We start from the raw sequence: 288,358 nt of genomic DNA, 5'->3' as shown, positions 1-288,358 counted from the left end.
GGGGATTTGATAAGGAATGAAGAGGGGACATAAACCACTTCCCTTCTGGGCAGGGTTCCTCCAAGGCAGCTGGGGACTCACGTTGGGCAGTTGGAAATACAACCCTGAATACTGTCACTTCCACATCCTCCAGTGCAGTCCTGGTTTCAGCCGAGCCACTCCGAAGAGGGAACTTGAAGTTGAAAGTACGAAGCTGTCGCTGGGGGTACTAAAATGTTTCTGATTTCTAGGCTAAGTCACCCAAGTGCAGATCATTCAAGACTGTAGTCATCTGGGGTGGCATGTGGAGAGGTGTCCTTTAGCCCCAGGATCCATAAAGAGGCAGGTGCTTCTCCCAAGGGACTGTGGGTGCAAGTACTTGGGACTCACTGGAAGGAAGGGGGGCCGGGGAGATTGGAGAAGCAGGACGGCGCCTTGGACCGGGAGGCTCAGGTTCATAAGCCATTGCGTTCCTCATCCATTCACCCACTTAGCACAGGCACTGGCGCTGTGCTAGAAGCTGAGTTCACATAGAGATGATTAAGACAGCATCTCTGCTGACACGGAGCCTGGCGTACATGTGAGAAACAAAGGCAGGAACAGAGGATGTGGGAGCTTGACAGGGAAGGTGATTCTTGAACTGAGGTTGGAACAATGAATGAGAAGGGGTTGTTCTGGTGGACCGTGGGGAAAGTCATCTTGGGTAAAGGGGGCATCTGAGTGAGGGCACAGAGCAGAGACAGGCTGGACTCTGGGGGGCGACACAGGGCATTCTGTGAGGCCAGGGGAAAGGCGAGGCCAGAGAGATAAACGGATTTTGATCAGTGCTGCTCAACTGAAATGTTATGTGGGCCACTAATGTAATTTTAAATTTTATGGTAGCCATGTTTAAAAAGCAAAAAAGCAGGTGAAATTAATTTTAATAATATACACTTTTAGATTCAAAGTGTTATCATTTCAACATGTGCCAGTATACAAATTACTGATATTTTGTACTGTTTGCCTAAGTCACCAATCCAGTGGGTATTCTGCCCTCACACGCCTTGGAAGTGCTGCGTAGCTACACATGGGTCTGTATAGGACAGCGCACATCTCTACAGAAGTCCTGCCAGGTACCCTGGGGACTGGATGCTATTCTGAGAACAAAGAGGGGGTCATTGAAGAGTTTCAGAGAAGGGAGTGGCATGGTCAGTTCTGTGTTCTAGAAAGATCTTTGGCTGCGGTGGGAAGAGAAAACAATGGGGGCAGAATTGCAATAGACCAGGCAGAAGGGATTATTCTAAATTAGAACAGTGTGTGCACATGTGTATGTGAGAGAGGGAGGAGTGTGTGTTCACCTTTCTCGGGAAATGAACTGCATAGCAGCATTAGAAAGCAAAATTTCCCAGAAGAAATGTGGATGATTTAACCACATTGCATACTGTTTGGTTGTCCATGTAGACGACCCTCTGAGGCTGCCGCGGCACACCTCCCCTGTCCCCAGTCCAGGCAGCGTGTTCTCTGATCTCAGCGTGGTCATGCCAATGCTACCGTTCTGGGGACAGCAGCCCTTGAGGGGGTGTCAGGCCTGGAGTCCCATGAGTCCCCACACAGCTTTGAGGCCAGTCCCGACCACAGAGGGCCTTGGCTCCGCTACCCTCTCCTATGTTAGGGTAGTGAGTGGGCGGGGCTCCAGCCCCTGGGCCTGCGGGTGACGGGCTCTGAAGTGGGAGCCAATGTGGGCAGGCAGGAGGTTCGCAGGGCACCCCACCTTCCCCTGAGCACAGGGAAGATCCCAGAATCTCAGGACAGGTACAGCTGTGTTTTCCAGCCATGAATGCATGGCCCTGAGCAATTTCTCTGAGCCTTGGTTTCCTTATCTCAAAACGGAAATCATAGCTTACCCAATAGGGCTGTTTTGTGGAGCACATGGGATAATAACACAGGACAACAGCCTGGGACAGACTCCCGCCGGTGGGGAGCAGGCAGGGGCTCTCCTCCCACCACCTCGGGGCTGTGCAGGTCTCATTCTGTCCTAGGTCCCGCACAGAGCCCACCTGGGCCTGCTGTGTCTGGCAACACGAGTGCCCCTTCTCCTTTTAGCCAAGGCATGGTGGCTGGGAGCTAACAAAGGGACCGCTGTGTGGGCACTGTGCACGTGTTGGCAGAGGCTCCAGAAGTGAGAATGCGCTTCCTCTGCTCTCCTCTTCTCTCCTCTCCCCGCCTCTCCCCTCCCCTCCCCTCCTCTCCCCTCCCCTCCCCTCCCCTCCTCTCCCCTCCCCTCCTCTCCTCTCCTCTCCCCTCCTCTCCTCTCCTCTCCCCTCCCCTCCCCTCCCCTCCCTCCTCTCCTCTCCCCTCCTCTCCTCTCCCCTCCCCTCCTCTCCCCTCCCCTCCCCTCCCCTCCTCTACCCTCCCCTCCTCTCCTCTCCTCTCCTCTCCTCTCCTCTCCTCTCCCCGCCTCTCCTCTCCTCTCCTCTCCCCGCCTCTCCTCTCCCCTCCCCTCCTCTCCTCTCCTCTTCTCTCCTCTCCTCTCCTCTCCTTTCCTTTCCTTTCCTCTCCTCCCCTTCCCCCCTCCCCTCTCCTCTGCTTTCCTCCCCCCTCCCCTCCCCTCCCCTCCCATCCCCTCCCCTTCTCTCCTCTCCTTTCCCAGTATTCTGACTCTGCCCTTTCTCCCCGTTTCCAGGACGGACCTCTCTCTGTCCCCGCGTCTCCATGTAGGCCGGCCTCAGTTTTGTCCTCTGCAAATGAGCATAATCACAGTCGCCTCCTCTAGGGCAATTGAGACCTTCATAAGGTAGGCCCGTGAAACCTCTTTGCTTATTGCAAACCACCAGGGAAAATCTCTCCAGAGCTGTCCTGTCCCGCAAGGATGTCCAGGTGATGACACTGTTCTGTCTGGCAGGGTGGGGGTTGCGGAGGGGTGGGGGATTTAGAAGAAACTGGAGAGGCTGCAGGTCTGAGGGACAGAGACAGGGACTGGAAGTGGTAAACGCGGTGGGTCTGCCTCTCACGCATTTGCCGGCAGCTTAGGTACGTGGGAGGCCGTCTTCCTTTGTTCTCCCCTTGGGTTGTGTGGAATCAGTGATGACTGCTTGTTGAAAGCATTGTTCTAGTCGGCTCTTGGTGCCGCTCGGTGCCCCAGACACTCCAGGTAAATGAGAGCCTGAGCAAGCCTTCCTGAATACAAAATTCTGTCCGAAGGAAGTCTGGGAGCTGATCTGCTCACAGGCGTGCCTCTGGGTACAGGAAAGGAGCAGATCCCATCTCCCGCACCAGCTGGGGCTGTGGGCAGAGCCCTTGGCAGAAGCTGGGTCCAGTTGCGTCCTCTGTGGGTACCTGTATCTGCAGTCTGTCCTGAGGGGTGGCCATGCTGGTGCTGACCTACGGATACCTGACGACCTTCTGTGAGCCTGTGTGGCGTGAGCAGCGGCTCGGTGTGTAAGGAAGCCTGGGACTTGCAGTCCTGCCGGTCTGGGTCAGGTGCAGGCTCCAGCATTTAAAGAGAGTGTGACCTTGAGCAAGTAATTTACCTTCTTCAAGCCCAAGTGTTCCGAACTGCAAAGCAAAGCTGAAACTACTTACCTGCTTTTCCACATGGGAGAAGGGCAAAACTCAACTGAGAGGATGTGAAAATGCTTAGTAAACAGAATCCCTGGACCAACGTGCAGTACTATTATTATTATCCTTTGGTCTGTGGGGGACTGTTCAAAATGCACAGTAGGACCCTTATGAAGAAGCCCGAGATTATCGTGAGAGTGTCGTGTGAGGGCTGGGTCTCTGTAGGGACTCCCAGTGCCCAGCGAACCCTGCATCTGGGTCCAGCTGCTGACACACCTGCCACTGGTTGATGACCTAGGCATCAGTCTCAAGCCTCCTGAGACCTCCAGGCAAATCCAAGTCACCACGGCCAAGGGGTCGGGAGAACTTGGACTTGACCCACTGCTGGACTTCTCCAGAGGGCTCAGGCTGCTGAGTGAAGGTAGTACAAGGTCAAGATGGGAAGACTGATCAACTCCCACGAGGTGATGGTCTCCCGAGGCAAGCAACCAGGGGCCGGGGGCTGGGAGCAGAACTTGTCTTTTCCTCTAGAGTTAATTAAACTTGGGCGTTCTGACTCACCTTCTCACAATAGGCTGATGCTAGAATGCCTGCGTACTAATTTACAGTGAAAACATAATGGACCAATGGACCAGACCAACGCACGGCTTCACGTTACATGCGCTATGCAAAACATAGAATTGTCTATATTACTATCAGAAGGTTATTGGTGAGCTTGGAATTGGAGCACAGGGAGTTGTATCGATGAGTTCAATAATGGTATTAGGACAGATACACTCTTTTTCCTAGAAGACAGCCCTGCCACTGGGATAAAGCAGGGTCAAGTTCTTGATCAAACTGCCCGGTTTCCGGACGGAGATCAGAAGGGCACTGCCAGTATTGATCTTGGGACTTTTTTTTTCTAACCTTCTCTTGTGGACTCACCTGTCTTTTCAGTGGCATGTTCTTTTCTTCGCTGAGTTTTCACATTCAGTCAGGTGAGAGCGGGGTCCCACAGGCCTGGGATTGTCGAGCTTCCGGGTGTCTCTTTGCCTCCACCCTGTAGATTCCACAGTTTATCGCTGCAAGGTTATCTTATTTTCCAACACTTTGGAAAGAGAGGGAGGTAGACACCAGGCTGGGTGGGTGGAAAGTGATGATTGCAGGAGGTCCGTCAGACTTGGAGCAAGGTGCCCATTGGCAGCTGGAGATACTGGGTGCAGAACTTTGCCTCGGACAAGAGCTAATTAACTGGGGTGGGGGGAAGTCAGGCCAACAGATGGGTCAGACCCCAGTAGCAGCAGAACCACTTGAGTCTGCCCAGGAAAGCGAGGCAGACAGAACCCCAATCCTAACGACTGAGCAGGCCTAAGCAGGCAGTGAGAGGAGGGGGTGCAGACAACAGGGTCTTGTTTCCTCCTGTTTGCTCCCAGGGCTCGCCAGGTATGGAGAGAGCAGACAAGCCAACCCCAGGTGCCACATGCTGGTGGGGACTAGCTGGGTTGGTTCAGGTACTGGGAGAGGTGGCCCCTGCATGCGGATGGGCCTGACACCCTCAGCCAGGTGGCTGAGATAAAGTTTGGAGAGCAGGAGATGTCGGCAAACAGAAGGAGAACCAATGCTAGTCTTGTGAGCCAAACAAAAATGTTCTGATGTGTTTGGTCAAACACATCTGCCAGGTCAAAGTGAGATCAGGCCTACCTGTGATCTCCTCACTAGCGCCTTGCTTTGGGGACAGGCCTATGGAACCTTTCGTCAGTCTGTGAACCACCACATGTCACTTTTCTCCTCAGCACCATATCAAAGATTCCATGAGAGGGAAGTGGTTACAAGCCCCGGCTTCTGAGAAGACCGACGTTTGAATCCCAGCTCTGCCACCTGCTGGCTGTGGGACACTGTGCAAATCAATTCACCCCTGAGCCGCCTCAGGTTCATCACTGGCAAAAAGGGGGTAATCCTTTGTACCTTAGTGGTTTGTCGTGAGGATTAAGTGCCAGTGCCTGGCGCGAACAGACCCTCAGCCAATATTTGTTGGCTAGTAAATGAGATGGTGCTGTAAGAGCCTAAGGCGGTGACTGACATACTCGTATAGTAAATATTCAATAATAACAAGTGGTATTAACGTTATCATTTGCAGGACTGCAGAACTCAGCCACGTGGGTTAGCTGAGCCATACACACAGCCATGGAGAGAAGTCCCTGGTCACATGGCCGCGGTAGAACACTAGCTCATACAAACAGAAAGCAATGTAAAATTTGGATGGTTTGTTTGAAGTTCTCCTGGTCAGGAACCCACACCCTCCAGGGTCAGCTCCCCCCTTCCCACCCCCCTTTGTCTGGGCATGAGGGTCCATGTTAGGGCACATATTCTTGACTCATATCTCCCACGCAGCCTTGCAGCTACCAGCCGGCATCTGCATTTGCTCCCTCACAGAAGGGGCAAGAAAGGGAGTCCACATTGGTTCTTCTTGTGGCTCAAAGGGTAGAAACACACTTCCTTCTCTCAGTGTTGCTCAGACAGCCTTGGGAGCTCCCGTCAGTCATTTCATGTCCTGCCGAGGTCTCATCTCTTCTAGGAACTAACGTCCATGGAGCCCACACAAAAGAGTTCCCAAGGAAAGATGGAAGGCTACCACTTGCCTTGGAGTTAAGTCTAAACAGGCCCCCCCACTCCAGCCTGGGGGTCTCAGTCTTGCCTTCACATAACCCAAGTCCCCACCACATCCTCAAATAGCCTGAGAACTAGCAGGGCTGAGGCAGATGCAGCTCTGGGGTTTGCAGGACCTGTGAGCTAGAGAGAAAGAGCGCCCATCTCTCTCCATCTCACATCCTCGTCCTCAGTCAAGCCAGCCTCCTCTGCCTGGCTAGACTTCCTGTGGGGGTGGGGGTCACAGGGCCAGGGCTATGGCTGTGGTCTAGAAGGCATGGGTCTCTGAAGGCTGCTTGGTCCCGATCCTGGTGTAGGTCCATGGCAAGCTCAGCGCTCACTGGCCTTACCTTGTGGTGTTGCACAGTAAGGAGAATTTTGGACAGGATTTCCTGTGGGAAAGCAACCTCCTTATAGTGTTTTAGACTAGAAATTTCAGAAAACCCACATTTGACACCAGCTGTCCAAAGGAGATGGCCGGTGTCATTGAAAGAGAGCTGAAGGAGGGTTTTATCTGCCCCATCCCCACTCCCACTTTTTGGCACAATGGAGTCAGAAGTATGACTGAAAATATTTTAGAAAAATCACTAAAAGAGCCAACTTGTCCTCAAGCGACATGCCAGGCAGGTCCTAAGATCATGATTACTTTGAAGTGTCCAGCAAACATATGGTTTCTGCCTCAGGGAGGGGGTGAGACCCCTACAATTATTCAACTGTAATTATTTTCTCAACTGTTTTGTCAGTAGAATCATTCATTTTTGCCCAGGAAACCGCATTTCTCAGATGTGGTCTTGCAAAGGAGTCTGGAAAGTCATCACTCTTTCCTTGACCTCCGTGCCAGATCCATGTGAACTCCCCTCAAGACTTGTGTCATCGTCACTTACCCCAACAGCACCCATAGCACCCAATGGATGTCCACCTATAGCACCCAGTAAGTGTTCTGTGTGGGCTCAGGACACTCCTACAGTCAGCATTGCTCTTGCCATTTCACACAGAAGGAGACTGAGGTCCAAGGTTTTTCATCACGAGCTAGGACCTCCTGATTGTCCCTTTTGTCCTCAGTTCCCTTTCATGAAAATGCTGCTCCAAGGGGAACAGGACATGACTCCTTTCTTTCTACCCTCTGCATTCCCTATGCATCTTAACTGTTCCTTTCAAACACAGGCATCGTGTACCTTCTGGATGTCAGCTATGGCCCTAGGCCCTGAGGATCCAAAGATGAATAAGACTGCCCTGGCCTTCAGGAGTTCATCATCCCCTAGACGTCACTCCAACAGGAAGTCATAGGTGCTAGAATTCACACGTCCTTGGTGCTCCACACAGTAGATGATACATTGAGTCTTTTAGAAATATTTTTAAGTGGGTGGAAGTTAAATAGAATAAAAAAATATTATTCTATGGCTAGGGAATTAGAATCTATAGATAAGAAAAGGGAGATATACATTATCCATACTTCTTTCCTTCAAAATATTTTCAAACAGAAGTAGGATCATACTGTATACATCTTCTTTCTCGAATTGACTCAATAATTTTAATAATAGATTCATGAATGTGGTCTTATTAGAAAAGATCAGATAATACAGATAAAGTTACAGTTATCTTTGACTGCCACCCCCAATCCCTGGTTTTATTCTCAGGGGAAACCACTGTTAAAAAATTTATTTGTATATTTTTAGCCTTTCTGCATCTTCTCTCTGTCTGTCTGTCTCTCTCTCTCTCATCTTCTTTTTTTAACCTCATTTCATTAAATGAATAAGCTCTTACATTTAATGCTTGAGAAAATATTTCATTGTATGCTATATCATAAATGATTTAACCAATTCCCTGTTGTGTGGCATGTAGTTTGTTGACAGTATTTTTGCTGTCACAAACAAAAATGCAATGAGCCATTGTGGCTACAACTCTTTGAGCTTGTAATGATATTATTTTTCTTAAGCATAACATTCATAGAAATTGAATTTCTAGATACAAGGATACTTACATTTTAAGGCATTTGATCCATATTCCTTTCCAGGAAGCTTGTAGCACTGCACTCCTGCCAGCTCTGTACGCATGCTTATTGGCTTAATCCCTCCCGATGTACTGACATTTATATAGATTTTAGATTTCTTTGAATACTAAAGTGGTTGAAATTTTTGTGTGTTTACCGGTAATTATTTTTCTTTTTTACTTATTATAGATATTAATCCTTTAGATATTGAAATACTTGAAGCATTTGTTGCAGGTAATCTTTACTACTTTGATTTGCACTATATTTTATAAAATAAAAGCTATTATAACTATAATATAAGAAAATATAGAAATGTAGAATGTAGACAGTGAAAGTCCCCTATGTGGAAAGATGGAGTTGTAGTGTTCTTTTCACTGCCTCTTCCCCTTTTTGTCCTTATGTTGAAGTCATAGTAATTTTGGTAGAACTACCAAAGTTATGCTGTGTGGAATGGTCAGTTTCAGCAGATCCCAAGTGGAGACAGGAACAAGTTTGAGTTGCCAGAATTGGGATGGGCAGCAAAGAGGAAAGGAGCAGGGGAACTTGGTGGAGGAGTTCAGAGATAGAGGGTGAGATAAACTCTATAGGGACTGAAGGAAAACACAAAGATGTGATTCACACCACCCTCTGGATGCCACGTCTGCTTGGATGGGCTGACAGCAAACTTGTTTTCTTTCTAATGGCTCTCTGTGCTCTTACAAACATGGCAGATTCATCTACTTCCTAGACAGAAGTGCTGTAAATGGTTGTGGCAGGATGAATAATACTGTCCCCCCGCCTCCATACACACACACACACACACACACACACACACACGCACACCACAGATGTCCATGTCCTAATGCCCTGAACCTGTGAATGTGTTAACTTCTGTGGTAAAAGGGACTTTGCAGATGTTATTATGAATCTTGAGAGAGGGAGGATATTCTGGATTATTCAGATAGGCCCAATATAATTGCAAGTGTCTTTATAATAGTGAGAGGGTCGGAGTCAGGAGTAGGAGAAGTGATGATGGAAGCAAGAGGTTGGAGTGATGGGAAGAAGGGGCTAAGGAATGCAAGTGGCCTCTAGAAGCTGGAAAAGATAAGAAAATGGATTTTCCTCTAGTGTCTCCAGAAGAAATTAGACCTGCCAACATCTTGATAAAGTCAAGGGAGACTTGTTTCAGACTTCTGACTTCCAGAACTAAAAGAGAGTAAATCCATGTTGTTTTAAGTCACTAAATCTGTGGAGAGAAGAAAGAATCCAGAAATCTGTAGAGGATCCCCTTCAAGTATTCAGGAGAATATTGATCAATGTATGCATTGTAAGGAAACTACATGAAGTTGGGGGATGAATAAGCGGGGACAGTGCACAGTGCCCAGGGCTGGGAATAGCCACGCTGGAAACCCCCACAACTCTCCAGGCACTGGTGGATTATTCTGAAGGGTCTTGCCCTCTAGTAGGAAATAATTACCTTCAGGCTAAACATGACTGTGCTTCTGCTTAACAAACCTTACAAGCAAAACTCAAGAGGACCAAATTGTTTCCAAGAACTTAACTGTATCCCCGAACAATGCTCAAGAATACTTATAGTAACACAAATATATCCAGCACACAACAAGGAAAACTTGACAATGTTTGGCATCCAGTTAAAGATTACCAGGTACATAGACAAGCAAAAATATATGACCAATATTGAGGAAGAAAATCAATTAATACAGACTCACCCACAATTGACACAAATATTAACGTTAACAGAAAAGAATATTAAAACAGTGATTATAATTGTTTAATTTCGCAAATTTTAGTTATACCCCTGAGTGATGTTTTGGGATATGATGCGTAGGTTCACATAATCAAAGTCATGTATCCCATTACCCTACATTCAGGAGAAAAAAATACTCATTGTCTTAGAAGGATACTGTCAATTGTTTTGATAGGCTTTAAAAGGACATTTTACCATCCCACCCAATTCTTCAAATTGCATTAAAATCCATGTACAGGGTCATAGGCTCAGAATGTTGGGTTTGAAAGGGGCCCTAGGGACCCTGGGAGTGGTTTGTGGTAGATCATTGAGATGTATTTTCTCACTGAACACTTATAGTAAGGGCGGGGGCTACTAGAATTCGCATTTTACAGATGCTAAAAATTAAGCACAGGGAAAATTTTAGTGGTATTTTCAAGCTTCATGTCTTCACATTCTTGCTTTCCTGCCCTGAGACCTCATGCCTATAAAAAAATTAAAAACTTTCCTTCAAGTCCCCTTTGGTATTTTAAATGATTTTACTTGTTTTAGCCTTGTTGCCATGTGCTCTAGTTCTTTAAATTTTTACTCTGTATCTTTCAAATTTTCTCTCTTTCTTCATAGCTTATTTTATAGTCACTACTCTCATAAAGTCCTGATAGGTTTTAGAAGGTCATACCTTTGTTTATATATCTGACTGACTTGTACTATAGTTTTGGGTTATCACTCAGATACTCGGAAAGAGAAGATTAATCGAACATTTACTCTAATTCCAATCCCTGTCAAAAATCTCTAAAAATAGAATGATGTGTAAAACTATACAGATGGGAGTATGGGAGAGGAGGTAAAGCAATAAAATTTGATCATCTAGAAATCAGAAGAATGAGTGGTAAAGTGACTTAGCAAGTAGAAGAAATTTAAATTTGAAGACATTAATTGGGGAAAGCAAGAAATAGCCTAGTGTACATTGCTAAATCCCCAAATCACAGGAATTGGGAATGAGGATGAAGAGGGAGCTAAACTGAGAAGGATTTCCTGAAAGCTGTTTGCAAAGCACTTGATTCTCTTTGTCACTCTAGGAGCCAAAGGCCTTACCCTGCCAATCCTGGCAGAGACTGCAGACTAATTATCTGGAGCATGTCCAGACTGGAGAGAGCATGTCCACCCAAAGTCATGAGTACTACACTGAAAACAAAGAGATGTGATGCCAGAATACTTGTGGCCAGGATTTGATCTTCCAGAAGGATATTTGAAGAATCTTTTCTAGGGACTCTGACCAGCACCAAGACATAATGATATTAACATTAGTAGTTCTGCAAACAAAACCGCCCAACATAAGACACTGAGATTTGACAACCCTCAACCTTATGCTGAGAGGTTCTAATCAGCTTTTTAGTCTCTACCCTTAAATATAAACAAACAAACAAACAAACAACCAGAATGCTGAGGAAAGGTCTCTAACATGAAAGATGGAGGCCAAAACCAAAAACAGAAAAAAATAAAATCAACAAAACTTGGATATATAGGAATTGTACAGGGAGCTTAAATCTTTCAAAATATAATTAATATCCTCAGAGAGAATATAGGAAATACTATAAGCATGAAACAAGACCAGAATGCCATTAAAAACAGAACAAAGAACAACAACAAAGCTCTTAGAAAAAAAAAAAAAAGATAGCATGAAAAACTAGAGAAAAGGATTAGAAGATAAACTTGAGGAAACTTGTAAGAAAATAGAACAAAAAGTCAAGGACATGAAAAATGAAAGATAAAATATTGGAAAATTAGAGTCTCAGTCCAGGAGACCCCATATCCAAGCAATAGATATTACACAAAGAGAGGACAGAGAAATGGGAGGAAATAAACTCATGAACTGAACGATGAGATTAAAAATGGAAAGGATACACTCAATGTTAATGCAAAAGGAAAGACAAAAATACACCCAGACCAAGATACATCAACGAGAAACGTTAGCACACTGAAGACAAAGGCAAAATCCCACAAGTCTCACGTAAAGGATAAAGAATCAGAATGACTTTGAACTTTTAATAGCAGCAATGGTAGCTAAAAGATCAATGAGACGGACTTTAAGTTCTGAAGGAAAAGTATTTCCAATCTAGAATTCTATACCCAACCAAATTCTCAATCAAGTATGAGGACAGAATAAAGACATTTCAGATATGCCAGGTCTCACAAATTTTACTTCTTATGCAGCTTTTCTTAGACAATTATAGGAGAATGTGTTCCGCCAAAACAAGAGAGTAAATCAAGTCAGAGGAACATAAGGAGAGACAGGAACAGGAGATCTAACTTAAGAAAAAAAGGAAGGGACTCCTCAGGTAAGCAATAGAAAGAGAGAACCAGGAAAAAAGCCATCCACCAGGCCTGGAGAGCAGCCACTCATCGGGGCAGGACAAAAGGCTCTAGCAGGAAGTATCTCAAGAAGATGAAATTTGTAAACCACTTGGGCAACTGAACTAGAAGAGATTTAATCAAGCGGTAGAGAGTTTGGGGTTGAATTAATAATAAATACATAGAATATTCTAGGCAAACAAGAAAAAGAGCATTACTAACATCAGGAAAACTAAAAATTGTGCAGAAAGAAAAGGTAATTATGATTTACTACATGGCTTAGGTCTGAGTAGAGCATACATGTCATAATATTGTTCATTAAGCTTCTTAGATGGATAGATTAATGTTTTTCATCAGATTTAGGAAATTTTGAGCCAATAATTATTCAAAAACATTTTTTTTTCCCCTTTCTCTCTCTTCTCCCCTTCTGTAACTCCATGCAAATCTTGTAACGCTTGATGGTGTCACACAAGTCTCTGAGGCTCTGTTCAACTTTTTTCCCCTGTTTTTTAGATTGGGCAATTTCTATTGATTTATCTTCAAGTTCACTGAATCCTTCTTTTGCCCTCTCAGATTTTCTGTTGAGGCTTTCATTTTCCAGTAACAGTTTTTCACTTTTCAACTCCAGATTTTCCATTTCTTTCTTTTTGTATAAGTTCTGGCTCTATATTGGTATCTTTCTTTGATGAGTCATCATCATCATACTTTTCTTTAATTCTTTAAACATGATTCCTTTAGTTATTTGAACACATTTATAAAAACTGCTTTGAAGTCTTTGTCTGTGAAATTTAACATCTGAAACCTCTCAGAGATAGTTTCTATTGACTGTTTTTTTCCTACTCCACCAAAAAATGTCTTTCAATATTTTGTTGAAAACTCGATATTTCAGATAATATATTGTAGGAACTCTAGCTGCAGACTTCATCCCCTGCCCTCTTCAGAGGTTGTTGCCGTTACTGTGTTTTGGTTTGTTTTTCATTTAGAGACTTGCCTAGACTAATTTCAAGGAGTGTTTTCCTTGTAGCCCACAGCTGCTGATGTCTCTTGGCAGTTCCACTAAATTCTTATTTTCACTTTTAATCCTGGCTTCCTAGGAGTCATCTCTGTGTCAGTGTCACTAAGTAGTCCACCAATGACTGATCAGAGGTTGTGCTGAAACACCTTAAGACAGTAAGAATTTCATCCTTGGTAGGTAGCTCTGCATGGGGGTTGGGGGACACCCTCAAATTCAGATAATTTACAAGTCTTCCTTGGATTTTGCTTTTCCCCAGCTCCCCGTGAGTCTCCTCTGTGAGTGTGTGTGTGTGTGTGAATGTGTGTGTGTGTGTGTGTGGCCTGGTGTTCAGCCAGGATGCCTGACTAGCTAGGGCCCTCTCTGTTCTTTCCTGTGCATGTACATAGCCTTGTAGATGTGTGTAGCAGCTTTCCAGGCTGCCAAGTGTGTCAGAGATTATTGAGGCCATTATAACTGTCTGCTTCCATGGATCTTTCTGTTACATTTCTGGCTAGTCAGACATTCTGTTATTTGTCCCAATCTCAGGCTAACTGTGATATTACCCTTTCTCATTTGTTTGGAACTTGGATCACTACCATTTCTGACAATGCCCAGGGCATGGGGGTTTTCTACCTTCTGCTTTTAACCAAGTCAGCTCCCTATGCTGGTGAAGCTACTGGTTTTCATGGCCTTCCCTGCAAGGATGGAACTACCAGATGGGAACTGGGAGAGAAGGGGCGAGGGGTAGGTCGGGGGTAGATGGATCAACTCCAGGCTAAAATGTCAGAGTCCCATTGTTCTTACCTAAGTTTCAATAGTCTTTCTTCCATAACCATTTCTCAAGTCTTGCGTGCTTTGGGTTGATCTCCAGCATCCTGAAATTGTCATTTGTGACCATATTTACCAGTGGTATCATTGTGTTTTGAAGAGAGGATTTGCCAAACTCCTCACCCTGCCATTCTGCCTTGTGTCATCACAACGTAACATGAACTTTGTAGCCGAAGTGTTTAAAAACAATATGCTAGGAGGATAGAAGGAAAGAGAGCCACATCTTCAGATTTCCAAGTGGGAAGTGAATTGATAATGCCTAAAACTGAGAAATCAGGAAGTAGCAATATGATCATTATATTTAATGATAGGAATATACATATAAAATAAATCAGCTAAAAACATTAAAAATGGGGACATTCATGAAAGGGGAAATGGGGAGGATGGACACGGTATGTTTTTAGCTTTGCAGAAATATGTTGAACTATGTCTATATATAATTATATATATGTGTATATATATAATTATATATATACACTATATATAAACTATGTCTATATATATTTTGATAAAAATAAAAAAATTTCAAAGCTAATAGGGACAAAAGATTAAAAGAAAATTAAGCCTTTAAGGTCAGTCAGACCTGCGTTTGAATTTTGGCTCCATAACTTACAAGCTGTGTGATTTTTGTCACAAAGCTTAATATCAAGCCTCAGTTTACTTTTCTATAAAATGCAGTTGATGTCTGCTTCAAATAATTATTCATAATAATAGCACATACTATGTGCCAAAAGCAAAAATTACCAGAGAACAGAGTCTCTCACATGTCTCCAAAAGGATCCATCACCTTTCTCACCAGCCTCTTGAGACTTTTGAGAATGGATTTTTCTATCATTCGCTAGCTAATGAATGGTTAATGAAGTCCAAGTGTGTGAAGCACTGTCTGAGTGGTCAGCCAGGTTATACCCCACTGTCCCTCTGTAGAACGTAATCTCCTGGAAGGCAAGGACTAGTCTGTCTTCTTTCAGAGTGATCGATAATTTGTAGGTTACCAATAAAATTTGTCAAACGCATCAATGAATTCAGGCAATCCGACAGGGGATTGCCCGTCAGATTCTTCAAATAACAGTGTCTTTATCACCATGGCACAGGCTGCTTTCAACTCCTGCAGAAATGTGATATTTTGAAAATGGAGAGGATGGGCCCTAAGGCTGGATCTTTGCCACTTGTGCAAAAATAACGTAAAGACAACATACTTCTGAGGGAACATGTCAGGAGCATTCTCCTTTCCAAGTACAAGATGCTGGCAGGCCTCAGCTGGTTTTTGTCCTTGGTACTCAATGCAACTCGATTACCTTTTCCTCAAAGCTCTTAGTTTCTATCCCTGAGACAGTTTTTTTTTGTTTTGTTTTGTTTTTGTTTTTTAATTTCTACAAACTCCATTGCAATACTTTGTATTGCTATTACGGGTCCAAGTCCAGAGTTGAACTCCAGAAGCTAATAAATATCTTGTGTTCTATTTAGAGGAAACCTGATATACTAAAAGCCAAGTTTATAAAATACATAAATATAGGCACGCTTATAAATACCTCAAAAGACCTTGAACTTGCAAAAGGAATTATCTCTGAATTTTGGTAAAGAGCCAACCTATTAGTATACTCAACGTGTTATTCAATGTGCAAAATCTTGACTTACAATCACCTGAGGATACCGAACGTGAAGGCATACAAAGTGGGAAGTTCACACATGAATATTTTATGTGACTTAGTGTTAGCCAGCGTGGCCACATTACCCTATGTCAGCACCTATTATGATACAGCACTGAAATTGTCATTTTAACTTTCAGCAGTATCCTTTGGGTTAAAGAAAGAGAGAGTGAAAAGAATACAAGATGAATGGTTTGGGCTCAAGTTGGCTCTTTCCAGGCCAGAGTTTATTATTTGCATGAAAATCCCTTCACGTTGGCCAAGAGTCCTCAAAGGCAACTGCCAGGCTGCTGGCGCCATTCAAGGAATTACCCCTGAAGAAAGCCAAAGAAAGCAAGCGGGATTCCCTCAGGGTATAAGCAGATGAGAACCTGGCTTGGATGACCAATCCTTACCTGCGTCAGCATCTTGAAAGTGCACAAAACATTTCTGACCTGCTACTGGGCCACATCTGTTTGGCAAAGAACCACCTACGTTGTCCCATCACCTATAATTTGATGGCACTTGGCAGTGAGACTCCTGGCCTGGGTGATCATAGAACAGGGCAAAACTTATTGGCCTGGGGGGTCGGAGGAAGCACTGCAAACCATTTGTCTCCACCCCAGAGGTATCACGTGCAGACCAGATCCATGTAGAGCCCTGACACTTGCTCCAGCGATCTGCCAGGTCGGGGTCCTGCCACATCCATCGGGCAGCCTCCTCTGACCCCGAGGCTCTGAGAGAATGACTTGGCTCCTCTGTTCATCTGTCCCTCTCTGACACTAGAGATAATAATGCCATCATCCTCTTCTGAGGTCGTTCCTGACATTGACTGTAATGCAGACAGCAGAGTGGAAGAAACTGCTGGGGAGGTCACCTCTGGGCAGGGCTGCTCCGTGACTTTCATGGGCCCGAGTCCTTTTTGCTTTGGTGGGCCTCTTCCTCCATAAAAAATTTCCTAAAATTATATTCTATGACTGTGTTGGCATAAAGGTGAATATATTAGTATATATTAAAACATTTTTCAACCTACAAGCTAATTTTTTTTCTTTTAATTTTAAAAGTAATTAAGACATTTTCGTGGGCCCCTAAAAGCACTGTGGGACCCAGACACTGTGCCTGCTGACGAAGTGACCCTAGATCACGATATTCCTTTTAGTACACACACTGCAGTATAGCAGTTAAGAGTCAGGGTCTGGGAATTTGATCTAGATTTGATTCGTGGTCCCACACTGCACTAGCTGTGATACCTTGGGTAAGTTGCTTAACATCTCTGAGTCTCACTTTTGTCATCTGTAAAATGGGGGAAACGATATTTTCTCAATAGGTTTGCTGTAAAGATTAAATCCTTAACATAGTGCTTGTCAATGGAAAACACTCAGTAAATGGAATAATAGCAACGCTAAAAACACCCCAGGGAGTGCTGTTCAAAGTGTAACTCACCTGGCATTCTTTCTTTTCCCTATACCCAGAGCGCTTGTTCTGGAAGCGGAACTCATCCACCATTCAGAAGGTTTAAGGAGCTACCGCAGAATCTGGGAGGAGGTAGAGGGCAGGCAGCAGGAAGACTTATAAAAGTCGGACTTCATCTCATTCCTCATCTTGCTCAATGCTACCAAAGAAGTGGCTTACGTGTGGCCCAACTGGTTATTGGCGGACTTTTTGTCTGGTTCAGGCAAGGATGGAGTGAGGTAAGATGGACACAGAACGCCCTCAGTCTAGATTTCTAGGGATCCAGAGCAGAGCACTTGCGTATGTCACCAGGTTGCTTTGTCCAAGGCAGGGCCTGGCATAGCATTAGAGAGTAAGACCATGAGAATAAGGGTGCAGGCCCGATGGGTCTAAGCCAGTGAAGAGAGTATAAATGAGAAGACCTGACCTTTTATATGACAGGTTCCAAGTTGCTTATGTGGTAAACAAACCAACAAACAAAATTTTCTGCTTCTCTAGCTTGAAATGCATGGAAATAGAGATTCAGCAGAACATCCTTTAAAATGCAAATAGCCATGGGATGTTTACGAGGCTACTAATCATTCACACTTTAGAGTGAATTAGTTCAGTGGGCCTGATTTTTCCTCAACATTTAACTGAGATTTGCATTGCTGCTGAATAGGAATTGGATGGGAGGAGGAGAAAGAAGGGGAGTAAATTCTGGCCCTGAGGAGCTTAGTGGAAGGAGGGCTGGAGGTTTTCTGGGCAGGGAATCTTCCAGTGACCAGGAAGTACCAGGTGGCACTGGGACCTTAGAGGAGAGGTTGGCATAGGGTGAACAGTAGGGCATAGGGAGAAGGGAACATAGAGAGGGATGGGGAAACCTTCCAACCTGGAATTTAAGCAAAATGGTGAAATCAGGGTCTTTAAGGGTCTTATAAAAGAATTGTCATCCCCTTGGATGCAATATCCACATCAGCCACTGTCCTGAAAATTCTTCTCACATGGCCTGGCAAATGTCAGGAAAAGGCAAATGCCTTTTCCTCATTTCCCTATCAAATTATATTTTAATAAGTTAGTTTGAAAATATTATACTTCTTAATTACTTGGTAGAATTTTAGCAGGGTCTGCATGAAATATCTATGCTGTCCCGCTAATCCCCTATAGGAAAACATCTTTGGGGGTTCCTTATTTGATTACTTTCATTGTGGGTGGCTACTTATTTTGATACCAAAAATTCATCCACATTTCTACCCAGCTTGAAAGAAAATCCTTACACTGGCCTAGTGAAGTGAGACGGAAACACTCCCTGGGAAATTAATGAGTCGAGCCCAGCAACCATGTTCTTTTCCCAAATCATTAAGATAAATTGTTCTGAATATTTATTCTCCTTTTACAAGAGTGGGCAGAGTCACTACCCAACCCAGCTAAGATTGGGGTTAGAGAAAAGGCTCCCATTTGATGATTACTAAAAGAGCGAGCCTATGGGTTGCTAGTCATTCTCTCTTTCTCCTTGGGTCTCTATCTCATAAGGGAAACGTCTCAGCTTCATGGTATTGACAGTGATGAAGTGGTCCAAAGTCTCCTTAACCCCAAGATTGACGCATTGGTGTCTTCTCTTTGTCACTGTACTGATCCCATATTTTTGCTGCCCTATCTCAGGAGGGCGAGGCGAATTCACTACAGCCACAAATAGACAATGTCTCCTGACTGAGAGTTTTTATTTAAGATCTAAACTAGCCATATCCTTAAGCTCTAAATCCCTTAAGCTGTGACCCTAAAGAGCATTGTAGGTAAAAAGACAACAAAACAATGCCTTATCTTACTCTTTCCACGATACAGTGCTGGAAATCGAAAGACACAGTTGTGCTTGAAATGTTTTTATTTGGCCTTATCCAGGTAAAAGCAGACTAATGTGTATGATTTGGACCCACTTTATGTTTACTTTTCAGTGCTGGGCAGCTGAGTCAGCCTCATAACCTCATATGTCGTGGGGAGGTGAGGGCTTTGACGTCAGGGTGACCTGGGTTCAAATCCCAGCTCTGCTACTTCTATCTAGTGCCTCTGAGTCTAGTTTCTTTAAGTCTTAGTTTTTTGTTTTTGTTTTACTTGTAATAGAGAAGCAGCAACAAAAATACCCAACCCACAGCATTGCTGTGGAGATGCCTTGAGATAAATCATGGAATACACATTTGAAGGCACTCAAAAATATTAGCTTCCTACTCTTGTCCAGATGTTGTTGGGTAAAAGCTTCTTTGTGCTCATAAAAACCTGAAAGGGATAAAAACAACAACAACAGCAAAACTTTAAAAGAAGTTCTGAAAAACCTTTTACCAGGCATACTCGTAAATTCAAGAAGCTCCAAGTTGGCTTAGAGCTCATGTGTACAGGTTCATTTGAGTTACAAACACTGAAAAAAAAAATTATACTGTTTCCTTTACCCCAGACTTAAAAAGAATCCTCTACTGGTGCTTCTCTAAGTCTCAGGTACAGAGAAGTCATCTGGAATCTTATGAGAAGGCAGATTTAAATTTGGTAGGACTGGGAGGGGCCCAAGAGTCTGCTTTTCTAAGAGCTTCTAGAGGCTGTGTGTTGCTAGTCATTCTGTCTTGATCGTTGGATGCTGTCAATTAGCGAGTCACACTTTGAAGAGCAAGGTAGACCATGGACCAGTTGGTGCTGGACCCAGGAATGATAACCTTGGCTTATTTAATGCACAAGACAGTTGTACAGTATTTATTAGGTTAGTGCAAAAGTAATCACGGTTCAAAAGGTTAAAAATAAAGGCAAACACCACAATTATTTTGCACCAACCTAATAATATGGTACCTGGTATGTAGTCAGCCTCTCACTATTATTGCTTTATTATCTGTGTAGGATGAACTGGAAAACATACCCTCGATACACTATTGTTTCATATAATCAAAACCGGGACAAAGTTGATCCTTGCCTTTGGGGACACAGTCAGTGACAGCTCTCATGGGTCCACTGTAGGGACAGCGGTCACTTCAGAGTCAGCTTACAGCGCCCGGTCATCGTCTCCCACAGGCTTGGTAGGGACGGGTGATCAGGAGAGTAAGGATAACAGAGCCATGCCTGGCCAGCTGTCTCACGGGTATAGGCTGGCTTGTGGGGCCGGTGGGACAAACGGAGGCCTGGACTATAGCCCCGAAGCCTTAGGCCAGGCCCCACGTTCCCACTAGAGGTGTAGCAACACCCAATGGAAATGGAGAAAGGCATTGAGGGGCCTCCATACTTTCTTCTAAAGAACAGACCTTCTATTTAATGTCAGGCAGCATGAATGGCCTGTGACAGGTGGCATCAAAGAGATGTCCCCACAGGATTGCTCAATGTCCTGTGTGTGGAGCTCACGGTTCATGGTTATATTTCTGTGAGGGACATTACTACCCCACATTTGAATCAGAAATGGAAAATGTGTGGCATATATGGTGTGGAGGAGACAGCAAAGTGCATTGGAAAGAATGTGGACTCTAGGGTCAGCGGGCAGCTGCTGCCACCTTCAGCTCCACGGCTGCAGGCAACACCGTGGCTCTCTGAGCCTCAGTTCTTTGATCTGTGAAACTGGCCTGTTGACACATAACTTGCAGGGTCACTGTGAGGAATGAAGGAGATGATGTGTTGTCAGATGGCACCTTTATAAAATGGCACCGTTAATGTTAGGGGTTCTGGCTCGTTTCTGGAAGGCCGCTTCCGCTCAGATAGTCAGGCAGGCAAGCTCACTCGGTTGGTCTTCCCCCATCATAATTTCTGTACTCATCCAGCAGAGGCTATCTTGAGTCTCATATCTGACATGGCATGGCATTGCAGCCCACAGGAAGGTGACCTGGCCCAGTCAGCCCTTTTCTCTTGCCGAAGTCACAACCTGGCACTCTCCTTTGCTTCTGTACAATTACAAGCCCTATAGAATCTGCTGGGCATCTGTACATGAGCAAATTTGACAGCCTACTTACCCCCTCCTGTTGGCCCGCAAAAGAGGAAACACATGTTTTCACCAACAGCTAGGGATATCGAGCCAACCTACGAAATGACCAAGCTGCCGAGTTATAAACGAGACCTAAGAGAAAACGGAATGTAGGAAAAGATTTCAATGGAAATTGTTAAATATTATAACATTTAGCACAGATTCTGTGATCAAAAGATGAAGGTAGTTTTGCAGACTGGTAAAGCACTGCGACAGGTCCAGCGTTGTTTATTTGTTTAAATGAATGTTTTCTGGATGGCTGATGGTCTCCGGTCTGCGTCAAAGGACACCAATCCATTGACCACATAGAAATCCATGCACACCCAGTAGACTAAATGCTAATCAGAACCTATAAAAATCTTCAGGCTTTACTTTCATATATATAAAAAAATCACTCATCATCCAGACTATTCATTAAACTCGATTTCAAAGCTCTCTCCCTGGCTATAACCCCCACAGGGTCAGAGAAATAGGGTTTTGACTCTACGTTTTTATTTGGAGGGATAACCCGAGAATCACAAATAATGACTCTTCCTCCCCGATTGAATTTCCTCTCCTCTCCCCTCATTCTCATTTTCCAGGATCAACATCCCTGGTGTCCAGTGAGGCAGGGTGTTCCGTCTGCGGGCATTCCGTCAGATGAAAAGGTCCTGAGACACCCCAGCCTCACCAGTGAGCCAATCGTGCCGGTGTGCAAAGGTCCACATCATAAACCGGTGAGGACTGCACCGCAAATCGAGGCTGCTGTCATGATGTGTTGTCATACTTGGTTAAGGTGTACAGACCGCGGGACGATGCTTTGTGGAAGAGGGGATCCAGGAGACGTGATCCGCGGAACCGTGCCCACATAAGAAAGCTTTGAGCCCACCTGTGAGCTGTGGTGGGTTTCAGGACCTGCAGGTGTGGGGCTCATCCGGCCCAATAGCCTCTCACAGGCCCTCACTTTCCAGCATCCACAGAACTTGACGTTAGGAATTCCTCCCACGCTCACCTACCTCTTCCTGCACCCGGCACCCCTGTGCATTTGGCGGCTGGGGGAGGAGGTTGGAAGGAACTTGTGAAATCAACATTTTTGGGAAACCTCCAGCTCGGTTCAGAATCAGCAGGACACATGAGCCAGCCACAAAAGATTCACTTTCATGTGGATGCTGCAGCAGGCAAGACTTCCAAGTAAAAACTCTGAATGTGAATTTAGCTAGTTTTGGATAAAGACGCCTTTCAGCGTCAATAAACACCGTGAATGCAGCGGCGGCGGAGTTACAACTTAATGAGATGAGGGGAAGTGCACCGGGTCAGGCCTGATCTCCCAGCCTCTGTCATGCTAATCAGCTGGGCAGCCGGCAGCTGAAAAACTGCTGGAATTTTTATTTGCATTTCATTTACTTGGAAGGAAATTGACCCAGATGGTCCACAAAGGCCCTAGAAGGCTGGCAAGCAGTGTAGGCCTGCACACTTCTCAGAGGGCCTGCACTTGTCTGCCCATCCTTCTTTGAGCCTGGGGCATAAAGGATTAAAACAGCGTAAGGGAATTGATTTCATGATTTTTAGATAATTTCCCTAAGATTTCAGAAAGGACCTCAAAAAACTAATTTAATCAGCCAGGAGCTCAATAGTAATTAAGGGGAAGAAAACCTAAGATAATGAAAGAGGTGGTGAAGATTTTTGCTGTTGCTGGTGGGAACCTTTCTTAATTAGGAAAAGTCTAAAAACTAAATGATGGTAATGGAGACAAACATAGGCCGGAGAGCCAGCGGCTGGCGCCACAGTCAGTACATGATGGATTGCCCACACAGTTCATCTTCTCCAAAAAGAACCCAAGCCATTGTCCACGGAGGTGCCCTGCTTGGCATTTCCATGGGTTTGTGCCTGAAACTTGAAGGTTGGGCCCTCCGGGGGAGTCCAGCGTTTGTCCCCACCTAGTCCGTTCCAATGGAGGGTTCATTCTCATCCAGGTGACACTCACACCTCATCATGAGCCTTGGATAACGTAGGATAGGGGAACGCAGGCTGCAACGTCAGGCGTCCAGATCCACGCTCTGTCAACTACTAGCTGTGTGACCTGAAGTGAGTTAGCCTTACACCTCAGTGTCCTTGGATATAAGATGGGGATAATAATACTACCCTCCCTCTAGGGTCCTTGCGCATCTCCGAAACCAGGTAAGGCACAGAAAGGGCTTAGCACAGGCCCAGGAACATAAGTAGGGCCAAATAAATGTCAGCTATTGTTATTATTGCTATGTGGACATTCTCTTCCAGTCTTTAAGTAAAAATACCTCCCGAATTAATGAAAAATGGATTGATATAAAAATAATCGATGTCCTTCCCATCTTATTTTGATGCCCACAGATACCTGGCACATAGTAGACATCCAATAGCTACAGTATTGGATGAATAATGCATAAAACATCAAGTGTCAAAGAATAAGTGTATGATTGGACTGGACAACAGGGAAGGAGGAATGAACCAAGGGCTTGCTTCATGGAGCCAGGCCTTCGGAGTCCACATACAAGCTCAGGCCTCTCCTTGACCCCGCTCCAATCAGAACTGCTCTCAAATCACAGGAATTCTCCGTTCCCAACACCTGTTTCTAGTCGTTGGCTCAAATGGATCAACTCAGGCTTACTCACCCTCTGATCTGATTTTCTGACTTGAAAGCAAGTAGGAGAAGGATAGAGAGATGTTTCACATCTTTGAGGATGTTGAATGCATGCACTGAGGTAGAGCTTCTGCAGTCTGGGGCTGGCGCTTGTTTTGTTGACTCTCTGCTTTGGACCCTTGCCCACCCTGGGTGCTGATAGCTCTTTGGCCTTGGAGCTCACCACCTTCCCTCTGATTCTTGCCTTTCCTGACCTCCCTGCTCACATGCTTCCTCTCCTCCACTCTAGCTCCAGGCCTGGAGCAGAGGGTGAGTCTGGTTTGCTTACCAGCTTTGCCCCAGAGTTTCACTTCTAGCTTCTTCTTCTCTGCTTCCACCTAAAAGGGCAAGAGAGAGGACCCAGCCTCAGCTCTCATGAAAGATATCCTGATTTATGTCTAAAACATTTATTTTACATGTAAATGTAAAGGTCTTTTGACAGTGGCAATATGAAACATTGATTCCACGTGAGTGCCAAGAAATGGCTCCCTTCTCTAGGATGTCTGCACATTGGCTTTCAGTGACAAACATTATCCCAGCGTCTTTCAAATATAAACCAACTTAAACTGTGCTATGCAAAACATGAGCATTTATTGTAAAGATCCGGGAGTGGGCCAGGGACAGAGACAAGGGTGCACCCTGGGTTTGGGAATGTGCAGAGAGCTGGAACTGGAATTTGAGGCCTCTCTCTGCCACTCACCCCTGCTATTTTCTGTGTTTCTTCATTCTTCTCGTGCTCTCCGAACACTGGCTTCCTCTGTTGTTTTGATGTACAGAATGGAAAACATGGCCTTCAATGGTTGTCACGTTGATATGTTATAGGTCCAGGTACCCAGAGAGAATCTGAATCTCTTGATTCTAATCCCAAATCCAAGGGAATGGACGCTTGAGTGGTTCATTTGGGGGCAAACAGTCATCTCATCATCTAGGGGAGGGGTGGGGCTAATGTGGCTGCCAGAGTTAATGAATTAATATTTGTAAAGCACCTTTTACTTCACACATAATGTGCATATAATGAATTGAAACTAAAGGTTCAATTGATTTTAAGGAAGAGAGAAAAGGAAATGTTGCTCCTCACTCTTTACTTTCTCACCCCTCAAGAATGGGGCAGGGAAAAGGTCCAGGCAGACCCTAGAGACCTGGGAGCCAGCTTCCCTTTGGACAGTCACTGGGCATTGGTGCTAAAAATTACTCTTCACTGAATGCCAATGGAGAAAAGAAAAACCACAGGGAAAGACCCCAAACTACTCTTGGGTTCCCCAAGCAACCCAACATTCTAGACAACCAGGCAGGATGAGGCTGCAACCCCGTGAGCCCAGGGGATCTGTGTTTGTCATGTGCAGGTTGGAGAAATTTCCATCCTGGAAGGCTGGGGTGGGGGTGGAACATTCAGGTGCATGCACTCTTGGAAGGGAGCCTGGCCAATGATCAAGCTAATTCCACTGGGGCCATCTGAGATCCCCAAGAAGGGGCTGTACATGATGGAACACACAGGACAGGGATGGACAGAGGGAGCCTGGAAAGCAGCTTGTCCCAACAAGAATAGTGCTTTAAAGTACCATAGAGGGGACAGGCTTTGCAGCAGAGATCTTAATTTCTCAGGAACTCTAGCCCCAAAGCAGGGAGAGAACTGACAGGATGAGTGCCTTGGGGCAGTGGTTGGCAATCAGGAATGATTTTGCCAGTCTCCCAGCCCTAGGCTCCCCAGGAACAATTTGGCAATGTCCGGGGATATGTTTGTTTGTCACAACTGGGGTGGGAGATGCTATGGATGGCTGTGGATAGAAGCCAGGAATGCTGCCAAACGTCCTACACACGGGACAGGCCACCACAACAAAGACTTATCCAGCCCAAAATGTCAACAGTGCTGAGAGTCAGGAAAACGTGGTGTAGAGGTCTTTCTTGCTCTTGAAACAGTTGTTGGCCCTGATTGCAGAGGTGGCTGGGTGGCGGTGTTGGCAAAGGATGCTGACAAAGATGGCAGAGATGGCACTGGTTGAGGGCATGGCCAAGGTCAGGGGCCGACTTCTGAAGGCAGAGGAATGTCCCACAGCCCTGTTGCTACCTGTACAGACTGTAGCGACCAAGATTTGAATCCCACTGTCATTAATCAATAGTCGGTGGCCTTGGGACAATTATCTAACCTGTCTGAGCTTCGGTTTTCTTTTCTATAAAATGAGAGTGGTAGTATTACTGCCTAAGGGGACTATTGTGAAGAGCCAATGACATAGTGCATGGCAGAGTGTTCAACCCGGGGAGCCTCCACCTCCCCTAAATCTCAGGCAAGCTTTCCCTCCAGGAAACAATGCCACGTGGTAGAGCCACTGGGCAGGAGCGGGAGCAGAAACCGTGAGGGTAGGAGCTGAAGCGAAGTCAACTTCGAGGAAGAGATGCTTGAGATACATTCTTTTCCTTGGTGGTTTGCAAAACAAGAAATGGCAGGGTGGCAAGAGGACTCAGCCATTGCCCCAAAAGACAAAAGAGTTGCTGTTGTGAAGGACACCAAGGCTGGTCAGTGAAAGTGTCCTCGTGAGGCAGGGACTCATCCACATATCAGTCCAAGAATAAGAAAGGACCATTGATAGCACTTTACAATCTCCTCTGAGTCTCTCTTCTCCCAAGGAAATTTGAGTTAACTCTTTGGAGCTCCTCAGAAATCCCTGAGGGATTGGTCCCACATTCACCTAGTGAGCTACCTAGAGGGCGTCCTAAGAAGGATGAAGACATTTCCTAGCCAGGGCGCGGTGATGCAGCTGGAGCACCTCCTTAAAGTGGGAAGGAACGTTGGAAGTACCTTTAGAACCATGGACAGAATCCACTTTTTAGTCTCAGCGGCATCAGACACAAAGTCCAGCACGTGCAAACAAGTGTGGTACAAGATTTTCAAGCAGTGGATTGTGGAAATATCCCAAAGATGTTAGTTTTGAAAGGAACTTCGTAGAACTTTGTAAGACTCTTCACATAGCAAGTGTCTAAAGAAAGTGGAATATTTCTTCAAACAAGAAGAGAGGGTCTGTTCAGGCTGGTCGTGTTGCTCGCGGGCCCAGCCCAGCTCCTGCAGCAACTGCACCAGCCTTTGGGACAGGGGGACAAAGGGCCATCCACTCGGCAGCTCTTGGGGGAAGCCATGAAGGATCAAAGCGTGAGGTTCTTTTTCCAGAGGTGCAAGGCCAGCTCCCAGAGAGGAGGACCTGAACGGTGGCTGGAACACACTGCTGCATCAGTGAATGTTACAAAGTCCCAAGTCGTCTGTGGTTCAGTCACCAGTGACCCACAACTCCAACAAGGTCCATGGCAATGTGGAAAGAAGCAGAGACTTTCATATTGTGGTTATGAACATGCATACCAACCCTTCAGAAAAAAAAACTGTGGCAAGCAAATTGGGGTTCAGGAGCTGCTGAAGTCAGTGGAGGCAGATGTTTAAAGGGGTCAGCCTGGCAAAACAGGCCCAGAGGGAGCAAGTGAGAGCAGCGGGCATGTACAGAGAAAGGGCGTTGTGAGGGTTGGGGAGCTTGGAGAGCAGGGAGACCTCCTGAATTCTTGTAACCAATAAAGCCGATTCTGAAGGAGGAGGGCAAGAAGGAGACATAGTTCTACAAGCTTGTAAAAAATACAAGGCCGCTGGATTAGCAAGTGGGCCTCTGCATCTGGCTTTGGTGGCAGATGCCACCACACTGAGACAACATCTGCTGGCCAAGCCCCGTCCCCCACACTGTGTGTCTGTCAGCCAAAGCTGCAGGGTCCAGCAAATCATGCTTGCCTAGAATTTTCTCTGTCCTGGAGGATGGGCTGGCATTTCAAGGAAGCATGTCTAGTCCTTAAAAAACCAACAGTTTGCATAAGGAAAGCTGGGAAATGACACTCTGGCTTTAGTGCAAGCCACCTTGTCTTTGGAGGAAGCGACCCCACTTACATGAGCAACCTGACTTTTTTCCCCAGGAGCAGCAATGGCACCAGACCAATGTGCAGATCCATGTAGAAGGATGAGCATGCTTTGTGGTCATAAGAGATGAGAAGATATCACTAAAATGGAATCAAGTATTTCTATGGTCTCCACTTGTTCTACTTGTAAATTCCAGACCTGGAAAGGCCAGTCCTCTGGAGCATAGGGGTCTCCCCTGGTTCTGCCGTGTGTGGGGTGTGTGCTGTAACCAGAAGAACTCCTTACCAGGACTGTATGAGTGATGGGGGAAGTATGTTCTGATCTAGCAGAAATGATAGAGGCAGTGACCCTCACGAGGACTGACCCTCCTTTCTTCCAAGTTCGGTCCCGGTGTTGCCGGTAAAAGGCTGGCTAGGACTAGCTCATTCACCAGGATCCTCATTTGATGGGTCTGGGAGGGGAAAAGCAAACAACCTCCAGCTTACTTCTCTCTTGCAGTTCTTTATTCTAGAGAACTCCACTGACTGAGCCCTAATGGCTTTTATTGACAAAATCCTCACTGCCTGAGAAGCAGAAGGGATGGAAGGAGAAGCCAGTGGCTGTGCGGTCCCTTTTTGTGCTCTGTGTTTTCTTTAACGAGTGGGATGTCGTGTACGTTGATGGCATCATCCTTGAGTCTCTTGTCCTTGTGCTTCTCCAATTACAGTATTTAGAGAAAAAAAATCCAGATAGAATCCAAATGTGCATGGATTTCACACTTAGCTGGACTAAGACTGAGTAGGGACACAGTGGTATAGGAGCCACTTGTCCTGGGTTACTTATGTACAAGGGTCATTGTTTCAGGCTATTAAATCTACTGCATCTTAGCTGGTAGCGATAGCTGAGAGGGGTAAAGAAAAAATCAAGTTTTGTCTGCTTGTTTTATCAGCTAAGAAAGATACCCCAGTTACCCAGGAGGTGGGTGCATTTCAAAGTGTATTTAGAGACCAGGGTGCACTAGAGGGTTTTGTGTGCTTGCCACGATACTAGATGAGCGGCAGGTGTGGTTAAAGTCCCAAACCCACTGGATGGACTGGGTGTCAGGTGTCCCCCAGACAGCTGGTGGTGCTGCTGGGACTCCACTGCTCCATTCCACAAAGAACATACATCTTCAGGGATCTCAGGAGGGAGCAATCACATATCTCAAAAAGAGAATAATGGCTATGTTTTTAATCACTCACATTTTCTTTTAGCATTCTGATGTGTGTTGTATCTATCATTCCCCTTACAAGAAATTTTTTTTGGGGTGGTGGTGGATGTTATTAGCAGGTTAGGAGCCCTGCATTTTCACCTACTGGCCACCGTCACACTCTGTGGGGCTCATATCAGTTCCTCTTAAATAGAGCTGTTATGCTGATCAATAAGGGGATGCCTCAAACTATGCAGGTTCAGCAAAGGCACTCGTAATATTCTTAAGATGACTGGATAACAATGGTACTTCCAGGCAAATCCACAGCTGTATGACCAACTGTCTCCAAAGAGCATTAATTAATGGATCCATTCATTCATAATTATTCGTGGATGAGTGCTGTGTTAGTCAGAGTTCTTTGCTCGAGACATAGAGAAACTTACCATGGCTAACTTAGCAAAAGGAAAATTTGGACAGCTACTGGGTCACTCACAGAATTAAAGACAAGAATTGGAAAATCAGACCTCACGTAAAAAGGAAACCAGGAGAGTACCAGGTACCTTGTAGCAGGAGCTAACGGGTAGTGTCTTCAGAGGTCTGTCAAGGAAGTGACTCTGCTTTAAGCATTTTCCAGTCTGTGTCATGGCTCAAGATTCAAATTCCCCAGGACAAGGTCTTAGTCACCACGCTCAGATTGGAAGGGGCAGGGGCAGTTTGCGATTAACATAGAGGACGCCACGAAATGGGGAAGCATAAGAAAATGTGATACTGTGAGCGAAAGAAGGATGGAAGGAATGCTAGGTGGGTACCAACGACAAAGCCTACTTGCAAGGAGGTTTCTGGTGACAAATCATAAGGCCCTGTCCTTGACCACGACCTACTGAACACTTTGATTCGTGTTCTCGGATGGAGACACTAGTGGTGGACCTAGAAAACTATGACCCAAAGTTGAAGGGAGACCTAATGATATGAATGACTGGGCTGAGCTGTAAAAGACGTTATGGGCCATGACACATGGAAAAGTCCTAGATCAAGGTTAAACAATTATTATATACTCTCTCAAACCCCCATCGAAATATCCCCAATGGTGAAACACTAGACGAATTCCTATCGAAACCAGGAATAACAAGCAAGGTCATATTGTTATTTAACACAGTTCTGAAATTTCTAGCCAACACAATTGGAAAATTGGAAACTGCCAATGCACTATGTTGCACAATTCCAGGGAATATTATTCATCTAAGTCTATGTGCATGGTACTCTTGGAATTGTGAAATTGTGTTTGTGTGTCTATTTATGGCAGCCTTGGAAACAAATTTATAATTATTGGAAAAGAGAAGAAAAATTATCATTATATGTAGATAACGTAATTGTCACTTAGAAAATGCAAGAATGGAAAACTATCAAAATTAATAAAATAATTCAGCTAGGTGACAGAAGATAAATATAAAAAAAGTGTTTTTATATAAAAAAAACAATCAATTAGAGCATATAATGGGGAAAAAAAACCCTTTATGTTAGAAATAACCTTTTCCCCAAAACACACACACACACACACACACACACACACACACACACACACACAACTTAGATATAATCTTAACAATAAATGTGTAGGATTTATATGGAAAAATAATAAACTACAAATCTTTATTGAGAGATATAAGAGACAACAGGAGCTGATGTTGAGATGCTTGTGTTCCCCCCAAATAACATGTTGGAACATATCTCCCCAATGTGAAGGTGTTTGGAGGCGGAGATTTTGGGAGGTGATTAGGTCACGAGGCTGGAGTGGGTTAGTTAATCCTCATGAAGGGGATTAGTGCCCTTATAAGAGACTCCAGAAGCTCCCTCGCCACTTCCACCGTGTAGGGACACAATGAGAAGATGGTTGTCTATCAACCAGAAAACTGGCTCTTACCAGACACTAAGTCTACCAGCACCCTGATGTTGGGTTTTCCCAGAACTGCGAGAAATAAATTTCTATTGTTTACAAGCCACCCAGTTTATAGTATTTCTGCTTTAGCAGCTCAAGCAGACTAAGACATGAGTCACTGAATGGGAAAAATGCATTTTGTAAACAAGCAATTCTTTGCAAATTACTAATGTATGGGTTGAACGTTATTCCAGTCAAAATCACACTGAGATTATCTTTCCTTTGGAATAACAACAAAAATTCAAAGTTTAGATAAAATAATAAATGTGAAAAAACTAAGAATTTTCTGAAAAAAGGAGGCTAATGAGGGCTGTCTCTATGGCAAGCTATACACTATAAAATTACTATAATAGAAGTGTTTTCCTAGAACAAAAGTAGACAGAAAGATTAATGGAACAAAATAAGTGTCTCTTATATAAATCCTAGTATACATATAAACTCAACATGTGGATAAATTAAATATAAAAAGTTAACAAGGAGGAGATGACTTATTTAATAATTGGTATAAAGAAATTGGGAAAAAAATTATTTGGACCTTCACATCAGACATAAAAATAAATTTCAGATGGATTAAAGAGTTACATTAAAAATAAAAACATAATTAAACTAGAATAAAATGTATCTAACTTCTAGACAGAGGGTGACATTCTAAGCACTATTGCAATCATATTTGTTGAACCATTTACTATGTGGCAGGCACTGCTCTCAGTACCTTACAAGTATTAACCATTTTCGTCTTATTTTCCAATTGAGGAATGTGAGGCATGGAGCGATGGAGTAACTTCTTCAACGTCCCATAGACAATGGAAGAGCTGTAGTTCAAACCCATCAATGCTGGCAGTAGAGCCCACAAACTTAATCACTGAGCAACACAGGAAATCTGGGAGGGGCAACCCAGGAACTGAGAGTTGGCAGTTATGACACGGACCTAGCAGAGCTCTAATTACAGGAAGTAGAACTGGCCAATGGCCCCAGCTGCTACACTCTGCCATGGTCACTGCTCCCAGCCAATGACAAAGCACAGCAGGGACACTAAAGCAGATTCATTCCTGAGGACATGGGAATCCTCTGATGGCTGACTTTTTGTTTTCCTCTTAACCAGACCCTCCTTCTCCTCCTCCTTCTTTGTCTTTTTTTGTTTGTAATATATTTTTTTAATTGAGGTAACATTGGTTTATAACATTATTCTTTTTTTTAAATTGGGGTGACTCTCGCATAAAATTAATTACTTTAACAATTCCACGGCAATTGGTACATTCTCAGTGTTGTACAACCATCACCTCTATCTAGTTCCAAAATGTTTTTATCACCCCCCAAAAAACCCCCATATCCATTAAGCAGTGGCTCTCCACTCCTCCCCAGCTCCTGGGAGCTACCAGTCTGCTTTCTGTCTCTATGGATTTACTTATTCAGGATATTTCATATCAATGGAATCATCCAATATGTAACCTTTTGTGTCTGGCTTCTTTCGCTTAGCATAGTGTTTTCATGGTTCATCCATATTGTAGCGCATGTCAGTACTTCATTCCATTACATGAATATACTACAGTTTATTTCTCCATTATCTGTTGGTGGACATCTGGACTGTTTCTCCTTTTTGGCTGCTATGAACACATATGTCCGTGTATTTGTTTGAGTCCCTGTTTTCAATCCTTTGGGGTGTATACCTAGGAATAGAATTGCTGAATCATACGGTAATTATATATTTAGCTTTTTGAGAAACCACCAAACTTTCCCACAACAGCTGAACCATTTACATTTCCATTAGCAATGTACAAGCATTCCAGTTTCTCCACATCCCCATCAACACTTGCTATTTTCCATTTTTTGCAGCCGTCCTAGTGAGTGTGAAGTGGTAGCTCACTGTAGTTTTGATTTGCTCTTCCTCAACGGCTAATGATGTCGAGCATCTTTTCATGTGCTTGTTGGCCATGTGTATATCTTTTTTTGGAGAAATGTCTATTTGAATCCTTTGTCCATGTTTTAATCAGGTTGTCTTTTTATTGCTGATCTGTAAGGGTTTTTTACATATTCTGGATATAAGTCCCTCATTAGATATAGAACTTGTAAATATTTTCTCCCATTTTCACTTTCATGCACAAAAGTTTTTAATTTTGATGAAGTCTAATTAATCTATTTTTTGTTGCATGTTATATCTAAGAATTCATCGTCAAAACCAAGGCCATGAAGATTTACCCCTATCGTTTCTTCTGAGAGTGAGAGCTGACTTTGACTAGAGGACTCCATGATGGCTTTTTCGAACTTCCTTAGACTCCAGAGCTGTCTAGGATGCTTTCATCCTACCTTTCCTTTCTCTATCCTTCACTCAGGGTCAGATTTGCATCATGGTCTGACAATTCTCCCAATCTTCCCTGGCTGACTCCCTAGCTTCTCGCACTTCCCTTAATAATATTCTTGCGCTTTTAATCCTGTCTTGGTACTTGCTTCTCAGGGGATCCAGACAAAGAGAAGATGGAAAGATTTGTCCATTCAAATACTGGGAAATATTCCAAATTTTGTCAATATTTACCAAGAGTATTATTAACTCAATTTCTACAATTTGTCTTCAGAAAAACTGGTAGAGATGCAGAAAAAATTTGAGCTTATGTCAAAGGCTGTTTCAAATCATCTTAAATTGTGGTTTGGGGTCTGGCATTCTGCTGGACATCTGGATGGCATCTGGACCCTTCCACATCCACTTCGCCCAAGCTGATGTGGTAAGGACAGGTAGTAACTCTTGGAAGTTTGGGTGCTTAGGTGGCTGGGCCAGAGGTTGATGACAGGAAATATGGAGGAAGATATGCTCTCCCTCTCTGCACGGAATGAGTGGCCCTGATGTCACTCACAGTGAAGCACCAAAACATGGTCCCTTTGGCAGAGGTCAGCTTGTCCTAGGGTATACCAACAGCAGTAGTCATGCTGGAGACCCTCACTTGTGAGTAAACAGACACTAATCAGGAAGATGAAAAAGGAAAAAAGTGTTCTGATGTCCCTAAGCACATGTCAATCACCCCTGGAGTCTCCCAGGAGAAGATTTTGAAGTTCAATGTTGAGGACCTGCTGAGGGGGGCTGTGAAGCTTCCAGAATGAGGTCACTCTATTAGTTAGGGTACTTCTGGCTGCAAATAACAGAAAGCCTGTTCCCAACTGGCTTGCCATTAAGGACTTTTATTATATCACTGAGAGAAACCCGGAGGTGGAGCAGCTCCTGTGAGGCACATCGAGGCTTCATGTTGGTTTCTCCACCATTCACCCGGCTCTGCCTTCCTCTCTGTGCTATCTTGGCTCTAGCTTGAAGCTGAAGGCCCAGAAAAAGATGGGTCTCCATTTTTTGGATATTGTCATGCTCTGGATGAAAAAAAGAAGATGCTCTTTTTTCTAAGAGTAAGAAAACTTTCCCAGAAGCCCCAGCTGATGTGCCCCCCATATTCTGTTGGCCAGAAAACATACCTCAAGGTACAACCCTACCCTTTGGTTTGCTTACACTAATCAGGGTCTACTCTGAAGCTGAGGGTGGGCTTTACTTCCACTTAATCACAAAAGGGAGGACTGCTGAATAAAAACAGATCTATTAGATCCAGGGGAAAATGGATTCGGGGCAGATTATCAGTAGAGTTCATTAATGACTGGTTTTAATGTTTCCTCGAATGCAAATATGGGTTGCATTCATGATAGCCAAACATCCGAAATAGCCTAAATGTACCCTAGGATGCTTGCAATCGCTTCCCTAAGGTGGTCTCTCTCTCCTTACCATCTATTTATCCTCCACAAAGTAACCGGAGTTATTCTTATAAAACGTGAATGAGATCCCATCCCACCACTGCTCAGGACCTTCCAAAGGCTTTCCATTCATTGGGAATAATATCGATATTAAAAACAGTACTAATGATAACAGCTAACAAACTCTGCCCACTGGTCCCACACCACCTGGCTCCCGCCCCCTCTCTGACCTACGCTTCCCCCTTCCTCAGTGGTCTTTTTGCTGTTCTCTGAAAATGTCAAGCTCATTTCCACCTCAGGACGTTTGTAGCTGCTATTCTCTCTGCCTGGAATGCCACTCCTACCCTAGTTGCTTTGCGTTGCTTGAGCCTTCATTCCATTCCAGTCTCTGCTCCATTGTCTCTCCCTCAGAGAAGCCTTCCTTAACCACTGTATCTCAAATAGCCCCTTCTCCATCACGCTTCCAACCCTTACCCCTGCTTATTTCTCTCTTTAAGTATTTCTATTGAGAAATATATTACATCTACAGAAGTGTATACATGTTTATTTCCACTTAAAACAACAGTAGTGAGTACCGACGGGCCATTCACCCAAATTAAGGAATCAATAATCCCACTACCTTGTGTGCTCTCCCAGTTGCCTGTTTCTCTCTTCTTCCCAGAATTATCCATATCTTGACTTTTAGGTTAATCATTCCCTTGCTCTTCTGATGGTTTAATGCCTGTGTGTGTATCTCCAAATGCATATTGGTTTAGTTTTGAAATTATTTGTATAAGGAAAAGACAATATTGTCACTGCTAAATGAAGGCTCCAAGGAGAAGTGAGTGATGTCAGCCTCCCTGTGAATTTACAAGAGCCCAGTGCTTCCTACATGGCACCTGCCAGGGCTGTAGTGTGGACCAGGTACTGGGTAGCCCGGAGGAAAACAGTCATAGGAACTGGGCGGCTCTGTATTTTGTCCTTCTAAGCTCACCATGGTTTACCTCCGCCTTACAAGCATAGGTCGGTGTCCTCAGATGATCCAGACAGCAGGACATGGAAAGGCAGAGAAGGAAGAACGAGGATTCCCCAATGTTTGTCTCTAGTCTAGTTTGTCTTCTCCCTTATACTCCAGACTCACACATCCATTAGCCTAATAACATTTCTGCCTGAATGTGTAGTAAGCATATCAAATTCTATAAGTACAAAATCATATTCCAGTCTTCTTTCTTTCTTCTCTGGGAGCCATCCACAACTCATCATTAATTCCTCTCTTTCACATTCCACATTTAATTTGTCACCAAATCCTATTAGCCCCACCCTAAGATTATAGCTAGAGTCTGACCTCCTTTCCCCAAATTCTCTGCCTCCAGCCTGCCCAGCCTGCCAGTAATCCATCCAGGATTATTCTAATGGCCTTTTAACATATACACTCCACAAGGGCAAGGGTTTTGTTAGTTTTGTTTACTATTTTATCCTCAGATAAATTTGTAGAATTCCTCTTAATTCTTGCTCTCTGTTTTATTCCAAATGACTTTCTTATTTGGGTGGTTGTCAGGTGTCTTTTAATCCTTAACCTCTGCTAAGGATTTAGAGTTGGGGTCTATAAAGCTGTTTGAAAGCTCTGGCTGTAACGAGTGGGCTGGTTGACTCAGTTTCACTGTATAGTGGTCTGGGTGGGTTTCCTGTTGAGGACCTTCCAAGGTCAGTGTCTTTGTTTTTTTCTCTTGAGCTGAAAGATTTCCCAATCTCCTGCCAGGATGGTAAGAGTCTGGACCCTCTGTTCTAGGCACCAGATGGGAGATTGTCACTGACAAGGGTGGAGTGGGGAATGGGGCAGGGGCTCACTCAGCATCAGGCATGCACCAAACCATGATTACCTAATCCTCTTGTTCTTTGAAGGGCACAGTCTCATGTGCTCTTGTCCCCAGAGAACAAACCTCCAGTCTTCTTTTGTGATGGGGGAGGAGAAACGTCCAGTGGAGTGGAACGGGTGTGGGGTCTTGGGATGGAGCTGTTTCTCCAATATTCCATGCTCTGTCCTCCAGGCCCATTGGGGTGATCTTGCTTTAGGGTCCTCCATGGCAGCAGCCTGACCCCTCTGGAGCTGAGGATGAGATAGCCACAGCCCTGGGTTTCTTGAATTACTAATTAATAACAATTTTTTTAAATGGTCACAAATCCAAAGATTCCATTCGTATTTTCGATCAGCTGTAGGAAGGGAAAAAATTGCCTTTTTAACACAAGGTCATATGCCTACCATGGAGGGCAATAAACTAAGACCCAAAGGTCTCTAAGCTCCAATTTTTCTCATCTCCAAATGATGGATATTGAACTCAAAACTCTGTTCCAGGAAAAAATGTGATCTGTGGAAAAAATATAAAAAAAGGCAGTAACTTTTCAGAGATGTTAAGTATCAATACAGGTTTTGTCCTAAGAGGGTTATGGTGAAGAGATGACAATCCTCAGGAAAACGAGCCAAATAGAGGAGGGGAAGTGCGGTGGGGACTGTGGTCATGTCCCTCCTGGCCACCTTTCCACCCCTCATCCCCATCTTGGGGAGGGGAGACTGCGTGAGGGAGGGGCACCATATGTGGGTGTGATTTCTGTGGGGGTGAGCATAGAATTAACTGCTCACCTTCTTGGCCTGCCCTCATGCCTTCTATTTACATTTTTCCCAAGAGCTGCATTTTTATTCTATTTTAAAAGATAGGCTCAGGAAAATATCTCTTACCTTACAACAATAACCCCTAAGTCATGCTCACCAATACTTAATTTAATGTGTTCTTTCGAACCTCTCAGCCAGATTCACAGATTCATAGCAACTGGTGACGGAGAGGAATTTACACAGTTTCCCCCAGAGCGTGAGCTTTGTGATCACACATATCCTGGTTCCATTCCACTATTTGCTGTGTGACCTGGGAAAGTTACTTGATCTTTGAGTGTCAATTTCCTCATTTATGAAGTAAAGATAATGGTATCTTCCTCAACAAGGGTACTGTCTGTCATAGAACCCAGCAACAACGGGAAGCGAGCTTTCTGGGCACAGAGGTAGTTCTCCACGATTTTCAAGAACTCTGTCCCGGAAGTTGTGAGATTTCTACAAGTATATTCACTCCCTGGGCTTTTTGCAGCCTTCTCAGTTTGACATAGAGCTTCCCTCAGTTCTGACCTTCTCAAGGCAGCTCATTTCCTAGAGGTTCTGACTCAGTAACCACATTTCACTGGCATCTTCGCTCCTGGCCCAATTCTACTGATAGAATTAGTTGGGAAAAAAATCTTCAGAACTGTGGTATTTAGTAAGTAGCACCAAAGTTTGATTTGTGCTGTCCTTCTACAAAGAAATGAAGGGATGGTCTTTCTACTCTCTTTAATTAGAAAATATAGGAAAATGATTAAGGCTAAAAATGGGAGAGAAAGAAACAGCAGGCTAAGATGGGCTTGTAGCTGACAGGCACTTTGCTGGCTTTTTATTGTCAATTCCTCGTCTTCCCTTGCCTCCCCCCACATTAAGTGAGCATTGTTTGTGACCATTCTTGCCATAAAAATACACTTACCAGAGAAAATATAGGATTTTTCAAAAAATGCTGACATTCCTCAATATGTCCAAAAGATTATTGAAGTTCATTTCAAGTTCAACGTGCCTCCTGACTAAAAGAGTGATAATTCACGCTCAGAGAGTTCAGAGTGGGAGCAGGTACGCCTGGGTAGAGCAGTGGGGCAGCCTCACGGGGTCGCTGCAGAAGGGGGAGAAAGCAACCTCTTCAGGAAGAAAATCAAGTTCAAGATAATAGCTTCCTTCAAACAGCATTTGTTTCATCCTTGCATCAAATTAAAAACAAACCCAAACTTTTCTCTATAAAACCTTGTCTAGCTGCAAGCCAGACTTCAAACAGCCCTAAAATGTCCTTTGCCTACACACCAGATAGTTCAAGGGAACCGAAAAGTGCCCAGGAGAAGACTTTGTATGGGAACGTTAACTTCCCGTTCCATTTGACTTTTGGTCTTTAAAATACAGGTCAAATCAATGAATTTAATGAAGGCCGTTTAACACAATGGCTTTGCCTTGCATTTTGACCCATGTAAAGGGGAGGCAGTCCAGGTCACAAAGCTTTAGCAGAACTTTAAGTGGTTAGTACACAAATGTGACAGAACGTTTAGAATCTCAGAGACTTGCAAGACCTATTGACAAGCAGTTAAAAGTATTTGAAAAAGCTGCATGAATGAACTTTGATAAGGTAGCACCATTGTCTTCCATTGTCTCTTTCTCTTCATACGAAAACTCCCCCAAAAGAACAAGAGTCAATGAATGTGAAATGTAGTGTCAGTTTTACTGGACTCCGGACGCCTTTCGGCACTGTGGACTTTTTGTGGTGAGTTCATGCTACTTAAAAGTATTCTTCCCTCTGAGTTTCAACTCTTGCAAATGGTGACTTTTCAGTCCGCTCCCCACCCAAGTCTATTCCAACTGCTTTCATGCCATGAATAGCTCTTTAAGTTAAAAGAAGTGAAGATTAATTTCAGGATTTTTGCTTCTTCGTGACACTGGGATTTTTTGGAGAGGCAATGAAATGCATCATTGCTCGCCCCTCAGCTCAGTGGAGGGGGTAGTGAGGGAATATGCCACGAGGAGAAATGAGCCATGTTCTCCTGAAGCCTGAAAATGGTGCCCTTCACACCAAGGGCACGGGCAGGGAGCTTGAGTCCAGAAACCTGCCAATCACCTTCAAACCTGGGAGAGATGAGGAGACTCAAATAGAATCTGAGTAAATGTCAAATTTTAAAGAAGTGTGTAGGGAAGTGGAGGGAGGGAGGGAAAGTCTTTTCAACCGAAACCACCTCCTTAGGAATTAGCGTGAGCCAGTCCCCTGGATTGCAAGACAGGCTTGTTACGAAGGATCATCCATACCTGCCTTTATATATTTTTTTTTATCAGCAATGCTCCATTTTTCCAAGCTGTGTCTAAAATATCAGTTCCCAGGGGGGCTCCGCCATTGTTTGAAAACATCCTCAGCCCGTCGGTAAGTTGCGTGAAAACAGTGGTGGGATTGGAAAAGTCTACAAAGACCCCGTCTAAAGAGCCATGTGTTGGTTTCACAGGGTTTCATAGTTCTAAGATTTGCTAAATATGCTTTGGGGGGTTTTCTCAGTAAATCTCTATAGATAGATTTTATTGTATTTTACCCTTTTGTCTGTTTTTTTGTGTGTGTTTGAAATTTCTCCCTTATTCATTGACCAGTAACTTTCTGTCACCCATCTTTGACTTTTCTCCTTACATCTGCATTTAAGCTGTCATTTACTTCTGCTGTTCCCTCCTCTCAATATCTGACAGCCAAAGCCTTCATGAGCTTTTATCCCTTTGTGTTTGCATTATGACATAACCTGTGCAAAGTGGCCCAGCTCCCCAATTCTTGTATGTAAAATTTGCAACATTTTTTGAGACGGGTCAGTGCCCATTTTTGGGATCCTTTTCTTTATCTGAGTACCGTGTTAAAACTTTTTGCAGATGTGGCCTATTCAGGAGCAGGCTGCGGCTGCATGCAGAGATGGGGAAAAGAAGAAAAGGCCTTCCTATTTTGTGATTGCCATAGTAACTCAAACATTGCCAGTGTGTTTGCTGGTCCCGCGGCCGCAGCCTGTGAGCTAGATTTCCTGTGCAATCAAGCCCTCTACTGGAGATCGTGGCTCGTATGACACAGGGTACAGAGAGGACAGTGTGCTTGTTAGGTCCGAAATTAAGCATTTCACTTTAAAATAATACCCATTTGTATCCATTTTGTTCAACATAACAACAGCTGCTGTCCCTGGAATGACAGACTTGCCTTTTTAACCAAAGCTTCATATGACATTTATGAATGAGGCTGGTTCCATTCATTTGCAGTTTGAATTCACAGTAGTTATTTTTGCTGTGTTTTTTTTCTCCCTCAGCATATGGGTGAAATTCAACATGATTCAAGTAATTATATACACAGTTCATGAGGAGGAAAAAGCCTGCTTTGTTTGTATCATCTCTTTTAAACTAGTTAGTGGGCTTTAGCTTTTTTTTTTTAAGAAAGCAAAATATAAAAGATGAATTGATGGTAATTTTAAAAATGTTGATTGCCTCAAAATAGCAAGCATAATGAAATAAGATGCAATGTTGTCACCAGATTTTATTTATTCATTTTTTTGGGCAAACAACTGAAAACATCAATCCAAGTTTCTCAGTGGGGCAGGGGCAGAGAGATCCCGGGCAGAACCCTCTGGCTGAAGTCATTAAAAAACTACAGCTCTGAGTTCTTGTTTTTTTTTTTTTTTTTTTAAGATTTTTTAATTATTATTATTGGGGAAGGGGAACAGGACTTTATTGGGGAACAGTGTGTACTTCCAGGACTTTTTTTCCAAGTCAAATTGTTGTCCTTTCAATCTTAGTTGTGGAGGGTGCCGTTCAGCTTCAAGTTGTTGTCCTTTCAGTCTTAGCTGTGGAGGGCGCAGCTCAGCTCCAGGTCCAGTTGCCTTTGTTAGTTGCAGGTGGCGCAGTCCACCATCCCTTGGGGAGTTGAACTGGCAACCTTGTGGTTGAGAGGACACACTTCAACCAACTGAGCCATCCAGGAGCTCTGGCAGCTCAGCTCAAGGTGCCGTGTTCAATTTTCGTTGCAGGAGGCGGAGCCCACCATCCCTTGCGGGACTCAAGGAATCGAACTGGCAGCCTTAGGAGTTAGGAGCATGGAGCTCTAACCGCCTGAGCCACCGGGCCGGCCCCTGAGTTCTTCTTTTGCTTGCCAAGTGCTCAGGGCCCAGAAAAATGAACAAAACTGTAAGACATTACGCAGGTGAAATGCTCTATTTGGCACAAAAGACCAAATGACAGTCCTTCCAGAATACTGTGCAGCTTCACAATATTGCTAGTATTAAGGAAAATAAATCAATGTTGTCACGTACGTAACGTAACGTAAATTGGTTATTTATGTTAACCAATAAATGCAGTGTGATAGTGATACGTGAATAATAGCTACACTGGTAGTTCTTCTCTTCCATCTCCTCCTTTCTCCTTCTCCTTCTCCCTCTTCTTTTTTTAAAATTTTATTAAATTTATTGGGGTGACATTGGTTAATAAGATTATATAGGTTTCAAGTGTACAATTCTATAATGTGTCATCTGTATATTGCGTTGTGTGTTCACCACCCAAAGTCAAACCTCCTTCCATCACCATATACACAGGGTGCCCAAAAATGTACACACATTTTAAGAAAGGAAAACTATACTAAAATTGTAATACTCAATATATGCCGATAACAAAAGATGAATACAAGTCACATTTGACTTCTGCAATTACAAGAGGTGCTCAAAGTGGTTATTATCAGTGTAATTTTAATACAGTGATTGTATTAAAATCACTAAGATTGGAAAAGCAATAAGAAATCAACCCATTTGAGTCTAATTGCCAATTTTAAATCATTCAGCTAACAACAAGAATTTGACCCTGTGAATTCAATGTTCCTTAACAATGCTTCCCTAATCTGAAAATAAAAAGAACCTGAAAGGATGATTTTCATAATTTGTAAGTTTCCATTTCTCCCAATATGTAAAAACATTTAGAAAATTAAAACATTTGTTTTTAGTCATGAAGTTTGGGTAAGTTCTTCTATCTTCCCTGCCTTATCCCAATTTGTAGAAAATAGGAATGAAAAGCAGCATTAGTAGGATCAATGTCAATGGAAACTATCTTTCTTTGAGACCCACAACATTTGTTTTCCAACTCTTTCAAAGTTATCTATTTTGTAGAAGAATCATTATATCAGCACAAGCTATAAATTTAGGCTGGAAAAATTCCTAAATGCACATGACGGTTTTGATTTTTGTAAGAAATTGTCAGGTGTAAAATCTGGAGTAGAAAACATTCGATATCTAAAGTTCTTAGAGATGAGTTTGACACATGGCAAGCACGAAAATGTGCCAGTGATTTTTATTATCCTAGTAATTCTATCCATTCACTTATTCAAAATTCACTTGAAATCAACAAAGGATGGGCAACACTTATAAAAACTAAAATCTCCAATAACTTATTTACTTAAGAACCAATGGGATTCTTAAATCAATTCTTAACTATGCATACATTAATGAATAGATATGTCTTCATTCACTCATTCATGTATGCTGAAACTTTATAGACTAGACTAAGTCTCTCTCTCTCTCTGTCTCTCTCTCTCTCTCTCTCTCTCTCTCTCCACACACACACACACACACACACACACACACACACACACACACGAGGTCTGACAATTTAGTCTGCAAACTCATCCTAGAAAAAGTGCTACATACCTCATTACTGAATATCATTACAGTCACCTTGAAGTACTCCCCTTGGGAAGCTGTGCACTGACGCCGAAGTCTAGTCCACCCTTCAAAGCAATTTTGGAACTCTTTTTCTAGAATGGCCATCAGAGCTGTCGTCACATTACCCCTGATGTCCTGAATGTCATCAAAATGTCTTCCTTTCAATATTTCCTTTATCTTCAGGCATAGGAAGTAGTTATTAGGGGCCAGATCAAATGAGTAGGGAGGGTGTTCCAATACATTTATTTGTTTACTGGCTAAAAACTCCCTCACAGATAGTGCCATGAGAGCTGGTACATTGTTCAGGTCGTCTAACTTTTTCACGTAGCCTTTTCAGAGCTTCCAAATAGTAAGCTTGGTTAACTTTCCAGTAGGTACAAATTCATAATGAATAATCCCTCTGATATCAAAAAGGGTTAGCAACAGCATTGCAAAATGTTCGTGAACTTAAGTGTCAGAACTTGTGTGTGTGTGTGTGTGTGTGTGTGTGTACCAGGGGTGCCAAAAAAAATGTATACAAGTGGACATTTTGGCCAACATTGCTCAAGCTACGTAGCTCGCCATAATTAGAAGTGCTGGACGCTGATGGTAACCACTTTGAGCACCTCTTGTAATCGCAGAAGTCAAACATGACTTGTGAAATCTTTTGTTATTGGTATATATTGAGTATTATAATTTTAATACAGTTTTCCTTGCTTAAAATGTGTGTGTGTGTGTGTGTGTGTGTGTGTGTGTATAGCACAGTGCTAGGCACTGAGGCCAAAAGAGATAAGTAGCTCCGAGACTCACTGAACATACACTGAGTGGGGAGCCAGCTAAACAAGAAGACCCTTCACAGCAGTGTGACACAATGAGTGGAGTGTGTTCAAGGTATAGGTAGAGGAAGTGCCTGACTGTGAAGACAGAAGGACATCACTGAGCTGAAACCGGAGAATGACTGCACCTTGGAACTTGGGTCGCTGGGGAGGAAGAGAGGACAGGAATGATAATGTGTTCTCGGAAGATGAACTCAAATCTACAAAAGCATGGAGGTATGAGAGAATAGGAGGTTTCTGCGCATACAAAAGTCAGGATAGTTGAAGTATTCCTTAGTTTTCCTCCCAAATTTTCTAAGTAAAGCATTTATTGAATTTACCCAGCAAAGATTTATTGCATTCCTATTACTATAAGCAAGTTACTTTATTAGTAGAATAAAAAATTAACCACAGTCTCTGCCTTCAAAAATACTACCAGTCTACCTTTTGAAGTCTAATAAGATAAAAAATGCATTCTGAAACTAAATAGAAATGGTCTTTGGGTTTTCAGTACCCTGGCTTTCCTGCACTCATTTAAAAGACTGAGGATTAGCTATAGTCACTTCTAACTATGGCCAACCTTCTGCTACCTGCAATTTGAAAGTGTGTCATGTCCTTCAGGGGCCATCCGGTCTGTGACATGTGTGTCCTCTATGAGTGTGGGGACGTCTTTTGTATAGGGCCTCAAGAAAGAGTCTTGCGTGGGACCGCATTTCTGCAGGTCTGGGGAAGTCTTGGGAACAGTAGAGGGACACAGCAGTGCCACAGCCCACAGCCAGGCCGGAGAGGAAAAGCAGCAAAAAGTGGGGAGCAGAATCCAGTCTTCCCTCTCCAGTCAATGTCTCCCTCTCTGTCTGCACTTCTCATTTGTCCTGCCCTCCCAGCTCCCCACCCCAACACACACACACACACACACACACTCACACACACACCCCTCATTTCTCAATGCAAAGTCTCTTTAGTACTCAAGTATTTAGGACACGCAGTATTACTCCCAATTTGTTGGTGTGTTGTTTGGCAATTGCTTCTGTTAGTTTACATTCATTGGTTAGCCCAGCTAGATCAGTGGTACTCTGCCGGGCTCTGGCAGAAGACATTATTTCTACACACTCTTAATATCATATCATCAAAAGCCTTCTCTCCCAACTTGAGAATTGGAGAAGCAATAAGAAATCAACCTGCGTGAGCCTTATTCTCAACTTATAAATTCACTTCGGCTAACAACAAGAATTTGACCCCATGAATTCAACGTCATGTGACAAATGCTACTGTGTGCTCAGGCTGAGTCCAGGCTATGGGATGGAGCGCTGGGCAGGGACTCAGAGAGGTGCAGACACAACCGTGTGCCATATTCCCACCACACCCTGCGAAGCACTGACAGAAATTGTTTAATTTAAAGAATGATTTGGAGAATTGCTTGTATCATCTCTGTGTCCCCCACTAGCATGTAAGCCCTATGAGGGAAGGTTTGTTCTCTGCTGTATCTCCAGGGGTGAGCAAAGGGCTAATAAGACAGTAGTCACTCAGCATATATTTGTTGAATGAAAGTGAATTCATCCAGCCACATTGCTATTTCAGACTCTCGGGGATCCTTCCAGCAGCCACATGGCCACCTCTTATCCCCGCTGAGATTGGCTCTGGACATAACAGGTATCCACCTGGATCTTTCTTGTGCCACCCACAACAGTGCCGGCTGTAAAGGAAACACCCATTTCTTAGTTAAATCAGAAAGATACATGGTTTTCCCTACTGGGCAGACTCTGTGTACCCGTCTGCAACTTTGTTCCCAGCAGTCCTAAATTGTGACAAGCCAGTGGCTATGACATCTCAGATAAAAGCACTCCATAAATTTGGACAATTCTTACTCATCTGCTTTATCTCTAGACCAGTGGTTCTCAGCCCTGGAAGCACCTTAGAATCACCTGGGGCAGCTGTAATGAACTCCGGATACTCAGCTTGCATCCAGGCTGATCAAATCAGAATCTCTGGAGGCTGAACCCAAGACTAGAGAACATATTTTCTAATGTTCTCTAGATGATTTCAACATGCGGCCAGGGTTGACACTCTCTTATCTAGACAGTTGTCATAAACCCTCCCTACTGGATTTGGAGTTCTATGAATTCTATGATCAGAAACCCTAATGAGTTGGGGTGTGAGGGGTCATTTGGTCTGTACCTTCCCTCCTCATAACCTCTCCAAAGAGACGTGAATTGGGCCTTTTTTCTCTAACTTGGATTGGCTTTGGGGAGCAAATGATTGTCCTTGTAAAGCCTGAAGCCAATTCTTTGGGATAGTACTTGGAGGTTTCCAAGAGTGTGGTGCAAGAAGAAGCCAATGGGGAAGGTGGATACAGAGGGTAAATTTGAGGGTTGAGGGATATAGCCAGAAAGGCAACAAAATATGCAGCCCCAGAGAAACAATGCTTAGGAGAGCAGGACTCAGACTTCTGACAATGTTTGGTCTGGTTAACCCGAGGCAGCTATAATTGAACACAACTTACCTGGGTTACTCAGACTGTGGGTACGAATGAGGTCACTAGAGGAGGAAATAGTGGGAAAGGCTCATTGCCTCTACCTGCTGACAGGGGGGTCTGGGCATCAAGGGTGGGAGAGTTTCACAGGCAGTTGACTCTTTCTGGGACACCTGCCCCATCAGGTACATCTGTTTCTCACCCACCATGCTGCATACCCACCACGGTGCCCTCACCAATACGCTGACCCTTTAGGTGTCAGAGCTGCAGGTGATCATGGCGAAAGTGAGGGTGGGAACCCAGAAGGAAAACCTTAGCGGGAAGAGCCCCAGTGTCCGATAACCCAGAGCATCCAGCTTCCATGATCTTATCTGTCAGGGTCTGTGTTAGATCTCACATTTACAAAGGTTTCTTCTACTAAGCACAAGTGCGCAATCCTCAGGTGCCCACTCCACTTAACTCCACTCAAGACACAGACCCTTACTGTGGCTTTTGAGGAAGGCCCCTCAACTTCCCAAATTCTAGTTTCTGTCTCTATGGGATTGACTACTCTAGGTACCTTGTATAAGTAGAATCATACAGTACTTGTCTTTTTGTGACTGGCTTACTTCACTTAGTGTAATGTCCTCAGGATTTACCCATGTTGTAATGTGTCAGAACTCCCTTCCTTTTTAAGGCTGAATAATATCCCATCATATGTGTATGTTGCATTTGTTTATCTGTTGGTAGACATTTGGGCTGTTCCCATTTTTTGGCTATTGTGAGTAATGCTGCTTTGAACATGGGTGCATATATGCTTACTGTTTAAGTAGATTTCGACAACTGCCATGGTCCCATTCCTCACCCTGCTGGGTCTTTTCTGCCAGCCTGCTCTTGGTGCACTGTGCGCTTCTTTTCCCAGTCTGTGGGTGCAGAGAGAGGGCCCTGAGCTGGTGAGCCCTCCCCCGTCTTCTCCCAGGCCAGGCTCAGCACTGCTGCCTCCTCTCCTGCCTTGCTCCCAGGGCACCAGGTGACCGGCCATCATACACGGCCCCTGCTCCCCTTCAGGGGTGCCCTTCTCTGCAGAAAGACAGCAGCATTTGTTCTGTCCTAACTACCCGGATGGGAGAGTCCCATAGAATTCACATGTAGAAACAGAGTAAAAAAAATAAAAAAAGTTAACCCTAAAATCATCACAACTAGATAAGGAAATGGGAGAGATTCTGTCCCCGATTCTCCCCCCTTTCTTTTCTTTCTCATCTTTGCTTCTGCAAAAAGCCACAAAAGGGTTAAATACTTTGCCACGAGGTGGGATAAACTTCTGAAGTCTGTGGTGGCCTGATTGTCCCCAGGCCTGCACTGTGTGAGGGATGGCCCGCTCCTTTGTTGATTATAATGGTACATCTTCATTATTGTTCTAATACTCCTTTAAAAAAACACCCTAATCTTTCTCTGGTGCCAATGACTGCCACAATACGGGATGCTTTATTTCTGTCCCCTCTGTCCTTCCCTTAACCCCCCATTGTTGCCATAGTCACGATGGAGCGATAGCCCGTTTCCGTACTGTACCGCCCCGAGGTTATTGTTTAAATCTGTATTATTCCACTGTTCTGCAGATTTACATTTTTAATGGCTCATTTATGTAATCCCATAAATAAAGTAGCAAAAAAAGCATCCCACACAAATGAGTGAATCAGAGTTTGAAAAAGGCTCCTGAGGCAGGTCAGCGAGGGTCTCAGCTGCGGAGCCTTGATTGGGGTGGCCGGTGTAGCTAGGGTGGCAGCGGGCTTAAGACCACCCAGTCAGCGCCCAAATGGGGCATTACCAAGGAATAGCGGGACGGTGCTGGAGTTCAATCTCCCCTATTTATCAGAGAACACAGTTCTACTCAAAATCCATTTGAGTCTGAGACTCATTTACCTTACTGCTTTGACAGCTGCACCTCTCTCTCTGGCAGAGAAGTTTCTACGATTAGCTTTTTCCCTTCTAGCAGCTGATGCTGCGTGCCTCCCCACCCCCTCCTTTCTTCTTCTTAACCAATATATTCCTGGGGCTGCTAAATTCTCTCTAAAGAGCCTGTGAATTCAAGCACCTGCCTCAAGAATGTATTTGACACACTGAACAGACATATAGTTGGAACAATTCACCGTCAGGCTTCCCTCCACCAGTTTCTTGCCTCATACTCCCTCTGCCGCGAATGAAAAGCCTTAGTGAACCTTAGCTCCTTTGGGGAAGTTTGTACTAATTAGGCGCCAATGAAGAAAGGGGCTAAAATGGAACCGAACAATTTTTCCGGGTCCCTGCCTGGCTTAGATGCAAAACCGTAAGTCACCGTCCTCCAGTGTGGTGGACATCTTGGCTCCCAAATACTTGTTCAACTGTCACTATTTATTTAATGCTGTCACTTGAAACAGTTTTGCTTTTGGACATTATAGCAAAGCCTGACAGCGGGTCAGAGGCCTCTGTCTTTCTCTGCCTCTAGGGCACCTCTGCAGTGGCCTCTGCACAGATCTGGAACTCTTGCACATTTGTCTATCAGAAATGCATGCTGATGGTTTGCAAGTGGTTTGGGACCAACAAAAACAGAGGAATGCAAGTGCTTGAAACGCACATAAACATCATAATCTAGTCAAATTAAGTCAAAACTTAATTGATTTTAAAATCGTAATTCCAAAGCAAGAAAGCCTTCAAATCCCAACTCTCCTATTTTCTTGCTACGGAAAAATGACTTCTAAATTTGGCAAAATGAGGGTTTTCATCTGTAATGCCCATCTCGGAGGTTTGTGAGAAAAAGGCATTTTTCTCTTACACCTTGGCAGAGGGAAAATCACTTTGCGAGTTGAGGGAGAATCAGAGGGTTTCTTGCCTGGTTTTCCCCGAGAAAGACAGGGAGGCGGAGGAGGAGCCCTGGGGCCAGACCAGCGAGTTCTCGTGGGGAGACTTGCGAGTGCTCACCCTGCCGAGTGTAGGTCCTGAAAAATCAGCGGGAACTTCTCTCTGTTCGCTGCTCTATGCTTACCATGAAGACTGATGTGTAGCATGTGACACGTGACACTTGACACGTGATAGTCATAGAGACGGACTGAATGATGGAAGAACCTACCTGAGCCTTACTTTAGTCATTTGTGAAGCCTGTCCCTGAGAGTGGTCATGAAAACCACCCCACACCTAAAGAACTACCTAAATGTGAGTTATGGAAGAAGGGAATGCCGGTAGAATGGAAGAAGGCGAATATTTTCATTAGACGTTTTTGTCTTTTACAATATTTCTCATGGGAAATGTTAAACCTCACTAATGAGGTTATCCTCCCTTGAAAGAGAGAAGAAAATTTCATAATGTTCTGCCCTTCATATACATAGGTGATGTTAATTTTTTTTTTTTTAACTTCAGTACTGGGGTGGATTTGCCCCGAATCACCTATAAGTCCTGTTGGTCCTCTCTGTGACCATGGTCTAATGGTAAGTTGAGATAATTGTGGTTAAAAGAAGAGTTTCAGACCAAGCCATGCAGTTGTGCCACTTTTTAAATTCTCATAATTTATGGAGATTGAATTCATGGTCATGATCTCCTTACAGTGAGTATATGAGCAGAGCTAATAAAATACCCAACTAATTTATACAAAATTAACATAAACTAAACCTTCAATTTAATAATTAGGAAAATGAATTAGTGCATCTGTGCTGCTGCCATTGCTGGGTATTTATCTCTTTGATTAATCGTGGTGAAATTGAGCCAAGCATTTCTTGAAGATTCTGTATTGCCACAGCCTCAGATGATTTCCCTTTCAGTTCTTGATGTCACTTCTCGACGATGAGCTCTTGGACTAAGCAAATCTACATCAGCCTTACTCCACCTAAAGTAAAACCTCCAGGGGCGTAGGTGTGCCTCATGCTCCCAACACAGTGGCCTGGGCTGCCAAAGAGGCCCCTGTCCTCCTGCACAGAGATCAGGTGCCATGGGCCTTTATATCACCTCCTGCAGGTGCTACTCAATTGGATGCTGAAGACAGCACATGAACTTGGACCCAGGGAAAAGACAGGCCCTGGCCAGGCCACCAGAGCCGGGATCTTAGGACTCAGACTTGCTTACAGGTCAAAGGCACTAGTCCCATCATGCCTCACTTCCCTTCTTATTTCCAAGCCACCCAGATTATGCGTCACCATAAAGATTCTTATTTTCGTAGAGCTCTATACTCACCTAATGCCATGGCTTTCAAGTCATTTTCACTCCAACTTACAGTAAGGAATGAATTTTACGTCTACATCTAGGGTGCAAACACACACACTCACATACACAAACAAAAAAATTACAAAACAATGTTCATCTAAAGTTTATCAGATATGCTCTTATAGTTTTCTATTCTATTATATATAGACCCTCTTTCAATATTTTTAAAGCTCTAAATTGATTCATAACCTCCTAAGTTACTTTCTTTCTGTACCTGAAACCTGGCTTCCTCCTAAGGACACCGTTTCCACTCCATTTCTCTTGGAGGGTTGCTTCCCCTGCTCTCTAGGCGTCACACGCTCCTTTTGACCCTGCCAGGCTCTTTCTTCCATCTTCCTTCTGACTTCACAGCTCCTTTGACTTGCATTCCAACAGCTTTTGTCATCGGCCACCACTCCTTGTTATTGCCATCTATCAATCTTCCCCCAATTTATTGAGGATTTTGTCCCCCAGAACAGTTTTTCTCTTCAAAAGGACTCTTGCATCGTTCTGAGTCATTTCAACATCCAAGTTGATGATCCATTTAACACTTTGATCTTTCAGTTCCTTGATGTCTTCACTTCCCGAGATTTCTCCTGGTCTTCACCAAGAATTGTACCAATTGCTAAATCCTGTTTGCTACTTGCTACTCCCCTCCTCTCCAACTGGTCATTTACTCTCATACCCCCCACACCAACATTTTCAACCCCCGCCGGACCCTAATAGGTTAATACTTCTCTGTCAGTCACTCCCACACGTCCCCTTCAAGGTCAGATTCTGTGGTATGGCCCCTTGACTTCCTTCCCCTCCGCTAGAATAGCTTATATAATTGGGGCTGGGGCGGGGGAAGCAAACTCCCATTAGCCCCAGATTTCTGCTTTTTTTGGACTGGCATCTTAGCAGCTGAATGTGACTTTAAGAAAGCACACACCATGGAGACCGTTCTCACTTTAAATTTACTTCCACAAACGGCACTGCTGAGCCATCCCACTCCATGTCTTTATCAAATTAGATTACTGCTATTTCACACTTTTTTGTCACAGACCTCCAGTCCTACACACATATCAACACAGATATTGACCTAGCTCCATATTTCCATTATTTCATTGAAAAATAGTAGCTGGTAAAAAACATACCTCATCTTCCCAGAACCAAATCTTTCAGCATATTGGGTATGACAAGTTCGCGAACTTGTTGCAATGATGTTGTTAACCTTTTTTTTTTTTTTTTTAATATCGGAGGGATTATTCATTTGAATTTGTACCAACTGGACAAACAGTTAACCAAGTTTATTATTTGGAAGTGCTGAAAAGACTGCGTGAAAAAGTTAGACGACCTGAAGTTTTCACCAACAATTCATGGCTTTTGCATCACGACAATGCACCAGCTCACATGGCATTGTCTGTGAGGGAGTTTTTAGCCAATAAGCAAATAACTGTATTGGAACACCCTCCCTACTCACCTGATCTGGCCCCCAATGACTTCTTTCTTTACCTGAAGATAAAGGAAATATTGAAAGGAAGACATTTTGATGACATTCAGGCCATCAAGGGCAATATGACGACAGCTCTGATGGCCATTCCAGAAAAAGAGTTCCAAAATTGCTTTGAAGGGTGGACTAGGTGCTGGCGTCGGTGCATAGCTCCCCAAGGGGAGTACTTTGAAGGTGACTGTAGTGATATTCAGCAATGAGGTATGTAGAACTTGTTTAAGATGAGTTCGTGAACTTAATTGTCAGACCTCGTATTGAATCCACACAGCAACTCTGAGAAGTAAGCAGCATTATTTGTCCAAGCAGTTTGGGAAGATTATTTGTCCAAGTTCTCACAGGAAGTACTAAAGCTGGAATTCAGATCTAGGCTTGTCCAGCTTCGAAGCACAGGCTCTCTCTCCATGTGGGGGAGCAACAATATGCAGAAGATGGTGGACCTGCCATGATGGGGACACAGCCTGTTCCATGCCAACAGCCTTCCTGAGATTTAGATATCTTAACACCAAAACAGCAGGAATATTTTTTAAAGCATTCTTTTATAAGATTTGACATATAACATAGCACATAAAATGTAGGAACTTAATGAGTTTTAAAAGTACATGCATCTTAGAAATCTTTTAAATTTTAATCAATTATTTGAAGATGTATCAGCTGTTTGGCATCATTCAAAGGCATTTGGGGATATCTGAAAATGAGGAAAATTTTAAGCAAATCTCATGTTTTCAGTGTCATAAAATTCCATAACACTTGTTGCAAATCAGTTTTCCAAAATACGAAAAATCTGAATTTTCAAGGCACACTTATTTTCTTTAAAATGCCCACTGAAAGAGTTTGATGCAGTAAGAGAACCAAACAAAACCAAAACCCTAAAAACTACATACGACATCTTTTATTTACGGGACAATGTTGATCCCACGTAGTGTGATAACCTCACTCTACTCCACAATTGACCGTCACAGAATCCGTGGGGTGGGTGGAGGGGTGGGTGACAGGGTGACTCCTTGGAAAATGCCTCTGGTGTCCCCTCCTGTATGAATCCATTTTTTTTACTTCCCTGTTTACCCTGTGTATTGGAGAATTTCTTGTTCAGTAGCCCATGATGTTTGTTCTATGAAACATACAGGTTTTCACTACACAAAATTACCTCCGACAAAAATCATTTTTGTGCTGCCCTTTTGAATCTGTACCCCTTTGTTCATGGATTGGGTCACTGTAACATCATAAACTGGTGTTGTAGGCAAGCCTCTGAAAATCTCTGACTTTGTTTCCCGCTACAAAATGCAGAGGATAATTTCCATAATGACTTGTACTTTGTTGTCATGTCAATTTGGTGTCCTTTCATTGGGAACTATTCTAGTTGATCTTTGTCCTTCGTGATACCTTTGAATAGTACAGGCCAGCTATTTTGTCTAATGTTCCCCAGTTTGGAATTTTCTGATGTTTCTTCATGATCAGGTTCAGGATACACATGTGGTAAGACAGAAATGCTGTGTCCTCGGGTGTGTGTCCTTGGAGGCTGTGGGGACAGAGCCAGGAGTGCAGTTTCCAGGCTCTCGGCCTCACGCGAAAAGGTGCTCACTCGAGTAGTAAATGGCCATCAACTGTAATTGGAAGGCCATCAGCTGTGGCTACTTGGTCGTCAGCTGTAACCAGTAAGCCTTTGGCCACTAATATAACTGCCGTGGTTACGCTAGCAAAAAAATGGGCGGCTAGCAAGAAGATGATGGCTGAGCTAGCAAGCGGATTGCAGCTAGCAAGTGAGGTTGGTTGGCAGAGAAGCGGTGACGGGTTGCGGATCTTGTGGCTCCTGCTTCCTGTGTCTCCCACCCAGCCACCAGTGGGACTATAGAGGTATGACTCCCCTATCTGTGGCTCCAGGGGTGTTCCTTTCTGGCCTCGCCATATCCTGCATTCTTATGTGGGGAGCGGGACTAGAGATCCCACATGACACCCTGCATGACAGAAGCACACTGTGCTGCTTTGTTCCCTGACTGGTAATGTTCACTGTGACCTTCCGTTAAGGTGGTGAGGCCAGGTTTCTCCACTGTAAATTTAACTATTTCCCCATTTCTGTTTAACAAGTGTCTTATGGGGAGATATTTTGAGACCATGCAGATATCCCTTTTTTCATGTTACCTTTGCCCACGAATTTCAGCATCGATCAATGACTCACTCACCTGAAACAATTATTGCCAAATTTCTAATGTCATCCTTCTGTCTACATCATGACATTTTCCAAACATGGCAGCATCAAAAATTCTTTTAATCCAATTTTTAAATGACAGAGCTCATCAATTATTTTAATTCCTCCTGAATATTTCCGAATACATCCAGCTCTACCAGCCTCCTACACACTTGTGAATCCACTCAGCAATCAATGGGTTCCATGAGCCGAACTAGGAAGCACCTCACCCAGTATCCCCATTGTTGTTTGGTGTTGTTGTCATTGTTTGGGGTGGGAGGGGTTGGAGGTGAACAGAAACTACCAAATTAAAGGAAGAGTCAAACATAATTTCGAGTTAACCAAGGTTTAATCTTTCTGTAGTTGAAATATTACACTTAGCCAAAGAATGAATTCATCACAAAGAATAAACTTAATATATAGTAAAAGAATTTATGAAAGGGATAGAACTTGGTATAGATTTTTCTCCCAACTAAATAACTTATTTATATTTATATTACAAAATCATTGATTTAATGTTAATCAGTAAGTCATTAGGTAGATGTCATCAATAATTTTGATAGATGTATTGTTCTCTAAGTTTATCCTGTTCTTTTCCTCTTTAGTTCATGCAGAGATCATTGCAAATACAATCTTGAAGCAATTTACAAACAAGGAATAAGATCTATATTTTCTGGCTTAAGTGTTTTTAAAAAAATGCAATTGTATTTTTGACACATTTTCATTCATATTCCAGACATTTCTCGTTTGTTAAACAAACACTTCTTAAAAGATTTGTGCTGAGAAGTGGCTATTTAGTCTCCACTATTTAAAATAGCCAGCTTCCTAAAGCCATTATTTAGCTGACCATGTAGTGAAGTCATTTGAATGATTACTGTAAAACAGGATTTAAAAGGAAAATCAATGAAAGAGGAAAAGTAATTTTGTGATCATTTCAAAGCTCTAAACACATGGGGCTGGTGCCATGACAATTATTCTCTCTTGCCTTTAGACACACGGAAAGTGGATGGATTTCCTTTGAAAAAGGAGCTCCTTTTAAATCAACAGTCAGTGGTCACAGTAAACACTCAGCTGAAGACTATGTTTGAGAAACTGCTTACAACTACTTGGAAGGCGTTAACAAAGCAAGGAGCTGGGGTGCAAATGCAATGGAAGGCATCCGTCCATCGTGCACGTTAGGCCATCAATGACCAGAATCCAGACTCTTCCCCAAGGATGTCCCACATCCTATGTATTTTGTGCTTCTCCTGAAAAATAATTATTAGGAGCTACTCTAATGGAATCAAATAAGCAATGTAATCAGTAACTAGCTTGCAGACAAACACAAAAAAACCCGATTCTGTTTGTTGGGAGAAACGCAACCCCCTCCTGCTACATTATTCCATTGATGGAAAAACATTTACATCTCTTTTGTTAACTAGTTTTCTGTAGATATTTTATAATCACTGGGCAACTCTATTTCACTGCTCTCTTAGAAGCAACTCTGAGCGGCTAGACCCATGTTTTTATTCCATGGCCAAAGAGAAAAAATCTTTTTCTGGCTTTTTTTTTTGAAACTTTAGTCTATCATACATCAAACCTGTCAAGCTTTTTCATTAAAGTTCATGGTTTTTAAGTTCATTGTAAATAACTCAAATTGATTTTACAAAAGAGAAAAAAAAAGTCTTGCCCCGATGTTGGCCATTACAAACTGTAATAATATCCCTTGTCAGATGGGATTTCTCAAGAGGCTTTCTGAAGAGAGGAAGAAAGGATTTAGTTAAATAAAAATATTCTGAGATTAAAATCAATGTTACACTTTGATTGTGGGTTGACTTCTTTCATTTTCTTAAAAGTCAAGACTTTTTTTGAAAATATTAAAGAAAACCCAGTAGCAGTTTATGAAGAGAGATGTGTTAGATTTCACAGTTTGGGGTCCTTGAGAGTGACTTTTGTGGGAGAAAGTCCCAACAATAAGGAAGATTCATTTACGCTCTGTAACGTTTTAAAGTAAGCAGTCTCTCGGATTTTTCTTCCCCTAAGTAATGGAAAAGAATCCGCCCCCTCTGGAATCAGAGAGGGTCGTTGCCGCAGGCCACACTGCATGCCTCGGGGTTCAATCTTGGAAGCAGAACCATGACGAGTAGTTTGGATTAAGGGAATCGATAGGCATCTGTGGGGACAGAGCCCCAAAAAGCAGTTTCCAGGCTCTCGGCCTCACATAGAAAGGTGCTGGCTCAGGTAGTAAATGGCCATCGACTGTGATCAAATGGCCATCAGCTGTGCCTAGTTGGCCATCAGCTGTAACCAGTGAGCCATTGGCCACTAATATAACTGCCGTGGCTACGCTAGCAGCAAATGGGGGCTAGCAAGTAGATGGTGGCTGAGCCTGCAAGCGGCGCAGTGAGGGTTGAGAATTGTGTGACTCCTGGTTCCTGTATCTCCAACCCAGCCGCCAGCGAGAGTATAGTGGTATGACTCCCCTACCTGTGGCTCCATGGGTGTTCCTTTTTGGCCTAGCCATGTTCTGCGTTCTTATGTGGGGAGCGGGACCAGAGATCCCGCAGGCCGCCCCGCACGACAGCATCTGACTTTTCAGTTGTGAGCTGGTCAAGACTGCTACGGAAAGCACTTGGCTCTGCTGTTTGGTGGCTGGCATAACGTTGCTGTAGGTCAGCAGGGCTGGCCATGAGGAAAAAACCCAGACGTGAAACAGAATAGAAGACAAACCAGAACCCACAAGGACAGATTGGACCCGTGTCTTGTCTCCCATCATGTCTGATGGGCGACCTACAGAAGAAGCCGCCATTCTCCTTGCGGAGCTGCCCCTGTGCCCGGGTGAGAGGAACTCAGAGGAGCTGGAGGAGAAGGTCCAGTGGGAGCCGGACGAGCTGCAGGCCCAGCTGCTGCCCCACACCAACAAGGCAGCCGGCACGTCGGCAACCCCGCGGTCGTACTTGTACCTTGCAACAATCTTGAGTACAATGGATGCTGCTTTACTTTCACCTTTCAAGTCACACACAAATTTTCCTGCTGCCCAACCCTAACCTGGAATCATACAAGGGAATTCTGGGAAACACAGCTCCAGCTTTGCTAAGTTGATCCAGTAGGAAACCACCCCTGCCATTCTCTTCCAATCTTGCCAATCCCCTATTAGCCTTTTTCTCCTCTTTCTCTGAGAAGTTCCTGATGGTGCTTCTTTGTTGGGCTATTGAGAGGCAGCTCAAAGTTGGTACAATTGAGGAAATCATCTTGACGTTGTTTTTAGGATAACATGATCAGGATGGGCCCCAAGTTTTAGGTACTTCTCAGTTTGGAAGGCTACTACAGGTTGTAGTAGCTTCGTTGAAACATTCCTTATACAAGAAATAATACCAAGTTCTATACAAGTTCTAAACCTTATGTTTGTGCTTCCATTGTAAACATTTGGAAAAGTTTTAATTCAAATCCCAGACCAAATATTGATTCCTTTAGTGAAACTCTCCCTGCTCCCCAGCTGACCGTGACCCCTCCCTCTTCTATACATGCAAACCTTTCCTAGCACTCAGCTTATTCTGCCTTCTGTAGAGTTATTTCTGAACTTATCTCCTCAAATGTAGGGCTTTGAGAGTAGGACCTTGTCTTCTTCATTTTTGTTTCCCTCTTCCCTTTCCCTCTGCTCACTCCTGCCTCTACACCTGGTCCATGCCTTGCACATAGAGGACACTCGACAGAAGTTTGCTTAGCACACTAATGAATTAAATGTTGCGACTTCCCTTTCTTGTTATATGCTTTACTTTCACGGTGGACCCTGCTAGGCCAAAGGTTGTCTCCAGCATGAACGTGTGGCTTCCTTTCATAGGATTCCTATGTTTTTACAGCTCATCCCCAAAATGCCTGCCTTTATCTTGCACTTGGAATTCTTTTTTTAAAAGACAATAAACCTTTTCTGTCATTTTTGGAGTTCATTCCTGATGAACAAATCATTGCTAATAAATTATGGTAAGTGTAAAAAACAAGACACATTTCCATGTAGGATGTCACTGCAACTATTTAAAAGAGCTGGGCTAGGGTTCGTAATGGCCTTCAAAGATATCCCGATCATAATCTTGGAATGTGGGGAGATGTGATTAAGTTAAGGATCTCGAGAGTGGGGAGTTATCCTGCATTATCCAGGTGGGCCCTGAATGTAATCACGAGAGTACTTTTAAGAGGGAAGGCAGGAGAGAGCTGACTACAGAAAAGCAGGTGATCTGATGATGGGAGCAGGAATTCAGAAGATATGTTTCTTTTAGAAGATCAAGAAAATTGATAAAGTTGTAGCCCAGACTGTTTAGGAAAAAAGAGAAGAGATATAAATTGCCAATATCAAGAATGAGAGAAGTGATCAATTACAGCTATTAAAGGTATAATCAGGGAATATTATAAACAACTTTATACTAATAAATTCAACAAATTAGCAAAGCTCACTCAAGAAGAAATAGATAACTTGAATGTCTCTATATTTATTAAATAAATCAAACTCTTAGTTAAAAATATTCCCACAAGGAAAATTACAGGTTGTAGTAGCTTCGTTGATACATTCCTTATAGAAGAAATAATACCAAGTTCTATACAAATTCTTCCAGAAATTAAAAAGAGGGGCTATTTTCCTACCAATTTTATGATTCTAGCATTATCCTGTTACCAAAACTAGACAAAAACATTACAAGAAAATAAAACTACAAATCAATATCCACAATGAACGTAGATTCAAACTATCTAACAAAACTTTAGCAACCGTTATTACCAAGGATAAAGTATCAAGACCAAGTGAGGTTTATCCCAGATTATACATGGTTGGTTTAACACGCAACAATCAATCAATTTTATCCACAATATTAACAAACCAAAAAAGAAAAGCCATTTAGTCATCTCAATAAGAAAAAGCATTTGACAAAATCTAATATCCATTCCAGATTTTAAAAAACTCCAAGCAACCTATAAATAGAAGGGAACTTCCTCAAACTGAAAAAAAGGACCTATCAAAAAAAACATATAGCTAACATATTTCCTGGTGAAATTATGAATGCTTTTCTAAGTTTAGGAACAGAAAAGCATGTCAGTTTTCATCCTTCTATTCAACATTACACTTGAGGGTCTAGCCAGTGCAATAGGACAAGAATAAGAAATGGAAGACATTTACGTTGGAAAGAAAGATTAAAACTGTATTTTTTTTTCAGATCATGTGAACATCTATGTAGAAAATCCTATGGAATAGATCAAAATAAAACAAAACCCAAATCCAACAAAACAAAAAACAAAATCCCTACTTGAACAAGTGAGTTTATTTTAGTAAGGTTTCAGGATACAGGATTAATATACAAAAATGAATTGTATTTGTATAGTCTAGGAATATAGAATTTCATGGCTCTGTTTGGAATCCCCCTCCCTGCCGAGCAGCCTAGAAAGTTTATCCGTATAGGGGCAGTCACAGGATTCACCTAATTTGTTTTCTTTCACTCAGAAATCATTGTTCTTTGTTGCCTGCTGTCTGATATATTGAGAACAGTTCTTTCACATATATTTTTTTAGTTGTTTCACGTGGAAGGGTAAATCTGGTCCCTGTTACTCCATCGTGGCCAGAAGCAGATGTTCACCTCAATTTTTAATACATTAATTTCACATGTTGTCTTCTCACATGAGTACAACCCAAGATTTCCACCCCATCTTTCCACAGGTAAAGCAACTCACATGTTGACTTATAGTGTAAGTTTGAAAAGCAATTCAAGTGTATATTTTTGAAAACAGGGGGAATGAGAGTTAACCAGATAAAATGTATAATTGCAAAGAAAGAAAATGACAATACTCTTTCAGTGTTTTTAGTTTTTAGAATATCTGACATAAGTTTCCCCTCATCATGCTTCCCCTCTCCACAGATATATAAACCCACACCACTAAACATATATATTCATTGACTATAATGATGCCTTTCTCAGGTTTGTAATTAGTGCATTTGTGCCCTCAGTGTATTTGCCTCTGGGAGGTAAATAGGGTGAGTGGAAGGGAAGCAAGATCTTCTTACAAGGCAGTCACAAACTTCAACTGTGAGAGGAAGACTTATGCACCATATGGTTAATATTAGTCAAACGATTGTCCAGTTCATACAAGTAGTTCTGAGGTTGTTTGTCCTGCATCTCCATGCAGTTTTTCAAAACACAATGGTAGTCTTGACTGAGTCATAGATGCCACTAGCTAATCCCCTTTACTCTTCGCACACTAAGGCTGCATTTGCTTCCCTGCAGGAGAAAGCTTTGAGCCAAGAAGAAAATAAATAGGCAGAGTACCACTAAATCCTGGACATAGCCCACTGACTGTGTAACATGATAGTTTGTACCCTCTACCACTAAGAAACCAAAATGCTTTGTGGGCTTCTTGGAATCTTGGAGGCAAGATATATTTAAAGTGACTCATTTGCTTGAACAGTCCAAATTTGTGCCTGTTCCCTTGATGAAATTTTAAATAGCACCCCTTTCATTTAAAAATGCCTAGGTTGGCACAATGCATCAAGTAGTGCCCTGCTCTACCGTATTTGAGTGGGCTTCTCTACCTATTTACCGAGATATCTGTGAAGCTGGCAGGTCTGAGTGGTACCAAGAGCAAGAGAATGCTTTGCAAGTAGTTTAGGCTGCAGTGTGGCTACCATCCCCAGGCCTTGTGATGTAGCAGACCCAACGGTACTCAGAGTGTCTGCAGCAAACGGAAGTGCTGCATGGAGCCGGGGGCAAACTCAAATGGGAGAATTAGTCCAAGTCATGGTATTTAGGACCCATACTCTCCTGGGCAAATAGCTAAGCTCCTATTGAGAAAAGGCTCGGTATTGCTACTACTGGGTCTGGGTAGAGCCTAAACATCTGATCATGGGACACCAAGTGACAATATGACCTGAACTGCCCATTATGCACCGAATGTCATCCAAAAGTCATACATCTGGGCACGTGAAGCAGCACTTCAATTTCCAGTGAAATGTTAACATGAGATCAGGCTCAAGCAGGTGCTGAAGGCATACGAGTCATAAGCAGGTGGCTTGACTGCCAATGCCCCTTTCCTTTGAGCCACCCCGCTGGCCTCATTACAAGTTCCCTCTGTTGGTCGTCGGGAAGGCTATAGCACTATTAGCCCCACTCATGGGTGGTCCCGAAGGGCACGTGGGAAGGAATCTGTCCAGTGGGCAGAGCTTCCAGCAGGACAAGCGGTTGTCTATTCAATGGGAGAAGGTCAGAGGAGCATGTCTACACTGATTCATGGGCAGTGGCCAGTGGTTTGGTCAGACGGTCAGAGACATGGCAGTGCAAGATCAGAGAGTTAGAGACGGGTCTGGGTCAGGACTATCTACAGAACCACTTAGAATGCACACAGTGTAAGCAACTGGTGTCCCATGTGACCGCTCACCAGAGGGAGCCCACAGCAGAAGGGGCTCTCAAGAACCAGGCAGACAAGGTGATTGATTGTGTCAATCTCAGTAAGCATGTCCCCTCTACCTCCCGGTGGGCTTGGGTACAAAGTGAACATGGTGGCAGGGACAGAGCTTAGGCGTGAGTTCCACAACAAGGACCTTGCCAACAGGCTGGGCTGGCTACCACCACTGCGGACTGTCGACCTGCCAACCATGGAGGACACTGAGGACCCCCATTGAGCACCACACCCTGAAGGGACTAGCCAATCTCCTGGTGGCTGGGTAATTGCACAGGACTCCTTCCATAGCGGAGAGGACAGCAGTTTGAGACACTTATTCTGGAAATAGATTTCCTTTTCCTGTCCACCATGCTTCTAGTATCTTCATCCCTGGACTTACTGCATGTCTTAATACCATCATGTTATTCCTTACAATTTTGCTCTGACAAAGATTTATTTTATATAGCTAAGTGAGACAACATACCCAAGGGATTCACTCTTCTTACAACAAGCCCCATCAGCTGAAAGCAGCTTCTTCTAGAATGGTGGGATGGACTTTTGAAGACTCAGGTATGACACCGGCTGGGAGATGACACCTTGTGAAGGTCGGGTGTTGCTATAGAATAGCCAATATAGGGTGCAAGTGAAGGCAAAATCCAGCTTGCACTCATCTGGCCAACATGTAAAGCCACAGACGTCAGCAATTGAGTGAGAGCAAAGTGAACACCTCGCTCTCATTTATGTAAAGGCATTGTATGAACTAGGCGTGACTCTGGCCCATGTGGCCATGACAATTTGAAGCTTTAGTCTTCTACTAACCTTTATCCCTGAGCATGATGGCTCATGGTGGTGTACCAGGATTCCTCTAAAGCGTCCTCCAGTTCCCAAGATGTAGTGTCCATTTTCTTTTACTGTGCACAGTCAAATTCCCAGTTCAGCAGTGAGATCAAAGAGGAGGCTGAACGTGCCATAGGGGTAGTCTTAACTTAAGTCAGTGGAGCCACTACCCCAGGTAGCATTCTTTCTCCACTAGGTACTGAACCAAACCTACAGAGCTCAGAGATTTAGAGATAGAAAGCACATGTTTTTGAGAATGAATTTAAACTTTGAGATTTGCCACCCACTCCTCTTGGTTTCCAGACCTGGTATGTTCTGACTTCAGGAGAAAAAGAACAGTTTCTTGGTCACTAATTCAGAGCAGATACTCATCCTGGAAAAGCCCACCCTGACCTTAAAATGTGTGGCCAGAACTACAAAGGATCATGAGAAAAACGAATGTAATTAACATGTAAGAAAAGAGGTCTGTGATTTATTTACATTTTTATATTGATATTATTGCTAGGTTTGTTCATATAGTCCTAGAGCAGAATCATTAAAACAAGGGCAAGAAGAAAAAGTGAAATAATTGAGAAGAGATAGTTTTCATAAATATTTACATAAGGATGTATATTAAATTGAACACAAAACCTGTGGGACTCTTGAAAGAGGGATTTCTTTGTTAACAAAAGAGAACATTTTAGAGAGTCCTAGAAATATTGAGCCATTTCACCCTGTTGCTAATAGTGTTTCAAGAATATTTGTATCACCACACTCTCATCAGAATTACAAAGTATAACTGCTAATTTGAAAGGTGAAAAAAACACTTCAATTTGCATCTTTTTGGTTACTGGTGAGATGACTATTTCATGTTTATTGAACATTCACATTTTCTGTGAATGTTTCATCTTTTGCCATTTTTTAAATTGTGCTCTTAGTGTGTTTCTAATAGTTTTTCATGAACTGGTTATGTATTATATGTTGCCTTCTGTGTTGGTTATTTTGAAATTTACATACATATTTTGAAGATGCATTGGATATATACATATTTTTAGAACTCATAAAAATGAAAATTGTGATTTTTTTTTTAAAAAAAAAAACGGAAATGAAAGCACGTGTGCTGGTTTTGCGCTGACCAACCACCAACTGCTTACCGAATTTGGAAGGCTGGAATTCCTGCAGGCAGGGCCAAAGATTTTTGAGAAGCAAATACTATGTTGCACAAATGCTCTACAGCTTTAAATTGGAAGACACGAACATGGCTGAGAAGATGGTGAGGGCAGGACTGAAACTGTTCAAGTGTGGGTCTAGCACGTGCTTGTCGTAAGCGCTTAGTTCTCTAAGTGTTTACTGAATGAGTGGGTGAGGGAATAAATAAATGGTTTATGCTTCATGTAGGACGGAGGATTAAAAGTCAGTCTTGCAGTAGTTCCTTTGTAAATTAGCATTGAGCTTTGAAAGACTATCCATTAGACTGATGGGTCTGTAATTTGGGGTAAATGGAGGCTTGTAATTGGATAGTACATACTAGTTCATTTTGAACACCTGAGGAATGAATGAGAAAAAACAATTTAGGAAGGACAGGGGACCACCACTGAGGGCAGGCCACACATTTATCTGGTAGAGAACTATCCCCCTCAGATATTTTGTAAGAGACGTTACATCTGGTGTTTGGCTTATGTAGAAAATTGTCATAAGAACCAAAAGTGAAAATTACAAGGCTAGCGGGGAGAAATCGCTCATCTAATCAACTGTAAATGATATTTCCAAATCTCTGTTTATTATTGGCCTTTTCATAATGCCCAGGGCCTTTACTGAAACTTATAGCATAGGAACCCAAATCAAACTTATTTACTTATAAAATTCCTCTGAATTCGCTTATGATGTTTTCTTGCCAGTTGAAAGTAGCTTAATTTCCTCACTTCTTTATGTATTCCTGTGTAAGTGCGTGCTTCTTGGCAGTCTGTTCCAAATGGAGACGAGCTTCCATTCGGCAACCTAGGCTTCTCATCGTCTAGACTCAGATGAACGATAGGCCAGGGCTCCACTTATGATCTGTCTCAGGCAGGAGAGGGAGAGGTAGTATATTTTCCTTGGATAATAGGATATTATTTATAGCACCAGAGGCCTTAATTCTAACACTTCATAACTCCCAAATCTTGCTATTCTTATGGATGAAAAAAAGGAGAGGTTAAATATGAAGTAACCTAAAATACATGTGTCACATGAGAGTTTAGTTACCCCTAGATATATTCCATCAGCTGCCATTTCACCACGCAACGAAGAACGTTAAAGATTTTTCTCTTGGATTCACATGGCCCCAGTGCACCAGGGACAGGGCATCTGCATTTAGGTCTCCAGGATTAAATTTCAACCAATAAAATGCACTGGCTATAGAAGTTCTTTAGGCCCTTAAGTTGGGCATCCTTGGGCCATATATACATTGAGACATGCCAGTCCTAAGTTCTGAGGAAGCTGAATTTGGACCACGTTTGGCCCAGGGCAGAGGGAAGAATGTAGGTGTTTGCCTCAGACCGTCCTGGCTTCTCATAGCATTTCTGCCACTTCCGAGCTCTGTGACCTTGGGCAAATTTTTTAACCTATCCTCAGTTTTCTCATTTGTAAAATGTGAACAATAGGACCTTCTTCCTGGGATTGTGAGATGACCATATGGACACAGGTAAAAGGCCTATTGTAAATGTTCTCACCACACACACAAAAATGGTAACTGTGAGGTAATGATGCGTTAACTTACCTTACTGTGGTAACCATTTTGCAATATACAGAAGGTGCCAAAAAAATGTATACACACTTTAAGAAAGAAACTATTAAAATTGTAATACTCAATATATACCAATAACAAAAGATGAATACATGTCACGTTTGCCTTCTGCAATTAAAGAGGAGCTCAAAGTGGTTACCATCAGCGTCCAGATATTTCTGATTACGGCGAATTACTGCTTGAGCAACGTTGACCAAAATGTCCACTTGTATACACATTTTTGGCACCCCCGGTATATTTACATCAAACCATCACACTGTGTCCTTTAAACTTACACAATGTTATATGTCAAACATATCCTAGTAAAGCTGGAGAAAAAAAGCCTAACACCATTCTAAAATTTTCAGAAGTGGAACAGAGGTTTTAAAAGGGAAAATGATTTTGTAGAGCACTCATGTTTGAAAACAATTATCGTGTTTTCCCAAAAATAAGACCGGGTCTTACATTAATTTTTGCTCCAAAAGACGCATTAGGGCATATTTTCAGGGGATGTCTTATTTTTTCATGAACAACAATCTACATTTACTCAAATAGTCATGTCATCTTCTTCTGGAACATCCTCATAATGTACTAAATGCGTCCGTCTGGCTGACGATCTTAACAGGCTTATTTTCGGGGTAGATCTTATTTTTGGGAAAACACAGTATGTAACAAAGGTAAATATGATTAGGCTAAAGAGCTTCCTTTACTTTTGAGTTTAAGAATAGCTCATTAAAATCATCTCCTTTTAAAGAACAATGAACTTGCCACTGCTCTAAATAGAGTGCATAGACAAATGATTCAACCTTATTTTACTTAATTATAATAAGAATTTAAGAAACCTTCACGACTCTATGCTACTTCTAATAAATATTTAAATACAAAACATTTCCAATTTAGTACAAATAATATAGGCTAATGCATAATTAGATTTGGATAAGTCACCTGAACCAAGTTATTTCATTTGTGTGTTTGACAGTGAGAGGATGAGACCCTGGGGTCTTGGGTGGGAGAAGGGGTGGACTGAGCCAGAGCACTGTGGGCTTGTCACTCCCGAGCTTGTAGCTCCACGCAGCCTGAGGGTGTGGCAGAGCAGTTTGGTGGTGGGGAGCGATACAGTCTATTCTGGTTTCTCTATAAACACCCCAAAGCGAACTTTTCGGATGTGCTCCTTTCTAGTTTTTAGAAAGGGCTTTCTTGGCTGCCAGGAAGCAGGGAGCGGGGCTGTGGCAGAGTGATTATCTGGGAGCAGCCAGGCATAAGCTCGAAGCTTTGGAAAACTGGGGAGAGGGCAAAGAGTGACAGATTCTTCTTCCTTTTGTGGACTGGGGAAGAGGGTGCTTGGTGACATTTTCCTGAGTATGAAAGGAAGAATACAGTTTGAAAAGTTTGTAATTGTATGTTAAAACAGATTCACGCCGAGACTGTAAAAAAAGAAACCACAAAAACAAAAAAAGCCTTGTAAACACATTTTTATTTAAAATTAAGATTTCTGAAACAATTATACTAAGAGTGGTATTATAGGTCTTTAGCTAAATAAGACATAGCATTAAAATAATTATGTTCATTTTAATTTTGGGGGGTTCTTTTAAAAGCACCACTTAAAACTTACATAGTCAAAAAAAATTAAGTATAGAAAAATTGTTCTAACTGAGGAATACGTCTGAGATTGCACAAGGAACAACAGAATCATTTTCAACCTCTGCGCATTGACACAGAGCACTAAATTCCAAGCCATTTTGAGAATTTCCCATATTGTTCACTGAAAGGAAAACAAAGGCAGAGTTATGAAAGAGTTCCTTGGTAGATTTCTAGCCCTTGGAAGGCTACAACTTTTCTGAAATGATTACTGGCCAGGCGATTTCTAAATTTTAAGTTTGTCACCCAAAAAGGTAAAGTATAGGATTTATAAGTATTTCATTTTTGGAGAAATTTTGACAAATGACCACATGTGCAGCACATCAAAAAAATTGCAACTAGTTTTTACAATCTCTGAAAACCTTTACATTCTAGATGTATTTTGAAACCAACTTCTAAACAAGACAGAATAGAAACAATACATATGTATACCACTGCTGAAGTAGCTTAAACCTGCGAACACATCTTCAGAGCAAGTCTCTTTACACTAATTTCCCTGGAGAGTTTCTAGGTCATTTTCTGCGTGTTTCACAACAAAGGACCTACTATAAAAAAATCACTCTTAGATGTTTGCTCTGCCAACTCAAGGCCTGTCCCTGATAACCCTCTCTGCACAGCCCCAGTCCCAGAAATAACACCACTCATGGCTGGGGACAGTCTTGCTCACACTCCGTCCTGCCTCATCGCTTGTTTGACCGCTTTTCGTACTTGTCCTGGCTGCTCCGCTCCCTCGGTGGAGAATGACGGGCTGTGCCTCGGGCTCGGAAGCCGTGTTTGTAAGGGTGGGCTCTGTGCTTCTTCCGGTTTTCTTCTTTCTGGTTCTGGCTTTCCTCAGGTTCCTTATCGCCCTCTTTTTGTTCAGGGTCTTGCTCTTTATGGGAGGGCAGTGTATTCTTAATTGTGTTGATTAGAAATCTTTTATTTGTGCCAGCGAGAGGACACTTCATCCTGAGGGGGAAAGAAAACGATCACAAATCAAACAGCAGACTCCAGAGCTGAACCCGGGAGCATGGCCACCGCCAAAGAATTCTTCGCCCACAGAACCAAGTTTCTGAACTGGTTCAGCTTTCCTTGCATGCCACCTAGTGTAAACTGAGAGTACAAGGGGGAACACAAGGCACTGGGAATCCCTGAGGTGGGCTGGCTGGACCTCCTCTGAACACTTCCTCCCCTTCTTCCCCAGTGGGGCTAACTTTTCTACAGCTATGTACGTACAGGTTCTGACCACAACACAGGAACTCAGTCATTTCACATTTTCTCCTTAAACAATGCACGCCTGAATTGACTATAATCTGCATTTCAAGTGAAACGTATTGTGGCTTGTTTTAATTACTGAAAAGTAAAAGTAAGTCCTTCTCCAAGAAACAAAAAAGTATATCCTGCTACATCTTGAATACTGGAGCTAAACGATCTATTCTAGAAAGAAAAATTGTCTGAAGAATCTATAGAAATACCATAATCACCTTCTGCCTTTCAAAAACCCCTCCCACTTTCTATTTCAGGCCGCGTCTCTGCTCTGCTGGGGAGTATTGTACACACATCCACCTCGGGATGAGTTTCTGTGCAGTGTGTATTTAAGCAACTTCATGATTCCAGGTTACCCAGCAGGGAGGATGCACACAATTAAACTGTTAATTAACACGCTGAGTTACGCTTATATACCACAATATCTGTTTGATTTTTCACATGTAGCAAATCTTTCATTTTGGAAAAGAAAACCCCATACAAATGAAAACCTGAATATTTTCTTTGGCCTTGAGCCGTTTGCCATACAATGGGCTAATGTCAGGTGGATGTTAATCCCCCAAAACATGTTTTTCAGGATGGCCGGTAGTAAACAAAATGGATATCGGATTCTATAATCTCCATCTCTATAATTTAACTTTGATTCAAAGAGAACCCCACAAATACTCCCACCCAATCACCCCACCAGCACCCCACATAGTATTTTGCAGTCCAGTGCAGTGTCAGTGAAATGTAGGCATTCATCAGCCCAGGTCACTTGTATGGAGGTCGGAACACGGCAGGCAACCAGAATGGCATTGAGTCTGGAAGTGAAAGGAGGAGAAAAAGAAAAGAAAATGTCTCCTGCTGCAAACAAGCAGCTCCTGAACCTGCATGGGCAGAAGCAACATCTGAGAAGAACCAACATGGTGTACAGGCGCTGGGCGCGGCTCATAGCCAGGCCAGGAAAAGGGACGGGAATGCGCTAGGAGGAGGAAGAGGATGAGAGAAAGGACAGTGGAGTGCAGCAGAAGCAGCGGGAACATCTAGAGGTGGGGATGGCACTGGCGTTGCAGGCTACAGTGAATGAGGTGAGACACAAAGAAGAAAGGCAAGAATGAAAAGCGAAGAAAAACAGGCCTGCGTGTGCTAAGGGGACAGCAGTGCACCAGCGTCATGCTCCCTCAGCCGCCCCAAGGCGAAGCCATGCAGCCTCCTGGAGGCGCCTCAGCCCAGGGGAACGAACGTGTGACAGGATGGGCCGGGCTCCTACTTCAGTCAGTAGGGCACCCCAGGGTTCAGGCACTGCTTTGCTGAAGACACCTGAACCACTGGAGTTGCAAACTCAGCACAGATGCCGAAGAGTCCACCACAGCGGCATGGCAGGAAAATGTAAGATGCCAGAGTGCCTGCTCTGCCCACGGTGGCCGTGCTTGCTGAAGGAGAAAAATCCTCTTTATGAATCAATGGACCACACACATCTCTGTATCCTTCTGGATACAGAAGGCTAGAAACAGGCAGCGACAGGAGAATTCGGGGGTATTTTCACTGGAGTGGACCATCTCAGTGCTGGTAAAAAGCCAGTCAGTTCTTCTCTGGATTAAACAAACAAGGAAAAGTGACTATTGCCAGATGGGACAATAATCTAGGATCTTAAAACAAAGCCTTTGTAACTCCTGGGGATTCCCACTATTTTTGCTATCTCCCAGGTGAGATCATTTGGACATCACTCGCTGAACCAAAAACAACGCTCTTCTTTTGCTAGAGAACGGTGGGGTTCATGCCGAGAGTGACGGCTGTGTCAGAGGACACGCTTCCTAGTCTCGGCAGAGTGGCCAAAAGAGCGAGTCGCACAATGAGATGCTTTTCCCGACTAGCCACGAGAAAACTGGCATTTGCATCTCTTTTTTACATCAAAGATGGCAGTTGTAATGTTGGTTGTGCCTAGCATTCTACTCAAGGTGAATAGTCAAGGATGGCTTGGAGAGAACTGGTTTACTTGAGGGGGGAAGTGGGGAGGCTTTGAAAGTGACTTCTCCCAAACATGCCAACGCACATTTTAGAAACAATGACGAGTGCTCATTCGTAAGCTCTTACCAAACAAGACAGGGCAATGGACAAGGAGGGTGGTCGCAAGCAGATGTAAAGGTACTGTAGTAAATGCTTCTGGATAAAGAAATGATAAAATCTGCACGGAATATGTCAGACTATAAAGAGAGGAACGACCGCTGATCTGAAGGAAGTCCATGGGGAGAGAGCAGCTCTGGCCTTCAAAGTGGTAATGAATTTTGCTGACTCTCACAGCCAGTTGTCTCATTGCTACGAACACGTACAACATGGCGTCCTGGCTGAGCACAAGTGCCCTGGGATCATACCATCTATCAGACTGAACGCGAGGCACGTTACACAACCTCCCTGTTGCCGCTTATCAGTTAAGTGGGGATAATAATAGTGGCTCTTTTAAAGGGCTGCATGCAGATAAAATGAAAACATGTCAAGTACTTAGAATAATACCTTGTATGTAATAAGCACTTAGTAAATGCTAGCTTTGGTGCATAGCCTCGCCCTACTGCGGAATTAGCTGTGTGACCATGGGCAAGTTACTTAACTCCTCTGAGCATCAGTAAACAGGAGCCAGAAGTACTTGCTCTTCCCCATTTATAAATGGAAGTCATAGAAATATTTACCTTATCAACCTATTGTGAGGGTTTAATGAGATAATGCAGAAAGCACTTCGCACAGTGCCTGCCATATAGTAAATCTTCAATAACCGTTACCTATGGATCTATGCTAGTTTCTTATCCACATTCCAAAATTGAAAACCGTGTGCTTTTTATGAACCACAACTCATTTGGCAGCAAAAATCTGAACTAACCCGACACTTGGGCTATTTATATCGAGTCTTTGTCCAATTTAGGGCTGGCACTCGCATGTCTTGCTGAAGCAATGCTAATGTGTTGAGCAAGGGCCACCGGGGTACTTGGGGTGCATTCCACATTGCTGCAGTTCCCTTCTGAAGTGGGAAAATGTCTAAATTTAGAAGCTAATCTGCATCCAAGGGTTGTAAGCAAGGGACTATGGACCTATATTATTATTATTACTATTATTATTCACTCCCGATTCATGAAAAAAGAATACATATAGCACTCAAATAAGTTAATACACCAGGCATTTTTCCATGATGGCAAACTCAAGAGAACATCCCAGAATCTCAAATCACCCTGGATAAGAAGCTAATCAACAATAAGAGTAGAATATCTAATGTTTTTCAATGAGAAAAATATTGAAAAAAGAAAAAAACTTGAGCCATCAAGAAAAAGTTCATGAGACATTTTATAGAAATTTTCATAAAAATGGTTACAATTAAAAAAAGTTTTGGTGGGGCGGCTGGTTGCTCAGTGGTTAGAGCATAGCACTCATAACACCAAGGTCGCTAGTTTGATTCCCACATGGGCCATTGAGAAACAACGGCTTGAGCTTGGAGCTGAGCTGCACCCCCCACAACTAGGCTGAAAACAACAACTTGACATGGAGCTTATGGGTCCTGGAAAAACACACTGTTCCCCAGTACTCCCCAATAAAAATTAAAAAAAAAAGTTTTGGTACTTAAAATGGTTGGACTTCTAGTCTGGAAATGTCACTTTCCAGGCTATCTCAATTCTCCATGGATATCTGGGTAAGGGAAATTGGGTGTCACCTCTGACCTTGTAACTTGCATTTCTGTAAACTCTGTTCACAGATGGTCCTCAGGTATAAAACTAAAGGTTGAAGTACGTAGGCGGTTTCCAAGGTCCCTTCCAGATTTAGCATGTGTTCCATATGTCCACCCTTCAGAAAATTACTCTTCTCATTTATCATGTTAGGATATTACTTCATTTCATTTATCTCTCTGTTGTTTTGTTTCTCTGCTCTTTCTTAGTGTCATTTTTTTCTGTATTTGAGATGACACGACAAGCTAGCATCAGATGCTCAACCGTGCGACAGCCTTTTTCACACCAGCACTGAGGTAAAACCCTGAGCCCTGCGGTCAGGGTACAGGCCACGGCCAGTCGATGTGTCTGCTCTGCCTTCGTCACTGGCTGTGCCCAAAGGTGTGCTGGGCAGCGGGCCGGAGAAGGCCCCAGGACGGGCCGGCCGCTTTCCTGTCTGTAGCTCTGACCCACCCAAAGTCGACTTTCTCACCCCGCCTAGTTATTTTTATTTGGGGTTTATTTCTGGTTTTAGAAAGTTATACTAGCTCATGTGGGAAGAGCCAGATTTAAGGTGCTAACTACATAAATGGATATAAAATTCTAATAATGAGACTGATTAAAATTGCTTTTGAAATACCCACGACGGGCAGAGGGCCTGAATAGACATTTCTCCAAAGAAGTCACACAAATGGCAAATAGACATATGAAAAGATGCTCAACACAACTAATCATCAGAGAAAAGCAATATTAAAACCACAATGAGATACCACCTCACACCTGTCAGAATGACTATCATCAATAAATCAACAAACAACAAGTGTTGGAGAGGATGTGGAGAGAAGGGAACCCTCATGCACTGTTGGTGGGACTGCAAATTGGGCAACCACTATGGAAAACACTATGGAGGTTCCTCAAAAAAACTAAAAATAGAACTATCTTATGCCCCAGCAATTCCACTCCTGGGTATTTATCCAAAGAAATCCAAAACACTGATTCAAAAAGATATATGCACCCTTATGTTCATTGCAGTGCTATTCACAATAGCCAAGATATAGAAACAACCGAAATGCCCATCAATAGACGACTGGATAAAGAAATTGTGGTACACATATACAATGAAGTAGTACTCTGCCATAAAAAGGAATGCAATCTCACCATCTGAGACAAATGGATGGACTTAGAGGGTATTATGCTAAGTGAAGTCAGACAGTAAAAGACAAATACCATACGATCTCACTTATATGTGGGATCTAAAGAACAAATAAAAATGAACAACAATAAAAGAGTGCATAGTTTATGATTTCATTTATATATAATTCTTAAAAAATGCTAAGTAATCTATAGTGACAGAAAGTCAGTGGCTGCCGGGGTGGGAGAAAGGGCGCATTAGTGCTCTCAGTAGAGTGAGCGATGATGCGTATGCTTACTCTCTTGCTTGTGGTGGTGGTTTCATGAGTGTATAGGTATCAGAAGTTACCATGTGCACCTAACATGTGCAGCTTATACTTTGTCACTTATACCTCAACAAAGCTTTTAAAAAGAAGAAAGTACCACGACAGCACAGAAGATCAAGCATTCTATGTATGTTAACACTTACAAGTGAAGCAATTCCCTTCACTTTCAAAGCGTCCAGCCCAGCTGTGCTGAAGGGTTCTTTCTGTACGTCCTGGGAAAGGCTACACACCCCGCGAGAGGCGGATTTCTAGAGAATCCACCATTGGAGAGACGAAGACTGATCGAGGAGAGGCTTGTAAGGCTTGTAAGCTTTTCATCTTTTCTTTTTTTTTTTGAGTAGGCACACTGTATAACATAATTTGCACAAATAAGGCACTTTCTCCCTGCAGTTATCATACTCGACTTATGAAAAACAGTAAACGGTAAAACACACCTAGAGATCAAAAATGGGAAGAAAATGTAATGGTTTTTTTTCATATTTTAATACTTTTTTCTGTCTACTGCTGAAGCATTGGAGTTAATAATATCTAGCATTCTATAGATTTAGACATGCCACTTCTCGTTTCTAACAGTCTCCTGACTATGACCCATCAAATAGTGACAGATGATCACTAGCCAATAATCAGGTGGGGGATGGGTGAAAAGGAGAAGGGGACTATAGTTAATAATATTGTGATGAGTTTGCACAGTGACAGACATTATCAGAATTAATGGGGTGATCACCCTGTAAGATATAAAAATGTTGAATCACTATATTGTACACCTGAAACCAATAAAACCAGTAAGACTGTATATCACCTATACTTAAAGAAACAAGTAAAATAAAAGCAAAAAACATGATGATGCTAATGATCTTATGAAGCAATCAGCCTGTGTCATTCATTATATGACCAACGTCTCCTCATTTCCTTTCTCTGACCGCCATCCGTTTTACAGATGGACAAACGAGGCCGAGCAGCTTATCTAAGGTCTCAGGCTGGTAGGACGTGGAGCTGGGATTGGAACCAGACGGTGTGACTCCAGATCCCACTCTGCCAGCACTACCGCAGACGGGGCAGGAGGAGCAGAAGACAGACACGCTGCAGCCTAACCAGATGCCAGTCAGGGAAAGAGCCCAGGTGAACAGCCTGCCAGCACCGTGGAGCCCAGGCCAGGACAGGCACCAGGAGGCAGATGTGCACGCAGTGTCACGTCGGCTAAGAACAGCTGGCTACTCACAAGCCCAAGGACATGGAAAAAGGCGGAGAGAACTCCCCAGACACACTTGACTTAACTTTGAGATCTGGGGAGTACAAGAGGCAGTGGGAAATTACAGTTCTTATTTTCATGGTCAGTGAAATAGAGGCCTTGGGATCATGGAAGCTAGGTTCTATCAATTGCAGTCCAAACCATTCCTTTATTCTACAGCCAAACCCATGCCCACCCCAGAGGACAGCATTTTATCTTTCATTCTGTGCATACCTGTGCACTCGCGTGGATGTAAGTGTAAAACACCCACGGAAAGAAGTACAACTACACTCGCAGTGCTCCGTGAAACAGGCTGCTACTTTAAATCCTGATGCCACGGTTGACTACAGAGCACTTGGTTGTTTAATGCCGCCTCAACTACCAGAACCACCCATGCTGCTACAGCTTATAATTTGGCAGTCAAACGCCCCGGCGTGTGGCCACCTGAGAAATTTTTATAGTGTATGACCCCTATTGCTAAACAGTTGATCCTTAGTTACTCTGCACACCACAGTCCTGAGGCCCACGGCAGGTTTTGAATGCACTGTCTGTAACACTCCACCTAAACATAATGAAAAACAGTCGACATAGATAGCTGTAATATTTATTTATTTTTACACAACTGTGACTCCTTCCTATGTGGGGTATTATGCTAGGGCAGGAAGCAAGATAAGTACCAGGCTCTCTGCTTCTGTATCGATGCTGTTTAGGAGGAACAGAGGTGTGGGAAGATGGAGTTCAGAAGCAGATAGGCGCGCAGTGCTGTACAGACGGGATAGACGACGGGCTGGACCCTTGGCCTCTGCTCCCTTAGCAGCACAAAGCATTTACACAGCTTTATGATCCAACAGTAACACATTCCAGGCTCTCTGAGGCACTTTCTGAACTGGATAGCAAAGGAATGTGGGACGCAGGGGCAGGAAGCACCGGTGATGTTCTGCGTGCTGACAGACAACAATCCACAGAAGAGGTAGTACGCAGTGTGAGGATTAAGCCAGAGATAAGGAAGTGGCGTTGGCCAGCCAGCCTTCGGGAACCTCTGTAGGCCCCAGGTTCGTAAACTATAAAGGAAAGTCTTTGGATCTCTGTGCCCTGAAATACTGCCAAGAGCCTCATACGTGCGTCACTCTGAAATCTGAGCCCTTCCTCCCCTTCCCGCTGCTTCCAGCCGAAGCACTGTGCTCACCTGTCCCTTTCCACCAGTGGATGAACAGCTTTCACGGCCAGGACAGTGTCTTCCTTACTGCTGCCTGGGCCTGGCCTCTTACTACCTACTGGTGCTCAGCAAACATTCAGATAGTTAAAAAACACATGCCTGGTTAAAGACTAGAGAAATTATTTGCTTTCCAATAAGCAAAAGCTGATGACATAAAAATAGGAGAACAATGTAGGTGACAGACAGTCCTCTTTATTACCAGACACCAAAACAAAAAATCAGAAGAGCACCCCAAAACGTCATTCCCCTTAAAACATTGGGTTAAGGAAACTAAAGAATTGTTTTCTGTCCGATTCAATCTATGGAACTTTTTGTACCACTAAAGACAAGCCTTTCCAAGTATAAGGCTGACCTCCGGAAGATACTAGACTCAAAACTATATTGGGCCCTCGGTAAGCTGAAATGAATGTGGCCAGAATAAAAACAGCTTTGTAGACTATGAAGCTGGGCACATTTCTGAAGTTTGTGCTTATAAGTTCCCTTAAGTCAACTAAAAAGAAGCCATATGGGCCAAATTTATTTCAGCTACTCCAAGTCCTCGGTCAAGAATACTTCTAAAGAGATTCTTTTGCTGAAATACATTCAAGAATTATATAGCACCAAATGGTCTCTTTCTTTACAAAACATAGCATCCCACTTGCATTTTCTTTAGCTCAGCAATCTCTTTCTGGCAACGACTCAACTATGTCAAAAAGATCATTTTATGGAATATCCAAGAGGAAAGAGTAATGTCACTCACTCTAGTTCTATTTTAAAATTTAAAGCAAATATAAAGGTCTTCTAGATGCTTAGAAAAACAGATCATGGGCCTCCAGAAAGCAATAGGTTATCTAGTCTTTATGGGTCTGTCCAAGGAGGTCCACTCCACTTGACAGAAATGGATGTGGGGACACCCATGGCTGGACAGTGGGCTATTTGAGTGTAGTCGAGCTGCCTGTCTCGGGAGAGGTGTGGCAACACTCTGAACTCTGCAGAGCAGGTTGCTTTCATTTTAATCAACAGGGATTAGTACAGTGGTTTTCAAATTTGTGTGCACTTTAGAATCACCTGGTATTGTTTCAAAACTCCAAAACTCAGGCCATACCCCAAACTAATCATCTTCGATGGTGGGAACGCAGGCACGAATCTGTGAAAGCTCCCCAGATGATTTCCAATGAGCAGGTAAGTTTGGAACTAATGGATTAGTGGTTAAAGGTTTTTATTCACATATACACATGCGCGCATGCATGCACGTGCGCGCACTTATTTAAACAGAGAGAAAACCAGGTGTTCTCCCCGGATGAGCACAATAGGGCAGGTGTTCTTTGTCCCGGCACCAGGGAGGAGAAGCAAGTCCTGGCTGTGCTTGGGCCACACCTTTCACAGCACTCATCCTCTAGGGTGTGCTGCACCGAAAGCTGCCTCGAGGAAAAGTACTTGTGCCCTGCTTTGAATTGCCAGGTGAACTAGCTGGTTATTCATGTGAGTGAGTCAGTCACTTCAAGGAAAATAACTCCCAGTATTCATTGCCAATGATAAAACTGGAGTTTTCTAGTAAAGAAAATTCAATGCCTGGAAAACTGTGAACTTGACAGGTTCCCAACACTGAAAACAGGTTTCTGATGAGATCAGCGCTGATACTTACAAATGTGTTTTTTTTAATATTATGTAATGAAAGATGTCAACATTTGGGAGATCTTCATAACCCAGTGAACCACCATTTTCCAGTTGCATGAGTACAAGGTCCAGTATAAGTGCAAGGCCGGCCAAGGGATTTTATCTTAATTGACTATGAAAAGTTCACATTGTTAAAAAGAAATGACCACTCGTTGAGGTTCCTTGCAAAGTTTCCATGTAGTATTAAAGGAACCAGATTTTCTGAAAAGGCTATTTAAATATTTCTTCCCTTTCCAAGGACACATTTGTGTGAGGTTAGAGTTTCTTCATTTGCTTCAACCAAAATAACATATTACAACGGATTGACTATAGAAGCAGATATGAAATTCCAGGTATTTTTTATAAGCTAGACATTAAAGAGGCTTGAAAAAATATTAAGCAATGCCACTCTATGCTATATATTTTAGCAAATTTAGTTATTTTTATAAAAATATCACTTACATTAATATGTAATTGGTTTATTATTATTTTAAAATGAGTTAATAAATACTTTTAAAAAATTGCTCAATTTTAATTTATAATACAGTAAATATCAACCCACAGAAACAAAAGTTCTTTGGGGTCTTCCAATAACTTTTAAGACTGTAAAAGATCCTAAGACCAAAAAGTTTGAGGATCATTGTTATAAGACAATTGAAAAAAAATAGCAATGTCAACAGGAATTCTTGTCTTGTAGACACATGGGAAAATGTAAGTTTCACATCCTGTTCTCCCACGACCTGCCTCTTATAACTCTGGAATGTCTTTCTTTGCTTGCCATCCTTCACCACCTTTTCAACATGCTTCTCCCTCCTTTCTGGGTAGAACCTGCCAGTTGTCCGTTCTTTCTTCTATAGTAAAAGAACCCCAGATATTTACCTGGCACATCACTGCCTGGGAAAAACTAGACTAAATTCCTGGCCTTATAGCTAGGTGTAGACATGAAACTAAGTTGTGGCCAATGGAATCTATGTAGAAATAGTGTACACTACTTCTAGGAAGTATCCTTAAAGAGAGGGGGCAGGCCCACCTTCTCCTCTTCTTCCTGTCTGCTAACTGAAATGTGGATTTAATGGCTGCCACTATATTAGACCATGTGGAAAAGAATCACACTCTATGGTTGGGAGAGCTGGAAAACTGGAAGGAACCTGGAACTGGAAGGAATCTTCGCTAACTTTCTGCCAACCTAATTGATATGATGCCCAAAGACTCCATCAACACTCCCATAAACCTCAAGATGGCTTCCGCATATGGAAACGCTCCCCAGGGGACACAGAGCTGACATTGATAAACTTCTACTATCACAAAGTTCTACTAGGACAATAAGTGGCACGAAGGTGGTCAGAACGAATGACTTCCATCTGGAGAGCTGCCTAGAGACAACTGATCTTGGACACTCCTCACATAAGAGGAACCAGTTATGTTCTTAGTCCCGCGTCAAGTCTTCGGAGTTTATGATTTAGTTCTATGCTGATTCTTTAGATTAGACCAATGACTGCTGTCAACCTGATCAAGATCCTGCCTTACACGGATAACCAAAGCAGCCCGCCCCTAACAAAGTCTGTGCTGACGTGATGCCCATTTGTGGAGGCCACTGATTTTTGTGAAGGACAGAAGAGGGCTGGAAAGAAGATAAAGAGCAGAGTTACCTAACATTCACTAATGGACTGCTCCATGCCAGGAACCGTGCTGAGTGTTTTTATACATATTAGCTCACCAAAGTTTTACAACCATCCTTTCAGGAGTAGGTATTTTTTAAATCTAAGATGATTACATGTATGTTACATACAGATTGACTCACACTAGAGTACTTCATTTTATTATATCACTTAATTCATAAATACATCAAAATGAATTTCTAAAACGTAATAGCTTTTTAAAAATAACAGCAATACCATTATCACATGTAAAAAAAAAAGATCAACGTTATTAATTCCTTAATATTGTCAAACCCGCAACTGTTAGTATGGCTAAGGATCGTAACACGGTATGTTGCAGTTGATGTGTCTCAAACCTATTAATTCATAGGATACTCCTTTTCCTTTTTTCCTCCTTACAATTTATTTGTTAAAGAAACTGGGTTGTTTTTCCTGTAGAATTCCCCACATTTTGGGTTTTTGTGACTTTTATCCCTGTAGTGTCCTTTAACATGTTCCTCTGCCCTCTGTATTTCCTGCAAACTAGAAGTTCTAACTGAAGACTTGATCAGATTTGAGTTCAATTTTTTGACCAGGATGCGTTACAAGTGGTGGTTTGCTTTTCCTCTCGCCTCTTTTTGTGGTGCCCAGATTGCCCAAGAGAACAGGTGCTGTCAGCCTGACCCCGTCATCAGCCAGCTCCCCAGCACCTTTTTCATCTGATAGACTTGGCAGCCATTGATGCTCTTTACTTAGATGCAGTCTGTCATTAGGGATGGTAAAATGGTGACACTCTTTTTTAAATCAGGTTTACAGAGATATTTTATACAGAATAAAATTTATCCTTTTAAGTAGTGTTATGAGTCTTGACAAATTTATGAAGTCATGTAATTGTCACAAAATTAAGATATAGAACATTTCCACTACCCAAAAAAGTTCTGCAATAAATCCCTTCTTTCCTCCCCACCTCCTGCAACCCAGTGATCTGTTTTCTGTCCTTACGGTTTGGGCTTTTTAAAAATGTCCTATAAATGGAATCTTACACTGTGCAATGTTTTTTGTGTCTGGCTTCTTTCACTTAGCACAAGGCTTTAGAGATTTATCCATGCAATGAGTACCAGTAGTTCTTTTTCTTTTTATTGAGTAGTTTTGATTGTATGGATATAACACAATTTGTGTATCCACTCATCAATCGATGGACATTTGGGTTGTTACCAGTTTTGAGCTATCTTGAATAAAACTGCTATGAACATTACAGTACAGGTTTTTGTGTGAGCTTAAGTTTTCAATTCTCTGGTAATTGGTTAGACTAATTCTGTATGTATGTATGTAAGAAACTGTCAACTTTTTTCAAAGTGGTTGTACTGATTCACATTTCCACGAACTAGTTGTTGCACACCCTCATCTTTATTTGCTACTGTCAGTTTTTTATTTTTGATTGTAGACATTCTAGTGCATGCATAGTGGTAACTGTGGTTTTAATTTACATTTTCCTAATAACCAATGATTTCAGAATCTTTTCATATGGTTACTGGCCAATTCCATATCATTTTTGATGAAGCGTTTATCCAAATGTTTTGTCCATTTAAATCAGATTGTCTTCTTACTGAGTTGTTAAGAATTAAATTATGATAATCTCAATTCTATAATCCCTCAATATTTAATTCTATAAGGAATTTTTCTTTTTATCAATGATTTTGTAAACTTGCAGTATAATTTGTACAAGGAACAGGATAAATGCTTGATTCTTCTTCAATATTTACCAGTTTTATGCATGACTTGGTTCCCTAGCGTCACCCAAAAGGGACCACTAAGTTCCTAGTTGTGATTATCATTATGATTTTATGGATTTTCACATTTTACATATCACAATAATTACAGCTTTATTCTTTTTCTTGATCAAATTAGCCCATCTTTGACTAGTGGGAGATCTTTCAAGTGGTTCCTGAGTCTTTCCAACACAATTACAAGAGTCTTTGACAATTTTCTTTCTGACATAATAACAGGATCTTAGAGTGGGGCTGGCCACACTTGATAGTTTCAGAGGGAGGGCCATGCCAGAGAGACCAACATATGATTCAGGGTAGGAGCTTTGGGTCATGTGGTCAACATGGAGACTGAACTCAACCATGTGAGTAATCAATCAATCAATCAATCAATCATGCCCAGGTAATGACCCCAATAAAAACTCTGAACACTGAGGTTTGGGGGAGCTTCCCTGGTTGACCATATGCCAAGCGAACTGTCACACACCAATGGGGAAAGGTAATGTATCCTGATTCTACAGCGAGAGGACAGTGGAAGCTTTCGGGGAGAGGACAATGGAAACTTCCCTTGGAACCTTCCCAGATTATGCCCTTTATATCTCTTATTTTGGTTGATTTTAATCTGTATCCTTTCCCTGTAATAAACTGTAACTGTTAAGTATAACAGTTTTCTGTGAATTGTATGAGTTCTCCTCACACATTACTGAAGCTGAGGGTAGTTTTGGGAACCCCTTGAACTTGCAGTTGCTATAAGAAGTAAGGGCAGTCCAGGAGACTGTGACCTCTAACTTGAAAATCTTGGTACCTATTTACAAATATTTACATATTTGCTTTATCCTACTATGTAGTATTTTCAGAATAACAATATCAATATTATTACTAACAATATGATGACTAAAAACAATTTAAGATTTTTTTGTAGTTCTTTTTTGTCTTTTGGAAATATAGTCAAATTTCAGTTCACCTGAAATAGTTCCTCTCTGTGTGGCTAAGACATTCATTCATTAAATGGCTTATTTGTTTTATTTTGCTTGATATTTAGGGATTGCTTTTCCCTCTATTTATTTAATTTGATTGAACTTTGTTTTATATAAACCATGTGCATGGTTCTAAGAGTCAGATCTACAGAATGAGGTATATTCAGAAGTCTAGGTTCTACTCCTATCTTATTTTTATATTTTACTTTTTTTATGGCCCACAGTACTTCACTGTAATAAAATTTAAGTTGTAGATAAGAGATCAAAAATCAGAATATTTTTTGAATGTGAATGCTATTGTTAAATAAAGTAATGCTTAAAAGAGCAGGCTTGATTCTTAAGGTTAAATCTTCCTTTGTTTATATTACTAAGTTTTAACCAGATCTACTTTGTACAGAAACTGTAAAGATCAACTTTAGTTCTACACAGCTGAATTGTCACATAATCAAAATACAATTAGAATTTTCTAAAGTAAAATTTAATTTACTAATGACTGTAATTAAAACAGAATTCTTAACAATGAACACTGATATAACATTATTTCTCACACAGGTGCCGTTAGGCACAGTAGTACCTAAGTATCTCTGGGGTATTTGTGAACCAAAGGGATGATAAAACCATATCAGATCTTCTCCATATATTCCCGCTGCCCATTTCTTCATGTTATTAGAGATTTTCAGCCTTCAGCCCTCAGCAGTACTCTTCTCTACCACTTGTCTTGGGTGATTTCCTCTACATCCATGTTTTTACATCCCCTCTAGATGCTGAAGACTTTTCTCTTTAACATATTACTTTTAAATTTTAAGGAAGGTTAGTCGAGTACTTACCAACCCATAGCTCCCATTGTTTCTGCTCTCGTTTTCCCACGTTTTGCCTCTTTAAGCAGTTCATCTATTGCTTTCCTGATGGGAAAAAGGAAGAAATTTGAGAAGTAGTCACTTCACTAAATACGGAAAATCAATTCATTCCACATGTGATCTTGGGAAAGGAACAGCTTTTGAAACATAAAATTTCAAAATTGGGGGAGAAATTTAAAAACATTTTTTTTAAATGGTTGATAGTTTTAAACACATTAAAAATTAAAAAGAAAGTTTTTATACAAAGGGGAAAAACACTGAAAACTAAAGACAAAATATATCCATATTAAAAATGTTCAAATGCACTATTATTCTAAGAAATACTGATTCACTAACCCAACAAAGATGAACCTATTTTTGCTCATCAGTTGGTGAGGGAGTAGAGAAATGGACATTCTTTTCTCTACTAATGAGGACTGAAATTGATATTTTGACATGACAAAGAGCCTTAAAAATAATGCATACCTATTCACCTAAAAATTCCATTTTATCCTAAGAAAATGTTCAAATAAGTATGCAAAACTGTATGTACAAGGATACTCATTAAACAACTTGTTAACAACAAGAATAGAAAACTTAAATGTTTACTAAAAAAGGATTGGTTAAATAAATCATGGTACATCCACATAGCAGATTAGGCAGTCATTAAAAATGAACACGAATACTTGGCACAGAAAGACATTCACAACATATTTAGTATATAAAGTTGGGTACAAAACAGTGTGTATAGGAAAATTTTACTTTAAATTTATATACATATATATATTGTAGAGGAAAACATTTGGAGGGGTGTTATCAAAATGTTAAAATGAGCTTTTGGGTGCTTTTTACTTTTTAGTTTGCTTCTCTGAATTGTCTATTTTTTCTAAAGTGAATCTGTATCATTCGTGTAATTTTTAGAAAGAGATTTAAAAAAACCATAAAACGTATTTATCAACCATATTCTGAGGCTTTACTATATCTGAGATACTGTGCAAGGTGCTGTGTATAGTTTAAAAAGAAGATGGTCATCTCTGACTTTAATATTACTCCTGACATGTAAATATAATAATAAGGCTAAGAAAAAAGAGGTCTAAAGGTGCAAACAAATATAGCCAAAAGACAGAACTACAAATCTAATCAGAATGTTTTGAAACTGAATAACTATATATTGATTCTATCTAAGAACATTTAATTATACTGTTAGAGTACTACTATAGATTCTACTTACACAATTCTCAAAAGATATTAACATTTTGTTAGTTTATAAGAAAGTTTTATTTTATACTGATTTTTATTTTAACAAAGCATGCACATAGCTTAAAAAGACAAATATTATTTCAATGTTGATAATAAAATATAGCAGTCTTCCCTATAATAAAAGTATCACCCTTCCCTACTCACCAAAAATACCAATTTTCAACTCTTTATCTGTTTCTCCTGAAATTACTTCCATATTTCTAAAAGTATGCATTCAAACTACCATATTTTGCCATGTATAATGTGCACTTTTTTGCCCAAATTTGTGAGGGAAAAATAAAGATGCACATTATACATGGTAGTACTAATTCTGTATCTATACAAATGTTTTTAATTCTTTTATTTATACTTATGAGTTAAAGGTGTAACTCTAGAAATAAATAACGATATCCATATGCAAAATAATATCCTGGAATAGGATAATCAATTTTGTTGAACTTAACGATGAACTTGCAACTACGAAGAGTTCTCGGCCTTCTGTGATGCATAAATATCGTAAATTTGTTACCGGTACATAAAATTCCTTATACCTTATATCTGTTCTTGTGTTTTGTAATTATTTGTTACATAAAATTATGTACCATATAACACGTTAAAAGGTAAATGCTAAAATTCCTTTATAATACAAACAATAAGTACCTAAACAAATAAAAATTTAAATTAGAAAATTAAAACGAAAGATTTTCTTTCCCTGAATGTTTGGGCCAAAAACGTGGGTGCACATTTTACATGGGAGGGCATTATACACTGCAAAATCCAGTATTTCATTACTATCTTAATCTTCAACAAACATATCTGGCTATTTTTCTATAACTTACACATTTTTAAATAAACTCCTATTACTAGGGAGACCTTTAAAAAATGCCTTTTCAGCTAACTCAGCAGCCTGATCCTTTCTGATCCATCCTGGGATGGCCGGCTGGCAGGGTCAACGAAGAACGGAAACACTGAGTAACCTATGCAGTCCACGCCCCCCCACCCCGCCCACTTGCTCAAATGGATGTGTTTCCCAGCCCAGCCTCATAGATAAAAGTACAACTGACTACCAAGCATCCTCCTTCTACTTCTTTAAAATAGTAATACATCCTATTGATGTGACCTGAGGGCTTTGTCTCATACATTATTTCATGAAAAATTTGTGGTATCCAGCTCCAAAACAGAGATCCTTTTTCACCCTTTTGTACTTTGCAAGTGCAAAAAAACCCAAAGGGTTAAAATCTTCCAAATGTACCCCCTGCCTATTCCCATCAATACTGTGGTGGTTTCCAAATAAATACAGGTAATCAATCGTACTTGGATCTACCCCTGTGCTCTCTCTCCTCCGGACAACAGGAAGAGTTAAAAATCATCCAGGAAAATCTTGTTTGGGCAGGTCCCCAATATGAACAAACTATGTGTCAGTTACAAACAAACTAGAATGCATTCCCCCATCAAAACTGTGTTAAAATGTTTGCCTACTTTCTAGACCAGCCTCCAAAAGCCAGTTTGTGTCATCAGACAGCTGAAACGCTGTACATCTGCAGGAAACCTGACTGCATATTCTACCATCAAGAGCCATGAAGGTTGACACTGATTCTTTTGCAGTTTTGATTTCACTTCAAACTATCTCCAGCGCGGTCATTACTTTCAACAGCCAGGATTAAGGAGACCTTCTGCCTTACAACTACAACAGAAGAGAAAAGGTGTCTGTATGAGGAAGACTGCCTGGGGCGAAACGAAATTCACCAGCGTTGAAAGATGGTCCAAGGTGAGGCTCAGAGTGTGTGGGGAAGGCGGGCAGTCAGCAGGTCCTCAAGGTTAAGTCCACAGCACACCTGGGACCACACACCGATGGCTGGGGTTGGGCACAAGCTGCGGATTTGTAATTGTTTGACTGACTTGCCCAAGGTAATCTTGCTAATTGTCAGAGGAAGAACTAAAACCAAAGGACCCATGTTTATGGCTACACATCTTCCGACCTTTCTATTAGACTTCCTATCCTCCCCACAAGCACCTGCACAGCATGTCCTGGAAAAGACCTTTTCTCTCTATCATCAAAAGGCAAAGACAAAATAGATGGGAAAAAAAAAAGAGAGAGAGAGACCTAACAGAGCTGCCACGCATTCAAAGAGAGCTGGGTGACACGCCGACCCTGAGGGGTGGGAGGAATGAGGACTGCTTGCTGTTGGGTCCTAAGAAGCGTTTGCTGCCTCCCACTCCAAGTTCTCCTGCAGAGGCTCCTGCCCAGCTTTACTTCCAAATAGGAAAACAATTCCCAGCAATCATGTATTCTCTCCTCGAAATAACAACATCAACTTCAAAATTAAGGGGAAGAAAAATAGAAAGTCAGGTAGTTTTCCTCACTACTGTAGCCTGGAACTCTCGCTGATGAATTCTTGGGTAAAGAGACAGCAAATCCAGTTTTTAATGCACATCATGACAGAGGCTAAATACTTAGGTTAGTCAAGATTACGAAAATCAACATCATGAAACAATATGGTTTTTAATGGGATGATGAAACAGAAGTGCAAACTAAAACGAAAATATAGAAGTCAACAGGAGAATATAGTAAGAACTAAATACACAGAGAATTTGAACAATTAAATGTTATTAGACATAAATTTATTTTTAGGTACAATAATTTTTATAGTTAGATCCTTTAAACATCTTAAAGGTTTCTTTGTAAAACGAATTCATTATACTGGAATATAAACTTCTATGCAAACAAGAAGTTCAAGAAAGCCAGGTCATGAAGCATACAGTATTCTGGGCACAGGAACAAACTACAATCAATTCTCAATGGGTATGTGTGTCACCTACAGCCAATTTCCCATCCTAGCCCAGCTTCCTCAGGCCTGCAGATTCATTCCATTAGCCAGCTGGTTAATGCTCAAGGAATGTAAACTGACCATAATAGCAACTTAAATAAAATCCAGTGGGAAGGCAAATCTGATGCAAAATCATCTTGAAACCCAAAGTCAAACAAATTAGTTTTGAGTTATCTGGCTCTGTGTTTTTTAAATTCACATAAATCAACTGCGAGGTAACTATATTGGTATATAGAAAGGGTAGCAGGAAATTTACAGCAACTGAAGTGAAACAACAGCAATTGAAAGGCAAATAAAATAATGAGCTTAAGAAAATGAGATTTTTAAAGAACTAAAAATCAGAGAAGCTAAATATCAAGTAATTGCTGAAAAAAAGACAGAGACAGAGAGTTAGACGTATCTATATACTTTCTTGAGAAATGATGAAGGAAAGTTGTTATGGACTGAATGTTTGTGTGTCCCCCCCCCCCCCCAAATTTATCTACTGAGATCCTAACCCCAATATGATGGTACTAGGAGGTAGAGACCTTTGGGAGGTAATTAGATCACGAGGGTGGAGCCCTCGTGAACGGGATTAGTATCCTTCTAAGAGATCCCAGACAGCTCCCTGGCTCTTTCGGTCATGTGACGACACAGTGAGAAGGCGGCTGTCCATGAACCAGGAAACAGGCCATCACCACACACCGAATCTGCTGACACCTTGGTCTCAGACTTCTAGTGTCCCGAACTGTCAGAAATAAATATTTGTTGTTTAAACCACCCAGCCTACAGTATCTGCTCTAGCAGCCTGGATGGACTAAGTCAGAGAGCTAGGAACATAAGACTGAACATTAGACGCTTTTTCGCCTCCCTCAGTCTTTAAAAAGTCACCTTTGATCAACTAACTGTGAAGTCTAGTATGTGCCACATGATGGATGGAAAAAGAGGTTCAAATAAGCACTAGTCGTATGAGAATAGTCTGAAGGTCTTGATGTGCTCAGACAAGCAGGACTCGGTGCCAAGCACACACATACTGAGAACCCAGCAGAAACAGTGCAGCACCACTGGCTCCTGGGGACTGGGAAGGTGGCTCACTGGCCCAGCACATCACCAATGCTGGGCCACCAGTTTATACCCACGTTGCCCACATGCTGGGTAGAAGGCACTGGGTAGAACTGAAGAGAAACTTTACTATGGCAATCTAAATTTCTTCCCAGAATGGAGGGACAAGGCTTGGAGAGAGAAACAGAATTGACTTGCTCTTCAGTAAGGATTTGATGTCAGACCACAGAACATTCTGATGAAAAAATATAGACAGATGATTTGGACTACTGCTGGTCTCTGCAAACAGCTGTCCAGAGGCTCACGGCCAGCCAGCAGCATTAGTGGTCGTGATCATGAGGAGGGCAGAAACCACAGGACAAGTCAGGGCGCTGGATTACTTAGTCATTCAAGTATAGATGCCGATGAAGACATTCAGGCCATCGTTATTTAATTCCAGAAAGTATCAAATTGTCTGGGGCACCTACTACCTATAAAGAAAGGTAAGAACATTCAAATTGTGGTAAAGGTTTTTGAAGACAGGTAAGACACATAGGAACATTGAGATCATTTGGGAAATGAAAAGAATCAGTAATAGATAAAAGATGGAGGTACAAGAAATTAATCCTGTAAATTATGTTAAATGTAGCCAACCTCTACCAAGCACTGCTCTGTAAGTCCGATGATGGATACAGGGAGCAGGCCCTTCCCTGGAGAGGATTACCACTAGTGATCGTATTATGGCAAATAAAGACCTGTATGTGTGCTCTAGAAACAAATATTGTGTAACAGAGGGAAAGTGGGAGGGAGTCCAATATTTCCCTATTTATAATATAACAAACAGGGAGAGTTAGGAGAAAAGGTGCTTAATTTTTATTAAAAAACAACTTACGTCAATAAGACGCTGGAGGACAATGGAGGAGCATGAATTTGAGTGAATGATTAAAGAGACTTTTTGATTTCATGCCAACATGGACCAGAGAGAAGAAGAAAGTGCTATTTTAAGCAAGTCTGGAAAAATCCAAGATATGGCTTGATGATACTAACTTCACAGAGTTATGAAGATAAAATATTAGTTTGGATTCAAGCGTTCTGTATTTTATAAGAAGCACTAGAAATGCAATAGGAATTTTTCACTTGACTAAACTGCTAGAGGTCGGGAAGTTGTCTCTTTCATCTTAGTGTTCCCTCTGCCTGATACATGGCAGGGACTAAATGAAGATCTAGGAATGACGGGTTCTGGGTGTGAGTGTGACATGACAAAAATGCAAGGATTCAAAAATAAAAACATCTGTAGCCAAAAGAGGAGATGATGAGGGAGACACAAGAGGCGAGACAAGGAGGTGAAGACAAAGGAGGAAAAGTAAGATCATGTGTCCCTGGGCAAAGAAACGTCATAAAGGAATTGGCGGCCACAGGCTCCTTGCTCGCTCTCCTGCAGCGGCCAGATTGGAACAGGAGCACGACAATCCCACGTGGCCTCAGAAACATCAAATATTAGGTCATAGCGGGGCGCTGCAGACACTGACTAACGACACTGGAACAGCTGTCGGAATGAGGCAGAGCTGGAATATTTCCTGTCAGGATTGAGGTCTTTAATCTTCTAGGGCTGCTTGAAGATTTAGCAAGATTTCATAACTAGAAAAAGACTTCTTCCTTAGTGTGCTACCAATCAGAGATGAATGGCCTTTGTTTAGCTTTGAAATATCATTCTTTTGTTTCATTACACAAATGGGTAAAAGCCCACTTCATTCCCATATGTTCACATTCTCTAAATTCCATCTCTTAGTGAAGATGCTAATTGTGCTTTGAAATGAAAGTGCTTCAGGGTTGGAGTCGAAAGATGCTCATACAAAGACCTCGCGATGTCATAGCGAGGCCACTGGCCTGTCTCTGCAAGGCCCCAGCAGACGATACATGCCCTGTGGATTACCACATTCCCGGGCCTTAGAAGCTGTCTGGCCAGGACACCCAGCCCCACTGCAGCCTCGGAGCTGCCATTATAGGCACGGTGGAACTTTGCGTAGGCTACTCTCCGTACAAATAGCTGTCCACTGCAGCCACCTCCTTCTCACTGGACAGAGATCAGATGTCACCTGCTCTACAAGCCTTTGCTGATCTCCCTATTTGCTCCACATCAACAGATGTAACTGCTCCTTTCTTTCAGGATCCCAAGGAGCAATAAAGTCCCACAAACCATAGTTCTAAGTATTTAAAAGTCATTAGATAAGCTAAAAAATATTAAATAAAATATATTCCTTCCTCCTATCATAACAAGTTACCTTCATTACAACAAAAATAAAAAACATGTAAATCTATGATGTTTTTAAATGAAAGTCAATAAAACATCAAAGACGATAGAATTAATATACTGTACACCTTGATCATTCTGCTGATCAATATTTGGTAATATTTGGATAAATACAGAAATAAAGACACACATAATTCATATATTATTTATTCCATAAAACTTATTCTCCTACCTTGATTTCAGCAAAATCACCAACTATATTGTTATAATCAAGATTTTCACATAGATTATGTTCTATGGACTATAATAACCTAAAGCATTAAAAAAAACGTAACTATTCAATGTGGATACAATTTTAATATATTTGTCAAAATGTAAATTACCTTAAATATAAAAAATTGAAAATCTAAATTGTTTTAAAATATCCCTGCAAAATAATAAAATGATTAATGAATCGGTATCAAACTCCTTATACATTCTATATAGACCTACCCATGGAGAAATATATGAATAATATGATTTAACATTGCAAATATTACTCGGCCTCCAAATATAACTATTCCTAATATTGTACTAGGGCATGAGAACCTCCAAAATCATGAACTAAACTCCTAAGACAAACAAGAAAATGGAAGCTTAGCACTACCGGGAAATTCTATTTTCTTAGGGGACCATCTATTGCATTCACGCCAAGAAGGTTTTGGCAAGTTAATGTGTCTTTTTGCTTCTAAATACGTCTGTGGCTCCAATCCTTCCTGTACTCTCAAGTAGTATCCGCTCCAAAGTCAACAGTGGTACAACGCACCAATCTCCACGTATTCAAGTTTCCTTCCATTCAAGGATGCAGGTCAAAACACAAGGAGGGTGTTTCCTGGGTTATGAATTGCACAGAGAGCCAGATCCCTAGTGACAGAGAGACCTATTCATGTTTGTAATCTATGTCCACTCGTGTTTGTACACCTGGGGCTGCCCTCCTCACCCAGGTTCAAGGCAATTCTCCTTTGATCCTTTGAATATTGATATAATAAGGACTTAATATGCACCGCTAGCACGATGGTGAAAAATAATAATGCAACAGTGCCTATGTTCCATGTATCTTACACTTAATTCTCACAACTCCTCTAACATAACTACTGTTTCATAGATAAAGAGATAAGGAGAAAATAAGGAAAAGTCAAGAAATGTACGAAGGCCACAACAGCCAGGAAGTGACGGGGCTGGAGTGTGAATCCCGGAGTCCACTCTAACCCTTACACTAACTACAGCCGTATTAAAACCCTCACTGAGCTCAGTCTAGTGAGAGAGGCAAGTAAAGGGATGGCAGCAACGTGTTACTGTGCTTATTTGTATTCATGACAAGAACTGTGTGGTGAAGACAACGCTCCAGTCCCTTCACCTAGACACTGACAGTCTCAAATATCCACGGCTACCCTTTCTAGGTGACCTCGAAGGGTGGGTTTTTCTTACGGGGAGATGACTTCCACAGTTAATAAGTAATATGTGAGCTGATTCTTACTACTTTGCTCCTTAGAAGGAAGCTTTATTTCTCAGTTCAGAAGACACCTCACTGTCGGGATGACGGCATAATGAAATGACCTCATGTTCATAGTAGTAAGTGTTTTTATATTTATTCTTAAATCCTAATTAAGAAGCCACATACAGAAAATACAGCTTATATTTTCAGTTCCTATTGTAAGAGCTCATTAAATGTGCCATGGTAAATTTTATATAAATTATGAAGAAAAGCATCTCTAACTAAAATAACTTCATGGAGGTTGGGGGGGAGGGTAGAGAATTAACTTAGAAATAGTAAACTCTGAATAGATAAGCCCGTGAATTATACCGTACCACGAACAGAATGATCTGTTTGACAGGTCAAATGTAGATATATATAATCTCCTACTGAAATATTAGTTGGGAGAAATAAACCCAAAGAATATACGGTCAAAATGATTACTGAGCTGTTTAACTCAATGAAAACATTTTGTTATCTCCTTAAAACAACAGATGCTTTGAAGAACAAAAATGATGAAAAGAAAACTGCAAAGAAAAAAGGGTTTCAAGTCTAGAAAGACGGGTATGGAAGGAGGCCAATATCAAAGCAGAGAAAAGCAAATATGGCGGCTGCTCGAATTTTGTAAAAGACAGGAAAATACAATAGAAGGCCAAAAGAGCAGAAATAGAAAATGAATTCAAACTCTCACCAAACAGCCACTCAAAACGCAAAAAGGAAAAAACACCAATTGTACCAAAGAAAATATTACAATATGAAGCTTCTAAGTTTGCCTCTACAGCTTTCTTTAATGAGAGTTGAAGTTTGGCATCCTGTCCTTTGATAAACACACCACATACCAGAAAAACCACCGCACCAAAAGCGTGGTCTGTAAACCACTCTCTTATTCCTAAGTTTTATTTCATACAAATGATCTGCAGTTCTCTGCAGACCATCCTAAACAATGCTTCAGAGTTCTTGGATCTCAGCCCCGAGAATGGCCTATTCAGCAGAAAGTCCCGTCAGCCCACTGAAGCTATTGCCTTCAGTTGTGTCAAGGCTGCAGTAAACTGCTAGAAGACAAGCTGTCCACCCCTTGTAAATTTCCATGTCTGATTCATCAAATGATTGTAAAATATACTTAGAACTAAGAGTCAAGGAACGGAAAAAATGAAGATAAAATGTTCCAGAATGTGTAGGACTTCCTAATCAATTCACGCTCTTTAAAAAGTGTTTTCATTTTTAAAACACATATAGAAACTATAGTCTCTTGAAGGTGCTATTTCAAAATAAATAATTTACCTGCCATGACCTGAATTAAGCAATTTTTAACTCATGAAGAAAACATAGTGATACTTCTAATTTTTAGAAGTCCAGCAATACACAAGGAGAGAGGAGGAAGAGAGAGCCTGCATTCCAAGGCCACTGGCGCGGCTTCAGCGACCCCGCTGGGGCCTCAGGAGACAAGAGATGATGAAGAGCTGGTGAAATTGAGGGAATGGCCCCCTCCCAGCAGTGTGCACCTGCCCTGCGGACTGCCAGCCCCGGACCTACCTTGACCGCCACGTGTTTTCTGTCTTTCACACTCTAGGTTTTAAAGAGTACTCTGAGAGATATGGCAGTTTCCTCTACAAAACTAGCCGGGAGAGTCTCTGAAAAAAATAGTACATCGACACATAGATAATACTTTCCACATCGGTAACATCAGTAATTAAGTACAAGAATAATCTACTATAAAAAATAATTTATTGAACCCAGTCAGTAATAGCTTGGCTCTTTTATGGACCCTTCAGTGTCAAGTTTCAAGTTGTTTTACAGGTGATAATTTGTATAACAATGAACTTAAGTAGCATAAGGCAATTTTCAACCCTATTTTTCCAACCCTATTTACTAAAAAAAAAATCTTAGTTCATAGACATACAAGTGTCTTGGAAAAAAATTCTTCATTTCTACAATGTAGTAGTTCATGGAATTAAGCAGTTAAACACACACACACAACTAACTTTGGGAGTAGCGGTCCTTTGGGGAAAACATTTACAAAAGTTTAAAGGATTGAACTTAGATGGCTCATTGAACAAGTTCGCGAAAACTGCACAACTGTGCAAACAACGTTTCACGTTTACTTGTAAAGACTCCAGAGATGCCTCCCTCGCAGCTGGCAGAAGTCACAGAGCTTGGTGCAACGCAAATACATTCTCACAGATGCGGAATTCACGGGCACAGGCGGGCCCACTAGAGAGGCTGTGGGATACCAAAAAGGAAGGAACCAGCACACGGAAACTCACCGCTACAGGAGAAAAGCCCCAAGTGTGGGCAAGTCCACTACCGATTAATGCAACCTTTAAGCGTGTATCACAGCATACAAACACTGTAACAACCGCCAAAGGAAAGAAACCACACGGAGTAATTAGTGATTTGGGCATCAGAAACCAGATGCAAGATAGTCAAGATCCAGCAAACTCTGAAGCAGCACTTCATTATTCAGCGACTTATAAATTACTTACATGTGATGATGTGACCAAGAGGGGAATATAAAAGCATGTTCTGGAGCAAATGTTTCACGATGCATGTTACGACGTATCAAAAAACTTAAAGTCTTCTCCTATCCTTGTATTATTGCTATGCTTTAAGTCACTGCACATGTTAGAAACGTGTCGTTTACTGCTGAAATACAACCCATCCTCAGGGATGGAACGGCAGCTGGAGCAATGCTAATAAGAGTTTAGAACTGTGTTAAAAACAGAACAGGAACCCATCTGAGGCTGCAGGGGGAAATTCTGAGCGAGACAGATCACACTGATTATCCCAACAGCGTAGTGGGCTTGCTCCCATGGTCTGATACACTCGTATGCTTACAAAAAAGGGTACTGCGTTAATACAAATGTTTGGGGCCATACTTCCAACTTATTTGAAATATCAAGCCCCTACATTCAGAGTTCTCCCTTAACATTTGCTTGATAGAAACTGGGCCATTTACAAACTTCTGTATTAATTCCTCCAGTTTCCCCAGAGGCCCTAAATCCAAGTATTTACAAGACTCTTTTTACTATAATAAGCAAGGAAAGAAGCCAAAATGAACAGTGATTCAGCATGATATAATTATCTCACTGACCCTCAGAAAAACCCTTGAAGTTATTGTTCCCTTTTATTTGTTAAGCACCTAAGGATTAGGAAGGTTGAACTCATCCAAGGTCAACCAGTAAATGGTACACCTAACTCCATATCCAGAGTCCTTCCGCTGACACACGCCCTTATTTTATTCTATCTATGAAGATATTTTCTAACATTCTGAGAGTGATAAAGTGCTCCTTTGGTGAAATATAGAAAGGTAAAATTTATGTAAAGATAATGCCAATGAAGTTTAATAATACGAAAACTGCTATCTTTATGAACCAAGTATTAATAAACCCATATCAGGGTTCTTAACCAGATGTTCTCTAACTCATTGACTCTTTTCATGGTTAAAATGTACAAAAAGCAGTCCCATTTTCAGCCTGAACTTAGATATAAACAAGGATTACTGGTCAACTGTTTGGTCTCTCAAACTGAACTCTTTGGAGCATATATTCTGGCAAAGCTTTGGTATCTTCACATGTACCGGAGGCAGAAAACAGGCAACATGATGGATATTAACAGCTGAGCCTATGGAGTCAGGCATTCTTGGGTTTGTGTCTCCTTACAAGCTGTATAAGCTTAAGCTGGTTACCTCACTTCTGTAGACCTCAGTTTCCTTTCCTATAAATTGGAAAAACTCCATCTACCTTGAAGGAGGATTAAACTGGTTTTCCCACTTGGCTAAGCGAATCAGTCTTCTTATTTTACAGCCACAGCTACGTGTCTGGTAGGCCATCTGCTCTCGGCTAAGAATAAGCCCATTTGGCTTCCTCGTGTCCTGGCTTGTTCGGAAGCAGTGCTCTCAGATGGGGACCAACTCATCAGAACAAGAAAATAGAAAGGGAACTCTTGGCTTGCTTGCTACAAGTCTGGGCAGCAGGTAGTGACACACCTGCAGGCTGACACTTCTAAAGACAGACATTTTTGGCAGAAAAAGTTTCTAATCCTAAGGCCCTAAAATCCCCCATTTTCCCAATCCATTTAAAAACAAAGTGCAATCTTTGCTATGTAAGCAAATAAACAAAGAAAAACACAGGAAATAACCTGTAGAACCAAGTCTGGAAGGCTTCAATTACAAGGTCTGATGCAGAACCTAATCCAACACATTTACTTTGTCAAAGAACATGATGATTGTACACTTTATTCTTCATCTTCAGGGAATGAAATGGTAACTGACGCTTACATCCCCCATTTTATATTAATCACTTTCGAATAAAAACCCTGTGAAGTATTCCAAGTACTAGGATTTATGTTTAAGTATGCAGGACAGAGTAAGCCAGCAAACCAGGGTCTGAAGTAACTGTAGGTGAAGAATCTCAGTGATGTCTGATCCTAATTTGAAATCTGAGTCCCAATTAAAAGTTATTCTGAGGTCCCATATAACTTACCAAATATGGCAGCGAGAAATTAAGAGTTGTGGGCCAAATGCTCACAAGGATCCAAGTAAAACTGGAAGAAATTGATTAGAGCGATAAAGGTGTCACTTGCTCGATTAGTGGCGACTTTTGGAAAGCCCCTAGGTAACCTCAGTGTGAAGACTGGTTGCCAGGGGGAACCAACCAGTTGATTGGAGAGTTGAAACTTTCAGTCCTACCCTCTGACCTGCAGGGAGCTGTGAGCAGCTGGAGACTGAGTTGAATCACTTCCAGCCAACGATTTAATCAGGTGTGCCTATGTAATGAAGCCTCCATAAAAACCCCATAGGACAGGGTGTGGAGAGCTTCCAGGTTGGCGAATGCTTGGAGATTCGGGGAGAGAGGGCATGAAAACTCCACGCCCTGCCCCACAAATCCTGCACTATGTACCTCTTCATCTGGCTGTTCATCAGTATACTTTATAATAAATTAATAAACCCAAGTAAATGTTTCTCAAGTTCTGTGAGCAGCTCTAACCTGAAGAGGGGGTCGTGGGAACCTGCAATTTATAGCAGGTTGGTCAGAAGCACAGGTAACAATCTGGACTTGAAATTGGCATCTGAAGAGGGGGTGGGGAGGGGCACGGCCTTGAGGGACAGAGCCTATAACCTGTGTTTTGTCGCGTTATCTCCAGGCAGATAAAGTCACTGCTTGGTGGTGGAGAACACACGCACTGGGGGTCTTCGCGTGCTATCAGGCCATGCAAAGACTGGAACTTCTCACAATTTTCCACCAGAGCAAGGGGAAGTCCATTTTCAAAGGCAAAATAAAACCTAAGCCACCGCACATCAGTTCAGCCTATCAGATTTTATTTTTTGCAGTATTACTGGCCTGTGAATTCTCCAAATCTGAAACGGAGCAGTAGGTATGTAAAGTACAGCAGGTGCTCACAAAACCACAGTGGCTGCCTTGGGGGCCAGTTCTCTCTAATGTGAGATGTACTCACTTGTAGCCAAATTTGACTTTGCAGATCCAAAGTCCTGACCTCTTAGACGTGTATAAACAACATGCCCAACTGTCCTTAGCTCAGGTAACGTCTCTGGACTCACCTACCACCTAGCAGGTCCACGTGGAAGCTCTGCTCGATTCCCACTGTGCAGGCTACTCGGTTGGCACTTACCTTTGCCTCTTCTGGTCATTGCCACCTTTTGCCTAAGTGAATTCCTAAGTCTGTCTCCTCCCTGACAGTCCCAGCCTGTTGTTGTCTACGTGTGACAGACTATGGAGCTAAAGATACACAAATCTGTGATTTTCAACTCTGAAGCTTATAGAATAGTTATTTCAGCCTCTCAAATTCAAACCCAGTTCTTAGGATATTCAATGAAAAAAATACAGAGTCCACCTTCTATTCACTCATTGATAAATATTTGATGAGTGTCTACTATGAGCCAGGCGCTACTTCTCCAGGGGCTGTAGCTACTACCAGGTAAATGTGTCGGGGGAGGGGCTACAATTTTAAACAAGCTGCAAGAGTTAGAAGAAATGACACCTTTCCTTCAGGAGTTCAATAATACACAGCTCTTTGGTCCAACCTGATTGCAAACTCTGTGAAGGAACCAAGTGAGATTCATCTTTGCATGCCTAGTACCTGGAAAACAGCAGGGCTACAAAATAGCTGCTGGATAAAAAAAAAGAGGTACATATTCTGTATTTTTCCAAAGCAATGCTACTTGGAATAAATGGCATCAATTTATCGGACAGCTGGCAGGAAATGAATGTATTAATTGGCACTGATAAAACTAGCAAGCTTAGAATCAAATCTTTTGAATCCGACTTCAAAGTACCCAAAACAATAACCCCCCACCTTTTGCGCCACTGCAAGTCCGTGGGGACGAGACCCCAAGGATACTCAGCATCACCATTTCATATTGCTGCTGCTGCAAAACAACAACGTCCTTTTCTCAGCTTCAAGACGGAGACATGCTGCCTTTTATTTTTGACCAATAGGAGCACAAGTAATAAATGTGGCATGGGATAAAAGTGCTAAGAGATGGCAGTCTCACAGGCGCTTGAGGGGCTCGAGAGAAGACATAATGAACTAGAGTACAGGGTCTACCTGCCTTTATTGGAGTTCTCTATGATGCTTATCACCTCAGCACTTCCTCCACTGAAGCCACAGGGGAGGCAGGCTTCCACGCCCCACACAAGAAATCTCTTCTCGAGGCTTGTTACTGTGATGGTTGAGTATGCAAGTGTCAGCTGATGAGTGTACAAAAAAGTATCTTTCCAAATCATCACTCCTCCTCTGCAGTTTGTCCTCCCTGGTGTGGCAGTCACACCCAGACACCGACGTTCAGTCACGCAGGCATTCATTCATTCACTGAATAAATACTAATGAAACCCTACTTTACGCCTGGCAGTTTTAAATGCTGGGCACACACAGGCAAACAAGGACAAAGCCCTTGCCCTCAGGGAGCCTATACTTAAACGGAGTCAGACAACAAACAGATAAATACATAATATCATGTTGGTTAATAAGTATTCCAAAGGAATGAAGCAAGGTCAGGGATAGAAAATGATGGGTTTGTCTGTGGGTGCACATGCTGTTTGGAGAAGGCAGTTATGGTAGGCAGCTTCCAAATGGTTCTAAGGATCCCCTCCTCCTGGTATTTGCACCCTTGTAAAAGCTGGACTTACCGACTCACTTCTAACAAACAGAATAGGGCAGAAGTGATGGGATGTCCTTCTGAGGTCAGGTATAAAAAGACTGGTTTCCATCTTGAGCTTTCTTTCCTGGATCCCTTGATCTGGGGGAAGCCACGTGCCACGGCATGAGGCAGTCACACGTGAGTCAGCTTGGAGGTGACTTATCCCCTAGTCAAGCCTTGAGCTGACTGCAGCCCAGATGACACCCTGATTGCAACCTTGCGAGAGACCTGAGTCACAATCGTCCAGCAAAGCTTCAACCAGATTTTTGACCCCCAGAAACTGTGAGAAATGTTTTTTTTTTGGTTGTTTAATTTTTACCAGCCACTAAGTTTTAAGACAATTTGTTATGCAGCAATGGATAACTAATCCAGTGGTCATGGATGGTCTGAGTAAATGACCTTGGAAAGAGACAAACCAAGTGAAGATGTAGGGAAGTCTAGGGCAAAAGCCAAGACTCTGAAGTGGGAAGAAGCCAGGCATATATGAAAGCAGTGAGGAGGCCAGCGCAGTAGTCACACGTGATGACGTGGACACACAGACACGGACCAGTTGGAGCAAGCCAGCCCTGAGGACTGCCACAGATAAGGAGGCATAACCAGTTCTATGAAGGCCACTCTTCCAACCACCACTAACTGGCTTCATCTATAACCAATATAACAAGAATAACAGTAACAGCTAATTTGCGTATTTAAATGTACAGTATTAGGAATTGTACTAAGTGCTTTATTTCATTCATTCTTCACAAAAACCCTATAAAGCAGGTGTTATTATTAGACCAGTTTTACAGATAAGGAACCGGGTGCTCAGAAAGTTGAAGTCGCTCTCCTACACTCACCAGTTAGGAAGTGGTGGAGCTGAGATTTAAACCACGCCCTCTTACAGGCTTAACCCTTCACCTTTACACAACACTGACTTGACAGAGAGACCCTTAGAAAAAGAAAAAAAACCCCAAAATTCCAACCCTGAAACTGTTGTGTAAGCCAGCTGGTCCAGTCTCTGTCTGATTAGATGCTCCTGGCACTTTGACTTCTCTTGGAGCCCTTTTAATATAATTGGTTGAGGCACTATATACCTTTTTTTTTTTTGAGGTTTGACCCAAGTCAGCATAAATTTAGAAAAGCAAACAAGCAGCTTTTCTTTTGGACATATATTAGGTGCCTTGTATAACAAATATGGAATTTACTGAGGATTAGTATGATTAGATAAAATATCAATATATTCTATCTTATGCAATTTTATGCTTCGCTGCCCTAGCTCGAACCCTGCCTTCCTATCAATATTCAGGGATCTGGCACCAAATCAGGTATCCATCTGCTATCCAACTTGCTTTTCCTTCCTGCTTAACCTTTGTCTTGAAGTTTGGGGAAGATTATGAATGTTCCCTCAGAATTTAATTTCTTTCTGGAAAAAAACCCACAATCCTCAGTAATCCCCTTTCCGGACCAGAGCTGGAAACTGCAAAATTCCTCACTATTATGCTTGTCTCCTGATAATCAGCTCTATGTGCTGTAAATAGCGAAGTGTTAACTATCCTGTACCCACCTACGTAAAACTACCTGTCACTCCAATTTACTTTTATCCAATCCTAGGGATTTCCCCACTTTGCTTTCTCCCACCCCCTTACTCTATTACCAATGGATTTCATGTAACCCTCCCTCCTTTGATTTTATATATAAAATAAGCTGCAAACCGCCATTTCGCGGAATATTTTCTCAATCCGTTGAGATTTTGCTTCTCTGCAATTGTCATCAGTTTGGCTCAAATTAACTCTTATAAGCTTTCAAAAACACACACACACACAAAAACCCGCATAATCCATTTATCTTTGAGTTTTACCTATATTCTGTTAATGGGAATGCTATTTTAAACTACCTTTCTTAAAACAATGGCCTTGGAATACAGATAACATTCCATACTGAGATTCACAAATTCATATTAGTAGTGCTTGGGCTAGAAGAGACAAAGTAATAGGTTACCAAGGTTTTTTGTTTTTAAGTTTTTACATAGAAGAAAATGAACAAAACCCAGCTTGTTCAACACAATCATCGATATCGTAACAACATGAATAGTTAACACTGATTGACAGCACACTATGTGGGCCAGATAATACTCCAAGCACTTTGAACATATTATCTAAATTAAGTTATAACAGCTTTATATGGTAGGCATTATTGTTAACCCAATCTTACCGATGAAGAAACTGAGGTACAATGAGGTCAAATAGTTTGTCCAAGGTCACATGGCTCGACAGTCTAGAGCTAAGACTCAGGGAGTGCTGCTATCTCAACAGTGCAACCTCTTAGCTCCTACACGACACTGCCTCAGTTATTTAGCTTGAAACAATGTGCAGAATTCCTAGCACATCAACTTCTGCTTCTAAGAAAGATATACTTTTTCAAAAAATAAAAAAGCCCCATTAAAAGCAACTCAACTCCCCTAATACACATACATGTATTAGCCAACTCAAAACTCCTACAATATCCTACTGTCCCACACAGTAATTCAATATTCTTTACCATAAGTAACTGGTAAATACATATACAGATTAAAGATAAGTGATGTCAGTTGAGGTACTAATAAAAACCACACATACACAATATTGAAAGTTTATTCCTTTAAACAGGTTCATAATTTTGCTTTCTCATTGCTGAATAATGTGAGTTCATCTTTTAGAAAATTCTGGGCATATTCTCCTTTCTCCTTGGTCTCCTGTATTTTTCTGCGCAATGCCACCTCCTCAGGAAGGCCGTCCTTAACCACTCACTCACTCAGTACCCTCGCAGCCCCACCGTTCTTTCACTTCCCATTTATACGCTACCTTAAATTACATCATATCACTTATGTGTTTATTTTCCATCTCTGCCATTAGACAATAAACTGCACGTGGACATCTTGTTCTTTGCTGTATCCCTAAATGTGCCTGAAAAAGAACTATGGGCTCATTAATATTTACGGAATGGACGGATGGATGAATGAATGAATGTGCCCTTTCAGGAGAGCCACCTGAAGGCAGACAGCAGCAAAAGCCGGTCGGCTTACTGTCCTGACCTTCTCTCCCCACCCCCAATGTTCACATTTGTAATCCTGGATTCACATCCTTGTTTAAGATGTGAATTCTTCTGACAAGGGTGGAGGAAGGAGGTAAGGCTGGGTGCACCCACTGGCTCCTATTAGCAAGGACAGGTTGGAGGACATGGCAATTCCTGCCATACTGGTTTTGGTCGTGAGGGAGTGGTAGGAAAACAAAGGGGTAAAAGACATGGGTACGGGGCCATTTTCAACGCTTCTGCTACCTTGACCCCTATACAGAATCTGTCTCCAAGTTATTATAATTCTTTCTTAGTTTTCTGGTATTCACCCTATTTTCTCCATTCCCATCACTCGGCCTCCTTACGTTGCACCTGGACTGTTAGAAATGCCCCTGACTCACTGCTGTCTTCCATGTTTACTTCCACTCATCCATTCTGCACAGGCATAGAAAGAAAAAACAAAACTTTTATGGCATTCCCAGCTCAAGAACCTTTAATGGCTGCTTTGCACTGGCAAAGAGCAAACCACTTATCCTGGAACACTAGATTTACTTTACAATCTGCCATGGTGAGTGCTCCACAAGTTACTGGAAGGCAGACTATGCCTGTCCCGTTTGCTATCTCCAGTGCCTAGGACAGGGTCTGGCAGAGCGGGTCCTCGTGACACAATCACTGCTTCAGCACTGAGTCCATTCTGTGTACAGCCATAATACTCTACGCTGAACACCAGGGAACTTCATCGTTAGGTACAATTTGTGTTCTTTTTCATGGGTTTAACTGTCTCTTCTCTCAGAAACCACGGGAGGCTTTTTAGGATAGACCCGTATTATATTCTCTTATCTCCACCATCTCTCAGGACTGTGCCACTACTAGGTACATACTTCCTGTATAGAGATCCAATAATCTAGGTTTGGAAGGAATTTCATTATGGAAAGAAAACACAGCCTCAAGAACTGTATTGGGATAGTTTATAAAATTTCAAATAGTGAAAGAAAAACCAACATTTAGATTTTGAGCTCTAAAAGGATGGATTTGGGATCTTTATTAAGTACTTGAAAGCAGACTGGTGGGTGGATTCAGGTACATTTCCTAGGAGCTCAGTTGCAGGGAGATTACAAAGTCGGTCTCTGACTCTAAAATGATGCTAACCAAAAATGATGACTTTTATCTAGTGATCTGGAGATTATCTACAGTCTTAACATGTTTAAGGGAAACAACAAGAATGGGATTGGTGGGCCATGGAATTTGACATGCTTTCATATTTCCTGAGATGCAAGACACTCTTTGGGTCAAAATGATACTGAATGGACTTTTTACATAGATACCTTTTTCATCCTAACAGAGATTTTGCAGGCACCTGTGCGTTATACCAACTAATTAGAACATTAGCTGTTACAGCTATATGCAATTTATAATTCGTTTGTAAAGTGCTTTGAAAATGCAAAGTGCTTAGTAAGCACTCAAAGTATTATTAAATGTCTTTGGTATGTAATCATTTTATTTAATAACTGGCTCTTAAGAGGCATAGTACTTTACAGCTGAACAGAATTTCTGACCTTGAAGACTGAAATGCTATCAGAGATAATGATCAAGTTATTTTGTTTATATGAATAAATACTATTCATGTTTTTCTCCCTCACCCTTTTATAGGCCAGTTCAGCTTTCCCTCAAATTCCTGCAGACTTTATGCAGACGCCTTCCGCGTGTACACGATTCCTGGTTATACCGCCTGCCTCAGCCTCACTTTTCCTTTCCCCCGTGTGCCTTCAGAAGTGCTCCACCTCCCACTTCTAATTCCTGAGGTCTACCAACTATATACAACTTCCGTTAAAAAATATATCTTAAATCCACATCTTTTCTCTATCACTAGCTTACGGTCCCTCTGGGCCACTTCAACTCGTGCATTTCTCTGCTTCTACTCCCACCTCACTACAATTCAGTTTCCAACACTGTGAGCAAAGTATTCAGGTGTCATTCCCATTGCACTTAAAATCCACCTTCTTACCATCCCAGCTCTTCTCACTGAATCCGTAGGATAGGCTCACCATGGCAGATATGTAAATCTATCCATTTAATTCCTCAACACATTGGATTCATTCAATTCCTCAAACCACCAGTTTTCTGCTTCAGGATCTTTGCACATAATATGCCCCCAGAATGTTTTTTTTCCCCCGTTTTGCACAGCTAGCTCTTTCTCTTCCTGTAATCTCTGGAAGATCATCCCTGACTTCCATACCTAAAGCAGATTCCCCTTTCATGTTTTCTATCTTGACTCTATTTCTTTTTTCTTCTCCCCACAGAAATACAACTTTAAATTTTTTCACTCTTATTATAATGTATGCTTCATGAGAATAAGACCTGTGTCTCATCTACTAGCATACCTGTCCCAGGGCCTGGTATATACCAGGGACTCAATACAGAATATATTTATCTAAAGAAGTTGACTGAGTGTACGACAGGCAGGCTCTGTGGCAGGCCAGCAGGAGAGGTCTGATGTGAGTGAATAAGAGGCTACACGCCACAATGACCTACATGGATTAATCTGGTATTTACTAATGATCCACTCGCTACCTATCAGGCATTGTGCTGCAAGTTAGTATAATGGACCGGCAACATAAGCACACCAACAATCTCATAGGAAATCCAAGACCAGGAAACAGTATAATGAAAGCACATACAAGTACCCAAACTAGGGGGGCGAGTCTAACATGTAAGTTCTTAGACTTTGGTGAAAATAAGTGCTCCAGAAAGAGAAACTAGCATAAACAAAGGCCCAAATCGGAGCACTGGGGGTGCGGTACTCAGGTTCAAAGTTTGACAGGTATTTAGGTGAATTAAAGAGTCAATTTGGGGCAGGATAGGTATGAGACAAAGTTGAAGAGGTAAACAGAACAGCTCTTACATGTGATTCACTTAATTTCACTTAGATGTGAAGATTCAGTATTTTAAATTTTCCTCAAAAAATCATTTTTCCCACGTGGAATTTTCCTTCTCGTCCTTACCTTCTCTCAAGTATTGCTTCCTATGAAACCCTGGGCTATGTTTAGATAGCTACCGAAGGACTGAAAATGTTATCTAGTCATCCGAGTTATCCACCACTATAATATCACTAAACTTTCTTGACCTACTTAGCTCATTTCTAAGTATTTTATTAGTGTCTTGAAATTAGAGCTGTAAACTGGTATCTAGCCTATAAATAATATCACAAAGATGGAGCCTGATACTACCTAAAATTCTCAAATGAAACCAGAATTCTCACAATTCGTTTAAAGTATCCCCACCCTTATCCCATCTACCAATCATAGCAAAGGATGAATTCTCTCATTAATACTAAAAGGCATCCACCAAATCCTCCCTGCCCCCATTTCTTTCCTTCTTTATTTTTAAACCACAGTCTATCTGGAGTCATACTCTACTGCATCTCTCCTTTTCCCCAATCATAGCCATGAATGAATATTCCTTTTACTTCTCTTGATAAAAGTGCTTGTCTAGGTCCCTGACTTTCTCAATTTCCTCACTTTCAATGCTCACTCAATTAAAAATTAAAAAAATAAAAATTAAAATCCCTAAAACAATCAACCATGAGGACCAAGGAACAGAAACCACTCAAATTAGTTTAAAGAGGGAATTTATTAGAAGAATACAAAGATTCTTGTGGGGATTCCAACAGCTGAAATGGGTTAATAGCTAGAATCAAACTTTCTGAAGGACAGACCATGTTGTAATCACAAACTTCTACTTCTGGGTTTTACAAGCTCACGAAGAGAATATCATAGAAGACGTTACTCCCTGCACAGTGTGAATAAGGGACTAGAAAGTGGATTCATTTCTGCATGCTTTCTGGTCCTTATATTCCTTTATGCTTGCCTCAAACTTGTCAAGCACATGTTGGCAGACATTCATGAGCTCATTCAGGCCTCTCTGAAATGGTTCAACAGCTGGAAGAGCACCTCGAGTCTGAATGCGTAAATTAATTTTACTCTCTGAAGGATGGGTTGTAGTGTAACCACAAAATTCCACTTCCGGGTTCTTCATGATCATGTAACGAAGAGAATTTCCTAGGGTATGGTCCTCCTCGTGTAATACAAATGTCACACAGTGTCTATCTGTTCCAGCTGCCTGGACCATTTCCAGGGCTGTCTTCCTCTCGCCTTCAGCCATTGAGGTCTTCAATCCAGATATTTTTCTACACACATATTTTTTATAAAAATGAGATCATACTGAGTATGGTTTCGTAACTAGCTTCATTTACTATTTCACCACTGCAACACTTCTAACGCACTTCCAGTTACATAGAACTATTTAGCATTAACCCCTTATTTTCCTGCCTCCACATATTCTATCAATAAATATTTAATTTATTGCCTCCAGTTTCTCCCTATTTCATTTGACCGTCCACATGGCTACAGGGGAATCTCCTTATAACACAAACTTAAATGTTTGCTAACATGTTCTTTTGGTAGAATCCAAAGAAAGGAGAGAATTAGAATAGGATGGCACTGCTAGAGGATGAAAAGGGAGTTGAAAGGCGTAGAAAAACACAGATTATAAAAATAGAGACTACAGCTGATCACGTGCAGGCCCAACTACAGCTTCCGTTTTGCAGGAGCTAAGGAAACTAGAACGCACTGAGAAGAGTCAATCAAGCAGGAGGCAGGAAGAGAATTCAGTGCACAGAGTAGCTTTATTAGTTAGCAGTCTGCACAGAGGAGGGACTTGGGCCAGTTACAGGAACTTGGGCCTGACTAAACGCACCAATACCATCACTCGGGGACAGTGGCCTGGCGCGTGATTTTACGTGCGCTTGATTTACTCTTGCTGTTCTAATCCGGGGATGGGCAGTTTGGAGACTTAACTCTGGTCTCACCACTAATCTTCCCTCCTTGGTATCTAGTGTCCTGAGCGTCTCAATTCAAACACATCCTTCTCTTCTCCCCTCTTTTCCCAATCGGGGCCCCCTCTTCCGCCCAGGCGCCCACTTTTCTATCGTCCCTTGCCCTCCCAGTCAGGCCCTCGATGCCAGGCCCGATCGCGGAGGCTGAGGCCCCGGCCGGCCGCGGGCCTCTCGGCTACCGGCTCCGGTGCAGGGCGCGGCCCGCTCCTCCCGCATGCCCGCCCGCCTCCTCGGCAGTTACCTCTCCAGTTCCTGGTCCTCTTCCATCGCTGGGGCAGCTTCCGGGATCCTCAGGTGGTGCTGGCGAACGAGAGGCTCTGCCCCATACCGCGAAACGTGCGAGTGAAGCAGGAAGGAAGGGACTACCGACGGAAGGAGCCGAGGACGGAAGGAGGGAGGAGGAGCCACAGCCGCGCCGCAAGGCCCGTCTACTGGGCGGGGCGTGGAGGCTCCGCTCGGAGCCTCCGCCCACAAACCCCGCCCCTGCGCGAGGACGGCTGTGGCGAGGCCTGAGCGGCTCACCTGGCACTCCTAGAGCAAGTCCGCCCGCAGAGCTAGCGGGCAGATGTGGGGTCGGGCTCCTGCCCCACCCCGAGGCCCAGACGGGCCTGTGGGCGCCTGAGCTCAGCTCTTGGCACTTTACCTCACCCAGGTGGTGGCGAAGGGGGCGGGCCCTACCTTCCTCTCCAAATCACCCTTCTTAGGGCCATAACTGGACCTCTTGGCTTGCTGCTAGGCCCAAGGGGGACGATGCTATTCCCAGGCGGGACCCCAACCCTCGGGGGTTTTTATGGGACGACAAACTTAAACTGTAGTTGATCAATACACCTTGAATTTCACAACATAATAGGATGGGTTTAAGAAGGTATTTGTCTCATCGGGGAATCTTTGCACATCTCAGCTGGGTCAAACGACAAATGTTTGTCTATCTTTTGCCGGAGGAGTGAGAGTTTGGAAGGAAACTTTTCCCTCCCATCCTTTCCTAGGATCTTTTCTACCCCCAGAGTACGTCCTCCCTCGATTTGGACTTCCTTTTCCCTTTGCCCTTTTGGCTTCTTCCACCTACTCACCTGCGAAACTTCCCTCTCACCTTTGTTGTCTCTGCCCCCGCCTCCGCAACCTTTCCACCCAGACTCGCTCTCCGCCCCCTTCTTCCTTCGACCTCTCCTCTCTCCGTCCCCACGGGTATTCTTCGCTAATAACCTTTTCCTCCCTTTCTTGCTTCCCAGTTCCCCTCTCCCTGGTCAACCCCCGTCCCTACCACCCTACCCCAGCTGTCCTCTCGCCCAGCACACCTACATTTCTGCTTTCCTGCCACCTGTTCTCCCCCTATTCCCCTAGATGTTCACTGCCTCTCCCGGCTGTTCTACGCTCTTGGCGGCTGTCAGCGGAGAGCCCAGAGACACTTCTGGAGCCTGTCTTCGGCAGGGTTAGCTGGCGAGCCCAGCGGGGAGCCGGTGGGGGAGGGCAGGTGGCGCGGGGCGGAGTGGGCTCACTCTAACCCGGGAATGACGGTCCCGGCCAGGCCCGCCCCCTGAGCCCTCGGATAGGCGGAGCCGCTCTCTGACACGCCCTCTCCCCGCCCCGTGCCGCCGCCGATTGGTCCAGGTGCGTGTCGGGTTGGGCGGCTGGGCCCTGGCGCTCGCCCCCTGGAAGGCAGCAGGGGCGGTTGAGAAGTGAAGTCTTGGCCAGAGTTTGCTTCTTGCCAGGAAATCCGCGGCGGCGGCGGCGGCGGCGGCGATTCCCGGCGGAGCCGAGGCCGCCTTGCTCCGGGCTCCCTCAGCGGGCCGCGGAGAGCGGAGCTGACTCTGGGCTGCGGCGCCGGGAGCCGCTGCGCGCCTGGGGCAGCTTCTCTTTCCCAGTGAGTAACTTTGCCTGGCCCGCCTCGCTCCGCGCCTTCCCGCTGGGTCCCCGGCAGCCGCCTCAGGTGCGGGCGTCGGTGGGGTGTGGGGCAGCTTCGAGCCCGGGAGGCGGTGGGAGCGGCGCCGCAGCCTTCCTTTGCGACTCTCCTCCCCGCTTGTTGGGGCTGCGGGGGAAGCCGGGGTGTGGTGGGCTGGCCGCGCTTGTCCGGGGAGGAAGGGACCGGCTGCTCTGCGCCCAGTGCTCGCCGCCCGGCAGGCGCCTGGGAGAGGCGGGCGGCCCCCGACTGTTACCATTTGGTGGTTCTGGCGGCCGTGTTGCTGATCTTTGCATCGTTTGACTTTTTTTTTAAAGGAAGGGAGAGGTGGGGATGAGTTGTTTTTTATTTCCTGTGTGTATGTTGTCGTGAGACTGTGAGTAGCTGCCTTACATTGCATCTTGTTCGCCTAGAAAGGAATGGGGAGAGATCATACCCTCCATCCCAGCCAACTGTTGCCTGTAAATCTCACCTTTCCCTTTAGGCTAGAGAGGGTGGGAGAGAGATTTGACTTTTGGGGGGATGGGGATTTAAAATATGGAGCTTGATTTGGAAGCAGTTGCACACAAAGCACCATTCAGGAAATACATCACTCGCTTTGCGAAGCTTTATGTCATGTTTTAGGCGAAGGACTTTTGGCTGTATGTAGTGTTTTTCTCGCTATTTCAGTTTTACATCTAAGGCTATGAATCAAGACGTCTGTACCTTGCAGGAGCTACAGTACACTCACACACGGGCTTAACTGTATAGATGTTTCTGTATAGATATTTTTAAATCATAGGAACCAGAAACAAAGTTGAGTGAAAAGCAGTGACAGTGCAAGAGACAGTTGTGAGCTCCGGTTTATGGGAACTGTCTTCACTGTAAGAACTTTCCATTCTTGCCGCAGTAGTACCTACCAGGTGTGATCAAAATATATGGTGAATGTTTAAATTAAAAAAAAAATCAGTAAAAGACACATTGCCATCAATCCCCGTCTCTTTGAACACACTCATCCCATCGTTTTTCCACTTTCTGAAGCATTTCTGGAAGTCCTCTTTCGTAAGTGTCTTTAGTTGCGCTGTTGTGGCTGCCTCGTTGTCCTGAATTGATTCAAAACGTTTACCTTTCAGGGTCATTTTGACTTTGGGGAAGAGCCAGAAGTCGCACAGTGCCAGATCCGGGGAATAAGGTGGATGAGGACACACTGTTATGTGTTTATTTGATAGAAATTGCCGTGCCAGAAGCGAAGTGTGACAGAGCGTTGTCATGATGGACGATGAAATAAAGATACTCATGAAAGAGGACTTCCAGAAAGTGACAAGAATGATGGGATAAGTGTATTTGAAGTGAGGGGTAGTATTTTGAGGGGAATTAATGGCAATGTGTCTTTTACTGTAATAAATTTTCTTAATTTAAATATTCACCGTATCTTTTGATCATAGCTCATATTTGTAAATTAGCCTTCATCCAGGACAGGTTTTTTTTTTTTTTTTCTTACAGTGTATTGTGACACAGCATTGATGAAGTTGGATCTTAGTAGATCAATTTTATTTACTTTGATAGATTTGATTCCCATCTCCACACCTCTTTGGAAAATGGACTTTGTTTGATCTGATATCCTTTTTGGCTTGTCAAAGCTTTGTTGAGCCACGAATAACAAAGTTTTGCCTTTTTAGTTTGTCCAAGTTACACATGTGAGTTTTCCCCTAAGGGTAAAATGTAGGGCAAATCGGAACCAAGGTAGAATAACACTACTTTTAATTTGGCCCCCCTGTGTGTTAACATTCCTAATTCTGTATATTGTCTCTCCTCTTCTCATCAGGTTAGACATTTTTCATTTTTAATTCATTCAGCAATTGGTAGAGAGCTGACTGCATGCCAGGCGTTTCTGGCAGCAGTCAGCTCTTCCCCTGAGTTGTCACAGTCCCACTGGAAGCTGATCCATCCATACCTCTGTTCCACTGGCTACGGCTACTTGAAAGTAATTTGAACAAAGTGCAGTGGCAATTTAAGAGAGGGAGCATGTCTGCTTGGAGTGTGTTAGAAAAGGCCTCACACAGGCACTGACGCCTCAAATTGGTGTGGGATTTTGCCAGGTGCATTCTGGCAAAATGTGGGGGACTGGCATGGAGGGTGTTGCATTATGAGATTATAGTTACTCTGGCTGAAGTCCAGTGTCTGGGGTTGGAATCATAGTCGAGGGCTGCTGTGTTATTCATTTCAGGGCACTTACCTAGCTCTTTGCCTTGCTTACAGTAGATGCTCAAATGTTTATTGAACTGACTTCAACAGAAGCATGAAGGATTTTGTAATGCCAAATTAAGAAAATTGGACTTTATTCAGCCAGTGATACTGAGCTCATTCTAATCAGGAGAATGGCACGATAACAGTTGCGTTTTCCAAAAAGATATCTGCAGCAGTCTGGAGGATGGTGGGGGTCCAGGGGGGAGGTAGGGAGACAAGGTAGGAGCTGTTATGCTGTAAGGGTTAAGTGTTCAGGCTTCTCAGGTCACCTTATTTGAGTTTGAATCTGGTTCTGTCACTCACTATGTGACCTCTTTTTTCCTTAGGTTCTTTATTACATAGGGTTTGGGGAATAAAACTTAGAAAAACATGTTTTTGCTTAGAATAGTGTCTGGCACATAGTAAGGACCTGGTAGATGCGAGTTGTTATTCTGTGTGAAGGCAGTGGAAGTAGAAATGATGTGGCATTTAGAAGTATAATTGGTTGGACTAGGTAAGTGACTAGATATGATTAATGAGAGACAAACGATTCCAGGTTTTTGACTGGAGGCATCGGTGTGTGCTAGTTAAGCTTGCTGTGGAGTCAGATCAGGGGTCGAATTCCATCACTTACTCTTAGAATTGCTCTTCTGACTGAGCTTTGGCTTCCTAATGTTTAGAAAATGATCACACTATCTGTCTAGTAGGGTTTGAGGATCAAACGAAAGCAGGCACATAATACCCTTGGCAGAGCACAGAGCACGTTACCAGTGCTCAGTAAATATTAGTTGTTCCCTTTAGTGATGACGACATTAGTGAGCTCATGGAATGTTAGAAGATATGAGAAGGAGCAGTTACAAACAATTGCTGGTAGGAGTGGGGAAGGGAAGGTAATTAGTTTTGGACCAACCCAGTGAGGTCCTAATGGGTGGTTGAGATGTCTTTGATGAAGTTGTTGGCCAGATGTGTCCACCAGGAGCTAGGGAAGGACTAGAAAAGAAAACAGTTCGCCTAGCACTTTTGTGTGTGTGTGTTTACAGAAGATTTGGAGAACGGGAGGCAGAGGAGAGGTTTATGCGGCAGCAGTGCCAGGAATGTTGATGCTGAATATTGGGCATCTCTATCTTTAAAATGCATTTTGGCCACCGTCACAGGGGAAGTCCAGGCTCATATAACCTGGTTGGTTCTGGGCCCGTCTCCTTCTCTTCTTTCTCTCCTTTCTGAGTGACCCCCCTACCCCCGCCCTGAATCCAAATCTTTTTTAATTTTATTATGCAGAGCCATTTAATTTTTCCCTGCTTAAGGGGCTGAAGTTCACTCCAGGTCCACCTTCCTATATCAGAATCCAACAAGGTTTCTAGAAGAAACAAAGGTCTCATTTCATAGATTCCACTCTACTTAGGAAGCAGTGTTGGTTGAATAAAAATTTTAAAAATATAAAATATATATATCACACACATGGATATATCTGTATAGTTCTGCATGTAAGACTTGTATATGTATGTGTATATACGCATATGTGTTAAAAGACACTCGTATATCTTGCATGTAGAATTATAGGTAGTTGTAGAAGACTTGGCCAGGCCTAAAATGACGCTGTTGTGGGATCTGGGATTTTTACCAAATAAATAAATCCCTTTTAGCTTTCCTCGCATATGTCTCTTTCCCTCAGAAAGTACAAAATAGTAGAAAAAATCTGTCATTATGTAAGTTTTTGGTTGGTTGGAATTAGAGGAAATGGCTATTTTGTGTATTAGTATAATGAGAAGTTATTAAGAGGAATTTTTTAAAAAGCAAGTGCTCATTATGATAATTGTCATCCAGTTAGTATGCTTTTAAAGAGACTTTTAAACGTACTGTAGGTTCTGTACTTTAGAATGTATGCTTCATAAGAGCAGGGGTCATATCTGTTTTGCTCCCTGAAGAACCAACCTCCAAGTAGTTAGAACTATAAATATTAATAGATGCATGAATTCATTGGATCCATTGGCTTTGATCTGTGTTGGCCCACAGACTTCTCCAGATCTTTGGAACAAAGAAGACAAGACCGAATTGAGCCAGCAAGGAAGCGGAGAGTGATTAATGGACTTAACTTATAGGAAGCTGCGCGAGCTGTGGCAGAATGTATGGCTATTATGAGTCAGTGATTTCAGTGCCAGCTGCTGTAATTACTTGCATGATTCCTTCCTTTTTCACATTTTACTGTGATAGCTGTGGGGTGTGGTAGGGTGGGACAGACTTGTGTAGGATAGTGCTTTGTGCAGTTAACTGACAACAGCCGTGTTGTAACTTTGTCCCCTCTTGGTTATTAGCCCAACTCCAGTGCAGTCTCTGAAGTCTTGATAAGAAAAGCTGAAAAGATAGCAGCAGAGCAGTGTTCTGGGCAGAGAGGGTTTAAGCATACTTCACATCTTTACCTTCCCAGGCCCGAGATTAGGGCTATTGTTTCTGACAATCAGAATCCCTCAATGGAGAAATTATGGGGGGGAAGTGACTTTTTTCTCAAAATTGGATTGGGTATGAGAAATTAGAAATAGAAACAAATGCAGAAAATAGGCTACGGATAAGTAAAAGTATAACTATATACAATATATATACAAGTGTACTATAGTATATATAGTGTATACAGAGGGTGCCAAAAAAATGTATACACATTTTAAGAAAGGAAAACTGTATTAAAATTGTAATACTCAATATATACTGATAACCAAAGATGAGTACAAGTCACATTTGACTTCAACAATTACAAGAGGTGCTCAAAGTGGTTCCCATCAGCGTCCAGACATTTCTGATTACGGCGAACTACTGCTTGAGCAACGTTGACCAAAGTATCCACTTGTATACACTCTTTTGGCACACCTGTATATGTGCTTATATATATATATATATATATATATATATATATATATATATATTCTAAACAACCATGTGTCCACTTAAAAGCATACCACTTTCATATGTAAAACATGAGGTTTTCATTTTTTTCTTAATTGAAAGGGTAATCTTAGAGTTCTTTTAAATAAAAAATTGTCCCAAAGTATGTAATGGAGGCCATTGCAAAAATGTTTATAATCAAGTTATGAGGACCTATATCTTACGTAAAATAAGGGATATTTGGCTGTAATAAAGCTTCCAAACGCTCTGTCAGCCATTACTTTGTTTCATGGATAAAAGTAAAGTCTGGAAACTATTTCCACTCCTTCCTTACCCCCACCATTCCCCCACTGGGATTTTGGCTCCCAATCTTAAAGATTCACGCTTTATCAGCATTCTTAATACTGTTAGTGAAACTGCATGAATAATCATTGAACAAATCAATTGGAATCCTTCACTTACATCTTACTTACTTCATTATTTTGCAGTGACCATTTCCACTTTATTACATGATTTTAATGTTTGAACTTTGACTTTCTACTTTCTTACATTCACCGAGTCCTAAGCATTTGTGGTGTGATCCACATTGGGCTATGTGAAACACAAAAGATTGTCTGTCTTTGTGGAACTTAAAATCTTAAAAAGACATTCAGTCAAGGAGTTAATCATTTGCAACAGGGTGACTAATACCCTTGACTTCTACCGTGTTTCCCTGAAAATAAGACCTAGCCAGAAAATCAGCTTGGATGCGTCTTTTGGAGCAAAAATTAATATAAGACCCAGTCTTATTTTACTATAGTATAAGACTGGGTATAATATAATAAATGTAATTTATTATATTATATTATATATTAACTTTTGCTCCAAAAGACACTTTAGAGCTGATTGTCCAGCTAGGTCTTATTTTCAGGCAAACATGGTAGTATCTTAGCTCCTCCACTCCAGTGACCTTCACTTTCACTATAATTTAACATGCCCCTGCTTTTTCCACAATAGAAATCTTAAAATTTATGCGAGTATATCCGTTCTCTGACCACAGCCTCCTGTCCTTCCATCTCCCTCAAACCTACATTGTATATTTCAATGTCCTTCCTCTTAACAAAGACATTTTACCAATCCTTTCATTCCATCCTACCTCCCGTTCCCTGTCGGATTAACATTTATTGGCCTTGAGGTCTTCCTTGGCCAGTTTGGGGTCCATTGCTAAGCACTTTCGCTGGCACCTTTGCCTCTCTTGAACTTGTTTTTGTGCTGTGCCTGCCAGAAAACATCCCCATGAACTCTGCTTCTCTCCCTGAGTTGCTTTAGTAATACCATTAAAAGGCCAGCCCTCGGCCCAGTGGCTCAGGCGGTTGGAGCTCCATGCTCCTAACTCCGAAGGCTGCTAGTTCGATTCCCACATGGGCCAGTGGGCTCTCAACCACAAGGTTGCCGGTTCAACTCCCGCAAGGGATGGTGGGCTGTGCCCCCTGCAACTAACAACAGCAACTGGACCTGGAGCTGAGCTACGCCCTCCACAACTAAGACTGAAAGGGCAACAACTTGACTTGGAATAAAGCCCTGGAAGTACACACTGTTCCCCAATAAAGTCCTGTTCCCCTTCCCCAATAAAAATCTTAAAAAAAAAAAAAAAAAGCCGGCCCTCAATGCAGGTAGTTGTCTCTCCAACAACCCTCCCCCCACCCTCACTCAATCAACTAGTAAATGTTTATTTGGCATCTACTGAGTGCTCTGGCCCTGAGCTAAGAATCCTGGAGTATCCTCATAGCGCTTACAGTCTAGCGGAGATGGACATTCATCAAACGATAGCACCCATTATAGTTAGAAAATACGGTAGTGCTTTGAAGAAAGTGTGGGGCTGTGTCCGGTACAGGCACTCGTGCACACGGCTGGGTGGCAGTGTGGCTGGTTAGTCCTCACCGAGATGTCCTAGCGTGTAAAGTACCCGCCAGAGTTTGAAGACTTAGGACCCCCAAAAGGTAGAATATCTCATTAATAATTTTTATGTTGATTATAATGTTGAAATGAAAATATTCTGGATATATTGGGTTAAATAAAATATGAAAAATCATTCACTAGTTTCCTTTTATTTTTTTGCATATGGCTCCTAGAGCATTTAAAATGACATGCGTGACTCACATTCTGTTTCTGTTGGACAACGCTGGCATAGGGTGTTGTCTGGGGGTACGAGGAGGGGAACGAACCTAGTCTCTGTGGAGCAGGGTGGCGCTGAAGCCTTTCCTGAGGAAGTTGTCTTTGAACAGATACCTGGCTGAGTAGGTGCCACACAGGTGAGCCCTCAGAGGAAGCTGGCAGCGGTGGATGGCACTCTGAGGGAGGTGAGAAGATGGTGGGAGACGTCAGGGAGGCAGATGGGGCCATGGTCACGTAGGTCTCGCGGTCCTCACATGGGTTTTGGTCCTCGCTCCTCATGGATTCTTCCTTCCAAACCTTTATCACGTACAGACCCTTGTATCCGACCCTCACGTCTGCATCTGCCGAGGATCAGGGCACTTCCTCACGGTCTGCTTGGAGTTCTCCGATTTCTGTGCCTCCCCCCTCACCTTCCCTACGTCCGGCTCAGATCTGCTGAAGGCTCCCTTTTCCACAGCTGCCCTTCATCTCACCCTGCAGAGTCTCCTTCAGGAGAAGCTTCAGTTAACTAACTTCCTTCTGTATTCAGCCCCCTTCTCCCTACTGGCTTTTCACATCAGCCTATAAAGACGCACCAGTCTTAAACCTTATGCAACAAAGCTCCATGGACCCCATATTCCCCTCAAGTTATTGTTCTTGAAGCACATCAAAATATTTTTGTAACTTAATGTTATATTTTAGTTAGAGCGATATATTCAAAATGTATCAACATCCAATCAATATAAAATTATTAATAAGATATTTGACATTTTTTATATTTGAAATCTGGTTACATTTTACAGTGTATGCCAATTGCAGATGCTAAATTTTCAGTGGTTAAAATAAAAGGAATGTTACCAAAATAATAATTAACAAAAATATTTTACCTTGCTTCTGTTTTTTTATTGTGGTAAAAACATAAAATGTATCATCTTAACCATTCTCAAGTGTACAGTTCAGTGGTGTTAAGTACATTCAGATTGTTGTGCATCCGATCTCCACGTTTTCTTCCTGCAAACCTGAAACTCTACACCTCCTAATCAACAGCTCTCCATTTCCCTCTTCCCGCAGCCCCTGGCAACCACCGTTCTACTTTCTGTTTTTATGGATTTGATTACTTTGGATGCCTCATGCAAGTGAAATCATACAGTGCTTGTCTTTTTATGACTGCCTTATTTCACTTTGTGTAATGGCCTCAAGGTTCATCCATGTTGTAGCATGTGACATCCTTTTTAAGGCTGAATAATATTTCATTGTATGTCTATACCACATTTTGTTTATCCATTCATCCCTTGATGGATGTTTGGGTTGTTTCGACCTCTTGGCTCTTGCAAATAGTGCTGCAGTGAACATGGGTGTGCAAATCTCTTTGGGACCCTGCTTTAAATTCTTTTGATTATAATCGAAAGTCAGAAGGGGGATTGCTGTATCATAATGGTGTCCTATTTTTAATTTCTTGAGAACCCCTGCAGTGTTTTCCACAGCAGCTACATTATTTCATAATCTCACCAATGTTACACAAGGGTTCCAATTTCTCCACATCCTCACTAATGCTTGTTACTTTCTGTTTTGTTTTGTTTTCGGGTTTTTTGTTTTTTTTTTCTTTTTACAGTGGCCATCCTAACAGGTGTGAGGTGATGTCACATTGTGGTTTTGATTTGCATTTCTCTGATGATTGGTGATGTTGAACATCTTCTGGTTGTGCTTGTTGGCCATTTGTATATCATCTTTGGAGAATGTTGTTTTAAGTCATTGACCTGTTTTGAAATTGGGTTATTTGATTTTTGTTGTTGATTTGTAGGAGTTCTTTATGTATTCTGCATATGAACTCCTTATCAGATATATTATTTGCAAATATTTTCTACCATTCCGTAGGTTGCCTTTGCACTTTGTTGATTGTGTCCTTTTGATGTGCAGAAGTTTTTAAGTTTGATATAGTCCTATTTGTCTATTTTTACTTTTGTTGCCTCTGCTTTTGGTGTCATATCCAAGAAGTCTTTGCCAAATCCACTGTCATGAAGCTTCTCCCCTATATTTTCTTCTAAGAGTTTTGTAATTTCAAGTCCTATGTTTTAGATCTTTAATCCATTTTGGGTCAGTTTTTGAATGTGGTGTAAGATAAGGGTAGAAACAAAATAGTTTGAACATTTTTTTGAGACCTTATGGAAAGAAGAGGGAAAAGTCTGAAGTATGTGGAATCATTCTAATTTGGAGGGATTGATGATAGTTGTTAGTCTAGGACACAGTTCTCAAATGGTGCTTAATAGTATATCATCATGTGAGTTTTTCTGTCCTTTTTGTTTCTTATAGTTGAGAGACACCTCTATGGAAACAATCAATAGTCTAGGGGTAGCTGAAGCTGAAAAACAAAGCGATTGGGGAAGAAGCCAGGTATCAGAGTGCAATATGGTTCATCCTGTGCCTCTATCCTAAGTATGTGACCACGCGGGCAGAGTTGCCGAGCATGCCTTGTAAGACATGGCCAGGGCCGTGTAGTGAGATTTCAGAAGTATCCATAGCAATTAGATCTCATATGAAATATTTATTAACCTCATTAATTTCTCTTATTTTAGGCTTTGGGCTTTCATTTTAGATGGGATACATTAATTGCTACTTCAATAGACTAATTTCAGAGTTTGTTAAAAATAGATATAATTTTTCTGGCTCTCTGATCTATCCTTTTTCCAGGTATATAGAGTACCTTTATCAGTACATTTGAATGATTTTTCTACCTTAGACAGTATATAATAAATAACATTAAAAATTTTTTCAGGATTTTGTTCTGTTAGTCTGGATTTTTTTTAACAGTATGGCTATTTACAGAAAGGTCTGATATTTTTTTAATGAATCCATTTTGCTGGATCTAGAAAGATGATAAAGTCTGCGTACCTTTAAACATCAATTTGATTGAAACAAGTCAACGTTCAACTAATGTGTATTTATTAACTTTTTTTCTTATAAAAGGTTTGCATGTTATGCAATTGCTCAGTCTGATTTTAGACTTTCTAAGTATGACTGAATTTCCTTTATAGTTTGCAGTTGCCAGAGGCAGTAAATCAAACTTGGTGCTGGAAGAAAGCAAAATGGACCATTAAGTAGTTCTGTAAATGTTTATTCATAATACAGTATTCTTCATGTCTTCATAAAGAATTGCTCTTTTGGTTTCTTGAAACTTCTGAAAAGAAAATTGTTCTGTTAATAATAAAACAAATTATTCTGTAAGTATATACTAGGATTTATGGAAGGCTATCTTTCTGGAAGGTAAAGCTTAATGTTCTTAAAATAACATATTTAATTCAATTTTAAAGTAATTAACATCTGTATTTTAGATAATATTTTTCTATTTGATAACTCCTGAGAAGCAAGTAACACATCTATTTGATTTATTTTATTGTATATATTACCCAGTACTTGAGAACATAAGGGTACATGTGGTTTCTTTTTTATATATAACATTGTATTTTTTCAAATTATGGAAGTAATACATGCTAAATATAGAACATTTAGGAAGGCCTAAACTATGCAAAAATAGATAAAAATTACTAATAATCCCACCAGTTGTAATTCTTTTAACATAATTCATTTACTCAACAAATATTTGATTATTCTGTACTGTGTATCAGTCTAGATATTTGGGATATGAAACTGAGTTACAGAAGTTCTTGTTCTCAGAAATTGAATCTAGTCAGTTTCCAGTTTCATTACAATTGCTATAGTTAGCTACAAATATGATATTTAAATGGTAGAATTTAAGCATAGAGTCTTGTGGCAAGGCAAAATTTAATAATAATTATTATAAATTACAGGTGAAGAATAGTCTCAGGTGAACAAATTTCAGCATATTTGTGATTGTGCAGGACCTGAGATAGGTAAGTACACGATTATGTATCTTTTCTCCCCACTGGATGTTTATTGATTCTCTACATCGTGCTGGGCACGGTTCTAGATAGTGAGAATATAGCAGCAATGAACTAGACAAGACGGACCCCTGTTCTTAGGGAGTTTACAAGCTGCGGTGCAGGCGGAGAGGTAATAAACAGGTAAGCAAATTAATGAAAAGTCTAATGAGCAGCACTAGGAAGCAAATAAGATGGTGTGGTCAGATCTCCAGTCTGTTATACTGGTGATTAAATCCACAGCTGGTCCCCAGGTTTCCTTTCAGCTATTAGTTTGTCTTCCCCAGGAAAACTTTTAACTAATGCTGCCAAAAAGAAACAAACAGTGTCATCTCTGTTTCTTGCCCTTTTGTACTTTCTCTTGGAGATTTCTCCAAGAGAAATGGCTAAATAGCAAAAGTAGGAAGGAATTAAGGGAAACAAGGCACATAGAAAATCCTTTCAGCTTCTCATTCTATCAATCCTTGTGGAATTTGCAGTTTTATTTTGAAGTTTCTCATGTGTCTTTGCAAAACTGTCATCATGTCACCTTATAAAGACCTCTTGACTTACAACTTAGCTGATTTGACAGTCTTTACAATTGATGTGTAAGACTTAAATGTCCTGCTTTCTTTAGTACATAAGAATTTGGAGTGTGACCCGTGACTCATCAGTTGACGCTGTGGTGCATTTTTAGAAACAAAGAATGCAATAGCAGATTTCCCTTATGCAGCGGTAGCGGAAGTACATACTTTCAAGAAAGCACAGTTGTCCATATCTGTGCTGGTGTCATTACAGCTGTATGTTAAACTGATTCTTAGAAATGTGTTCGAACACTGAGCATTGCAATGCGTTTGCACAGAGTAGGTATAAACTATGTGTGTGTTACAAAAAGATCTTATTGTGCAGCAGTAACTGCACTTCTCCCCTTTTTTATGGTATGAAGTCACTTTGCCGATAAATACAATATTTAGGCGTGTGTTTGACTTATGTAGTTTTGAAACACAGAGGGGAAGCAATGAAGAAAAAGCATTTTCTTAGGCATAGACTTCATTTTTAGTGCTCCCTAAATTGTTTCTATTTTTGATGAGGACTTCTTGTTTGTTTTGATTTCTAATTTTAATCACATACATAGGAACCAAACTTGGTTGCTTTCTACTTCCTACTTTATTTCGTTTTGTCTGCTCCCTCAGTGATGTACTCTCATACACAGAGACGGTCTGTACAATAGATAATGAAAAACAAGTCTCACTCCCACCCGGCTACCCCAGCCACCCAGTTTCTCTAGAGTTGACTGCTGTTAGGAGTTTTTTGTATATATCCTTCTAGGCATATTTTGTGCATATAAACTCACGTGTATACCTATAGAAAGAGGTATTTTTAAACACGTTGTATTTTGTACCTTGATCTGAATTAGCTCAAAAATTTGTGTAATTTGCTAGTTTTTTTGATATTTAAGTTAGTCACATTTTAACTTGTTTGCTGATCTCACCTGAATTACGTTACCTTAAAAAAAAAGTGTTTATCTCTTGAAAAACATGTGAATATTACCATGCAGAGGTTTTTCTCTTCTGGATATGACTGGGCAAAATGATTATTTGCACTTTTTAAAAAAATTATAAATCATAGCTCTGTTGCTTTTTCCTTTTTAAACAGAATGCTAAACATAATAAAAATCAATTTAGTCATCATTATGATAACTTAAGAGAAAATGGAACATTTATGAGATTCCTTTAATCTAGCAAATATAGTACCATGGAAGGATATCTGTTTGGTACAGTTTAGATTTTGCTAAAAAGCTTAGTTATTAGGGAATATTATAGTACAAATTGTGCTGAATTAAAAATTGCTTGTTTAACAAGTCTGCTTGCTAAGTGGAAATGTCTTGGTGTATTTTACAGCATTCGTCAGTTCTGTGGATTGTACCTTTACAATATTAATGTTTGTAGCACGCACTCTGAGAATGTCTTACGTTTTGAAAAGTGTTGAGTGCATCCATTTTATTCTAAAACAGGGAGGGGGAAAGCCAGTCTTTTCCTTGAATTCAATTAGAATATGTTAGATGTGGAGGGGGGAAAATAAATTGTTTTGACTAATTTATGAGTATCACCCTAGAAGGATTTAATATTTTCACTGTTACACTGCCTTCCTTTGGTTGTGAAATGTAAATGGGCAGAATTGTAGAACTGCCAATATGAAGCATTGTAATAACTACCATTTGAGTGACTACTCCATGGTTGTCACTCTGCTAGGAGCTTCAAGTTTCATTCAGCAATTAATTGTTACAGTAATCCCGTGAGGTCAGTATTTTGCATTTAAGGAAACTGGAGTTCAAAAAGTTTCAGAGGTAATATACAATTTGGACAAGGTACAGTAATTACCTATGATTGGAAATCAGACCTATTTGATCTAAAAGTCATTACTCTTTACTGAGTTGTTTCTATGAAAAGATGAAGTTCTGATCGAATCATAATTATTTTCTTTCTTCTTACTAAAAGGGACTTTAAAGATTATTTTAGTTTAAACCACATAGTTGATCAACAAAGAGATAGGTTTCTAGTATAAAAGGCAGTCATTTTCTAGGACTCATAGTGAAATGATTTTTTAGAAAAACTCAGTGGGATTGTTTTGTTAATAAAGCAGTTGACTGATTTTATTGAAACCATGGTTTTAATCATAAAGCCTGAAGGGATTGTTTGCTGTATCTATCCCTCTGCCGGCCTACTTACCATCCACCCTCCATATCTGCCTGTTATACCTGGAGAAAGGAGTGGCTGTATTCTTTATACACTGCTTCAATTTCTCGTGTGTTTAATTTCGGTTAGTGGTCTTAGAGCTTAAGTGGTGGAATGTTTGAAAGGGTAAAGGGGTTTAAGAGTAGTTCCTCTTTGTTTGTAGAGATGCCACCTGAAAAAGTATATGTACCTTGACTTTTCTCACGGGCTATCAGCAAGGATTCTGATTTTGTTATATCAAAACCTTCTCGTAATGATACTTACCTAGTGAGCTGTTTACCTCCATGGTTCTGTGTATTTATTTTTATGGTGTTTTCAGACAAGGTAGGTCCCCCCCCCCATTAAAATTTGATTAAAAAGTAGCAATTTAGAAGCAAGCATAAGAAAATGGGTTGCTATAAAAAAGAAAGACTGACGTCTTCTTAGCTGAAGTGTTCTTCGTATCAACCCTTTGAGCTGTAGGTTTTCTTTTTCTTTCTTAAAATGTTTCTTTGTGGAATAATAGAAATTTCACTTTTTATATTATGGAAATAGTTACACGGTAGAACACTTGATAACAGATATTCACAGAAAACCTGGAAAATAGACAAGCAGGCGTAAGACCAAAATGTGTAATGGCTTCTACCACAGTCACCCCGTGTCCCCCCCATAGTTCCTGCTCCCATTCAGGAGTGTGGGCTGACCTCTGAGTCTGCAGTGAGATCGGTGATGCCTTTCCTAGTGTCAGAGGGCTTCCTTCACTCTCTTGTTTATTCTTTAGCCCGTTTCCTTGGGGCTACGGCAGCCTACACAGTAAAGCTTGCATTTAAAGTGTGGGGGCTACTTCTTCGTTTTCAGCACTATTACGTGCACAGCTTCTGTAGTCATACGGATCAGATTGTAACCCAAACATGGAATAAAGGGCAGAAAGAGAGACCAACGTCAAGAAAACAGTTCGTTTGGCCGAACACCTTCCGCTTCGGGTGGCCCTGGCGAGCGTGTGCCCCGGGTAGTGCTCAGCCCGCCTTCTGCCACTCGGCGGGCTTCACTCGCTGCCCTCGTCGGGGGCACCAGCGCATGGCACGCGGAGGACAGGAGTTCACTGTGATTGTTTTATGTAAATACGTGATTTTTTAGTAAGAAAATCGTTTCAGAAAACAAGAAAAACAATTGATGCTTTGAAGAGTGGCACTGATAAGTGTGTGTGTTAAAATCGCAGTCGGGCATCCGCTCTGGTGGGGGGTACCATTAGTTGCAGTCGTTTTCTTTCACCAGATTAAAGTTTATCTATCACTGTAAAGTGTAGGGCCATTAGGCTAAGCAGGAAGCATTTCTTAGAACTTTGTGTCCCATTGCTGGCATTCGTATACAATGACAATTTAAAATAGCTGTGTAGGAGTTGGCTGTCTTCGGTGTATATGAGCAAGTCAGGGACAGGCATGAGGAGAGAGGGCGGGCAGGTGCCCCAGCGTCACCTGTGCCCGCACTGCCGCTGGGTATGGGACCTGCCGCTTTAGTATTTCTTTGTTATCAGCAGATCAATGGCAGTTTACTAATTTGGATAGTCACCTGCCCCTGTTCTGTAATGGCATTGATGCCATAGGCATACCCTACTGGAAGTGGTCACGGCACATCCAGTGGTTTGCTCTCAGCTCTAAGACGGTCCTGCTACTTTTACAAGCTAATTCAAATATTACAGTTGTCCCAAGGTGTGTTTTTTATTTTTATTTTAAGGGATGGTGTCAGTGGCTATTCTTGTTCCCCTAGAACTTAACTGAAAGACATTAACTACAATTCCAAAGCAGAATTATGTTGGGGAAGGGGAAGAAATTCTTTTGGTATAGAAAACAGGAATTCTGTTTTAAAGGGAGACTTTGACAGTATTCTGTTAAACAAATGTTCAGTTCATACTATTGATTCCAAGTTACGGATTGTTAAGTGAGCCATAAATTGTTGATGTTATCAAGTAGTAAAAGATGTTATCAAGAGTAAGAAAAGTTAGTCTTTTGACACCAGTTTCTTAAGTAACAGTGCTATTTGTCAGCATAATTGTTTCGTAAGACACTCTATGAAAGTATAGGTTCAATCATGTGACTTCTAGAAAGTAGAAGAAAAGCTTATATAAAAGTTACATATATAATTTATTTGTAATATTGTAATTTTTCTTAATGTTGCCCTATATTTTATGTACCTCTCAGTTGTTCTGCCAGAATAATCTTCTTATAAATATTGCATTTCAAAAGTCATTAAAATGTTAATCACTTATAACACAACGGCTAAAATGAACAAGACTGACAACATCAAATGTTAGGAGGATGTAGAACATCCGAGACTCATATATTCTTGGTGGGAACATAAAATGGTACAACCACTTTGGGAAGGGCCTGATGGGTTTGTATAAAACTAATGAAGCGTATATCTATCCTACGCCCCCACCTTTCCACTCTTAGGTATTTACTTAAGGGAAGTGAACACATATGTTCATAGAAAGGCATGTACAACAATGTTCATATAATCTTTTATTCATAATCACCAAGAGCTGGAAATAGCCCCGTTGTCCATCAGTAAGGAACATGAGATCCTGCTGTGCAGTGGACAGAAACAGGCTCCTAACACACGCCGCGTGGATGAACCTCAAGTCATGCTGAGTAAAAGAAGCCTTGCACAAATGAGTACATACTCTTTGTTTCCATGTATGTAACATTCTAGAATAGGCACAACTGATCTGTGATAGAAAAAAGTCAGAACAGTGGTTGGAGGGGACGTGAGGGGACTTTCTGGGGTGATGATTGTGTTCTGTATCTTAATAGAAATTTGTGTTACATAGGTGTATGCATTTATCAAAAACTCAAAGAATATACACCTAAGGTTTGTGCAGTTTTTTGTATTTGAATTTTGCCTCAAAAGAAAAATGTAAACAAATATTGAACTTCAAGTAATGATTTGCACGCTGTACTAGTTAAAGAGAAGTGTGCTGATTATGCAGGATACTTTGAAGTGCCTGAAAAGACAAAATGGAGGGAAGGATAGGTGGATATGTGATAAAGCAAGTATATCAGATGTTAGTGCTAGACGTGTAAGATACAAGCATTCACTGTAAAAATGCAAAACTTTGAAAATTTTCGTAATAAGTGATTGAAAACTGTTTATTGAGAATGGAACTTTTTATGGCCTACCTGTTCGTGCATGAGTTATTATCTTCTAAACTTTGTTTCTCTTTGCTTCAATGATCTGCATCCTGATTTCACGTGTGAACTTGTGGCTGTCTGAGAATTTCTGAGAATTTATCTTTACTGTTCATTATACTAAATCACAGCATTATGTGAGAAGTCAGAGTGTAGAGAAGTATCATTCTAGCTCATTAGTACACTTGTCTGTCTTTGGGCTGTCATCACCGTTTTCACTTTTTTTTTTTTTTTGCTAAGAATAGGAGTGAATGGCCGTGTCTTCAGACGGATTGTTAAAAATCGTGTGCTTTCTCTGGGATTGTTTTGCATGTTGCTTGTAATAATGCCTTTTTTGTTTTTTTTCTTTAATGTTGGAGGGAGGGAATGGTGGAAATTTCCCAATTTCAGGTACCCTGAAGATGGACTTTGAAACGAGGTGGAGCAGATTTTGCCTCCCATCTTCGTGACGTCCAGCCTGCTCTTTTAACCCCTCTGAGCCTTATTTTCCTTCTCTATGAAATGGTGATGGCAACGACTTTATAGGGTTTGTTGGAAAGATGAAATGAAATCATGCTTGTAAAGCAATTAGTGTAGTGTCTCACATTTAGTAACAGTGGGTAGGCAGAATTGAGAGAGGATAGTTACATGTTGGAAATGAACTTTAGGACTGTTCAGTCTGTCTGAGGAGGAAGTGAAGTAGTAAGGTCATATACTTAGGTGAAAATAATCCACGTGTGTGATTGACTGGACGCTTAGGACCAGGGCACCTATGGATTCCTCCCTGCAGACGGAGGATCCGTAGGCTGCTACAAAAGGACCAGCGTGATAGTGTTTAACACTCAGAGTGGTGCTTGGGAATGAGAAGAAATTAAAGTAGTAGACATTTTGTTGTTGGTGCCCTGCGACCATTCACCTCCCTTCCAGCCCCTAATTTCCTTTTTTGGGGAATCCGCTTTTTCTCTACTTTTGTCTGTGTGCTTCTGGGGAAGTGGACTCAAGTAACCCAGGACATGGCCCTGGCTAGGTCACGTAGGATGGCTACGTGACCTAAGTCAAGCCATCAGAGGTAGGAAGATGTAGTTCCGGGCTCTTGTTGGCATTACTGGGGTTGCTGAACAAGGGCTATGACTATATGACCCCAACACTGCTGGGGACCAGCTGCCACGTAACAGCCTGAGCACGAACCCAATTCAGAGGAAGCAGAGGTGGCAGAAAAAACCCTGAGTCCAGTCACCCCTTTCTAGTTTTTCACTTAAGCAAGTTTCAGTCGGGCATTCTATCATGTGCAGCTGGTAGAATCCTACGCAAAGATACTCACCCGTATGTAGCAGTACCACTGGTTAAGGGTCTCATTACTCACTGAGTGATTCTACAGTTAAGTTAGGTTACGCCTCTGTGTCACATGTATTTTGCTTGTACAATGGTCGTTGTATCTGCTGGTCAGGTTGTAAGTTCTTTGCAGGGAGAGACTGTCTTATTCCTGTGAAATATCCTTTTCCTCCTCCTATAGCTATAGGTATCAATACCTATGCTGTCCAGGGCAGTAGCCACGGGCTCTATGTGGTTTGTGAGCATTTGAAATGTGGCTAGTCCTAGCTGAGATATTCTGTAAGTATGAAATACACACTAATTTCCAAGACTTAGTATGAAATAAAGAATGTGAGATACCGCATTAACAATTTGTAAAATACTGATTACTTGGTGTTAATTTTGTATATATTGAATTGAATAACATATTTAAGTTATAGTACCCATTTCTTTTTTCTTTTCTTAATGTGGCTTCTAGAAGTTCTCAATTATACACACTGCACATTATATTTCTGTTGGTCAGTGCTGATCTAGAGCCTTGCTCCCTCCTGGTTCCTCCTTGTCAACCAGGCCCCTCTTGCCTCGACCTAGAGAGGCAGTCAGTGCGAGCTCAGGCTCGGAGTCAGAGACCAGCCTAAATTCTTTCTCTGCTTTATAGATGCCGAGTCCTTGAGCAGTAATTTAGAAGTCAGGATGTATGTAAAGATACGATGGCTCATGCCCGAGGTGATAGGCAGTGCGCGTGGCGCTGGGGCTGTGATGCCGAGCAGAGCCCAGGCCCAGCGCTCACCTCACCGCGCTTCCAGTCCAGGGGCAGAGACAGACATTACGTAAGGGCGTAAGCAACTGCTGTGATAAGTGCTGGGGGAAACACACAGGGTGTTCTACGTCCACAGGAAAGAGACCTGCCCTCGTCCTGGTGCTCTTACGGAAGGTCTTTTGTTTTGCTGAAGAAATCATAATTTGAAAAATGAGAAAAAGTTACCTACGAGAGGCCAGTGGAAAAGAGTATTCCAGGCTGACAGAATATTTGCAAAGGTCTTGAGTCGAAACAGGGCGTGACACTTTCAAGGAAGCAATAGAAAATCTGTGGAGTGGAGAAGTGAAAGCATGAGGACTGTGGGTAAGAAATAAAACTTGAAGCGTTGAGTCAGAACAAAATTACGCAGAAAAATTGGTAGGACTTCGTCATAGATTAGATCTGCAAGGTGAGGAAGAGCGCATTATGAAAGGTTACTGCTCAGTTTCTGGCTTATGTCCCTGGATTGTGAGTGCTAGTGATCCCATTCACCAGAGAAGGACCAAGTTTTGGTAGAAATCATCTTGGGTTTGATTTTGGACACGTTATGGTATCTTTGAAACAACCAGATACGTGTTTTATCAAGCAATGAAGGAAAACCCTCCGGTCCCCCAAATAGTTTCACATTTGTGGCTCTTTTATATTATCTCAATCTTGTAAGTATAACGTAATTTAGGATTCTCTGGTCCTTATCTGCCTAATAATTGTTCTGCTCCTGTTTCTTTAGCAAAAGATTCAGATGGGCAAGTTTAAGATCAAGATAAATCTAGAGAGGCAGTCAGTGCGAGTGTATTCTTATAGGTTACTCTTGCTGTATTTAAAAATCCACATTGAGTGATTATTGTTACAAAAATACAATCCAGACTCTGAAATCAGAAAATATTGACATTTACTGGTCCCTATCCCTTTTCTTACCCTATGCTATCTCCCTAGATGACCTCACACCTACTTCTCATAGCCTCAGTTTCCTCGTATACTAATAGCTCCCAGATAGGTATCCCCAGTCCAACCTGTTCTCTCATCCCTAGATGGGGGTACCCCTATTTGGATGCAAGTCTCGACAGGTACATCGTGTTCAAACCCCAACTCTTTACACCTCCTCCGCCAAACCCTAGTGGAGGGCACTGCCCACTGTCTATTTTATAAGCGGAGAGCCTGCGACTTACTCTGGACAAGTCTTTTCTCTCTCACCGCCCCGAACCCCCATATCTAATTCATCTTCTCTTATTAATCTCTCAGATCTCTGCCTGCACATTGCCACTGCCCTAGTTCAGTTATTGTTTCCTCTTGGACTATTCTAATTGGCTTTTCGACTGGACTCCTCCCCTTCATTCAAACTTCTCTTTAATTCTTGTTTCACAGTATATCCAGAATAAGTTTTAGAAATACAGATCTCATCCTGTCTTTCTCCTTCTTAAAATCCTTCAAAAGCTTCTCTTTGTTTACAGGCTAAAGACCCAAATCCTTAGCATCGCCCATGGCGCTTTGTGAATTAATCTTATCCCTGTAGACTTCCCAGCTTTTCCTTACGCTCTCTGATGAACTTTCTTTCCATTTCCTTGACCCTCCTCATATCTTGGTGAAAACATCACATTCTCAGGAAAGCTTCCTTTCAACCTCCTTGTTATGCTGTTCTAATGATGTGTCACGTATTCTTACTGTTCTATGTATATTTGCACCACTGGCTAATATCTCCACACAGACTGAATGCTGCGCCGGTGGGAACTGTCTGTCCAGCTCCCACAGTCACCCTGTCCCCACACAGGGCCTGTCATGCAGGGTATGATCGACCAGACGTTTTCTAATGGTCCTGAATTTTCTGATGCTTAATTTCTGTCGATTTTGAAGGCTCCATTTTATCACAGTAAAAATGAAAACACAAATTGTGGGAAATTCCTGTGAGACTAAGAAATAAGGTCTAACATTCCTATTCTGTCTAGTATATGCATAGGAATGTGTGTTTCCTTCTGGAAATTAGCCTCCCTGATGCTAACAACAGAAGATAAAGAATTTCCCTGTGTGTGTATCCATTTATTTAGGTGGCCATATGTACGTGTGCATACACGTGTATGTTGTATGTGTATATACCTGTATTTGTACACATGTATGTATGTGGGTACGTACATGTTTTGACTTGTGCAGTCTCTACAGTATTTACTTTTTGTACTTAAATACAGTATGTACTTAAGAATTATAGTACAGTTTGTACTGTACTGTACTCACTCTGGAATCAGACTGCCTGATTTGAATCACCGTTGTATCAATTACCAGCTTTGGGATCTTGGACAAGTTACTTCATGTTTCTTACTTTCAGTTTCCTCATCTGAAAAATGGGAATGATGATGATGAAGATGATACCAAACTCAGGGTTATCATGGAGTAAGTCTGTTATTTCCCCATCTCAGTTAATACTTTTCCTGACACATAGTAAGCACTCAATAACTATTAGCTGTTAGAATTATCTGCTCTAACCCATTCCTTACAGATGTCCAAATTGCCCTCATGAGTAAATCCGTGTTCAGTTTAGACCAGTGTTCATCTCTTTCTGACATCAGTCCTCTCCCCTTTTGTCTAAAAACACAAATCCTCATATTCTGTCATCGTCCCACATGCTTGTTCTCTTCACTCGTGGTCATTCTAGTTACTTACCTCTCAATCTTTTTCTGGCTACACTGTGTATTTAGATTAATGGCCATCGTCTTTTTATTTTAAACGGTAGTAAGACTCCCCTCCTCCGTCCCCTGCCCCCCACCACACTGGAATGTTTGAGCTGGAAGAAGCTTTAGGGATCGTGGAGCCCAGTCAGCCCAGTACCTTAGTTGTTTGAAGAGGAAGGTTGGGACCGGAGAACACAGCTTCTCCTGATGGTGGAATTTCTTGTAAATCTTGAAAGACATTTTATTTCTCGGCAGAGCACAGTTCACAGAGTAGAGTGTTAAATGGAGTATTCAGATTTGTCTTTGGGGAGATATCAGGGAATTCTTGTGTTTATAACAGAGAAACTAATCTTGAATTATACAGAATGTACGTGCATTTCATGGGAAATAGGAGGAAAGTTCACGTACAGCTCTTTCTTCTTTGCTATGTCTGTGCCTGTTTTCACATGCTGACCCCTTCTCTTACCGTCTTGCTTCTCTCTCTTTAAAGCATTTCTACATCCTAGAATGTTACTCAAATCCCACCCCTTTTTTGACTGTTCCTAGTCATTACCTTCCTTAAGTTCTCATTTCCTTCATCTTGACCGTTGCAACGACTTCCTGTTGTGCTTGCCTTCGTTATTGCCGCACCTCCCCTTACCTGTGCCAGACGTCCTGCCAGCGTGATCTCTGCCAGTCCTACTCGCATCATTTCTTGACTCAGACTCTCTTGTGACTTAGCCAGCCCGCCAGCCTGTCAGCACACAGTCCGTCCCTCAGGCCCTCTCTCTGTCCGTCCATTCCATGCAGACCCCCGTAGGCGGTACTTCAGCTCTTCTCAGAACATGCTCTTTTCAACCATTTTGAGTTGATCAAAGAAGTTCTCTTGACAGGTTCTTTACTGGGATGGAGAGGGTCAAAAATAGCACCCGTCAGCCTTAGGGACTCCTTCACGGTGGAATTCACAGGCTGGGGAGTCCCTGTCATGCAATGGAATTAGATACACCTGAGTGGACTCTTTCTGCATTAATGTTAGGTCCTTGGCCTGATTCTGGACCCACAGTTATTTATCCTGGGGAGGCACGGAAGAGTAGGTCCTGGCGGATTCAGGTGCTCGCTGCATTGGGGTGGTGCGCTCCGAGTTGGTGGCTTCGGGACAGATCACTCCTCAGGCCCCTTCTCTTTTATGCTTATACTCATCTACTCTCCTTTGGTGACCTAATGGCTTTCCATACCGTCTATACACTGATGCTTCCTACGTTGGTGTCATCAGCCAGTCCTGTCCCTTGACCTGCACTTGCACATTTAACTGCCTACTCAGTGTCTCTGCTTGGAGGTTAATAGGCATTTCAAGTTTATCACGTTCAAACTTGAGCATACCCATTCAACCTTCTCCCTTGCAGACTTTTGCATCTCAGTTCTATTAATTCTGCCTTTCCACTTCAGACCCAGAACCTTAGAGTCATCCTGGACTTCTCCCCCATCAGCAGCCCATACACACGTTTCATTCATCAGCAGATCGTGTTGGTCCGCCTTCAAAATGTCTCTAGAATGGAGTGTCTTCTCCTGTCTCAGCGATGCCCCCCCAGTTTAATCTACCAGCACCTACAGCTTGGAATACTTCAGTAGGCTCCTCTTTCTGCTTTGGCCCCCTCAGATGATTGTCAACACAGCAGCCAAAACGATCCTGATAAGATTCTGACTCAGCGTAAAAGCCAGAGTTCTCTGAGGCCCTCGAAGACGTAGCCCCAGTTACCGTTCTCACCCATTCTCTGCTTTGTTCATTTCAGCCAGACTGGTTTCCTTACTGTTCATTGAACATACCAGTCATATTCTCACTGCAGGGCCTTTATACTTTACTTATCATTTCATTTGTCTGTAACAAAAATTTTTACACCAGAGACCTGCGTGCCTTTCTGGTTACTTTCTTTTGGTTTTAATGCAAGTGCCACTTTTGCAGTGAGTTTGTCCCGGATCACCCTTATTTAAAAAGCCGTCCTTCTCCCAAGTGCTCTGTCTTCCCTACCTTGCTCTTTTTTTCTGCGTAGTACTTACCAACATCTGAAATTCATTTTCTTGTGTATCATCTGTCCTCGCTTCCACGCCCACAGAGTGTCAGCTTTACAAGGGCAGGGGTTGTCTCTATTCACTGCTGAGCTTCTAGCCCTACAACAGTGCCTGGCACGTAGGGGATTCCCAGTAGCACCTGGACGGGTGGATGGGAAGATGGAGCGGAGAGAGGGGATGGATGGATGGAGAGACAGCTGGACCGGCAGGCAGACGGATGGGTGGGAAGGAGGAAGAATAGAGGATGAATAGGACAGAGGTCAGGTTTGAAGGTTAGGAAGAAGAAGAATTAATTTGCTTTTAAATATATTTTGTTTCTAAAAGTTCCCTAATGGAGATGTCAAAAAAGGCAGGTACATAGTAACAACATAACATGCAAAACCTGGGGTTTTGTTTGAATCCGTTTCTGAAATTAATACTACTTTGGAGTACATTGTTGACCATCCCAATGATTTAATATATTTCTGACTTTACAGTACAAATATTTTATTTCCAATCATGTAACACTAGGTATTTATGTTTTGAAAGGCTATTTTATTTATGCTATGTTTGAATCTGGGTAATGAGTTACAGTATAGTGAGGATTTTCTTTTAATTTTTCTCCGTATTAGAACTATATGTAACTCAAATGACTCATTTTTAATAAATTAGAAAGACCTCTGGCAACCCATGAGAATTATTCTGGATAAATATCACAGCTGACAAGGTTTCAGTTCCTTCCCCGATGCCACTGACTGTTTAGACGAATGTGGAGAGAACACAAAGATCTGGCCACTCAGTGATGGTCTTTTGAGGTCTGGCCCATTCTTGATCTGATTTTATATATATATATATATATATATATATATATACATACACACACACACACATACACCTACACACACACACATATGTGTGTATATACATAATGAGAGAGCGAGAGAACTGAAACAAATTGAGCATCTTAACTAATACCTGTTCTTTTAATTATTGGTGTCACGGATTAGTTTGGAAAGCTGCAGCATTTGAATTTCTTATATCTTGCCCATAGTTAAGATAACGAATCTGGGAATCTTAACTATAGTAGAACCGCCACCATAAAACCTATCCTGATTGTGGGTTCGTTCCACTTCATTTATGTTATTGTGTAGATTTGATCACAGAATAGCAATGTTCTGCTGATATCTTTGCATTCATTGAGGGAAATAAGACTGAAGAGTCTGTTCTTTTTCTGTGGCTTTAGATGTGTTTTTTTTTTTAATGGAGAAATATAAGATTGACTGGAGCAAAATCTGCCGTCTAAAACCACCTTTTTATACTACTAATAATTATCTGTGCTTGCCTTACAAATAGAAAAAAGCAAACAAACTAACCATATTAGTCTTTCCGATCGGTGCAGCAGCATCTCGTAATTGGCACCTTATCTGGGAACCAGTAAAGAAAGTTGTTTTTGTTTGATGACATTGTAGTATCTTATGTCATACTGCTGTCATGAAAACACAGAGATGTCCAATTATATATCTAGCACTGCTCTGTTGCACATACACTTGTCTGCAAAAATAGAAACATTTCAGGTTGGGATATTTAGAGTGTCCAGTACTGTGAAAATCAAACAAAACCAAAAATAAACACTCACACAAAACCCTCCTGATACTCTGGATTTAGATCATTTTGTATAGTAATCACAGTGCTAGACAGTAGTAAAGAAAAAAAAATGTTTGTTTTGTTTTGTTTTGGTGGGGGGAAAGGCGTGCTCAAAGCACACTGTGCTAGAATCACGGGATTTGGGATCTGTAAGTAACTTCAGAGTTTATCTCGTTTGGCCCACTTAGTATATAGGTTAAGACAGTGGAAGATTAGGGAGATGCATTGCTGAGCCATGTGGCCTGGTTTTCAGTCGCACAGCTCAGAATCTCATCCAGGCCTCCCGGTGACCAGGTTCATGGGAGGGGCTGGGGCCACCCAGCAATCCAGCTAGTCTGTTCTTCTGTACATCGACCTTTACAATCATTAATCTAGTCATAAATTTGTCTCACGAGGCTTTGTGGCTTGTGAAAGGGTTTTCTGGCAGTGTAACATTTTTAGCTTCACAGTAATCCTACCATTTCTCTTTTACACACAAGAAAGTTGAGATTTATAGATGTTTAAGTGCCATGCCACGTTATGACGTCACATTGCTAGTGAGGGAGTGGCAGAGCCAAATTCTGAAGCCAGGTCTCTCCTCCACAGGCCCTTGACTCCCTGGAGAGTTAGTGCAGTAGTGGGGACTCACAACGAAAGAAATCAGATTGAAAAGACCTTGAAAATAAGACTTGATCAATCACTGGAAAATAGATGTTTTCTAAATGTACTGTGCAAGAAGTTAAACATTTGAAAGATTTCATCCTTTAGAATCAAATAGATTCATTTATTAAAGTCAGAATCCTTGACTTTGAATGTAAATGAAAGACGTTTTAAAATACATCCAGCAGATAAACATCACATGCATAAAACCAAACCAATGGAAAGTGTAGTTCCCTTCGCCATCCACACCACATCTGTATGTATTGTGCAACACGTGTGAATGTGTGACGTTCTCTAAGACATCAGAAATCGCCCCAACTCTGGGCTGGTGAGGGCTGCTGCTGACAAGACCCCTCGTGCTGCGGGAGTGTCTTTCCTGGAATAAAGTTCTTTCCACAGAGGGCTGTTCTGATTGGCAGAGGCGTGTCTGCATATTGAGCTATGTAGAAATGGTTAGCATTCCATATGCTGTATTTTCTTTTTGAAGTAGTTTTATATCAATTCTGTTTTTTTAAATTATTCTGAAGTAACATAATTTAGTATAATTTTTAAAGCTATAACTTCAGTATCTGCTTTAGTTACTATGTTACTCAGTAGCTATATAATTGAGTTACTGTATTTCTCAGTTACTGTAGCTTTAGTACCTGAGCCTGCAGGAATGGGACAGGTAATCCAGTTTAGTTTTTGTCTTGATCTTTTTGCATTTAAAAAAGCTCTTCATCATAGCTTAGTGGTTCAAAATTAGAACTAAAGGTAGAATGACATTCGAAATTTCTAAATTCTCTGCTAGCTACAATTTAATCTCCTTTTTATAAAATATTTACGTGATTATTAAATGTTATCAAAAACAGCTAACAGATGTTGGGACTGAAGGGTAAATGTGAGTTATCAGTTAAGTGTTTTGTTGTATATAAAAATATGTAGAATTATGAGAATTTTAGAGCTAAATTTAAGCTGCGTGTGTGTGTGACAGAGAGTGTGTGTGTGTGTGTGTGTATGTGTGTTTCTTGCTCAATTACTACGAGCAAAGCTGATACTTCATAGACAGGAAGCCAAGGCACCAGGATATATTAATATATAATATACTCACCCATAGTAGACATTGAATAAACATGTGGCGAATGAAAGAAATGTGTTGTGTAGTGAGTGACCTAGTTACCCGGCTGGCATAGAGCTCAGAGCCTCAGTTGCATAGCTTCTGGCAGTTTTTGCTTAATTAACTAATTTCCTAGGTTATTAAATAGAGTACATCTCACTACAAATACCATCTGAGAATTTAAAAATGGCTTTTCAAATATTTCTATTTGTTACAATGAGATAGGAGACAAATAGCTGAGTGTGCTGAATTATAATTTTATGTAGATAATGAGACTTATAAATTATAAATGTGGAATTGTTGGAAACTGATATTTGATAGTCTTCCTAGAGACCTGCAATACAAAGTGGTTTTGATTAAGAGTTGAATTTCTGTAAATCTCTCATATAATACATCTAAATATCCAGACAGGCTTCTTCCAGTAGGAAAAAGCTCTGGAGAAAGAACTTTATTCCAGGAAAGACAGACGCTTCCAGTATGGGCTCATCTCAGCATTTTGCCTTTTCCGGTTTTCTCTTTTGTAAAAGTAGTGTTAGGTGCTAACTGGTACTTCTTACGGACGAAGGGTTTCAGGACACTTTAGTGCTCTGCCCTAGCTGTTCTCAAGTGTGCCCCAGGAACCCCGGTTCTCTTCCATTGGGTCCACAAGCTCAAAACTGTTTACCTAAGATGTTATCTTTGTTTTCACTCTCATTCTCTCGTGAATGTCCAAGTAGAGCTTTTTAGAGGATCTTTGACATGCGATCACACAACAGATTGAAAATAGAAACAGATTTGAAGCTCCAGATTTGCTAACATGTAAAACAATGCTTCTCTTCTCACTATATTTTTTATTTAACAAAGTTTATTTATCATAAAAATGTGAATATGGATTTATAGTGTTATTAACAAATGAATATTTTAAACATTTTAATTAATTTCATTTTCATTTCAAGAATGTTATATAAACGGAATATTATAGTATGCATCCTTTTAGAATTGGCTTTTTTTCACTCAGCATAAATCTCTGGAGGTTCATGCAGATTGTTACATGTATCCATCATCGTTCATCCCTTTTTGTTGCTGAGTAGTAATCCATGGTGTGGATGTCCCGTAGCTTTTTTAATCCATTTACCTATTGAAGGGCACCTGGGTTGTTTCTAGTTTGGGGCATTACAAAGAAAGCTGCACAGGTTTTCGTGTGAACACCAGTTACATTATTTCTCTGGGATACATATGCTCAGGAGTTTGTTTGCGTGTTGCATGGTAGTTGCAAGTTATTGTTTAAGAAACTCCTGAGCTTGTCTGGAGTGGATAAAGGGATCCTTAGTTGTAAAAGTTTAACCACCACTGCTTTATGCAAAGGCAGCTATCAAAGCTGATGTGTAACGTATAATAAAAATGTTCTTGTGTTGATACCATCAAGTAAAAAAAAAAAAAGAAACTTTGTTTTCAGACTTTTGAAGATTAAAGGGAGTGATATGTTATTCTTTGTAATCACAGGGCAGGGTCCAATATGTTGATTGCTTTGCAGTGCCACAAATAAATGTGCTTGGTTTTCTCTTGCATATTTATGTAGTTATATTATACAGTTCAGAATTCTCTGCATTTCAGGCTCAAGTATGAGCCTGAGAAGAGTTTTTTATTTTATTTTTAGTGCATATTATGTGCCAAGAACCGGGACAACAAGAGATAAAGAAGACACTGTTGTCTTTACCCTTAAAGAGGTGAGAAGAGGTAAGGAAGCACGCCCATGTAATTGCTGAAACGCAGGTGTGTGCAGAGAGCAGCAGGAGCCGAAGGGAAGGCAGGTGTGCCTAAAAGTAGGAAGAGGCAGGCAGGCTTTGACAGAGGAGGGAGAGTTTGAGCTGAGACTCAAAGAATGAGTAGGAGTTTGCCTGGAGGACATGAGGAGAGGGTATTTCTAGACTCTTGGCATTGAGACGTCAAAGGCTATTTCCCACCTGACCGTACTTGGTGGTAATACTTAGCTCACCATCTTTTTTCCCTGCGCTGGGTCTCCTAGGTTAGGGCCAGTGAGGCCTCTTTCAATCTGAATCTAAAACACCATCAAGAGAAATTACCCAAATAATGTATAGTTTTGGAGTGGGCAAATTGTGACAACTGTAATTCTTTCTGAGAGTCTCTGATGTACCAGGATATTCTCGTATCATAAACCAGGAAGAACAAGCATGTTAACCCTAACTGGAGTTACGTAGTGAAACCATGTCTTGTAGCTCCCTTTCCATCGCACTGGCTCTTTTTCAAGATATTATTTAAAATGTGTTGTAATATTCCCAGCCAATGTAATAGTTTCCATCTCTTTACTATTCCTGGAATATTAGCTAAACAGATAATGTAGTTTGTAAACATACACACTATGCTACATTTTATATTTTGGGAAATATTGAGGACTACTATATATTTAACTTGTATTTTAATATTTCAAAGAGTGCTTAAAATATCTGAAATCAAGATTATATAAACATGGGCACAGCCTCCCATTTACACAGGTGTATTTCTAGTCACTCAAACCAGAATTATCAGCATATTGTCACCATTTGGTCATTCAGCATTTATTGAGCTTCTTCCCTCTGGTCATTGAGCTCTTACAGAGCTCATGGTTCAGTGAGGGACAGAGTATGAGAAGTGGTATAAGGTGCTACAGAAGAAGTGGTGTAAGGTGTTGCATAAAGCGGAAAGAAAATCATCTGCCTGGATTGGGGATAGAGGGGTGGGGTTGGGGATTGGAAAAACAAGGTCAGGCTACCTTTGTCCTGACGAAACTCGCAACCAAGGTTTTGATGAAATAGCTTACCTGTGTCCTATAATTACTTCATTTACTGTTGGGTTGTTTTGAAGCAAGAAAGAACTGATTTATTTTCCTTTTACTCAGTAATAATAAATTGTATGGCTTTGGGCAAACCCACATTTGTCCAAACTTTTGTTCCTTTATCTTTGATAATGGTCATAATAGCTAACACTTATATACTGCACTTTTTATGGGTCAGGCACTGTTCTAAGCTAAGCTGTGTGTACACACACATACACACACACACACACACACACATCCATTCTTTATATCAATCCTTTGAGATAGTTGAGTAGTCCTCAATATTTTCCAAAATATAAAATGTAGCATAGAGTATATCTTTACAAACTACATTATCTATTTAGCTAATATTCCAGGAATAGTAAAGAGATGGAAACTACTAAATTGGCTGGGAATATTACAACACGTTTTAAATAATATCTTGATGTGTTTACTCCCATTTCACATATGAGAAGGGAACACATTCATTCAGTAAAGTCACAAAGCGGGTAAGTGACGGAGCAAGGACTTGAACCCTCACAGGTGGCTCCGGGGTGCGGCCCCCACTTTAACCTGTTCATATCCACATGTCGGTGATCTGTTTTCATCTCACGTTTCGGGTAACAGGTATTTCGGGGCTGAAGATAATGCAGTTGTTATTTGGTCTTTTAAATGGGACCATGTTATTTTTCCTCTTGAAAAGATTTTGTGACAAAAATGAAAATAAAGCACTAAAAGTTATTTAGAGCTTTAGAAAACAGCTAAAACATAATAATCTTAAGAGAAATGTTTTCTTAGTCATTATGTGGGAGGCTAGAATTGCAGTTTATTTTCTTGAAGAATGGAAAAGTTAGGATAACCGCTGTCACAAAGGAGAGCCAAGGACGTGTGCATTTTCTTGCTAGTGGGAAACAAGCCTCTGTAAACATTCTGTGTTCAAACACGTGGGCTGAAGCAGCGTCTGCCTGCGATAGATGGTGTTTGTCTCCTTAATCTCACATACCTTGCACTGACCTCTAAAAGGTTACGATGCTCGGAGGGAAAAGAACAAGCCCCAGGAGTTACAAAATACAAGGAATGTTTGCTCTTTCTGGTGGTACTGATAGGAGTCTAGATCACAGGCTGCTCTTACTGTCCTTTTATTAAGTAGTTTTTAAAAACGCACAGTTTATCTGAGATCAGCCATCCCATCGAATCCTGTCCCACTCCCTCATAATTCCTGGCCATTCTTGTTAAATCTGTTGCAATGTTAATGTCGTTTTTCTAATAAATACACCAAATAATATAGCAAATACATATGTGTGACTGGAGGAAAATTTTATTATTGAAGCAAATGCTAGTGGCATTAACATGGTGTCTCGTTCTGTCCTTGGGGCAGGTGCACCTGAGTCGTACCATCCCCCAGCCTCCAATACAGTTTCTTCTCCTCATCCTTGACGTCTTGATCTGCTTCTTGATCCCTGAATGTGTGTGAGCACTCGGGTCCCTGTGACTTAACGTCAAGTTGTCCTTCTCTATTTTTCTCTCTGGCCAGTGCTTCCTGCCACAGCTCAGCAGTCGCAGTCCGTATTTTTCCCTTTTGAAAGTATTTCCAGCCACAAAGCCAGACTGAGTGAGATGCCAGTTCTCATCTTTCTCTGTTCACATGGCATCCGAGCATCACTTCCTCAGAGTACTTACTACTTTGCATTTTAATAATGGGTTTTCTTAACCGCCCTCTCACTCCCTCTCCTCTATCCTTGTGCAGTGTTTGGCACATACTAGACACTGTAAATATTTACGGGAGAATGAATACAGACAGCTGCTGCCTTTACTTGACTTTTTAACCCCCTGGGGCTGCAGCCGCAGGAATATGGAAACCCTTATCTGAGGGGAGCATTCCTTGGTAGGTCTGCACTAAACTGGGGTGGGCTGTGGTGAGAGTCTTGTGTTGGAGAGGGGGCACACACACACACACACACACACACACACACACACACGGCTGCTCTGAGTCAGCCAGAACAAAAGGGAGTGGGAAGTAATATAATATGACGTGGAATTGAAATTTATAGCATGTCTTATCTGTTTAATTGAAGTACAGCAGTTTTTTTCTTTTAATGGCCTGAAATAGTATTGTATTTTATGAATTTGCACAGGTGTTATTTATGTATGTTATACAGATTTATCTTTCTATAATCTGTTACATAGAAAGAATATTTAAATCGTACATACTTAGAAATCCATTTCTCCCTAAACGTAGTGCAGAGCAAAGGTCATTTCTTAAACAGACACCAGATTATCCTTGAGACTACATTTCGAAGACACAATCTTTGGTTTAGTCCTATCAATGTGTAAATTCAGTCAGAAGCAAAGAACGATGACTGGGATTGCTGATACAAATGTGTTAGATACTATACCTCAAATTGCATTATTAGCATATCATGTAGATTAATTGGCTTTAAAACAACCATTGAGCGGTGAACTATTTGGGGATTTCAGTCAGTAAAACAAATTGGTTGTTTCTTATGTCATGCCGTACAATACATGGCATCTTTCTTTTTAGTCACAATTTCTTTTTTTACTGTGAACTTGGCAGTGTACATCGTTCTTAGCCAACTAGCAAATTAATTTCATTTTTGTATTTTTATGACTAATTTATTACCTGATCCAAATTTTAATTTTTTACTAAAAAGGAAGTTGACTAGTAATGTTATGTTGATACTTGTAGCCTATCTTGAGGACACTAATTACTTTTTTTTTGTTTGTTTGGTTTGTTTTGTTTATCTAGAAAAGCCTGGGTTTTTTTTTCAAATGCGTCACTGTCTATTAAAGGAAAGCAAATTGAAGTGGAAGTCTAACACATGAAAATACAGAAACTGCTGTGGTTGATTCAAAATGGGAACAACTAGTGATGAGATGGTGTCTGTGGAACACACCTCCTCGTCGTCCTACAATCCTCTGTGTTTTGAATGTGGCCAGCAGCACTGGACAAGAGAAAACCACTTGTACAATTACCAGGCCGAAGTGGACGACGACCTGGTCTGCCATATTTGCCTTCAGCCCCTGCTGCAGCCTCTGGATACCCCCTGTGGACACACGTTCTGCTGCAAGTGCCTCAGAAACTTCTTACAGGAGAAAGATTTCTGTCCATTGGACCGCAAAAGACTTCACTTTAAGTTGTGTAAGAAGTCTAGTATTCTAGTTCATAAACTCCTGGACAAATTATTAGTGTTGTGTCCGTTTTCTTCCGTGTGCCAGGATGTAATGCAACGCTGTGACCTGGAGGCACATCTTAAAAACAGGTAAGCAAGCACTTTGCAAGAGAGAGAATTAGCTGGGGTTTATGACAAGGTGTTGAAACAAATACTGGATATACAATAAATAGCTAAGCTGCAGGGGATAGTATTTAACTGTCAATCAAAAAACATGAATACAGAAACATGGGTAGCAGGATATAATGATAGACTCTTTTTGCAAGGCAGTTTGGCAGTTTGTTTTAAAAACTGTAAATGTGAATATCCTTTTATCTAGCTTATTATCCTAAGAAAATAATCCAAAAAGGAAAAATTGTATATAAAGATGTTCACCGCAACACTGTACATACACAGGTCGATAAATTGGAGTCAATCTAATTAACAGTAAGTAGGGCAAGAGTTAAAACTACGGTATTATATCCACTCCATGGGATATTTTGCAACCAATAAAAATAACGATTTTGTTGTAACATGCAAAAGTAAGTGTAAATAATTTTATTTGCTAAGATCTTAGAAAGATTCTGAGTTCAGGGACTAGACTGAACAAGAACTAGGGGTTGGAAACTTTAAAATATTTAGTGGTTATTTTTGTTCTGAAAAGCTTTTTAAAAGCTTAACTAATTTACTTCGCTGATTGTTCAGTGAGTTGTATAATTTGACTTCGGTCAAATTCTTGATCTTTAAAATTTTAACCCTGAAGAAGGGTTAAAATACATCTCATGTCATAAGTAGGTAGAATCACATAAAATGACAGAAAAAAAATATATGTCTAAATTTCAAAGGTAAGCCAGCCCTGCAGTGTAAAGTTGCAGTAATTCTGCATATGTTGTCAGGTTGCTCAAATAAACTCTTATAAAAAATTCTCTTTAAAAAGCTGTGGTCGTTTTGATTGCTGTGAAACAATGCATAGTATAATATGTTGGATTTAGAAATAGTGCTAAGTTTATTATACTTACATATATTCGTGACAAGGTGTAGAACAGCTTATCATTATACTCACATATAAGATCATAGAATTAGAGGAGAGTCATCTAATCCCCTCACTTTACAAACCAGGAAACTGAATCACAAAGATTTAGAGCTAGTTAATGGTATAGTCAGACTTAAACCTCAATACTCTTATTTACATTCTAGTATACCATGGCAACTTTACCACAGGTTGAGTCATATTCTCCACTACTATGTGGTAGTTTCATATACACATGGATATACATGTTCTAATATTAAGTATTAGTGTTACAAAATGAGTGTACTCATTAGAAATAATTAAGATATGTGAGAAAGAACAAGATGCTATTAAAGTATCAGAAACATGAAGATTTACAGAGAAGTTGCTTAACTCGGAGCTCTTTTGTCTAAAAATAAGAGCTAAGAGTCCGGGATAGATATATAGACTTTTGATAGATACATAGATTTTTGTGTATCTTCGGTCACCAGCAGGTGTAGAATCCGAACATGGCAGCAAAGACCTGGAAATTGACAGCAAACTTTTAAATACACTAGTGTGGACCAGTCCTGGGCACAGCTGAGGTTGCAGACTATTTTAGTCTTTTCTTATTTCTCTCAGTAGAACTATTCTTTTTAGGGGATAGGTTTTTTTCATGACTCTTTTATAAACATCAGTTACAGGATGTTAGAAGAACTGAACAAAGTCTCAATTCAGTTACTAATTATTTTGATAGCAGTGAGATCAAATTTTCACAAATTTTTAGGAACGTCCACTTCACTAAAACGCATACAGGAATTCAATAAGGCACACCTCGTTTTGTTGGCTTTGCTTTAGTGTGCTTCACAGATGTTTAGTCTTTGGTTTTGTTTTGTTTATAAATTGAAGGCAAGACTCTCCATCAGCAAAAAGATTACAACTTGCTTTATTGTGAGACTCACGTTATTGCAGTGGTCTGGACCGAAACCCACAATATCTCTGAGTTCTGCCTGTGTGTAATTGAAGTATCAGTATTTTCTATCAAGATATTTATGTTGATAATGTAAAAACTTCGGAATTGCAAATGTGCTTTCATTTGGAGGTTTGATAAAGGCTAAGCAGTTATGTCTAGTTGAAAGTTCCATTTTCCAAATGTGCTTATTAATATTTTAGCTACTAATTTAATCATTTCCAAAGTGTCTTAGGTCTTTATTGTGAAAGATACATTAAAAAATGTGAATGAGGGGCGGCCGGTTGGCTCAATTGGTTAGAGCTCAGTGCTCGTAACACTAGGGTCGCCTGTTCGATTCCCACATGGGCCATTGAGCTGCGCCCTCCACAACTAGATTGACAACAACGACTTGACTTGGAGCTGATGGGTCCTGGAGAAACATACTTTTCCCCAATAAAATTTAAAAAAAAGAAAAATGTGAATGATTTGAAAAGGGGGGTGACTTGATTGATAGAAACAGCTAAGAGTAACTATTGGTTCATAAAAATGAAAAGGTAAATTATAAAACAGAATTTTTATATCCCATTTGAACAGATGTATGATGAACGGCCTTATCTTTCTCTAGTCTCAATTAAAAATGTTGAAATTCAGGTAGAAATAGTTATTATCCAACACTCAGCCCTAAATAATATGTAGTTCATTTGTTCATTCAGCAAATGTTATTATCTACTATGTGCCAGAAACCGTTCTTGTTGTCAAGTACTCTGCAAGCTGATAGCGTGTTAGAATCTGCTGCTGGCTTGTAAATTCCTTTAGGGCCTGAACCACATATTTACCGACTTTGAGTTCTCTTGCGCCAAGTTGACACTCAGCTAATGTTTGTTCAGTTAAATTTAACCTGTGTCCTGGTTATCCATTGCTAAGAAACTAACCACCCCAAATATAGAGACATAAAACAAGCATTTGACTCTGTTCATGGATTCTTTGAGTCAGGGATTCAGACAGGGCACAGCGGGGATGGCTTGCCTCTGTGAGGTGACATCTGGGCCACAGCTCGAAAGAACCAAAACCGAGGGACTACAGCAGTTGGAACTGGAGAAGCTACTTCCAAGATGGTGTCTGTATTCGCGTGTCTGGCACCTTGATGGAAAAAACCAGAGGCGTAGGCTCAGCTGGGACTGGACGGCGGGAGAGCCTAAAGGTGGTCTCTCCCGCATGACGGCCTCAGGGTATTTAAAGTTCTTCCATGTCGCTCAGGGTCCCTGTGACTAAGGCAGAAGCTGCCATGGTCTTTTATGATCTAGCCTTGACATCATGCAACATGCCTTATGCTGTTACTCTGACGCAGTCCACCCAGAGTCAGGGGACGGGCAGAGGCTTCACTTTGTGATGGAAGGAGGTGAAAATATTTGCAGCCATGTTTTAAAACCAACACAAACTAGCAGCAAAAGTGATGTCATGAGGCACAAAGTAGGGTTATTACAACTGTGGCATTTCTGCACATCGTCTCACTCATCTGTTAGAAATTGGTAAGTTTCATTGAAATTCACAGGCTTTCAGCAGCAGCAGCAGTGATTCAATGTATAAAAATAATACAACTGTCATGCCTTGGTTCTTGAATTTTTAGGGTTTGGAAATCCTATTAATTATTAGTAGAAAGGCAGCATTAGGAGTAGTTTGCATAAACCTGGTAATTTTGAGTTTAAAATTACCTTCCCTATTTGACTGAAATTCTACTCTTAAGAAATCTGCTTCAGTTTGAGAACAGTTGACATTTTCTCTTCCAGCTAAAAGCAGAACATTTATGAAAGATGAATGTGTTTTTAAATAAAATTACTAGTTGTTAACTGATTATATATTAGTAAAACAGTGAAGAATTTTAAAAGACATGGGAAAGTACCCATCTTTGAAAGGAGAAATAAAGCTTTTAAGAAATATTCTATATATTGTACTAAGCATATGACTTTTCCATTTTAGTAATTACTTTGTGAAATTCTGCCAAGCACCATCAACAATAAAGCATCCCCGCTGTCGCCCTCATCCCTGCCTCACCCTCAACAATTTCACGTTTAAAGCTTAGGAATTGTCAATGTTTTTGCTGTTGTTAGAGTGAGCGTTTGTGTCCTAGCTTATTGATGGCAAGGTTCAAAATCATTTTTCTCTTCCCCCTACAAACCTTACAGTTTAGCAATATTGTAAAAAGCTTGTGCGATACAGAGAAAACCTTTAGAGAAGTCTTTTTCCATGCTGAGAGCTTTTCTAGTTCATCACGTGGTTTTGAAGCTTCAGGGGTCAGGGTAGGCTGAGGCAAGATTGCTCTTTGAAATGTGCATTTTAGCTTGGAGGGAAGTTTGGGTTTGGCACATTCTTACCAGTATTCTTTTCTCATATGTAATGTAAAAAGAGATACATATTTGCAAACCATGTGTCTGATAACAGTCTAGTATCCAGAATATATACAGAATTCTTATAACTCAAAAAAAAGTCAAGTAATCCATTTTAAGTGTGCGGAGGATTGGAATAGATAATTTCTCCAAAGGAGATACTGAAATGGCCAATAAACACGTGAACAGATGCTCAACATCACTAGGCCATTTTTATACTGGATTGTTTGTCTTTTTGTAAGTGGTGAACATTCTATATGCATTCTGCATACTAGACCCTTATTAAATATATAATTTGCAAATATTTTCTCTCATCTTATAGATTGTCTTTTCACTTGCCTATGCCCTTTGAAGGACAAACAAGTTTAATTTTTATGAAGTCCAGTTTATCTTTTTTTTTCTTTGTTTGCTTGTGCTTTTGGTGTCCTATCTAAGAAACCATTGCCTAAGTCAACGGCACAACATTTACACCTATGTTTCCTTCTAAGACTTTTACCGTGTAAGCTCTTACATTTGGGTATTTGATCCATTTTTAATTCATCGTGATTGGAGAACATGCTGTGTATGACTCAGTCCTTTCAATTTTATTAAGGCTTTTTTTCTTATGGCCTCGCACATGGTCTGTCCTGGAAAACGCTTCATGTGTACTCGAGAGCAGTGTGTCTTCTGCTGGTGATGGGCGGAGTGAGTGCTGTACAGGTGTCCGCTAGGTCTAGTTCATTTACAGTGTTGTTCAAGTCTCTTTTCTTGCTCTTGTCTAGTTCTGTCCATTATTGAAGTCTTACACTACTATTGTTGCGTTATCTATTTTTCCTGTTAATTCTGTAATGTTTGCTTCATGTACTTCGAGGGTCTGTTGTTAGTTGTGTTTATAATTGTGATAGCTCCTTGACGGCTCGAACCTTTCATCATTGTGAAATGTTCTTCTTTGTCACTAGAAACAGTTGTTGTCTTAAAGTCTATTGTGTCTGAAGTCAGTACACCCACTTAGCTCTCTTGAAGTCACTATTTGTATGGTGTAATTTCTCTCCTTTTACTTTCGACTTTTTGTATCTTTGAACCTGAAGTGTGTCTCTCGGCATATAGTTTGGATCGTGTTTTCTTTTTAATCTATTATGCGAGTCACTGACTTTTGGAGTGTTTCATTCATTTGTATTTGATGTAATTAGTGATAAAGTAGGATTTATGTCTGACAGTTTGCTGTTTGTTTCTATATGTTGTTTCTTTTTTGTTTCTCTGCTCCTCCTTTTCTTCCTTCTTTTGTGTGAAGTAGATATTTTCTAGTATGCCATTTTAATTCCTTTGTCATTTCTGTTCATATATATTTTTTGAATTATTTTCTTAGTGGTTGTGCTGGGGATTACAATTAACATCATAATTTATATCAGTCTAGTTCAGATTAATATTAATTTAATTTCACTGATTATACAAACACTTAGCTCATATATAGTTCCATTCCTTCCCCCTCATCTGTGCTGTCATAATTATGCAAATTACATCTTTATTCATTATATGCCCTTCAAAACAGAATTATAGTTATTATTTTGTGTGATTGTCTTTTAAATCAGATAGGACAAAAATGGAGTTATAAACCCAAAAATACTACTATACTGTTTTATATTTTCCTACGTAGTTACCTTTGCCAGTGCCCTTTATTTCTTCATTTGAATTACTGTCTAAGATCCTTTCTTATCAGCCCTAGGGACTTCTTTTAGTATTTCTTGTTGGGCAAGTCTGCTAAAAACAAACTCTTTGTTTTTGTTGATCTGGGAATGTCTTCAGTTCTGTTTTTGAAGGATAGTTTTGCTAGATAAGGATTTTTTGGTTGAGTCTTTTTTTTCTAGCAGTTTAAATATGTCATCCTCAGCTTCTGGCTTCCCTGGTTTCTGAAGAAAAGTCAGCTGCCAACTTACTGAGGACCACTTCCATGGGATGAGATGCTTCTCTCTTGTGCTTTCAAGAGTCACCAAACTTGGGAAGATATTGGTCATTTTGTCTTCAGATATTTTTTCTGCCCCCTTCTCTCTGACTCTGTGGGACTCCCATTCTGCCTATATAATATTCTTGATAATGTCCCACAGGTCCTTGAGGCTCTATCCATTTTTTTTAATTACTCTTTTTGTTTCTGTTTGTCAGACTCACAATCTCAATTGACCTATCTTCAAGTTCACTGATTTTTTTCTTCTTCCTCTTCAAATCTGCAGTGAATTCTTCATTTTTACATCCAGAATTTCTATTTGGTTCTTTATTTCTTCATTGATATTTTTGTTTGGTAAGACACATTCTCGAATTTTCCTTTAGTTCTTTAGGCATGGTTTCCTGTTCTTTGAACACATTTATGATACCTGATTTAAGTCATTGTCTAGTGATAAGGCCAATGTCTTGGCTTCCTCAGGGACAGTTTCTGTTGACTGCTGTTTTTCCTGTGTATTGGATATACTCACTTGTTTCTTTGCATGGTTTTAAATTTCGTATTGAGCACTAGACATTTTAAATAATATCACGAGGCAACTCTGGAAATCAGATTCTTGTACGTCTCCAGGATTTGTTACTGCTATTTGTTGTTGTTTGTTTGTTCAGTGACATTCATTTTTAAAGTAATTCTGCAAAGTCTCTGCTCTGCTTACTGGTCAGCTAATGACTGGACAGAGAATTCCTTCAATGCCTGTAACCTGCAAATTTCCCAGTCTTCCCAAGGGGCTCTGTGTGCATGGCGGGGCACATCTTTAGCACTCAGGCAGTTGACAATTCCTCCTTAGCCTTCATTTCCTGCTTTCTTAGAGAGTCAGTGTTAGCCAGAAGGGAGAGTTCAGTGCCTTCTCAGTTGTTCCCTGTGCATGCACACAGCCTGGACATATCAGAACCCCTGTGGACATTTCTTTCCCTTTTAAACTTTTTGATTTGCCCACCTCAGGCAGCAACGATCTTGAACAATTACCTCTGATTTTGTTTTGTTTTTTCCCAACAAATGCCCCAGTGAAAAGGCTGTTTGTACTAGGTGAGCTCCAACTCACGTTAGATAAAGAGTCTTGCGAGTGGGGTCTTCCAGGGAACCAATGGGTCAATTAATGACAATTCTCTAGGAATAGGGCTTTGAAGGCACTGCAGTCTACCCCTCCAGTGGTTGCCAGACTTGTTCCTACTGTAACTGTGGGCCATTGCTTTTCCAGGCTGCTAGGGAGGTGGGGATGGAAATAGGGCAAGTTCAAATGCCGCAGAACTCACTGTTTTCACTGAGATTCACTCATTTTTCTTGAAGAAATGCAGTTCGGAAGTTGCTGCAGAACTTTGGCTAATTTCCAGAGCTCCGAAAGAGTTGAGTCTGACAACTTCTGCCAGTGTTCACATTGCTTTATAGAGAGGCTTTTCACATACCCATAATCTATCGTTTTCACTGATGTCACTTGATTTGATTTTTGCATATTTTAATCCATGTTATTTTTATCATTTTCCTTGGTTCTAAGATGCACATATTCTTTAAATTTCATTAAGTACCTGGCATTGTGTTGGCACTGACCAGGCATTGGTTTATTTTGCTTCTACTACTACTGCCTCCCTACCACCATCACTAATAGTAATATAATGTGTTCCTTAAACACTATGAGGTGTGATCAAACAATACGGTGAATGTGTACATAAAAATATTATTACAGTAAAAGACACATTGCCATTAATCCCCTTCAAAATACTCCCTCTCGCTTGCCTACCCTGATCTAGTTAAACGTTGCATGCATTTCTTTTCTATTGTTATTCATTTTTAATGTCCTCTACACCGGCCTCCTGCTACAGGGAGTTAACTGCTTGAATAATCCAAGTTATAGCCCCTAATGCCAACTGTGGTTTGTGTTATTGTTAAATACTCCATTTAATAAGATACATATGTTTTTGTTGTTTTTCTCATTCTAACATTCCATGATTGTGTTTTTAGGTACAAGTTTCTGGAATAAATTCAATTTATGTTTTCCTAAGGCCTAGAAAAAGAACTCCGTAAGAATGAATTTAGTATGACACAGTGGAAAGAACAGACGTCTTTGAAATCGATCTGAGTTTGTTTGGACTTTGGCTCTGCAGTGTAGCAGCTATGTGATGTCACCTTAGTTAGGTTTCAAGTTTCCCATTTGTAAAATGGGAATAATACAGTGGTTGTGAGGATTCAATGAACTACTGTATATAGAGGTTTTTACACAGTGACTGGCACAAAGTAGACACTCAACAAATGTTGGTTTCTTCACTTTTTCTTTCAGTTCCAAGTGTTTACAAACGTGAGGAATGATGGCTTTGAGCTGTCAGGTCATGAGTTTTTCTCTGCCCACGCCTGCTATCATCTACTCCTTCCCTGTAGTCTTTTTTTTTTAATAGGTTTTTTGAGATATATTTCACCTACCATAAAATTCACCTATTTTTAAAGTATAACATTTTGTGATTGTTAGTATATTCACAGAAATGTGCAACCGTTATTATAATCCAATTTTTAGAACATTTTCAACACCCCCGAGGAAACCCCATCCCCATTGGCAGACATTTCCCATAACCAGATGCACAGGTTTTGAATGGTCTTTCCCAATCCTCTTTTTCCCTTAAGCCCTGTGATTTTTAGTCTGCAGTTTTTGTTGATGCTTGTGTTATGTTAGCAGAAATGCTGGTTAATAGTCAAGCTTTGGCCGTCATCACCAAAAGTGTTCTAAGATCACCGTGACCTTTTCACTGCCTAATCAAAGTAATGCTTTTTGGTCCTTATCTTATTTGCCCTTTGTGTGGCATTTGCATTATTGGCCACTTTTTTTGGTGACACTCTTGTCTCCCTTGGTTTCTTTGAAGTCTTATCATGTCCACTTGTCTAGTTGTTCTATCTCAATGTACTCAGATGGTCCATCTTATTTAAATATGGGTGTTCCCAAAGGTTCTCTCTAACCTTCCTCTAATGCTGCCTAAGATCATTCTTTCATATTTTCACATGATAACATTTTATAATAAAATATCTTTATTTCGTTCTTGTTAGCAACTTGCTGTCCCATTGGGAATTTAAGTGTGCCTGTTTCTTTACCTCTCTAACAGCTTTAGATTTTCTTTTTAAAATTTATTTTTGCACATTTAACAATTATAGGACAGGCTTTGTACTTATTTGGTTTGTAGGATTTTTCAGTTGGTAGCGAAGCTAATTCCCAGTGTTCACAGGCTGTCTGTATTTCCTCTTCGTGTTCTGTTTCTCGTCCATATTTTCTATTGAAGACTAGCGGTTGCCCATGTAGACATTTGTGTATGATATATATTTGGGGAATTCAATCTTTACTTATATGTTTGGTCACAGATACTTTTCATGATCCAGTTTTTGTCGCATTTTTTGTTGAAAAAAATGTTTTTAAAATGTACTTCTAATTAAATCTGCTTGCCCGACAAAAGTAATTTTTTCAGTGATACTATTTTCATAATTATTTGTCAGGCCCTTGTAGGAACATCCCCTGGAGTGCTGCACAACAGTCCAGAAAGGACAGTCAGGTGTCCCCTTCTTCGCAAGAGGGAAACAAAACAAGTAATAAGAGAACATTGAATAAAGGAACTCCATAACGATCCTTTTCAAGAAGTTGAAATCCGGCACTTGAATCTTCAGTTCATGAGAGAAAATTTATTACACTTATAGTTAAGGGAGAGCTTTCTGGTTTAGTTGAATTTAATCCTAAACGTAATTTTTATTGAAATTTTACATTAAAAAAAAATAGCGTCATTGAATGAACATCTGCAACCCTAAACGTGAGACCGTCGCCCACCCCACCCAGCCTTTCTGTCCCTTCTTACCCGTCATGAAAGTGCGTGGTGTTGGGCTCTGGGAACGTGTGTCTGCCTCTCCTTCCTTAACCCCCTTCTCCTTCTCCCGCTCTGCAAACCGTCCCTTAGTCATGTTGTCCAGTCAAGGTATCAGGTAGAAACGAGCTGGCCCCTTGATATCATTTCTAATATATGTGTAAAAACTTTATTTAACTGTTTAAGCAAGCACCTTTCTATTCTTTTTGTTTGCTTCAATAAGTAAAGGTAAGCAAGTTAACAGTTCTTATTTCTTGGTGCTTCTGTAAGTTTCCCCAGTACTTGGAATGTATTCTTCAATCTATATAGCATACCTGTAATTCACTATTGCAATTCTAATTTTACAGACTAGGAGATTTTTTTTTTTTTTGTAATCTCCTTCCATGTCTGTCATAATCTGCTTTCCTGCAAATAGTAAAGCTTCAAGTTCATTGCTACCCCTAATGAATAAATGTGTAACCCTGGCCGCGAGAGTGTGGGGGCAGAGTGGCACTGAAGGTCTAAGTCCAGACACAGGGCTTGTCCAGGAAGAAGACGGCTGAGTTCCACTCCTGTGGTTAAGCCATGCAACTAATAAAAAGGGGTTATGTGGTCAGGATTTCAGAATAATTCTTGCAGGACAGACACACTCTACTGGTGTACTTACTGGTGCATGTTTCTGGTACTAGTACATACCCGAATACAATTCTTATTGAAGTATTCTTTGAGATATGTACCCAACCATTGTTTGTGCCGATGCCTTGTTTTAAATTTGCTGTGTGGAGTGGGGAGAACTTAGTTCAAGTGAGAGTAAGATCAGAATTATGTACTGCTCATGGGTACCTCTAGGTGCTTTTTGCAGAGAAGCCATTGCCATTCTTTTGTTGTGGTACAAGCTGTGAGTCACTTTTTTTTTTTTCCTTTCAAATCATCTGGAAACCACCGGATGCTCACTTTCTAGATGTCCCGGAGCTTCTCAGCAGAGAGTTGCCCTTGAGAGGAGGAAAACTAGTAAAACTCAGACAGAGCTTGAGAGTGAAAATGGAACCACCATAATAGATCTTCCCAGTACTTTGTCACCGGAAACGGACTGTTCGGGAACAGGCACAGCGCCCCCCGAGCAGAACTTGACCTCAGCATCTGTCCCCGCGTGGACTGAGGAGCCTGGCCTGGACAACCCTGCCTTTGAGGAGAGCGCCGTGGCCGACGGTATGTGCTGTCACGTCTGTCTTTTGTTTGTCATCTCTGGTACTCTGGACTAGTTTCCCAGCATGCGTTTTTTTGCTCTTTAAAGACATGACTTTACTGTGATATAATCCACACCACATAATTCACTCTTTTAAGTGTCCAGTCCTAACAGTTTAGAAACAGAACCCGAGTCTTTGCCCAGAGAGAGGTGATTCTTCCCCACCCCTCTTCTGTTGTATCCATGAATTCTTAGTTGTTAGCATGCTTCTTGGTTGCTCGTGGGTTCAGAAGCTTGTTGCTTCTTGACTATGAAATCAGTATCAAGAACAACAAAAATAATACCTCAGAGTAAGTACTTACTCTGTGTCAGGTGTTGTGCCAAGCACTTTACATACATTAACTGATTAAATGCTTGTAACAATATTACGAGATTTTTTTTTTTAAATGGTGATAAAACTGAGTCTTGAGAGATGAAGTGGTCACGCTCATACAGCACAAAGTGGCTGGCTGTATGTCTGTCTCCAGGGCCACACTTCTGACTGTCACGGTCGTCTGGTGGCAGCCACTAGTCTGACTGTGCAACCCACAGGAACAAGCAAAAAGCCTGTCGTCCTAGATCTTGGACTTTATAGTTGGCCCTAGGTATTATCTTTAAATATGATTTCTCTTAAAATTCCTAAGTTTACTACAAATTTCAAATTTTCTCTGCCACAGCTGTAGCTTTTTTTCATCTCCTAAGGCTCAAGACCCACCTGTTCTTAGAGCTTGATGTGATTCGTTGTTCAACACCTATAGTGATTACGTACCGCAGAGTTAGTCTTTTCTTTATACGGCCTTGCGTTGTTTACAGTTGTTCCGTGGTTCAGACTTTCTCTTATCAGTTAGGACAAGATGCCATTCTCTTAATATTTCTTTACCAGATCATTGTGTTGTCCCCAGCGATCTGATACATAGTGGCTGTTTGTTGGTCGCCTACTGATCACCTTTGGAAGAAGAAATATTTAGATAATCTTAACAGACAGATATTTTTCGACATTCGCTTTTTCTTCTCCAGTGATATTGCTTAATTACACATCAAAATACAAAACATTGATTTTCTTTCCATCTATTTTTCTCTCATTTTTATCTTGGCAGCCGCACAGCAGCCACCAAGTTTACCAGAAGGCGAAATTACCACGATTGAAATTCACCGCTCTAACCCTTACATTCAGTTAGGAATTAGCATCGTGGGTGGCAATGAAACGCCTCTGATTAACGTCGTTATCCAGGAAGTCTATCGGGATGGGATAATCTCCAGAGATGGAAGACTCCTTGCTGGAGACCAGATTCTTCAGGTATCTATCAGTTTTAGTCATTCTGTTAATTTGAACCCTCTTGTTCTTATTCATAAATTTAACACTTACAGAATTGTGGTACTTTGGAACCCAAGTTACATAAAAGTAAGTTTTGTTGTTTTTATATGCAAAGCAGATCAGAATTTATGTTTAATTTCTCCTATTTCCCCATAGACATGGAACGTATATTTTTTCTCCCTAGCTTAATTTCGATCCCACATGTGACTTAGCATGTGTTTGGGCTCATTGGGCCGGCTAGGCTCTTCTTGTCCTGGACTCCATGGTTGGCCATTTTTAGGGCCATGCTGAAATTCTCTTATCCCATTGGCTTTATCCCTAGTCCAGTTTTACCATCTATCTGTTACCTTCATTGTCTGATTTAGCCTTCTCAACACTGATTACTAAAATCTAGAAAAGGCAGACCATGCAGCACCAGTTACTTACAATTTATCCCATAGAATTTAAGGTAGAGTTCAGAAATCATAGCCATCTCTCGTTGGCTCCCTAATGCACTTTCTTCACAAAACAGCCTAACTCGTCATTAACCCTTGATACTACCCTCACTTTCTTCTCTTTCAGAAGATGATCTCTCAGAATAGCTATTCCCAAAAAAGAACTAGCTTGGGACTAGATGCTACTTTATTAGAGAGCGTGTTGAGACAGGGTATGAGGATGGTAAGAACTCTACTGTGTAGGACTGGAGTTTATGTGAATACTGGCCTAGATATTTGAATCATACAAGGGTAGACGATAGTTGAAGCTAAAAGAGTAGATCACTTCTAGAAGGAGAGAGAAGAAATATTTGTGAATTTTAAAAAATGTCTTCTAGGAACTCAAATGTGGAGAAGTATTTTTGGTCATTAAAAAGTCAACACTTGGAAAGAAGTCTGCTCAATATTTTTTACTACCCAGTTATCTTCAACTTTGCATAAGCTGCATCAATGATACAGAGAGCCAATTTGAAAATACCTAAGAGTCCTTAAGATGGTTTATTTACAGACCAAAGAGCTAGCTAACCTATGCTTTTATTTTACCAAACCATAGGCAATAATAGTGTGTGGCTTGGCCTTTCCCACATCTTTATATATATGTGTGTGTGTTGGGGGGGGTATATATATATATATATATATATATAAATTTGCTCTGTGTGTGTGTATGCACACTCACATATACATACATGCATACATGTATGTATATTCTATTAAGTAGTCTCTTTGAAAAGGAGAACCATATACCCAGGGCCTTTTGCTTTGCACCCTTTTGAGCAGTTGAAAGAAAAAAATATACTGTTGTTGTAAATTACATCAATATCATTATTAGAAATAACATAATAGAACTTTTAGAACATTATTAAGAAAGAGTATTTTAAGTTTGGTATGAGTCATTAATGATTTAGGCATTTTGGTTTTGAAAGAAAATAATTACAGTCATATGTTGATCGCATTGGTACAAAACATATTTGGCCAAAAATGTGATAGAGTTAGCTGGTGTTATTTTTACAGAATCTAGAAACAGTATTTTATTTGGTCTATGCTTTCTCTGAATTTCACTGGCAACCGTGCATTCCTGAAGAAAAATCTTTTTCTAACTGGACTATTCCACAACCTACTTCACTCAGATGCCATGAGGCCACGTATTTGAACATGGCTGCTGGATTTCAGCCAGACATTTTGCAAAGTCATTTGTGATTTTTTTTTTAAGTTTTTTTAAGTAGTGCGCTGCGGGGATCAAACCAGCAACCTTGGTGTTACTAGCACCACGCTCTAACCGACTGAGCTGACCAGCCACCCCCATTTATGATATTTTTGAATATAAGATGGAAAAATGTGAATCTAGAGATAGGTAGCTCTTTAGCTATAATAAATAGCTATAAATGATTATTTTTAACTAATGAATTCACGTCAGGCCTGTTTTTTTAGAAGCTGCCTTGAACTTCCATTCTTGATTCTGTATTATTCCAACATTTTATCAAGGACTTGGATGGCTACCAAGTGCACAGAAGAGCAAGTTTGTTTGTGACATCTATGAATTTGATGATTGAATTTTAAAAGATGTCAACAGGCCAAAATCAATAAAATTAGTTAGTAGTGTTCAAAACTATCAACCCTAGATAAATAGGAAAGGAGAGGCCTTGTTTAACAAAGATTTGTGTGGAAAAAAAGGTAAGGATTTTAGGTGATGACAAACACCTACCCCAGAACCTGTCACATAACTGATGTGCAGAGAATGCTGCTTTGTCCCTTTTAATCTCACTCAGATTAAAAGAAGAATTCTAATTGTGATAAATACTGAGAATCGTGCTAATCTCTTCCGCTAACTAGGTGAATAATTGAAGCAGGGTATGTTTTCTTAGTGATGTTACATGTCCAAGGATCCCTCACCATACTTACTTCAAGGTTATAAAGTTTAGTAAATAAATGTTCTGTGACTATTGAATTATATTTATATTAGGTACATATTACACTTATGTGCTAAAGAATTAGAGTGAAATTATGAGAATCTGCTTTTGTTTAAAGTAGAAGTCACTGATCTAAAATAAGTTGGTCTACCTGAAATATGCCACTTTCCCCAAGGGAAAACTGAGTTTATTTCCTGTAGTTTAAGTATTTCAGTTGGGAAAGCCGATCTGTAATCCGGCGGAACTGCGGTTTCTGTTCACAAAACTAGTATTTCACTAGCACGTGCACAGGCTGATGCCGTCTGTCCAGCTCCTCCTGACGCTGTGCGGTAGGTAGTAACACACTGACCCATGAGGAAGCATGCTCAGTAGCTTCCGTCATTTGCCGGAGGCCGTTCAGCGAGTACGTGGCTGAACCAAGGATGCGCATTCGAGACTGTCATTAAAGCCTGTGCTCCTAACAGCTGTTCACTACGTAATGCCCGTCATTGGCAGTTCATTTTAGGAACCCTGTATTTTAAAATGTCTTTATCGTTTTCGCATTGTATATCATTTTCATGATATATGTTAACATTGATGTTAATTTCCTCGGGAATGCTACGTAAACATTTCTACAAACGGGGGAAATAAGAGGGTCACACTTTGGTCGGACTTCCTTTATTCTAGGTCAACAACTACGATATCAGCAACGTGTCCCACAACTACGCCAGAGCCGTGCTGTCGCAGCCCTGCAGCGCCCTCTTTCTCACCGTGCTTCGCGAGAGACGCTTTGGTAACCGCGCGCATTCCCACTGGGACGGGACCTCCCCGCGGGAAGACGTCTTCCACGTGACTCTTCATAAACGCGACTGCGGCGAACAGCTCGGCATTAAGCTCGTGCGAAGGACAGATGAGCCGGGCGTTTTCATTCTTGACCTGTTGGAAGGGGGGCTGGCCGCGCAGGATGGGAGGCTCTGCAGCAGTGACCGCGTGCTCGCCATCAATGGGCACGACCTGAAGCACGGGACTCCGGAGCTGGCCGCACAGATTATTCAGGTGACGTGCACTCCAGGTGCTCAGCCTTCCTGACCATGTATGGGTGTTTGTTTCCATTGGCCGATAGCGTAAGAATCCTGAGCCTACTTGGCATTTGCTGGGAAATCAAGTATGGCTATCGAAATTCTTCAAAGTCCACAGTGGCATAACCTTATTGTAGATAGAATCTCTTGAAAGTTCACGGGATACGTGTCCTTGGAGGCTGGGTGTTACTGGGGTAAAGGCTGTACAGCTTCCCACACAGTTCTCCTTTGCTCCCTAGGCTCCATCTCTTACCAGACACAACAGGTGCTGGAGTCCACGTTTAACAAGTGAGAAAAGTGAGGCTGGAAGGAGCCGTGGTGATGTACCGGGTCTTTTAACTTTCCTTCTTCACTTCAGGAGCCATAAAAACAGAGGGAAAGTCATTTTTTAATTAAGACGAACTCTTATCTCTACAGTGCCCTGTTTTTTCTTTTAAGGAATTCAAAGTATTTCAAACATATCATAACATTTGTCCTGCCAGTGTCCCTGTGAAATAAGTAAGGATAGTTATTAGAGAAAAACAATGTTTACAGAAGAGCATTCAAATAGAGAAACTAGAAAACCATCCAGAGAAGATGGTCAGGTTCTTCAACATACCGTGGCTGGTAACCCAATGCAGGTTACTCCCAGAGTGATCAGGGTGAATAAAACAAGTTGTACTTTTCTGTAAGTAAACACAACAAAGTACTATCATGGAAGCCAGGCATTAATATAATTGAGCATCAGGAATACAAGTAGGTTGCTAGTCACTAAAAAATGTGTATACTACACAGAATCAAATAACAATGAAAATTTAAGACTATGAGAAAACCCAAGTCTCAGTCTTCTTTAACTTACTTTTTTTTTTTAAGTGTTTGGTTCAGTGTAGCCTTAAGAAAATACAGACCACACACACACACACACACACACACACACACACATGGCCATATTGCATTGAGAGGACCTTCAGTTATTGGTCTCAGTTCATAGAGTTGAGGTTTAAAGAAATTGGATGCCTCAAAATTCCTTGAAACCAGAGGCAGCATTCGGATCTTTATCTGTGGACACCAGCCAGCTGCTGCACCAGTAAAAACAAGTTCCTCCTGTAAAAGTCAGGATTTGTGGGAGGGGCAGGGGGAAAAAAGAAGATGGTTAACCTGGTTACGGGATTTGTTAAAGGAAACAGGAGAGTTGAGATGACTTTATGAAGTGAGAAATGAGGTCAGTGAGATAGAAATAGATTGACTATATATACTTTAGGCAATGTTAAAATACTGTTTCCTAAACAAATGGTCCTCACTAAATTGCTAACCAAAATGTAGATACACAAATAGAAAATACATGCAAAATTTTTCATGATAATACATTGTTCATTTGAATTTTTATAATCCAAATAGTTAAATAGTTGCATCATAGTTTGTGCTGTAATTTCCCCCAAATTATGCAAAACAAGTTGCTCAATTTAAGGTTCTTTGTGAAAAAAGCAAAGTCTTATTGTTTTGGGATCATAAAAATAACACATACTCCATGTCTAAAACTGAGAATCCTGAAGACAAGGGAGTGACTTGCCACTTCACACCGTGTGATCCAATCATCGGAAGTGTCACAGTTGTGAATATCGCATTTTGTATATTGTACTTTGGTATTTACCCTTTAGATCAAGTCCCCACACAGTGCTTTGCAAGCCTGGTCTTACATTAACTGTTGTTCTTTCAGTTATTTTAAAGAACTTGTCTGAAACTATTTAGTTTAATAAAATGCTTGAATGATCAAATGATTGTCAGTAGGGGTGTAAAATTGGTTATCACTTATTTCCAATTTAAGAACTAAAAACAGAATGATTTTTTAACACTGATTACAGTTACGAAGGAAGTCCCCTCTTTCTACCACAATTCCTTAAAAGCAGGCTATCATATTTTCCCATAGGAATAATAATAAAATTCGGAATAGTGGTCATACCAAGAGTCAGCATCAAATAAATCAGGCCTGTACATTAAAAGCAAAGATAAAATAACTTAAATATTAAATAAGGTAAAGTATTTTTAAAATACACTAGGTGTGAATCAATGTTTAAAATATAGATACATAGATAATGGACCTCCGAATTTAAAGTGGTGGTCATAAACCTCTAAAATAATTTGCCATAACACTTAAGGACGTGTGTGTGACACACACAGTATGTATATGTATTAATATTAATTTCGTTACATAGGATCTCTATAATCATTCTTTTCAGGACTGTTGAAGCTGATGTCCTATTTTGACTCAAACAAACCTACAGAAAGCAGAAACAAAGCTGTGCGTCGTTTCATTGATTATTACTTCCAAGTAGCCACTGTGAAATTTATGTTAAAAGTCACAATGGATTTTAATCAAGTTTTGAATCTGCTCTTCCTTCCTGTCTGCTTTCCTTTGTGCTCTCCCCCGCAATACCAAGGCCATCTTGAAGGGGCAAAAAAAGTATTAAAGGATGTCACCCTTGACAAAGAAGTCGTGGGAGCTGAGAACACGGGCAGCTTGACTGCTTTGTCTTGGTTACGTGGAGGTGGGGTTAGGGAGGGCATGTCCCATGTCCCAGAGCTCTGTGTGTGTGTGTGTGTGTGTGTGTGTGTGTGTGTGTGTGTTTCAGCTGCAGAAGTTTTAAAGTATTATGAAACGAGCGCCGTTCCTCCCACCGCGAGCCACTCCCAGGCACTGCCCGTGTGAGGCTCTGGTACAATGTTAAGTGCATTGGAAATTACACTGCCTGCGATTTCCACACTGAGAAGTACCATTTGTGACCAGTGTAACGTATGTGTGTTTTCTCCAGGCTAGCGGAGAAAGGGTGAATTTAACAATTGCTAGACCTGGGAAACCCCAGCCGGGAAACACTATCCGAGAGGCAGGAACTCAGAGCAGCAGCCAGCAGCCTGCACAGCCGCTGTGTTACAGCAGACCCAGCTCACACAAGGTGAGACGTTTGGTTGGTGTTTTAATTCATCCTCCCTCAAAGGATCATGATTACAAGCTGGTAAAATTTAAATGAGGGCTGTTCTTCTGTTTGGAGAATGCCAACATGGGAGTTTGGGATGTGAAATGTGTATGTTTTGCTGCCTTGGAGAGTGAGTGTTTTGCGTCAGTTCCTCAGCCAATGGGGATGGTTCCTTAGTGGGGACGTCCCTCTGCCAGGTGATTCATGAGAAGTGTTTGATCTTCCAGAAGAATCTTCTATTTGTTTAGTCCTGCTTGAAAGGGGGATTTGTCTTGGGTTGCTCGTTGAAATGCAGCAGTTGGTTATGTGATTGAAAAGGCATAAGGAAGGCAGTGATCCACAAGTCTGTGCTTAGCACCTGGGCACGCTGCCTACAAGAGCAGAATTAGATACGTGATTATTAAACATATAAATCATAGATTTTGACAGGTACTTGTATAGCATATTTCTTTTTATATTACAGCTTATAGGAATGCAACCCTAAATCATTTAAAATTCCCGTATGTTGTGCTTTTTTACAGCTTCTTCAATATTTCACTGGCTTTATAAGATATTCCTAGGTCATTTGTGCTGAGAATTTTGATACTGTCAACTTTAGTTGCAGGAACTTAAAAAGGGTAGTATTTTACTGCATTCTTTATTTATTTCATTTCATCCTTCACTTGAACTCACTTTCTGGTAGGCCAGGCATTTCTAAACAATGATGTTTACCCAGTGAAAATGTAAGCTAAATGTGAGCTTCCAAAGTCATTCTCCTTAAGTGAAATTAAATTGCTTTACCAAACAAAAACTTGGTCTCCTTATAAACTATGTGTTAAAATGGCTTCTTAATGTAAGTACAGTATTTGAGAAAGTAATTACCTTCGGAATGTCACAGGTACCCCGAGAAAGCATTGCTTAAAGACACAAGCATTTTTGGCCCATCAGGTTTATCTGGTTTTCTGAGCTTAAGTACAGACTTGTCACTGGTCTTTGGTTTAGTTGATACTTATAAGAAATTGTAACCACAGACTGTTCTCATTTCTGAACAAAAACCAAAATGTCTGAAGGAAACCTATAATTTTGCCTTTATAAGGATGACTATAAAAAAGGAGTTAGTGTTTTGAATAGGAGTTTTTTCATGTAGCTTGTCCTTGCTTTCTTTACAAGATATATGTATACATTCCTAAATAATTATAAGGCCAAAGTTGATATTGAATCTTTTATGTAATTGAATTATACAGTAATTTGAGATATGGTTATCTATGACAACATTATAATTTTAAGACAGTTTTTATAAACTACTTAATCATTTCAACATTCATATAGACAACTCTGCTTATTTCATTTTTTGTTTTGGGCACATATATTTTTCTCTTTTAACTGCTAATTCTTATTGAATTATTAATACCAATTATTATCAACACCAATTATTATCAATAAGTATTAATTCAGTTGTTATTGAATTACAATTCTTAATTATTAATGTAATTCATATATTTCTATTGTTGATATTGTTAATGTTAATAGAATTATCGTTATCTACAAATTCTTTTATAGTTTATAGCTGTTAGAAACCTTTTTTTTTTAATTAAAGTTTATTGGGGTGACAATTGTTAGTAAAGTTACATAGATTTCAGGTGTACAATTCTGCATTACATCATCTATAAATCCCATGGTGTGTTCACCACCCAGAGTCAGTTCTCCTTCCATCACCATATATTTGATCCCTCTTACCCTCATCTCCCACCCTCCACCCCCCTTACCCTCTGATAACCACTAAACTATTGTCTGTGTCTATGAGTTTTTGTTTCTCATTTGTTTGTCTTGTTCTTTTGTTGTTTTTGGTTTATATACCACATATCAGTGAAATCATATGGTTCTCTGCTTTTTCTGTCTGACTTTTTTTGCTTAGCATTATACTCTCAAGATCCATCCATGTTGTCACAAATGTTCCTATATCATCTATTCTTATCGCCGAATAGTATTCCATTGTGTCTATATACCACAACTTCTTTATCCATTCATCTATCGAAGGCCATTTTGGTTGTTTCCATGTCTTGGCCACCGTAAACAAGGCTGCAATGAACATTGGATAGAAACCTTTTGAGACATTAACTGCTACTGTTAAACTTAATGGGATAGTACCCGTGTGGTGTGGGTACATATAAACAATAGGTATACATAGTGCATCATGCTCTATGTACATATACAAAACGTGTGTGTGTGTGTGTGTGTGTGTGTGTGTTTAACTTGCATGAGTTCAAATCTCACTTATAGGTATATGATTTGGGGCAAGTTACATGACCTCTCTAAAATTGTTTCCTCGTCCATAAATGGGGCCAATAATAGTATTTATTTTCAGGAATATCATGAAGATGAAAAATAATGCATGTAAAGCCATTAGCTTTGCACATAGTAAGCCCTCAGTGAACGTTAGTTACTGTTATTTTAATATTATTGCATGTATACATTGTTTTTTATTGAGTTCTAATTCAGAAGAAACGTAATGTTTTAAATTCTTCTTTTCTTACTTCCAGGAGTGTCTCAGTAATAAGGAGCAATAATAAATGTCAGTAAAATCTCTTTGCACTGAGAATATAGTTTGTTGGGAATTTATTTCCCTGTCATTAACTTCTTCAAAAGTTTAGTTACTTCATATCATTCTAGTCTTTCATGAAGATTTTGAGGGTAGATTTGCACCTGCCTCATAATTGGGTATTCTGATAATCCTTGTACATAAGAATCAGAAGATAGGTCTGTAGCTTTTTTCTAGTGGTTAGCAAAATCCACATTTTTACTTTTGTACTACTCTGTCAACTTTTCTTTCAAAGAATAGGGGGAGAAAGATGGAAGAAAAATCAATTGGCTCATCTTCAGAATCTTAAAACTCAAATGCATTATTTACTTTTATAGAATCGATTATTCTTAGAGCTCAAGGTAATTGTACAACTGATGTGTTTATTTTACTTTGACCTCCACATGTCAACTGTCTTGAGTTGTTTCAGTTCCATAAATAGTCGTATGAAAATGCGGTCATCCAAAGTTTGACATTGTGACCCACAGTGTTCAGTGTCGTGTTTGCATCTGTGAGGAACTGTGTGTTACTTTCAGTTCTATAGTAAGTGATTCAAAAAATGACATAATTGCCACATAAGCTTTCACTTTAATTTAAGCTGTCTTCACTGAGTATTATTCATTCTAGTGAATACATCCAATAGATTTTTCCTCTCATGATTTAGGATCTTACCCAGTGTGTTACATGCCAAGAAAAACACATTATTGTAAAGAAGGAACCACACGAGTCCCTTGGAATGACGGTAGCTGGGGGCAGGGGAAGTAAGAGTGGTGAATTGCCCATCTTTGTGACCAGTGTGCCACCCCATGGCTGCCTCGCGCGTGATGGCAGAATCAAGAGAGGTAAGCCAGGCTCCTGAACAATTTCATCACATCTTCTCCTGAATTCAGCTCACGTTTTTAAAAATAAAGAATATGTACAAAGTTTTCTGTGGAACCTGACTTTTTTTAATCCTTTAAAATGTCCCTTGCATATATAAGCATAAAGCCTCTTCATAAGATTAGAAAAATGTCTAATGTGAAGGAAAATTGCTGAAGCTTGGTATTTTCTGACAGTTATTTAGACTTGAATTATTTTATATTGGAAAAGATGCTAAGAAAATTATGCTTTCCACATTATGGCAGACTAGATTCTCTGAACAATCATCTCTAAATAACGGTTGTTGCTTATAATAAAGTGTCAATGTGGGAGGGAGCTCACAGAGGAGATGCAGTAGAAGACAAACATAAAAAGGTAGTGGGTTTAGGAACTAACTCATTTACAATTTCACATCCCTCATCCGTACTATATAACTTGTATGCATGGGAGTGGCAGTGATAAAAACAGCATCCTCCTTACGCTTGGTTTGTTCATATGGAAAAGCGGGTCTTAAAAGCTGTTTTTCCAAGAATGAAATTGGATCCCTACCTCACACCACATACAAAAATTAACTTAATATGGATCCAGGACCTAAATGTAAGATCTAAAACTTACAGAAAAAAAGCACAAGTATAAATACTCGTGACCTTGAATTAGGCAATGGTTTTCTTAGATGTGACACCAAAAACACAATTAACAACAACAAAATAAACTGGACTTCATCGAAATTACAAATTTAATGAAGGACACCACCAAAAAAGTAAAGAGAGAACCAACTGAATGGGAGAAAATATGTGTAAATCATACATCTGATGAAGGGTTTGTATCAAGAGTACATAAAGAACTCTTATAACTCAATAATAAAAAAGACAAATAACCCAATTTAAAAATGGGCAAAGGATCCAAATAGACTTTTCTCCAAAGAAGATATGTAAATAGCCAATAATGACAGGAAAAATGCTCAGTGTCATTAATTAGTAGAGGGATGCAAATCAAAACCACTTCACACCCACAAGAATGAATGTAAAGAAATTGAAACTCGCATACATTGCCAGTGGGAATGTAAAATGGTAAAACTGTTTTGGAAAACAGTATGCTGTGTTTTCCCGAAAATAAGACCTAGCCTGACCATCAGCTCTAATGTGTCTTCTGAAGCAAAAGTTAACAGAAGACCCGGTCTTATTTTAAGACAGGGTCTTATAATATATCATATCATATATCATATATAATTAATATAATACCGATTAGAGTTGATGGCCCGGCTAGGTCTTATTTTCGGGGAAACACAGTAGCAATTCCTCAAAAGTTAAGTGTAGAGTTACCATATTATTTAGCAATTTCTATTCCTGGAGAAATAAAAACATGTGGCCACACCAACTTATACATGAAGAAGGTCCATAGCAATATTTTTCATAACAGCCAGAAAGCAGAAACAACCCAAAAGTCCATCAGCTAATGAGTAAATCAGGCCATGGGATATTATTTGCCCATAAAAAGGAATGAAGTACTAACGTAAGCTACATTATAGCTGGACCTTGAAAACATTATGCCTGCGGAAAGAAGCTAGTCACAAAAGACCACGTATGGTTCCATTTATATGAAATACCCAGAATAGGCCTATCTATATAGAGAGAGTAGATCAGTGAGTGCTTGGGACTGGGGGAAGGAAGTAACTGCTGATGGGTACAGAGCTGTTTGGGGCTGATCTAAAAATGAGGTGTAATGGTTACACACTGTGACTATACTAAAAACCATAAAATTGTAACTTACTAAAGGAGTGTATTGAATGTTACATGAATTATATCTTAAGAAGGCTGCTATTTTTTTTAAGTTATTTGTCCAAGTGTAGAATTGGGGATAATTTTATTTCTTTCTTATTTATTTTGTTTTCTAAATTTTCTGCAATGAGAATGCTTCAATAATCTGAAAAATAAATGATAAATTGGGAGAGGAGGATTTTCTATAGGCTTTCTTGCTGCAAATGTGTGTTTCCTCTAGAAGTAATCCTTTCCTTCCTAACCTTTTATTTAATCCTCCTTGCCCTTTTTTATTATATTACCTGACAGAGGAACAAATACTTTTTCTTCCTCAAACAAGAGAAGATGTTCAAATCACAAGTTTCATTTCTTTGTGTAGGCCCCAGGATATTTTCTCTTTACATATTCTGATATGTTTGCATTGAGTGAAATATGTAGGGCTGTCTTTATGTATAAAACTGTGTAAATATGAAACAGTATATTAAAAATTCATTTCCAGGAGCAAAGGATCAAATAATTTTTGAATTGGATAGAACAGTAGAGATCATTAAAGCTCAAAGAAAGAGAAATGAACTTGCCAGGACCTGACCCAGCTCAACTAGAGCTAAAAATTCCAGTTGAATCACTGGGCCTCAAAGCCACGCTTTTTCCTGTATACTATGAAATTATTTTACATTTTTGGAATGTTTTTCATGAGTTGGATTTTTTTCTCAGTATTATAAAAACTACAAAGAAGTGAAAAATGTCCTTTTGCCTTGTGTGAGTCATTGGAACTAACTTTTGTTGATTAGCTTACAAGTAACTGAATTTACAGGGAAATAATCACTTGGTCATTTTTCTTGTCTCGTCATTTGAACAGGTGATGTGTTGTTGAATATCAATGGCATTAATTTGACCAATTTGAGTCACAGCGAGGCTGTGGCCATCCTGAAAGCCAGTGCTGCATCCCCCACCGTTGACCTCCGAGCACTTGAGGTCCAGGTGGCTGAGGAAGCCACCCAGGTCACCGACGGGCTGCCGAGCACGTTCAGTGAGAACGAGTATGATGCCAGTTGGTCCCCATCGTGGGTCATGTGGCTTGGGCTTCCAAGGTACTGACAGCTTTTTGTGGTTTCATGAAATAATTGTAATGCCTTCCTTTGTTAGTGCGTAACCCAGTAAATTCACTCACTGAGGGGGAAAGGGGCTTTTGTTAGATACAAGTAGCAACATCAAATCAAGTAACAAAAGAAAAATGGTAATTTTTCTTAGGTTATTATATGTTAAAAGGTAAATTTAATAATAAGAACCAAGCTAAAAAGACATCTGTCTATAAAAATGAATAAAGCCATCTGTCCATTTCTGGTTCGGCTCGTAAGTGGACGAGCCTGAGATTGCGTGTTCAGCCTCTTCTCAGGAAAGCTGCCATTTACAGTGTCCATTCTGGTACATGTGCTTCGGGTCACAGCGTGGGGCCTTATCCTATCCCAGAAGCCTTTCTCAAAGACCTTTTTCCTTAATCCTTTCAACTCTCCTAAGAAGGAAGGGTGGACATACCCTTTAAGCCAAATCATTGGTGTTCAGGAATAGCTGCTCCTAACCGCCTTTCTGAAGTTCACTGCTTCGTGACTGACCAACCAGCCAGGCGTCCTGAGCTGGTCACTGTCCCGTCAGAAAAGCATTTGGACCTCCAGATGGTTGCTGCTTTATCCAATTTTGCAATAAGGAGAATGTGTAGTACTATCTTTGTTTCCAAATCAGTTTAGGTTCTTAATATATAAAAGAATCCTAGAACTGAACTATGATGAAACATTCTGACTCTTAATTCTTTAAAATGAAAAGAGCTATCTAGCTTCATTTGGACTAAATTTGTAATAACTAGAATTTGTATAGTGATGGATGGTTTATAAAGTACTTTCACAAAGAATAACAGAAGAAGCAAGGATATTATTGGATTTTTGGATATTATTGGATTATCCAATTGGATTATTTGTTGATAATCTAACTTGCTGACTTTTCCTCTTGGTTGAAAAAAAAGAAAAACAAAAAGGCCTGAAATAATAGAATTCATGTCTCAGGTACCCGTAAGGTCCTTGTATATGGATCTTGTAGAGAAATTTTTTTATGGCAAAGACTATTTAACTACTTCATATGTGTCTATTCCATGCACGAAAACTGATTGATTTTTTTCTCATTGAAAAGTCAGCATAGACTTAGGTGGCTGCTGTTATACTCCTGCAGACATGCTATCTAATTTGTAAAGTTGTAGCCATCAGAGGGAACCTCGTTGATCTTGTTAAATACTTAGCCTGATGGCTATGACCTGTCGGTTTAAACCTAGAATGTCCGAAAGGCCCCTACAGACAGTAGGGGGTGAGAGGTCGTTTGCTCCTGCTGTGCTGAACTGAGCAAGTCCCACCACTGCTGATGGACAGACAGCCCCGTGATGTCCTGGAGAGACGCTCTCACACTGGGGCTGCCGTTCGTTTTCCCTGTCTGTTATTCCAGTCTAGTTTGGGGGTCGGCATCTTTACCCCTTGTGTTCAGAGCATTACCCCTTGTGCCAGGAAGAATAACAATGGTTTTCGGTGAGAAATACAGTGTAGTAAAATCTGTTTTTGAGCCCCTGTATGGAAAGAATACCTGTCAAGTCGGAGATCTGTATTGTGTGCAAATTTTTGTTCAACAAGGAGGTGTCAGAAGGACAGCTGTTCTGTGGGTACAGGTGGCACTTTTAGCCAGTTTCACATCGTACAGGGTACCAGCTCTGCTTTTCCTGGAAAGGGAGTTTCTTCCACTGGAGTTTGCTGGGGTTGTACCAGACAACTGTCTGTTTGGGTTTGCTTTGTTTGTCTTTTGCAGAAGATTCTAATAATGAAAATAACCTACACTTTACCTGAAAAACCAAGCCAATGCATGGCACTCTGTTCCATCCCAGAAGCCCTTTTAGAGGTTTTTCTAATCAGCAAGCTGAGAAACCAGACCACATTGGAAGTTCTAGCATACTGTATATCAGTTTATAGAACTGGCTTTATTAAATCTTTTTAATAGATGAAAAACAGGAAACTTTGCCTTAGATGCCTCTTTAGCCCATTTCACCTAAAAACGAAAGATATTTCTTGTAAAGAAATACATTTTTTTGCATCATTTGGGGGTTTTCTTTCTTTCTATTTTTACTCGTACTTTTATGTTATTACTCATGGCTTGTTCGCAAATCCATAGAGCTATGGAAGTGTAAATAGAACATTTGCCCCCTCCCTGGACAGCATCCTCCAAACTGGCAGTAGCATTTTAACTGTAACGTCTCAATGTCCATTATATAAAAAGTGGGGGGATAGGTTTTTTTGTTAGTGTTTTCCAGATTGAGTTCCCTATTTTGTCACTTGGAGTCTCCATTTAAATGGAAGCATTTGAAGTGAAAGAGGAAAGAAGGAATTTTAACTCCTCGTGTAGAGAGAGTGATCTTACTTTTTTTGGAAGCTGCCCCACTGCTCGTTTTCTTCTTTCATCTGAGTGCTGAGACCAGCAGGACTAGGCTCCTCCATACCATTTTTTTGTAGGTGCACATTTTTTTAATTAGTATCAGGTGTACAAAACAACACAGTGATTAGACATTTATACACCTCACAAAGTGATCACCCCCATAAATCTATTACCCATCTGACACTGTATGTCGTTAAACATTATTGACTGTATTCCCTATGCTGTATATCCCTGTGACTATTTTTTAAATTATAGTTGACATTCAATATTTTATATTAGTTTCAGGTGTACAGCATAGTGGTTAGACATTTGTATAATTTATGAAGTGATCCCCCTGATAAGTCTAGTAGCCCCCTGGCACTACACATAGTTTTGTAGATGCAAATTTTGAAAGTACACATTTTGAAGATACCAGCGTATATCAGAATGGAGAGCCTTGTTGACGCTGCAGTGAACAAATACAGACCCAGAACCATTTCATACAAATTTCCCAGGTGGGACTTATCACCACGTTTGTTTAAGCCATGTGTGTGTGCACACGCGCGTGCACTTGGAAAGAGAAGACTGAAAACAGTTAAAGAACTTGGAGTCTACCTGGGACTGCATCTGTGCTAGAAAATGGGTCATCAAAGTACTATATTCAGAAGGTAGTAAAGCAGCCCCTCTTCTTTTCCCAACAGTGCTAAGTATGACATGGGACAGAGTTATAACAAAGATGAACAAGGTGTAAAAGCCTCCAAATTAATTGTTTCTTGACTTTTATGTTTGTTTATAGTTCCCTGCATAGCTGCCATGATATAGTTTTACGAAGAAACTGCTTGGGAAGTTGGGGCTTTAGTATTGTTGGTGGATATGAAGAGAACCACACCAATCAGCCTTTCTTCATTAAAACCATTGTCCTGGGAACTCCTGCTTATTACGATGGAAGACTAAAGTGAGTCTTGTTACATGTACTGCTGTGATTCATGCTTGTGATGGACACGCTCCTGACCGGGGGTCAGCTCCAAATTCAGCTTGTTGTCTGCTCCTGCAAATAAAGTTTTGTTGGAACACGGCCACGGTCCCTCGTTGACATGTTGTCCGAGGCTACTTCTGAGCTATAGTGGCAGCCTTTTGTGACCGAGACCATATGATGCACTAAGACTAAAATATTCACCATCTGGCCCTTTACAGAAAAAACTTTGCCAACCCTGATCTAACCTGACGCATAGCCTTTACCACCATGCCACTTGTAGCTGTGGTTTGCTGATCTAATGACAGCGCTGACCCTGAGTCATCAGATTGGACACACTGTGATGTGACAGCTCGGAGCAGTTTTCCACGCTGCCCACTCAGGTCCAGTCCTGTCATTAGATGACCCTGTTTATTTTTGTCCGTAGCACTTATGTCTACCTAACATTGTACTTATGCAAGCCCCACGTGGGAGGCTTTTGTTGCATTTATTGTTCTGTCCCTGGCAGCCAGAACAGTGCATTGCGTGTATAGTGAGGTCTCACTAAATGTTTCACGATGGATGAGTGATATTTGCAGTGTGCCAAGTACAGTGTGACGTGCTTGTGATTGTATTATTGAATCTTCTCAACAACCCTATGAGGTGTATTTGGCGGTGTTATTCCTGGCTTATAAACGAGATAACTAAGGCAGAGAAAGGTTAAGAAACTTGCCCGTGATCAGATAGCTGGGAGTGGTTGGCTGCCTTTCAAACCCAGAGCTGCCTGGCTCCACAGCCTTCCCCATTGTGCCTCTGCTAGTTGTCACCACTGAGCAGAGGGGACTCGCTCAGCCTCCATGCAAGTCTCGCTTCTTTCTCAAAACTCAGGCACCGGGAGGAGGAAACAAGTGATTATATCAAGAGTTTCTACAAACAGAGAGGAGATAGGTGATTGTAAGTTCTTAGTGCCTGGTTTTGGATGAAAGAAGCAGTTCTTAAAAGTTAATGTTGAGGGGCCGGCCAGGTTGCTCAGGTGGTTGGAGCTCCATGCTCCTAACGCCGAAGGCTGCCGGTTCGATTCCCACATGGGCCAGTGGGCTCGGAACCACAAGGTTGCCAGCTTGATTCCTCGAGTCCCGCAAGGGATGGTGGGCTGCGCCCCCTACAACTAACAACTGGCAACTGGATCTGGAGCTGAGCTGTGCCCTCCACAACTAAGACTGAAAGGACAACAACTTGACTTGGAAAAAGTCCTGGAAGTACACACTGTTCCCCTTCTACAATAAAATCTTAAGGAAAAAAAAAAAGTTAATGTTGATATCTAGACAGACTGCTGCACAAACAGCGAGTTGACACTGCAAACGGAAAGTGACATCGAAATCATACTATGAAAAGTCGATCAGGGTTAGTTACACATGCTCCAGATCAGTCTGTTATCAGATTATTTTATAAGATGGAAGGCATTGTTTTATAAGGAAAGTGTAGGGGAAAACGAATTCATCCTTCTCTTAGCTAAATTACTTGGTCAGTTTGGGTCTCGGTTAAGTAGTTTATAATTTGTGTTCCACCTATTTCCAAAAAGAAATTGAGGTAGCTAGCAATAAAATAATATATTCATATGACAAACTAAAAACCAAAAGTCATAAAAGATAGACAGGTCTTCAGGTCCATTTCCCATTGGTGATCATCCTGCTTGGAGGACAGTGAGCGTCAATGGCTGACAGAAGAGGAGGTGTGGGTCTTCTTCTTAATTTACTTGACTCCTCGACTGTGTGAGCTGTAAGAGTGAAAAGAGAACTACAGTCAAAATAGTAAGCAACCCCCTCCAAACGCATTATTTGATGTTTTCAAAAGAGGCGGCAGATTTCTTCGCTAAATCGTATTTTGCTTACGCATATTTATTTGAAAATTACTCCACTGGCCCTTGAAATCACCCACCAATTACAGGGGAGGTTGGCACAGGGGTGTCCTTGACTGGCCGATACAGGCTTAAAAAAATCGCCCCAGATGTTCCCCAAAGTAGATAATACACCCCAGTCGTTGACAGTTGGTAGTTAAGGGACACTGTGATTTCATGCTGAACAAATCTCAGGATAACGTGTTTGATCCCTTGGAAATACTGACAGTCTGTTTGTTTCTGTCTGTCTTTGTCCAGATGTGGAGACATGATCGTGGCAGTGAACGGCCTGTCAACTGTGGGCATGAGCCATTCCGCCTTAGTTCCCATGTTGAAGGAGCAGAGGAACAAAGTCACTCTGACGGTTATTTGCTGGCCTGGCAGCCTGGTGTAGGTTTGGAAACTGGTTTTGAGTCCAACATCTTCCTTTTTCAGGTTCTAGGAAGAAGACTCTTTAGTTGTATAGTGTTTCTGGTTATTAGGAGCTGGTCTGTGCAGGGCCCAAAACCACTAAGATTGTCCTTTTGTTATTATTTAAGTGGTTTTCCTAAAGCGAGCCACATTTCTTTCAGCTGGGAAACTGTCTTCCACTAACCCTGTGAGTTCATATTTTCAGAATGTGACCTATAATCATGAATGAAGTCTGCCCAAACTGTGACCCAGCCAGCTGGGTTAGAGGGCTTCTGGTGGCTCCTTGTTTTCACGGACTGAGTCATAAAATGAGTTACACGTGCCCCAGGACTGGTACCAGTGGCGACGGTTGCCATAGCATTTGCTGTCACTGTTGCCACGAGCGCCATGAGTGGATACATTTTAAATTTGGATGGTAATCCTTTCCCGTTTTTTTCCATCGGTGCCAACATTTCAAAACTTCATGCTGTTTTATAAGTTAATTTTTCTGGCTTATTTTATTTCTAGTTTAATCTCTCAGTACCTATAGATGATGAAGACGTAAGTTTGACACTACTAAAGAGATGTATAAAAAATAATGTATCATTATTAGAATAGTAGAGAATAAATGATAATGTTCTCCAATGGCACAGCAATTTGGGCGATAATTATAGTTCAGTGCTGGAGATGGTAAAAGCTGCATTTACTTGAACGAGTTCAAAAGCATTAAAGATTCTGTTCCAAAGGAATGTTTTGTTATGTAGGAAAATTTTGAATCATTTTTTGCTAAAAATCATTTCCTTCTGTCAGCAAACTTGGCTGGAAATGTTTTTGTGATTTATGCAATTAAACTAGATGGTAAAGAAAAAACCATATTGCTATTAAATACTCATATTACAGCTAAGTAGGAGAAGGTAGACCTTTTTTATTCTAATAAGACTCTTGAGTGTTTTAGAAACCCTTATTTTTCCCATTATTTCTTTAATTATGAACTTAATTATTTCAAGAAAAAGTCTGAAAAGTTCTGTGTGTGTGTTTTTTTGTTTATGTTTTTTTAATCCGAAACAGTAGGTTTTAGATGTTAATATCTTTCAGTTAGTGTTTGGTCACTAGACTATTTCATGTTTTCTGAAATGTTTTGAAAACTATAACCAGCCCATTTTGTTTGTCCTTTATTCAACATGGTTGTCCTTTGGAAGAACATACAAGGAAGTGAGTAAGATAAAAATATCCTTACCTTATTAATGGTATGCATACTTGAAAAAAGTTTCATTAGAAACCTAGTTCAGAATCTGAGCTAATTTACATATGACCTCTGTAGTAAATGGTCTTGATGATCAGAGAATGTGTTTCAAAATACTACAGTATATAACGAAGCACGACCACTTTGTTTTCGAACTTAGCAATTGCATTGCTGGGGTTTATTGTAGCTGCAGCATGTCACTGATTATTCCAGTTAGTTTTCTAATGATTTTTAAAAAACATATCTCTTTCGAATACATAAGAAATGGCAACCATAATTGTTACTAACTTGTTCAGCCCCTTATCCACACTGTATGGTCCACAGATAACCAAGGGGGGGCAATGCCCCATACAGTATATTACTGTTATGTCATGATTGGTATTGGAAGCAGTTTGATATTAAATGCTTTGATATGCTAATTGACATGGAACAAGTTTTTATCCTGCTCCCCAAATAGAATTTTGTAACCTACTTTGCTATTTTTTAAAACATTTTGTAAGAATGCGTCATTTTGAGGGGAGTGGCCATCCATCAACAAATATCCTAACTGCTGCTTTGTTATATATAAAATACTTTCATTGAATTCAGTGGTATAATCAGTATTTTGAAAGAAATTTTTTTCAATATTATTTTTATCATGGAAATCTTGAAATCACCGTAAGCTAATTCAGTTTTATTACAAAGGACTATAGCTTTTGGTCAGAATGATATTTGGTGATGGAAAATTGTTCCTAATTTATTGTTACTGTTGAAATATTTGAATTTTGTCATTTGAAGCTCAAAAAGTGAAATATTTCCATTTGTTCTGTGCCTTCAGTTTAAATTATTTCAGGATTTGTCAGATATGTTTCAACAATGGTGTGATAATCATTCTGGATGGAAATAAAAGTCATCCTTTCAATAACAGCGATGTCGTCTCTTTTCTGGAGGGGCAGGTCCTGACTCAGTGTGTAATGCTTACTTTTGTTTGTGGCACCACTGTCGTCACAGTATCCCATTGACACCTCAGGGTCACAGGTCCCCCTTATAGTTCTCAGTCATGTAGGCAGAATACATGTGAGGTCTGACAGTTAAGTTCACGAACTCATTGCAATGATGTTGCTAACCTTTTTTGCTATCAGAGGGATTATTCATTACGAATTTGTACCAACTGGACAAACAGTTAACCAGGTTTACTATGTAGAAGTGCTGAAAAGGCTGCGTGAAAAAGTTAGACGACCTGAACTTTTCACCAATAATTCATGGCTCTTGCATCGCAACAATGCACCAGCTCACACGGCACTGTCTGTGAGGGAGTTTTTAGCCAGTAAACAAATAACTATTGGAACAGCCTCCCTACTCACCTGATCTGGCCCCCAATGACTTCTTTATTTACCCAGAGATAAAGGAAATACTGAAAGGAAGACATTTGGATGACATTCAGGACATCAAGGGTAATATGACAGCTCTGATGGCCATTCCAGAAAAAGAGTTCCAAAATTGCTTTGAAGGGTGGACTAGGCGCTGGCATCGGTGCAGAGCTTCCCAAGGGGAGTACTTCGAAGGTGACCATAGTGATATTCAGCAATGAGGTATGTAGCACTTTTTCTAGGATGAGTTTGCGAATTTAGTTGTCTAACCCTATTGTATGATCCCTATTGACTCTTGGGGTTTTGTGTATGCAGTACCTCTAGACACGTGGCTACTGAGTACCTGAAATGTGACTAGTGCTACATGACAAAACGATAATACCTAGGATATATTGGATTATATAAAATAGATTATTAAAAAAATTTAAAAACAAATTGTTTTTAATTAGAAGAAAGTTGTCTCTTGATTTCCTAGTAAATCAAGTTCAAACGAAGGCCTCTGTGTCTGACCCCCCAGTCTGGTTTTCCAGACACCTCTGCAGTCCCTTTTACCCTCGATATTCCAGCGGGCTCCCTCATCCCTAGGTGCTGCCCCACGCATGCTTAGTGTCACTTCCCTGTAATGCTCTCCCTTCTCTGCATGTCACATGGCCCCCTGTTTGGAGGTGTAGCTTGAACACAGCCCCATTTGCTTCCTCCTGCCTCCACTCCCCACTTTCAAGAGAATTACCCTTCTTGTATGCACCTCAGCCAGCTTTTATATTTGATGTATTGTGGCTCTCACCACTTCCTACCTAATTGCTGTCACAGTCGATGGCCTTTGATGGCCACCCTGCGATTCTGAGTACCGCTGATACCCTAAGTCTGTAGCTCCCACAGTCTGTAGACTGGATAGCCTATTGCTTTGAGGTACCTAATCTCAGTGCCCCAGAGTGAACCTGTGTGTCCCCAAGCATTGGCCTATTTCCAATCTCTCTTCCAATCCCAACTCGTATCAGAGTAACTTTTCAAAACCCTAGCTTTGATCATCGCTGTCGCCGTATCCTCCCCCGGTTTAAAATTCTTCAGTAGTTCTCTGCTGTCTATAGGACGTTGTCAGGATGGCTTGGCCCAGCATAGAGGCTCTTTGTGACATGGCTCCTGACTGTTCTCTGATCGGACCTCCCACCCTTTCCTGCCTCAGACCTAAAGCCCCACCCTGCCCTCCTGGGTCTACAGGGGCTGACTTGGCTTAAGTGACATCGCCTCTCACAGGAAATCGTTACCAACCTCTCGGAGCAAGCATTCTTTTTTCTCCTAAAAATTTATTCAATTACATTTTTCTTGTCATGGGTATGCCCTAGGGGGAAGAAAACAGGAACTCGTCAGGTAGGTGCCTGATGACCACTGCAGCAGTTTTTAAAGCTGGACATTAAATACCAGAATCTGTGCCTTCAGAGAGCCCAAGGTACTCCCGAGGAAGACTGGGCGTAGTGTTCATTTCCTGCTCCAGGAGTCCATCCAGGACGCTTGGCTGTACCCTTCCTCAGAGCTCCCCTGTTGCTGAGGCTCTGGGTGCCATTGAAGCATATCGGGGATGTACGCACTGCTCCGCTGGAGTTTGTCTGCTGGTCTTTCTCACGATGAGACGGGTTATGGGATTTGGGAAGGAAGATCGCTAAGGGTAAGCGCCCTTTTCCTTATGCCACACCGGGTCGGTACTGTCGGCATGATTTACAACTTGATGTTGACCTTGGTCACCTGTCTTAAATTGCATTGGTCAGGTTTCTCCTCCGTAAAGTTACTCTTCCTTCTATCCCCCGGTACTGTACTTGGACAGACGCCACTGTGCACAGCCCACGTGTGAGGAGTGGGGCGTTCCGCTCTCCCTGCGTTTCTTTTTGAGCTGTCGGGGAAATGAGGGCTCCTGGTGCTGCACAGGGGGGGCCTTGCCTGCGGGTGGAAGGAAGGAAACGGAATCCTTGCTAAGACTCTCAGGCGCATATTTCTTTCTTTAAAAACCCTCCCTTGACTCTACTAGTTGTCTCCATTTCGTGCTTTTTCACTCTTTTTGAACTTATAACAGTTTTCCCAACACAAACAATTGTAAAACTTAAAACGAACACTTGTGTACTCACCGGCCACTGCTGTTGAAGTTCCTTCTCGCTTTCTAGCCTTCCCATATATCTCTTCATAATTTCCCTACATGTTTAGCCTTCAAATACAGTTTTGTTGTGCATGCTTTTAAACTGTGTAAGGGAGGCCACGCTCATGTGGTGGTCTACAACTAGCTGCTTTTGCTCCAACAAGATGCGCTCAGGTTTGCTGTATGTAGTTCAAGTTCATTTTCACTGCTATATATATATATTCCATGATAATTTGATACCTGTTCTTTGGTTGATGGACATTTATTTTCTTATTTATTTATTTATTGCCATCATTAACAGTGCTGCTGTGCCCACTCAAAAACAAGCCTCCTTGTGCACCTGGGGGAGTTTCTCTAGGGAAGTGGGCTATTCAACACTAGCTCCCCAGAAGGATCATTTGGAGAGCCTTTAAAAAATACCATTGCTAATTCAACTGGTCTGGGGTGGGACGTGGGCATCAGTTTTGTTTCGTTTTGCTGCTCCCCAGGTGAGTAATGTGCAGCCATAGTTGAAATCTACTGGTCTAAGAGTGCGTGCCGGATCTTAGGGTAGATATATCTTAGAGTAATTCACCTCCCCTGCTATTGTACCGCTGTGCATTTCTGCTAGTGATGTGGGCGGGTTTTGTCCCACATTCTTGCCAACATTTGTTTTCATCAAAATGATGAGGGTGAAATGGCATTTCATTGTGGTTTTGATTTGCGTTTCCCTGATTACTGGTGAAGTCCAGTATCTTCTCACATGCTCACTAGCCATTCCGGTACCCTCTTTGGTGAATAATCTGTTTGCCCATTTTCTAATAGGCTGTTTGCATTTTTCTTACTGATTTATAGAATTTTTTTTAATTCTGGATATTAATGCTAAGTGGATTATACGATGCAAATATCTTCTCCTAACTTGTGCCTTCTCTTTTCAACTTTGTAATAATGTGATAAACTGAAGTTCATCATTTTAATGTAGACAAATGTATAAATAGCAGATTCTGTTTTTATCTACTTTTGACATTTCTTCTACCAAGCATTGTCCATTTATGTCGTTTTGATTATTGTATGTTTTTCTTCCATCTTATGTTGTGCTTTCAACTTACCCTGCCACTCTGTACCTTACGTTCTACTGAATTATAAATCTGTTTCTATTCATTTAGTGGTTACCCTTGAATTTTTCTTTGTGCATATTTAACATAAAGTCTTAAGTTGGTCAGTCAAATACCCTTGTCCTCCCTCTGCACCATTTGGGGACCTTAAACTCCAGTCACACTACAGTCTGACATGTTGGCTAGTATTGTACTTTCTCCTTGCTTTTTTCTCCAATTAGTCATCATTATTATTATCATTGTTTTAAACAGTCAAGATTTGTTTAGATTTAGTTTCTGAACTGTGTAAAATACAGAAAAACTAACATAAACACAGTTCGTGGTAGTTCTTAACATTACAATAATATCCCACAAAGAACGCGTGGGAAACAGAAGTCCAGCGAAGAGTTAATGGCTTGAAGCTGGAGTCCAGATGTTGCGAAAGATTTCATCAAAGCTTGGGATTGCAGCAACATCGTTGCCATCATGTTGCCAGTTTGCAAGCTACTTGGAGGCACTAAAGCAATTTTTCCTTTTCAGGCAGCAGGAGAAAAGACAGGCCAGCAAAAATTACTGTCACCAACTTTTCTAGAGCAAATGCAACTTGTGTTATAAATCCAGAGACATGTTTTACAGGAAAAGTTGGAAGGCAGATTTAGAGGGTTCCTTTTCTCAAGATACGTGCTGTGCAGTGCGAGCTGGTTTTCAGCCAGCAGGGTCCTCGTGCCCCGTCATAGTTATTACGCTCTTCTCAGTAAGACCGTGGGGTCTGTGAATTCCATTGCTACCACTTCCGAACTTGATTTCCATTCTTTTTGGCCATTAAAGTGGGCTGTAGCTTTATGGTTCCCCCAATACTTGAAGCTTTAGTCAGATAGATGGATGGTTAAAATTGCATTTGAAGTTAACCAACCTGAATTTCAGCTTCTAAGGGTATGACACCCCATTCTTCATGCCTAAAGCTCTACTATTACGGTAGAGCAAAGCCCCATTAATTCAGACTTAACTAATGTGGAATTTGAGTGCTTAGACAGAGTAGAAGTTAACTTGGCACTTTATATAAAACGGTATCTTGAATGAACATACTGACAAGTGGCGGGTGGGATATTTAAGCTGCACGCTGAAGTGTTCTGTCTTCGCGTCGCCGTAAGCACTTGAAGAATACCCTTGCACCTTCCTCTGATTGATACGTTTCTTTCGTGTGTAGTCATTTAAATAGAATTTAGCCAGCCCTGACTATGTGTATAACACATTGATGGGCTCTGAATCACTTTATAACACCTAACTTTATCTTTCATAATTCAGACTTCCATTTGTCACATTTGATAAGCAAAGCTGTATAGATTACACCAGCCTCGTAAGCTGCCACCCGGTCACTGGCCAGGAATTCATAATTGAGCCTTTTCTCTTTTCTGTCTGCTGAAGGAAGGGCTCCACCTCTTCAGGGTCCTTATCAAAAAGTTCTTTTGCCATTTTATAGTGTAAATCTATTCCATTTATGCTACCAATTAATTTCTATGGCAACACCAAACCTCTTTAGAAGTAAAGTTGTACATGTAAGCAAAGTGCCTATTGGCTATAAAGTGCCTGAGGTAGGAGATGCTAAAACGTCATCCCACACAAGAGTGAGAGACCAGCCCTTCAAGACCTGACAGCACCGAGCTCATGACTCTCACAAGAAGGCAGCTATGGCCCCAGTGGCAGCGTGCCAGGCACTTAAAGATTTCCATCTGAGCTCTATTCATTCACCTGCAAATAATGCTTTGAAGCTGGGCTATTTCTCAAACTTCCATCAGCAATTGCCTCATTTCCTCAGTAGTTTTCAGTTTCAGGGTGAACCCAACCACAGCCCTTTCTTGGAGTGCCTGCAACCTGACCTCTAGTTCAAGAGGTCAAGTTAGAAAGATCTACTGCTCAGGTTCTGATGGACGAGAAGCAGCAAGTGTCCAGTGTCAAGGTTCTGAGGGTGGAGGCAGCTGTTAAACATAGTTTTGCTTTACTTTGCCTAGATTTTATTTAAAAGTCTCCTCTCACCCGCAGCTCTAGAACCAACCCAGGAAGGCCTTAGTTTCTGGGATGCGTTGAGTCAAATGCCCATGACGGTGACCCTTGCCTGCCAGCAGAATCCCAGGGAAGTGGTGCTCCAGGATTGTTGTGTGTGTTTGCCCTTCTCTCTGCCTGTTCCTTCCTTCATGCTGCGGGCCTTCAGGGATGGACTGGGCCCTCCCGTGGCCGGCCTCCTGACAACGGGGGCCACACTCCTGCTCCTGGGGTCCCAGCCTGAACTGAGGCAGGTGGGCACCTGTGGAGACTGGCCGATGCTCACAGCAGCAAAACTTACCTTGTGAGTAATTAGTAAGTGTCTAGGGAAAATGAGTTCTGGTCTTCTCTCCTAAGTCATTCCAAAGGATATGATGTCCTCGTGCCATCCAAGTCCCCACACCCTGGATTGTCTTTCCCCCATTGTCCTGAAATCATTGACTCTTAGAATTGACGGTCCTTCCTTACCCGTATTTCTGGTATAGGGATCACTTCTATAACATTTCATCTAGCACCTACTTGAATGCTTCCATGACATGGACCTCACTACTTCATTTTAGGCTTTTGCAAGTTGGGTAAGTCTAATTATAAGTAATTTCTTTTTTAGTGATAGTTCATCCCTGTTCCTTTTCCTACCTGGAGCATGGAAACTGGGGGAGGAAAAATATCTCTTCACCTATTACTTTTAATATTTAAATGAATATTAGGCGAGCACAATACACCAAACACTTACTGATTAATCTTTCCTTTCACCCAACAAATATTTAGCATTTACTACTACGTGCCAGGCACCATTCTAGGTGCTCAGAGTCCATCCGTTACCAAGACTAAGTTGTCGGCTATCTTTGAGCTCACATTCTAAAAAGGGGAATAACAATAAAATAAGTAATATAATTTTAGATGGTGACAAATGCTGTGAAGAAAACAAAGCCAAGTGGAAGAACATGTGATGGAAATAAAGCATGTGAGTGAGAGAGGTGGTCAGGGAAGGCCTCTCTGAGGAGGCATTGTAGCTAGGGTCAGTGTTGCATGTTGGATGGTGCAAGATTGTTTGGTGGCTATCGGAAGCTTTCATCGCGCTCGGTGGTGATCGCTCTAGGACAGCTGTGCCGACATGGCAGGCCCTAGGCTCGTGGCACTGTAACTGCAGAACCAGCTCAAACCTGTCCTATCCTGTTTCTTACAAGATACTGAGTTGTTTTTCAGAGACAACAGAACAAAACTGCAAGTCATGCAGCCAAAGCATGTGCAGAGGAGAAAATGTTGCAAATTACACCCAGAACCAAAGTTTCTCCCCCACACGGAACCAAAAGACCGTGTGGGACGTGACCAGAACCTGAACGCCAGATCCCTTTCAGAAGCGAAGGGTTCGCTGTCCAGGGAGATCCAGTGCTGAAACACTGAATGGGACAGACAGGTTTGAGCCTGGTTTGCCTGTCTCCTTGACAGTTGACTTCGTAATAAAGCTTTTTGCCTTTCTCAAAAGCTGGTGCCATAGTATTGGCTTCGATGCATGTCGGGCATTGAGCCCTTGCTGGGCAACAGCATGCTAGCTGGACCCCTACTCCTTTTTCCTTCTGCTCTGTCGCAAAAACACTGTTAGATGCTGGTAGACACCATACTGTTTTAGAGGGAGGCCAGCTATGTGGCACAGTGGATAGGGACAGATGGGCCTACATCCGCTCCTGCCATTTAGTCGCCTAAAAGAGCTGGGATAGTTCTTTAACCAATCTGATCTTCTGTGTCCTCATCTGTAAGATGAGAAGAATGCCTCGCTAGGTGCCGTAGTTGCAGGTTTTAGAGACTGTGCAGATAAAGTGGCTGACACCCGGTGCTAAATAGGTGATCGCTGTAGTTATGTGTAGACACAAAGAGACACTGACTACACTTACTCATCCCTGGATGTTATCAAGAATCGTGCTATAAGTGATTACCTGCTTTTACAGTTTCTTCTGATCTCTGTACTTTTGTTTACTCTCAGTATTGTGCACGTCCTCCTAAACACAGTGCACTAATCAGATCCTCCCACGCACCTCCGTCACCTAAGTGAGTCACCTGCCCCAGACATGGCCCTAAGCTCCCTGTTGGCCAGGTTTCTGCTCATACTGTTCCACCCTTTCCGGATGCCTGAGCCCAGCCTGTCAAGCCCTGCTCTCCTCCCAAGTCCAGCCCAAGTGCCAGCTGCAGCAGGTTTCCCAGCACTGCTGATCTCAGGTCTTCCCTCCCCCGACACAGCCTTTGCTTCCTCTGTGCTTGTGTTCCATCCCCATGCGCTCTGACTGCAGCCCTCACCGCTGCCCCCCTAGATGGCTGTGAATTCCTCCAAGGTCTGGTATGCAGCCACCACACATCTAACAGTGCCTGGCACTGGCATTTATGCAACGCTCACTGCTTTAGATTCAACAGAAGCTGCAGAGAAGCTGAGGATGAGAACTGAGAAAGGGCCTCTGATTACATCCTTGAAGATTAAAAGAATAGATTGCACAGCGGGGTGGAGCTGGGAAGACCGATGGCAAAGGGTTAAGGAACGGAGGCAGAGGCAGCTGAGGAGTTTTCAGGTTGCTTTTGCAGGAAGATGGGTAGAAGGTGCAAGTATTTGTGGATGAAATGACATGGTATGTGGGATCTGCTTTCAAACACTACAGCAAACCAAGAAGAAAAAAATGAGATAAGGGACTAGAAGGGAGTAAGGGAATGTTTGAAATTTTCTATCATAGAAATAGCAGAATAGCAACAGACCAACAAAAAAGTTTGGAAGTGAGAAAAAAGGCTGACATTAGCCAGACCCCTCTAGTTTGAAATTGGTACAATGAACCTGTACCAATTGGTACAATGAACCTGTACCAATTGGTACAATGAACCTGTACCAAGAAACACAAGCGATTTATTTATTTATTTTTGCTGACCTATTTTGGCTTCATTTCTAGGCAAATTTGCTAGTTGTTATCTTCTTTACATGTTCAAGAAGCACAAGTGACAAATGTCTGACATAATTATCCCTGCATATGTCTCATTCAATACACTAAACAGTTTTACTTTCACACTTTGCATTTATGACAAATTTTTCGATTCTCAGATCTTTATGATGTATGGTTGGCATAGATTCTTCCCATCTGATAAATGAAGAAAACTGAGGTTAAGTGACTTGTTTGCACTTAACTGGCAAATGGAAAAACACACCAGAAACCAGAACCCCTACCCACCCCCCTCCCCCCCCCCACTGCCCACTGCAAAACTCCACCTCACTGCATTTTGCTAGTATCCTGGTCACACTGCACATCCTGAAAATATGGGAAAGAAATGCTTGCCGCCTCTTCTCACATCTGCCTCTCCCATGCTGAATGCTTTGCCACATTGAACAAACATGAAAATGAGTAGGACAGCCCTGCCGTTTGGGACATTTACAATGTAAGTAGCCAAGTCAGATGAAAAGTAATAGTCCACTCTGCCAGACTTTTGGAGAGGCCAGGAGTTAAAATTCTACTGAGTAGGAATTTTGCAAAGTCGCAAACTGTGCTCAATCTATGTTCTGATTTACTCCTATCCTTGACTTTGAACAAGATTGGCATTCTCTTTTTTTTTTTTTAATTTTTTTTATTGGGGAATATTGGGGAACCGTGTGTTTCTCCAGGGCCCATCAGCTCCAGGTCATTGTCCTTTAATCCAGTTGTGGAGGACGAAGCTCAGCTCCAAGTCCAGTCACCGTTTTTGACCTTTAGTTGCAGGGGGTGCAGCCCACCATCCCATGTGGGAACTGAACTGGCAACCTTGTTGAGAGCTCGCGCTCTAACCAACTGAGCCATCCGGCCGCCCCTCCAGCAGCTCAGCGTCAGCTTGTTGTCTTCAATCTAGTTGTGGAGGGTGCAGCTCACTGGCCCATGTGGGAATCGAACCGGCAACCCTGTGGTTCAGAGCTCACGCTCTAACCAACTGAGCTATCCAGCCGTCCCAAGATTGGCATTCTTGGTTCATAGTGTCAGACCAGCTTATTTCACCCCATCCTTTCTATTTTCTAATTTTCCAATTTCTAAACAAGGGAGCTTTCTTGGAGGTCTTCTCAATTCCTACTCTTGGCTCTCACATTATGTACCTTAGCAGAAATTCTGAAGGGCACTTCAAGATTCAGAGGTTGCACATATTGAGAACTTGACATTGCACTTCAATAAAAGATTTGGAGAACTCCAGAAATGTAGCATCTCTACCTGAAAAAAATGTCCTTGGTTTCCATGGTTAATTGAAATTACAGCTACTACCCCCTATTGAAAGTTGATTATATGCCAAGCTGTGTTCACGTGCATTTATCCATTTGCTCCTCATGAGCTCCCAACTACACTTGTGTACTGCAATTATCCCAATTCTACAGGCAGAGGAAACTGAGGCACACACAGGTTAGCTCCTGGGACTTGGAACCCACTATGCTACATTCTGTCCCATGGGGGGTCACGCGAGGGCCAGCTGGATCCCACACTAGATAAGGGCTCCATCCCTTTAACTGTGTGAGCACTGACCCGGGATCAGAAATCTACATTCTAAGCTGCCATTGCCTTTGTCTGCCTGTCTGACATTTGCCTCCCTATTGTCACAATTCTCTTGTCACCATCTGATGTGGCAGGGCAGCAAGGGGAAGATAGAAACAGTGCCCCAGTGGGCCAGCCCCTGAAGCGGGATCAGCCCCTCCCCGGATGGTTCCTGCCACCTGGACAGAATTTGTGATCTGCTCCACTTCTAATTTATTTCCTGCTGCTTCGTGAATAAGAACTATATTCAATGCGCAATTGTTTTCATGCGGTCTTGTAGATGGGATTGCCTATTTTCAAGAAGTAAATATGAGAAAGGGCTTAGAAACACCACATTTCGTTGACAGAATGCCCGTCCTCACAATGCATAGCCTGTGGCCCACCCCCACACCCCACCCCCCACCACCCCCACCCCCCACCCCAGGTCAGGTTACACTGGCCTGGGGCCAGGGGGACTCTTCAAGAACACTGGCTTTCTGGGGCAAGATTAGGATTATCCCACCAGCAGCAGGTAGACCCTCTGCTCGACCCACTCAGGTAAACGTGGTCAGGGGCAGAACCTGTCTTGGTCACTGCTGTACCCATAAGGCTTTGCACGGATGGGTTTGTATGACCGAGGGAGTGACCGACACAGTTCAGTCTCAATGAAACGCCCAGGTTGTGAGAAAGCCCTCACCCGTGGCCCCCCTCCCCGGGCTCCCCCACCGTGTCACCCGCTCCACCTTTCTGTTCTGTGCCTGTCCCTCATGGCCTCCCCTTCTTTTGCTCTATTTCTTGTTTTTACCGGCCTGAAAACTACACTGCTTTTAACCACACTTCTTTGTATCTTTTATCTTTTTCCCACAGCTCTTTTCTGTTGCATTTTGGCTGGGGTTTCAAGGTGTCTGTGGCTGAATTTCAAGTGTCTGACTGTTCTCGCACCCCAGGGACACAGGAGCCCCTGGTTCTAGAGGGCTGAGCCTTCGTTTCTGTTCTTCTCTCTTCTCTTTCTTCTCACGTATGATCCCTTGGCCCCAGCCCTGCTGACCACGCACTTTCCCCAAATGCTCCTCTTACAGCCCTGCCCCACGTCCCTCACCAGCTCTCAGGCTCCTCAGAGGCCCCAGCCCACACGGCTCTGGTGTGTGTGGGCCTCTCCCAGGTGCCGTTTCCATTTTATTTTTTTGTACTGCACCTTGTTCGTGGGGAAGCCGTACGTTGGCGAGAGTACTCTAAGCTCCCTGCAGACCAGCACCAGGGCTTCGCTCTTTCTTTCAGTCCCCCAAAGTGCTGCCACAGAGAAAGTACCCAATCAATGCCCACCCTTTGCAGGAGATGTGCCAGCTGAAAACGGCTTCTGGTCCTGGTCCTCACAGCCAGCCTCGGGCCTCCCTGCCCTGCCCGCCTCCCCTCCCATCAGCCCCCTGTCTTTCTGTCTTGTGCTGAGTCGAGGGGATGGTGACAAAGGTCTCATCCCTCATTGTCATGTGTGTCCACTAGGCTTCCTGCCTCTTCCCAACCCACCTCTGTTCCCAGAACAACCTTCTTCATTCTGAAAGGCAGGGAGGGTCAGGGAGGTCTGCCCATAGCGGAGCTCAGAAATGGCACAAACTGCGCTGTTCATCCAAGTAGGTTTCTTCAGACTTTTGAGATTGTGTAACCCCTCAGTAAAGAATTATGAGCACTCACCCCCTCGATATATGAATATTAATTATTAATTATATATGACTCTACTAATATATACTTATTATAAAACAAAATATGAAAGTAACAAAAATAAGAAAAAGATGAAATAATATTTTAAATGGTTTTAATTAAAAGTATAAAAATATTTTCTCTCACTAAAGTATTAATAACTTTTAGTTAGAGCAATCTGATTGGATATACATCTTTTTTTAAACCTTAATTTTGCATTTTGTGATAAAGTATCTGGAAGGACTGGTTCTAGAATTTAGTCTACATTCATATTTGGCTGTCACAGACCAATAAGAAACCTCTCTGAGACTGGCCGATCCCCATTGGCGAGGCTTACATGCTTGCTTCTGTGCCCATCCACCAATTACCCAGCTTGTTGTTAAAACTGAGCTAGCAAATTTCCAGCTTTTCTGATGTCAGTCATTTTTGCATGCACATCAAAAGTTCTTGCAATTTCACATTTTGGATAAATGGTTTCAAAACATTGTAAGGAGATTTGGCAGACTTTCATACAATTAGAGAATTCTGTTTCAAATTCATGTGCTTATATGAGAGTTTTTATAGGTTGCAACTATAGATCTAACTTTTTGACAACAAAAATGGCATAACAAATAAGACATTTCCAAACATTCCACTTCCAAAATGCTCTCCCAATAGCATACATTTCCTTGGGGGGGAAAATACATTCTCATTTGTTAAAGCATCTTTTCTTGAAATGCTGGGCTTGTTGGCTTTTCTAAAATAAATGCTGGTGACCTAAGTCTGTCAGGTCTCATTGGACGCTCACTGTTCTTCCTTGTAGTGTGGTTGATGAAGGGTTCTAAGATCCTGTGAGTAGCAGAGGTGTCAACTCAGTCATTGTCTTTGTGTTCACTCGTGCTTTTTACTAATATTGTCAATGTGCCATTTCTTTTCAGTGATCTTTTTTAAAGCCCCCTGTGCATTTTTTCAAGGTTCAATTTAGTTAGCACAAAATAATAAAATCCTTACATTCATTTAATCAGACGCATACAAACTACAATAAGTCACAGATGCTGAAAACGAATGGCGATGTGAAGGTTCCCGCTGGACACCCCTCTGGACACCACCCTCTCTTTGTAATGGCTTATCTCGCCTACCATATAATGTGTGACTTTGACATTCAGAGTGAATGAGGGAGTTAGCATTGATCTGTATTTTAACTCTGTGTAAATTTTTTTTTTTTGGTTTTTAGGACAAAAAGGAAAATAGCACGCTAATATTTTCTTTCCACCACTGAGGATGGTCCCTCAGGGACCATATGGGAGAAAGGGGGGCAGGTGGGTATGTGTTTGCTTCACTGTCTTCCCAGCCCGCCAGTGGTAAAACTGTCCCTTCCTACCCGTCCAGCTGCGGTGAAAGCAAAGGCCCAGGGTGGACCTGGTAAATTGCACATCTGACCGTGTGGCTCTCCAGCACTTAAACCACTGCTGGTTCCTCACAGCCGCTGAGTAAAGTCTAGATTCCTTAGCCTGACTTACTTGTACATTTACAGAGAGTCCATCACCCACTGGGCCCAACCTGCCTTAGGTGCTTCACCCCCACCTCCAGCGCCTCCGGGGACTTGTCCTGCTGTTCCTCTGTCTCCCTCCACCCTGGACCTCTTACCTGCCAAGGCTAGTTCACTGCTCACTGCCTCCCTGCCCCTTCTCCACCTGCTCCAGTCCGAATGAATGGTTCCCTCATCTCTGCTTCCATAGCACGGCAATCGTGTCCCTCCGTAAAGGTGCCAATGCTAAATCGGGGCAGCGCTGACACACCTGTCCTGTGGGGGCCACACCTCCACTGTCTCTGCGTCCCCTTGCTGAGCAGTTGTCTGTCTGCTCTGCTTGTGAAATAGATTGCACTTTTGAAAGAAAGCTGTGCGTCGTTTCTCACCATCGTCGGGCCACCTGTCGGAGTCGTGGTGCTGACACCTGGGGCCCAGGTCACTGTGGCTGCTCAGGGTCATTCCCCTTTCCTCTGTCCCTGCCCTTCCTCCTTTGGAGGCTCCGTTCTCATGGAATTGTGACCAATTCGGAAGCCAGCCCTGACCAAACGCTTGAGGCTCTTGTATAGTCTGGAAGAAGGTAGCGACGGAGGAACTTGTTTGGGCATCAGAACCCCAGGAACTAGCTCCGGGAGAGACGTGGGAACTGGACGCGTTCTTGCGCCCTCTGGTGGCCGGAGGGCGTACCCACCCTCGCGCGCTCCCCAGTGTTAGCTGCCCCTTGCCCTGGACCCGGGCAGCAGGCGTGAGCGAGGCCCACGCCGGAAGAGAGGGCTCTCTGAGATGTACATGTACGAGGGCAGGGGAGATACTCCCTCCATGTATACGAAGAGCTCACGTCGTCGGCATAAAATGGAAAAGCAAGGTGTGCGAACATTGCCCCCTTTCTCCGTGGGCATTTCTCCATCTTGACTAAGACGGCAATTTGGCTTGTCCACAGCATGTGAGTTTAGCATCTATGGTATAGAGAGCTCTTTGAATGTCAATGTTATTGAGGTTTTCATAATTATGGACCTTCAAAAGATGTTCAATGTAATTCTGATCATACTCCTCTAAAAATGCCTCAGATTAAAAGCTTTTGCTGGCTCTTTAGACCGTGGGCCTGCAATTATAGAAAATGAACTGCATTTTAGCTTTCCATTGAAATTAATAACAACGGTTCCCCAGTTGACTCTGTGAATAGTTAATGGAACAAACAAGATACTTCAGTACAATACGGGTTGGAAAGCCATTTGAGCGAGGTTCTGGGTTTCAAATGGGAAAATAATTCATGCAATGCAAACCTTTCTCATACACACTCTGTGCAGTAGGTGTTTCTCCAAAATTAAAACTGAACTGTTTAACAAATGATTAACCATCCCTCAGTCTGCATGTCATTCTGATGAAACCTGAACTCAGGTAAAGGGTCTTGCACCTGGTATTTAGTCCTGCAAGAGACCTTAGAGGCCGTATAGGTGGACCTCCTTATTGACAACGAAGAAACTCAAGTTCAGCGAGGTGGAGCATTTTCTACAGACACTAAGCTGGGAAGAGACAGAGACACAAGTGGATTCCAGTCTACTGACCCAGAGCAAAGCAAACCCTGTCAAGTAGTGTCATTCCCATTGTATAGATGTAGAAATTAAGTAATTTGCACCATGTAGCTCCTCTGTGGCCGGCGGCCAAGCAGCCCCTCCCAGTTAGAGACACCTGGAGTGGAACCTACTGGCAGGCTCAGGGTGGGGGTCTCCACCCTTGTCCCATCAGCTGGCACCACTCACCCCTGCTCCCAAGTCCCAGTGTCTGGTCCCATAGCTGGGGCAGGGTGGGGGTGGGGATGGGGACTTTAGGAGTGCTTTGGCTCAGGACATCGCATTTTGACTCCTTCCCCCACCAAATGTAAATTGTCTGCTTTTGAGGGGATTTCACCTTTATAGGTCTAGGCATAAGGGAGAAATTTCAAATTGAGTTAGACACGTGCTGATGGTGTAAAGAAACCTAAAAAGGATGAAGATTAAAGAGTTTAAGTAATGTGAAGAAGATGGCATAAGAGGAGAAATCTCCCCAGCCATTTCTCACTTAGAGGCTCAATTGCGTCCTGGTGACGTTTGAGGCTGCCTCTTTTCACAGGTGTTCGCCCACCCGTGTAACACTAAGAGGAGGGTGAGTGACAGAAACATTATACCCAGACATAGGAGATTCAGGAGAAATTAGTGAGAGGTTGCTATGGATTTCTCAAAGGTTGGGCTCAGTGCATGCTTTAGTAAGAATAACTCTCCTTATGGAAGGCCAACAGGTACGTGAAAAGATGCTCAACATCTCTAATTATTACGGAAATGCAAATCAATACCACGGTGAGATGTCACCGCACACCGGTCAGAGTGGCTCTTATCAAAAAGACAAGAGAAAACAAGTGTTGGTGAGGATGTGGAGAAAAGGGAACCCTTATGCACTCTTCTTGGGAATGTAAGTTGGTACAGCCACTATGGAAAACAGTATAGAGGTTCCTTGAAAACACCAACGTGAAAAGATATCTGCACCCCCATGTTCATTGCAGCATTATTTGACAATAACCAAGACATGGAAACAACCTAAGTGTCCTTTGATGGATGAAGGGATAAAGAAAATGTGGCACATATATACAATGGAATGTTATTCAGCCATAAGAAAGAATAAAATCTTGCCATTTGCAACGACAGGGATGGACCTTGAGGGTGTTATGCTAATTATACTAGCTGAAATAAGTCGGACAAAGAAAGATAAATACCATAAGCGTATGGGACCTGAAAAAACAGAAAGCCCATAGATGCAGAGAACAGATTGGTGGTTGCCAAAAGCAGGGGGTGGGGGGGAGAAATGGGTGAAGGGGGTCAAAAGATACAAACTTAAAGTAAATAAGTAAATAATAAGTAAATAAGTCCTGGGGGGTGTAATGTACAGCATGGTGACTATAGTTAATAATAATACTGTATTGCATATTGGAAAGTTGCTAATGGATGAGGTCTTCATCCTCATCACAAGAAAAAAATGTGTAACTATGTCTGGGGACAGACGTTAACTATACTTATTATGGTGATCACTTTGCAGTACATACAAATACCAAATCATTACATTGTACACCTGAAACTAATATAATGTTATATGTCAATTATACCTCAAAAAAAGTAATAACGAATAACACTCTGGCCTGTCTGAACTGGGGATGAAATGACCTGAAAACACAGTCTCCATGGTGAAAGTGATTTAAAAAAAAAAAAAAAAGGTTTCTGAGATGTGAAATGGATGTTATTATACTCAGAGCTATTAAGATAGGTTGAAAAGGATATTAACTAATTTTCAATGTTTCAGAGTCAACTGAGAAGAGACTGTAATGTCACGGGTCAGAGTTCTGTCCTTGGGGGTTTGCCTAGGTACCCTTTTACTACAAAATGACATAAAGCTAGGTGGGAGAGTGAAAAGGTTAGATGACCAAATATCCAGACTCAAAAAGATCTTAATACACTGAAACTGAAAGGATGAGCTTTTAAAAGGTAAAATGCCTCATTTAGGTTCAAATAATTAATTGCATAACCATGAGATGGGGGGAAAGTTAGACATTCTAGGCAGCCCCAATTCAGTATGAATTAACACATAACCTGGCTGCTAGTGCAGTTTTCAGTTGTATTAACACAGTTGGAGAATAGCGCCTACAGGAAGGGAGGGAGTGATCTCCATCGTCCTTTGTTCTGAGCATATCATGTCCAGTTCTTGTGGGCACGCCTAGAGGTGGACGTGGGAATCTGGATCGTGTCCAGAAGGGAACTCTGGAAACTTTGTCATGTGCGGTATGATTGAGGAAACAGTGGATGTTTACCTTGGAATAACCCAGGTCACACACCTGCTGTCACCATAAGTTTGCAGCTGTCGCGTGGAAGAGAGCGGACATCTCCACAGAAGGCTGAGCTGGTGCTGAGTCGGGAATTGTAGGGAGGCAGATAGGGCTCAGAGCACAGAGCCACTTCTTGACAATTCCAGACGTGTCAGCATGCCGAAAGGTTCAGGGAGAGACCCTTGCGGGTGGAGCTGTGTCCCCCCAATCTGGGCATTCCCCAGAGCACCAGTGGCTACAGCACCCACCATTCTTAGTGAAGGTTTGTTAAGAGGCTGAACTGCACTTTCATATTAATACGCCCACCATGTCCTCTTGATAAATTGGCTAAGATCAGCAATCTTTTCTACATTCTTGGCATACATTCCAGCCAAGAGAACATGTGGATCCTTTCATTGTCTCCTGCAGACTTTTAAAAGATTCCATTTTCCTCTAGAAACAGTAGAGTTGTTTTAAAAAAAAAAACACAAAAAACAACCCTCTCATAAATCTTGGAAAAATACTTGCTCTTCCCGTTGCTTGTTTTTTTAAATCTATCTTTAAATTTTTAAAATTCTCCAACACTTAATAGATATAAAATAATCTGTATAAGATAGACATAATAATAAAACGAATACCATGAACCCACCACCTGACCTAAAAACAAGAATGTCACCAAAGTCACCAAACATAGTTGAGTGTCCATCCCTGAAACTATCCCCTGCCTCATCCTTAACCTTGTGGTACCCACTATCCTAAATGTTCTGTTTATCAAGTCCTTGCCATTTATTTGTAGTTTTATAATGTGAAGTTTAACTGTGCTTGATTTTGAACTTCATAAAATATTATACTATATATTGGCTCTTCTGAGACTTTTTTTGATTTCGACATTGTTTCAAAAATTCATCCTTACTTTTGCGTGTTGCTGATAGTCATCCTTTGTCACTACAGTATAACTTTCCGTTGTGTGGAATGATTTTCAGTCGTTTCTAATTTTTGTCTATTATGGGCAGTGCTGCTGTGAACATTTTTCCAGACCCCTCTTGGCACCCAGATGCAATAGCAAAAGTGACTCTAGAACAAGGTCCTAGAAAAGGAATTGTCGGGACTCCCAACTGTTTCCTGAGTGGCTGTACCGTTTTACATTCCTACCTGCAGTTTAGAAGAGGATTGATTGAGATGGGCCGGCACCGTTGCATTAATTTACAGTGTCTGCCTATTAAGACGAGGTTTGTCGTCTTGCCTGGAGTTTATTTGCCATTTACTTTTTCTGTTCTGCAAAATATCTGTACATGACTTTTGCCCATTTTATTGTTGGATGGCCTAACTTTTTCTTACTGATTTTTTTGTATTTGTTTAAAATTAGTCCTTTATCGATTAAGGATTTTATACAAATCGATTCCCAGATTTTGAATAAACTTTTTATTTTTGAATAATTTTAGGTTTACAGAAGAGTTGCACAGATAGTACAGAGGATTACCATCTACTCCTCACCCAAGTTCCCCTACTGTTCACTTCTTAAATTACTACGGTGTATTTGCCACAACCAAGAAACCAACACTGAAATATGCTACTACCATGTTTCCCTGAAAATAAGACTTAGCCAGACAATCAGCTCTAATGCGTCTTTTGGAGCAAAAATTAATACAAGACCCGGCTTTATGTTATGTTAGATAAGACCCAGTCTTATATTATAGTAAAATAAGACAGGGTCTTATATTAATTTTTGCTCCAAAAGACGCATTAGAGCTGATTGTCTGGCTAGGTATTGTTTTCAGGGAAACAGTATTATTAGGTTGGTGCAAAAGTAATTGCAGTTTTCGCAATTATTTTTAACCTTACTGCAATTACTTTTGTACCAATGTAATAACTAAACTATAGACTTCATTTGGATTTCGCTACCTTTTCCAGCAATATCCTTTTGCTGTTTCAACCCAGACTATCACTGTGCATTTCACATGACTTGCCTTTTAATTCCCTCTATATTGTCTTTCGATAAATGAAGTTCTCTGTTTTAATGTAGTTGCATTTACCAATCTTTTCATTCATAATTATTACTTTGGGGAACTGGTTTAAGAATTTCTTCCTATGCCTATGTCATTACGATACTCACCTATATTTAGGTTTTACCTCTCACATTTAAGTCTTTCTTCTGTCAGAATTGATCTTTGTGCCTGGTGTCACACAGGAGTCCAATTTTACTTTTTTCCCGATGGTAATAGCTGTATAATGAGACTTTCTGTTTGGTATTAGAGTCTCTCTGCCTTTTTCTTCTTCGGGGATTCTTTGTCTACTCTTGGTTCTTTACTCTCACATAACTACTAGATTCAGTTTGCTAAGTTCCTTGAAAAAGCCTGTTGGCATTTTGATTGGAATTGCATTGAGATCATTCAGAGAGCACTGACATCTCTACAACCTCACATTGTCAATATCGATGTCTTCTATCCCTGAAATTCATGTTTTCAACACTTGTTTTGGTCTTTTGCAAGTTTTGATCTTTGTTTTGGTCTTTGTTGCAAGTCTCCCCTTTTGTGGTCATCGCTGGTGTGCCAGCCGCCAAAACGAAGTTCAGTCCCTTTGTGACCTGTGACGGGAGCAAGAACGTAAACGGCATTTCAGTGCCCTTTGCCACATTCACAGAAGATCATGTCCCCTCTCTTCGAAGACCTGAGACATAAAGACAAGGTTCCATCCCTGCCCATCTGAAAGGATGATGAAGTTCAGGTTGTATGAGGACACTACAAAGGTCGGCAGACTGGCAAAGTAGTCCCAGTTTACAAGAACAACTATGTCATTTACACCAAACAAGCAGGTGGAGGCTAATGACATAAGTGTCCCTTTGGCATTCACCCCAGGAAGGTGGTTATCACTAGATTAACACTGGACAAAGACTGCAAAAAAAAGAAGAAAAATCCTTGAACACAAAGCCAAATTTGTCAAGAGGAAAGGAAAAGGGTAAATATAAGGAAGAAACAATTGAGAAAATGCAGGAATAAAGTAATCTTATACACAACTTTCATTAAAAGCTGCTACAATGAAAAACTAAAAACTGTTGCAATGCCTTTTAAGTTTTTCTCTAAAACTTTTTTGTTAGATTTATTCCTACATATGTTATGGTTTTGCTGATAGTATAACCAATATGTTTTTAGATTATATTTCCTACGTTTACTGCTGATGTATAGAAATTCGATTGCTTTTTAATTGTTTAAACTGAGAAAATTCACAAATCATAGAGTCGCCCTTTAAAGGTGTTCAGTTTAGTGTATTCACAAAGTTGTGTAACCATCACCACTATCTAATTACAGAGCTTTTTCATCACCCCCCCACCAAAAGAACCCTGTAGCCATCAATCTCCTATCCTCCTTCCCCTTGCAATAACTAATTTATTCTCTATCTCTATGGGTTCACCTATTCTGGACATGTCATATAAATAGAATCATACAAAGTGTGGTCTCTTATGACTGGCTTCTTGCACTTAGCATTATACTTTTAAGGTTCATCCAGTGGTATGTTGTGGCCTGTATCAGTACTTCATTCCTTTCTATGACCAAATACCATATTTTGCCATGTAAAATGGCACCCACGTTTTTGGCCCAAACTCTCAGGGGAAAAAAATCTTTTGTTTTAATTTTTTAATTCAAATTTTTACTTGTTTACATTAGGTACTCGTTTTTTTGTATTATAAAGGAATTTTAGCATTTATTTTTTAACATATTATGGTACAAGAAATTTTATGTAACAAATAATTACAAAACACAAGAACAGATACAAGGTACAAGAAATTTTATGTACCGGTAACAAATTTACGATATTTACGCATCATAGAAGGCCAAGAACTCTCCGCATTGCAAGTTCGTCGTAAGTTCAACAAAACCAATGGTCATATTCCAGGGTGTTATTTTGCACACGGATCTCGTTATTGATTTCTAGAGTTACACTTTTACTCATAAGCATAAATAAAAGAATTTAAAACATTTATATAGATACGGAATTAGTACTACCCATGTATAATGTTTACCCTTACTTTCCTTTACAGATTTGAACCAAAAAGTGTGCATTATACACAGCAAAATATGGTAATATTCCAATTGTATGGATAGCCCCACATTTTGTTTATATCCATTCATCAGTTGATGCACTTTTGGGTTGTTTCCACTTTTTGGCTATTACGAATAATGCTACAATGAAATTCATGTACACATTTTTATATGGATATATGTTTTCAATTCTCTTGGGTATTCACCTAGGAGTGGAATTGCTGGGGCATATGTAACTCCATGTTTAACTTCTTTGAGGAACCGCCAAACTGTTTTCCAAAACAGCTGTACTATTTTTCATTCCCACCAGCAAGATATGAGGGCTCCAATTTTCCACATTTTTGTAAACTTTTGTTATTGTCTGTCTTTTATTATAGCCATCCTAATGGGTTTGATGTGGATTTCATTATGGTTTCAATTTGGATTATTTTTAATTACTACTGATGTTACCCATCTTTTCATGTGCTTATTGGCCATTTGTATATCTTTTTCAGAGAAACACTTTCTCAAATCCTTTGGGTTATCTGTCTTTTTCTTGTTGAGTTGTACGAGTTCTTTATATGTTCTGGATACAAGTCCCTTGTCAGATGTATGATTTGCAAATATTTGTCCCTTTTTCTATGGGCTGTCTTTTCACTTTCTTGTTAGTGAAGCACAAAAGTTTTAACTGTGACAAAGTTCAATTTATCTACTTTTTTTCCTTTCGTCATTTGTGCTTTTTAATGGTGATGGATCAGATGCATCTCCCCTAAACTCCGGAACAAGACAAGGCTGTTTGTTTGATTTAAAGGACCCCATCTTTCCCTGGGCCAGTTCTATTAGCCCACCTCCCTTGGTTGCTTCAGGAAACAGTGTGACCCAAGCCAGGCCCATCAGTCTCTTCAGTGAGATCTGTCAAACTGAATATGGGAGACAATAACCCATTCTCTCCTCTTTAATTGGAAACTGTAAGAATTCAACAAGAAATAATAACACCCCATGTTCCCTGCAGAATGAAGAGCCTATTTGCAGGAACAGCAAACTGTACTGCTGCTTCTTTATCTATCTGTCTATCTATCTATCTATCTATCTATCTATCTATCTATCTATCATCTATCTATCATCTACCTATCCTAATTTGTTTTCCCCTCTCTTCCTCCCTCTCTTTCTCCTCCCTAATCTTCAGTTTTCTTGCTGGGAAAATTAGAATAATTTTTACCTCATGGAGTGCTATGGACATTAAAAAAAATAATGATAATGAAGTGGTTAGCACAAAGACTCACTAAATACCACCGGTTAATTTTGTTGTTACTGTTATAAACTAGATTACACTACACATGCAGCTTTGCGCCCTCATTTCGTTCACCCCCACCCTCAGCCCACCCCACTGTAGATCACGGAAGGACTGACTTTCCCTCCAACTTGCTAACTTAAGAAAGGAGAAACTATGATTCCCTTTATTACATATCAGGAGGTGTAAAATGTGTATAATTAAACATTTGTTAGTGGCTTTGAGCACTCCATTTTTTTTAAATGCATGGCATATGTTTTGTTGCATGAACTCCCATCTGCTAAGGATGTGTTTCCAGAATGCCACCTCTAGCTTGTATGATTTAAAAACATATATTATTTTCCAATTGTAGTAAAATACACATAAAATTTACCCTCTTGAGCATTTTTCAGTGCCCATTTCAGTGGCACTAAGTACCTTCTTATTGTGTAACCGTCACCACCATCCGTCTCAGATCTCTTTTCATCCTGCAACACTGAAATTCTGAAGGCATTAAACAACAACTCCCGCCCTCCCTCCCCCAGCCCCTGACAATCATGATTCTACTTTCTGTCTCTATGAATCTGACTACGTGAGGTTCCTCATGTAAGTGAAATCATACAGTATGTGTCCTTTTGTGACTGGCTTATTTCACTTCGTGTAATATCCTCAAGGTTCATCCATGTTGAAGCATGTGTCAGACTTTCCTTCCTTTTTAAGGCTGAATAAAATTCCACTGTATGTGTACGCCACATTTTGTTCAGCCATTCACCCATGGCAATGGCAGTGGGAAGGAAGAAGACAGTGGCAGTGGGAAGAATGCGTATTAATGAAATGAAATTAATGAATGGGCTTGGGTGATGGATTAGACGTGGAGTGGGAGGGAGAGGGAGAAAGTGAGCTGATCTCTGATGTTTCAGGCTGGGGTGCCTGGGTGACATCACATTGCTTTTGAGGCACTTGTGGGAGGGACATCCTGAGGAGGTGGCAGCAAATAGCTGCCAGGTCACTCAGGTCTGGAACTAGAGAGGACCCTGCTTTGTATCCAGGGCTAAGCACGGGACCAGACACGAGGCAGGCACGGGAAAGTGTTGGAAGGGGGAAGAAGGGAAGGAAGAAAATGCTGGAAGGGAGAGACGGAAAGAAAAGTGATCTTTTCACAGACCTGGAAGTCATCAGCAGACAGGCACTTGAAGTGGACGAGATGGCCCTGGATGGACATGTAGCGTTGAGGCCACAGGACAAAGTCCTGGGGGAAACCATGTTTTCAAGGGCTAGAGGAGGAGGACGAGGAAGCAGTGTAGGTGTGCACAGGCTCGTGGAGGGGAAGCAAGGAGCGCTGCGGGGAGGCTGCAGGAGGAGACAGGGGGACCACGGCAGCAGCATCTGCTGCTGTGAAGACGGGCTGAAGACAGTGGACCTGGAGGAGGCCATAGTCGGTGACCCCAGAAAAAGCAGACCCTGCCAAGCCAAGGGTTGAAGGGCGACAGAAAGGGAGCGGGTCGGAGCAGGACAATACCGGATTCTCTCAGAAAAGGCAACAGGAGGTGGGAGATAAGAAAGTTACAGCAGTACCTGAAGGACCAACAGAATGGTTAAACACTGTTTTTTGAGGAATTTTGTTTTGGGATTGGGTAGACTGAGCATATCTGGAAGCTGACATGAAGGAGTTGGGGAAGATATGTCTGCAGACAGAGAAGGCAGCAGGAGAGACCGAGCCCCAGTGCCAGGTGAGGGAAGGCTCCGGAAAGAAGCAGGAGGAGGCTGGCTAAACAAAGGTGCAGGTAACTTGGGCTGTCGGCGTGTCTCTATACTGAATGGACCTTAAGAGTTATTGACTCATTTGGGGGACACTCTGGGCAAAGTTATGAATAAAGCAAATGCTTGCACAGCAATGAAGCCACCTGGGCCTCTCGACAAGCTGTGAGCAGGACTTGCTCTCCGGCGCCACAGGTTGTCACACCCCAGCCCTCAGCGGCATCCCCTCGGGAGCCTCTGTCCCCCGGTGTGTGTCTACAGGGGCAGGGATTTCCTCCTGGAGACTGTACACACGTGACCAGCACGTCCTGTTGTGCCAGGACCTCATTCTGTGCAGGCCAAGAAAACCTGCCGCCCCAGGGCTCTGTGGGGTCAGACCTGAGCCTGAGTCCTGCCATATCAGTAGTTACCAGCCGTCAATTTAGAGCAGACACCTGAGCCTTCTAAAGTCTCACTCTCTTCTCTAAATAAAATAGGACCAACGTGACCTCATTCAAATGTGCGTGGTGTATGATCAGATTTGTATGTGTTCAATGAATGAAAGCTACACGAAATTGTTTGAACTTCCAGGAAATAGTCAGGGCCATAATGAGAATGTGTACATTTAGAGTCCACAGTGCACTCACACGTTCTGTCCCTCACTTAATCCCCAGAACCCCATGCAGTGGTGATTAGCAACTGCACGAACACTGAGAAAACTGGGGCTTAAAGACATTCAGTGACTCACCCAAGGTCACCCAGCTAATAAGAGGCCAAGCCCCATGCCAGGTGATTTTGCTTTTCCCTCTGTACACAGTCACCTCTTTTTTTTTTTTTTTTTTTTTTTTTTTTTTTTTTTAAGATTTTATTGGGGAAGGAGAACAGGACCCCACTGGGGCACAGTGTGTACTTCCAGGACTTTTTTCTTCCAAATCAAGTTGTCCTTTCAGTCTTAGTTCAGCTCCAAGTTGTTGTCCCCTCCGTCTTAGTTGTGGAGGGCGCAGCTCAGCTCCAGGTCCAGTTGCCATTGCTAGTTGCAGGGGGCACAGCCCACCATCCCTTGCGGGAGTCGAACCGGCAACCTTGTGGTTGAGAGGACGCGCTCCAACCAACCGAGCCATCTGGGAGCTCAGTGGCAGCTCAGCTCAAAGTGCTGTGCTCAATCTTTAGTTGCAGGGGGCACTGCCCACCATCCCTTGCGGGACTCTAGGAATTGAACTGGCAACCTTGTGGTTGAGCGCGCACTGGCCCATGTGGGAATCGAACCGGCAGCCTTCGGAGTTAGGAGCATGGAGCTCCAACCTCCTGAGCCACCGGGCCGGCCCCACAGTCACCTCTTTAAGGAAAACCTTGTCTCCTTCCAGCAGTCGTTTTCAGAATAGATCGAGGTGCTGTTGATTTAAAACACTTGAATGTTCATGCAGGCTTTACGGTGCACAAATTCCAGAGACCCTCCAGGCACACTGAGGGCGCCACCACAGTGCCCTGTGCTGCCAACAGCCCTCTAGGCCAGCATGATGTCACCCCAGTACACACAGTGTTCCTCGAAACAGGAGCCCGCATTTCATCTTTGCATTCCTGTCACTTAGCACAGCCTGACGCAGCTGCTCGATAAATACTTATTGAGTAAAAAAAATGGATTCTGGGTTTCTTAGTAATGACCCAGAGACTTCATTCCCTTCTCATAATGGATCTGTAGAAAGCTGCACCTATTCTTCCGTCTTCTTGTCTTGTCAAAGGTTGTCAAGGCTGTGTGGTCTAACCTTGTCAACGGTGGTGCCACCTTTATTTGCGATCTGTCTTCTCCTATTTTTCATTGAATTTGGTAAGGTCATAATAATTGGTTTGTTCATTAATCAGATAGTGTTGAGCAGCCCTTGTGTGCCAAGCACAGTGTTGGACACGTGGCCCCCTAAGGATGGCTGAGCACAGTTGTATAGGTTGTATACTGCACAATCCCAGGGTACGTCATTCGCAGGACAGGCTTTCCCTAAGGCCTCTCTGAGTGCTCCAAGCCTGAGGACAGAGGCACAGATCAGACTGCCCCCTCTCCAGGGACATGTTTAATTCCATCAAATCTGCCTGGGAGACTTACTTACGTCGGGGAAGGGGACAGGGCTCAAGTCCCTCTAGCACGGCTCCTAAGTCACCGCACACGGGCTTTGGGTATAAGGATGCCCCTGGGGAGATTCTACCCCCTTCCTGCCCCACCGGGCACTAACTTCCAGCACCAGCCACATTTTCCCAGATGGATTTCTAACCATGGAGATGGAGGTTTCTAATGGAAGCCCCCGCACCCTGTACTTAGAGCCACGCTGGTGGGCAGTACTCTAATTATTCAATTGCCTAATTCCATTTGTCTTTCATGATCCATTATGTGCCACTGACAGGCTGGTCTTCCTCCGCAGATACATAACCTAGTCTAATGGACTCTGGGTGAAACCAACCACACTGACTAAGGGATTTAGTTGGTACCTAATTCCCCTAAACTATTATTTTATAAATGAACAAGGCAGACAGCCACATTTTCTGCTTTAGGATAAATATTTTATGAATTGCCCCTCTGATACATCACATTATTAGAACATTATCTTTCATCCCTCCCCAAGGTTTTAAGGGCCTGGGCATACACTCGAGAGCACATTTGGGTGATCTTATTGAACAGGCTGCTTTTAAAATCTGTTTGTATCAGTGGGAAACAGAAATCATTCTGTCTCATGCACAGAAAAAGTTCTTTAAATGATGATTTGCTATTTCAGTGTGGAAGTCGTCATTTGGGGGACTTTTGGGTTGACAGAAATGTCCAGAGTCTCATTAGAAAAATTTGGTGCCTCTTCCTTCCTCGGCACCGCCCAATGGGACCACGGGGATGAGATTTGCCCTTACAGAAAGGAGAATCTCACTCATCTTGACACAAAGCATCATAAGAAAGTCAATATTTCTTTTTTGTTAAGTTTACATTTTCAAAAGACTCAATTATGTTTATGTTTTCACTGGACCCCACATGGGTATTTTAACCTGGGGTAACGGTGATAGTGGGGTCGCTTGTGGGGCTCAGGCTAAGAATTCGTATCTGTAAGCGCTGACCTTTCAACATCCATTCTGCCCAAGTTGTACAAAGAACCAGCTGTGTGTTCCAATGTCTTTCCATTGTCCAGAATAATGGCTGCACATGTTTTTTTTCATGTTCAGTAGCCAAAATGTGGACATTATTAAAACGATATAAAAGCTCTCATCAGCCTCTTTGTTACTCGGTAGCCTTCATGTCACAAGATGAACGAGGAGGAGATGTACTGGGAAAACGCTAGAAGACCAACGCGACTGCGTCTGTGGTCTTTCCCAGACATCACAGACGTAGATTTGGAACTGAGAGTGAATCAACTCAGTTCTGGGAGTTTTTCTGGTGATAAACAAACAGCCTTCACGTTTGTTCTAAATATTATGTCAACATACCTGTTCACACAAATGAAACTAGTCAATTAATTAGAAACTAGGAATTCATTAGAAATGGGTTGACAGGGAGCGGTGCATACTCACCTTTGATGAAACCCCACGTGACGTGGAACCAGGCGTGACGTGCAAAGGGAGGACCACGGGCTATTAATCCGTTTACACCGTCTTCGACTCTCCCTTGTGTGTTTTACCTTTGCCATAAAATGAAAACATTTAAATTTCTTTAAAATTACATTTGACTTAATTATACCCGGGCCCTGATACCAGCCAGCTCCCCGTTTTGCCTGTTTTCCTGTCCTCCACGGCGGCCGGGCTCATCGTTTAAGGAGTCGCTTCTCCGGGAGGCTCGCTATGTGCAGAATGTTAATAGCTGGCTGAATATGAATAGACTCTGTGGCTCCACTTGAAACACAGAAAAATGGCCCAGACATTAAAAAAGATAAAAGGGAAAAGGGCAGTAATGAATTTAGAGGAAAATGAACATTAATGGTACTGGCATTACTCATCCTCCACATAACAAATTATTGGAAATCTGTCAAGCACACCAAATTATCTACTCGTGGGCTGCTGCAGGGTCCTCTGCAGCCATCCAAAACCAGCAAAAGCAAGACAATTTAAGCTAATTTTACTATTTATAACAATAGAACGGGCCATTAAGATAAATTAATGTCATTATCAAGTTTCTATGAAAATGACAAATACCACTATTTCGAGCAGCTTAGAGGCTGTTGACTATAATGAAATCCGCTGCACAGGTACTAAAGAGAAACACTCCAGGTAATTATTTTCTAGTAGTCTGTTTGTTTCCTGACCATTCATTTGCTTTCACCACAATTAGTTCTGTACACAATATGGTGGTAACTAAACAGTCAACACCACGCAGCATTAGGACTAATTGGGCCATTAGGACGCAGTTTCCAGCCTTTTCCTCCCTAAGGAGAGCTGGGGGTAAACAGACCAGAGGTAACAATGAGTACCATGCTGGCATGGATTGTCTACATTTAAAGGAGCTCCAAACAGGATAATAAACCCCACGGATGAAAACCTTCTGCAGAGAACACCCCTGAACTTGCTGGACGATCACCAACTGGACAGCGCTGGAGTGCGCCCGGTGCCTCCTGGGGGAATGCCGTGCTGGGGAAGTCTTCTCAGCATCTTTGGGCTTGGAGCAGTGCCATCCAGAGGTGTCGGAGTGCCCTGTGCGTCTGAACCTGGTGGGGGAATTATTCTCCCATCGCGTGGATCCATGATTTCTGAGTTGCTCAAAGCCACCCCAGGGAAGGCGTCTCCCTAAGGGCTGTGCCACTGACACCTTCCGGGTCATTGTTTCAGGACCACATTGGTCAGACTGTTGGTAGCACAGTCAACTTTTCCTAAATCAGACACGGATGGAGGCCTTGTCTCTGACGATGCAGTGAGTGGCGTATTGAGAAGAAACAGTGGCACATTATGCTCTCTTGAGATCCTCATTACATGAGGTAAGTTAAAAATTTTGCATCAGGCAGCACCCTCGCTGGGAGCTGTGTCCGCTCAGTTAATAACGAGGGGGGTGACTCCTGAGGCCTCCCAGGGTAGCACACGGGGCTCCCAAGGCCCTGGTCCCTTCCAGCACAGGGCATGTGAGCAGACTGCTCTGTGGGTCCCGCTCGGAGGCTGCCCGTAGGCCAGTTCTACCATCTCCCCTAAGTGCTGGTTTCAGCACTGCCTCAGGGAGCCCCCTGAGGAGCCTAAGTAGATGACACACAGCATGTCTGTGAGATCTCCAGGGACTCAGAGCCCATAAGAAGTTCAGGCAACAGAACTACTAAGAAGAGGCAAAAAAAAAAAAAAAAAAGAGGACCCAAAGGGGACCTGGTGCAGTCTGCACCGTGATGTGGAGGCACCTCGCAAACCACAGCACATAAGACCTTTGATTTGCACCAGCTTCATAACATGATATCTACAAGGCACGGAAAGGATGGGATCAGCCAGAAGGGACCTCTGTGGTGACCTCTTCTCATGGTCAGCTGAGAAGCAGAGGCCAAGTGGCAGAGGGGACAGCCCATGGCTGGTGTCTTGGGTCCTCACCTGTGTCCTTCCCACAGGCCCACCTTGCCCCTCCAATCCGGGGCAGGCACCCACACAGTGTGTGTAGGCGCGTGTGTGGCCCGCACGCTCCTCCCTGAGAGCATCCCTGGCCCTCCTGCATCCACAACCACAAACCACAGTCATGGGTAGACCTACTGGGCGTTGGGACTAAAAAATTGGGTCTCCTTTAAGAAAATCCATGGCTCCAGCCTCAGGGGGCCACCGAGACTCTGCAAGAAGGCAAGTGGCCCTCAGAATCCTCCTCAAATCCACACCATGGTCACCACAGCTCCCCTCCCTTCCCAGCTCCCACATCAGATGGCCTGCTTCTTCCACCTCTGCAACCACAGCTGGAATCAACTCTGAACGGCAGAGAGGACGCCTGGTTTCCTTTCTGTCTTGCACAACACCTAGGGCAGAGCTAGCCTCTGACAGGTAAAAGCTCCTTTGAAGGTCATCCATGTGGGCTTTCTGACTGCAGTCACGTGGGGAGAGGAAACATGTAGGTGGACCATGGACCTGGAAGGAGGAGAGAAGTGCGCTTCCTGAGAAGGCGGTGCCATCTGGCTCTTGACAGCTTAGGAAGAGCTAGTTCAATTCTGGAGTCATTATTACTGTGGTACTTACTGACTCGGGAGCAAAGGACCCCGAGAAGGTGGTTTGACCCCACTGTGCCCAAGGGATACTCAGAGACTCCAGTTCAGGGCCCTCTCTGCCTTCCTTCAAAAGTCTCCTGGCTGGAAGCGGACCAGGCTGGGGCATTCCGTTTGTAACATTACAAATAATGGTTTTCAAAGACATGGTTCCCGGCAAAATACCCGGTGAGTTCATTATACCCAACGTCCCGGTGACGAAGGCTATCACGACTGAGCTTAACCCTGAGAGTTCAGCGTGAGAGTTCAGATAATTCTAGGAATGATTCTCAAAGCTCCCCCAAAGGGCACGCCACCTCATTATCTCTGCTCCCAGGTGAGGAAGCGGGTGATTCTAAGGCTGGGAGCCAGGGGATGGGCTGGAAGCTGTTAGTCCGTGAGACGTCCACCGCCTGCCTGGACCTGCGCTCAGCCGACTGGAGCTCCATGGCCAGGTCTTCAGGGGCAGCTGGAGAAAGCTCTGGGGACTTGTTCTTTCTCCCTTAATTAGGCCAAGGCACAGGTGCTGGGTGAAGCACATTGCTGCATTTTCCGTTTTAATCTTCGCCACTGCCCTGTGAAACAAGGTTACTCACACGAGGAAACTGAGGTCACACAAGTCAGAACAGTGTCCAAGAACCATGCCCAAGAACGCGTGGCTAGTGGGTGCAGAGATGGGATTCAAACCCAGGTACGTCTGTTTGAGAGGCTCTGTGCTCTCCACGAGGCTTTTCCTCTCTAGGCTCCCCCACTCTTAGTGGGGTTCAGCAGAGTCTGGGCTCCACCACCTCCTTCCCCTTTGACTTCAGACAGCCTTCGTAAATGGCCTGAACCTCAGTTTCCCCATCCATAAAACAGGGTTCATGGTGACCCCATCTGACGGCTGTGACTGTTGATAAAGTAGTTCACATTCCATACCAGGCACAGAGCTTTGCTCCCACTCGTGCCCACCCCCAAACCCCCATCTTTCTTTGATGCCGGCTGGTTATTTCAGGGCCTCTGGGGCAGCCCGAGACGATGGCTGGCTGCACCACCCTCATTCTGCACAAATCACACTGGCTTTTACAGGTCTTTACGGGAAGGAAATTGGCTAATGCACTGATTTCCTCGTATGTCAGGAGCCCAGTCTCTCTAATGGGTTCAAATTGCACTTTTAAAACCTAAACTATGAACTTAAACTATCCTACAGACATGCACAGGACAGGCGTCCTCACTTCTCATGCTTCCGGTGAGAATGAAGACAGAGAAAAACATTTGGTCCTGTCTCCCCCTGAACAGCCAGGCTCAGAAACAGGAGTGACTGTGACCTAGATGGAGCTTCTCCTGCTTAAAGGTGCACGAGACGGAAAAGTTAGGAAAGATTTCTGATGTCAGAACGTATACAAGCTTCCAACACAGGACTCTCCCTCATTGACCTGCGTGGCCTTTGTGCCTGAGGCCAGACTTATTTTTTGAACTCGGCTACTATATTCTGGTGACAGCTGCCCAGCAGCTACCCGGGCCATCTCTGCTGCTTAGATTGGTGTTATTGTTAATCGAATAAATTAAATTTTCCCTCAACAGACTGAATTTCTGGCCACGAACTCTTGGCCAGCCAACAGTTAACATTTTCTATGTACCAGGCTTTGTGCATGGGCACTGGGCACCTTGCATGCATCATTCCCCTGCAAGCCCAGAGCAGCTCGATGAGGAAGACACTGTACCCACTTCTGCAGCTGAGAAAACAGGCTCAGGCATGCTTCATATACTTGGTCAAGTCTTGTCACACAGCTGGTGAGTGGCTAGGACAAGACAGAAATGTGGGCAGTCTAGCTCTGCGAGTTGCACTCTTGATATCCCAGCTATCTAGAGCCTGCAGCCTAGCTGGAGTCCTGGTCCTGGCCTCAGCTAGACTGACCGGTCCCATTAGCACACAAGTACCCTCATAACAAAGTGCTGGGTGTATTGACTAGACAAGGCAAAGGGGACCTTAGCTACTTAATCGATTGACTGTGGAGATTATCGTTTGATGTGCTCCGTGAGGATAGGACCTGCATCCACTCTGCTCACTATCTTATCCCCAGCATGAGTGCCTGGCAGAAAGAAGGTGGTCGGCTAAAGACATATTGACTACATAACTGAATCACTTAAGAGATGAACGTCTCCGATTGGGCGTACCCATGGAGGGTGTACAGGGTTTACCCAATTCCTCTGCTACTTTTGAGCACTGCCCCAGGAGTGGCTCCGTAAATGGTCTCCATCTCAGTGCCATGTGGGCCAGTGGGCTTTGCAGACCAGACCATGAGACAGCGCATGATACAGCCCCAGCCATGGAGGCCGACTGTCCGTCCTCCGTGTTTCCTCTTAACAGAGAAGATGGGCTCACCTGGTTTCCGTTGGAGCCTCTGACCAGAGTCCAGGGGGCTTGATGTGCAACCGGCCCTTCACACACTCTTTCTTCTAACTCTCAGCTGGCATTTTCTAAGCACTAGTCTTTTTTATCGTCTAATTCCCAATAATCAATATCGTGGGAGAGAATCAGGCCTGCTTTCCTCCTCTCAGCTCGCTTATAAATGAGACACGGATCGCTGGCCTCCCAGGATCTGCGAGTCGGGAGGTGGTCTCCAGCAGACGCATAACTACATCTGGTAGAGCTGCCGCGTATGCTGATGGAACCATGCTGGTTTCTTCACTCTGCTAAATCTGCTACACTTGTCTAAATTTAGCAGCCTATTTATTCCCAAGACTAGAATCCAGCCAAGCCCACAGCGATGATGGCCTGGTCCCAGAACATGTGCACACTGGGGGGTTGGCAAGAAAAAAGCCAGCGGGCAGATCTCAGCTTCCCCTTGGGTCATGGAGACCAGAGCTGTCGTCTGTAGGTTGGGAGCTGGGTCTCCACGGCTTTGAGCAAGTACCCCAACCCCTCCAGGCCTTGCTTTGCTTACCTGCGCTATAACACTTCATAGCCCAGATTCCATTCTGGTTCTTAGAAAAACCCTGTGATTCCAGGACCACACAGATTCTGTGATTGTACTGAACCCTTGTGCTGGATTCAAAATGTGTTTATCAGAATGTAATGTCTGATTAACTTAGTTTGCTACTCATTGTGGATTGAAGGTAAAATAATCCACCTCATGTACATAAAACTGTCCCTAGAACGCACCCCTATCTCCCCTTCAGGAGGTGTCGACACCAGTGGGCGGCCTCTGTTCCAAGGCTCTGCAGACCCTCGGTCACCTCCTGAATAGCGGCGCAGATGCATGGGGTACACGATGTGACTGGGGTGTCCAGCAAGTGTGGGAAAGGCCCAATGAAGTAAGAGTTTGCTGCAGGTAACAGCTATATAAACAGGTACTATAAACAGATAGTCCTGTCACTCATCTCTCCTCCCCAAGCAATAACGATCACCATGGAGCACCGCCCCATTGTGACTCTTAAAACCGCAAGTCATTTCCATTTCACTGGAGGTTCTAACTGGTGTGAGTCTAGCTCAGAGCATTTGTTAAACTGAGGTTTTGTTGTCCAGGTAAGGGTTGGAATGGATGTTGACTGACCATAATTGTCACATTCATTGGTCCAGGGCAGTTTAATTGTGCTGTAGTTGTGACTTTCCAACAGGCGTGCACAAGAAGGTGCTTGATGACCCTGAGGAGACAGCAGCCCCGAAAGCCTGGAAACTCCATTTCACATCAGAGCACGGGTCTGTCTGACTATAACATTTGAAGACAAACCTGCCCCCAAGGGCTTGTGAAAAGAAGAGGGGATCTCACTTTTCTTAGCTCCTTGTCATCAGCGGTGTTAAATGTCTGTAACGAACTGCTGGCAAATTCTAGCTTAAAGAAATGATGATTTCGGAGTGTCACATTTCACTGAAGCACCTTCTCTAAAACAGTGCCAGTGATCTCACCTGGACCACATCCTGGCCCTTTGCGGTTTCCAGCAAGAGAAGAGACCCTGGGCTGGCCTTGAGATTAGAAACTGGGAGAGAAAGCCCACAGATGGGGGAACCCAGGTCCCCGGAAGGACAGAGGTGTCTTCCCATTTAGGACAACAGGAGCAACAAAAAGCCTTAGGGCACTGCGGGAAAGGGGAGAGGATGGAGTTCTCAGACTGTGAGATGAATAATACATTGGAAAGCAAACATAAGCATTATTTCTCTTCTAATCAGGATCATGAAGCATTTTACAAATTAACCACTTTCCTCAGACACTTACCATATTGAGTGGCTCTAGGTAGAGCCATCGGGGCGGACTCGGCCATCTGCATTTAGAAAATTGCCTACACATTTATTAAAGTGAAATTCACCCATTAATTAATGCTGTTCTCCATGAAGACTCTCATTAGCACATTGAGCTAATTACTGAAACCACAGGCCGAAGGGTTGGAGTTTTTCCCCCCCTATTACAGTAAAATTTGCTCCCGCTTTACCTTTATAGGATTTAAAACGAGAAAATGGCAGATTCAGAATAACCTTTGCGTGCAGGAACTGAATAAACTTTCTGACCATTATTCATGCTGCTGTCCTTTCCTTCTCTGTGGGAGGTATATGCAGCTGCTCTTTCAGCAAGAAATACTTGCAGTGTAAGAGAGGCCCAAACGTCTAGCCAGCGCTGTAGTGTTCTTTCTCATAGCTCAGCTGCTGGGCTGGGGTGAGTTCGGAAATAAATTTAGAATGATAGACAGGCCAGCGTCTGCTCAGTGTCCCCTCTAATGCATTTGTTTCCTTTTCTCCTGTGCCCCAGCAGCCACATGCCCGCTTCATCCAGCAGAAAGCGAAGGGACTGCAAATGATAGCAAAGGGTTAGACATACTTCTACGAGTATTTGTTTCTATTTTTTTCCATTTTTTCATTTTTCAATTACAGTTGACATACCATATTATATTAATTTCAGGGGTACAACATAGTGGTTAGACATTTATATAATTTACGAAGTGGTCACCCCAATGAACCTAGTACCCATCTGACACCAGACATAGTGATTATAATATTTTTTACTATAATCCCTATGCTATATTTTACATCTCCGCAACTGTTTTCATAACTGGCAATTTGTACTTCTTAATCTTTTCCCCTTTTTCTCTCATTCCCCTGACCTCCCTCCCATCTGGCAACCATCAGTTTGTTCTCTGTATCTAGGAGTTTCTTAGATGCCACACATAAGTGAAATCATATGGCATTTGTCTTCCTCTGACTTATTTCACTTAACATGATAGATACTCTCTAGGCCTATCCACATTGTCACAAATGGCAAGATTTCATTCTTTTTTATAGCTGAGTAATATTCCATTGTATAAATGTACCACATCTTCTTTATCCAACCGTCCATTGAGGGACACTTAGGTTGCTTCCATATCTTGGCTGTTTTAAATAATGCTGCAATGAACAGGGGAGCATATATCTTTTTGAGTTAGTGTTTGAATTTCTTTGGATAAATACCCAGGAGTGTAATTGCTGAGTCTGATGGCAGCGCTATTTTCAACTTTTTGAGCAACCTCCACACTGTTTTCCATAGTGGCTGCACCAATCTGCAATCCCACCAACAGTGCACGAGGGATCCCTTTTCTCCACATCCTCGCCAGCACTTGTTATTTGTTGATTTATTGATGATGGCCATTCTGACAGGAGTGAGGTGGTATCTCATTGTGGTTTTAATTTGCTTTTCTCTGATGATTAGTGAGCATTTTTTCATATGTCTATTGGCCATCTGTATGTCTTCTTTGAAGAAACTAGACATATTTCTAAAGTTTTCAACAGAAAGCAACTTACACTGTCCTGGGGGCATGGCATTGGGGTGCTGGGGCCCTAATGGTGACTTTGGGGGAGGAATGGTGACAGAGGTCCTGCCCAGGACATGAGGGGTGCAGCCCTGTTAATCTCAGTGGTACCTGGTGTTTCAAAGAAGTCTCTTACCCTCCTTACATTAAAGAATAATTTAAAATAGGTTCTTGGTTAGAGTGATGAATACTTTAAAATATATGTTATGTTAAGTGAAACAAGCAGAACAGAAAATTGTATTCATCCTCTGGCTGTAATTACATAACAGTACGTCTCCGCGGAGCCCAGGGCAGGAGGGAAAGTGGGAAAAGTCAAAGGCGTGGATGCGTCCACGTGGCAGTGAATGGCTGGGCTGGTCTCCTCTACACTTTTACAAATAACATTTTGAAGTTACAACTCCAAGTGAGTTATTCAACAGTGAGCCTGACCCTTGGCCCACTCATGCTGGATCCCTGAGTGGATGCTGGGTGGGGTCTGCTGAATAATGGCTCCCCCCAGACGTCCACTGAATCCTGCAAAGGTGGCCTTACATGGCAAAAGGAACGTGGCAGATGGAGCTAAGGTGAAAATTTTGCGATGGAAAGAGTCCTCACATGGACGCTAAATATAATCACAAGTATCCTATGAAGGAGGCAAGAAGGTCATGGTCAGCAGTGAGAGACACTACAGCAGAAGCAGGGGTTGGAGTGATGGGAGGAAGGGGCCTCCAGACGCTGGAAAGGCCAGGAAACAGAGTCTCCCCTAGAGCCTCCAGAAGGAACCAGCCCTGCCCACAGCTAGATGTGTTAGCCCAGGGAAACTGACTTTTGGATTCTGGCCTCTAGAACTGTAACAGAGAAAATGTGCATGGTCCTAATCCACTCGGTTTGTGTTCTTTTGGTACAGCAGCCATAGGCCATGAACCCACCGGGTCTCCCTGAGTGGACAGTAAGGGGGACAGACACCCCTGACCTGTCAGCGCACATGGAAGACTCTCAGAGCTAGTTCAACTTTCTGGCCTCTCGCGGGCTGTGGGATGGGATTTTTGGCATCCACAGCAGTAATTGCTATGTAAAGGTAACAGTGCTTGGGCACAGGGAAGGATTTTGTCATCTCCACAACGCTGAGGGCTTTGGCCCTGAGTCACTGGATATTAGGTGTCTTAAGTGAGTTAGTGCATTTTATTACCTCCAAGCACAAGCATACTCCCAGCCTCTGTTTCCCCCTCTGTAAATGGAAATATCTGTACCATTCTCACTAATATGATTTGTGAGAGTAACATGAAATAATGGACATCAAACGTCTAGCACGTAGCACTTGGTGCCCAATCAGCAGGCAATGGGTACTGTGTCCACCTGCCAGAGAGCTTTCCTTAAATACCCCCAGGAGCAGCCTCCAGCGCCCCCGCGTGAGTCCCAGCCCAGTGACTGGGGGTGTTTTGCTGGGTCTAGAAGCACCCGCAGGCCCCCCAAGCATACCACAGTCAGTCTCCTTGCTCTCAGACATCAAAGCATTCATTCGACACTCAATGTGAGCTACGTAGGTTGCAATCTAAGTAAAAACAAATCCTACCTTTAGACAAAGCCTCCGAACCCTTTTCTGGATAGAAATTCTGGAAGCACCCTTAGTGATGAGAAGTAGAGCCACCAAGGAAACATTTTCTCACTGCGACGTCACATGTTGTAAGTAGAAGCAGGTCACCATCTGTTGTTGCTGATCTGGAAACTTCACCACTCAGGAGAAATTCATCAAGAAACCCCTAAAATGTTGTCACTTTGTATGGTGATGGGTGGTAACCGGACTTATGATGGTGGTCATTTCACAGTGTATACAAATATTGAATCATTAGCTTGTAAACCTGAAACGAATATAATGTTAACTACACCTCAATATAAAAAAAGAAATCCAGTTGACAAATAAACGCCTGGAGTAGAATCTATCATAAATTGAGTTCTGCATACAATACACTTATTTTCTGGAACATTTACAGACTGTTACGATGATAATTTACTGGCTTACCTCTCTGTTAATTTATTCATTCAGCGAACATTTGGTGAACACCCACTCGCAGCAGGGCTTTGTGCTAGGGGCTGGGCACACAGGGGAGGGACCATCGCAGCTTCCAGGAGCCCAAAGACCGCAAATTGCAAAGGCAGAATCCAAGTGTGTTGGAGGCGGAGCCTGCACCTGGGCGTCTGCCAGTCACCCAGATGCTCCCGGTCAGAACGCCAGGCTCCTCCCCGTGATGCCAGAGGCACCAATAGGCTGCCGGCCAGGCCCTTTTCTGGAGAAGAGCTTCAGAGAGCAGAGATGCAGACTAAAGATCCAGCTGGAAATGGAATATTACTTGGCCATAAAAAAAAAATGAGATCTTAACCATTGGCGGCAAATCTTACTATTTGGATGGACCTAGAGGACATTACACTAAGTGAAATAAGTCAGACCGAGAAAGACAAAGGCCATGTGATCTCACCGATATGTGGAATCTAAAAAACAAAATAAACAAACACAACAGAAACAGACCGATAGATACAGACAACAAACTGGTGGTTGGCAGATGAGAGGGGAGTTGGGGAACAGCGTGGAAAAAGCGAAGAGGTTAAGTACATATTGGCAGTTACAAAATAGTCATAGGGATTTAAAGTACAGTCTGGGGAATATAGTCAATAATATGGTAATAACTATGTGTAGTGCCAGGTGGGTACTAGACTAGTCAGGGGGATCACTTCATAAATTATATACATGTCTAACCATTATGCTGTACACCTGAAACTAGCATAAAATAATATTGAATGTAATTATATTCATAAAATAATAGCATAAAATAATATTGAATGTAATGTAATTGAAAAATAAAATAAATAAATAAATAAAAATTACTCTTCACCCCCGCCCCCCAAAAAAAGAAGATTGGAATGAAAGAGATAAAAGAAAATAGGGAATTTCTTTTTTAACTTTGAGAAACTCAACATATAAAATGAACAGAACAGACAATAATGAACCTCATGTTCCTGCCAGCCGGCTCCAACCATCAGACTCGTTCTGCTCTCATTGCTTCGCCAATATCTCTCCCTTATTCCCCCCAACTCATCACTGAGGTCAGGCGTACGTCCTCTGGGATGAACACAGCTTCGCGGTGTCATTCTGACCAATGATACACCCTCCGAGCACACACCGTATCGTAAAACAGAACATTTCCCTTTTCCCAGAAAGCCTCCTGAGTCCCCTGCCAGGTAATCCCCATTCCTCAGTGGCAACCGTTGTTCGTTTTACACCTTGAAATCTTTTTGCTTGTGCCAGATCTTCACGGACGTGGCATCACGCAGTATGTATTCTTTGGTGTCTCGCTTCTTTCACATAGCACATCACCTGCGGCATTCATCCATGCTGTTCCATATATCCATAATTTGTCTTTTTTATTGCTGGCTAATGTCCCATAAAAAACACATATTTTTAAAAACATCTGCTTAGTCTCCCTTCGGACAGGTCACACTAGTGGACTCCGAGAGGGGCCAATAGAGACAGACGGCAGGACGTCTGCTGCCCTCAGGAATCCCGGTCCACCTGTGAGGAACAGGCATTAAGGAAGGGGACTCGTAGCACTGAGGGGTGATTGCAGGTGATGTACGTTATCTACGCAGTCACCGTTCCTCCTGTTCTTGCTCATGGAACACCATTTGTCCGGTCAACAGTGTGCTCAGTCATGGGGATTGACTTGTCACTAGTCTAGCGCCACTCTCACCAGTGTCCTCTCCTCTTGGCCACTGTTTAATCTAAGGCTGTGTATGTGGCAGTGAGACGTATGGGGAACTACAGGGGGAGTTTCTTCTTTAAATAAGAGAGAGAGGAAGAGAAAACCTCTGCTGCCCCCTGCACCCCTGCTTCCTCCATGCTTTGGACATTATAACGAGAGGCCGATGCTGTGTCCACAAAGAAAAACACACCCAACCTAGCGAGGACAGCAGAAAATACTCTGGTCCTTGATGACGTCCCTGACATTTCAAACAAACCCCCACCCCCCGCACTACCCACCTTTCGACTTCTTATTGCGTAAACAATACTCATCTTTCTCGTTTAAGGACCATGTAACAAATACTGTACTATCTGCGGCCAAAGGCAAATACAGGCGAGGAACCCAGATAGCTCCAAGGTGTGTCAGGAGTCATCCCTCGAGTCATGGCAAAGGCAGCTCTGGGAGCATTTGTTTCCTCTCGCCATGCTGTGTCTCAGCTGCCAGGAGGAAACCCAAAGGAGAAACAGAGCCGGAGACTTGAGCACAAAAGGGCTAAGAGGACCAAGAAGGACCAGAGAAAACAAGAGCTGGGCCCGGGCAGTGCAAAGGCTTTTAAGGCTTGGAATGATTTTAAAAACATCCACACAAAGGTCCCAAACCGTGGAGCTTAGTGATTTGGGCCAGTGCTGGGTGTCTTGTCACCACGTCACAGCTACTCGCAGGATGCAAAAGGAAGTCCTTATTTCTGGTGCATAAACTACAATTTGAAGTTCCACTTCCTGGTAAGCACCAGAATAAGTGTCACAGCATGTTACAAAAACGTTTTAAGACTGCCCTATTTGTGAAGACTGTTGCAATCAAAATTTGGAATCAGTATTTGATTAAAACCAGGTTTCCTATTGTGGCGGGGCATTTCATTTCTGCAAATTTACTGAGGGTGCAGCCTCTGAGCGCGGGGCGTGCTGGGTCCTGCCGGCTTCCTCCATGCCTTGTTCCTCCAGAGCCATTTCCCAGCCACTGCAAACGGGCTGCAGGTGTGCCTGAAAGGTTGCTCTCACCAGCCCTGAGGCCGCCAGGTGGGTCTTGTGGCAGCCACTGCCCCTGGGCCCATGGCTCTGGCTGTAAGTAGCACCAACTGTGTACCCTACATGCTACACAAGTAGTATCATTTTCTCTGAGTAACAAGGCATGAAAACGTTAGGGAGGCCCCTGTCAATGCTAATAAATGCTCGGTCATCCAACTGCCTTTGCAGCGAGGGGCAGTCCCAAGACACAGCCTGGCCCACACACGACCCAGTGCTGACTTCTGCCTTTCCTTCTCCTGCATGGAGTGTGGGTGTAGAACCCGCAATGTACAAACTGTGGCCCGTGGGCCAAACCCCACCTGCTGCCTGTTGCTGTAAATCAAGTTTTATTGAAACACAGCTCTACTCACTTGCTTACGTATGTCTGTGTCTGCTTTTGTGTGAAGATGGAAGAGCAGAGCAGCTGTGACAAAGACTGGTGGCCTTTGGGTCCTCACGTGGCCCGCATGCCACCCTGTCCCCTTCCAAAAAGGCTTGCTGACCCCCGGTGTAGAAGATGCAGAAGGCACCTTATGGCTACGAGGCCAAAGGCTGCACGCAAAGGACAACAGAGCAGGTGAGTTGTTCAAACGCCCCCACACACCTTGGACTGCCCACCTCAACACTACCTGGCCCATGACAAGTGTTCTTCATGTTTGAGTCACTACGGTCAGGTTTTCTCCAGTACTACCTCTCCAGAAAAATCACTCTATTGATCAGGGTTATTAGTTGCAAATAACACTGCTGTTTAAACAGAAAAGGCATTTATTAAAGGATGTTGTGTAACTCAAGGGTTTCTGGCAGGTCTAGAACTCCACAACGAAGGACAATACCCGATGACATCACAGGCACTATTTTAACGCCACCACCACCTCCACTTCCCTGATGATTTCAGAACCAGGTGCTACAACCTCCCCAACTGCCACCTCCCAAAGAAATAAATGTCCCTGCCAGCCCGCGAGAAGCTGCTATACCATGCATATTGGTCAGCTCAGGCTGCCAGAAAGAATCACCACCACAGACTGGGGGCTTAAACAACAGAAATTTATTTCTCTCTGTCATGCAGGGTGTCATGCGGGGTCTCAGCTCCCGCTCCCCACATAAGAACACAGGAGATGGTGAGGCCAAAAAGGAACACCCAGGAGCCATAGATAGGGGAGTCACACCACTATAGTCTCGCTGGCGGCTGGGTTGGAGACACAGGAAGTAGGAGCCACACGATCCGCAACCTGCCGTCCACTTCTCTCTGCCAACCAACCCCACTTCCTAACTGCAATCCACTCTTGCTAGCTCAGCCCCCATCTTCTCGCTAGCCCCCATTGTCTGCTAGCGTAGCCACGGCAGTTATATTAGTGGCCAATGGCTCACTGGTTACAGCTGACGGCCAACTAGCCACAGCTGATGGCCATCCAATCACAGTTGATGGCTATTTACTCCCCGAGTGAGCACCTTTCCACGTGAGGCCGAGAGCCCAGAAACTGCTCTCCTGGCTCTGTCCCCATTCACACTTCTGGAGGCTGGACATCTAAGATCCAGGTGTCAGCAGGATTCGTTTCTCCCGAGACGTCTCCCCTTTGCTTGCAGACGGCACATTCTCCCTGGGTCCTCACGTGGCCTGTTCCCTGTGCTCAGACCTCCCTATTGTCTCTTCTTTTCTTGGGAGGACACAAGTCCTATTGGATTAGAGTCCCGCTGTAGGACCTCATTTAACCTTAATTACCTCCCTAAGGCCCCGTCTCCAAACAAGTCACACTAGGGGTTAGGGCTCCAACCTAGGAATTTGGGGGACACAAGTTCATAACACCTTGCTCACGACCAAGTCCAAGCTCTCTCTCTCTTTTTTTTTTTTTTCACATTTTTTATATTAGTTTTAGGTGCACAAAACAATGTAACTTAGACATTTATCATTTATATCCCTCACACAGTGATAACTACCCCCATCCACTACCCCTCTGACATCGCACAGAGCCGTTACATTTCCACTGTCTATTCCTAATGCTGTACTCCGCTTCTTGTAACTAACTATATATGTATATACAATTGTAGTTGACATTCATTATTGTTCAGCTTCAGCTTCAGGTGTACAGTGCAGTGATCAGGCATCTACATCATCCCTGAGGTGGTCTCCCTAATGGGACAGGTGCCCATCGGATACCCCACAAAATCTTTACAACATTATTGATTACATTCCCAAAATTGCAAGTCCAAGCCCTCTTAAGGAGTCATCTAATTGGCAGACATAAGGACACCAAGACATGCCTGGAACCCAGCTTCAAGGAATTCCAGGAATGCAGATTTTCTGGTTCCACTTTGGGAAGGAAAGACAACAGAGAGAATTGTCACCGTGTGAGGAAGGTGGTCAAAATCTTAAGCAGCCACAGATGAGAAATGTTTACTCCAGCAGACCTGCAGCTCAGTGCCAACCACAGTCCTGAGCGTGTTCTAAGCCTTTTCACACTTTTTCTACAGGCTGGTTTATTAACAAACCTGGCTCCAGACTCTGACCTTTTCTGGGGCACCTCTGGCCTCCTGGCCCTGTGGGAGCTGTACCACAGGAGAAGCCATTTACATAGAAAACAAATGTCACTGCCGAGATGTTGGGATTCCCCGGGGCAGTCCTGCGGCCAGCCTCACCTGTTCCTGGACCCAGAGGCCGGAGACCCATGGCTTTATGATAATACCTTTATGTTGTATCCCGGCTCTGGTCGGAAGACATGCTTACCTTGTTTTTGAGATGGTTATGTATTTCAAACGTGTTTAAAAGATGTTTTGGCTATCACTGGTATGTGTTTGCAGCACAGAAGGAAGTGGGGGGTGGTTTCCATGTGAACCAATTTTTTCTGTCTTGACATACAGTGAAAGAACCGTGCTATACGCAACTTCATTTAAATTAGTCACCACTCAGCACTCATATAAAAGTCATTTTTAAACATTGACACTGATTTTTCTCAGAGGATATAAGATTAACTCCATCAAAGTAATATGATAAAAGAATAAAAGAGAATAGAAAGCCCAAGTACATAAAATAATTTAGTAGATAATAGTAGACAGCATGACTCTGTTTATCGAACGCTTTCTATATGCAGGTGTTAAAAGACAGGAGAGATGCTAACTGTCCTTTGTTCCAGACCTTTCTATGTGGGGGCAGGCATTTGTTTTGATTGCTTGGAGTGCTTTTCTTCGTTTAAAGTGCTGATTCTCCCCAGTGAGCTTTTGTTGTTTTTGTGAGTGTGCATGTATCCCATCCCACAGCATGCAAGTGTCAGGAGCTCCCCGAGTAACTGTATCAATTTCCCCCGTGGACACCTCCCCCCAACAGCTCCTATCGTGCAGCCGTGGCACGGGGCCCCTTTTTCCTGGTATGGTTCTTAATCTGCCTGGGAAGTTCCTGTTCGTAAGCCTGATATCCCTCCACCTGTCATCGAAATATGAATTTTCCCTCTGTTCCACAGTGGAGATAAAACAAAGAAACAATAACTAGCAAATATATTAGGCCAGGGTTTATGCACGCCTATCTGCAAACAGATAGATTGCACATGTGATGACTATAAAGTCCCTGCTCAAAAGTGTCACCAGCCAGCGGCATGCGGTCCCTGCTTTAGAACAGGAAGGGATCTGTTCACTACAGCTGCCCTAACTAGGCCCTGCAGTTGTGACTGGACATCCCCACTGTCAATCGTTTATGCCCCAGGACAGGTTATGAAAAGAGTGAAAACACCTCCGCACTTTGAAGCAATCATTGATGCCAGCAAACCTTTGGGTCCAGCCTTACAAGGCAGGTGGGGTGCCTGGGATCTGCGGGTACAGGAAGCCCCAGCAGGTGGCTGAGCCACCATGGATATGGCTGGCTGGTGTTTAATATTGCTCTGGACTGAAAATAAAGAGGCAGTGAAAACAAGATCACAAAGAACCTCAGACTGGTCCATGGAGCCCCGAAATGTTCACCCCATAGCTCATTGGGAGAAAAGAAAAATCCTACTTCAGGAAAAGGAGCCTCCCTGGCTTGGGCAAGGAAAATGGTGTGGCAGTAGATGCAGGGGGCTGATGGGGGTGGAGTGGGAAGTCCCCCCGTGAGAGCCCCGAGCAGACAACACAACCCTGCACTTGCCAACCAGCTCCACCGTCCAGCCCTTGCCCTGCTGGACTGGGGACTGGAAGAGGAGGGGTCTGTATCCCCTTCTCCCATCAGGTCCCCCAGAAGGAGCTTTGGGGAGGCTGAACCCTTGGGGGGTTTTGGAGCTGAACTCCACTTTTGTGGGGACAGCCACAGCCACCGGGTCCCGCCTCTGAGTGCACTACCCACATCAGAAGCCTGCCGCGCTTGGTGAGAGGCCCCTGGTAGTGGCCCTGGCACATTGGCCCTTCATCCCCTCACCCCAACCGCACCGCTGTCCCATAACCAGCCTAAGCTTGGGCTTGGCTGGGTGAGTCCTCCTCGTCTTTCCCTGTGTGAAACAGAAAGCTGAGCATGGCTTGGATTTCCCTCCGCTTTATAGCTTCCACCTGTCTATCTCACAGGGTTGCTGTGCGTATTAAGTGACATGATGCTTGTATGAAGACATTGCACCATCATGGAACGTAGTGAATTATTGTGATTCGCTATTATTGTGATTATCATCACATCAGAACGTCTCAAGATTTCTTTCCTATCCATGGCACGTTTCCCAGTATCGAGTTCTGCCATGCATTTTCCCCCACTGTTTCCTTTTGTTGTGGTTGTTGTTGTTGTTTGTCTTGCTAACATATTGGGAGGAAGTGGAGATAAACACATGACAATTAGCCATGTTTAAACCTGAAGTCAACATTATTTATTATAGTCTAAAAATATGTCAACAACTTAAATCCAGCAATTGGGCAATAATTAGGTCACAGGAGTTTGGAGGAGAGACTTTAATTTAGAAAGACATTTAGAAAGAATAGGTATGGAAAATCACACTGAAGCAGACTTTCATGCTGCAAAAAAAAAAAATGTGTCAGTCGTCTCCTATAAACAAAGGGCAGGAGGCACCCATTTTCCTGAAGAAAGGAAGACATAAAACACTGTTTTTCTGAATGGTTTAGCAAAAGCCGACATACCTGATTTGTAGAGTTTTTGCCTGGGCAGGAAGTGAATTGGTTTGCCTCAGAAGCCCAGAGTCAACATTCCAACTGCTGCTCCTCCAAATTTGAATTTAGAAAGGTCTATCAGGTACAAAAGGGGAGCTCACATCTAGTGGCAGAGAAATGAACAAGGCCCTGAAATGAAGTTATCCTGAAGAAAAGAGACTCAAGGTTCATGATCCAAGTTCATAACAGGGGCCTAAGAAACGGTAGTGGAATTGATTTCAGAACAGTATGTGACTGACCTTGGAAGTACCCCAAGTCTTTCCCAGGGGCTGTGTCTTAGAGCCCAATGGCTGAGAGCGGAAATGTAAACTACAAAGGGCTGGACCAGCAAGGAGCTCCTAGGATGGATGCGTGGTTACTGCCGGGTGCCATGCACGGGACTACTCTTCAACAGTGACACCTTGTGGCAGCCAGGGGGAACTGCAGTGCTGGACAGCTGGGTCTCCAGTTTTGTTAGCTTGGGATCTGGAGTCCTTCTCTTGGGATGGGGAAGGATTCTTCAAGTGTTCTTGAAGAATTGGGTTTGGAGGCGGACAGGCCTGGAATCGTGAAGGAAAAAAATGTACTTTCTGCCCAAAAGGCCTATGGTGTACCAGAAATTAATTTTGAAAAAGAGTGTAGAATAGGTGTGACTGTACTTTTACTCTGTGTCGAGAAAATCCTACAATTACATCCACATTTTGAATAACCATTAAACGGATTGCTGTAAACCTATTAATATTAGGATTAAAAATATTTATGATATAGTGTTAATTTTTAAAAGCAGAATATAAAACTGTACAGGTGTATGATCATTTTTATTACATTTATCAAAAATAGGGTCGTACGAGAAACTGGAAAGAAGTGTAAGTAAGAAGTTCATTAGAGACTATCTCTCAGTTGCAGAGGTATGGGTGGTTTTCTGTTCTACTCAATATATTCCAGCTAGACTTTGGCGTTTTTTTATCCATGACTTCAATTTCAAGGCTGAGGCAGCCCCCCAAATACACCATGTTATGGTTTGGGGTAAGGGTGGAGGAGGAACCCCTCCTCTTTCTCTTCTGTAATTCCTGCCCTGGCTCATAGGACAAAACCTTCTGTTTCACCCCTGTTTTCTCCCCCCGCCCCCAGAAGAGAGAAGAACTCATCTGATTGGTGCGACCCTTGATCACCATGCCCAGAGCAAAACCAGGGCCCAGCCGTCCTCTCCTGTTTCTTGGATCTGTTTGCCTGGGGGTGTCCTTTCTGTCTTGGTTTCCTGCCCCCATGTACCACCTTCTGGGTTGGAAGCCTGCCCTTCCCCGCTCGGTGGGGACGTTAGGTTTGGTACTTTGGGAAAGGGGCGAAAAACCCTCGTTTTGTCCAGGCAAGGACTAGTTTCCAGGCATCTCCAGTGTCACAAAGCTGTCATCCTCTGGCCCCGTGGCCACTCCCTGTGGGGTGAATGTGGAAGTGAGGCACCCTGAAACCACAGTGCCCTCGTGTATAAAAACATCTGGGAGTTCCTTTTAAACAAACTTAATGTTTTCATCTTTGCAATTTAGCAGGTTATGTAAACTAGAAAAAAATTACCTGGTATGCTTCGAGTAGCCCTGCTAACAGGTGGGGAAATGGGGAGAGAGGGGCTGGCAGCGCAGTTCCTTTGGCCCAGGGGCGGATAGTGTGTCAGCCTGCAGCCCTGCATGCCTGCTTCCCCCCTCCACTCCGTGTCCGAGGGGCTGAATGAACCCCACGGGCTTGCAGCAGGGCTAGGCACAGGTGGAGGAGGAAGACTAGGGGGAGGAAGGGAAGAGCCAGGCCTTTCCATCCCTGCCCTCCACGCTCCTCCGTGGCCCAGCTCCTGCAGTCACCCAGCATGCACTCACTTTGTCCCTGTAGCAGAGAGGTGCCGGTGGCTTCCTGCTGGTGCCTGTCTCTCTGTTGCTTCACAGCCCCCTCCCTACTGGCCTCTCACCAGTGAAACCAGTTGCCCTCTGTTTTCAATACGTGGCGCTGTTTCCACTTTCCTGGTTGGGCCTTGACTGACAGTACAGGTTTGATTGTCACTTTAAAGCTTAGGAGTGGAGACAGTCCAGCTGCTGGGCTGCCCCGTGTCAGACCTAGGAGGTGGCGGAGGGCGATTCGTGAGAGACCCGGAAAACCACCAGTCAGAAAGCTGTGACGTTGGGGATGCTGTCCGGCTGGACCGAGACCCTTTCTTCTCCCTGTCACCACTTCCCTGTCTCTCCTCCAACCTCAGATACGGATGGCATGTCCCTTTCTCCAAGGCCCTGCTCTGAGCTGGCTGTTCCTTAATTCCTCTGGAAATGCTGCCTGAGGGCTATCTAAGAATTAACCAATTTCAAGGGTACTTTTATAGAGGAAATAAAATGTTTATTTTTTTCTGATGACAGAAGTAGCATCAGTTCCTATGGATATTTTGAAAAAATATAAAAAACTGAAAACCAATTATAATTCCAACTACCCAGAGATAACTTCTTTGAACACGATGGTGTTTATATGGTAATAGTAGGCAGGCTTTTTTTTTCTTGCTTGTGTGCACATGTGTGTGTGTGTGTGTGTGTGTGTGTGTGTGTGTGTGTTCATAGCTGAGATTATATCTTATATGTGGTCCTGTGCCCTTGCTTTTATCACTTCAGAAACAAAGGCTCCTCAAAGTCAGAATCCCTACCTCCCACCCACAGCATGACATTAATTCAACTTCCCAAGCAGGGTTTGAGTGCGTGCCGATGTCTCCCTACTAAGTGCTGGGGTGGCATTGGTACAAAGGAAGAGTGGATTAGAGACAGGCTGAGAGCACCACACATGGAATCTGAAAGCGTGGTCCCTGTGTATGCAAATCAAGGGATAACATGAAAAGCTGGCACTTGGGGGACAGAGGCAGCAGCAGAATAGGTCTGTGGGCTGCCCGACCCCTTGCTTGGCAGAGAAAGAAACCGAGCTCTCCCCGAAGAGAAGGAGGTGGTGGAAACTACCCCTCCAGCCCTCTCCCTCAGAGAGGAAATCCTCCATCTGGAGCAGACATGTCCTCAGTAGTGTCTTTTGCAACGAGCACATCTGTACATGGTTTATTTTTCTGCTCTACCTGGTATCTGGCTCATTTCCCAGATAACAAGCATAGCATTGTGGAGAGGGTGCTGCAGGTAGAATTCAGAACTCCCTTGAGATTCTGGGGCTTCTTAATCCAGGACTCAATCTCGGCTTTACTTTGTTCTTCACTGAAAAAATAAAGCTTCCAAGACGTGAGTGTTGCATACAATAACACAGCAGCCAGAGGAGCCGGGAAATAAAACTCTACGCCCTTCAGAGAGAGGCAGGCATATCCCGCCCCCCTCCCCCATTGATCCTCTCTTGCCTGTGAAATGTTTCAGAGGAGAGAAACTAGGGTGAAGGCACAGGAGCTATTATGTTAATGAAAAGCAGAATAAACGCTGAAAATGATTTGCATAGACGGAACCTGACCCGGCTGATATTTGAAAAGGAAGTCCCCGTGGAGGTGTCCCATATAATGAGAGGGCCACTGACAGCTCTGCATCTGAAAAGAAGTGTCTGAATGTAGAAAAAAAAGTTCACGGTTTCTCTCACCCAGCCAATGCTCCAAGGCTTTGTTCCAGCATTCTGCACCCATCTGTGTGCCGGCACTAATGTTTGCTCTAGTGATACCCGGGGGCACCCCAGGGCCCTGCTCTGACGCACTGCTCAGCCTGCCCAGAACAGTGCGGGGAGAAAAGAAAAGGATGTCCCAGCCACTGGTTATTTTACACTTCGTGTGAAGCCTTCCTCCTGGCGGGAGGGTTCAATGGCCAAGTGATGGAATTCTAGGGAGGGTCTCCAGCTGCTCCCCACCTTCTGCCTCTCCACCCCTATCCCGCTGACACGCATGTCTATAGCTCAGAATAAGGTCAGGCAGTAGAATTGCTGATGGAGATGAAGTAGGGGATTCAGGACTCGCAAAGAGGGTCTCTGGACCTCATGAGGTGCCCAGAGCTTCAGAACCTTCTCTCCCTGGAACATGCCACCTCACGCATGAGCCAGTACAATTTGGAGCGCCTATGGGAGCAAACACATTCTGACCCTTAGTCCCCTTCAGGCTGGATTTTTGCTAAGAGAAAAGAAGGGCAGTGACTTTGCTGAATTCAGGACTCGCAAAGAGGGTCTCTGGACCTCATGAGGTGCCCAGAGCTTCAGAACCTTCTCTCCCTGGAACATGCCACCTCACGCATGAGCCAGTACAATTTGGAGCGCCTATGGGAGCAAACACATTCTGACCCTTAGTCCCCTTCAGGCTGGATTTTTGCTAAGAGAAAAGAAGGGCAGTGACTTTGCTGAGCACCTACTATGTGCAAGCCACTATGCTAGTGCTCTAGTCCCTTGCTTCTCCCAACAAACCTGCAAGATTCATGCAATTGGCCCTGGAGCAGATGAGGAAACTAAAACTCGGAAAAGCTAGAGCCTCTCTCCAGGTTGTCAGAACTAAGGTTCAAATCTTAGCTTAGGAGTCAGCCACTTCCATCCCTGCACTCCATCTAGCATTCATTCTTTACATGAGTGTTTGGTGAGTACCTACTGTCTGCTGGAAATGCAGAGTGAACAAAACTCAACTTGGAGTCTAGTGGCGGAAGCAAGTCTTGTTCACAGAACCGGAGGCATAGTGGCAGGTATGAGTGGTGCTCGGAGGAAACACGAGGGGCCCTGAGAGAGAGTGACCGGCCCTCCCAATGTGGAGGGGACCCTGGAGCCAGTGACAGTGAAGCAGAGACCTGCAGAGTGAGTTACTCAGGTAATGAGGCAGGAACAGCTTCCCAGGCCAACACCCAGCTGGCACCTGGAGGGATGAGGGTGACGCCCCAGGGAGGGAGGCTGGTGAGACAAGCCTGGGAAAGGAGCACAGCCTTGCCCCCTCGTTCAAGATGTGGGGTGTATCCCACTGCAGGAATATAATCAGGTTAGCAGTCTTAAAAAGAACATTCTAAAACAACCCAAATGTCCACTGATGCGTGAATGGATAAACAAAATGTGGTGTGTCCATACAATGGAATATGATTCAGTCTTTAAAAAAAGGAAGTTCTGACACACGCTACAATGTGGGTGAGCCCTGAAGGCACTGTGCTAAGTGAAATAAGCCCGTCACAAAAGGACAGGTCCTGGATGAGTCCATGTACACAAGGTACCCAGAGCAGCATATCCACAGGGACAGGAAGTAGAAGGGTGATTGATGGGCTGGAGGAGAGGAAAGGGGAGTTCGGGTTGAATGAGGACAGAGTCTTACTTTGGGAACAGAAGTTTTGGAGATGGACGGTGGTGATGGCTGCACAACAGTGTGAATGTATTTAATGCCACTGAGCTGTACACTTAGAAATGGTTAAAATGGTAAATTGCAGGTTATGTATATTTTAACACACACACACAAAAGAACATTCTAGCTGTCAGGGGAGAACAGATTAGAAAGAGGGTAGATAAGGAGGAGTAGGACCAGGTAGGATGCTTGCAGCAGTCTAGGTGACAGATGCTACTTCATCGATCCCCCTCGATGGAAATACCTTCACCTAAGAATGACTAGAGGAACACTTTTTGTTTTCCACAATGTCTGATTGGTGTTTGTCCCGATGAAGGCTGCGACAGGCCCCTGTGCAGACCCAGCACCGGGTTGCCTGTGGCGTGAAGCCTCGTGGACAAGTGAGACTGGAACGTCCAGTCTCTCGGTGGCAGCTAGCTGTCCACATGTCAGGTCGGCTAGGTCTGGGCCCGCCTACGGCCATCATCACAGACCCTTGAGGATGAAAGCTCAAGGCTGACTACCGCCCCCGTGCTTCACCGGGGCAAGTCCCTTCTACAGCGTTCAGGCTTTGGCTGTTTGCATATAAAACTGACAGATGAACAGTGAGCGTGTGGGTTCCCCACACGGCACCAGGCCTTCTTAGGTCTAGTTCCAGGAGGGAGACACCCTGCAGGCAACCTCTATTTTCCCTCCTCTGTGCTCCTTACCTCACCTGCGCCTGCCTTTCCATTTCAGAAGCGACAGCAGGTGGAACAAATGCCAGGGTCATGAAGAACGCAGGGCTTTATCACCAAACGTGGAAGAAAAGCGAGCAGTCAGAGCCAGGGTTCCAGGCTCCAGAGGAGAGAACACTTTACTTTGCTGAGGAGAGAGGAGCGTCTGAGGGTTTGTGTCCCTCACCACCTGGTTCTGTGACATGGGCAGGTCATGTCACCATCTGGGCCTCATTATCTGTATACAAATCCAATGGGTCACACAGCACCCCCAAATCCAGGGGTCATGCCCTACCCACCCCAACCAGCTTGTTGTCCATAGATCCTGACATTGGAAAACCTGCAATTGAATCATTTCGCCCAGCTGTGACATCCCGAGTCCATCTCCAAAATGACTGTATTTCCCACGCATGGAGGGCAGATTCCTGCCTTCACATTGATGCTGATTTTGCCAGAAGGGCTGCGTGGGGCAGTGGGAAAGAGCTGGTATGGGACTCAGACAGAGGTGGATTTCGAATTCTGAGCCCATCGCTTTTAGCTTGGTGACATCAGGTTCTCTGAGCCCTAATTCCTCATGTGGAAAATGGGGACACAAGACTATCTTTCAGGCCATGCTAACAATGAAAAATAATACGGCAAGCGCCAGACACATGTACCCAGCAGCACTGTAGCATGACAGCCAAAAGCTTAGTCTCTGGGATCAGGTAGACTCGGATTTAAATTGGGAGAGTTCCACTTCCATCACTTCTAGCCGTGAGATCACTAGCAAGAACTACATAAGAGTTGTTGTTATTATTATTATTATTATCATTATTATTAGCAATTACTGAGGGAGGATATCAGCTGTGTGTGCAGGTTAAGAGGGGCTTCTTGTTTTCAAGTGGGTTTGAGGACGAGGGTCGTAAAACCACAATGCACAACAGAGCTCAGAGTTGCAAAAATAGGGCCCAGGAAACTTAATCTAAAGGAGCAGATTGTCCCCTACTAACCATTTTATGCTGACAAGCCTCCTTCAGATACAATCAAAAGTGCCCTTCACCCAATAACCTCAGTGTCTGCTCTGGTGAAGATTATTTCTTGTGCCTGCAAGGCCAGTCTCCCAGGATAAGCTTCAGAGTGGGCCCTTCAGAAGGAGAATATTTTCTCCAGTAAACAAGGCAGCATTAAAACCGGGGGCCTCCGCCCCCCCAACCCCCCCCCCCATGGTGTGGCTAAGCACACGGTTGGGACGCCTGGTGGCTAATGCCCTCTGGTCATCCAGCCCTACAGAGACGGGTGCTCTGGAAGGTCAGGAGAACACGGAACGTGCTGCCTCCACGCCTGGGCCCAGGTTGTACAGTTGGGTCGCACAAGACAGATTCTATTGTGGCATTTTAAAGAACAGATTAACAGTCCCATGTATTGATGTGTCATAATTTAGTAAACCTGTCATTAATTTCTGCCCCATTACATTATTTGTAAGATTTTTTTTAGATAATGCTACAGTGAACATTTTTCAGGCATACAGTTCGTTGCTTGTTGAATAACTTTTTTAGGATAATGTTAGAGGAGTAGGATTTCTGCTGCAAAGGATATAAGTACCTTTCTAGATTTTGATAAGTATTACCTTTCCACTTTACAAAAGAACTCTATTTCCACTTCCTTAATATTAGCCCAATGGATTATGTTTGGTAATCTGTTACTGCATGACAAACCACTCCATAACTTAGTGGCTTAAAATGACCAGCATTTCATTATTGCTCATGGTTCTGAGGGTTGGTCAGGGCTCAGCTGGACGGTTCTTATGCTGGTTCACTTGGCGCCACTCAGCTGCACTCAGAGAGCAACTGGGCCTGTCCTGAGAATGTGGTGTTACATCTCCAGGCTTCTGGAAAATTAGCTGCTGAGTGAGGCATGAGGAGGAAGGAAGAGAATTAAGATGTGTGAGAGGGAAAGATTGCTTTTAAGATCAAACATTTCAGTCTACGTCTTCTCCCTCACTCCCTTGCCCACGACCCCAGTTATGTGTGAAGACTGAGGAATAAAAGTATCACAAGGCTTTTAAGTCAGAATAGGCCGCCGAAAACCCAAGATAAGGATGGATTTCAAGAGCATGAAAGCCCTCACTTAATTGACTCCAAGAACCTTGCTTCAGCTAGAAATGAGGAGGTTTCCAGCTCCCCCGAAGCAGTGGGAGTAGTAGAATGCCTATGTGAACTTTCATCCCAAATTCTCTCTGCTCCCCCCACATCTGGGTGTGCAGTTAATAATTACTACTTTCTTTTTTAAACACTACTTCTGCAAAGCTGGAGTGTCACCAATAGAGGAGACAACTCTGAAACGGAGACCAAAATGTATAAATAGCCCCTCTGAAAGCACAACAAAAGCTGGGCTGTGACCTCCGGAGAGGAGCCAAGATTTCAAATGAGCCTCAGTGTCTCTGGAAACAATTCTATCTGATCATGGGCCCCAGCCCCACCCTCCTCAGCCCTGTTTCCTCCACTTTCCACGCCTCTTCTTCACCAGCTTCCTCCCGCTCCCCACCTCCAAACAAAAGAGCAGTATGAAAAGCTCAAATATAATTGCATAGGGTCTCCAGTAGCAGCCATGTCCCGCTCAGCTCAGCTGAGAACTTCTGGAGGGAATGTGAGACCTGGCAGAGGGCTGTGGCGTCAGCCCTGTGCTTAGGCAGTCAGCAATGGCTTAAGAATGCAATGCGAAGAGTTGCAAATCAAAAAACCATCTCCTTCCAAGCTGAGCTTGGAAAATTCTCCCTGGGGGTAAATGGAGGAGAAGATGGTGGAGACAAGTCACGGATGGGAAGACAGCATTAAGATGGGGAGAGGATGGATGAGGTGAGATCAGGGAGTAGCGAAGGGACCGTCAGATGTGAAGGCACCGCCCTCCTGGCCGGCGGAAGGCTTTCTCCTTGGTCAGACCCAGCAGGCATGGTTCCTTAGTAGTGGATCCGATCACCAGTTTATGGAAACCCTGAACCTGCCCGTCCTACAGCACTGCAAGTAATATTTTATCCTACAACAATAATTGCAATAATATTGTTGCATCTAATTTTTAAAAACTTAACCGCCTCAGCGGTATGTGTCCTGATACCCCTGCCACCAGCAACGAAAGGTCCCCAGGCTCCCAGGATCCACCCTGCTCTGGCAGGGGGCCCGGGGAGCAGCCTGTTTGTCACGTCTCTGTGCCCAGGAGCACGTGCTTTGTACTGACTGAAGTCAATGATGGCGAGAGGATGGCGACCCCTCGCCGCCAGGGGGGACTTAGTCATGAGTCCTAAGTCCAGCCACTGAGTGAAGAACGTGGAGCTGTGCCCAGCTCAACCATCTGGGCCGTAAATAATTGCTGTCTTCCCTGCCCGGAACAGGAAACTCATGTGGCTTCTTGAATTGTCCCCTCAGCCACAGCACCTTAACCTGGATGAAGGTCAGAATCAACCTGGGATCCTTTTCTAAAACCTCACCTGAAGCTCCCATGTCGGTGGATAGAGGGCTTGTGGGTCAAAGGCCATTCAAATTATTAAGCCGTAATAATACAGGTCTCAGAAAATGGATATGCCCATTTGGCACCAACTATGTATGTGTGTCCCACCGGACACCCCTTCATTCCACCAACACCAGGTATTAGAACTTATGATTTTTTCCCCCGTCGTGAGCACAGCAGTTCAGAACCGCAGAGAGAAAACAGACATGAGAGACAGGAGGCGCTCTAGACAGACAGATGACCAATAGGTACAGGAAAAGGTGGAAAACATCACTAATCGTCAGGGAAATGCAGGCGATGATTTGCATTTGGCCCCTGCCGACCGGCTACCCCACAAGACCCTCCTGTTCTGGGGAAGGCACGGGTTGGCTAAATGACTGGCAATTTTGAGTTTCCACCTGCTGCCAGAAAGGCTGCTTTGTTCTTCAGCCAGGGCCCCACCCCTCTAACCCTGCCTTCCTCTGCAACCCCACTGCGAGCTCAAATCCCAAAGATCTGGGGGTACCCCAAGGATTTTATCAACATGGATGGACAGCGTTCTTGTATAAAAACCTAGTGGCCTCACCGTGAGACTGCAAATCTACTTTATCGTGCATTTCCAAAGCGCAGCTATTCAGGGGAGAGGTTTGCATCTTTTCCAGGACGACCTTCTTCTGTACCAGTCAGTGTGGGTCTAACCCGAGTCATTCTGATGCTTTTCTGCACACAGATGAGGTCTCACCAGGCACACAGTTTCAAGGACTTGACTTGTTCTTGGAGAGAAATATTTTATTCCCAGGTGCAAATGCAGGAAATGGGCAAACGTAAGTTGTTTGCCAAAGTGAAAAATGTGAGCATGAACATTCCTTAAAATGTGGTTTACATTTGTATGTAAGTTTTCTTGGAATATTATGGTTAAAGAGGAAAACAACTTAGAGTGGAATTGGTAATTTGGTGCCTCCCATCCCACTTTTAGGTTTGTGTATCCAGAGAAAAACAATTGCTTCTTTCGTCGTTGTTGCTTTGTAAAGTGCTGTATTTATTCCTCTGTTTTTACCTTTGATCCCCCTTCCCCATTTCTCCCACTCCCCCACCCCCACACCTCTGGCAACTACCAGTCTGTTCTACGTATCTATGAGATTGGATTTTTGTTTTTTAAGTTTTCACGTATAAGTGAGATCATATTATATTTGTCTTCCTCTGTCTGACTTATTTCACTTAGCACAATATCCTCAAGACTCATCTATGTTACCACTAGTGTCAGGATTTCATTCTTTTTTATGGCTGAGTAATATATATATATATATATATATATGCCACAATTTCTTTATCCATCCATCCATCAGTGGACGTTGGTTGTTTCCACATCTTGGCAATTGTAAAAAATGCTGCAGTGAACCTGGGATGAATGTGTCTTTTGGAGTTAGTGTTTTCATTTTCTTTGGATAAATACCCAGAAAAAGAATTGCTGAGTCATATGCTAGTTCTATTTTTAATTCTTCGAGGAACCTCCACACTGTTTTCCATAGTGTCTGCACCAGTTTACAATCCCACCAATAGTGCACAAGGGTTCCCTTTTCTCACATCCTCACTAGCACTTGTTATTATCTGTCTTGTTGATGACAGCCATTCTAACAGGTGTGAGGTGGTATCTCACTGTGGTTTTAATTTGCAGTTTCCCTGGTGATTAGTGATGTTTACCACCTTTTCGAGTACCTATTGGTCATCTGTATGTCTTCTTTGGAAAAACATCTATTCAGATCTTCTGTTCTTTTTTTAGTCAAATTTTTTAATTTTTTGCTATTGAGTTGTATGAGCTTTTTATATACTTTGGATACTAGTCCTTTATCAGATGTATGATTTGCAAATCTTTTCTCCCATTCAGTAGGTTGCCTTTTCATTTTGCTGATGGATTGCTGTTGTGCAAAAGCCGCCTAGTTTAATGTAGTCTCACCTATTTATTTTGTTTTCATTGCTTTTGCTTTTGGTATCAGATTCAATAAAATTATTGCCAAGACCTATGTCAAGGAGTTTATTGCCTATGTTTTCTTCTAGGAGTTTTGTGGTTTCAGGTCTTACATTCAAGTCTTTGATTCATTTTGAGTTAATTATTGTGTATAGTGTAAGATAGGGGTCGAGTTTCATTCTTTTGCTTGTGGCTTTCCAGTTTTCCCATCACAATTTATTGAAAAGACTCTCCTTTCTCCCTTGTACATTCTTGGATCCTTTGTCATATATTAATTGACCACATATGCTTGGGTTTATTTCTGGGCTCTCAATTCTGTTGCACTGATCTATGTGTCTATTTTTATGCCAATAACATACAGCTAAATTATCATAGCTTTGTAATATAGTTCGAAATCAGGGAGTATGAAGCCTCCACCTTTAGGTTCAAAATCGCAAGATTGCTTTGGCTATCTGGAGTTGTGAGTGTGTGTGTGTGTGTGTGTGTGTGTGCGCGCGCCTGCGTGTGTATATGTGCGTGCGTGCCTGTATGTCTGTGTGTGTGTATGTGTGTGGTTCCATACAAATTTTAGGATTGCTTGTTCTATTTCTTTGAAAACTGACATTGGAATTTTGATAGGGATTGCACTGAATCCGGAGAATCGTATTGTATTTAATATTTATGAGGGGTTCCAGCTGCACAATAAATCATCATCCCCATTGGGCAGAGGAGTAAGCAAAGACAGAGAAGTTTGACAATGTGCCCAAGGTGACAGCCAGCAAATGGCAAGGTCAGAGATTAAGCCCAGTTTCACGCACTAGCAAAGCCCATGCTTTTTTTCACTTTGCCAGGTGGCCTCTGTTCAGGAAACATGCCAACGAAAGGCCAACCCAGGAGAACGGCTCAGTGTCCTCTTCTAAGAATGCCATGATTGTACCCTCTCCGTGTTCCCAAGGGAAAGCAGCAGACACTTTCGTAGACACGGCAAGTAGGTGGGGCACAGAGGGGTGCCCACTGAGGGGTGGGGTCAAAAGTGAGCTCTCCCGAAGCAATATCACACAAGGAAAGTTGCTCATCTCATTTTCCTGACTCTGAACCCAGATTCTGGACTGCAATCACCAGAGTCAGGACGTCCATGTCGGTTATCAACGATGACCAGTACTCAGCCGAGGGCCTAAGTCCCCACCATTACTGGGATAACCGAAGGCGTGGTTGAGCGTGATTGAATCTGTACTATAGACGAGAAGTTTATACCGTTCACCGTATGGTCTGCTCACAGATAACTGTGTACAACAAGCTACAGTGACAGGAGCTTTGATCCTCATTTTCATTTCTCCTCTCAGGAGGGCTGGGTGGAAATCCTTCGTGATCCGGGCTAGGAGAACTGCCCTTCCCTGCGGCCCTCCCTTTCCTTCAACACCAAGTTCTGCTGCCCTCTTCTGGGCCACTGCTCTCCCTGGCCCTGCCCACGTGAGGCTTGCCACCCTGGTAAAGCTGCGGTCACCATTACTTAGAGTAGCTAAGAGCAGCCATCATTCTCTCTGCTGGAATCGGGGTCGCCTGAGGGTGGGACGGCTCACCCCACCTAACACAGGGCCTTATGTAGTAGGTGCCAAACGAATAGTTACCGAGTGCAGCATTTGCAGATCATTTCAACAATCATGCTCTGCAAAAAAGTCCCTTCCACCCCAAAGATAAAATCATCCTATTTGCACAACAGATGGCTACACAGGAAAAATGGCAAATGTTAGCCCACCACCACATTTTGTAACAACTTACTTACCTGTCCTGTCCTCTCTGCTCTCTCTCTCTCTCTCTCTCTCTCTCTCTCTCTCTCTCTCTCTCTCTCTCACACACACACACACACACACACACACACTCTGCCCCTCATTTCCTTCCTGTCTTCCATCGGTAAATGTTCAGGGACTCCTACTAAAGTATCAAGCTCTAAAGGTATAGAAATAAAAAATACAGGCTTCTAGTTTAGGGGGCAAACCAGACATAAAACATTTTCCCATACAAGCTAAGAGGTGAGTAGTAGATGTACACAAATGCTGAGGGAACCAAGAAGTGGCTTGCCCTGTGGAGGGCTGGGGAAAGTTTTCAACCGAGTGCTCTTGGAGGATGAACGGAGGAGAAGGAAGACACGCAGACAGAGAGACCAGTGGGTACAAAGGCATGACAGACAGAGAGCAATCCGAGCAGACTGCACTGTAGGTGGGAGGAAGGGTTTGAGAGCACAGCTGAAAATGTAGGTGGGCACCTGTGTGTGCTAGAAAGAGTTATACTGCAGTCTGTAGGCAGTGGGGTCCTCGACGGGGCGTTTGAGCAGAATCTTGAAGAATGAGGAGTTCATTAAGAAGGATATACTCTGCTTGAGATCAGTAACTATATCTTATCCTCCCAACCCAGCAACTGGCCCCTTCTAGAGATATCCCATAAACATTTATTGAATGAATGAAAAAACTGCCCACCTCAGTGCCTCTCCAACTTCAGTGTACATCAGAATCACCTGGAGAGTTTGTCAAAACAAGATTGTTGGGCTCTGTGCCAGTGTCTGAATCAGTAGATCTGAGAACGGGCCTATGAAACTGCATGTCTAACAAGCTTCCAGAAGCTGCCAATGCTGCGGTCCACAGACCACTCTTCAAGTAGGACTGGTTTCCATAGTGTCTTCTTCAGGTCACACACAGAAGTCAGAAAATACTCAGAGATAAATATTTTGAGGGGACCTGGGACCAGGAGGTTAATGTTACCTTACATTAGAATATTGCTTTATAGTTTCCAAAATATTTTAATGTGCCTGATTTGATCCTTGTAATTCTGTGACACTATTACCCCTGAAGAAGCCAGGGTCCAGAAATCAAAATTAATTGCTCAAAGAACCACAGGGGGTAAAATATGGAGTTAGGGAATAAATCCAGGTCCTCTGACTCTCACTGTGGAGCTCTGTCTTCCACACTGAACACAAAGAATTTTGAGAATAAAGTAAATACTAAGATAAATATTCCTTCATGGCAAGGATGATTTTCAGTGTCATCTTCTTAGCAGTGTTTTTGAGAAGTAAAGAAAGTTCTGGGATTATAATTCACTTTAAGTAAGACCTAGGTATACATGTGGCTTGATAATAATAAATCACTATTATTATTATTATTATGTAAATAACATAGCACCATATTATTTGAACGGTCATGTGTTGTACAGCAGGTCAGAGCATGAACTCTGCAGACAGACCTACATTGTAACCGCAGCTCTGCCATCTATTAGCTGTGTGATCTTTGACACGTTACATAACCTCTCTTGCTTCAATTTCTTTATCTATGAAAGGATATATAAAAAGAATAACAATAGTACTTAATCATAGAGTTTTTATGAGCACTAAATGCATCGATATACCTGAAGTGCTTAGAAGAGTGTGTGGCACACATAGTAAGCTGCGTACGTACCTGTGTGTGTGTATACGTGCATATTATATCTTGTAGCATCATTATTATTATGTGCCCTGGAGCCATGCAGACTTCAGACTGGGGCCTGGTGGGATCTTTGGAGGCCTTAATTCAGACCAGGAGTCATGGGTGTGTAGACTCAGTTTTCTGACCCAGAATTCTCTTTCTCAAAAACAAGATAGAATCCCGACCATAAGAGACCCGAGAGCAAGTGTCCTCAAAAGGAAGGTGAGGAATGAATTCACAGAACATCTCAGACCCAGCCTTTGTCTTGGAGGCAGGAAAAGCTCAAAGGGCTCTTGGGGTGTGGATCTGGGAGAGCCAGAAGGAGTAGGCTGGGAAATGCCAGGCCGTTCCTGCTAGGGGAGCACCACGATTTGCTGACACTCACACCCCTCCCTGATAGGTACACATGGCTGGGTCATCCAGCTTTGTGGCTAAGTTACAGTATCATTCCCAAGAAGGCACTGGAGATAAAGGTTAGACAGCGGGAGAGTGCAGCACAGTGTCCGGTGCTGCCACCAAGGGCATCCCATGGTCTGAGGCGGGGGTGGCACCAATGCCAGGGTGCTGGTTTTCGGAAGTTCCTTCCCTGGGTTGTCTGACCCGTGCACTTACTTTGTCCTGGGGCCTTTTCCTGACTGTTGTGGCCTGACTTGCAGAACCTGTCTGTTGTCACTGCCTCTCCAGCACAGGTTTCTCCTTCACAGCTTTCCTAATGGTTGTGTGTGCTGCCCTCCTCAGAAAACCCATAGGTCACCTGTCATGGAATTAGGACAAAACTTACCACACCATGAGGTCCTTTCCTCAGAAGCCTGACTCCGGTTCATTAAAGTATCTTCATGGCATGTGAGCACAACTCAGTAGTAACACGGCCACCAAACCTCTTAAACCATGGAGACAAGACTTCCACTGAAGAATCTAATGACAGAACAGAAATCTCGTGGAATCTGTAGGAATAATTTCCAGATCCAGCTTCTCCATAGCACGAGACACACAGACACTTCGAAAATTAAGGGCCAGCTCTAGTCCAGCCTCCTCTCATGACACTATTTTACACAAGTATTGGAAAAAACAAGAAATAGGTACTCTGGTGGAAGGATAAGCTGCACTGTTTACATAGGTTAATTTACTAAAGAAATTCCATTTACACACAGGCTGAATTTATAAAATATCTGAAACTGACTGTCACGCAGGACGGCCTGCAGGGTCTCTGGTCCCGCTCCCCACAGAAGAACGCAGGACATGGCTAGGCCAAACAGGAACACCCACGGAGCCATAGGTAGGGGAGTCACACCACTATACTCTCACTGGCAGCTGGATTGGAAACACAGGAACCAGGAGCCACACTGTTTGCAACCCTCACTGCTCCACTTGCAGGCTCAGCCACCATTTTCTTGCTAGCCCCCATTTTTCTCTAGCGTAGCCACGGCAGTTATATTCATGGCTAATGGCTCACCGGTTACAGCTGACGGCCAACTAGCTACAGCTGCTGGCCATTTGATCACAGTCGACGGCCATTTACTACCTGAGCCAGCACCTTTCTATGTGAGGCCGAGAGCCTGGAAACTGCTTTTTGGGGCTCTGTCCCCACACTCCACCCCTACAGGCTCTCGCCTCACAATCTACGCGACAAGCGTCTTCCGCGAGGGGCCCTGTGCGAGGAGCCTGGAGGTGAAGGCTATTTCCTGGACACAGCCAAGCTCTCTGGTCACAGCCAGGGTTTCTCAGGGCACCACCAGTACTTCTGGGCACAGCCAGACTTCCTGGACTTCTTAGGGTACCACTAGTCTCCCCGGGCACAGCCAGGGTTTCTCAGGGCACCACCAGTACTTCTGGGCACAGCCAGACTTCCTGGACTTCTTAGGGTACCACTAGTCTCCCCAGGCACACGAGGGCCTCTCAGGGCACTGCCACTCTCTCTGGACACAGCCAGACTTCCTGGACACAGCCAGGGCTCTCAGGGCACTGCCACTCTCTCTGGGCCTCTCAGGGTACCGTGCTGGAACAACAGCGGCTCACAGTCAAGGTGCTTACATATTCTCGATGGCGGCCAGTCAAGACACAAAAGCAAATATCCGCCAGTTCCATTACATGGTGGTATGTTCCCAAACAGTCAAGCTGTCCATTAAATTAAGGATGGAAGGCAATTCCTCATAGTCCATAGTCATTTGCCAGGGCTGTCCTGGGGGTGAGGGATGACCTTGACCTCACCCTCAGCTCCCACGGAGGACTCAGCAAGTGTTTCCTCCTGGGACTACAAGTCCTGCATCCGGGCTGTCTCAGCAAGCACTTCCCAGCCCACAGGGCCGCAAGGACCTTCACTTTCTCCGGCCTCTGCTGGTTGGGGAACCGTCCACGTCTTCCCACCCCTCCACGGGGATCCAGCTCTCAGGCAGCTGCTCCTCCTGGTCTTCCTGAGACTGAGTGTTCCTACGCACAAACTGCTCCACCGCCCTTTGGAGAGCTTTGGCTGACACCATACCCTGCTCGCTGCGCCATTTGTCGTGCGGGAGACCCTGCTCGCTGCGCCATGTGTAGTGCAGGGGATCCTGCCGACTACGCCAAGTGTCACGCAGGACGGCCTGCAGGGTCTCTGGTCCCGTTCCCCACATAAGAACGCAGGACATGGTGAGGCCAAACAGGAACACCCACGGAGCCATAGGTAGGGGAGTCATGCCACTATACTCTCACTGGCAGCTGGATTGGAAACACAGGAACCAGGAGCCACACTGTTCGCAACCCTCACTGCTCCACTTGCAGGCTCAGCCACCATTTTCTTGCTAGCCCCCATTTTTCTCTAGCGTAGCCACGGCAGTTATATTCATGGCTAATGGCTCACCGGTTACAGCTGACGGCCAACTAGCTACAGCTGCTGGCCATTTGATCACAGTCGACGGCCATTTACTACCTGAGCCAGCACCTTTCTATGTGAGGCCGAGAGCCTGGAAACTGCCTTTTGGGGCTCTGTCCCCACACTGACTCATACAACAGAATGCAAATTTTAGCTGTGTTCTAATTTTCATTTTCTATAATATTCTGCCAGAATATTATAGAATACCTAACAAAAATGATACTTTAAAATTATGACAACTTTTAAACATAAACTCCATGAAAAGTCTCCCAAAGCTATATATTTTTTTTAAATTGCTAAGACAAAAATATGAGATCTGAGCTCCCTCAATTCCACAGGATACTGACTCACTGAGGAAATAAATACATTCCCATCTAATACCACATAAATTGAAATAAACACAAACCGCTTTTTTGCATAATAATCATTTTAGGGAAATAAAAATGCTGTTCATATTTAACATACCAATGACTATCTTGCAGGCATTGGGATAAAATAGATGCAATACTAAGAATAGAAATTTGATAAAATGATGATCTTATTATACAATAAGATTTTCCCCAAAATGTTTTAATTACTTTCTTATTAAAATAATGCTCCCTTTGGCTTTTTAAAATTAGCCTTATTGATAAAAATAAAATTTATGTATCATAAAGTCAACCCATTTTACGTGTACAGTTCAAGAGTTGTGCAACCATCACCACAATCTAATTTTAAAACACTTCCATCACTCCAAGAAAACCTCTTTTCTATTTATAATCATTCTTTGTTCTATTTTTCTATTTATAACCTTCTTGTTCTAGGCAACCATTAATCTGTTTCTTGTCTCTATATATTTACCATTTTTGAATATTTCATATAAATGGAAAAACAGTAAATGTTCTTTTGTGACTCCCTTATTTCACTGACCATAATGTTTGTGAGGTTCATCCATGCTGTAGTTTATATCCATACTTCATTTCCTTGTGTGGATATGCCACATTGTGTTTGCCCACTCGTCAGTGGATGGACATTTGGATTATCTCCACTTTTTGGCTACTGTAAACAATACTTCTATGAACATTCATGTACAAGTTTTTGTGTGCACATGTGTTTTCATTTCTTTTGTTTGGATACCTAAGAATCAAATGTCTAGGCCATATGGTAAGACTGTGTTTAACTTTTTGCCAAATCATTTCCCAAAATAGTTGCACTATTGTACATTCCATCAGCAGTTTAAGAAGGCCCCAGTTTCTCCACGTCCTTGCCAACACTTGGTATTGCTTTTCTTTTTGAGTTTAGCCATCCCAGTGGGTATCTCATTGTGGTTTTGAATTGCATTTCTCTTTCAGTGTTATAAATCCTTAAATTTATCCATTGTCAACATTTAAAACTTTTATTAATGCTCTTTTGTTATCTCACTTCCATTGTAAATTCAACTACTCAGTTTCCTTGAAAAGGTAGTAACTAAACAATGTATACATATAGATAATCTACTTGTAAACAAAAGATTCACTCAATCAAAGAAGCCTAGGAAAATTAAGCCATGTTATAACAGGCTAAAGGTACTGAGAAAAATAAATTAAAATGAAAGAAAATAAGGAAGATTAGTTTTATAACCCAGTTTTAAATCTCATTACGAATAAGGAAATAAAAAGGTAATAGAAAAAGATTGGTTTGGAATCAGGGAAAATTCAGCCAATACAATCGAATCTACCGTTGTTTCTACGAGGCTTGTCCACGTCTTTTCTGTGAATGACACACTTACCCTTCATAGGCATGTCTTCTGTCGTTACTTTAATAGCTAACATTTGTGGAGCATTTCTATGCGCCAGGAACTGGGTGTGTTTGTGTGTCTGTGTGTGCTTTTTTAAATGTTTAAAAACTGTGTGTAGTTTTTAAATGTTAACAAGTCCTGTGGGACAAACTTTTGTTACCCCCATGTAACAGATGATGAAACAGAGGTTTACAGAGAGTAAGTGACTTGACCAAAGTCATACAGCAGCCAAACCAGCTGACCCATCACTGGCTCCAGGTCTGCGTTCCCGTTGCTAAGCCTTATTGGCAACCAGCCACGTGGCTCTTCAGATCCCACCCCACATGTATAATTCTTCACTGCCCTGCGTCTCCTTCTTTGGCTTTGTTACATTATGTGTATGAATGTGTTTCTCAGCCCCGGTTTTGTCCTCTCATCCATGTCATCGTCTTTGCCTGGGATAGCAGTTGTCACCCCTTGGGGGCAGCCTCTCACACTTGTGATGAAACTCACGTGCAAGCCCCCTGGCCACACGTGGGTATCCAGGAAGCAGGCGGTGGCCCAGCCTATCAGGTTGGGGGTAAAATGCACTCCTGTAACTCGGCAGCCCTCTCCCTATCCAAGAGAGCAAATGAGCAAGAGGCCAATTATCAGAAGAAGAACTTCAAATCCATGCTAATTTGTAACGAATAAAATTAAATAAGTAAAACCAGTGCCAACTTTTAGCACTTAAACTATTGTTAATACAAAAACCTACCCATGCTAGTGTCACAACACGATGACTGAGTGTGAATGGAAGCACCGTGAATTGCCAAAGGCTACCAACTGTAGTCTATAAACAATGCATCGTAAACGTAAGTCACACATACCCCTTCATTAGCCCACATGATTCTGTTAACAGGCTCTCATAGCAATAATTTAAATTTGCACTTATAATTACCCATGGATCCGTTTTACATTTTATGATGTCTGTTTTTCATAACGAGTGTTAAAGTCATGTACAGAAAATTTAAAAAGTGGTTAGACTGAGTTTTCTATTGCGTTGTATGTACTTTTTGTTTTAGAGGTGGAAAGGTCAACCCAATATCACATGTGTGATCACTTAATAATCCTTTGACAATGATGATGATGATGATATGGAATGTAAGTTGCAAATAGAGAGTCCATAATGTGGTAATTAATCCAAGGAAATCCAAAGACCTCGTTGTTCCTCCTTTATTAGAGACTTTCCGTGTGACTTTTTTCATAAATCGTTTAGACTTTCTGCACTTCTAATTCAGTAATTGTAAGGCTACTTAGCATAGACGTTTGCTTCAACAAAATATGCCGACCTCAGCAGAGCTTCCCAGTGACTGAGAAAGTTTCCTCCTAAAACCGTAATAAAGTGCCTAATGCTCTCTCTCTCTCTTTTTTATTTTTTATTTTTAAGATTTTATTGGGGAAGGGGAACAGGACTTTATTGGGAAACAGTGTGTACTTTCGGGACTTTTCCAAGTCAAGTTATTGTCCTTTCAGTCTTAGTTGTGGAGGGCGCAGCTCAGCTCCAGGTCCAGTTGTCGCCATCAGTTGCAGCGGGCGCAGCCCACCATCCCTTGGAGGGAATCGAGGAGTCGAACTGTGTTTGAGAGCCCGCGCTCCAACCAACTGGGCCCTCCGGCAGTGGTCCATGTGGGAATCAAACCAGCAGCCTTCAGCGTTAGGAGCATGGAGCTCCAACCGGCCTGAGCCACCGGGCCAGCCCCACCAATGCTCTCTTATTAAGTACACTCAGCTCAAAGCCAGAAAAGGAATGGGCAGCCTGTAAGACACGAAGGCCTTTACCAAAGCTCCTACACTTTATTCCAAGTGAGTCTGTTTCTCTTATTTCAGACTATTTGAAAAGGTTTAGTTGTGCATCTTACAGCCCACAACTGTTCAACAAATACTTAATGTACGTTAAAGACTCAGACCATAGCCAGGCTGCTATAGATGACACAAACAGAAAAAGGGGGAATGGTGAACTTCCTGTCTTCAGGAGCTCACTGTGCAGAGAACACGATATGCCAAATACTCAAGTCACTGTATTAGGAAACAGAGAAAAAGAAATGCCACAGAGTACACATACGTAAAATGATAGGGGTCAAAAGAAGAGAGGAATTCATCCAGTTGGGCAAATGGAAGGCTTCACAGAAGAGGTGTTACTTTGGCTTGAAAGATGGTGTCATGCAGGGTGACAGGCGGGGTCTCTTCTGGGGTCTCTAGTCCCACTCCCCATATAAAAACCAGGATATGGCGAGGCCAAAAAGGAACACCCACGGAGCCATACATAGGGGAGTCACACCACTATAGTCTCATTGGTGGCTGGGTTGGAGACACAGGAAGCAGTGACCATATGATGTGCAACCTGCCGTCCACTTTTCTGCCAACCAACCAACTCCATTGCTTGCTAACTGCAATCCGCTCTTGCCAGCTCAGACACCACCTTCTTGCTAGCCCCCATTTGCTGCTAGCGTAGCCACAGGAGTTATATTAGTGGCCAATGGCTCACTGGTTACAGCTGACGGCCAACTAGCCACAGCTGATGGCCATCCAATCACAGTTGATGGCCATTTACTACCTGAGCCGGCACCTTTCCATGTGAGGCCGAGAGCCTGGAAGCTGCTTTCTGGGGCTGTGTCCCCACAATATATATATTATATATATAAATGATATACATTATACATATATATGATATATATTATATATATAATATATATTATATATTATTATATGTTATTATATATTATTGTAATATACATTATATATTATTGTAATATATATTATATAATATATATTATATATATAATAATATGTAATATATATATATATATATATTACATTGGCCAGAATGTGGATTTATGGCCACCTGTCTGAAAGGGAAGTCTTCATTCTGGGCAGCGATGTGCCCAGCTAAAACCTGACAAAGAAGAGGATAAATAACCAATTAGTGTATGTACCACAAGTGCCCTTTGACATCCAGAAAACCCCGCACTTTGAATTTGCAAGTTGTCATCATCTGCGGACTGGTTTCCTGTAGATCGGGCTTCTACCCTGGTCCAATCAGCTGTGAACAAGAAGAGGGCATGGGGGCAGGGCTTTGGGACGGGTGGACTCCTCTTTCAGAGACTGTGAGCAGGAGCAGAGGCTGAGAAAGGAGCCTGGGCAGAGCAAACCGACTGACTTGTCAAGTACAATAGGCTATAGATACATTGCAGAGGGTGATAAACGCTATTATGGAAAAATCACAACCAATTCAATTCAGCAGGCTGTGGAAACTGCCAGAAGTTTGTTTTAGCAAGGAAATGGTGTGAATGGAACTCTATTGAACAAGGTTGTCCTTGCCGTGGTGTGTTGGCTGATTTGGAATACGGTGAGATGGAGAACTAAAAGTCCCCTTGAACAACCTCTGCATTAGGCTAGGTGAGATTGAACTTGACATTGAGCAGAAGTTTAGAAACCTGGGAGAACTCTTAAAGCTAGGTAGGCAATTATAGCAATAAGAAGGAGTAGCTGATGGAATAATGGCAAAAGAGAAGTAAGAAAATTTGTAAAGAGTAGGATTACAAATCAAAAACCGTGATAGTTTCCTGTAGTGTAAGTGACATTTAATACAGGTGTGACTGTGTTATATACCACCATATAATATTGTATAGTCATAATGATACTCCTGTTCTTTAAAAAATATTCACAATACCATGTTTCAGAAAGCAATAAAGTTTGTTATACAGTATATAAAATACTTTTATATAAGTAGAATATTTTGTGTTCATTTGAGAGGTAAGCTTAGGTACCTGGAATATTCTCTTATACAAAACATCTTATTCCCCAAATAATAATGAGTCTCACTATCCCTGAAACAAACAAGTCAAATGCGTATTATAGCACAGCACTTAAATGTGCAGATTCCTTTGACCCTGCTGACCAAGTAGGAAACATGGCTCCTAGAAACGCAAGTTCAGCATCTAAAACCTCAGCTCAATAATGTATAAACCCATTCAAAAAAAAGATGGGCCTCTTATTTATTGTAGAAATGCAGCTAAATAATACATGAGGCCTTCATATGATGCAAAACACTTGACAGCATCCTAGGTGATCACACCAATAGGAAGGGGTGAATGTTCAATTGATAAGCTAGAGTTTACATGACTCTTGTCACGCGGGGCAGCCTGCGGGGTCTCAGCTCCCGCTCCCCACACAAGAACACAGGACATGGTGAGGCCAAAAAGGAACACCCACGGAGCCATAGGTAGGGGAGTCATACCACTATAGCAGGGGTGTCCAAACGTTTTTCAACGTTTTTTACCAAGGGCCATATGCGGAAAAATACACAAACAGCCAGGCCACTCACTCAAGGTGAAGTACGTATTGCCTCACCTGGTTTATTTAAGTAAACTAAGTAAATTTTTGGAATTTGTTGCGGGCCAATTAACAATGGATTGCGGGCCGCAGTTGGCCCGCAGGCCGCAGTTTGGACACCCCTGCACTATAGTCTCACTGGAGGCTGGGTTCACACAACGTGCAACCTGCTGTCTGCTTTTCTGCCAACTGGACGACTCTGACTTCCCTCGACTCTCCTCCACTCCACTCCCCAACGTAGCCGCAGCAGTTATATTAGTGGCCAATGGCTCAAGGGTTACCGCTGACGGCCAACTAGCCACAGCTGACGGCCATCTACTACCCGAGCCAGCACTCCTCCACATGAGGCCGAGAGCCTGGAAACTGCTCTCTGGGTCTCTGTCCCCACAACTCTCTTTCAAAAGAACTATTTTCGTAACAGGTTAGTTCTTGAACAGAAAATGTGGGGTAACACAATGAGAAGAGCATAAAGGACATATACAGAAATCTGTGGCCATCTTTTTCACTTACACAGAAATGTAAAAAAAAAAAGGGTTCTGCCCAGTATTATACTCTAAATTTTGAAAAATACACATATGGAAACTTAAGAGGGACCTCTTTGGTAATTTTGAATAACAAATGGGAAAATCTATGCTAGAATCGTTGAAAGTAAACCACACAAAAGAAGCTTCTAGAAATTTGAGCCCCTTCATGGGGGATTTTTTTTTTTTTTCAACATCTCTCACAGCTTATTTTTGACTTAGCCAAGCAGGGAGTCTATTTTAAAGTTCCCAATTTGAAAATCATGAAAGCTTTATAAACTCACCCACCTGCACCTCTTTTAAGGAGCACAGTCCTTTATTCTCTAAAGGATGAAAACCTCTAGCCTATAAAAACTTTGTTAAGCTGTCACTATCAATAGGGCTAAAAAAAAATAATAATAATGGCTGACAAAGAAGAAACAAATTGCATCTTCGAAGAAGTTTTCTAGAAGCTCTTGTTAAAAGCTATAACCTCTGATGTTAACTAAATTTAACCCATTCTGACCCTCGCGGTGGCCCTTGACCTTTTCTTTCTTCTGTTTCCTGTGGCTGCTGGAGAAGACTGGCCCAGTCCTTGGAAAAGCCTTCTCTGTGGCACACAAAGGCCCAGCCTTCCTGCTACCCCGAATCGACCGAGGGGTCAGCACCTGTACAGAGGAGCAGGTGACAGTGGACGGCCTGCCTCCTAGAGCAAGTTGTTGGGATGTCTACTCGTCAACAATCCCACTGCCGTTTCAGGCATTCAAGCCACTGAAGTTCAGGTTTTCTTTGTGAATGCAGACTTTAAACAAATTAATCTATTGCTGTTCAACTGACTGTAAAATTAGTAGATTTACTGTTGCAAAAAAAGAGAAAGAAATAAAACTAAGAGCCTTCACTTCCACTTTGGTAAGGTCACAGATGCATCCTAGGCTGCCAACAAAACAGCCTTTAAAATCTTTGCAGCAACTTTCGGGGGATGGGGAGAAAGCAGTCAAACAATGAGTGAAACATACAGTGAAAAGTCTTCCCTACAGTAAGCTTGTAAAACTCCACATTTGAGGAACTTTCCGAAATGGAATAATTTGCTTTAATTTCATTTCTCTCAAAAACAGAAAATAGTGAAAGTACAAACTTGTTTTATCACTAACACTATATTTTGCTGTCAGACCTGCCTTCCTTAAATATCCTTGTGACTCAAAGATCTCATATGGGTGTTTAAAAACATTATGGGATCTTATTTAAAATGTAAAATGCTGATAACTCGGTCTTCTTTTGCTTTGATTAACCCCATAGTAAACACTGTACATTTTGTAAGGTTTCCATTACTAGCTTTTTTTTTTTGAAAGAGTAGTTTATTAGAAGACATTTACTAGCTTTTTCTATTTTTGCATGATGTCCAAGCAAAATGGAATGGCAATTTGATGGCAATGGAAATTATTCTCATTAAGAGTTTCAAAATGACCAAAGTTAACTGAATCACCCCAAAACTCAATACCTTTGAAATGGAAACACATGGCTCTACTGTTTTTTCAAAGGAGACTTTTGAACCTCTTTTCTGCTTCATTCAGTTGCTCCAGACTTTTCACAGATAAGTGCTCTTTCATCTTCATGTATACTTTTATTTAGCAGACATAAAGCTTCTTTTAAAATTCATTACAATACGTCCTTCATTTTAGATCAATTTAGTTTGCTCATTCACAACCACCACATATTAATAATTGGTGCCATCCCTTTTGGGCAAGATAAATGATTAATCGTGAGTCTCCTGTGATGGGAAATCTTACACATCATAAATTTATTCTGAATCTAAGAATAGTTTGAGAGTTCATGCAGGGTTTTAACACAGATGTGGTCACCACTTGTTCTCCGGCTCTTCTGCAGAAGAGGCATTAAGTAGCCACATGATGGTCTAGGTTACATAAAGGAAAACACTCCCTAGGTCCTTACAAACACTCAAATGAGCTAAATCTCCTTGCCTGGAGTTTTCTTTCTTTCTTTTTTTTTTTTAAAGCAGATAGATGCTTGGGATTGGAATGAATGAATGAGTTCTGCCTGAGGATAGAGACTCAGTAAGAAGGCTTGTAGCTTTCAGATGTTATGAGAACAGACACACAGTACTGGGCTGAGAGTGATTCAGGTTTTTAATGAGTGACCTCACACTCAAAGCCCCTGCACACCTTGCTGTCTATCCCTTTGAACAAGCTTCTAAACACGCACTCAGGAGAGTGTGGACCTTCCCTTATTAAACTGGCACTTAGGAGAAAGTTGCTGCCATTTAAGACAAGTGCTCTCAGCTAGATTTAGTTGGTACTACACAGGATCTTACACATAATAGACTTCAGTTCCCACTTTAGCAAAATTACCCTGATACGAGCTTACCATCGAATGGAGGAGGGGGTATATAAACTAACTATTATCCATTAACAACTATGTAAGAATATGCTTAATATTTGAACCCATACACACTTTGCCACATCAACTTAACTTCAAAATAAGCGCAGGATTTTGACTATTTTAAGATTGGTCTCTTACAGTTATTGTGGCGTCACAAAGACACAGCCTAATGTGTTAATAACTTTTCCAAGAAATCACCCATAGGATACTTTGTGGAACACATACATTGAACCTCAGTGGCCTCGGGCTAAGCAACTGTGTCTCCCACGCCTCCCTGTTTCAAAGGTTCCCTCCATGCCAGTGGAGAGAGGGGGTACTTTGAAAGCTAACAGGCAAGGAGAGGGACAGAATATAGCCTTTAATCCGTTATCAGAGCAAAACACCAATATATACATTGTGAGAGAAAATGTGTTCTGGGACCAACCATGGATGTTCACGTGGAAATTACTCTGTGGTAGAAGTTTTAGAGTTACCAGGATTTGAGTATTATTGAGTTTGGGTTTTTGTTTGTTTTTTGTAAATCATGGATAGAAGCAGTAGCAATTGAAAAGCTCCATACACTTCTGAGAGTCATATTCTATACACCTATGAAATCAGACAGTTTACAGAGAATTTATGGCATAGTTAATACCGTGTTTCCCCAAAAATATGACGTAGCCGGACCATCAACTCTAATGCATCTTTTGGAGCAAAAATTAATATAAGACCCGGTATTTATATTATGTTATATTATATTATGACCCAGTCTTATATTATAGTAAAATAAGACTGGGTCTTATACTAATTTTTGTTCCAAAGGATGCATTAGAGTTGATTGTCTGGCTAGGTCTTATTTTCGGGGAAACACGGTATTACTTCCCCAAACCCAGAAGTGTGCCTTAGCAAGTAGAGGCCATAAGTACGGGAAGGGGTCCTGGAAGAGCCAGTGGCTGGCTTTACTATCTTTACTCAAGGGTCTTCAAAGTAAGGCTCTCAATGACTCTAAAAATTACCATGTCTCATTGCAGCTGATCTGAGTTCAAGAGATGAAAAAAAATAAACCGCTTTTATGTGAGGACATGTCTCTTAACACCCACCCTTTTCTGCTCATCTCCGTGCAGGAACATTTAAAGCACTTCCTTTTGTTGAGACATCCGACAGTGGCAGTCTAGAAAACTTTGCAAGTCATTTCCTCTGGACACATATGCTTTCAAAGAGGGGGCTACAAAAGGGATGCTGGCAAGTGGCTCCAGTAACCAGGGATTACTTGGTGTGGGTTCATTCGAATCATAATCTTCCCAAATTGCAAGTCCTTAGTTTGGGTATTATACTCAAGTAATGTTACACGTGTCACTTACAATCTTCACAGATTTGTACCCCACTGTTTCGCTCAGGACTTTGGGGGCGTAAAGAACACTTTGCAGCAAGAGCACCAACTCCGGCCCCAGACTGCCTGGGTGTTTTATTCTTGATTCTGCTGCCAGCTGTGTGACCCTGGGCAAATTTCTTCTTTACGCTTCAGTTCCTTCTCCTGTGAAATGGGGTAATAAGGGTGTCCTGAAAAAGAAACGACTGGATAGAAGGGCTTACAACCGTGCCTGGCGGATGCACAGGTAAATGCCAGAGGTGTGGGCACCCCTGAGAACCTCACATTTCCAGGGGATTATGCTAGTCCCTCTCGCCTCGTGTCTCCACTAAGCAAACTTGTGTCTTGGTATTAAGAAATAACTTGGGTGGAGTAAAATGAATCTTCAATTCGTGTTTAACTTGGAAACGGCCAACAGGCAAATACTACCCTTGGACTCTGGGTCACAGAAATGACCTGTTTCTGGGTTTACGTCCCTATTTCAACAAATACTGTGTCTCATGTGACAGACCTGGGACTTGATGAGGAAACTTAGACTTGGTGTTGTTTTCCTCAATGATTTAAAGCTAAACTAGTTTCCTCATCTGTAATGAAAGGAAACCTGATTTGAGGTATTTAATGAGAATAAATGAAACAAGGTGTTCCGCGGGACTACAAGTATCCAATAAATGTAATTTCCTGTCATATGATAAATGAAAGTATTCTCTGATGACTAAGTCACGACTGGAGATTCTCACTCTGCCAGAGGAGCTTCCGATGAAAAGGAGCTGAGAGGGGCAGGAGGTTGACACCAAGAGCGCGACGGAGGGGACAGCGGTCGCAGCCTCGGAAACCAGGGGCAGGCCCCGAAAGGCAGACGGGGGAGAAACCAGAGCCCTGGGCTGCACCCGAGGTTGGGAGCTGCTCTACTGAGCTCTCCGCTTCTCATAACCGCTGACCTGTCGGGAGCCCTTCAATTCCATGTCCTGACTGGTCCCCGTCCCGCCCCATCTCCGTCCTGTCTCCGGTGATGCAGCTCCGACGGCCCGGGGAACCAAGGGAAACCTTTGACTTCCCGAGTCTGTTTGCTCGCCTGCAACACAGGGGCAGTACTCCCGACTCAAAATAATTAGGAAGGCGTTTATGACATATTTTATTAAATACAAATGACGTTCCTGAAAGTTCTTTATAAGCCCTAGTGGGAATGTAGCCATAGTGAGGTTGGAGTCAACGTAAGGTAACGAGGGGAAGGGAAGCTCTAATTGCCACACAAACTTGGCACACCGGTCTTCATCGCATCTCGGGAGACACAGGAGCCAGGTGAGTAGCTATTTCTCGGCAGGAACAGCTCCTCACCCTCTGCACTTTTTTCTTTTTTGTCGGAGGGATTTATCTGGTGAGCCGCTAGGCGCTCTTCCCCAGGTCACCTTTCCTTTAAAAGAGGCGGGCCGAAGCCCCGCCCACTACGGAGAGCGAAGGGGTCTAGTCGCGGAGCCCATTTACTGCTCCCTCAGCCAGACCTTACCAAGTGCCGTCCCGTACGGGAAAGCTAAAGGCGTGGGACACTGCGCGGGTGAGGGGACCTGCCGTGGGAGGACGTGGTCATAGGAACGTGCCTGCGGAGGAGGCGGCACTGCGTTCCGCCGCATCCCTGGAAGGTCAGTGCCACCCATGCTGCCGGGCGGAGCGCGGAGAGGCCCCGCAGGCCCTGCCCTGGGGTCGGGGATTCGGCCGGGCTGTAAAACCGTCTTCGGGCCCAGGCTGCTGCTCGGGCATCCGGGAGCCGTAGGACCCAGACCCGGTGCTTGTCCTTCAGTCCCTTGGACGGCCCACCCCGCCATTCCGGTGCACGTACGCGGCCGTGCACACGCACACCGTACGTCCCTACGCCCCTTCTCGGGGTGGGCGTGGCCACCGCTGCAGGTGACCGGCTCCGTCCTTCTGGGGAGCGTTGCGGGGCTCTGGACCTGTGCTGTGCGCCTGGGCAGGAAAGGCTGGCCAAGCAAAAACTGCGGGAGGACCCACAGGGGGGAATGTTGAGAAGTGACTGGGATGCCTATTGTCCCCCATTTATCACTTAGGAGGCTCAGCAGCATAAGACTCCTGGAAGAAGTTTTTACTGAAAAGCTGCGGTTTCAAGTACACGTTATAAAAGGCCTCAGTCTAAGAAAGTAGAGAGTGGAGGAAAATCAACTACTATTTATTGTGCAAGACACAGTACAGTAAAGGATAAATCAGATCTGTCCCTGCTTCATAGAACTTACTGTCTAGTGAAGGAGAGAAACTACTAAGATAATCACTAAATTATAATGGTGGTAAATGCTATAAGGGAAAATTAAACTATACTGCGGGAGCACTTAATGTTGAGCTCATGGAACAGGTGGGAGCGGAGTGAGTAGGGGGAGATCTGGCTAAGTCTGGGAGGTAATCAGAATGCCCTGAGAAACATCGCACTAGGCAGTGATCTGAGGTTTCCTAAACCTGGGGAAAGCATTTGCAGAATCAACAGCCAGTATGGTTTAGGCAAAAGGGAGTTGGTATAGGAGGACGCTGGAGAGGGGGAAGGAAGGGCCTTTTGGCCTAGAGAGGGGCAGTGTTGAGGTGGGGAGGGTTCTGGGTATGGTGACGGCAGTGCAGAGGGGAGAGCTGAGTGCCGAGTTCAAGTGTGCTCTCAGAGCTCAGTCAGGAGACTGGAGGGAATCCAAACAAGAGATGGATGGGATCTTAAACGAGGGTGGTGGCAATAGATACGGAGAGAAGTGGATGGATTTGAGTGGTATTAGGAAGTAAAACTGATGAGACTTGGGGTTGGGTTAGCTATGAGTGAGGCAGAGTGGAAGTGGAAAAGACCACATATGGCTCTGAATGGACCAGAATGCTGGGCACTGAGGGAGTTCTGGAAGACAAGATGACCATTTGGAAGATTTATGGGGATAAATCCAACTTGTGATATTGAGTCTTTGGTTCTGGACTTAAAAGCTTTTTAAGAAACCTTTCCTGGGTGATTATTAGGTTATTTTAATAAAATAACTAAAAAATAAAACAAAAATTTATATCTAAAAAAATGGTTAATTGGCCAAAGGTGCTATTGTCTTTTTCCAGTGTTGTAAATCAGTGTTTTTTAGCTTTTGAACAGCCAACACTGGTGTGGAGAATATTTCGTGCTCCTTACAGAAGAGCAAAACCAGAACCAAGGGACAGGGACATAAAGGCTTGGTGACCACAGTGCAGTCCTCTGGGACTGAGGCTGCACGACCTGGGCTGGAAGGGGGCCGCTGGGACAATTTTCAGGTCTGCAGACAGAAGCAAGGACTTTGTGAAACTCCTTTGGAAAGTGAGAGAATTTTAAAGTCATAGGAATTGGCAAAATTAATTTCACAAATACTTAAACCGCTAGAATCTATGTTACTTTGATTCAACCTCCCTGGAAAGAATAGATGTCAAGGTGAGCTTGTGAATGTCAGCTATATAAGAAAGAAAAGCAGTGAGGAAACAAATAATAGAAGTTATTTTCACTCCTCAGTCTGCATAGTTTCAAAATACATGTAAGCAATTTCATTTCTTACAGGATGGGACCCACCCCTCGTGATTATATCTACTGAACCTTGTATTCCTTGGAATCCGGAAGGTACGTTTGGAGGCAGGACCAGGTTCAGGTTAACCTGCTGTCAGGACTGCTTCACAGAACGCTCCTCCACGAGCCGGGTCACACGAGGACCCGTGCACTGGGATGTCGGTTATCCAGCATCTGGATGCTGAGTCTGACCCCTGGTTCTGAGGGTGATGGCCAGAGTGTGTTTTTCCTGTTTCAGTTGGGAGGTCATCTTTGGGTCACCCTTTGGCCTCACTTAAGTACCTTGTTTCTTCATCAGCTTTTCACCTAATGCTTTTTGTATCTATCCTCGCCTGAATCAGGGATTTGATTGGAGGTGGCAGAGTGGCGATTTTTTAATTACTTTTACTGTTCTTCTCTATTTGTTAGCTGGCATTCTCTGAAGAAGAGCTTTTCTTCATCAGCTGGGGATGATTCCAGTTCTTCCTAAAAAGGTAGGATAAATGCTTAGTTCTTCTTTAATTACCAATTTTCAAAGTAAGGAGTCAGGACAACAGTCATGTGTAGTTGTGGCAAATTATCTCTTTTTTATAGATTTTTGCATATTCAGTGTGTTGAAATGAATTTTAGTCATTAATGTTTAAATTATCACATTTGGCCAGTAGGAGGCCCTTCGTGTTACCAACTGTAAGTGAAATGTACACAAAATTATAACACTTCGGGGAAAAATGAAAACGTGGTATCTGATGATACAAAGGAATGATTATTAATTGGGATAATGTTATTGTGGTTATTAAAAAAAATAGAAGCGTCCATACTCTTGGAAGTGACATACTGACATATTCTGATGAGATAAGCTGTCCTTTGAAGTAGTTCATGGCTGGGTGGGGGCAGGAATAGTTGAGGGGTAGAGATGAAGCAAGCACAGTCACGTGCTGCTAATTATTAGGGTGCTGAGTGACGCGTGCGTAAGGCCTTATTACACTGTTCTTTCTGTACAGGTTGGAAAATTTCCCTAATATAAAAGCTTGTAATTATTTAAATTTATGTGGCTATTGTGCTTCAAATTTAATAACAGAGTTTTTTTTCCTTAATTTTGTATTTATAATTTTATCTAGGAAAAGCTTATTTTAAACAAGCATGCACATCTTCAACCTGGCTGCTTAAAAGCCAGAATTTAACTAGTATTGAAGCTTAATTGTTGTGTAAGGCAAGAAAATGTAAAGCTTTTTAAAATTTGAATAATGATAAAGACCTTCATAAAAAAACTTAGAACAATATTTTTTCACTTTATCTTTTTCTCTTGGGAAGTGCTTTTAAAGTTTAAAAATATTCTACATCATTTTTCTGAAATATTTTGCAAATAAATGCAATTTATTTATTAGTATAAAAATATTTCCTCCTTTTAAAAAGTTTTGAGAAATAATAATTATTTAGGAAGAATAGGAAAAAAGATCAGTATATCTTCAGCCTCTAATAACCAGGATTTCTATAAATTGCATCTTTTTCCTATGCCTAGTTTATATGCTTACTTGTTCTTAAAAGTCCTACATTTTGAAATATTTTCCATTTTTATATGTTGATAATTCATTACACAGGGCACATTAGCTTTCATCTGTAACTGGTAGTTTCATCCTAACTCAGTGAAATATGGGATTTGATGCTCCTGCTACTTTTCTGATGCTAAATGGGGAAAAAAAATGTTTTCTCTGGTGTCCGTTTCTGCTTTTTTGGTTTGGGGGGCTTCCTCCACCAACAAATACCTGGCTTTTGTGTTAAACAGTAAGCATCTCAGCTATTTAAAATGCAGTTTGCCCCACCTTAAAGCCTTTACAACATCTACAGCTGGAATTCCCAGCCAGTTAAGGACCAGTCAGTTCATCTCGCTCACTGTTGATGAAGCATCTGGCCATCGATGTCACTGAGGTCGGTAGACCTCTGACAGCTGGCAACGTGAAGAGTGCAGCCGACCAGCGTTGGCGTGGTTGGTGGATCATGCACATCTGAAGTCCTGGAGGTTAGATACCAGCAGACACTGCCATCCCTCCTGGCAGGTCCCCTTGGCTTATCCATCCATTCAGCGTACTGAGCCAAGTTCAGGTACCAGTGCTAGAAACACAGCAGTGAACAGAATGGACAGGTTACATTTTTGCCTTGCAGCTTACATTCTAGTGAGGAGAGATTATAAACTTAGGTATAAATAATTCTGTGCTATGTCCAGCAGTGAATTTTGTTAAAAGGCCAGGTCATGGGTTTGAAAGTGATGGGGTGCCATTGTAGAAAGAGTGGGCAGAGAAGGCTTCACGGACCTGACGTAAAGGAACTGTGCACTGTGAAGGAAAGAACTCGGGGGCACAAGGGCCCGGGGGGTGGGAGGGCGCTCCACTGTGTACAAGGACAGCAGGGGGCCAGCAAGGCTGCAACTGCAAGCCAGAGGAAGGAGTCAGTGCAACGGGCAGAGGAAGGTGGGGGCCGGGTCATGGAGGGCACCACAGGTCCCTGCGTGGGTTTGGCTTTTGCCCTGAGAGGGGAGCCAGTGGAGGGACATGGTATGACTTACACATTTTAAAAGGATCGCTCTGTGGCCGTGTGGGTGATAAATTACAGGGCGGCTAGGGCAGGGAGACCAGTCAGGAGGTCCCTACTGCAATCCAGGGAGAGAGGATGGAATTTTTGGAGCAGGGTGGTAGCAATGGAGAAGGTGGGAAGCGACTGCATCCTGGGTGTATTTTAAAGGTTGAACAAGACTTGCTGATGAATTGCTGAGAGAAAAAGAAGAGTCAAGGATAACTTTGTCATTTTGGCCTGACCATATGGAAAGATGTATTGTCACTGTATGAGCCAGGGGAGCCTGAGGGAGGAGCGTGTCGGGGGAAGATGGAGAATTCAGGTTTGGACACGTTAGGGTGACTGCCGGGTATCTGCCGTAGGTCGAGGTGTTGGGTAGGCAGTTAACTACACGTTTGGAATTCATGGGAGATGTTGAGTCAAAGCAGTAAATGTGGGTGTTATCAAGCTAGATAAGGAGGGAAGAGAGAATATGCATGTCCCGTCACTTTCTTTTCAATTTGTGTTTTTTTTTTCCATATCACTGTCAACAAGGGGCCTGAGTGGTGGTGGCAGATCCGAACAGTGGGTTGACACGTCAAAGCTCGGGAGCAGAGGGAATTTCCAGGTCTAACAAACAGCCCAGGGGATGTGCATGCAGTTGACCCCAGGCACGTTCTGTGAGAAGCACGACTCACTTACAGCACCTCACTCATCCTTTCCTCTTTCATCTTTGGCGGCACACCTCTGAGTTCTTGATGCTCTAGTGTTTTGTCAGCAAACCCTAGATTAGCCCATGAATGGGTCCTCTCATCCCTCCTTCACCTGCGCTTCTAAGCTTTACTTAACATGTGAATGGAAGGAGAGAGACACTTACTAAGGCAGATTAGCAACTAAAAAACAAAACCATTTATGAGGGCAGCACTCACAACTAGAGGAAAACTAGTGTCGCCATCTGTGCCTAATGCTTCGGTAACATTTGGTAGGAATGCCTTACTTACCTTGCGAGGAAGCTTTCTAGTTTGCGGTCAGCACTTTGATTAATGTCAGGGTATTTCCTTTCCGATAGTCACACCTAGTTCTTCCATTGGGTCAGCTTTCTTCATGGAGAGAGTTCCCTTCCCGAATGGTGCTCTAATATTTTGTGTACCATCAGATATACTGATAAATTATCAAGTTTATGAATGGCTGTTTATGAATCACCAAGGATTTTAGACTACATCCTCCTTAATAAACCTTTTGGATGATCTTTGCTTTTGAAGTTGGCACTATAAGATCCATGGGAAACAGAATCAAATGAGATATTTGGGAAAGAAAAAAATGGAAAACCAAAGCACTGTGTAAATGTGGTCTATCTAACAAGAACTTGCAGTGGGTACAGTACCACCATGAGTTAGTGTGACCACGGTCACCTGATGGTCCGTGGTATTGGTATGTTTCCTGTGCACAGATCCGTCACGTTCACAGGTGACAGAGTCCCCACAGCCTCACACAACACCCTCCATGTGCCACAATATCAAACCACAAGAATAAGTGACTGAATTTTCATGAACTTTTCTCTCTCCTTTGTAGGATGGCTGCTCTTTTTCTAAAGACATTAACATTACAAACCATAAAGACTGAGAATCAGTGCATTAGAAGATATATTGGTATATACATCGTGCAAAAGACACAGTTGTCCCTTATTGCTTCTGCCCCAAGACTGTCCCACCTAATTCATGCAAAAGCTTTTAGTACTGAGGACACCCAGGATGCAAGAAAAAAGAGAAAAAAGAACGACACTGGTTTTAGTAACATTGGAAGGAAAATTAGTGAGCGGATCATTCGTGTATTTGATGAGAAGGGCAGTGATTTGGGAAACATGCACCGAGCTGACGTGATTCGACTCATGGACGAGCGAGACCTGCGACTTGTGAAAAGGAACAGCAGCGCGGAGCCTCCAGAGTTCCAGCTCATGACAGGGACGCAGATTCACGAAGAGCGACTGAGACTGAGAGAGAGGGAGAAGACTAGGCCTGCACCTGGTAGGTGGCTCGCTCTCCGCCCGAGTCCTTAGGCCTGCACATCGGCGGCTCACACTGGGTTTTGCCACGGTGCCTTGTGACGGGGAGTGGAAAACTGGAAAATTCAGTTTCACCACTGTTTCCAGCGTTTTTTCATCCCTCCCTTATTTCTATTCCTTTTTCTCCCTTTTCCTTTGTCTCCTGTGTCTATCATCTCTTCCTTTCAACCTGTGTAAAATGAGGGGTAAACACCAAAATGATGGGAGCTCTTCCTGCCCCTTCGTCCTTAGCGGGGTCTCCAAACGCCAGGCAGGCAGAGTAACTGAGGGCTGAGAAGATGCGACCCGGAAGAGATGGAGTCAGGTTCCTGTTCCTGTCTGGGCCATGCACCTACCCTCCGTTTTACCTCATCTCCGAAGTGCAGGTGTTTGGTTAATTACATGGGAGCACTTTCTAAACTAAAGGGTTCACCACAGAGCCGCTCCCATTTTGTTACAATACTGGGAGTGACACTCTTTTACATATTTACCAGTCACCTCACAGGGCTCTTGCCATGTAAACCTTATAGAAGCCCCAATTGGACATTGACGATGTTTGTTTTTCATGATTCCTGCTAAGTGCTGATCATTAAGATTGTTCAGTGGAAAAAGCACTGGGGCAGGGTCAGAAGACTGGCCCCAGGGCTGCCACAGTGAGGCTGTGTGTCTTGAGAAAATCACACCTTGTATGGCTCAGTTTGTAACACCACACTTAACAAGGAAGTTGACCTGAAAACACAAAATTTTCAGAAGAGGCCAACTAGGGTGATAAGGACCCCAAACTATATTACTGAAAAAAATGTTGAACACACTGGAGAAGCTTGGAGGAGTCACTTTACTTTGTCCTGATAGGAAACTAGGACCAACTGGTAGGAAGCAAAGAGGTGTTAATAAAAGAATTCTTCTTTTAAAAAAATTACTTATTTTGGAAATTCAGAGCACAGAGAAATATAGTAAACAACTGTTACCATCCAAAATGAACAAGCATTGTCATTCTTCAGATTTCTTTAAAGAAAATACAGAAAAGTTGAGGTCCTCTGTGCTTTTTGTTCCATCCTCCTTCCCTCCCTAGAGGACCCCGCTTGCTCTTGCAGACGCAGCTGTAGATCCAGTCCATGCTGTTCAACGCGTTACGTAGTCACAAAGTATGTAATAGAATGATTTTCTGTGCATAAATTGTAAATGGCACGCTATTGTTTCCAGGATGTTTCTGTAATAGCTGTGGTTAACTTACTGTAATTACCAGGTGACATTTCATCAGAAGCATATGCCATAGCTTTGTTAGTCCACTTCCATGGCCGTTGTGCTTGTTTCCAGTTTTCATTATTATGAACAATGAGCATGTGTTTCAGTGTCTCCTTGTGTGCGCTCCAGATTCCATGTAGCAAATCGTCAGCAGTGTATGAAATTTCTACATTTTTATGTATCCTCACCCACACTTGGTGCTGTCAGACTCTAATTTTTGTCATGCTGATGGGTGAGAAACCGTATCTTAGTATTTTCATTTGTATTTTCACCATTTGCCTTTCCTCTTCATATTCTTATTTTTTCTTAGGAAATTTCCTATTCATATTTTTTTCTTATATCGATGGTTTATTTTTCTTCCTGATTTATAGGGTTCTTTATTCTGTGTGATGCAAATATCTTAGATTTCTCTCTCGTTTTTCCCTCGTCCTGAGGTCATAAACATATCCTTTCTTCTATTTGTTTTAAAGTTGTATTTTTTTTCACATTTAGATAGTCCATCTGGGAAGATTTTGGTATGGGTTTGAAACCTAACTTCTCTCCCAGTGTAACCTCTCAGTTGTCCCAGTGCCTTTAATGCAGTTTGCTCCTTCCCTGTAAAATTACTTTCTAATCGTCAGGATTGCCAGAGACAGAATGAATGCAGGACGTAGGGAGTTCCCCCTTGTCTGACAGTCTGGATGACCCCACTGGAGCTAGGAGGACATCACAAAAGGATGCGAAGATGAGAAGAGTACTTCCCCAACGCTGATCACATCAGAAAGAAAAATAAGGATAATCAATTTTATCATAACGCTGAATGTGTTCCTTTTAAAAGGACCATTCTATTGGTATTCTTTCATCAAATGATGGTAACAATAAATGGAGGCATTTCATATTTAAATACCCTTGCTTAGAAGGCAAAAATTGGTACCTTTATGTTTGTCTCCCCCATTTAAAAAGTGTTTACTGGTCTGTGAAACTCACGTCGGGAGAGGACCATTAGGGCGCCTGTGGCAACCTAAGAGTTTATGTACATGCGCGGTTTAGGTCTCGTAAGCAGGACAGTGAATAGTCCTAGCACCGAGTCTCACTGTTTCAAACTAGGACCGACTCTGACAAAGGAACTAACTTTTTCTTCAAATATCGGACAACATGATTTGGACACAAAGAGAAAACAGATTCAGCAGTGGATTGAGAAAAAATACAAAGTTCAAATTACCATAAAGAAAGGGAAGAATGTAGAAGAGCCAGAAAATAAAGTGGTAAGTAGAAGCAGGTATGAGTAACGTGTTGTTTTCTGATATGAAATACAACTGTAAAAAATCTGGCAACTGGAAAAGCCAAGAAAAGTGACGTAGTTGTACCCAGTGATGGTCACAGGTTCCCAGTTGGTTTTTCATAATGCAAGCATACTGTAATTACTTTTTCCATTTTAACAAATATGTTGCCCTGTGAAAACATTCTACTTCATAATTTAAAGGCTATCTACGATTCTGTTTTACAAATTGTAGAATATCTAACATTTAAATAGGAAAACTAGAAACTTTACAGATTCTAAAGAAACTTTACAGATAAAGAACTTTACAGATTCTAAAGTTTCTAGTTTTCCTATTTAAATGTTAGATATTCTACAGAAACTTTACAGATTCATTCTTTTTAAAGTTTGTTTCCTCTTTATAAATGCCTGTAAGAAGCATCATGTATAAAGTGAAAGTGTCTTCAGGAAAGTGTGTATGTGTGTTTCTAGTCCCAGGATAAGTTCATGGAACAGCTACGTGGCATTTAGTCAGTAAGTGGTCCTCAGCTGAAAGGCAGCCCGGTCCCGTGGTTTTCAGCTCTAGTTCATGCTGGAATCACTCAGGCCTGGGTCCTCACCCAACTCACCCAGAACCTCTCGAACCAGGTGAATTTTTCTCATCACCCCAAGTGACTGAGTGAGTGTTGGGAAATGCACTGGGCTAACAGTTTGGGGGATAAGCAGGTACTTTGCCAATGCCTGAACCAACTGCTTTATACCTGTTGTTGCAAAAAGGTAGCCTGGGGCCAGCCGTGGCCCTCAGCGCAGCGGCAGAGTAGGGATGTAAAACTAGCAAGCCTTTAGTGCCCTAGTTTAGTTACAGGCGTTTGTAGAACTGCCTGGGCAGCGTACAGGTGTGGAGCTTAACTGGGTATGGAGCGTTTGATTTAGTGAATCACTTAAAATACGAATTCAAGAATGCTGGGGTTTCTGGTTTCTGGAGTATAAACACTAGAAAGACTCAAAGATACGGGTTTTAAATTAATCGTTGGCTGTTTTCCCTTCTTAGGAGGAGATATTTAATCAAATCCTCCAGACTATGCCTGGATTGGCTACCTTCTCATCCAGCCCACAACCTGTTAAAGGAGGAAAAGCTGTATTATGTGTTCTTCGTCCTTTGAGCAAAAAGGAAGAGATTGCATATAGGGAAACTCAAGGGACCCAGAAAGGAGACTCTTTGAACAAAGAAAATGGAAACAGTAGAGAATCAGATGTCCTGCATCAGTGATTTAATAAAGAAAAATGTGCCTCTGAAAGAGACATTCGTCCTTTTTTTGCATTATTATGCTTCGCAGATGCTGCAGTTTTTTACAAATTGGAAGCAAGACCCTCCACCAGCAAAAGCATTACAACTCGCTTTATTGCATATTCGCTTTACTGCGGTGGTCTGGAACCCACGCCAGTATCTCAGGTCTGCCTGTAGCTGAGCTGGCTGGTCTGTCGTCCTGGAAAGAAAGGAGCTGGATGCTTAGCTGAGGGCAAGCGCTGCAACTGTGGAGAGCACCTTGTCCTCTGCGCAGGTCAGCGACATGCCAGCTATCGGCAACGAAAAGCCCTGTTCTTGTTTCCTTTTAGGAGGAATATACCCACTGAGGCGAGAGGCCAAACTCCGTTTTGCACGAGCTCGTTTCACCTTTGGAAATAAGGAAAACAGACCATTGGAATTCAAGCTCAGAACTAGCAGAACTAACTTGACAACAGCTGTACGCCGATAGGTACACAGCACTCCTGTGTAAGAAACTGAAGTCCCTACAGTCGCTTTCACTAGTGGGGCAGACTCGCCGTAAGAAGCTGAACGTATTCTAAATAGATCGCATCTGGCTTAATTAAGCACTCTGTGTTTTACACACAGCAGCTTGCCTAAGTCATCCCAACTTACTTTGAGCTTCATTCTCTTCCTGTCAGGGTCGTGCACGATGGCATGCCTCGAGAGACTCTGCTGCAATGAAGGGAACGGGAACAAAGATATTTAAAACACTGCCATTTGGTGTCTGTTAAGGTGAACACTGAGTTATTTAAATGGTCAGCCTTCTTTCTGTTCCGTTCTCAAGTGACGCGCCCTCTAGGTACCAGGGCTCCTACCAGACAGGATCCTGCCTCACCCTGGACGGCCATCACCGCCCCCTCCCCTGCCCCAGGTTCGGGTTTAGTCTTGACCACTGTGGCTGCTCAGCTGTCCTCAGTAAGAGGGAGGTCAGGAAAACCAGTTCTGAGTGAACTGCGCCCAGCTGAAGGACACTCTTCTAACCGCAGCTGTCAGCAGGGCCAGTCCTGCCGCCCCTCAGTGCTGACGGCCGCCAGCTCCACGTGGTTCCGGTGGCTCGGACCTGCACTCGGCGGCCTCCTCTCTCTTCAGTCTTTACTCACAGTAAGTGCCTGGAAGCGCCAACCAGAGTCCGCAGAGCCGCACAGGCCCCGCCGTTACTGCACACTCCTCACTACTGGCATCACGTGAAGGTCTAGACTAGATTCCCGAGGTTCTGCAGCCCCTCACGCCCCTGTCGCCCACCTCCCTTCTCCATCCCCACACAATGGTCTAAAAGGATGGCTCCCAGGTGACGGCAGTCTAAAAGGACACCCAAATCACCTCCTATGAATAACAAGCACATGGTACCACAGGCCACTGCCACGTAAGAATCACCTGGAGGGTTTGTTACCATGTTTCTGGGCCCCAACCAACTCGCAGTTTCTAATTCAGGAGGTCTAGAATAGGACATATGGATGTGCATTTCTAGCAATTCCCAGGTGATGCCGGGGCCACACTTTGGACCACTTGGCATAGGCAAATCCAGCTGTTCTGTGGACTTGGGTTCAGACCCACGTGGCTGAAGCAAGAGCGGAAGGTCTTGGGGCCCTGCTCAGCCAGCCTTCCCATCGGCAGGCCCTGGGCCACCACCCTGGCATCCACGGCTCCTAGGAACCCAGCTGGGAGGCCAGACCCCTCTGTGAGGGGCAGTACTTACTTTCATCGCAAACGTTTTGCCACAGCCAGCATGTTCACACACAAACGGGCGCCTCTCCTCATGGAAGGAGAGAATGTGGCTCTGGAGATTGAACACAGTGGTGTAGGTCCTCCCACAGCCCTCTCGGGGACACCGACACACAGCCCTTTCTGGGGCATGAGTCTTCATATGCTGCTTCAGGTAATCTTTGCGCTTCAACGTTTTCTGGCACACTTCACATATTGTTTCCTCTGGTGAAACAGACAAAAATGTTAAACCACTTTCCCCAGGTATTACCACACAGAAAACATTAATATTCAAAATATAAGTAACGTATTCAGTGCCGAAAACCTTATGGTTATACATAAGTCAGAAATTTCAGAGGAACTATGAATAAAAGCCATAAAAACTCGTTTTTTATTGTTTGTCAAGTGCTTATATAACATAAAGTCCCCCTTGCTAAGAAGCAGGGATTCCCCAGCTGTCCCCCTGAACACCACTACCTCCCAACATTCTTCGCTTGTCAAAGCCTTTAAAAGTGCTAAGTGTGCACGTTAGCCTAAGAGACCTGGCGAAGCTCTTCCCGAGGTACCTGGGACCTCAGGTATCTGCTCATTTGTCAAAACAGCTGAAGTGCTCAGCACTTCACAAAACAGCCATTATTTTAAATCACACATTTAACATTTCCCTCTTTCAATTACCTCAGTTCTATAGGAGTAAACGTTTATACCAAGCCATTCATGTCGCCTTACCTTTATGGGTTTCTCTTACATGTTTCAGAAGTTCTGTCCATGTTTTTGCCACAAAGGAACATCCTTTTTGACATATGTATCCTATTTAAAAAAAAAAAAAAAAGACTGGTGCATTGCTTTTTGTGAATAGTCAGTATAAACACCAATCATAATCAGAAAGGAAACTTACATGTCTATAGTTTTCCTCCTACCTCCCAAGAATATTCTATTCTGTTAGTCTGAACAGGAAGGAGTGAAAACTAAGGGTGTATTTTACAGTTAAAATACCTTAGCGGACTGGCAGGAAGGCTGCCTTTCCCTCTCCTGCTGGTCTCAGGTGAGCTGGGCAGTGCACATGGACCCCCAGCTGCTTTAATCCCCCCACCTCCACCGCTCACGGCCCCTTGCCCCTCTCTGCTTTTTGCTTGCCTCGTGTTCCTCACCAAGAGTTTAGGTGGTCCTTTGTGCTTGGCAAACCACCAACACTAAACCTCAGCAGTTGTGTGCCCTCCTCCTGGATTCTTCTAGTCTTACCATCATTGAAGTTTCATATGGCTAAAGAGCAGGGTACAGTTAAGGGAGAAAATAAACTAGAAGAACCCAGAGAAAAGCACTATGAATAAGAATGAACACTGTGCAAAGCATCCAATTAAATACCAGATAGAAACTAAAAAGAAGGAGGCTGCCTCTCACTCTCACCTACTAGTCTCGTTTTTTTGTGGGGGGGAGGGGGTTTCCCAGTGTCAGGTGTACAAAACACGTAGTGATTAGACATCTTAGACACAAAGTGATGACCCCAGTAAGTCTATTACACTGTACAGTTATTACATTATTGACTATATTCCCCATACTACGCTTTACAACCCCAGGACTAATCTGTAACTACCAATTTGTACTTCCTAATCCCTTCACCTTTTCCATGCATCCCCCCACCCCCTCCCATCTAGTAACCATCAGTTTGTTCTCTGTATCCATGAGTTTGTTTGCTTTGTTCATTTATTTTGTTCTTTAGATTCCACCTGAGATCATATGGTATTGGTCTGACTTATTTCACTTAACATGACATTCTCTAGATCCATCCATATTGCTGCAAATGGTAAGATTTCATTCTTTTTATGGCAGAGTAATATTCCACTGTATATATGTACCACCTCTTCTGTATCCAGTCATCTACTGGTCGGCACTTAGGTTGCCTACTTGTCCTGGCTATTGTAAATAGCACTGCAGTGAACATAAGGGTGCATATATCTTTTAGAATTAGTGTTTTGGATTTCTTTGGATAAATATGCAGGAGTGGAATTGCTGGGTCATAAGTAGTTCTATTTTTCATTTTTTGTGGAACCTCCACAGTTTTCCAGTGGCCGCACCAATTTACATTCCCACCAGCAGTGCATGAGAGCTCCCTTTTCTCCACATCCTCGCCAATACTTGTTTGTTGATTTATTGATAGTCATTCTGACAGGAGTGAGGTGATATAATTGTGGTTTTTATTTGCATTTCTCTGTTGATTAGTCACACTGAGCATCTTGTCATGTTTATTGGCCATCTGTATGTCCTCTGGAGAAATGTCTATTCAGGTCCTCTGTCCATTTGTTAATTGGATTGTTTGGTTTTTTGGTATTGTATGAGTGCTTCATAAATTTTGGATATTAACCTCTTAACAGATGTACCATTGGTGAACATCCTCTCCCATTCAGTAGAATGTCTTTTCGTTTTTTTGATGGTTGCCTTTGCAGTGAAAAAAACTTTCTAGTCTGATATAGTCCCATTTGTTTATTTCTTTGTTTCCCTTGCCCAAGGACATGTATCAGTAACAATATTACTTAGGGCAATGTCTGCGAGTTTAATGCCTGTGTTTTCTTCTAGCAGTTTTATGGTTTCAGGTCTTACATTTAAGTCCTCAATCCATTCTGAGTTTAGTCTTGTGTATGGCGTACAAAGGTGGTCCAGTTTTCCCAGCACCATTTATGGAATAGACTGGTTTTACTTCGTTGTATTTTCTTGCTTCCTTTGTCATAGACTAAATGACCATATACGCGAGGGTTTGTTTCTGGGCTCTCTATTCTGTTCCATTGATCTATGTGACTGTTTTTATGCCAATAACCATGCTGTTTTGATTACTATGGTCTCGTAGTATAGTTTGATATCAGGTAGCATGATGCCTCCAGCTTTGTTCTTTCTCGGGATTGCCGTGGCTATTTGGGGTCTTTTATGGTTCCATATAAATTTTAGGATTATTTGTTTTCAATCTGTGAAGAATGCCATTGGCATTTTAATAGAGATTGCACTGAATCTATAGATTGCTTTGGGTAGTATGGATACATTAACTATACTAATTCTTCATATGAGCATAGTATATGCCTCCATTTATTTCTGTCTTCTTTAATTTCTCTTCAGTGTCTTAAAATTTTTTGAGTACAGCTCTTTTACTTCTTTGATTATTTATTCCGAAAGTGTTTTGTTTTGTTTTGTTTCATGCAATTGCAAATTGGATTGTTTTCTTAATTTCTCTTTCTGATATTTCATTACTGGTATATAAAAATGCAACCGATTTCTGAATATTACTTTTGTATCCTGCTTCTTTACTAAGTTTATTTATCAGTTCTAATAGTTTTTTGTTTGTTTTTTATTTAGTTCTAATATTTTTTTGGTGGAATCTAGTCTCATTTAAAAAAAAAATCCCATAAGTTCTAGGGCTTGGGAAATTGGAATATAGATATCAAAAATCCTTCATGGAAACATAATAGAGTCAAGTAGTTTAATCAAGTGTTTTTGGGGAAAAAAATTTACAATCTGATTGCTCTGAAAACCGCAAACTATTATCTAAGCCCTCTGAACGTTCACAAGGCAAGTTGGCAGAGGCAGTAAGTAGAGGAAGTTAAAGCGATTAGGAAGAAGCAGGGTCTTGGCTGGAGTGCCGGCACTGACAAGAGGTCACGGAGTAAGCGGGCACTTGTCGTGAACAACGAAACATTAACTCTGAATGACAATGACAGTGAAGAACAGATGCGACACACAGAGCCTCTTTGGTCAAGAGTATAAAACATGAATGGTGCCCCCACCTGGTTCCAAGTTTCTCAGTAAGACCACAAATCAAGCAGAAAGCACCCAGAAGTCAAAGAATTAAACACACACGCCCTGTTGTTGGCATTAGTCAAAGTACACACACAAAGCTCAGCCTGTACGCACCCTCGTGGACCTTCCCGTGCCGTTTCAGCCTGCTGGGTGAAGCAAAGTGTTTTCCACAGCCTTCATGGGTGCACCTGGTTAACGAGACACCAACTGTCAGCCCATCCACTTTCACAGAGAGCGCCACTCAGGGTATATAGGACTTCTCCCCAAAAATAAGCCCTAGCATGATTTTTCAGGAGGACATCCCCTGAACATAAGCCCTAATGTGTCTTTTGGAGCAAAACTTAATATAAGACCCGGTCTTCTTTTCAGGGAAACACGGTAGTTCTCCTACCAAAGTCTCCTCTTCCCACAACCAAACCAGTCATATAAAAATGGAATTTAAAACTCAGACCTAATCACAGGTGAAATTCAAGTTACTTGACCAGCTTTGGGTAAAACAGAGAAAAAAGTCTCATTACATTTTTTTTTTTTTTTTTTTTGCTTATGTGATCAAATTAAACACAGTTTTCATCTTTATACTTCTGAAAATATACTGTTTTCATGGCTACAAACAGATGGCTCCGGTAAACTCCTAAACCATTCCGCATGGTTCATGTATAGTTTTTCTAATGATGCCATGCTGGGATGGCGTGAAGGGAACACAGCAGCAGACACACCAGCCAGCCTCTGGTGAGCAATGAAAAGTACGTGCCACCTCTGTGCTAATGCCACCAGCAGCACAAGAGTGAGGGGACCTGCAAGCAAGGTCCGGCACTGTCACAGCAACAGCTCCCAGGCGAAAGGCAGCCTTTGTCAGCGGAGGCCACCAGCACCAACGCGGACCCTACAAGCCCGGTCAGGATTCCTCGGTGCCCTTCTTCTGTCGTCCTTTCACGTTCCTCAGGAAACCCTCTCTAATGCCGGCTACGCCCAACGGCTTTTGTTCTACAGGAAAAGAATAGTGTCTTCATGACATTTCGTGTCATTGAGCCAGCTCTGTTTGGAGAGTTAAGTCAGTTCTAAGCCTTCCCTTCAAGGTTAACTGCAACTGTACTAATCTCACAAATTATCCTGAAACAGATTAATTCTTTCTTTTAGAGAAACAGAAGCCAAATTTAACTTCTGAAATGCCCCAGTATAGTACTAATGGGTGTACACTACACACGTTAATAGAAAAATGTTGCTTAAGAAACTGTTTCAGAACATTTGTACCCAATCTTTGCATTTGCAATTTGATTTTCACCCACGTAAAGTACCTACTTGAATAGTGGTTCGTTGGTATGTTGGCACTGATGGATTTTCAGCTGCTGATGTTTCTTAAAGGTCTTCTTACAACCTTCAAAACTGCACTGTTCAGTAAAGGTTTGTTAGTTTTGAGAAAAATCAAATAATAATTCATAACAATTTTCTCAAGATAAAAATACTGTGGAGATTATGGACTTGCTACTTCACCCATTTACTGTAAGATTCTATGTCAAGAAGGAGAAATGTCTGTTGAAAGAGCACAATGTTTCACTTAGACTAATCTAATAATAATATAATTAGTACAGTAATGTTTGCTTTCAAAATAAGACCATTATGATGATAGCTAGTGTCAGACTATGTTCAGATCTTAAACAAAATTTGGTTGATGAAAATTTTACAGACAATAAACAAAAATTTAAGCCTATAAAATCATTCATACTTACTACATATTGTTTTTGCTGATTTTCATGCTTGCGTTCAAAATGTTTCTTCAAGTTTGATTTTGTGTTGAATTTTTGATCACAGCCACTAGCAGTACAACTGAGAAATTGTACAAACAAAATATTAACCAAGGGAATCGAAGTTTTAAGACTATAAAAGCTATTGCAAAGTATAGTATAAAGCAGTCTTGAACCACTTCCAGAGAGGTAAGCCATTCCATCAGGCCTCTCCGCTTTGATGTGATTAGCACACAACAAGACGCATTTCATGTCAGGCCTCTGAAATTAAGCATTCGGCATCAGACAGCCTTTGTGCCCGGGGCCGAGGGGAGGTGAAAAACACTAGTTCCAAAAGCCCAAACTCTGCTGAGGCTTACATCATGTTTCACTGTTTTGTTTAGAACCTGATAACCTTAATTTCGCTTGAAACGTCACTATAAAATGTCTTTTCAAAAAGACCTAAATAAAAAACAAAACAAAGAAACAAAACTGGTTTCAGCTTACCTTTCGAGTAAGAGGTAAACACAGAACCACCAACCATTATGCCCTCTGGCATCTCACCAAGCCATTCTAGTTCCCCTTAATGGGGGTTTCTATATCTTGGCCTTGAATTACCTAAATTCTTTGTGAAGTTGTGTTGTTTTTTTCCCAATATGTGCTGTTTGTATGCGTTTTCATCAGCCTGCGGATGAGGCAGGACTACCTGTAGAAGCCCTAACCTTAGCTATCCTCGCTGATAAACACTGAATGAATGATATTCGTATGAAGACTGTGCGAGCCACAGGGCCAAGCGGAGGACAGACTAACCGCATGGGGACAGTGGGCGATGTGCCCAGGGACCCACCGGAAGCACATGGGGGTGGGGGGGGCACTGGCAGGAACCATCACAGGTTCCAACAGGTGCTCTTGACCTGGGGAACAGAATGCTGAGGCTTAGCTGGGAGCGTGGCCAACAGAAATAGAGCTTTTTGCAGCCTCCCTTGTCATTAGGGGTACCACACAGCTAAGTGGTCCATCTGCTCAATGCCCACAAAGTGTCTAAAAGGGGGCACCCCTCTTTGCCCCTTCCTCGCCCCCGGCTGCTGGAATGCTCTGTGACAGCTAGAGGGTGGCAGGGACGAGTTGGAAGGCGCCCAGGTCCTGATGACTGTGCAGCAGCCCTTGCCTGTTTCCCTCTGCGTTTTGGGTATGCGAGAGAGAAAGAGGCCGGCTTGTTTAAGCCTCTACGGCGCTGTGTTTGCTGTCACTCTTGACTTGAATCCTGACACCGGCATCTAACCTAACACAGGTGTGGGGCAGGAGCACAGGGCTGGGGGGAGGCTGTGGTCAGTTAAACACAGCTGGACCACAATTTCCTGTCTGCGAGTCAAGCAAATGGGGCAAGATAAGCAGAAAAAGGCCAAATCACAAAGTACATCATTTACATGACACACTAAGGAGCTGGACTTCATTACGTAAGCAGTACATTAAAACCACTGCACGGCTGTAAGAAGGGCAATGTGGGGGCCGGTCGGGAGGCAGAGAAAACACTCCCTCAGGAGCAGGGCCTGCAAAGAGACAGTGGCAGCTGGACAGGGGAGGGGGGCGTGAGGGTCAGGAACGGGACGTGCTGACCATGTGCTGAGCGCACGGGGAGCAGAATGAGGCGTCCGGGAGCTGCCCCATCTTCGCTGTGGGTCACCACAGACAGTGATGCCAGCCGACAGGGAAAAGGGACGAGAAGGCCAAAGAGACAGCCAGGCTCAGACTGGACAGGGGACGTGGGCCACATGGGATTTAAGCCACCGAGAGAGCCAGGTAACACTCTCCAGCGAGCAGCTGGACACGCAGATCTGGAACTAAAGAAAGAGGGCTGGGCTGGAGGGTGAACTCGAAGGTGTTACCACACAGTTGTTGGTTCCAGCGGGAAGAATTCATCGTGTGCCTCTGTACCCAGCTCCTTTTTTTCTTAAGGGTTATTTTTAAATAGTGTACTTAAAAGAACTTTGTTCAGAAATCAAAAGTCATAGACAGGGGTACAGCTACAGAGTGCTTCCTTCCACCCCTGCCCCTACCCACCCAGTACTCCCACCCCTCCTAAGACAGGTGACAAGACTTCTAGGGTTTCTTTATACAGACAGAAGCAATACAAGTTCTTCCTGTCTACCCCCTGCCCCTTTTACACACAAAAAAGGCAGCCCTCTATATACCCTTCGCTGATCCTTGGTTTTTCACTATGGCCTGCAGATTTCCTTACCGTGTCAGAGATCAGCGGCATTCATTTTTCCTAGCTGCGCAGTATTCCACGGTGTCGGTATGCGTTAACCAGTCCCTCCCACTGAGTACGAGGGTTGATTCCAATGCTTCGTTACTATTGAGTGTTACACATGACCTTGTAAGTGCCTTTACTACAGGAATAAGTTTCTATGTAGAACAAATTCCCCAGTGTGCAACTTCTAGGTCAAAGACTACATCCCAGCCCCATTTTCTAGACCACCTGAGTTACGCTCTGTTGGTCTAAGCTGAACTATATTTTCAAATAAATGAAGCTTCACTTCGGGTGACTGATTTTGACGACACACTCTGTGTTTGAACAGGGACTGAAGCAGACATCTGCTGTCCTCAGCACTTCGCCCCTTGCCCACTGGCAGGCACGCCAGTCAGACGGAGAGACCCTCCACTGGAAAACAACAGTGAAGATTATCCTGTGCCAACAGCTCACCTTCCTCAGACGGTGTGGACCTTAGTGAGACACGGGACCCTTCGGATTCATCATCTTAAAACTAAAAGGAACCAACTCAGGTCTTCAGAAAACCCTCCTCCTCAAGGAACTGTCTCACAGAACATTCCGATAGCCAGCCCTAACATCTGCCAGGCCTGCCACGCATATCTCGTGACATGATCTCCGGCACAGAGCTCTGGACATCTGTTAATTTTGTCCTTTTTCAAGGAAAACTGAATGTCTTCCTGGAACTGTCTGTTTAGAGGTTCTAAGTGTGGATGCCAGACCAGTAGCACCAACGTCACCTGGGAACTTGCTAGAAATGCATCGTCTCAGGCCCCACCCTAGACCTGCATCAGACACTGTGGGGAGGGGCCCAGGGAGCTGTGTTTTAACAAGCTCTCCAGGTGACTGAGATGCACCCTACATTTGAGGTCTACTGCTTCAAAGTAGCTGATTTAAAGAAAAGGCTGTATCTCCACCCTTTTCAGAACTAAACAGAAACTCGAAGAAGAATAAACTTAAGACTGGTATGGTAGAGGTGCAGGACCTTAATCCAAAAAAATACAAACATAAACTATTAAAAGTCCTATTTTTTCACGCTTGTATCTCTTATCCCAGCAGCTTATCCGTCCAGAAAGACCCTGACAGTGCGGCGCCAAGAACCTGCCAGGGAATCATTTTCCATCTAGTCTGAACTGTGTGTGTGACAAGGGTGAGTTCCCATTTAGTATATATTTTAAAAGGAGACGAGAGGACGCGGATGCAAGAGGACTTCAGATTAACTTATTCCTGAAGTTATTACAGAAAAATGACCCACAAAACCCCTACTCTCTTCCACACATTCAAAACCCAGTCTCCCCTTGTATCAGGAGCTGCAAATGAAGAAGCTTCCTATTCTTGAGCTAGCAATCAATCAATTTTCTTACCAGGTCAATGTGCCAAACACAGCCACTTCAGAGGCCTCAAAACAGTTCTCTACTTACACGAAGGGCTTTTCTCCAGTGTGAATCAGGGTGTGACGGCTCAGGTGGTAGTCTCTGACAAAGGATTTCCCGCACCCTTCATGGTCACAAACAAAAGGTCTCTAGCAGAAAGAAAAGGAAAAAAAAAAAGTATCAATTCTGCCCAAATTAGTAACTCTGGTATTATTTAAAGGCCTAAAATGTCTAGTAGGCAAAGCCATGGCTCTGTCTCCAGAGCTACACCAAGGCCAGACAAGGTTGTCCTGCATAGTCACAAGAGTTCAAGGTCACAACTTCTCAACAAAGTCCCCGCAGCAGATCTGGTTCTATGAATAGCATCTGTCAGAAGCGGGGAGCCTTCACAGTAACAGCACAGCATTTTCAAGCTGCTCCCAACGTGACACCCCACTTCAACTGCAACCCCCTCTTAAAGATGACTCGTCTGCTATCAGTATGGCCTGTGGGCCCCACAGCATGTGTGTACCCACCCCACGCCTAGGGAAGAGGAATGTGCTGGTTCTCCCTCATCCTGGACAAGCCCTGCTGAGAGAATGCCTGGCAGCTACAGGAAAATGTGTCACTCCTGAAAAAGCTCACAGGTGCCATGGCAAAGCAAAGCTCAGAGCCCTAACTGCAGCTACCCCTTGGGACCCAGTGGGTGGGAGGAGGGTACTCCATTCTGAACCGAAAGGAAAAGCCAAAACAACGCCCCCCAAATAACCAGTTTTGTGTATTTAATATGGAAAATGTACCACGACAATCCAAGAGGGAGGCACCAAGGCCTTAAATGACAATATTAGTAACAAACCAAGTGGACAGGAAGACAGATGAGCACTAAGGGCAGATCCACAGAACTCTGCACACCTCCTGTCGTGAAGCAGGCTTAATCAGTATTTGTCAAATTAGCGTGTGAGATTTGGGACAACAAAGACGACGCTAAATCTTCCAACCTGTATGAAGGACGCCGGTAGTGCCACCATCCAAAATACGGCACACATGTCGTAAAAGGAAAGCTCTGATTTGCACATACTGACTATAGAGCCCAGAATCTGGGGGACAGGATGGGCAAGAGGAAGGACAGGGAGGCAGAGCATACCGGATGTCACCTGGTAGGACTGCCAAGAGAGAGCTGGGCGTGGTGAACAAAGTAGAGGGCAGAATAGAAGCCAGTGAAAACAGTCAAGGAGGAAGAGGAAAAGAGCTCGAGGAGACGGTTCCAAGGAGGAAACAGTCAGCCTTCAAATGCTAGAGCGGGTAAGGAAATGGGAGCCATGAGGCCACGTGGAGGAGTGGCCCTCAGTTAGACAGGTGCTAGGAGCACAGGCAGGGACCGCAGGCCTCTAGCTTAATTAAGGCACTGCACAGCCTGGCTGTGACCAAAACCGAGACACTGGGTAGATTCGTTGGCCTCAACTCTCACCCTCCAAAGTCTTCCTATTGCCCTCAAAATAAAGCCCAGACTCCACACCCATTTGTACCCTGGTCTACAAATCATCCCACAGGTCTGCTTCTCCAGAGCTCCTGGTACATGGTCCCAGCCAATCACACCGGCCGGCCTCCGCCTCCCCCCGGCCCCCGCCCCAGGTTCTCCGGGCAGTTCTCTGCCCGGACTGTTCTTCCCTCAACGTGACTGGATCCTTCCCTTTTCGTTCAGGCCTTTCCTGAGCTCCCTCCAGCAGCCCTTGATTGACTGCATCTCATTCCTGCCGAGTCATTGTCTGCCTGTCCTGTTTAAAGCATAAGGACAGTGACAACACACGCCTTGCCTGTTTTGTTCACTGCTGTCTCTTCAGGGCTAGAATGGTATTAACTTATGAAAGAATGAATGCACACTGCTTGCAAAAGCCTCCAGGACTCAGAAGTTATCCTCCAAAGCAGTTCCAGGAGGCAGGTGTCTGTTGGGAGGGGGACGTGTGACCGTGCCTGTATTTACAGATTTGCGGGAGGAGGTGACTGGCCAAGACTCAAGATAAGAAGGGGGGAAAGTTGCACAGTAAACCCCGAATCCACGGCGAGGATATCTCGGTCCTAAAACTTGTCTACCTTCTCGGCTCCTTCCCTAACTTAGGGCATGGCTGATTCACCTCTGCGGTGCAGGCTGCCAACACTGAACACGGCTTGCAAAGCCAGGCCTGCGGCCCTGCGCACCGGGCTGTCCCCAGGCGGCTCCGGCGGAGCCCACCTGGCGGACCGCGGGGTCACTAGTCCCTGGGCCCGGACGTCAGCCCCTCCGCGGCCGTGCCTCGGGCCTCGTTACCTCCCCCGTGTGCTTGCAGAGGTGCGCGTCTAGCTTCCAGGCCTTGTTGTAACTTGCGCTGCAGTCGGGAAAGGAGCAGATGAACCTGCTGGGGAGCGCGGGGGGCGGCGGGGCGGAGCTCTCGCCCGTCGCGATAAACGCGTCGACGAGGGTCAGGGATGACACCGCCTCAGCAACCGAGGCCGGCGGCTCCAGGGCGCCGGGGGCCAGTCGCTCAGCCACGTGCCGAGCCACGTGCGGGGAACCGGTGCGCGCGGCCCACGCCCATCCAGGCGCCGACCGCTCCCGGTCTGCCTTACGGCTGACTCGGCGCACTTCCGGGGTTGCGGCGCCTGCGCGCGGCAGCAGGCCACGCCCCGCGCGGGCGCCGCGTTCGCGTAAGCTCCCGGAAGCGCCTCGCAGGCCTCTGTTTGCGCATGCTCCGGGAAAGGCCCTGGCGGGCTGTGCCCCTTCCACCTGGTGGGGAGTGGGCGGAATGAGTGGAAGGCCACGGCTTCCTCCTCCCCGGCAAAAGCTGCCTCTGCAGATCGCCAGGCACTAAGTAATTGTGACATGTTTCCCGTCCACCACCCCATTCAAAGTACTAACTTTGCAAAATTTACACTATCTTGTTCTTACCACGTTATCGGTTTTTTCTTTATGGATTAATTTCTTTGCATGGGTCTCTACATGCTTCCTCTGCAAGACCCAGGACAGTGCTTCCTCAACTTGGCTGCACATTAGAATCACATGGAGATCGTTTTAAAATCCCAAACCCAGAGCGTGCCCCGGACCAATTAATCACAATATATGCGGGTGGGAAAGGAGTCAAGTTTGGAGGCTCCACCCCACCCTCAGCACCCCTCCGATTCCAATGTACAGAAAAGTTTGGAAATCCCTCCCTTTAGGCCTTGCGGCTCCGAGTGTGGTCTGTGGACCCGCAGCATTGGAAATCACAACCTCAGACCTACTTGAATCAGAGAGCTCCAGGTGACGTGATAGTCATCAAAATTGGAAAAGCACTGTCCTGAGGCTTGAATAAACATTGATTCTTATCTTAATTTATGAGGACCACGTGTTTAAAGGATGTCCTTGGACGAGGATAACAAGGACAGGATGGATTGTCTGATGTTCTGCCAGGTTTGTATGTTTCACCTCCTGAATCTTTCCAATTCATTAAGCAAACTCTTGTGTGAATCTGATGAACAGGTCCTGGCAGTGAAGTGCAGTTTTGAAAACAAGACAGGCCCTAACAATCCTGAGCTGGATCCTCATGTCATACTCACTTCTGAGCCTCAGTCTCCTCATCTTTAAAGTGGAGATGATGATAATAACACCTGTCTCGTAGGGTGTCATGAGGGCTGTGAGAGGGTGTCTGGGATGTGTGTCTACCCGTTGCTTTCCTCTTTTCCTCTCCAGCCTCTCTCCAAGGGTATGAGTCCGCACACACCCCCTCCTGCAGTTCCAGAATCTTTTCACAACTTAACACTGTCGATACCCACCTGTTGGAGTCTTTTTGGAATGAATGAGACTGTATTAATCTCCACCCTCTGCGCTAGGCACATTTACCACCAACTTTTAGTTCTGCCAACAATTCTGCATGTTAAGCTGCTAATAGGACCCAGTCCAGGCCTTTTTTCTCCTTTCTCGTTCTTTCCTGTGTACTGGTCCATTGCCCCACCCCTTTCCTCTCTACAGTTTACTCCTCAATGTGTTTTTCCAATGGCTCACGTTTCTAAATGATGAGTAGATTTTTTTTTTTTTACTTGAACATCAAGCAATGACCTCAAACTCAACATCATTTGTAACAATGTCACCATCTCCATCTGGCTATACCTCTTTCGCTCTTCCTCCCTGTCAACAGTGGCATAATTCTGGCTCCCAGTAGTGAAAACGTAGAACAGTGGTTCTCAACCCTGGCTACACATCAGATCACCCAGGAGCTTTTGTGAAAATGATGGTGCCTGGGCCCTCACCCACAGCAGTGGAACCAAAGTCTTTGGTCCTCCTCCTTCCTCTGCCCATCCCTGGCCTGGCTGAATTTTACACCTGATTGGTCAATTCCCCTCCCATCCTCTGTCTACCTTTTCTTTGCTCTGGGCCTAGGCACTGAAATAGCCTATCAACATGGTTTCATAGCTTTACATTCTCCTGCCTCTAATCTCTCCCGCTAATGGCTGCCAGCATCATTTCCCTAAAACATCTGAGACTTTCTAGATTTAAGTTTGCAAGATTGGTATTTGCAAAGCATTTTTATTCCTTCTAGCCATGATTCCTACAATTCAGGTAACAGTGCTCAGGTGGGAAATGGGGTCCCTGGGCTCAGGCCCCCTCCAGGCTCCTTCCTACCCTGGGCACAATTTCCGGCCCAGATCAAGTCCTTCTTCCCCCAGATAAGCCTCACCTGACTATGACAGTTGCCACCCATATTTTCTGTCTTTGAGCTTTTGTAGCCCTTTCTTTCTGTAGCACAGAGCAGACAGTCCTCAAATGTGTTGGGTTCCTAATCAGGAATATAATTTAATATATAATTCCCCTAATCTTGATTTAATCTCCCTAAGGAAAGAGATTAGATCATATTCTTTTTGCATCCTTAGTAACAAGGTGATTTGCACATACTAGGAGCTGACATTATTTGTTAGTTAAATAAACATAACCACGAACCATTGGGTGACATATTAAAGTTTTACACAAACGTCTTCGTGAAGGAATCTTTCTGTGCAAGGAACATAATCTCACTCAAACTAATCCACGTACAAAGGGATTTAGTGTAAAAATTCAAGGGAATCTCATTGTACCAATTGCACAAAGGGCTCAGAGGATCAGAGTTGTCTGCACAGTTCGTTTCTCTCTATTTGGGTCAGAATCACTCCTTAGAATCACTCCTTTGCTCTCTGGGCATCTCTTAGATCACCCCACTCAATTCCTGTATAAGTGTGTGCACCTGTGTACGGGTATGCATATATGTATATATGCACATGTGCCTGCATGGGTGTGTGTGTCTTGCTAACTCCTGCATTCTTGCTTGCTATCGTGCTCTCTCTCTCTCTCTCTCTCCCTCCCTCCTTCCCTCCCTCTCTCTCCCTCTGCCTCTTCTCACTCCCTTCCCCTTCTCCTCTCTCTCCCAGGATTCAGGCCCTCACAGTCCCAAGTCTCTGATCATCCTTGCCTGTCTCTCCATCCGCTCTTGTCTCTGCAGATCAGCTTCTGTAAGTCTCAGAGTTTCTGCCCGTGACTGTTTTTCCAAGGGTTTTGGCTCAACCCAAGCAGTCCCAACTTTACATAATCTGGCCCCTTAACTCCCCATGGCTAATGACTCCTGAAAGAGAGTCTTTGGCCCACTGGGGGTTCAGGCTGTTCCCCAAGCTCAAACAGCTTCAGCCTGGAAGGGATAGGGTTATGGGTCTTGTGCGGTGACCTAGACAGAACTCTGGTAAGCCTGTTCTAGCTAGCAGATTGCATGTATCACCTCAGCTTTGCATCCACCCTTTGCCATGTGACTTCGTTCCTCCCATAAAGGGAGCTGGAGATATTTTCTCTCTCCTTGACTCTAAGTTCGGCTATGTGACTTGATTTGATCCTCTAAGTTGGAAGTGACAGCATGCCAATTCCATGCCTAGGCCTCAAGAGAACTTGTGTGTTGCCCTCTTGTGCCCCTGCCATTGCCACAAGGACAATTCTGCTTTAGGTTGTCCCAGGAAGGAAACAGACACGAGGAGCAAAGCCCAGTCATCCCAGCTGAGCCCAGCACAGATAAGTCAGCCTGCCATCAGCTGACCCTTAGCCAGGCCACACATCTGTGGCAATCAAAGATCGGAAGCCATTGACTTGTAGGATGGTTTGTTATGCGGCAATTTTGTGGCAATAACTAACGGGTAAACTCTCTCTGCAGGTACTTCCCCTCAGCCAACAAACATGCTCAAGAAGCTCACCTTCCAAACAAACTCCTTTATGTCCCTGTGCTCCTGCTCTCTGTGGCATGATTTCACTTCTTCCCTTCACAGCCAGGTCACTGAGAGGAAGAGTGTGTGCTCTTCTTCCTCTCTGCCTATTCATGCTCTCATCACCACTGTCATCTTCATCACCTAACTGGTAAGCATCCACAAAAACAGAGCGAATAGTGGAGACCCCGTCCGCTTGCTTCGACAGCCATCGATTTGGTTTTGTTTCATCTGACTGCTTCCGTTCCCAACCTTCCGCACCCTTTTTTTGCTAGAGTATTTTAAAGCAGTTTCCTACAGCACCTTATTTTTTTGTATTATCTCATTTTGATAATTAGCTCTAACAGATTTTATATATATAGTATACACACACACACACACACACACACAGACATATACAGAGTGTTATATAATCTTCAATTCTATTATCATACCCAGCAAAATGAACGATAGTTTCTTAAAATCATCTAAAAGCTTCAAACTCAACATATTCAAAACTGCTAATCTCTTCTCCTCCCCCACCTCCAGGGTCTTCTTGTTTTGATTCGACCCTGAAGCAGAGAACCCAGATAAACTGTACCCAGATACCTGACCCACAGAAACTGTAAGAGAACAGATGTGTGTTGGTTAAAGCCACCAAGTTTGGGGGGAATTTGTTATGCAGCATAACCAGCACACAGCGTCAGTCTTGCACTACACAAAATAACTAGACCTTGTGGTCCCGAACTCACATGAAGGAGAGAACAAAGAGGGTTCTGACAGGAGGGGGGACTCTGACACAGCATCTGGCCATTATACAAGCTTCTTTCTAACCGAAAAACCAGATACATAGTGTGGCCAGAATGAGTGTCGTCATGGTGATAACAGGACATAGTAGCTCGAGTGTGGACTGTCCTGGGAACTCTTCAAAGTGCCGCCCCTTTAATCCCAATTTATCTTCCAATGTCTACTCCTCCCAGATGGGTCCAGCACAGCCAAGCTGTGAGCTAAGGCCATTGCCCTTGTGGGTCAGCAAGAAACCAGGACATCGTCCATGAAACACGCCTCTAACTTAAAGAAGCAGAGAACCACGTGCTCTTCTTTTACAGATGTGCAGTAGAAAGACCTTTGGATTGGGCCCTAACTAACTACTTGAGTATGACTTGGGCAACTCTTCCCAACCAGCTTTGTCTCATCTATAAAATAGGAGACCCTGTCCTTCCTCCCTCACAGAGTTTCTATGGGCATCATGTAAGAACTCGGCACGTTAACCTCTCTGTGCCTAGTTTCTTCATGGATCAACTGAGAACAAGAGAACCTACTTCACAGGCTGTGACGATTAAACGAGAAAATATGTGTAAAGCACGTAGCAGCAAATGCATGGCTCTGAGGAGTTGCCGGCAGATGTCAGCTCTCGTCGCCATGGTTACTATGACCTGTGCGAACACCTTCGCCAAACACAAGTGTGATACATCTGTAAACTGTGACCGACACTAGGTTCTCACATAGTGCCTCAAACAAAAAGTGAATGAATGGGGTAAACCGAAGGGAGCTGGACGACAACAGTTAAGAATGAGTTCCCTGCACTTTGCCTTGGGATTGAGCAAGAGAGGTTCCACCCCTCGGCCACATTCTCCACTGAATGTGGAGAGAGCCTCCAGGAGTCACCGACTGTCTAATTGCCCAGCAGGAGGAGGCCCCCAGGCTGTCCCCTGTATCTCTGTCCTTGCTCCCAGCTGTACTCTGTAGGAAGCTCTCTTGCCCTCTCTCAGCACCTGTTCTTTGAATGCCCCACGTGGACCTCTGGAATCACCCAGTGGACAGTGCTTAGACCCGCTGCCATTCTACTCCTTGCTTGTCGGCTCATTGTATAGCTCGGCCTGGCTGCTCCAATTGGCCCTCCTCTCACTTCCGTCTGATTATCGCATGTTCCTGCAGCTGTAATGGCCCTACCAAGGGAGTGCCACAGTCCTGTATTTAGTCACTCCCACCTGCTTCACACCCATTTTAGTCTGGAGTAGCCAAATTCCATCTAGTGAGCCAGACCTGATTGCTCTCTGCTTACCCACGAGGTCAGGGGCTGGAATGTGCCCTTTCTATTCATAGCCTGTGTGAGACTTTTGTGTTTGATAGTTTCCTCTGCCAGCTTTTGTCACTGAGCCACCAGATACCCTGGCAGAGCTGAGCAGGCATCTTTAGGGAGTCCTTGCCCTATTTATGGATGGCTTCTTGGTTTCTTTGAGGGGTAGAATCTACCCATCCCCTTCAGCCTCCCTGCCACCATCTTGGTCCAGTCTACCTTCGTCTCACCTGAGCTCCAGGTGCATCCTGCAACCAGGCTCACCCTCTCCAATGCTGCATACTATGGCTAAGAAATCCTTCCCAAAGTCAGGGATTTCAGGGGTGTCCCATAGCCTTTAGAAGAAAGCCCACCTGTGGGGACAGAGCCCCAAAAAGCAGTTTCCAGGCTCTCGGCCTCGCATAGAAAGGTGCTGGCTCAGGTAGTAAATGGCCATCGACTGTGATTAAATGGCCATCAGCTGTGGCTAGTTGGCCATCAACTGTAACCAGTGAGCCACTGGGCAATAATATAACTGCCGTGGCTACGCTAGCAGCAAATGGGGGCTAGCAAGAAGATGGTGGCTGAGCCTGCAAACGGCACAGTGAGGGTTGAGAATTGTGTGGCTCTTGGTTCCTGTGTCTCCAACCCAGCCGCCAGTGAGAGTATAGTGGTATGACTCCCCTACCTATGGCTCCGTGGGTGTTCCTTTTTGGCCTAGCCATGTCCTGCGTTCTTATGTGGGGAGTGGGAGCAGAGACCCCGCCGGACGCCCCGCTTGACACCACCTCCTTACAGGTGCCCTTGCAATGCCTCAGAGAAGCCAGTATTATGTCCCCGCCTCCTTTCTCTCTTCCTCTCTGTCCAAGCCTTCACTGCACACACTTGCCCTCTCTCACTTCCCTTCAGACTTCCCCCATCGTCCTCACCTGCCCTCACCTGTCCTCACAAGCACTCTCTCCTTGCTCCCTGCCGTCCCTCACAACTAGCAAAGGTCAGCTCATCAGGTGGCAGCCTGATTCCTCCAAAGAGCTTGCCAGACCCACTCCAGAGGGCCAGGTGGCCACGCCATGCCCCTCAGTGCCCTGCCGTTCCCTCCTCACAGCTCTTCGCCCACCTCACCACAGTCGTCTAACTAATCTTCCCGGGCAGCTCTTTGCAAGCTCTGGGGCAGCTCCGTGTCTCTCAGTCAGCCCTGCACCCCCAGCGCCGAGCACAGGGCCTGGCACATGGCGGGTGCCAATAAGTATTTCTGGATTGAATCAATACCTTTCCCACCACTGCAATGAAGCAGCAGAAATAACAGTGGAAACTTCTACGGCGTTTCCCTTGGTCAAACATTGACTGGTCCAGATAACATTTCACACGAAACATTAATTTTTGGCTTGAACGAGAAACTTAATTATTGCTTTCTAGCATGTCTATGATTTTTTTATATTTCCTCTCATGCTTCACAAGTTTCTTGTATTCTATACATTGGCTTTGAAATACACCCCCCCCTTTTCTTCTCAATTATTGTAGGTCAATTTTTGATCAGTTTCTATATTAAGTCCTTTAAATGCTCCATCTCATTTTAGACATTATTTTTCCTACTCTCACGTAAGGAAGCCCCATGTCCTTGGGCAGGGCCTCTGTGTCGGCTGACTGTCTAATGGTGACATGCCTGCACAGTCATCCCTAAGGCTCCCACTTTTGATGTCCCCTTCTTGTCCCTACGTCTGTGGGTTCCATATAATCCTATTGGAGTCCCTTTATTAATAAGTGGAGGTGTTTGTTTATCAACCACATTTTAGAGTGAAACCTGCACCCTTTCTGAGGCTAGAGATCTATGTGTACTGCTTACCTCACAGCACAGAGCAGGGAGGCAAGCAACTTTTTAAATATTCTTTGCAACATCCATTCATTAAAAAATATGTATTAAGTGTCCTTAGAAAGTGAGGTTTCAGAGGCTAGAGCGACCCCATGACCAACATAGGGACCAGCGGGACAGGTGGGCACACCCGTGGAGCACAGTGCTCTGTCCGGGGCCAGCACTGCAGGAGCTCTCTCTCGTTTCTGAACTTGGGATCTTGGGCTTTTATTTCCTCCACTGTCTGGTCATGACTGTCACCTTGGACTCTCTGGGATACGGTAACGGTGACCTTCAGCAGCTGATCTGACCTGTCACAAACCCCACCGTCTCTTCACCCGCAGCCCGAGTCACACACAGCTCTGATGGCCTCTCTTCCCTCTTTCCTCTCTTCTTGTCACCCCACTGTTTTCTTCCTTCCTTCTAGAAATAAAGCCTAGAAATAAAGGGAAATTCTGTCGTCCAGTTGCTAAAAAACGTCAAGCAAGGCCTATTCTATAGCCCTTTCTGAACAACTGCTAAACGATTGGGTGAATTCATGAGGGAAGAGGGATGGAGAACAGACGGACAAATGGAGTCACTGGCTGGATACAGGCGCTTCACCTGGAAGAGCCCTAATCCTAAAGTCCCCAGTTCTGCAGACACAAGACATCTCCAGGGGTTCCGTAGAAACAGCAAGATGTCATGACAAGAAATCAGCTCTCCTAGAAAGGATGGGGAAGCCCAGGCTGGGGGTAGGGTTTTAAACTCGAGGCAGGTTCTCTCCCTCTTGGCGCTGTCGGACTATTGGGTTTGTCTTATTCCAAAGTCCGTGCTCAGGGGATTCCCGGCCTCTACACCAGCAGCGTGAGACCCAGGAGATGATGAATGTATGCGGGCCACCTGGTCCAGTTCTTCCTTGCTGGTCTCCAGGGCCAGCTCCCGAGATACGAACCATCTCTCTACAGTCAGAGGGTTGTGTGGACAGAGGATGGGAAGATGGGAAGGGGGGTCTCTGTGCTCCTTGGGACATTTGGGGCCATGTTTGAGTACTTTCAGGGAGAATCATAGAAAACTGCATTTCTAATGTCTTTGATGATAGAAACTTGCCCCAGAATCTCAAAAGGACCTCTATTAATATGCAGTGATCTATAGAGAAGTGAAAATAGCTGGTCTCAAATGCTAATCTTCTAAAAAAGGGGATTTGAGCACATGTAGGACAGTTGCTGCCTCCTTTGTCTACCCCTGCCTCTGGTGTAGAGAGCAAATGCCTTCATCTGTTTGTACCTAGAGCACAATGGCATGCTTCTGTTCGGGTTTCCTCTTTTCTAGGTCTTTCATCATTGTTTTCCCCATTGGGGATAGGGTTAAGTAAACTGCTTTATATGGGTACTTCCTCGACCAGACCTAGTAAAAATAAATACTCCACTGCATCTCAAAGCTCTACCTTTGTCATCTGGCCATCACTACAGCTGGGCGGTCATCCCCAAGGTCCTGTCCCAGAAACTACCCATACACGTCTAAGCACAACATATTACACACAGTTTCATGGAGTTTTGACCCTAGGTTAAGAATTTGAGCTCCAGAAAATGAGTACAAAAAGATTTTTCAAAACTAATGCTTAGGGCAGCTGAGACTAAATAAAGCTGACAACTTCGTTCAGAATTTTAGGTCTTTTGGTTGCTTTCTGTTGTCACAATTTTAAGTCCTGGAGTTAGTGACTATTCCTAATGGGGCTTGACTCCCGCTCAATGGTGTCCTCCAGCTGCCCAAAGGGTGGGCAGCCCAGGAGAGGCGGCTCTGTCATCTATTATAAAAGGAAGCGTGTTCTCCCATGGGATGGTCTGTGACAATAAATCTTGTCCATAAACAAGTGGCTTACTTATTCACCTCCCACAGAGACCTACCACATACTGTGCCCTTGGTTAATGCCACAGAGAGACAGATGTGTTTATGGTAGCCATGGTAACGAGAGTGGACGTGCATATAACGGCTTCAGGTTAGCTTTTTCAGATATTTATCGGGGCTGTCTGTGTGAGATGCCATGCCAGCCCCACGTGACCCTCAGGGGTGTACCACAGAGCCTTCCTGCTGACACTGGGCCAGTGCTGTTTTAGTGGTAAAAAGTGTTAAAAACATTGCATGCGACCGCCTCATATTGATAGCAGGGTTGGTAAAGAAAGACTTGATGAGTTTTAATCATGTCATCACATATGAACCTTTTACTAAGCTTCTATTTATCAATAAATACAAGTATGTGTATGCAGGAGAAAGGCAGGGCAGTGTCCTCTGGAAAAGATAAGGGCCAGTTTTCCTCTTCCCAAGTTACTTTGAACAATAAAAAATCTTTTGTTGCTGGGTGCATTTGGAAAAATAAAAGTGCTGTTTGAGTATTATAACGGTACTAAAATTTACTTCAGCACTATTGTTTTTACTTAAATGCATAGGGTTGTGGCAGTGACAATAAATGAGGATAAATATTTAGAGCTGCAGCCCACTCATGGCGCAGAGACCAACGAAGCAGCAGCTTTCTACCTGAGTGATTTCCGAGTCCAAGAAAGAACCCCACCCCACTGTGGTTCCTCTACTTCGTGCTGCAAAGTATGCACTGAGGTATTACCTGCAAAAATCCAGCAAACATTCTTGGGAAGAATATGTCAGCAGCCTCCAGCCACAGTCCCCTGAGGCAGGACGAGTTGGGTTTGTTGCCCATCCCATTGGATGTAGAAGTCTAGGAGCATCTGGCTACAGATACAAATTGGAGAGTTTTGAATGATATTTTTAGGAGTTTAACTCTTTAGATGGCCACCGCCCAGATTCCTTCACATTTCTGAGGCCTGTCACCAGCCTTCTGGGCGCCAGCACCCAGGACTGTCCCCAGAGGCACACCTGGGGGCTGCAGCAGCCTCCTCCACCTGTGGGCGGGAGCACCTGGCCCTTAGCCATGGGTGTGGGTGCAGGAAAGACAGGCTCATCAACTTGCCTGTGGTGGGGTCAGACTGAGCTGGGCCCTGTGTCCCCTGCCCTGGCCAGCACCCCTCCCTTTTTCCTCTGGAAGCACTTGATAAATCCTGCACACAACTCCATGTCTCGGGGTCTACTTCAGAGGTACCAAGAGTCACACCATTTCGTAAGGCTTATTATGAAAAACAACACACCTCTGCCTCGCCCGGCCCCTACCCCGGGGTTCCCTCCAATTCACGTTCTCCAGAGGCAACCATTTTACATTCATCTTAGCTTTTATTTTGAGGGGTATGTTCCTATACATCTTTAAATAATACTCTTCTAGTGCTGCTTCCTGACTTTTCCGTTTTAGGCATTTTCTATTGATTTTCCCCTATGGAATATGAAGATTAACACTCACACACACACACTTCTCATTCCATTCTCCTAAATGGAATCATTATAAAATAACAATACTAGGTTACTCTACACTTGATCTTAGCCAAAAGGCCGAGAAGCGATAGCTTACTCTTATATAGAATTTACTGTGTGGCAAGCATTGTTCTAAGCATTTCACATGTATTAATTCATTTAATACTCCCCAGCCCCATGTTCTGTTATGATCCCCATTTTACAGATGAGGAAATTGAGTCAGAGTGGTTAAGCACGTGGCCCCACCACACAGTTAATGGTGGGGGGATGCGGATTTGCCCCAGGGCAGTCTGACTTCAGTGTCTATGCTCTCAATCCCCTTGCTATGTTACGGAATTACACTGCAAATTTAGTTAGACCCGTCTTCCATATTTTTACTAACACGATTATATCAATGCTGGTAACAGCTGATCCGTGCAGTAAACTGATTTCTCTTTCCTTCTTGCAAAACTTTTAATTTTACCCATGGAGTCAAAATCCTGAGGAAAAAAATATTTCAAACTTAGGATTCCATACTCAGCCAAACAATCAAGTTCCAGGGCAGACAAAAGATATTTTTAGAGGTACAAGGTCCCGGAAATGTTACTTCCCATATACTCTTTCTCAGGAAGTTACAGAGTACCCCAGCAAGATAAAGAGTAAACCAAGAAGGAAGAAATCGTGGGTCCAGGGAACAGGAGAGGGGCGAAGTGACCCCGTGGGTGATGAAGAGAAGGGATCTGGAAACGGATTCTTGTTCACCTCCACCTCCCGCTGTGTGGACTGGGGCAAATTAGTCAACTCTCTGTGCCTCAGTTTCCTCATCTGAAAAATGAGGACAGACTTACAGGGTATCCATGATGAGTAAATGACCTGCAGAGGCCACAGGTTGGGCTTCTTATGAAATTGGTGGCTTGAACATGACTTCACTTCTTCCTTCTGAAACCCTAATAAAATGACAGAAAGGATGTTTTCCCCAAAAGGGCACATTATCCCAGAAGGACAAAAGAACAAGAGGCAAGATTATAGCAACAGGATTTTGGAGGCTGGAGATCAGGAATTTGGATAGTGACTGATTCAGCAGAAACAAACACCAAAGGGAGAATTTAAAAAGTTAATACATGGTGAGCAAGCAGAAAAGTCTAAGGCAGTGAAACTATTCTGGAGGCTTTTAGGCTGGCAGGAAAAGAAAACACTTTGTAGGTAATAAGATAAACCCTCAGGTTTCCTAGCAACAGGGACTGCTCCCTTTGGTACTGCCTAGGCTTGATGGGGAAGGGATGTAAATGTGCCTAACATTCCGAACGGAAGCTAGGAAAGGGATTATCAAGACAAATGCCAAAGTCATATGTAAGTCATATATTAAAAATTATGTAAAGATTATGTAAAGATTTGCCATCTTTGCATGCGGGGGAGATTTTCAGGCACGGCACCCTTATTTGGAGGCTGATGCAGCATGGAACCGACACTGATTCAGCCTGTGGTTTTCCACGACACCCACAGTGAGTGAAGCAGAATTTTCCAGCGGGAGGCAGGTACTGCTCTAAGCCCTGGGAAGACGGCGATACACAAAACAGGCCCAGGCCCCGCCAGGGTGCAGGCTCCACACACTGCTTTCACCGGCACAGAGTGCGGCCAGGGACACTGGCGGCCCGAGGGAGACGAATTCTCTCACCAAGGAAGGGAGGCTGAAGTCACTGCTTCAAACTGACTGCCCAGCTCTGACAATGCCTCACTCAGGGCTTGTGGTCCTTCCCAAACATGAATTTCCCGGGGAGCCCACGTTTCTTCTGAGAAGAAACCACACAGAGCCATCTAGTGGTGGAAAAAAGATGCACAGGTTTCGGCCTAAAAACTTGATTGGCTTTTATATGACACCAGCAGGTGTAAATACATCTGCATACTACTCTTGTTCCTTGGTTTCTCTCATACCTCAGGCAGCACTTTAAAGTGGTCAGCAAATGTTGACAGCCATCTCCTCTTGTCCCACAAACACATTTACCACAGGTAATTAACTTAACTACCTGATAAAAATGTAATTGGCGTGTTGTAACGCCAGCTATTGTCTGAGGAGAGTTTGACAGACGATTACTCCTTGGTTATCTTTATAGGCACATAATCAAATCCAAATTTGATCATTCGTTTGTGATGTGATTAAAGTAAACAGCCAAATAGGGGAATCATGATCCTGAAAGATTTATTATGTGCCTCAATTATGTGGTTTGGATTTTTATATTGTTAGAAAATAAAAAGAAGTGGATCAGATGGCTCTTCAACACCTCCCAATGCTGTGAGGGATACATCTTATTTGCCAGAGATGATACAAGGCCTGGAGTATCCATTTGTATGCTCGAAGGATCTGTGCGCCTCTTCTGGAAGCTTCCGTCATGTCATTCGAGCTTTTTCTCACATTGCAAACAGCAGCTACAAATGTTGCAGTCTCTGAGACCCCATTGAGCAGAGCCCCCCCCAACCCTCCGGCACAAGGGACAACCTCAGAGCGCAAATTGCAAAGCAGCTGCTGTCTGAGCACCTGCTAGTCCAAGAACCAGTGTCACCTGCGTCTACAGGACTGTTCTAAGCAGGGCAGATAGTGGTGAAGAGCTTCATCAAGTTGCCTCAGCGAGGGCTGGATACTAACTTTAGGCCTCAGATAAGCAAGTCACCTTCCACCTGAGCTCAGGGGGCGCTCCCGGCCTGGACACCTACTGATGTGATGACTGATGACGATTTTCTCACTCTGTCCCCACAGTGCTCAGGGTACTCCAGACGCTTCCTCTGATTTGGGCCACTTCTCAGCCACCCGCCCCACGTTGGGAGGAGGAGGCATTCCGGACGGTTTAGGAAAGCCAAGTCTCAAGACCACGAACAACAGGGCTGTGCGGGCCTCAGCATGGTTTGGTGTTTCCAGGCACTGAGAAATGCCTCCAACCCAGACCAGGGGAGCACCTGCTACAAATGGCTTTGACCATGCTCTTGAAGTCAGCTGCGACAGAATTCAGTTAGATTTTTAAAACAAGCAGTTTCCCCCATGTCCTTAGGGCAACTTCGAATGTGTTTACTGCTCTTCCACACTCGCCCAGCCCCCACCGTGCCAACCTGACCTTTGCCCAGCAGACGCAGAGGCGCCTGCCTGACCTCAGCCCTAGGCCCACAAGGGCCTTGAGCCCGCTGACTTCCTGCCACGGCATGCTGGCCTAGCCCAGGGCTCAGCTGCTGGCTCTGTTGGTCTTACCCTATCGTGTCATCGTCTCACATGTGCCACGTAACACCCACGTCTCCCCAGAGAGATGGTAAGTGCCACGGAGGCAATGAGCAATAAGAGTAGACCAGGTCACAGGATTCATTTGTTCGTTTAATAAATACTGAGTGCCTGCTTTAAACCAGCAAGGGACAAAACAGACACAGGCCCCGCTCTCACGGAGTTTCTAGTTCAGTGGGAAGACAGACAATGAAGAAAGAAATACATCACATTCCAGACGTAGAATCCAAAGCATGGTCCAAGGTCATCCAGGAGTCTGGAAGCCAGAAATGGGAAGAAAAGCAGATTTCGATGATGAAAATCAGTCAGACGCCCCAGCTTCCAAGTTCATTGCTCACCAAAGCACATCAATGCACATGCGTTAGGCAGCACGTTTGCAGAAAAGATACAGGCTCTGGGAGTCAGTGCGGCTCCCAGCATCTCGGGTACTTCAGTCTCTAGTCCAATGATTCTCAGCAACTATGCGGCATTTGTCCACTGAGGACTTGATTAACAGTGGGTCTGGGGCTTGACAAGACTGTTTCCGGTTGCCTGATAACGCCTTGCAATGCTTACCCCGACACAGCGGCCAGAGGCAGGAGGAAGTCAAGGAGGTCATTTGCACTGCTGATTTCAAATTACCCTTAGCAAATACAGTTCACTTTATAGAGCAAACAGGATCACCCAGTTACCTTATGGGGCGAGAGAGAAGGAACTTTACCCATCATTAATGTTTTACTACCTTTCTCAAAAAGTGTAACCTTTAACCCCCAAATCAACTCTAAACCGAGGCAGAGGAGGTCCGGCTGCTGGGGCAGTTCCGGGTACTGGT

General features: G+C 42.9%; 5 protein-coding genes across 10 annotated transcripts; 2 read left to right on the top strand and 3 right to left on the bottom strand.

Moving 5' to 3' along the window:
• Positions 1-66,247: 66,247 nt before the first annotated feature.
• LOC117021560 (protein POLR1D) lies at positions 66,248-106,407 on the bottom strand. Its single transcript, XM_033104803.1, has 3 exons — positions 106,277-106,407; positions 82,096-82,170; positions 66,248-67,387 (listed from the first exon to the last, which is right to left on the bottom strand). Exons 1-3 carry the CDS (start codon positions 106,300-106,302, stop codon positions 67,120-67,122), a joined length of 369 nt encoding a protein of 122 aa, XP_032960694.1. The 5' UTR covers positions 106,303-106,407; the 3' UTR covers positions 66,248-67,119.
• POLR1D (RNA polymerase I and III subunit D) lies at positions 104,753-106,413 on the bottom strand. The gene is made up of 2 exons (XM_033104802.1): positions 106,277-106,413; positions 104,753-105,327 (listed from the first exon to the last, which is right to left on the bottom strand). Exons 1-2 carry the CDS (start codon positions 106,300-106,302, stop codon positions 104,952-104,954), a joined length of 402 nt encoding a protein of 133 aa, XP_032960693.1. The 5' UTR covers positions 106,303-106,413; the 3' UTR covers positions 104,753-104,951.
• Positions 106,414-107,766: 1,353 nt separating this feature from the next.
• LNX2 (ligand of numb-protein X 2) lies at positions 107,767-174,061 on the top strand. Of its 5 annotated transcripts, none has more exons than XM_033104464.1 (12): positions 107,767-107,896; positions 118,951-119,013; positions 136,705-136,784; positions 140,627-141,140; positions 152,093-152,340; positions 153,454-153,653; positions 156,718-157,086; positions 159,899-160,039; positions 163,282-163,459; positions 166,092-166,323; positions 169,470-169,628; positions 171,781-174,061. In XM_033104464.1, the coding sequence occupies exons 4-12, from the start codon at positions 140,734-140,736 to the stop codon at positions 171,914-171,916; spliced, it is 2,070 nt and encodes a 689-aa protein (XP_032960355.1). In that variant the 5' UTR covers positions 107,767-107,896; positions 118,951-119,013; positions 136,705-136,784; positions 140,627-140,733; the 3' UTR covers positions 171,917-174,061. The 5 variants fall into 5 exon arrangements, with proteins under 5 accessions (XP_032960355.1, XP_032960356.1, XP_032960353.1 ...); XM_033104465.1 differs by having other exon boundaries at positions 107,767-107,962; XM_033104462.1 differs by lacking the exon at positions 136,705-136,784.
• A 75,181-nt stretch (positions 174,062-249,242) lies between these two features.
• Positions 249,243-260,001, top strand: MTIF3 (mitochondrial translational initiation factor 3). Of its 2 annotated transcripts, XM_033104103.1 has the most exons (6): positions 249,243-249,743; positions 251,654-251,713; positions 252,068-252,132; positions 255,758-256,209; positions 258,558-258,715; positions 259,760-260,001. In XM_033104103.1, exons 4-6 carry the CDS (start codon positions 255,759-255,761, stop codon positions 259,976-259,978), a joined length of 828 nt encoding a protein of 275 aa, XP_032959994.1. In that variant the 5' UTR covers positions 249,243-249,743; positions 251,654-251,713; positions 252,068-252,132; position 255,758; the 3' UTR covers positions 259,979-260,001. The 2 variants fall into 2 exon arrangements, with proteins under 2 accessions (XP_032959994.1, XP_032959995.1); XM_033104104.1 differs by lacking the exons at positions 249,243-249,743; positions 251,654-251,713 and adding an exon at positions 251,748-251,877.
• GTF3A (general transcription factor IIIA) lies at positions 259,963-287,476 on the bottom strand. The gene is made up of 10 exons (XM_033104046.1): positions 287,390-287,476; positions 273,146-273,601; positions 270,910-271,010; positions 267,226-267,322; positions 266,798-266,886; positions 265,613-265,686; positions 262,445-262,525; positions 261,714-261,943; positions 260,630-260,689; positions 259,963-260,383 (listed from the first exon to the last, which is right to left on the bottom strand). The coding sequence occupies exons 1-10, from the start codon at positions 287,474-287,476 to the stop codon at positions 260,219-260,221; spliced, it is 1,440 nt and encodes a 479-aa protein (XP_032959937.1). The 3' UTR covers positions 259,963-260,218.
• Positions 287,477-288,358: the final 882 nt, after the last annotated feature.

This window comes from Rhinolophus ferrumequinum, chromosome 4 (genome assembly GCF_004115265.2).
Source record: "Rhinolophus ferrumequinum isolate MPI-CBG mRhiFer1 chromosome 4, mRhiFer1_v1.p, whole genome shotgun sequence".
NCBI lineage: Eukaryota > Metazoa > Chordata > Mammalia > Chiroptera > Rhinolophidae > Rhinolophus > Rhinolophus ferrumequinum.
Note: the sequence above shows the minus strand (reverse complement) of the source record. Positions and strands in the feature narration are given on the sequence as shown.

What these genes read in the sequence shown, in the direction of transcription:
- LOC117021560 (XM_033104803.1), bottom strand. Translation starts at nt 106,302, where the DNA reads ATGGAAGAGGACCAGGAACTGGAGAG. An exon ending in GAGGACCAGGAACTGGAGAG is followed by an intron (nt 82,171 to 106,276) that starts GTAACTGCCGAG and finishes TTTTCCCATCAG; the next exon opens with GAAAGCAATAGATGAACTGC. An exon ending in ACAATGGGAGCTATGGGTTG is followed by an intron (nt 67,388 to 82,095) that starts GTAAGTACTCGA and finishes TTTCCCCCTCAG; the next exon opens with GATGAAGTGTCCTCTCGCTG.
- POLR1D (XM_033104802.1), bottom strand. Translation starts at nt 106,302, where the DNA reads ATGGAAGAGGACCAGGAACTGGAGAG. An exon ending in GAGGACCAGGAACTGGAGAG is followed by an intron (nt 105,328 to 106,276) that starts GTAACTGCCGAG and finishes ATATGTGTGTAG; the next exon opens with AAAAATATCTGGATTGAAGA.
- LNX2 (XM_033104466.1), top strand. Translation starts at nt 140,734, where the DNA reads ATGGGAACAACTAGTGATGAGATGGTGTCTGTGGAACACACCTCCTCG. An exon ending in TGGCCGCACAGATTATTCAG is followed by an intron (nt 157,087 to 159,898) that starts GTGACGTGCACT and finishes TGTTTTCTCCAG; the next exon opens with GCTAGCGGAGAAAGGGTGAA. An exon ending in TGATGGCAGAATCAAGAGAG is followed by an intron (nt 163,460 to 166,091) that starts GTAAGCCAGGCT and finishes TCATTTGAACAG; the next exon opens with GTGATGTGTTGTTGAATATC.
- MTIF3 (XM_033104103.1), top strand. Translation starts at nt 255,759, where the DNA reads ATGGCTGCTCTTTTTCTAAAGACATTAACATTACAAACCATAAAGACT. An exon ending in GAAGACTAGGCCTGCACCTG is followed by an intron (nt 256,210 to 258,557) that starts GTAGGTGGCTCG and finishes GTTTCAAACTAG; the next exon opens with GACCGACTCTGACAAAGGAA. An exon ending in AAGAGCCAGAAAATAAAGTG is followed by an intron (nt 258,716 to 259,759) that starts GTAAGTAGAAGC and finishes TTCCCTTCTTAG; the next exon opens with GAGGAGATATTTAATCAAAT.
- GTF3A (XM_033104046.1), bottom strand. Translation starts at nt 287,476, where the DNA reads ATGCCGTGGCAGGAAGTCAGCGGGCTCAAGGCCCTTGTGGGCCTAGGG. An exon ending in TCTGCGTCTGCTGGGCAAAG is followed by an intron (nt 273,602 to 287,389) that starts GTCAGGTTGGCA and finishes ACTCCCCACCAG; the next exon opens with GTGGAAGGGGCACAGCCCGC. An exon ending in ACCAACGAACCACTATTCAA is followed by an intron (nt 265,687 to 266,797) that starts GTAGGTACTTTA and finishes CTCGTTAACCAG; the next exon opens with GTGCACCCATGAAGGCTGTG.